At 37.2% G+C, this 288,358-nt stretch overlaps 1 protein-coding gene across 15 annotated transcripts; it reads right to left on the bottom strand.

Annotated features, from left to right (window-relative positions):
* Positions 1 to 18,491: 18,491 nt before the first annotated feature.
* RPS6KA6 (ribosomal protein S6 kinase A6) lies at positions 18,492 to 210,791 on the bottom strand. Of its 15 annotated transcripts, none has more exons than XM_025276979.3 (26): positions 210,346 to 210,791; positions 209,894 to 210,159; positions 208,423 to 208,525; positions 208,127 to 208,236; positions 168,171 to 168,230; positions 144,103 to 144,219; positions 137,643 to 137,724; positions 136,814 to 136,894; positions 132,303 to 132,382; positions 116,495 to 116,601; positions 116,208 to 116,245; positions 109,608 to 109,750; positions 106,632 to 106,702; positions 106,072 to 106,160; positions 105,175 to 105,233; positions 94,380 to 94,482; positions 93,507 to 93,637; positions 92,957 to 93,079; positions 92,346 to 92,435; positions 91,101 to 91,259; positions 88,647 to 88,808; positions 82,996 to 83,072; positions 80,516 to 80,633; positions 28,698 to 28,742; positions 21,436 to 21,576; positions 18,492 to 20,141 (listed from the first exon to the last, which is right to left on the bottom strand). In XM_025276979.3, exons 2-26 carry the CDS (start codon positions 209,969 to 209,971, stop codon positions 20,016 to 20,018), a joined length of 2,493 nt encoding a protein of 830 aa, XP_025132764.1. In that variant the 5' UTR covers positions 209,972 to 210,159; positions 210,346 to 210,791; the 3' UTR covers positions 18,492 to 20,015. The 15 variants fall into 15 exon arrangements, with proteins under 15 accessions (XP_025132764.1, XP_025132765.1, XP_025132758.2 ...); XM_025276980.3 differs by lacking the exon at positions 208,423 to 208,525 and adding an exon at positions 209,426 to 209,519; XM_025276973.3 differs by lacking the exon at positions 210,346 to 210,791 and having other exon boundaries at positions 208,423 to 208,520; positions 209,894 to 210,307.
* Between the last annotated feature and the right edge of the window lie 77,567 nt (positions 210,792 to 288,358).

Consider the following 288,358-nt stretch of genomic DNA (forward strand, 5'->3'; position numbering starts at 1 on the left):
AGGAAGTCAGACAAAATACAAAAGACGAAAACTGTGACAAAAGATTTAGGGATGGAGACCTGTCTTCGGCAGGGAGTCATAGAGGAGATGTTTCCACACAATAGGAAACCCTTTTACAGGTATGTCTGTGGGGAATTTTGGAATCTCAGAGGCCAATATAATCGGGAGGGAAAAAAACCCCACAGAATACATGCCAAACTGCAAGTACAATTACAGATGGAGAAATGGCCCAGACTCTTATGTCTGCACCAGCCAAAGGGGGCTGGGCATAGAGGTGTGGGCTGCATCATTGTTCCTTAGGGTAAGGACTGGGTTTGAATGCCCCGAGGACAATCTAAGAGAGCTAATATGAGATAGCAACCCAAACTCTAAGATTGCCAGAGAGACAGGAAACAAACAAACAAACAAACAAAAAAAAACTTTCCTGTGAAAGGCGAGCCTTGGTGACCCCTGGTGCACTTACAGAACAAAGGATTGAACAAATAATAAAGGAGAGCAAGCCAGCTGCCTATCAGGCCCTCCCTCCCCAGAGGCAGAAAGGCAGGCCTGTGAGAGCCAGAGCCAGAAGGCAAGGGACTGCTGCAATCTCAGTGCCAGATACTGCATTTTCCATGAAACTGTGAGCAGGCTCTCATTTACTAACCACATCTTCCTGGGATCCTGGACGGTTGACATTTGTCAACCAGGACTGTCACAGCCTGAGATTAGCACCCCAGAGGAGACACATGGTACACATGGGACTATGATCTCATGGCGCACTCAGGAAACCAAGCAGTCTAGACCAGGGAGCTGATTAAGATGCACGACCCACATGGGACAGTGTGCTCACCAAGCGCCCTGTCACCTGAGCTGCTGGACCTGTGGTAGGGATTTAAATTGCTAAATCGAGTCTGACTCTTGCAACCCCATGGACTGTGGCCTGCCAGGCTTCTCTGTCCATGGGGATTCTCTAGGGAAGAATGCTGGAGTGGGTTGCCATTTCCCTTTCCAGGGGATCTTCCCAGCCTAGGAATCGAACCTGGGTCTCCTGCATTGCAGGCAGATTCTTTACCAACTGAGCTACAAGGGAAGCCCTCTAAAAGTGCACATTGCCAGACCTGGGAAGGGCACAAAATGCATGGCCCATCTGGGTCTGTGTCCTTATGGAGCACCCAAGAACCTGAGCAGCTTAGTTTGGGAAGCGCATGAAATACAGGACCCACTTGGAACAGCACCCTTGCAGAGTACCCTGCAGTATGAGCAGTGTAGACCTGGGAAGCACGCACTGCCTTGGGCTATGGCAAACCCAGTGTGGTCCATCCACTGTGAGCACTCCCCCACACATGCCAGGGGTATTTGGTTGCAGTATCCCTCCCTCCCCACAACAGAACTGAACAAGTGAGCCTAAAAAAGTGGCCACTTTCTCTCCCTTGTGTCAGGGCAGAAATTAGACACTGAAGAGATTTCCAAACAGAGGAAGCCAAAATAAACAAAGAAGAGGGAACCGTTCTGGAAGTGACAGGTGGAACAGATTTAAACCCTACATTTAATACTGAAGACTGTGTATTTGAGGGGCACCCACAGACCTTGAGAAAAAGCACATGCTTGAACAAGGGACTATCGCACACTGAACTGATCCCACACTGCCCACAACAGCTCCAGAGAAATCCCTAGATACATTTTTATGATTATCACTTTTCAATTAAAAAAAAATTATTACTCCTTTAACTTTCATTTTTTAGCCTACTATTACCTTTCAAAAAACCCCTATTTTAAAAAAATGCACATATATTTTAAAAAAATTTTGTGATTATGTTTTGTACTTTTTGTACTGTATTTATGAGAGTCTAACTTCTATTCTAAAGGAGATCAGTCCTGGGTGTTCTTTGGAAAAAATGATGCTAAAGCTGAAACTCCAGTACTTTGGCCACCTCTTGCGAAGAGTTGACTCATTGGAAAAGACTCTGATGCTGGGAGGGATTGGGGGCAGGAAGAAAAGGGGATGACAGAGGATGAGATGGCTGGATGGAATCACTGACTTGATGGACGTGAGTCTCAGTGAACTCCGGGAGTTGGTGGTGGACGGGGAGGCCTGGCGTGCTGTGATTCATGGGTTCGCAAAGAGTCAGACATGACTGAGTGACTGAGCTGAACTGAACTTCTATTCTAGGTTTTAGTTTTGCTTTTTGATATTTGTTATTAATTTTATACCTCTAAGAATCCAATCTTCAGTATCCATTTTCACTTAGGGACTTCATTACTGGCTAGATTGCTCTCTCCCCTTTTGAATTCCCCTTCTCTCCTCCTGGTCACCTCTATCTTCCTCCTCCTTCTACTCTTGTCTATATAACTCTGTTTATTTCTCTTGGTGTTCCTGGCTGTGGAGAATTGTTTCACCAATACCCTAGGAATTTTACTTTCTATGCTGCATTGAAGGAGAAGTCTTGAGGCTACTGTAAGAGAAAGACCAAAAGCCAGAAGCAGAAGGCTTGACTCCCAAACTTTAGAACATCAGAGGACTCCTGACTCCAGGGAACATTAATAGACAAGAGCTCACCCAAAAGTCTCCATACCTACAGAGAAAGCAAGCTCCACCCAAGAGCCAACAAGATCCAGTGCAAGACACACCACACTAATTTTTCATCAACATAACCCTGAACATTAAAAGATAGGCTGACCAAAGCCATGTGAAACCCAGAGACACTCCAAACTCACTACTGGACACTTCACTGCACTCCAGAAAGAAGAGATCCAGCTCCACCCAGTAGAACACAGACAGAAGCTCCTCCAACCAGGAAACCTTGACAAGCCATTAGTCCAACCTGACCTACAGGGAGCAGGCCCCACAATTAAGAGGAACTGAGAACTGTTAGCCTGCATAAAGGGGACCACAAATGCAGGAATCTAAACAAGATGAAAAGGCAGAGAAATATACAGCAGGTGAAGGAACATGATAAAAACTCACCTAAGCAAAGAAAAGAGGAGGAGGTAGGGAGTCTACCTGAAAAATAATTTAGAATAATGATAGCAAAGATGATCCAAAATCTTGAAAAAAAAAAAAAAATGGAGTTACAGATAAGCAGACTAGCGACAAGGATTGAGAAAATGCAAGAAATGTTTAAAAAGACCTAGAAAAAAATAATTGCTCAATAATGAATACTGCAATAACTGAATTCAAAAACACTCTGGAGGGAACCTAAAGTAGAATAACCGAGACAGAAGAGAGGATAAGTGAGGTGGAAGATACAACGGTGGAAATAAATGAAGCAGAGAGGAAAAAAGAAAAAGAATTTAAAGAAATGAGGACAACTTCAGAGACCTTTGGGACAATGTTAAAACCCCAACATTTGAATCATAGGAGTACCAGAAGAAAAAGACAAAAAGAAAGGGCATGAGAAAATACTTGAGGACATAATAGTTTAAAAATTCCCTCAAATGGGGAAAGAAGTAGCCACTCAAGTCAAAGAAACCCAGAGAGTCCCAAAGAGGATAAACCCAAGGTGAAACACTCCAAGATGCATATTAATCAAACTAACGAAGATCCAACACAAAGAGCCAATATTAAAAGCAGCAAGGGAAAAGCAACAAATAACACACAAGGGGATCCCCATTAGGATAATGGCTGATCTTTAAATAGAAACTCTCCAGGCCAGAAGGGAATGGCAGGGCATACTTAAAGTAATGAAAGAGAAAAACATACAACCAAATTTTCTCTACCCAGCAATGATTTCATTCATAGATGAAGGAGAAATCAAAAGCTTTACAGACAAGCAAAGCTGAGAGAATTTAGCACCACCAAACCAGCTCTTCAGGAGTTGCCAAACGATATTCTCTAGACAGGAAACACAGTAAAAGTTTATAAAAACAAACCCAACACAACCCAAAACATTTAATTTAATGGTAATGGGATCATATTTATCAATAATTATCTTAAATGTAAATAGGTTAAATACTCCAACCAAAAGACAAAGACTGGCTGAATGTACAAAAAACAAGACTCCTATCTATGCTGTGTAAAAGAGACTCACCTCAAACCTAGGGATACATACAGACTGAAAATGAAGGGCTGGAAAAAGATATTTCATGCAAATGGGGACCAAAAGCAAGCAGTAGTAGCAATACTCATATCAGACAAAACAGACTTTGAAATAGACTGTGATAAGAGACAAAGAAGGACACTATAAATGATCAAAGGATCAATCCAAGAAGAAGATACATGAATTATAAACATAGATGCACCCAACATACAATCACCTCAATACATAAGGCAAATGCTAACAAGTATGAGAGGGGAAACAAACAGTAACAAAACAACAGGGGGACTTTAATATTCGACTTACACCTATGGATAGATCAACCAAATAGAAAACTAGCAAGGAAACAAAAGCTCTAAATGATACAATGGACCAATTAGATCTAATTGGTATCCATAGGGGATTTCACTTGAAAACAATGGAATTAACCTTTTTTTCAAGTGCACATGGAATATTCTCTAGGACAGATCACATTCTGGGCCATAAATCTAGCCTTGGTAAGTTTAAAAGAATTGAAATCATTTCAAGCATCCTTTCCGAACACTTGCTATAAGATTAAATGTCAACTACAGGGGGAAAAAAACAAAACAACAACAACAACAAAAAAAAACTATTAAAAATACAAACATATGGAGGTTAACAACACGCTTCTGAATAATCAACAGATCACAGAAGAAATCAAAAAGGAAATAAAAATATGCATAGAAACAAATGAAAGTGAAAAAATGACAGCTCAAAACCTATGAGATTCAGCAAAACAGTGCTAAGAGGGAGATTCATAGACATACAAGCCTACCTCAAGAAACAAGAAAAACATCAAATAACAATCTAACTTTGCACCTAAAGAAACTAGACAAAGAAGAACAGAAAAACCCAAAAGTTAACAGAAGAAAAGAAATCATAAAAATGAGAGCAGAAATAAAAGAAAAAGAAACAAAAGAGGCTATAGCAAAAATCAACAAAACTAAAATCTGGTTCCTTGAGAAGTAAATAAAATAGACAAACCATTAGTCAGACTCATCAAGAAAAAAAAAAAAAACAGAGAAGAATTAAATCAATAAAATTAAAACTGAAAATGGAGAAATCACAAGAGACAACACAGAAATACAATGGATCATAAGAGACTAGTATGAGCAAATATATGACAAAAAAATGGACAACTTGGAAGAAATTGAAAAATTCTTAGAAAAGTATTCAGTTCAGTTCAGTCACTCAGTCATGTCCGACTCTTTGTGACCCCATGAATAGCAGCATGCCAGGCCTCCCTGTCCAACACCAACTCCCGGAGCCCAACGAAACTCACGTCCATTGAGTCGGTGATGTCATCCAACCATCTCATCCTCTGTCATCCCCTTCTCCTCCTGCCCTCAATCTTTCCCAGCATCAGGGTCTTTTCAAGTGAGTCAGCTCATCATATCAGGTGGCCAAAGTATTGGAGTTTCAGCTTCAGCATCAGTCCTTCCAAAGAACATCCAGGACTGATCTCCTTTAGGATGGATTGGTTGGATCTCCTTGCAGTCCAAGGGACTCTCAAGAGTCTTCTCCAACACCACAGTTCAAAAGCATCAATTCTTTGGTGCTCAGCTTTCTTCACAGTCCAACTCTCACATCCATACATGACTACTGGAAAAACAATAGTCTTGACTAGACGGACCTTTGATGGCAAAGTATGTCTCTGGTTTTTAATATGCTGTTTAGGTTGCTCATAACTTTCCTTCCAAGGAGTAAGCGTCTTTTAATTTCATGGCTGCAATCACCATTGAAGTGATTTTGGATACACAAAAAATAAAGTCTGACACTGTTTCCACTGTATCCCCATCTATTTCCCATGAAGTGATGGGACCAGATGTCATGATCGTAAGTTTACTGAACGTTGAGCTTTAAGTCAACATTTTCACTCTCCTCTTTCATTTTCATCAAGAAGTTTTTAGTTCCTCTTTACTTTCTGCCATAAGGGTGGTGTCATCTGCATATCTGAGGTTATTGATATTTCTCCTGGCAATCTTGATTCCAGCTTGTGCTTCTTGCAGCCCAGTGCTTCTCATGATGTACTCTGCATATAAGTTAAATAATCAGGGTGACAATATACAGCCTTGACATACTCCTTTTCCTATTTGGAACCAATCTGTTGTTCCATGTCCAGTTCTAACTGTTGCTTCCTGACCTGCTACAGGTTTCTCAAGAGGCAGGTCAGGTGGTCTGGTATTCCCATCTCTTATCAGAATTTTCCACAGTTTATAGTCATTCACACAGTCAAAGGCTTTGGCACAGTCAATAAAGCAGAAATAGATGTTTTTCTGGAACTCTCTTGCTTTTTCCATGATCCAGCGGATGTTGGCAATTTGATCTCTGGTTCCTCTGCCTTTTCTAAAACCAGCTTGAACATCTGGAAGTTTATGGTTCATGTACTGCTGAAGCCTGGCTTGGAGAATTTTGAGCATTACTTTACTAGCATGTGACATGAGTGCAACTGTGTAATAGTTTGATCATTTTTTGGCATTGCCTTTCTTTGGGATTGGAATGAAAACTGATCTTTTCCAGTCCTGTGGCCACTGCTGAGTTTTCCAAATTTGCTGGCATATTGAGTGCAGCACTTTCATAGCATCATCTTTGAGGATTTGAAATAGCTCACCTGGAATTCCATCCCCTCCACCACCTTTGTAGTGATGCTTCCTAAGGCCCACTTGACTTCACATTCCAGGATATCTGGCATTAGTTGAGGGGTCACACCATTGTGATTAACTGGGTCATGAAGATCCTTTTTGTATAATTCTTCTGTGTATTTTTGCCACCTGTTCTTAATATCTTCTGCTTCTGTCAGGTCCATATCGATTCTGTCCTCTATTGGGGCCATCTTTGTATGAAATGCTCTCTTCATATCTCTATTTTTTTTAATTTATTTAATTGGAGGCTAATTACTTCACAATATTGTATTGGTTTTGCCATACATCAACATGAATCTACCACGGGTGTACACGTGTTCCCCATCCTGAATCCCCCTCCCACCTCCATCCCCATACCATACCTCTGGGTCATCCCATTGCACCAGCCCCAAGCATCCTGTATCCTGCATCAAACCTAGACTGGCGATTCATATCTTATATGATATTATACATGTTTCAATGCCATTCTCCCAAATCATCCCACCCTCTCCCTCTCCCACAGAGTCCAAAAGACTGTTCTATACATCTGTGTCTCTTTTGCTGTCTTGCATACAGGGATATCGTTACCATCTTTCTAAATTCCATATATATGCATTAGTGTACTATATTTGTGTTTTTCTTTCTGGCTTACTTCACTCTGTATAATAAGCTCCAGTTTCATCCATCTTATTAGAAGTGATTCAAATGTTTTATTTTTATGGGTGAGTAATACTCCATTGTGTATATGCACCACAGCTTTCTTATCCATTCATCTGCTGATGGACATCTAGGTTGCTTCCATGTGCTGGCTATTATTAACAGCACCGTGATGAACATTGGGATACACGTGTCTCTTTCAATTCTGGTTTTCTTGGTGTGTATTCCCAGCAGTCGGATTGCTGGGTCATAAGGCAGTTCTCGGAGAAGGCATTGGCAACCCACTCCAGTGTTCTTGCCTGGAGAATCCCAGGGACGGGGGAGCCTGGTGGGCTGCCGTCTATGGTGTTGCACAGAGTTGGACATGAATGAAATGACTTAGCAGTAGCAAGGCAGTTCTATTTCCAGTTTTTTAAGGAATCTCCACACTGTTCTCCAGAGTGGCTGTACTAGTTTGCATTCCCACCAACAGTGTAAGAGGGTTCCCTTTTCTCCACACCCTCTCCAGCATTTATTGCTTGTAGACTTTTGGATCGAAGCCATTCTGATGGGTGTGAAATGGCACCTTATTGTGGTTTTGATGTGCATTTCTCTGATAATGAGTGATGTTGAGCATTGTTTCATGTGTTTGTTAGCCATCTGTATGTCGTCTTTGGAGAAACGTCTGTTTAGTTCTTTGACCCATTTTTTGATGGGGTCGTTTATTTTTCTGGAATTGAGCTGTAGGAGTTGCTTGTATATTTTTGAGATTAATTATTTGTCAGTTGCTTCATTTGCTATTATTTTCTCCTATTCTGAAGGCTGTCTTTTCACCTTGCTTATAGTTTCTTTTGTTGTGCAGAAGATTTTAAGTTTAATTAGGTCCCATTTATTTATTTTTGCTTTTATTTCCAATATTCTGGGAGGTGGGTCATAGAGGATCCTGCTGTGATTTATGTCAGAGTGTGTTTTGCCTATGTTCTCCTCTAGGAGTTTTATACTTTCTGGTCTTACATTTAGGTCTTTAATCCATTTTGAGTTTTTTTTTTTTTGTATGGTGTTAGAAAGCGTTCTAGTTTCATTCTTTTACAAGTGGTTGACCAGTTTTCCCAGCACCACTTATTAAGGAGATTGTCTTTTCTCGATTGCATATTCTTGCCTCCTTTGTCAAAGATAAGGTGTCCATAGGTGCGTGGATTTATCTCTGGGCTTTCTATTTTGTTCCATTGACCTATATTTCTGTCTTTGTGCGAGTACCATACTGTCTTGAGTTAGACCTAATTGATATCTATTGGATATTTCACCCCATAACAATGAATTTCACCTTTTTCTCAAGCACACACAGAACCTTCTCCAGGATAGATCACATCCTGGGCCATAAATCTAGCCTTGGTAAATTCAAAAAAACTGAAATCATTCCAAGCATCTTTTCTGACCACAATGCTGTAAGATTAGATCTCAATTACAGGATAAAAACTGTTAAAAATTGCAACATATGGAGGCTGAACAACACGCTGCTGAATAACCAACAAATCACAGAAGAAATCAAAAAAAGAAATCAAAATATGCATAGAAACGAATGAAAATGAAAACACAACAACCCAAAACCTGTGGGACACTGTAAAAGCAGTGCTAAGGCGCAAGTTCATAGCAATACAGGCATACCTCAAGAAACAAGAAAAAAGTCAAATAAATAGCCTAACTCTACACCTAAAGCAACTAGAAAAGGAAGAAATGAAGAACCCCAGGGTTAGTAGAAGGAAAGAAATCTTAAAAATTATGGCAGAAATAAATGCAAAAGAAACAAAAGAGACCATAGCAAAAATCAACAAAGCCAAAAGCTAGTTCTTTGAAAGGATAAATAAAATTGACAAACCATTAGCCAGACTCATCACGAAACAAAGGGAGATAAATCAAGTCAATAAAATTAGAAATGAAATGGAGAGATCACAACAGACAACACACAAATACAAAGGATCATAAGAGACTACTATCAGCAATTATATGCCAATAAAATGGACAACATGGAAGAAATGGACAAATTCTTAGAAAAGTACAACTTTCCAAAACTGAACCAGGAAGAAATAGAAAATCTTAACAGACCCATCACAAGCACAGAAATTGAAATTGTAATCAGAAATCTTCCAGCAAACAAAAGCCCAGGTCCAGACGGCTTCACAGCTGAATTCTACCAAAAATTTAGAAAAGAGCTAACACCTATCCTACTCAAACTCTTCCAGAAAATTGCACAGGGTAAACTTCCAAACTCATTCTATGAGGCCACCATCACCCTAATACCAAGACCTGACAAAGATGCCACAAAAAAGAAAACTACAGGCCAATACCATGATGAACACAGATGCAAAAATCCTCAACAAAATTCTAGGAAACAGAATCCAGCACCATATTAAAAAGATTACAATAATGACCAGGAAGGCTTTATCCCAAGGATGCAAGGAATCTTCAATATTTGCCAATAAATCAATGTGATACACCATATTAACAAATTGAAAGATAAGAACCACATTATTAGCTCAATATCTGCAAAGAAAGCCTTTGACAAAATACAATACCCATTTATGATAGAAACTCTCCAGAAAGCAGGAATAGAGGAACATATCTCAACATAATAAAAGCCATATATGAAAAACCCACAGCAAACATTATGTTCAATGTCAAAAAACTGAAAGCATTTCCTCTAAAATCAGGAATGAGACAAAGTTGCCCACTCTCACCACTACAATTCAACATAGTTCTGAAAATCCTAAGTGCAGCAATTATAGACAAAAAAATAAATAAATAAATAAAAGGAATCCAGATTGGAAAAGAAGTAAAACTCTCACTGTTTTCAGATGGCATGATCCTGTACATAGAAAACCCTAAAGACAGAAGCAGAAAATTACTAAAGCCAATCAATGCATATAGTACAGTTGCAGGATATAAAATTAATACACAGAAATCCCTTGCATTCCTAATCGCTAACAGTGAGAAAACAAAAAGAGAAATTAAATAAACAATCCCCTTCACCATTGCACCAAAAAGAATAAGATAGTTAGGAATAAATTTAACTAAAGGAACAGAAGACCTACATATAGAAAGCTATAAAAGACTTATGAAATAAATCAAAGATGGCACAAATAGAAGGAGAAATATACCATGTTTGTGGATTGGAAGGATCAATATAGTGAAAATGAGTATACTACCCAAACTAATCTATAGATTTAATGCAATCCCTATGAAGCGACCAACACTTTTCACATAACTATAACAAATAATCTCACAATTTGTATGGAAACACAAAAAAACCCTGAATAGCCAAAGTAATCATGAGAAAGAAGAATGGAACTGGAGGAATCAACCTGCCTGACTTCAGACTATACTACAAAGCTACAGTCATCAAGACAGTATGGTATTGGCACAAAGACAGAAATATAGATCAATGGAACAAAATAGAAAGCCTAGAGATAAATCCATGCACCTATGTACATCTTATCTTTGACAAAGGAAGCAAAAATATACAATGGAGAAAAGATGATCTCTTTAACAAGAGGTTCTGGGAACACTGGTCAATCACCTGTAAAAAAAAAAAAAAAAGAAAGAAAGAAAGTAGATCACTTTCTAACACCATAAACAAAAATAAACTCAAAATGGATTAAAGATCTAAAGGGAAGACCAGAAACTATAAAATTCCTAGTGGAAAACAGGGGCAGAACAATCTGACATAAAACAGCAAGATACTCTATGATCCACCTGCTGGAGAAATGGAAATGGAAACAAAAATAAACAATGGGACCTAACTAAACTTAAAAGCTTTTGCATAATGAAGGAAACTATAGGCAAGGTGAAAAGGCAGCCTTAGGAATGGGAGAAAATAATAGCAAATTAAACAACTGACAAAGAATTAATCTCAAAAATATATAAGCACCTCATGCAGTGTAATACCAGAAAAATAAATGACCCAATCAATAAATGGGCCAAAGAAATAAACAGACATTTCTCCAAAGAAGACATACAGATGGCTAACAAACACATGAAAAGGTGTTTAACATCACTCATTTAGAGAAATGCAACTCAAAACCACAATGAGGTACCCTCTCACGCCAGTCAGAATGGCTGCCATCAAAAAGTCTACAAACAATACATGCTGGAGAGGGTGTGGAGAAAAAGGAAGCCTCCTACACTGCTGGTGTGAATGCAAATTAGTACAGCCACTATGGAGAACACTGTGGAGATTCCTTAAAAAAATGGAAATAGAACTGCCATACGACCCAACAATCCCACTGCTCGGAATTCACACAGAGGAAACCAGAATTGAAAGAGACATGTGTACCCCAGTGTTTATTGCAACACTGTTTACAATAACTAGGACATGGTTGATGTCTACTGGCAGACGAATGGATAAGGAAGTTGTGGTACATATACACAGTGGAATATTGCTCATCTATGAAAAAAACACATTTGAATCAGTTCTAATGAAGTGGACGAAACTGGAGCCTATTATACGGAGTGAAGTAAGTCAGAAAAACACCGATATAATATATTAAGGCATATACATATTAATATTATATATATTAATATATATTTCATATATATATATGAAATTTAGAGAGATGGTAACGACCTTATATGCAAGACAGCAAAAGAGACACAGATATAAACAACAGACTTTTGGACTATGTGGGAGAAGGTGAGGGTGGGATGATATAAGAGAATAGCATTGAAACATGTATATTACCATATGTAAAATAGATGACCAGTGCAAGTTTGATGAATGAAGCAGGGCACTCAGAGCTGGTGGTATGGAACAACCCAGAGGGATGGGGTGGTGAGGGAGATGGGAGGGTGGTTCAGGATGGGTGGACACCTGTATACCTGTGGGTGATTCATGTCAATGTATGGAAAACCACCACAATATTGTAAAGTATTTTACCTCCAATTATATTAAATAAATTAAAAAAAAATACTGGGAACTGACTGTGGCTTAGATCATGGACTCCTTATTGAAAGTTCAGACTTAAAATTGAAGAATGTAGGGCAAACCATTAGGCCATTCTGGTATGACCTAATCAAATTCCTTATTATTTTACAGTGTAAGTGACAAATAAAATCAAGGGATTATATACGATAGACAGAGTACCTGCAAATCTATAGACAGAGGTTAGTAACATTGTACAGGAGGCGGTGATCAAAACCATCCTCGTGAAAAGAAAATGCAAAAAGGTGAAAAGTGGTCTCAGGAGGCCTTACAAATAGCTGAGAAGAAGAGAAGCTAAAGGCAAAGGAGAAAAAGGAAGATATACCCATCTGAATGCAGAGAATAGCATGGGGGTTCTAAAAAGGCTTTTTAAGTGAACAATGGAAGGAAATAGAGGAAAACAAAAGAATGGAATGACTAGAGATGTCGTCAAGAAAATTAGAGATACCCAGGGAGCATTTCATACAAAGATAGGCACATTAAAGGACAGAAAATGTATGGACCTAACAAGCATAAGATATTTAGAAGAGGTGGCAAGAATACACACAAGAACTATACAAAAAGATCTTGATAACCATGATGATGTGATCACTCACCTAGAGCCAGACATCCTGGAGTGTGAAGCCAAGTGGGCTTTGGGAAGCATCACTATGAAGAAAGCTAGTGGAGGTGATGGAATTCCAGCTGAGCTAATTCAAATCCTAAAAGTTAATGCTGTTAAAGTGCTAAACTCAATATGCTAGCAAATTTGGAAAATTCAGCAGTGGCCACAGGACTGGAAAAATTCAGTTTTCATTCTAATCTCAAAGAAAGGCAACACCAGAGAATGTTCAAACTAGTGCACAATTGCATCATCTCCCATGCTAGCAAAATAATGCTCAAAATTCTCCAAGTGAGGTTTCAACAGTATGTGAACCAAACTTCTAGATGTTCAAGCTGGATTTAGAAAAGGCAGAGGAACCAGAGGTCAAACTGCCAACATCTGTTGGATCACAGAAAAAGCAAGGTAATTCCAGAAAAAGATCTAATTCTGCTTTATTGACTACAGCAAAGTCATTGACTCTGTGGATCAGAACAAACTGTGGAACACTCTTTTTTTTAGGGGGGGGTTTAGAATTTATTTTTTTATTGAAGGATAATTGCTTTACAGAATTTTGCTGTTTTCTGTCAAACCTCAACTTGAATCAACCATAGGTATACATATATCCCCTCCCCTCTTTTTTTTCTTTCCACTTTTTTTTTTCAATTGGAGGCTAATTACTTTACAATATTGTGGTGGTTTTTGCCATACATTCACATGAATCAGCCATGGGTGTACATGTGTTCTCCATCCCTCAGGCAACATCCCAGTGCACCAGCCCTGAGCACCCTGCCTCATGCTTCGAACCTGGACTGGTGATCTATGGAACATTCTTCAAGAGATCAGAATACTAGACCACCTGACCTTCCTCATGAGAAACCTGTATGCAGGTCAAGAAGCAACAGTTAGAAACAGACATGGAACAACAAACTGGTTCCTAAATTGGGAAAGGAGTATGGCAAGGCTGTATATTTTCACCCTGCTTATTTAACTTATATGTAGTGTAAGTACATCATAAGAAATGCTGGGCTGGATGAAGCATAAGCTGGAAACAAGATTGCTGGGAGAAATATCAGTAACCTCAGATATGCAGATGACACCACCCTTATGGCAGAAAGCAAAGAGAACTAAAGAGCCTCTTGATCAAAGTGAAACAGGAGAGAGAATAAGCTGGCTTAAAACTCAACATTTAAAAAACTTAAAATCATGGCATCTTGTCCCATCACTTCAAGATGGGGAAACAATGGAAACAGTGACAGACTTTATTTTCTTGGGCTGCACAATGCTGCAGATGGTGACTGCAGCCACGAAATTAAAGGACACTTGCTCTTTGGAAGAAAAGCTATGACCAACCTAGACAGCAAATTAAGAAGCAGACACATTCAGATCAGATCAGATCAGTCGCTCAGTCATGTCCGACTCTTTGCGACCCCAAGAATCGCAGCACGTCAGGCCTCCCTGTCCATCACCAACTCCAGGAGTTCACTCAGACTCACGGCCATCGAGTCAGTGATCCCATCCAGCCATCTCATCCTCTGTTGTCCCCTTCTCCTCCTGCCCCCAATCCCTCCCAGCATCAGAGTCTTTTCCAATGAGTCAACTCTTCGCATGAGGTGACCAAAGTACTGGAGTTTCAGCTTTAGCATCATTCCTTCCAAAGAAATCCCAGGGCTGATCTCCTTCAGAATGGACTGGTTGGATCCCCTTGCAGTCCAAGGGACTCTCACGAGTCTTCTCCAACACCACAGTTCAAAAGCATCAATTCTTCGGCGCTCAGCCTTCTTCACAGTCCAACCCTCACAATCCATACATGACCACTGGAAAAACCATAGCCTTGACTAGACGAACCTTTGTTGGCAAAGTAATGTCTCTGCTTTTGAATATGCTATCTAGGTTGGTCATAACTTTCCTTCCAAGGAGTAAGCGTCTTTTAATTTCATGGCTGCATTCACCATCTGCAGTGATTTTGGAGCCCAGAAAAATAAAGTCTGATACTGTTTCCACTGTTTCCCCATCTATTTCCCATGAAGTGGTGGGACCGGTTGCCATGATCTTTGTTTTCTGAATGTTGAGCTTTAAGCCAACTTTTTCACTCTCCACTTTCACCTTCATCAAGAGGCTTTTGCCAATAAAGGTCCATATAGTCAAAGCTATTGTTTTCCAGTAGTCATATCTGGATATGAGAGTTGTACCATATAGAAACCTGAGCACCGAAGAATTGATGCTTTTGAACTGTGAGAAGAACTTTTGAGAAGACTCTTGAGAGTCCCTTGGACTGCAAGGAGATTCAACCAGTCAATCGTCAAGGAAATCAATCCTGAATATTCACTGGAAGGACTAATGCTGAAGCTGAAGCTCGAGTACTTTGGTCACATAAATGCAAGCCTAATGCACCTAACAGACTCTGATGCAAGGAAAAGACCTTGATGCTGGGAAACATTGAAGGCAGGAGGAGAAGGGGACGACAGAGATTGAGATAGTTGGATGACATCACCGGCTCAATGGACAGGAGTTTGAGCAAGCTCCAAGAGCTGAAGATGGACAGGGAAACCTAGCGTGTTGCAGTCCGTGGGGTCACAAAGGGTCAGACGCGACTGAGTGACTGAACTGAATTGATTAAATATTACATAATTAAGCAATCTTGACTTTCTGTATTGCAAAAATTATTGCCCTTTGTCTTTTACTTCATACTTCTAAGAAACTGATGACTGTAATTTTGGACTTACTACACCTTCAGCTATTTGGAATCAAACTGAATTTTAGATCAAGCTTCATCATTTGATTAAGATTATATGATGGACTTCACTATATTTTACAACTAAAACCTGGAACAATGCACCCATGAGTATAATGTATTTGAAAATAATCACTATCAGTGACACTACACTCTTGCATAGGAAGGGAGATAGCATCACACTGAACTGTTTTGTTAATTTCAGTAATCAGTCATTTTGTGATACATACCAAAAATACTTGAATAAGCTTTGAAATGTAAAAAAATTGTTCTAAATATTCTAATTGTGGTTAACCAATCTATACTTAATAGAGTTTGCATTCTTCTTGAGGAATAACATTATGATAAATAGGTTCTCCATGACCTGAAATCTATACAAAGGATCTGGAGACTTGGCCCTGATAGTTTGCATTTAATCTTTCTGTGCTCTTGCTTCGTTACCAATAAAATAGGAATAGGGACTGGAGTCTGTGGGGAGACTACTTATATGTTATATGGACTATGTAATATGAGTAACAAGAACATGGATAAATATAAGCTGAACGACAACTGTCTCCTCCACACCATTCTGTCATAGAAGTTCATTGTGAAGTTCACTCTGAGGAAAAAGCTGGGAAGTTTTTAAGAGAAAATGTAGACTGAGAAGTAGTAAGGAAGGAGCTGTGCAAAAAAAATAAAACACATATACACACAAAAAACACCACTGTTTTAGGATAATCTGATACTAGGGGTACACTGTGCAAGTTCCTTGCTGTAAAGTATCTTCCCTGATAATAATTGATTTAAAAATTATTCTCATCTTTTTAGACTGCCTTAACATCCAGCAAGAAGAAACTCATTTGATTAATAGACATCTTCCTTGAAAATGCCAATAATTTTTTAGCCACCAGAAAAATGAATTAATAAGGTATCTTTCCTCTCACTTTTTTAGCTGAAAATAGCTACTCTGTGAGAATGCAAATTCTGATTCAGGGAAGGGAAAGGGTGAGAGGTCCTTTTAGAGCACAGAATCCTCCTGCAGTAAGCTTTAATCATGGAGTTCTCTGTGAGGTACTCAAGTAAGACTGTATGTGGAAGCTGAAAAGCCAGGAGAAAGAGAATGCAGAGAATGCCAAAGATATTTTGCTTAGTTTAAAGTCTAGCTGATCTTAAAGCCAAGGTAAGTGGTTCTTCTCCTTCATATACAAAGTGTCTCTTATGTTAAGAAAACACAATTCAATCAGAAGAAATATGTTTCTGCAGGAAGTACTATTTTAACATGATGTTGCAAAGAGGAGACATCATAAAAACCAAGCATCTGTTCTTAAAGTTTCCAGTTGCCTATACAAATAAAATCCCTTTGGGCTAACCAGAGGTGCTATCAAAATGCTTTGCTGCTGCTGCTAAGTCACTTCAGTCATGTTCGACTCTGTGTGACCTCATAGACGTCAGCCCACCAGGCTCTCCTGCCCCTGGGATTCTCCAGGCAAGAACACTGGAGTGGGTTGCCATTTCCTTCTCCAATGCATGAAAGTGAGAAAGTGAAAGTGAAGTTGCTCAGTCATATCCGACTCTTAGCGACCCCATGGACTGCAGCCCACCAGGCTCCTCCATCCATGGGATTTTCCAGGCAAGAGTGCTGGAGTGGGGTGCCATTGCCTTCTCCAATCAAAATGCTTTACTATGTTTAATTATCAATGGCAAAAAATGACAACAAATGTTTAGGTATTCATGGATTTAAGAAAATAGGCTAAAGTTTGATTTTCATAAAATAACTAAAATCGTTTTTTTTCCCCACAAAATCACCAATACCAGCAACACATATTAACTTTCATACAAATGGTTTCCTGAGTTTATTCATAATAATATGTGCTTTAGGACAATAGATTGTTCAGTCTACCTGGGCAAATCTGCTGTTTTTTCTTTGAGAAAAAAATATTATTACAATAGCCTCTCTTTTTGACAATAAAACCCCCAACTTTATTATTAAATACTATAAAGAACCATCAACTAGAAAGAAAAGCAATATAAAATAATTGTTCATGAATCCATTAGAAATCAAAGTATTAAGTCTCAAAGAAAGGATTTACTTTTATTGGTTAAGAATTTATAGAAACCCCATCAAAAAATGTCCCATTCACATCTGCTTTTGTTGTTCTAGAGTTCTAGCCAAAAATGACATGATTATGCATCCCTACCTGGGTTCCTTTTGCAGAATGAAGGTGTAATGTGAAGCTTTCCCTTATAATAAGGTTGCCCACTACTACTGTTGTTAAGCTACTCTGTTTGAATTTTCCAGAAGAAAACTCACAATTATTGGGAAAATCCACTAGCATCTATATCTTTTATACCTTTTCAACTTTCACTGAGTGATGAGGAATTGTGCTGTTTGTTGCTTATTTCTGACCATGTTCCTTTCACGAAAGGAGTGTGTGACACAACCTTTTTGAGCAAACTCATTGAAAAATTAAGATCATCTACTTAAAAACTATTGCTTATGTAAAGACAAAGTTATTTTGTGATCATTTTTCATTTTCCAACTTTACTTACTCTAATTCTACTACTACAAAAGCATATATAGAAATAGTATCTCTGTTCTGAAAAGTTACACACCAAAATCACATCTAAGTGTGTCATATCAATTTTGATAAGAAGGCATTACAGCACAAACAAGAGGAAAATAAGCCAATATAATGACACAAGTACTTCTAGTAATAAAGCAAAATGAGGAAAGAAAAAGCTGAACTGGGACAAAAAAATCCACAAGATATGATCCCAGTGTCTTTCTAAATAATATCTTCCATGTAATATTAAGACGTTCTTTAATGTCTTTCAACTATTGCAAAAGACATCTCAAAATATGGACACGTACTTTTATATATCACACAAACGAAACAGACCTTTGTGTGTGGAATATAGATCACTTACATTATAAAGAGAATTATGTATAGTTTATTTTATTAAATACTGAAGTTACAAGTCTTCTAGCCTATATACATTTCAGAGCTCAGTAATCACCCCTCTCTGAACTAAGCAAAATAAAATACAGTAAAACAAGCACACATAAGTAGATCACTTATATTCACTAAAGAAAAGTGTAATATCCTCAAGTTTACATTCATGAGTTCTTTCTGTCAGTAGTTGTAGCAGCAGCAGTAGTAATAATGCTATTTAAAGTAGTAGTAATGGTATTTTCTTCAACAGCACAAAAAAGATTCTTTCAAATTCAATCATTTAGAGAAAACAATATATACTACACAGTGGTTCTGAATCATAAAATTTAATAATAGGACCAATTTGGCCAGACCTTGTTATTATAAATATTATTTTAAAATGTGTTCAAATTTTATGCATATCATTAATATTACTTCCTATTTAAAAAGACAGTTTATCTTCTTGAAGTATAACTATTATGTAGTATTATTTAAAGTTTACTGAAATGCATTATAACTATATCATGTGTGCTAAGCTCACAAGTTCATTACAGTAATATTTCAACTATATAACCATAGGATTAAAGATAAATATGCTACACTGTAATTCAAAGCACAGGGAAATCAAAAAAACAAGAGTGTAGTTCATTATAAAAGGACAGATGATAATTAGATCCAATTGGTTAACCTCAAAGTCAGTTTACATAACATCAAGGTAGTGCCAACACCATATACTTTACTTTCAAAGGCTTAACTATGACCTATTTAGTAGATTATAATACCAATATACGACCTTTGGCTAAAATTTCTTCACTTGTACTACAATTCCATTCGATGTAAATTTTACAGAAGCCTTTATTTCTAGATGAGGCCATTTACAGACAATATACAGGTCTGTTGGCACACATTATCTATGATTTAATACTTCTGTAAAAACTTTGGCATCAACCATATTAGGAATTCACATATGAGCACAAATGATGTTTGCTCTGGCCCCAAACTACTATGTTTACATTTTAGTAACTACAGAGAGTCAAATGAATGGAGTTTACACATAATGACAAGTTTCTACGATACATTTCTTTTTCGCTTTTCTTAAAAAAAAAAATAAAATAAGACATCTAACCTTTCAGGATCTAATGTTAAAAAATACTGACATTGCTTGGCATTATACTATTATACTTGCAACTTGACTGTTGGTAATGATTTCCCAAGCCATTATTTTACATAACCAGAAATCTGAAAGAAACTGTAGAAGTTAGTATGTAGAGAAGTTGGTAGGACTTTATAGACACCAATTATATACTTAAATAAATACTTGGACAACACTGAAAAGCAGCATAGTATGAAAATTGTGGACCTATATATGTTTTTTTTTATCTTACTCCCCCTTAAAAAAAAGGAAGCTTAATCAGAATATTCAAGTAATGTAGTAGAAAACAATGCCTTTGATATATGATTAGACAAAAAGCTACACATTTTATCTTTTCTTCATCCAGTTTGGCTGAGGAACCCTAAAACTTTCAAAGGCCAGTTGATGTTCGCTTTTTCATGCTTCGTCGCTGAGCTAAGCTTGAAGCAGCAACAGGCTCTAGGACTGGTTGAAAAGTCTTGTGAGTCAGGGCAGAATATGTGGCGACCACTGCTCCCTAATAATAATGAGAAATATTACAAATTGAATAACAATCTCTGAAGGTAAGAAAACTTTCACATTGTATCATGAAAAATTTAACTACTTTCCCCCAGGAAAGTAACTGAGAATCCATAGTATTTATGTTGATGGCCCTTTGATTAACATCTGATTACTTATATATTTTTTATTTCAATAAATATGCTTCTTACAAGTTTTTAAAACTAAAATGTATTATTTTTTCAGTCTTTCAAAACTCATAAAATTTGTTTTTAAATATCTTTTAAAACGTATTTTTCATAGGAATTGTATATATTTAAGGCATAAAACATGTTATCTTGATATACACAGTAAAATGATTACTACAGTCAAGCTAATTAACATATGTCCTCTTCACATAGTTATCATTTTTGTGTGTGATAAGAGTACCTGAAAAACTACTCTTAGCAAATTTCCAGCATTCACTATAGTATTATTTATTACCTGTACTTAACATCAGACTTCACATTAGACCTCTAGGCTTACTCATTCTACATAACTGTAACTTTGTATACCTTGACCAATATCTCCCCATTTCGACCTTCTCCCTGTCTACTGGTAACCACTGTTCTACTCTCTGCTTTCATAATATTTGGTTTTTTTAGATTCTACATGTAAGACAAATGATGTAGTTTTTTTCTTTCTGTGTCTACATTATTTCACTTAGCATAATGTCTTTGGATTCATGTCTGTTGTGGCAAATGACAAAGATCTCCTTTTAAAAAGATGAACAATATTCCATTATATATACCATATTACATACATATAATTCCATTATATATAATATATTCCACACATACACACCCCCCCACAATTTATTCTCACATAAATTTGCACTCCCATGATCATTCTAACAATATTCAAAACAGCCAAGATATGAAAACACATCTTAATGTCCATCAACAGATAAATGGATAAACCACGTTTAACTTCAAAATCTAGGTTCAATGTCTGTAAGTATGGAAACTTGCACCAATGGCTATTAATTCAGGAACCAATAGGCATCTTTTTTTTTCCCATACGAAACTTGAATTTAGTCTGCACCAAGCCCCAGTGTCTCTTAAAGCAAACCAAATGTAATCAAGAAAATTTATGTATCATCAGTAAGGCTGTACATAAAAAGGGCTGTTATTTAAAAAAGCAAGCCAAAACAAAAGAATCTATAAATATACTTAAAAAAAATAAAGACACTATAAAGTAATTATATGTGTCATCACTGAATGGCATGCAATGTCATGGCATTTAGAAGATGCTTAAAAGTATGTTGGTTTTACCTTAACAACATGTGATGAACCATTTATACTTGGCTGATCATCTGGTAACTGATCTCTGTGGGTTATCCATGAGTGTTTTAATACTTGCTCTGTAGTGTACCGCTGCTGTGGGTCCATATGTAGCATATGGGAAAGCAAATCCTAAATTAAAATGAAAAAACATATATATATATATATATATATATATATATATACACACACACACACACACATACATATATACAAGAAGCTACATACTACATATCATTAAAGGTTTAAGTAAAATACATAATTTTCCATTTCCTCAAAACATGAAAGTATTGATAGTTTTGGAATCTGTTTAATTTGACCTGTCATTAGGGGGAAAAAATCCCATATACTGCATAGTTAACTGTTAAAAGAGAATGTTGAAACATACTTTTAAAAACAAAGCATATACTAATTTATAATTCTAAAATCAAGAAATATCAATTTAGTGGAAGTGGAATGTCGTCAGTAAGGGAGAAGGAAAAGCTAAAGCAGCAGGAGCTACACTGGACTTCGCTAGACAGTCAAGCAGATAAAGGAACTATTGATCTTTGCTGGCAATCTGGGCCCAAAAGTATAAAGTTATCTGTATACAGACACATATTCATAGAAGGGAGCGTCTCATGTTGATAATATACTCAGTAACTGATGGTTTCCTGTAAAAAATACTAAAGAAAGCAAAATATAAACACAAGGTTAGCAGCTGACTGTTAGCATAGCAGTGGTCAGAATATGATGTTTTTCATCAAAGTAAATGTGAATATGCTTATTTTCTCTATGCTGTAATATAAACTTCTGTAGTAAAATCTCATAGTAAAATAGAATTTTAACTCTATTAAAAGATATAACATTTAAAATTAAACAATCTCTATCAAGCATCTCTTATAGAAAGGAGAATTAAACTCTCCTTAACAAGCATCTTCTAAAATAGAAACAAAAGCATTTGTTAAACTACTATCAATAGCAGAAGCAGTGAGAAACTAAAGACTATGTAGTAATACCAGAATATGAAGGATAGTGTAACTGACTGAAATTATGTAGAGGAGTAGAACAACCAATCAAAAATCTATTGGAAAAAGAATGTATGAACAGAAATAAATTAAAAAATAATATTAAAAAGAATACAACAGTGAATTATATAAATAAAACAGACAAATGAAAATCATAAAAATGATTAAAGTTCTAAGGACTTCTGATTCTGGCCAAGATGTAAAACTAGGAACTGAATTCACCCCCCCCACCTCCACCTGAAACTCAGCTCCTCAAAAAAAAAAAAAACCCCATAAAATATTAAGAAACAACAGTTTTAAAGAGATCAGATATTAGGCAATGAAGAAAAGTAATCCCTAAAAGATGGGAAACAAATCAAGTAAGCCCTATGATTGCTCTAGCTTAGAACCATGAAAAGAGTTTTCAGGATGTCAGGTAGGTAAGGAAAACTCAGGTAAAGCCTGGCAGATTCCCTGTGTTAAAGAGACAGAAGTAAGAATCAGGGGCAGAGAGAAAACCCTTGTAGGGGTCTCTTTCAGCTGTTTTCACTGAAAACCATATGTGGTTAAAAACAACAACAACAAAAGAAAACAGAAGTCATGGGAAGAAGCATATGCAAGGATTAGAGGGAAATGGGAGTCCATGCAGGGTGAGGGTACCTATTCCCACCAGGCAGACAGGAAAACCTCCAATTCATGAAGTATTAGAGAAACTGAAAGAAACCTGCTTGAATAGTAGTGACTATTCCTAGATTAAACACTGCTCTGCTGCTGCTGAGTCACTTCAGTCGTGTCCGACTCTGTGCAACCCCATAGACGGCAGCCAACCAGGCTCCCCCGTCCCTGGGATTCTCCAGGCAAGAACACTGGAGTGGGTTGCCATTTCCTTCTCCAATGCCTGAAAGTGAAAAGAGAAAGTGAAGTCGCTCAGTCGTGTCCAACGCTCAGCAACCCCATGGACTGCAGCCTACCAGGCTCCTCCGTCCATGGGATTTTCCAAGCAAGAGTACTGGAGTGGGGTGCCATTGCCTTCTCTAGTCCTGCCTAAAATATCTTAAAAGGAAAACCCAGAAGTAACACATTATTTCCCCTAATTTAACTGCAGTCCAGAAAACAGTTAAAGATTAGTAATTCAAAAGCATTTAGCACTCACCAAGTTAAAGTTCACTATGTTGTGCTTCTTATCCAAAATTATAAGGCATATAAGAGAAGGAAAATAGAATGTGTAATGAAAAGAAAAAAAAATCAGTCAAAATTGACCCACAGCTGACATATATGTTCAAAAGTTAAGTAGAGAGACACAGAAGATATAAAAACATATTAAACAAATGAAAACTAAAATGTGAGACAAAAAAAAAAAAGGACCAAATAAGATTGATGGCAAATTTAATATGGCAGGTAAAAAGATTGGTAAAGACACAGCAATAGACACTATAAAAAAAGTATAAAACAAAAAAGCAAAAGAGCAGAGCATCAGTGAAAAATTTTCACTGAAAAAGTACACAAATGCAATTGGAGTCTCAGAAAGTAAGAGGGAAGAAAAGAATGTTTGAAGAAATAATGCTACTAAAATTACCAAATTTTATGGAAACTATGAACCCACAGATCTAAGAAGCTAAATGAACCCCAAGTACAAGAAATAAGGAAAATTACATCAAGGAACATCAAACCAAATTGCTCAAGACCCAAGACAGAGAAAACTTTAAAAACTGAGAAAAGAAGGCTTGTTACATATAATGAAACAAAGATAAAAATAAAAGCCCAATAGGCTGCCATATGCATCAAGCTGCCCTGAGATATGACCCTGCCCACCAGTGGTGGGGTGCCAGTCCTAGGTTTCCCCAGGTCCTGTAGACAGCCACTCTGGCCCCTGGTCCCACCCACTAGCAAGCCAGCACCAGCTCCAGGACCATTGGGGCTGAACAGCCAGTCATGCCAAGACAACAGTGAGCCATCAACAACCACATGACACGGCCTGGCAGCCAACTGGGCTGGAAGCCAGCCTGGCTACCAGTATGCCCAGAGTAGGTGGTTTTATAATAAGAGAAGGACCCACAAAGCACACATATGGGTCATGTGTAGGATATATAGCTCTGGTGAATGGAGTGGAGTATGCTGATTGGCACCATAGGCTATCTGCTATGTAATTCCACTTTGTGAAGATGAGCAAACATAACTGACCTACTTAACAAATATAAATAGATACAGAGAACTGGGAAAAATGAGGAGACAAAGGAATATGATCCAAACCAAAGAACAAGATAAAACTCAGAAGAACTAAACAGAGTAGAGTAGAGGAGAGAAATCTATCCAACAAAGCTTTCAAGGTAGTGATCATAAAAATGCTCAATGAACATGGGAGAGAATAATGGATGAACAGGGCAAGAAGTCTAACAAAGAGTTACAAAATATAAAGAAGAACCAAATGGAACTGAAGAATACAATAACTGGAAAACATAAAACTAGAAGGAACCAAGAGTACATCACATGATACAGAGAAACAGATAAGTGAACTGAAAGACAGAATAATAGAATAATAATAGTTCACCTAAGCTGAACAGAAAAAAAGGAATTTAAGAAATGAGGATAACTTTGGGGAACAATACCAAGAGTAATAATATATGCATCATATGGGTCCCAGAATGAGAAGAGAGAAAGGCATAGATAATTTACTTGAAAAAATAATAGCTGAGAATGTCCCCTCCCTGAAAATGGAAATGGACACCCAGGACCAGGAAGCAACAGAGTCCAAAACAAGCTGAACCAGGAGAGACTTTCACCAAGCCTCACAATACCCAAAATGGCAAAATTATAGATGGAGAATCTTAAAAGTGGCAAGAGAAAAGCAACTAGATATATACAAGCGAATTCGTGTAAGACTTTCAGTTGACTTTTCAGCAGACCCTGCAAGCCAGGAGTGCCACAATATATTTAAAGTGATGAAAGGACCAAACATACAACCAAGACTACTATACCTAGCAAGGCTATCTTCAGATCTGAACTGGAGAGAATGTTTTACATAGAAGCAAGCACTAAAATACTTCAGTACCACTAGACCAACAGCTCTCCAAGAAATGCTAAAGGGATTTCTCTAAGTAGAAAAGATAAGACCCAAACTAGAAATATAATAATCACAGAAGGTAAAATCTCACCAGTAAAGGAAAACGTAAAGATCAATCACTTATAAAACTACAAGGAAGGTTAAAAGATAAAAGTGGTAAAATACACACATAAACTAATTAAGAAATAAAAAACACATGCAAAATATGATGTTTAAAAACATTAAATGTAAGAGGAGTAAAAGTGCAGGGTTTTTAGATGAGTTCAAACTTAAGAGATCATCAACTGAAAACAATCATATATATTGTAAAATATAAATATCAAGGTAAGAAAGCAAAAACGTGTAATAAATGACACAAACACATACACAATGAGAGACAAAGATAGAAATAGAAAGGAATCCAAATATAACACTAATTATAGTCATCAAATCACAAGGGAAGAGAGCAAAAGATGAAGATAAAAGGACAAAAACAACCAGAAAAAAATTGACAAGAGAACAGTGAGTACATACCTACTGATAATTATTTAAAATGTAAGTGTTGCAATCAAAAGACATAGCAAGGGGCTGAACAACTAAAAAACAAGATCCATCTCTAAAAGACTCACTTCAGATGTAAACACTGACAAAAACTTAATGTGAAGGGATTAAAAAAAAGTATTTTATTCAACTGGGAACAAAAGAAAGCTGGAAATTCCAGAAAGATGGCAGAGGAGCAGGTGGATGTGGAGTACATCTCTCTCCAAAGATGCATCAGGAACACACCTTCAGATGCAGAAGATCTCACAGAACACCAGGTGAGAGCAGGCAGGAGTCCCTCACCACTAGAAAGGAATACACAGGTCCACACAAATCTCGGCAGGATGAAGGAAGGAAGGGAAAAAGAGGAGAGTGAGCAGGACTGGACCCGTATCCAGGGGGTGAAGGAATTGAAGCAGGGGTCAGATCCCCACATCAGGGCAACTGTTTGGGACAGAGGAAAAGCATTTGAGGCTGTGGGAGAGTGCAACAGCTGATCTATGACAGTCTGAATGGAGTGAGAACCACACAGATAATCCTTGTTGCAACACTAGATTCCCTGGACAGGGACCCAACTCCCCTGGAACGCATGGTAGCGGGGAACTGGGGCGTATGGACTGGAAACCAATCCCAGGGCAAAGACTGCTGTTGACTGTGGTGAGAAGGCCTGAGGGGAAGTAAAGGAGGGGATCATAGTGGGGAATGCCTTTGGAGGAAAGCTGGGCAGCCATGGAGGCAAAGTGATACTGCTGAGTAATGTGCAGACAGTGGAGCCATCAATGTAGCCTCTCTCCCCTCATATGCCAGTGCTGGCAGCTGACCAACAAAGACCCCAGAGAGGGTGGCCCTTTAAGTACTTGAAAAACTGAGCAATAAAGATCCCAACCCAGGAGATCCTTGAGAGTCTGCTGCACCAAGCAACAGAGAAGGACCAACCAGAGAGGCCCTTGGAATGTCAGCTGCCAGAGGCTAGAAAAAGACTCTAATATTGCCACAGCTGCAGAACCTCAGGATGCCAGTGTTCCTGTATACTTGGTGCTAACAGGGTCCCTGTGATCCAAGTGCAGCACCACCTCCACATCTGGTCCTCACTAGGCAAGTAAGTCCTCCAGGGCAGCCTCAGGAACAAGCTCCTGTGGATGACTCACATGCAGAGGTGGGGATAAAACCACATTGAACCCCGGGGGCAGTGTGGCTAAGGAAGAGGATCAAAAACCTTCCCACCAGCTGTACAAACTACAGATGAAATTCACACAATCAACTAGGACAATGTGAGTTCCCACAGAAGAAAACCACTAGCTCTGGCAGCTGTGGACACTGGAGGCAATAACATACAGTGGTAGGTCCAGATTAGAGTTTGAGCTGCCCCCACAGCAGGCCCAGAGAGCAGCTCATTATCAGAGGATACTCTAGGGATGAGGAGGTGAACTTTGACTCACAGTGAGGGAAAGGACAGTCAGCTGTGAAAAATATTTATTCTTCTTATATTTTGATTTGTTCTATAGTTGGTTCTGGATTTTTTCTTTTTTCTTCTCTTTTGCTGTGGCTGTTGATTTTATTTTTACTATTAATTCTATTCAAGCTTTTGAAAACTTTTTTTAATCACACATTTTATTTCCTTTATATACTTTTACTGCTATGTGGCTTTTTGCACTTCTGTGGACTTTTTTATTCTTTTAAAATTTTTTGTTCTTGTTGTTTTTGTTTGCTTTTCTTATTGTTCTTGATGTAGTTATTCTTTGATATATATATAAATCTTTTTATACAAGTCTATTTAACACAGCTTTTCTACTGTTTTCTTTTCTTCCTTTTAATTCTTTATTTCACCACATTTGTTAGTTTGTTTTGTTTGCTTTATTCCCTAGTTGGCACTCTGCTTTGGTTTTGTTTTCTGGTTTGCATTTTAGCTTTATTTTTAATTGATCAATAACATTTTTGGTTTCCTTTGCTTGGCAGGTCACTCTCTTGTACTTTTTCTTTGGACTGTTTTGGTTTGGTGTGTGTGTGTACATGTGTGTGTGTTCCTTTGTTTTTGTTTTTATTTGTCTGATTTTGTATTTACCATTTGTCTGAGGTTTGTCTTCTGTTTCTTGTTTTTGTGTGTTTGTTTTAATCCCCTTTAATGCCATAACAAACAGATTATGAAATTTTGCTTCCCTAGCCAGAGATCAAGCCTGAGCCTTTGGAAAGGGAGTGCTGTCCACTACACTAGACTGCCAGAGAACTCCTGATGCCAGGGAGTATTAATAAGTGAGAACTCCTATGAAGGCCTCCACCTGATAAGACTCGGCATCACCCAAATGCTGGAAGTATGCAGAGCAGGATGCCTCATGCAAACAAGGAAGACAAAAACACAAACTCAATCATCAGCAGACAGGCTTCCCACAAAAACCCCAAAACATAGCCCCTCACACAGCCTTGCTCATGAGAGGGAAAAAAAAAAAAAAGTGCATCTCCGCCCACCAGAATGCAGGCACAAGTCCCTCCCAACACAAAACCTACCCAAACTACTGGACCAATGTCACCCACTGAAAGCAGAGACCCAAAATAAGAAGGAATATGACCCTAAAACTTGGGAAAAGGAGAACTCAGAAGAAGTTAGAAATAAAAATGAAAAGACAGAGAAAACTGAAGGAATAAGGGAAAAACTCACAAGACCAAATAAACAGAGGAAACAGGCAAACTACCTGAAAAACAATCCAGAGTGATGATAGTAAAGATGTTCCAGAACCCTGAAAACAGAATGGAGAAAATGCAAAAAACAATTAACACACTTTAACAAGGACCTAGAAGAAATAAAGAATAAACAGAGAGGGACAATAAAATTACTGAAATCAAAACTACTCTAGAAGGATCAATAGCAGAATAACTGAGACAGAAGAATGGATAAGTGAGCTGGAAGACAGAATTGTGGAAGTAACTCTGCTGAACAGAAGAATAAAGGTAAAAGAATGAAAGAATCAAAAGAATTGAGGATAGTTTCAGAGACCTATGTGACAATATTAAATGGACCAACATTCAAATTATAGAGGTCTCAGAAGAAGAAGAGAAAAAGAAAGGGTCAGAAAAAATTTCTGGAGATTATAGTCAAAAACTTCCCCTAACATAAGAAAGGAAGAAATGGTCAATCAAACCCAAGAAACACAGAGTCCCATACAGGATAAATACAAGGAAAAATATGTTGAGACACATACTAATCAAACTAACAAAGAAATAATATTAAAGGCAGGAAGGGGAAAGCAACAAGCAACATGCAAGGGAAACCCCATACGATTAACAGCTGATCTTTCAGCAGAAACTCTGGAGGCCAGAAGGAAATGGCAGGATATACTTAAAGTGAAAGTCACTCAGTCCTGTCCAAGTCTTTGTGACCCCATGGACTATACAGTTCATGGTATTCTCCAGGCCAGAATACAGGAGTGGATAGCCTTTCCCTTCTCTAGGGGATCTTCCCAACCCATGGATCTAAACCAGGTCTCCTGCATTGTAGGCAGATTCTTTATAAGCTGAGCCACGAGGGAAGCGCCTCATGGGGCTTAAAGTACTGAAACGGAAGAATCAACAAGCAAGATTATCCAGCAAAGATCTAATTAAAAATTCATGGAAACACCAACAGTTTTACAGACAAGTAAGGGTTAAGAGATATTAGCACCACCAATCAGCTTTACAACAAATGTGAAAGGGACTTCTATAGACAGGAAACACAAGAGAAGGAAAAGATATGCAAAAACAAACCAAAATCAATTAAGAAACAGCCAAGAGAAACATACATATCAGTAATTACTTTAAACGTAAATGGATTAAATACTCAAACCAAAGGACACAGACTGGCTGAATGGATATAAAAAAGACCCATATATATGCTGTCTACAAGAGACCCATTTCAGACCTAGAGACACATACAGACTGAAAGTGAGAGGATGGAAACAGACAGTCCATGCAAATGGAAATGAAAAGAAAATTGAAGTGGAAATTCTTATATCAGACACAACAGACTTCAAAATAAAGAATATAAGAGATAAGGAAGGACACTTCATAATGATCAAGATATCAATCCAAGAAGATGTAACAAGTGCAAATATTTATGCACCCAACACAGGAGCATACACTCATCAACACATAAGGAAAACACTAATAGACATAAAAGGGGAGATTGACAGTACCACAATAATAGCCTAGTATTATAGTGGGACTTGAACAACCCACTTAAACCATTTGACAGATCACCAAAACAGAAAAGTAACAAAGGAACACAAGCTTTAAATGACACATTAGACCAGATAGACTTACTGATTTCTTTAGGACATTACATTCAAACGAAAAGAATATACTCTTTTTTCAAGTATACCTGGAACATTCTCCAGGATAGATCACATTTTGCATCACAAGTCAAGCATCAGCAGATTTAAGAAAATTGAAATTATATGAAGCATCTTTTCAGAACACAATGCTATGACACAAAATATTACAGGAAAAAAAACACTGAAAAAAAAGGACGTAAGAGGTTAAGCAATACTTTTTTTTTTTTTTTTAATTTATAACAGTGAACAGGCTACTGAAGAAATTTAAAAGGGAAATCACAAACTTCCTAGAAACAAATTACAATGAAAACATGATGATTCAAAATCTATCAGTTCAGTTCAGTTTAGCCGCTCCATCATGTCTGACTCTTTGTGATCCCAAGGAGTGCAGCACCCAGGCCTCCCTGTCCATCACTGACTCATGGAGTTTACTCAAACTCATGTCCATTGAGTTGGTGATGCCATCCAACCATCTCATCCTCTGTCGTCCCCTTCTCCTCTTGCCTTCAATCTTTCCCAGCATCAGGGTCTTTTCAAATGAGTCAGTTCTTCACATCAGGTGGCCAAAGTATTGGAGTTTCAGCTTCAGCATCAGTCCTTCCAATGAATATTCATGACTGATTTCCTTTAGGATGGACTGGTTGGATCTCCTTGCAGTCCAAGGGACTCTGAAGAGTCTTCTCCAACACCACAGTTTAAAAGCATCAATTCTTCAGTGCCCAGCTTTCTTTATAATCCAACTCTCACATCCATACACGACTACTGGAAAAACCATAGCTTTGACTACACAGACCAAACCATAGCTTTGACTACACAGACCTTTGTTGGCAAAGTAATGTCTCTGCTATGTTCTTTAGGTTGGTTATAAATTTTTTTCCAAGGAGCAAGTGTCTTTTACTTTCATGGCTGTAGTCACCATCTGCAGTGATTTTGGCCACCCAAAAATAAAGTCTGTCACTGTTTCCATTGTTTCCCCATCTATTTGCCATGAAGTGATGGGATGAAACGCCATCATCTTAGTTTTCTGAATGTTGGCTTAAAAAAGATAACTTTTTCACTCTCTTCTTTCACTTTCATCAAGAGACTCTTTAGTTCTTCGCTTTCTGCCATAAGGGTGGTGTTATCTGCATATCTGAGGTTACTGATATTTCTCCTGGCAGTCTTGATTCCAGGGTGTGCTTCATGCAGCCCGGTGTTTTTCATGATGTACTCTGCATGTAAGTTAAAAAAGCACAGCCTTGACATACGCTATTCCCGATATGGAACCAGTTTGTTGTTTCATGTCCAGTTCTAACTGTTGCTTCCTGACCTGCATACAGATTTCTCAAGATGCAAGTCAGGTGGTCTGGTATTCCCATCTCTTTCAGAATTTTCCAGTTTGTGGTGATCCACACAGCCAAAGGCTTTGGGATAGTCAATAAAGCAAAAGTAAATGTTTTTCTGGAACTCTATTGCTTTTTCGATGATCCAGATGTTGGCAATTTGATCTCCGGTTCCTCTGCCTTTTCTAAATCCAGCTTGAATATCTGGAAGTTCATGGTTCATGTACTGTTGAAGCCTGGCTTGGAGAATTTTGAGCATTACTTTGCTAGTGTGTGAGATGAGTGCAATTGTGCAGTAGTTTGAGCATTCTTTGGCATTTCCCTTCTTTGGGACTGGAATGAAAACTGACATTTTCCAGTCTTGTGGCCACTGCTGAGTTTTCCAGATTTGCTGGCATATTGAGTTTAGCACTTTAACAGCATCATCTTTTAGGATTTGAAATAGCTAAACAGCAATTCCATCACCTCTACAAGCTTTGTTTGTAGTGATGCTTCATAAGGCCCACTTGACTTCGTTTTCCAGGATCTGGCTCTAGGTGAGTGATCATACCATCGTGATTATCTAGGTCATGATCATCTTTTTTGTATAGTTCTTCTGTGTATTCTTGCCACCTCTTCTTAATATCTTCTGCTTCTGTTAGGCCGATACCATTTCTGCCCTTTATTGTGCCTATCTTTTCATGAAATGTTTCCTTGGTATCTCTGATTTTCTTGAAGAGATCTCTAGTCTTTCCCATTCTATTGTTTTCCTCTATTTCTTTACACTGATCACTGAGGAAACCTTTCTTATCTCTCCTTGCTATTCTTCGGAACTCTGCATTCAAATGGGTATATCTTTCTTTTTTCTCCTTTGCTTCTCTTATTTTTACAGCTATTTGTAAGGCCTCCTCAGACAACTATTTTGCCTTTTTGCATTTCTTTTTCTTGGGGATGGTCTTGATATCTGCCTCCTTTTACAATGTCATGGACCTCCATCCATAGTTCTTCAGGCACTCTATCAGATCTAATCCCTTGAATCTATATTTCACTTCCAGTGTGTAACTGTAATGGATTTGATTTAGGTCATACTGAATGGTTTAGTGGTTTTCCTTACTTTCTTCAATTTAAGTCTGAATTTGGCAGTAAGGACCCAGGAATAAAAATCAAAAGCAACTGCTTCTTAGAATAAAATGACAAACCATTAGCTAGACTCATCAAGTAAAAGGGGAGAACAATCAAGTCAACAAAATTAGAGACAAAAAAGAGGTTAATGAGACAACGCAGTCATATAAATGATCATAAGAAATTATTACAAGCAAATATATGCTAATAACATGCACAACCTGGAAGAAATGAAAAGATTCTTAGAAAAGTTCAACTTTCCAAGACTGAACTGGGAAGAAATAGAAACTATGAATAAGCCAATCACAAGCACTCAAAGTGAAAATGTGATAAATAAATCTTCCCCAAAACAAAAGCCCAGGGCCAGATTGCTTCACAGGTCATTTCTATCAAGCATTAAAGAAGAGCTATCACCTACTGTTCTGAAACACTTTCGAAAAATTCCAGAGGAAGGCACACTTCCAAACTCATTCTACAAGGCCACCATCACCCTGATACCAAAATCAAACAGAGAAATCACATAAAAATAAAATTACAGGCCAATATCACTGATTAACATAGATGCAAAAGAGCTCAACAAAATTCTAGCAAACAGAATTCAACAACACATTATAAAGATCTTACACTACGATTAAGTCAGCTTTATCCCAGGGATTCAAGGATTCTTCAAATACAAATCAATCAATGTGATACATCATATTAACAAACTGAAAGATAAAAGCCATAGTAGTATCCAAATAGACACAGAAAAAGTTTTCAAGAAATTTCAGCACTCATTTATGATTAAAAACCTCTTCAAAAATTGGCATAGAAGGAACCTACCTCAACATAATAAAGGCTGTATATGATAAACCCACAGCAAACATTATTCCCAATGGTGAAAAACTGAAACCATTTCCTCTAATATCAGGAAAAAGAAAAGGGTGCCACTCTCCACTATTAATAACAAAGTTTTAGAAGTCCTCACTAAGGCAATCAGAGAAGAATAAGAAATAAAAGGAATCCAGATTGGAAAAGAAGATGTAGAACTCTCCCTGTTTGCAGATGATATGATACTATACATAGAAAACCCTAAAGATACTACCAGAAAATTACTAGAACTAATCAGTGAATTTAGTAAAGCCACAGGATACAAAAGCAATACATAGAAATCACTTGTATACCTATACACAAAAAGTCAGAAAGAGAAATTAAGGAATCAATTCCATTTACCACTGCAACAAAAACAATAAAATACCTAGTAATAAACCTACCTAATGAGGCAAAAGAGCTCTACACAGCTTATTACAAGACATTGATGAAAGAAATCAAAGATGACATAAACGGAGAGATATTTCATGTTCCTGGGTTGGAAGAATAAATGTTGTGGAAATGACAATATTACCCCATGCAATCTACAGATTCAATGCAATCCCTATCAAACTACCAACAGCACTTTTCACAGAACTAGATGAAAATATTTCACAATTTGTATGGAAACACAAAGACCCCGAATAGCCAAAGGAATCTTAAGAAAGAAGAATGGAGCTGGAGGAATCAACTTTTCTTATTTCAGACTATACTACAAAGTTACAGTCATCAAGACAGTATGGTACTGGCACAAAAACAGAAATATAGACCAGTGGAACAAGACAGAACGCCAGGACATAAACCCATGCACCTACAGACAACGTATCTTTGACAAGGGAGGCAAGAATATACAATGGATAAGGTAAGATCTCTTCAATACATGTTGCCGGGTAAACTGGACAGCCATGTGATAGGAATGATATCAAAATATCAAAAGAATGATATCAGAATCCTTCCTAAGAAGATACACAAAGACAAACTGAAAATGGATTAAAGACCTAAATGTAAGACCAGCCTATTAGAAACCCTTAAAGGAGGACATTCTTTAAGGTAGAATAGGCTGTGACATAAATCATAGCAAGATCTTCTATGATCTACCTCCTAGAGTAATGAAAATGACAACAAAAATAAACAAGTGGAACTGAGTTAACCTTAAAAGCTTCAGCACAGCAAAAGAAACTAAACAAAGTGAAAAAAAAAAAAAAAAACCTCAAAATGGGAGAAAATAATTGCAAATGAAACAACTGACAGAGGATTAGTTTTCAAAATATACAAGCAGCTCATGCAGTTCAATACCAGTAAAACAAGAAACCCAATCAAAAAGTGGGCAGAATACGTATACAGACATTTTTCCAAAGAAGACATAAAGACGGCTAATAAAGACATGAAATGATCCTTAACAACTCTCATTATTAGAGAAATGCAAATTAAAACTACAATGAGGTATCACCTCAAACCAGTCAAAATGGCCATCATCAAAAAATCTACAAACAATAAATGCTGGAAAGAGTATGGAGAAAAGAGAACCCTCTTGCATTGTTGGTGGAAGTGTAAACTGATACAGCTGCTAGAAAGGACAGTATGGAGATTCCTTAAAAAACTAGGAAAAAAACCACCACCTGACCCAACAATCTTACTACTAGGCATATACCCTGAGAAAACCATAATTGAAAAAGGCACATGTACCCCACTGTTCATTGCAGCACTATTTACAATAGCTAGGACATGGAAGCAACCCAGATGCCCATCAACAGATGAATGGTAAAGAAGCTGTATCATATATATATACAAAGAAATACTACTCAGCCATAAAAAGGAATGCATTTGAGTCAGTTTTAATGAGGCAGACGAACCTAGAGCCTCTTATACAAAGTTAAGTAAGTCAGAAAGAGTAAAATTTTGTATACTAATGCATATATATGGAATTTAGAAAGATGGTACTGATGAACATATTGCAAAGCAGCAATGGAGATGCAGACATATAGAACAGACTTGTTGACACAGAGCAGGGAAGGAGAGGGTGGGACAAATGGAGAGAGTAGCAGGGAAACATATACATTATGATACGTAAAATAAATAGCCAATGGGAATTTGCTGTATGACTCAGGGAGCTCAAATTGGCATGCTGTGATAACCTAGAGGGGTGGAATGGAGGTTCAAGAGAGAGAGGACATATGTATATCTATGGCTGATTCATGTCGATTTATGGCAGAAACCAACACAATATTGTAAAACAATTATTTAAATTAAAAATAATTAAAATGTCAAAATTAAAAAAAAAGACCTAAGTTCTAATAAGTGCAAAAACTGTACTATTGATGAATCTTTTGAAAACAAAATTAGAAATGTAAAATAACTAGTGCCATTAGCCTCTGAAGGCCTTGAAAATGTAAAAAGTCTTTAAGAACAGGCTAGACTCCATGGGGTCACAAAGAGTTGGACACAACTTAAACGACTCAGCATACACACACAAGAAAACAACTATAAAAAAAAAACCCATGTGGAGTCTAAACAACATGCACTAAACAACCAAGAGATCATTGAGGGAATAAAAACATAACTAGAGACAAAGGAAAACAAAAACACAATCAACAATTCATAATCTACGGGCTATAAGGACAGCAGTTAGTAGAGGGAAGTGTATAGTGATCCACATGTAGAAAAGCAAGCAATAAAAATGGAAAACAATCTACCCATACATTTAGAAGGATTAGAAAAGGAAGAAAAGAACAAATTCTTAGAAAGGTACAACCTTCTGAGACTGAACCAGGAAGAAAAGGAAGAAATAGAAAATATGAAGAGATCAATTACATGTGTAGAATCTGTTATTTAAAAACTCCCAACAAAATAGCAGTGATATTTTTCAAAGAACTAGAACAAATGATGGCAGCAGGGGTGTAGCTCAGTGGTAGAGCACATGCTTAGCATACACAAGGCCCCAGGTTCAATTCCCAGCATCTCCATTTAGGAGTTCTCCCTTATTGGGGGCCACTGGAAGAGACATTTAAAAACTCCCAACAAAATGTCCATGGTATTTTTCAAAGAACTAGAACAAATGATACTTCTAAAATTAATATGGAATCATAAAAGATCCAGAATTGCCAAAGCAATCCTGAGGAAAAAGAACAAAGCAGGAGGCATAATCAACCTTTTCAGACTTCAGACAATACTACAAAGCTATAGTAGTCAAAATATCATGGTACTGGCACAAAAACAGACATACAGATCAGTAGGACAGAACAGAAAGCACAGAAACCAATCCATATACCTATGGAAAATTAATCTTTGACAGAAGAGTTAAGAATATACAGTGGGGCAAAGACAGTCTCCACAGCAAGTGATGTTGGGAAAGCTGGACAGTCACACATAAATCAATGAAGTCAGAACACACCCTCACACCATACACATATATAAACTCAAAATGGCTTAAAGAATGAATATAAGACAAAACACCATAAAGCTCCTTGATGAGAACATAGGCAAAACATTCTAGGACATAAATTGTACCAGTGTTTTCATAGGTCAGTCTCCCAAGGCAACAGAAATAAAAGCAAAATTACATGCATATGACCTAAACAAACTTATAACCTTTTACATAGCAAAGGAAACCCTAAAAAAAATAAAAATAAATAAAAGACAACCTATGGACTGGAAGAAAATATTTGCATATGATGTGGCCCAAAAGGCTTTAATTTCTAAAATATACAAACAGCTCCTACAATTTAGTAACAAAACAAATAACTCAAATGGAAAATGGGAAGAACACCTAAATACAGTGGTTCACAACATTTTTGGCACCAGGGATTGATTTCATGGAAGACACTTTTTCTACAGACCAGGGGTGGTAAGGATGGTTTGGGGATGATTCAAGTGCATTACATTTTTTTGTGCTTTATTTCTAATCTAATGCTGCAGATGATCTGACAGGAGGTACCAGTCTGAGGTCTGGAGGTTGGGCACTCCTGCTTAAATAGAAATTTCTCCAAAGAAGATATGAAGATGGCCAAAAGGCACATAAAAAGATGCTCATCATCACTAATTATTAGATAAATGCAAATCAAAACTATAATGAGGTGTCACCTCAAACCAGTCGGAATTTAAAAGTCTAAAAATAATAAATCCTAGAGAGGGTGTGGAAAAAAGAGAACCATTATGCTGCTAATGAGAATATAAATTGGTGTAGCCATGATGGAAAACAGTACAAAGGTACTCAAAAAACTAAAAATAGGGGTGCCATATGATTCAGCAATCCTGGGCAAATACCCAAACAAAAGTATAACTCAAAAAGATACATTCACTTCTATGTTCATAATAACACTATTTAAAATTATCCAAGACAGGGAAGCAACCTAAGTGTCCATCAATAGATGAATGGGTAAAGAAATAGTGGTATATATACACAACAAAATATTACTCAGCCATAAAAAGAATGAAATATGCCAACTGCAGCAACATGGATAGTCCTAGAGATTATCATGCTGAGTGAACTAAAGAGAAAGACAAATATCACATGATATCACTTATATGTGGAATCTAAAATAACAAAAGAAATTAACATACCCACGAAAAAGATATGACTCACAAATATAGAGACTTCTGGTTTCCAAAGTAGGTGGGGCAGGGGAGGGAAGGATTGGGAGTTTGGGATTAACAAATGCAAACTACTGTAAACAGAATGGAAAAACAAGGTTCTATACAGCACAGGGAACTTCCTAGGAACTTCGCTGGTGGTCCAGTGGTTGAGAATCTGCTTGCCAATGCATGGGACATGGGTTCGATCTTTGCTCTGGGACGATTCCACATGCCACAGAGCAACTTAATCAACGTGCCACAACTACTGAGCTTACACATTCTAAAGCCTGTGCTCTGCAGCAAGAAAAGCCACTGCAAAGAGAAGCCCATGCACCACAACTAGAGAGTAGCCCCCACTAACTGCAACTAGAGAAAGCCTGCATGCAACAATGAAGACCCAGCAGAGCCATAAATAAATATTTTTAAAAATCCTAAAGAGGCTACCAGAAAATAGCTAGACCTCATCAATGAATTTGGTAAAGCTGTATAATATAAAATTAATATAAAGAAATCTCTTGCATTCCTATATATTAACAACAGACTATCAGAAAGAGAAATCAAGGAAATAATCTCATTGGCCACCACATGAAAAATAATAAAATATCTAGGAGTAAACCTACCTAAGGAGGCAAAAACCTGTACTCCAATAATTATAAGAAATCATTGAAAGAAATGGAAGATGACACAAACGGATGGAAGGATATACAACGTTCTTAGAATGAATCAATACTTTGAAAACGACTATACTACCCAAGGCAATCTGTAGAGTCAATGCAATCCATATCAAATTACCAATGGCATTTTTCACAGAACTAGAACAAAAAATTTTTAAATTTGTATGAAAACACAAAACACCCCAAACAACTCAAACCATCTTAACGGATCTGAAGCAATAACATGTCCTGACCTCAGGCTATACTACAACGCTATAATCTTCAAAAAACTATGGTATGGGCACAAAAATGGACATATATTGGGTTTGCCAAAAAGTTCCTTGGGATTTTTCCGTAAGATGATTCTAGTTGCACTTAGTTGTTTTTAACTTCACTTGAAACAATTTTATTAGATTGTATTGCACAAGCTTTCATATTACCAAGCATTAAAAAATTTGGTGAATTTTTCTATAGCCATTTTAATATTGAAGAGAAGAGAAAGAAAAAAAAATATTTTTGGCATATTAGGCTTTACACTTTAAAGAATGGTAAAAATGCAACAGAAACTCAAAAAAAAGATTGGTGCAGTATATAGAGAGGGTAATGTGATTGAACACATCCAAAGTGGCATGTGAAGTTCTGTGCTGGAGGTTTCTTGCTGGATGATGCCCCACAGTCAGGTAGACCAGTTTAAGTTGATATCAAACAAACTGAGACATTAATTGACAACGAGCAACATTATACCACATGTGAGAGAGCCAACACACTCAAAATATCCAATAAGTGTTGAAAATCACTTGTACAAGCTTGGTTATATTAATTGCCTGACGTTTGGGTTCCACATAAGTTAAATAAATACAAAAAAAAAGACCCTTCTTGGCCTTATTTCCACATGTGATTCTCTACTGAAACATAATGAAAATGTTGCATTTTAAAAATAAATTGTGACAGGTGATGAAAAGTGGATACTTTACAATAAAGTAGAACAGGAGACTGCGGGGCAAGTGAAATGACCCACCACCAACCATACCAAAGGCCCACTTTCATCCAAAGAAGGTGATGAAGGGAGTCCTCTATTATGAGCTCCTTCCAGAAAACCAAATAATTAATTCCAATAAGTACTGTTTCCAATGAAGCCAACTGAAAATCACCTGTAATCAATCAACAGAAAACATATAATCTTCCATTAGGATAATGCAAGATGCATGCTTCTGTGAGGACCAGGCAAAACCCATTATAGTTTGGGAAGTTCTGATTCATACCAGAGAAGGCAATGGCACCCCACTCCAGTACTCTTGTCTGGAAAATCCCATGGACGGAGGAGCCTGGTGGGCTGCAGTCCATGGGGTCACGAAAAGTCAGACATGACTGAGCGACTTCACTTTCACTTTTCACTTTCAGGCATTGGAGAAGGAAATGGCAACCTACTCCAGTGTTCTTGCCTGGAGAATCCCAGGGATGGGGGAGCCTGGTGGGCTGCCGTCTATGAGGTCTCACAGAGTCAGACACGACTGAAGCGACTTAGCAGCAGCAGCAGTGGAACAAAGCAATGAATATGTTGTTCAATAAAGTTCTTGGTGAAAATGAAAAATATATCTTTTATTTTTACTTAAAAAATGAAGGAACTTTTTGGCCAATCCAATAATAGATCAATGGAATAAGATAGAAAGCCTAGGAATAAACATGCACATCTATGGTTAATTAATCATGACAAGGGAAGCAAGAGTATAGAATGGAGAAAAGACAGTCTCTTTAATAAGTGGTGCTGGGAAAATAGGACAACGATATTCTTTTCATGTAAAATAATAAAATTAGGACATTTTCAAACAATATGTATAAAAATAAACTCAAAATGGATGAAAGATCTAGATGTAAGACTGGATACCATAAAACTCTTTGAGGAAAACAGGCAGAATGCTCTTTGACATAAATTGCAGCAATTTTTTTTGGATCTATCTACTAGAGTAATGGAAATAAAAACAAAAATAAATGAATGGGACCTAATGAAACTTAAAAGCTTTTGTACAGCAAAGGAAGACATAAACAAAACAAGAAGACAAACTATGGACTGAGAAGAAAATATCTGCAAATGATGTGACTGGCATGGGATTAATCTCTGAAATAAACAAACAGCTAAATATCAAAAAAGCAAACAATGCAATCAGTAAATGGGTGGAATATCTATAGAGACATTTCTCCAAAGGAGACATTCAGATGTCCAACAGGCACATGAAAAGATGATCAATATTGCTAAGTATCAGAGGAAATAAACATCAAAACTATAATGAGATATCACCTGACACCAATCAGAACGGTCAACAAAAAGTCTATGAATAATAAATGCTGGAGAGGGTGTGGAGTAAAGGAAACCATCCTACACTGTTGTTGGGAATGTAAACTGATGCAGCCATAATGGAGAACAGTATGGAGGATTCTCATAAAAACTAACAATTAGTATTGCCATATCATCCAGCAATCCCACTCCTGGCCATATATCAGGAGAAAACCTAATTTGAAAAGATACATTTACCCCAATGTTCACTACAGCATTATTTAATGTAATAGCCAAAACATGGGAATAACCTAAAGGTCGATTGACAGATGCATGGATATGGATGTTGTGATACACACACACACACATATATATACACACATAATGAAATACTACTCAGTCACGGAAAAGAATGAAATAATGCCATTTGCAGTAACACAGATGGAATGAGAGATTATCATACTAAGTGAAGTAAATCAGACAGAAAAATACAAATATCATCTCATTTATGTGTGGAATCTAAAAAATACAAATGAATTTATTTACAAAACAGACTCACAAACATAGAAAACAAACATGGTTACCAAAGGAGAAAGGTTGGGGGGAGGGACCAATCGTGAGTTTTTGAGTAACATATATATACTACTAAATATATATGATTTTTCCAGTAGTCATGTATGTATGTGAGGGTTGGACCATAAAGAAAGCTTTATGGTCCAACCATAAAAGAGCACCGAAGAATTGATGCTTTTGAACTGTGGTGTTGGAGAATACTCTTGAGAGTCCCTAGGACTGCAAGGAGATCAAACCAGTCAATCCTAAGGGAAATCAGTCTTGAATGTTCATTGGAAGGACGGATGCTGAAGCTGTAGCTCCAACACTTTGTCCACTTGATGTGAAAAACTGACTCACTGGAAAACACTCTGGTGATGGTAAAGACTGAAGGCAGGAGGAGAAGAGGATGACAGAGGATGAGATGGTTGGATGGCATCACTGACTCGATGGATATGAGTTTGAGTAAGCTCTGGGAATTGGTGATGGACAGGGAAGCCTGGGGTTCTGCAGTCCATGGGGATGCAAAGAGTCAGATATGACTGAGTGACTCAACTGAACTGATATATAAAATAGATAAATATAAGGACCAACTTTATAGCACAATGAATTATACTAAATATTTTGTAACAACCTATATGGGAAAATAATTTATAAAGAATAAATACACGTATATGTTTATGTAGAACTGAGTCCCTTTGCTGTTCACCTAAATCTAATCTAAATTGTAAATCAACTGTATCTGAATTTAAAAAAGGAAAAAAAAACATCCAAATTGCAAGAGGAGTAAAATTGTCACTAGTTACAGATGCTGCTGCTGCTGCTAAGTCACTTCAGTCGTGTCCGACTCTGTGTGACCCCAAAGATGGCAGCCCACCAGGCTCCCCTGTCCCTGGGATTCTCCAGGCAAGAACACTGGAGTAGACTTCCATTTCCTTCTCCAGTGTGTGAAAGTGAAAAGTGAAAGTGAAGTCACTCAATCGTGTCCAACTCTTAGCGACCCCATGGACTGCAGCCCACCAGGCTCCTCTGTCCATGGGATTTTCCAGGCAAGAGTACTGGAGTGGGGTACTATTGCCTTCTCCAACTTGCAGATGACATGATATTAAATGGAGAAAACTTATAAACGCTACCAGAACTAGCAAATAAGTTTATTAGTAAAGTTGCAGCATACAAGATTAATATACAGAAATCTGCTGTTTTTCTATACATTAATAATAATAATCATTTAGAAAGAGGAAGCAATAAAATACTCTGATTTAAAATTACATTAAAAAGAATAAAATGTCTAGGAATAAACTTAACCAGGGAGGTGAAAGCTCTATACTCTGAAAAGTATAAAACACTGATGTAGGAAATAGTGTTTTATAATTTTCAGAGTATAGATTTTTCCAAAGAAGACAAACAGATGGCTAATAAACACATGAAGAGATGCTCAACATCACTCATTATCAGTTCAGTTCAGTTCAGTCACTCAGTCATGTCCGACTCTTTGTGACCATATGAATCGCAGCACGCCAGGCCTCCCTGTCCATCACCAACTCCCTGAGTTCACTCAGACTCACATCCATCGAGTCGGTGATGCCATCCAGCCATCTCATCCTCTGTCGTCCTCTTTTCTGCCTGCCCCCAATCCCTGCCAGCATCAGAGTCATTTCCAGTGAGTCAACTCTTCGGCATGAGGTGGCCAAAGTACTGGAGTTTCAGCTTTGCATCATTTCTTCCAAAGAACACCCAGGACTGATCTCCTTTAGAATGGACTGGTTGGATTTCCTTGCAGTCCAAGGGACTCTCAAGAGTCTTCTCCAACACCACAGTTCAAAAGCATCAATTCTTCTGCACTCAGATTTCTTCACAGTCAAACTCTCACATCCATAAATGACCACTGGAAAAACCATAGCCTTGACTAGATGGACCTTTGTTGGCAAAGTAATGTCTCTGCTTTTCAATATGCTACCTAGGTTGGTCATAACTTTCCTTCCAAGGAGTAAGCGTCTTTTAATTTCATGGCTGCAATCGCCATCTGCAGTGATTTTGGAGCCCAAAAAAATAAAGTCAGAAACTGTTTCCACTGTTTCTCCATCTATTTCCCATGAAGTGATGGGACCAGATGCCATGATCTTCGTTTGCTGAATGTTGAGCTTTAAGCCAACTTTTTCACTCTCCTCTTTCACTTTCATCAAGAGGCTTTTTAGTTACTCTTCACTTTCTGCCATAAGGGTGGTGTCATCTGCATATCTGAGGTTATTGATATTTCTCCTGGAAATCTTGATTCCAGCTTGTGCTTCTTCCAGCCCAGCTTTTCTCATGATGTACTCTGCATATAAGTTAAATAAGCAGGGTGAAAATAAACAGCCTTGACGTACTTCTTTTCCTATTTGGAACCAGTCTGTTGTTCCATGTCCAGTTCTATCTGTTGCTTCCTGACCTGCATGCAGGTTTCTCAAGAGGCAGGTCAGGTGGTCTGGTATTCCCATCTCTTTCAGAATTTTCCACAGTTTATTGTGATCCACACAGTCAAAGGCTCTGGCATAGTCAATAAAGCAGAAATAGATGTTTTTCTGGAACCCTCTGGCTTTTTCCATGACCCAGCGGATGTTGGCAATTTGATCTCTGGTTCCTCTGCCTTTTCTAAATCCAGCTTGAGCATCTGGAAGTTCGTGGTTCATGTACTGCTGAAGCCTGGCTTGTAGAATTTTGAGCATTACTTTACTAGCGTGTGACATGAGTGCAACTGTGTGGTAGTTTGAGCATTCTTTGGCATTGCCTTTCTTTGGGATTGGAATGAAAACTGACCTTTTCCAGTCCTGTGGCCACTGCTTAGTTTCCCAAATTTGCTGGCATATTGAGTGCAGCACTTTTACAGCATCATCTTTTAGGATTTGAAACAGCTCAACTGGAATTCTATCACCTCCACTAGATTTGTTCATAGTGAGGCTTCCTAAGGCCCACTTGACTTCACATTCCAAGATGTCTGGCTCTAGGTGAGTGATCACACCATCGTGATTATCTTGGTTGTGAAGATCTTTTTTTTACAGTTCTTCTGTGTATTCTTGCCACCTCTTCTTAATATCTTCTGCTTCTGTTAGGTCCATATCATTTCTGTCCTTTATGGAGTCCATCTTTGCATGAAATTTCCCTTGGTATATCTAATTTTCTTGAAGAGATCTCTAGTGTTTCCCATTCTGTTGTTTTCCTCTATTTCTTTGCATTGATCGCTGACGAAGGCTTTCTTATCTCTTCTTGCTATTCTTTGGAACTCTGCATCCAGCTGTTTATATCTTTCCTTTTCTCCTTTGCTTTTCAGTTCCCTTCTTTTCACAGCTATTTGTAAGGCCTCTTCAGACAGCCATTTTGCTTTTTTGCATTTATTTTCCATGGGGATGGTCTTGATCCCTGTCTCTGTACAATGTCACAAACCTCCATCCATAGTTCATCAGGCACTCGTCTATCAGATCTAGTCCCTTAAATCTATTTCTCACTTCCACTGTATAATCATAAGGGATTTTATTTAAGTCATACCTGAATGGTCTAGTGGTTTTCCCTACTGTCTTCTATTTAATTCTGAATTTGGCAATAAGGAGCTCATGATCGGAGCCACAGTCAGCTCCCTGTCTTGTTTTTGCTGACTGTATACAGCTTCTCCATCTTTGACTGGAAAGAATATAATCAATCTGATTTCGGTGTTGACCATCTGGTGATGTCCATGTGTAGAGTCTTCTCTTGTCTTGTTGGAAGAGGGTGTTTGCTATGACCAGTGCATTCTCTTGGCAAAACTCTATTAGAGATATCATTATCAAAGAAATGCAAATTAAAACCACAATGAGATACCATTTCACGCCAGTCAGAATGGCTGCTATCCAAAAGTCTACAAGCAATAAATCCTGGAGAGGGTGTGGAGAAAAGGGCACCCTCTTACACTGTTGGTGGGAATGCAAACTAGTACAGCCACTATGGAGAACAGTGTGGAGATTCCTTAAAAAACTGGAAATAGAACTGCCATACGACCCAGCAATCCCACTGCTGGGCATACACACCAAGGAAACCAGAACTGAAAGAGACACATGTACTCCAATGTTCATCACGGTGCTGTTAATAATAGCCAGCACATGGAAGCAACCTAGATGTCCATCAGCAGATGAATGGATAAGAAAGCTGTGGTACATATACACAATGGAGTATTACTCAGTCATTAAAAATAATACATTTGAATCAGTTCTAATGAGGTGGATGATACTGGACCGTATTATACAGAGTGAAATAAGCCAGAAAGAAAAACACCAATACAGTATACTAATGCATATATATGGAATTTAGAAAGATGGTAACGATAACCCTGTATGCGAGACAGTAAAAGAGAAGGAGATGTATAGAACAGTCTTTTGGACTCTGTGGGAGAGGGTGAGGGTGGGATGATTTGGGAGAATGGCATTGAAACATGTATATTATCATATGTGAAACGAATCACCAGTCCAGGTTCGGTGCAGGATATAGGATGCTCGGGGCTGGTGCACTGTGATGATCCAGAGGGATGGTATGGGGAGGGAGGTGGGAGTGGGGTTCAGGATGGGCAACACATGTACATTTGTGGTGGATTCATGTTGATGTACGGCAAAACCAATACAATATTGTAAAGTAATTAGCCTCCAATGAAAGTAAATAAATTTATATTAAAAAAAGACATGAAGATATCCTTTATCCTTAAACTGAAAGAATTATTATTATTATAATTTCCATACTACCCAAAGTAATACCTATAGTTAATATAATTCGTATATTCCTATCAAAATACCCATGACATTCCTCAGAGAACTAGAACAAATAACCCTAAAATTTGTATGGAACTGGAAAAGATCTCCAAGTGCCAAAGCAATCTTGAGAAAAAATAACAAAGCTGTCGATATCATGCTCCCTGATACAAAGTAAAAACTACAAACCTACAATAATCAAAACATTATGGTACTGGCACAACAGACACACAGATCACTGGAAAAGAACATAGCCCAGAAATAAACTGATGCACATATAATCAATTAATCTCCAATAAAGAAGGCAAGAGAATACAGTGGGGAAAAGATAATTTCATCAATAAAAGATGATGAGAAAACTAAATAATTACATGCACAAGAATCAAACTGGACTACTTCCTCACACCATATACAAAAATAAACTAAAAATGGATTATATAATTAAGACCTGAAACCATAAAATTTCTAGAAGAAAACATAAGCAGTAAACTCTTTGAAATCAGACTTAGCAATATTTTTTGAACATGTCTTCCTCAGGAAAGGGAAACAAAACCAAAAATAAACAACTTGGAGGACATCAAACTAAAGAAAAAGCTTTTGCATAGCAAAGGAAACTATCAAGCAAACAAAAAGGAAGCCTACTGAATGGAAGAAGATACTTGTAAATAATATGACTGCTAAGGAGTTAATATCCAAAATGTACAAATAAATCATGTACTCAACATCAAAAAAAAAACACAAAAAAATCCAAACAACCAAATTAAGAAATGGACAGAGGACCTAAATAGACATTTTTCCAAAGACCTATAGATGGCCAGCAGATGAATGAAAAGATGCTCAACATCACTAATGATCAAGGAAATGAAAATCAAACCAACTGAGATACCACTACACATCTATCAGAATGTTTATTAACAAAAAAGACAACAAACAACATGCTGGCAAGAATGTGGAGAGGAGGGAATCCTCATGCAATGTTAGTATGATTGTAAATTGGTATAGCCACAAAGGAAAACAGTATTAAGGTTCCTCAAAAAATTAAAAATAGAACTGCCACATGATCCATCAATTTCATCTGTGTATTTACCTGAGGAGAACAAAAACACTAATTCAAAAACGTATATACATTCCAATGTTCTCTGCAGCAATTTTTACAATAACCAACATATGGAAGCAACCTACATGTCCATCAATGACAAATGCATATAGATGTGTATCCCTAGAGGAGGGCATGACAATCCACTCCATACTCTTGTCAGGAAAATTCCATGGACAACGGAGCCTGGTAGGCTATAGTCCATGAGGTTGCAAAGAGTCAGACATGACTGAAGTGATTGAGTGCATAGATGTGTGTGTGTGTGTATATATACATATATTCAATGGAACATTAATATACCATTATAAAAACTTCGCCATTTGCAAAAATATGAGTGGGTCTACAAGGTACTATGCTAAGTGGAATAAGTCAGAGAAAAACAAATACAACATGATCTCACTTTTATGTGGACTCTAAAACAGAAAATAAATGAACACATATAACAAAACATAAATGGTATTACAGATACAAAGAACAAACAGGTATTTGTGAAAAAGGAGGTGAGTACGGTGAATAAACAGGTAAGGAAGATTAACAGGCACAAACTTCTAGTTGTGAAATAAGTGAATCATGGGTATGAAATGTACAGTGTGTGGAATACAGTCAATCTTTGGTTACATATTGTACCTAGACTTATCATGCTGGTCAGTTTGAAATGTACATAAATATCAAATCACCATGTTGTGTAACAGGAACCAACACAATTCTGCAGATCAATTATATTTCAAAAATAAAAAAAAAAAAAAAGAAAAAGAGATCAGATTTGTGGTTACTAAAAGCAGGGTGTGGGAGAAACAGAATCAGATGCAGCAGCCAAAATTAAAAACTTCTAGTTATAAGTAAGTACTAGAGATGCAATATTCAACTAGAGATGTAAGTATAATTAAAATGCTGTATGTTATATATGAAAGTTGTTACAATAAATTCTAAGAATTCTCATTATAAGGGAAAAATTGCTTTTCATTTGTTATTTTTGTATCTATATGAGATGATGAATATTTACTAAACTTATTATGACAACAATCATGATGTGCATAAGTCAAAATTATGTTGTATACCTTAAATGGACACAGTACTGTATGTCAAGTTTATCTGAAAAAATTGGAAATTAAAAAAAAAAGAAAGAAATGAAAATCTAGAATTTTATACTGAGTGAATGTATCTTTCAATAACAATGTGAAAAATTACCAGGGATTAAGCAGGTCATTTCATTGGTATGGAGATTCCTTTAAAAACTAGGAATAAAACCACTATATGACCCAGCAATCTCACTCCTAGGCATATACCCTGAGGAAACCAAAACTGAAAAAGACACATGTATCCCATTGTTCATTTCAGCACTACTTACAATAGCTAGAACATGGAAGCAACCTAGATGTGCATCAACAGAAAATGGATAAAGAGTTTGTGGTACATATACACAATGGAATATTACTCAGTCATAAAAAGGAACACGTTTGAGTCAGTTCTGATGAGGTGGATGAACCTAGAACCTATGATACAGAGTGAAGTAAGTCAGAAAGAGAAAGATAAATATCTTATGCTAACACATATATATGGAATCTAGAAGAATGGTACTGAAGAACTTATTTACAGGGCAGCACTGGAGAAACAGACATAGAAAACAGACTTATAGACATGGGGAAAGGGGAGGAGAGAGTGAGATGTATGGAAAGAGTAACATGGAAAATTATATTACCATATGTAAAATACATAGCCGGCAGGAATTTCCTATATGGCTCAGGAAAATCAAACTCAACAGGAATTTGCTGTATGGCTCAGGAAACTCTGTATCAACCTACAAGGGTGGGATGCAGAGGGAGGAGATGGGAGGGAGTTTCAAAAGGGAGGGGATATATGTATGCTGTTGCTGCTGCTAAGTCACTTCAGTCGTGTCCAACTCTGTGGGACTCCATAGACTGTAGCCCACCAGGCTCCCCCGTCCCTGGGATTCTCCAGGCAAGAACACTGGAGTGGGTGTATGTATACCTATGGCTGACTCATGTTGAGGTATGACAGAAAACAACAAAAATTCTGTAAAACAATTATCCTTCAATTAAAAAAATTAAAATAAGAAGGTCATTTAATAATGATAAAGAGGAACAGACAAGTAATATAGAGGTCAAATTTATAAATAATTTACATACCTAAAAATAGAGCTTCAAAATATATGAAGCAAAAACTGATAAATCTGCAAAGATAAATAGATCAGTTCATAATTATGACTAAAATATGGAAGTATACATCACAACAGCATCTATAGACATTAACAGATTAGTGAGATAATATGAAACACTTTATGACATTCTACTCAATAATGGAATATTACTCAGCAGTGGCCACAGGACTGGAAAAGGTCAGTTTTTGTTCCAATCCCAAAGAAAGGCAATGCCAAAGAATGCTCAAACTACTGCACAATTGCACTCATCTCACACACTAGCAAAGTAATACTCAAAATTCTCCAGGCTATGCTTCAACAGTATGAAAACCAAGAACTACTAGATGCTCAAGATGGATTTAGAAAAGGCAGAGGAACCAGAAATCAAATTGCCAACATCCACTGGATATAGAAAAAGCAAGGGAATTCCAGAAAAATATCTACTTCTGCTTTACTGACTATGCCAAAGCCTTTGACTGTGTGGATCACAACAAACTGTGGAAAATTCTTCAAGAGGAGGGAATACCAGACCACCTGACCTGCCTCCCGAGAAATTGGTATGCAGGTCAAGAAACAACAGTTAGAACCATACATGAAACAACAGACTGGTTCCAAATCGGAAAAGGAGTACGTCAAGGCTGTATATTGTCACCCTGATTATTTAACTTATATACAGAGTACATCATGAGAAATGCTGGATTGGATGAGGCACAAGCTGGAATCAAGATTGCTGGGAGAAATATCTATAACCTCAGATATGCAGATGACACCACCCTTATGGCAGAAAGTGAAGAAGAACTAAAGAGCCTCCTGATGCAAGTCAAGAGGAGAGTGAAAAAGGTTGCTTCAAACTCAACATTCAGAATACTAAGATCACGGCATCTGGTCCCATCAGTTCATAGCCAACAGATGGGGCAACAGTGGAAACAGTGGCAGACTTTATTTCTTTGGGCTCCAAAATCACTGCAGATGGTAAATGCACCCATGAAAATAAAAGACGCTTGCTCCTTGGAAGAAAAGCTATGACCAAACTAGATAGCATATTAAAAAGCAGAGACATTACTTTGCCAACAAAGTTCACCCAGTCAAAGCTATGATTTTTCCAATAGTCATGTATGGATGTGAGAGCTGGACTATAAAGAAAGCTGATCGCCAAAGAATTGATGCTCTTGAACTGTGGTGTTGGAGAAGACTCTTGAGAGTCCCTTGGACAGCGAGCAGATCCAACCAGTCCATCCTAAAGAAAATCAGTCCTGAATATTCATTGGAAGGACTGATGCTGAAGCTGAAACTCCAATACTTTGGCCATCTGATATGAAGAACTGACTCACTGGAAAAAACCCTGATGCTGAGAAAGATTGAAGGCAGGCGGAGAAGGGGACGATGGAAGATGAGATGATTGGATGGTATCAGTGACTCAATGGACTTGAGTTTGAGTAGACTCTGGGAGTTGCTGATGGACAGGGCAGCCTGCCCTGCTGCAGTCCCTGGGGTGGCAGAGTCCAACATGACAGCAACAGAACAGAACTGGACTGAACTCAATAATGAACAATTTCCTTGAAAGAAAAAGTATACCAATGCTCAATCAAGGAGAAATAAATAATTTCAAAGGTATTAAAGAAATTGTATTTACAGTTAAAAATCTCCACTAAAAAAACCTCTAAGCCAAGTTTAATTCATTAGTGAAGTATAAATGTAAAATGTACAAAGAAAATCTCATTTAAAATGGAGTCCTGACTATAGGTCATGCTAGTTGGCTTGTCCCGAATTGCAATTTTCTGCCATTCCCAAAATAAACTCATTTCACTGGCAATATTACTGGCTTTTCTTTATGGGGTCTTCCTTGTGGCTCAGCTGGTGAAGTATCTACCTGCAATATGGGAGACCTGAGTTCGATCCTTGGGTTGGGAAGATCCCCTGGAAAAGGGAAAGACTATCCACTCCAGTATTCTGGCCTGGAGAATTCCATGGATTATGTAGTCCATGGGGTTGCAAAGAGCTGGACATGAAATCAATTCCAATTCTAAATGATTCTTCCAGAATACTGAAGATGAGATAATGTCTTCCAACTCACACAATGAGGCCAGAAAGATATTACAGGGATTCCCAGGTGGCACAGTGGTAAAGAATCTGCCTGCCAATACAAGAGATGCAAGAAATGTGAGCTTGATACTTGGGTCAGAAGATCCCCCAGAGTAGGAAATGGCAACCCACTCCAGTATTATTGCCTGGAAATTTTCATGAACAGAGGAGCCTGGCAGGCTATAGTCCATGGGGTTGCAGAGTTGGACATGACTGAACACACACACACACACACACACACACACACACACACACACTCTGGAAGATATTACAAGAAAACTACAAACCAAATCCCTCATGAATGTAAATATAAAAATTATAAACAAAAATTTAGCAAATCAAACTCAGCTATGTGTGTAAAGTCATGTTATATATAAAAAGAATAATATGTCATAACCAAGTCTTGTTTACCTTGGGAAAACAAGGTTAGTTTAACAATTGAGAATCAATGTAATTATAAATGTAGCAATAAAAATACAAAAAAACATGCAATCTTTCTCAATAGATAAAGAAAAACATTTGACAGAATTCAACAACTATCTCTAACAAAAAATGTTCATCAAACAGGAGAGAATGGAACTTCCTCAACCTAATTAAAAGCATCTATGTAAAACTTCCCTGGTGGCTCAGAGGTTAAAGCGTCTGCCTGGAATGCGGGAGACCTGGGTTTGATCCCTGGGTTGGGAAGATCCCCTGGAGAAGGCAATGGCAACCCACTCCAATACTCTTGCCTGGAGAATCCCATGGAGAGAGGAACCTGGTAGGCTATACAGTACATGGGGTCACAAAGAGTCGGACACCACTGAGCGACTTCACTCACTCACTCATGTAAAACTACAGCCAACATCATACTTAAAGCGTAAAAAAAGTGTATGATTTCCATCAAGATCAGGAATAAATAAGACAGTCCATCCTCTTCACTTCTATAACACTATACTGTAAGTTTTAGCCATTGAAAATAAAATACATCCAAATGAGAAAGCAGTAAAACTATTCACAAATGACATGATTGTTTATGTTGAAAAAATGTTGAAATCTATAAAAAAGAAACCTAGTAGAATAAGTGACTTTTATCAAAGTTGTAGTATACAAGATCAAAATAAAACCACAATACTGTAAAGCAATTATCCTCCAATTAAAAATAAAAAACAATTGCATTTCTACATACTAGCAGCAGAAAAATTGCAACATGAAATTTAAAATCAATGCTATTTACAATAATAGGAAAAATAGGAAATATAAAATATACAAAAAAAGATGTGTAAGACTTGTACACTGCAAACTATAAAACACTAATGAAATTAAAGAAGGCATAACTGGAAAGAGATACCATGTTCATCCATCAGAAGACTCAGTGTTGGTAAAATGTCAATTCTCCCTGAATTGATTTATATATTCAACCCCATCTCAATCAAAATCCTAAAAGTCTTTTTTTGGTAGAAACTGAAAAGCTGACTACAAAATTCATAAAGAAAAGCAAAGGACCCAGTTCAAAACAACTCTGAATAAGTTGAAAACAGCTGGCTGACTAACAGTATCTAACTTCAAAACTTAATCATAAAGAAACAGTAATGAAGGCAGTGTGGTAATGGAGTAAATGACAGGCAAATAGGTTAATGGAACACAGTAGAAAGTATATAAATAGAATCATGCATATCCGGGCAGCTGATTTTTGGTCAAGATACAAATGTAATTCCATAGAAAACGGATAGTATTTTCAACAAATGTTGTTGAAATAATTGGGTGTCGGTATGAAAAAATTAGCTTTGAACCATATATTGCACCAAATACAAATATTAAATCAAAATAGATCATAGATTTAAATGTAAAACTTAAAAATATAAAACTTCTAAAAGAAAACACAGGGAAAAACCTTGAAATTTTAGGCAAGGCAAACATTTCTTAGTTATAACACCATAAACATGATACAGAGAAGGAAAAAAAAAATTAACACTGTCTTTACCAACATTAGAAATGTCTTCATGTCAAAAGACAATTAAGAGAATTAAATGACAATTTATAGACACAGAGAAAAAAATCCACAAGGCATAGCTCTGATAATGGACTTGCATCTAGAATATTCCCTGGTGGCTCAGACATCTAAAGTGTCTGCCTACAATGCGGGAGACCCGGGTTCAATCCCTGGGTTGGGAAGATCCCCTGGGTAAGGAAATGGCAACCTACTCCAGCATTCATGCCTGAAAAATCCCATGGATAGAGAACCCGGGTAGGCTACAGTCCATGGGGTTGCAAAGAGTCGGACACAACTGAGCAATTTCACTTTCTTTCTTTTCTCAAAACTCAATAATAAGAAAATGAACCAAGTAAAAAAAGGGATATAAAAAATTTCAATAGACAATTCAGAAAATATAAATGGATGGAAAATAAGCACATTAAAAATGCTTAACATTAGTTACTAAGGAATTACAAATTAAAATAATATGAGATATTATTATACACATTTTAAAATAGCTAAAATTAAAAAGAATGATCATATCAAGTGTTGGTTTGGATATTGAAGAACTAAAATTCTCATACACTACTGTTGGGAATGTATCAATAAAATGGTACAGGAACTGAAAAACAGCTTGACGGTGTACTTGAAAGTTAAATATATGACACACTCACTCTAACCCTCAGTATTTTTACAAAAATGAAAGGCATGAATCCATGTAAACACTGCCACATGGATATTCACTGCAGCTTTACTGGTAATATCACAAAACTGGCAACAACTCAAATATCCATCAACAGGTAAACGTACAGACAACCTGTCCTGTATCCACACAATGGATATTTGATGTAAACTAACAAACCACTGACACACTCCAACAACATGGATGAATGTCAAAATAATTATGACAGAGACACCAATGTATAGAACAGTCTTATGGACTCTGTTGGAGAGGGAGAGGGTGGGAAGATTTGGGAGAATGGCATTGAAACATGTATAATATCATGTATGAAATGAGTTGCCAGTCCAGGTTTGATGCATGATACTGGATGCTTGGGGCTGGTGCACTGGGACGACACAGAGGGATGGTATGGGGAGGGAGGAGGGAGGAGGGTTCAGGATGGGGAACACATGTATACCTGTGGCAGATCCATTTCGATATTTGGCAAAACTAATACAATATTGTAAAGTTTAAAAATAAAATAAAATTAAAAAAAAAAAAGAAAGAAACAAAAAAGACTACATGCTGTAGGATTTCATTTACAAGCACCTCAAGAAAATTTAAACTAACCTGAAGTGTCTGTCAGACAGTAGGTTTTTGGCTGCCAGTGAATGAGGGGCAGGGGATTGTGAGTTCATATGTGGAGATACACAATAGGTTGTCTATCCATGTACTTGTTGCTGGACATTTGGGTTCCTGGTATAGATGAACTTATTTGCAAAGCAGAAATAGACACATAGAAATAGAAAACAAACCTATACAGATCAAGGGGGTAAGGGTCACGGAATCAACTGGGAGACTAAGACTGACATACATATACTAATATGTATTAAACAGATAACTAATGAGAACCTCCACTTCAAGGATCACAGCCTTGTCATGGCAAAGGGGCTTTAACAACTCAATGAAGCTATGAGTCATGCCATGCAGGGCCACCCAAGATAGAGGGATCATAGTGAAGAGTTCTGACAAAATGTGGTCCACTGGAGAAGGAAATGGAAACCCACTCTACTATTCATGCTTGGAGAACCACATGGACCGTATGAAAAGGCAAAAAGATATGACCATTTATATCTACTACTGTGGGCAAGAATCCCTTAGAAGAAATGGAATAGTCCTCATAGTCAACAAGAGAGTCTGAAACACAGTATACTTGGGTGCAATCTCAAAAAACAACAGAATGATCTTGGTTCATTTCTGATTAAACCATTCAGTATCACAGTAATCCAAGTCTATGCCTCAACCACTGATGCCAAAGAAGCTGAAGTTGACAGTTTCTATGAAGATCTACAACACCTTCTAGAACTAATACCAAAAAATGATGTCTTTTTCATCACAGGGTATTGGAATGTAAAAGCAGAAGTCAGGAGATAGTCAAGGGCTTCTCTGGTGGCTCAGTGGTAAAGAATTCATCTGCCAATTGAGGGGGCAGGGGTTCTATTCCTGATCCAGGAAGATCTCACATGCCATGGAGGAACTAAACCCATGCATCACAACTACTGAGCTCCTGCTTTAGAGTCTGGGAGCTGCAACTACTGAAGTCCATGCCCTAGAGCCTGTGCTCTGCAACAAGAGAAGCCACCACAATGAGAAGCCTGTGCATGGCAAATAGAGAGTGAGCCCCGCATGGTGCAACTACAGAAAAGCCTGCACAGCAATGAAAACCCAGCACAGATAATAAAAATAAATTTAAAAAAGAGAGATACCCAGAATAAGAGGGAAGTTTGGCCATGGAATACAAAATGAAGCAGGGCAAAGGCTAACAGTTTTGTTAAGAGAATACACTGCTTATAGCAAACACCTTTTTCCAACAACATAAGAGACAACTCTACACATGGACATCACAAAATGGTCAATAACAAAATCAGACTGATTATGTTGTTTGCAGTTAAAGAAAGAGAAGCTCTATACAATCACTAAAAATAAAAACTGGAGCTGAATGTGACTCAGATCATGAGCTCCTTATTGCAGAATTCAAGCATAAACTGAAGAAAGTAGGGGAAACCACAAGGCCATTCAGCTATTGTTGGTGTTGTTGAGTCCCTCAGTCGGGTCTCTCTTTGTGACCCCATGGACGCCAGGCTTCCCTGTCCTTCACTGTCTCCCAGAGTTTGCTCAAACTCATGTGCATTGAATTGGGGATGACATGCAACCATCACATCCCTTTATCGCCCTTCTCTTCCTGCCTTCGATCTTTCCCAGCATCAGGGTTTTTTGCCAATGAGTCAGTTCTTTGCATCAGGTGGCCAAAGTATTGGAGCTTCAACTTCAGCATTAGTCCTTCCAATGAATATTCAGGGTTGATTACCTTTAGGATTGATTAGTTTGATCTCCTTGCTGTACAGTTCAGTTCAGTTCAGTCACTCAGTCGTGTGCAACTCTCTGCGACCCCATGAATCGCAGCACGCCAGGCCTCTCTGTCCATCACCAACTCCCTGAGTTCACTCAGACTCACGTCCATCGAGTCAATGATGCCATCCAGCCATTTCATCCTCTGTCATCCCCTTCTCCTTCTGCCCCCAATCCCTCGCAGCATCAGAGTCTTTTCCAATGAGTCAACGCTTCGCATGAGGTGGCCAAAGTACTGGAGTTTCAGCTTTAGCTTCATTTCTTCCAAAGAACACCCAGGGCTGATCTCCTTTAGAATGGACTGGTTGGATCTCCCTGCAGTCCAAGGGACTCTCAAGAGTCTTCTCCAATACCACAGCTCAAAAGCATCAATTCTTTGGTGCTAAGGTTTCTTCACAGTCCAACTCTCACATCCATACATGACCAATGGAAAAACCATAGCCTTGACTAGACAGGCCTTTGTTGGCAAAGTAATGTCTCTGCTTTTGAATATGCTATCTAGGTTGGTCATAACTTTCCTTCCAAGGAGTAAGCATCTTTTAATTTCCTGGCTGCAATCACCACCTGCACTGATTTTAGAGCCCCCCAAAATAAAGTCTGACACTGTTTCCACTGTTCCCCCATCTATTTGCCATGAACTGATGGGACCAGATGCCATGATCTTCATTTTCTGAATGTTGAGCTTTAAGCCAACTTTTTCACTCTCCTATTTCACTTTCATCAAGAGGCTTTTTAGTTCCTCTTCACTTTCTGCCATAAGGGTGGTGTCATCTGCATATCTGAGGCTATTGAGATTTCTCCCGGCAATCTTGATTCCAGCTTGTGCTTCTTCTAGCCCAGCGTTTCTCATGATGTGCTCTGCATATAAATAAGCAGGGTGACAATATACAGCCTTGACATACTCCTTTTCCTATTTGGAACCAGTCTGCTGTTCCATGTCCAGTTCTAACTGTTGCTTCCTGACCTGCATATAGGTTTCTCAAGAGGCAGGTCAGGTGGTCTGGTATTCCCATCTCTTTCAGAATTTTCCACAGTTTATTGTGATCCACACAGTCAAAGGCTTTGGAATAGTCAATAAAGCAGAAACAGATGTTTTTCTGGAACCCTATGGCTTTGTCCATGATCCAGCGGATGTTGGCAATTTGATCTCTGGTTCCTCTGCCTTTCTAAAAGCAGCCTGAACATCTGGAAGTTCACAGTTCACATACTGCTGAAGCCTGTCCAAGGGGGTCTCAAAAGTCTTCTCCAGCAACACAGTTCAAAAGCATCAATTCTTTGGCACTCAGCCTTCTTTATGGTCCAATTCTCACATTCGTACATGATTACTGGAAAAGCCATAGCTTTGACTACACAGACCTGTGTCAGAAGTAATACCTCTGCTTTTTAATATGCTGTCTAGGATTGTCATAGCTTTTCTTCCAAGGAGTAAGCATCATTTAATTTCAAGTCTGCAGTCACTGTCTGCAGTGATTTTGGAGCCCAAGAAAAAAAAGTTTTTATTTTTTTTTTTGTTTCCACTGTTTCCATTTCCCCCCCATCTATTAGCCATGAATTGATGGGACTGGAGGCCATGATCTTAGTTTTTTGAATATTAAGTTTTAAGCTGGCTTTTTCACTCTCCTCTTTCACCTTCATTATGAGGCTTTTTAGTTCCTCTTCATTTTCTGCCACTAGGGTGGTGTCATCTGCATATCTGAGGTTATTGATGTTTTTCCCAGCAGGTTTGACCTAAATCAAATCCTTTATGATTATACAGTCTAGGTGACAAACACATTCAAAGGATTAGATCTGGTAGAAAGAGTGCCTGAAGAACTACGGATGGAGATTCGTAACACTGTACATGAGGCAGTGGTCAAAACCATTTCAATGAAAAAGAAATGCTAGATGGCAAAGTGGTTCTCTAAGGAGGCTTTATAAATAGTTGAGAAAAGAAGAAAAGTAAAAAGCAAGGAAGAGAGTGAAAGATATACCCAACTGAATTCAGACTTCAGAGAATAGCAAGGAGAGATAAAAAGGCATTATTAAATGAACAATGCAAATAAACAGAGGAAAACAATAGAATGGGAAAAACTAGAGATCTCTTCATGAAAATTGAAGATATCATGGGAATATTTCCTATAAGTATGGGCATGATAAAGGACAGAAACTGTAAGGACCTAGCCGAAGCAGAAGAGATTAAAAAAAGCTGCCAGGAATACACAGAAGAACTAGACAAAAAAGTCTTAATGACCCAGCTAACCACGATGGCATAGTCACTCACCTAGAGTCAGACATCATGGAGTGTGAAGTCAAGTGGGCCTTAGGAAGCATTACTGAGAACAAAGCTAGTGGACGAGACAGAATTCCAACTGAGCTATTTAAGATCCTAAAAGATGGTGCTGTTAAAGTGCTGCATGTGATATGTCAGCAAATTTGGAAAACTCAGCAGTGGCCACAGGACTGGAAAAGGTCAGTTTTCATTCCAATCTCAAAGAAGGGCAATGCCAAAGAATGTTCAAACCAATGTGCAACTTTGCTCATTTCACATTCTAGCAGGTTTTTGCTCAAAATCTTTCAAGCTAGCTTCAGTAGTATGTGAACTTAGAACTTCTAGATGTTCAAGCTGAATTTAGAAAAGGCAGAGGAACCAGAGATCAAATTGCCCAACATTCATTGGATCATGGAGAAAGTAATGGAGTTCCCCCAAAACATCTATTTATGTCTCATTGACTACACTGAAGCCTTTGTGTGGATCACAACAAACTGTGGAAAATTCTTAAGGAGATGGGATTACCAGACCACCTTACATGTCTCCTGAGAAACTTATATGCAGATCACAAAGCAGTAGTTAGAACCGGACACAGAACAATGGACTGGTTCAAAATTGGGAAAAGAGTATGACAAGGCTGTACATTGTCACCCTTCTTATTTAATTGATATGCAGAGTACATTGTGTGAAGTGGCAGACTGGGTGAATCACAAGCTGGAATTAAGATTGCCAGAAGAAATATCAACAACCTCAGATATGTAGATTATACTATCCTAATGACAGGAAGAGGGACTAAAAAGCCTCTTGATGAGGGTGAAAGAGAAGAGCAAAAGAGCTGGCTTGAAACTCAACATTTAAAAAAAAAACTAAGTTAATGGCATCTGGTCCCATCACTTCATGGCAAAGAGAAGGGAAAAAAGTGGAAGCAGTGACAAATTCTATTTTCTTGGGCTCCTAAGTCACTGTGGATGGTGACTGCAGGAATGAAATTAAAGACACTTGCTTCTTTTAAGGAAAACTATGACAATCCTAGACAGGATATTAAAAAGCAGAGACATCACTTTGCTGACAAAGGTCCACATAGACAAAGCAATGGTTTTTCCAGTACTCATGTATGGATGTGAGAGTCGGTCCATAGAGAAGGCTGAATGCCAAAGAATTGAAGCTTTCAAATTGCGTTGGAGAAGGCTCTTGAGATCCCCTTGGACTGCAAGGAGATCAAACCATTCAATCCTAAAGGAAAGCAGTCCTGAATATTCATTGGAAGGACTAATGCTGAAGCTGAAGCTCTAATAGTTTGGCTACCTGATGTGAAGAGGTGACTCACTGGAAAAGACTCTGATGCTGGGAAAGATTGAAGTCAAAAGGAGAAGGAGGGAGCAGAGGATGAGATGGTTAGATAGCATCACCAACTCAATGGACATGAATTTGAGCCAACTCTGAGAGATAGTGAAGAACAGGGAAGCCTAGCGTGCTGCAGTCCATGGGGTCACAAAGAGTCAGACATGACTTAGTGACTGAATAACGAAAACAAGAATCACAGGGAACTCTATTTAATACTCTGTGGTGACCTAAATGGGAAGAAATTAAAAAAAAGAGGGAATATATGTATATGCATAGCTGACTTACTTTGTTGTACAGCAGAAAGTAACACAACAGTATAAAGCAACTATTCGTTGTTCAGCAACAGCAACTATATGCTCCAATAAAAATATTTAAAAGCCTGTGTACATACATATAATGGAGTACCACACAAAAAAATCAGTGCTGTAGCCCAAAAAAATACGCTCATCTATTCTCACTTATCAAGGTGTGTTTCAATAATAAATTAACTATACATACTAAAATTTAACAATAAAAAACACTACTCTGATCATCATTAAAGCTTCTCTACTTTCCTGTGGATTCCCAAGGGTTATTGAAATGTATAGGTAGTAATGGTGAGAGAATGAAAAAGAATTTTAGGATACGGGCCTATGCAAATATTAAAATATACTACTATGGCTTTGATTTTACTTATGAGTGTTTTCATTGTTAACAAATTATTCAAAGATTAATATGTGGCCATCACAGTGCTTTATACATTCTTAATGATATCAGGAAACACTAATTGAACACATATTAAGACTATGTGCCACACACATCAACCTGGTAAATTTTCATAAACCCTGAGGTAGATACTATTACTCTCATCACTTTACAGATACGAAAACTGAGACAGAGAGAGGTTAATTAAGTACCATTCTCAAGGTCACATAGCTAGTAGTATGTAACACATAACCAGTAAGGATATGCATCTAGTCAGCCAGACTCTGCTTTGTAAGTACTAAACTATCCTTCTTCTCAATCTCCCCTATTAAACTCAATACTGTATTGATGTCTGAGCTTCACATGATTAATAGCTATTTTCTTTTTAAATAACTATCATGTATGGACAGTTCAGTTCAGTTCAGTTCAGTCACTCAGTCATGTCCGACTCTTTGCGACCCCATGAATTGCATCACGCCAGGCCTCCCTGTCCATTACCAACTCCCGGAGTTCACTCAGACGCACATACATTGAGTCAGTGATGCCATCCAGCCATCTCATCCTCTGTCGTCCCCTTCTCCTCCTGCCCCCAATCCCTCCCAGCATCAGAGTCTTTTCCAATGAGTCAACTCCTCACATGAGGTGGCCAAAGTATTGGAGTTTCAGCCTCAGCATCAGTCCTTCCAAAGAAATCCCAGGGCTGATCTCCTTTAGAATGGACTGGTTGGATCTCCTTGCAGTCCAAGGGACTCTCAAGAGTCTTCTCCAACACCATAGTTCAAAAGCATCAATTCTTTGGTGTTCAGCTTTCTTCACAGTCCAACTCTCACATACATACATGACTATTGGAAAAACCATAGCCTTGACTAGACAGACCTTTGTTGGCGAAGTAATGTCTCTGCTTTTGAATATGCTATCTAGGTTGGTCATAACTTTCCTTCCAAGGAGTAAGCGTCTTTTAATTTCATGGCTGCAATCACCATCTGCAGTGATTCTGGAGAAAGTATTCATGGAAGATATCAAAATCCCTCAGGAAAAAAATCTTTTTTTTTCATAACAAATTCTAACTATTTATTATATATTCACTGAAAAAAATTTAACTAAAATTAAAGACAGTTAAAGTGGATGGCCATATAATTTGTTATCGAGAAGAGTAAAGTTGAGAGCCAAACGCACAAACCAGGAGTGTTCCAAGCAAACTGTGATGTATGGTAAATCTTGTTAAAACAAAAAGGATATAATTACTTCTGGGGTAACATTCAGCTAAGTTATATAAAACTGAGATTATAAATTTATATTTGGAGACAAGGACTGATTTCCAAAAGCAAGGTGAATTCATTCACCTTAAATGAAAATGCAGTAAATATGGTCATGCCCTAAATGCTTATAAAACATTATAATTATTGTTTCCTTGGGAAGACAAACAGAATGTTGATTAATTTGTGATATCAAATGGCTTCACAGTATAAGTATCAACATTTTGCTACTTTCTTTTAAAGAACTTGAAGTAGCTTTAATAGGGATTAATCTATCTCATTTCTTATTTCTTTATAACCTCTTTCTTTGATAGAATAACAAGAAAATGGATGACAAATGAAAGAACAAAATTGTCATTGTCTTAAGTAATATTCAATGAATTTTCTTGATAGCTTAGAGGAAAATGAGCTCACCTACAGTTCACAAAAGTCTGTCACTTCCACATGGATAATTTTCTACTTTTTTCAAAGTAAATATAATACTGCTGGCTAGTTTTTTAAAAAAAAAGATATTGAGCTACAACAAGAATGATTACTTAAATACAGTCACCTGGGTATTTAGTTGGATAATCTTATTGGAATAAAGCTATTATTAATTAAACTAACTAAATCTAACCTAGATTTAAAGATTTTTTATTTTTTTATACTTATTTTAAGTCAGTTAAACTCCAAATTCTTTGAACAAATGCTAATACAGGAGAATAGCAATGTTCCTATTCTTCTCACAGTATTTAGGTGGCAAATTCATTAAAGTTTAGAAACTAATGATTAGTAATTCATGATTTCTCTTTCAATTTTAATCATGTGACTGAGATAAACCACTATTTTCATTGCAGTTATTACCAATTATACTGCAAGCATTTCATTTTGGTCAAATGTATTAAAATTCATTCTTCCTCAGTATAAAATACGAAGTTTCATACATAAATAACACTTTTTGCCTTGATTACAGGTAACAGCAAGCAATTATCCTTCACAATAAATCTAAGAATATAATTCTAATTACTGAATTTGCTAGGGCATCTCCCTAGGTTTGTTTAGACATAGTAGTCTTTTGTATAATTTGGCATGAGGTGTTTGAAAGCTGTAGTGCTAGAAGTTCTAGAAGGATTTCAATACAGTGTTTTGTTGTTGTTTTTATTGGAGTATAGTTGATTGAAAATGTTGTGTTAGTTTCATGTGTACAGCAAGGTGATTCATTTACACATATACATATATCCACTCTTTTTTTTAAAGATGCCTTTCCTATATAGGACATTACAGAGTTTTGAGTAGAGTTCCCTGTGCTATATGGCAGGCTCTTATAAGTTATCTATTTTATATATAGTAATGTATATATGCCAACTCCAATCTCCCAGTTTACCCCTCCCCTCCTTATCCTCTGGTAACTGTAAGTTTGTTTTCTACATCTGCGACTCTATTTCTGTTTTGCAAATAAATTCATCTGTGTTCCTTTTTAAAGATTCCACATTGAAGCAATATCATATGATGTTTGTCTTTCTGTCTGACTTCACTCGGTATGACAATCTCTAGGTGTATCCATGTTGCTGCATATGGAACCATTTTGTTCTTTTTTATGGCTGAGCAATATTCCATTGTATATATGTATCATATAGCTTCTTTATCAATTCCTTTGTTGATGGACATTTAGGTTGCCTCCATGACCTACCTATTATAAATAGTGCTGCAATGAACACTGGGGTGCATCTATTTTTTCGAATTACAGTTTTCTCTGGGTGTCTTCCCTGGAATGGGATTGCTGGATGATATAGCAGTCCCATTTTTAGTTTTTAAAGAACCTCCATACCGTTTTCTATGCTGGATGTATCAATTTACATTCCCACCAACACTGTAAGAGGATTCCCTTTTCTCCACACCCTCTCCAGTACTATTGCTTGTAGATTTTTTGATGATGGTCATTCTGACTTGCTGTGAGGTGATACCATTAGAGTTTTGATTTGCATTTCTCTAATAATTAGTGATGCTGAGTATCTTTCCACGTGCTTTTTGATCATCTGTATGTCTTCTTCAGAGAAATGTCTACTTATTGACTTATCTTTCACACATTTTTTGATTTTTTTTTAATAATGATTGATTTTTTGATGTTTAGCTGCATGAGCTGTTTGTATATGTTGGAGATTAATCCCTTATCAGTTGCTTTGTTTGCAAACATTTTCTCCCCTCCTGAAGATGGTCTTTTTTTTGCTTATGGTTTCCTTTGCTGTGTAAAAGCTTTTAAGTTTAATTAGATTCCATTTATTTATTTTTATTTTCATTACTCTGGGAGGTAGATCAAAAAAAGATTTTCTTGGAATTTATGTCAAAGAGTGTTCTGCCTAGGTTTTCCTCTAGGAGTTTTGTAGTGTCTGGTCTTATATTTCAATATAGTGTTTTAACTGCAAAGCTGCTATGCAATATAGATTAAGTAGAAGAAATGGAGTAGCCATCATGGTCAACAAAAGAGTCCGAAATGCAGTACTTGGATGCAATCTCAAAAATGACAGAATGATCTCTGTTCGTTTCCAAGGCAAACCATTCAGTATCACAGTAATCCAAATCTATGCCCCAACTAGTAACGCTGAAGAAGCTAAAGTTGGACAGTTCTATGAAGACCTACAAGACCTTTTAGAACTAACACCCAAAAAAGATGTCCTTTGCATTACAGGGGACTGGAATGCAAAAGTAGGAAGTCAAGAAACACCTGGAGTTGATGAAACATGTAAAATTTCATGTATGAAACGAGTTGCCAGTCCAGGTTCAATGCACGATACTGGATGCTTGGGGCTGGTGCACTGGGATGACCCAGAGGGATGGTGTGGGGAGGGAGGAGGGAGGAGGGTTCAGGATGGGGAACACATGTATACCTGTGGCGGATTCATTTTGATATTTGGCAAAACTAATACAGTTATGTAAAGTTTAAAAAATAAAATAAAATTAAAAAAAAAAAAAAGAAAGAAACACCTGGAGTAACTGGCAAACTTGGTCTTGTAATACGGAATGAAGCAGGGCAAAGGCTAATAGAGTTTTGCCAAGAGAACGCACTGGTCATAGCAAACACCCTCTTCCAAAAACACAAGAGAAGACTCTACACATGGACATCACCAGATGGTCAATACCAAACTCAGATTGATTATATTCTTTGCAGCCTAAGGTGGAGAAGCTCTATACTATACAGTCAAGAAAAACAAGACCAGGTGCTGGAGCTGACTGCGACTCAGATCATGAACTCCTTATTGCCAAATTCAGACTTAAATTGAAGAAAGTAGGGAAAATCACTAGACCATTCAGGTATGACCTAATTCAAATCCCTTATGATTATACAGTGGGTGTGAGAAATAGATTTAAGGGACTAGATCTGATAGGTTGAGTGCCTGATGAACTATGGATGGAGGTTTGTGACACTGTACAGGAGACAGGGATCAAGACTATCCCCATGGAAAAGAAATGCAAAAAAGCAAAATGGCTGTCTGGGGAGGCCTTATAAATAGCTGTGAAAAGAAGGGAAGTGAAAAGCAAAGGAGAAAAGGAAAGATATAAGCATCTGAATGCAGAGTTCCAAAAAATAGCAAAAAGAGATAAGAAAGCCTTCCTCAGAGATCAATGCAAAGAAATAGAGGAAAACAGCAGGATTGGAAAGACTAGCGATTTCTTCAAGAAAATTAGAGATACCAAGGGAACATTTCATGCACAGATGGGCTCAATAAAGGACAGAAATGACATGGACCTGATAGAAGCAGAAGATATAAAGAAGAGATGGTAAGAATAAACAGAAAAACTGTACAAAAAATATCTTCATGACCCAGATAATCACGATGGTGTGATCACTCACCTAGAGCCAGATGTCCTGGACTGTGAAGCCAAGTGAGCCTTAGAAAGCATCACTACGAACAAAGCTAGTGCAGGTGATGGAATTCCAGCTGAGCTATTTCAAATCCTAAAAGATGATGCTATGAAAGTGCTGCACTCAATATGCAAGCAAATTTGGAAAAATCAGCAGTGGCCACAGGACTGGAAAAGTTCAGTTTTCATTCCAATCCCAAAGAAAGGTAATGCCAAAGAATGCTCAAACTACCACACAATTGCACTCATCTCACACGCTAGTAAAGTAATGCTCAAAATTCTCCAAGCCAGGCTTCAGCAATATGTGAACCGTGAACTTCCAGATGTTCAAGCTGGTTTTAGAAAAGGCAGAGGAACCAGAGATCAAATTGCCAACATCTGCTGGATCATCGAAAAAAGCAATAGGGTTCCAGAAAAACATCTATTTCTGCTTTATTGACTATGCCAAAGCCTTTGACTGTGTGGATCACAATAAACTGTGGAAAATTCTGAAAGAGATGGGAATACCAGAACACCTGACCTGCCTCTTGAGAAACCTGTATGCAGGGCAGGAAGCAACAGTTAGAACTGGACATGGAAAAACAGACTGGTTCCAAATAGGAAAAGGAGTCGTCAAGGTTGTATATTTTCACCCTGCTTATTTAAATTATATTCACAGTATATCATGAGAAACACTGGGCTGCAAGAAGCACAGGCTGGAATCAAGATTGCTGGGAGAAATATCAATAACCTCAGATATGCAGATGACACCACCCTTATGAGAAAGTGAAGCAGAACTAAAAAGCCTCTTGATGAAAGTGAAAGAGGAGAGTAAAAAAGTTGGCCTAAAGCTCAACATTCAGAAAACGAAGATCATGGCATCTGGTCCGATCACTTCATGGCAAATAGATGGGGAAACAGTGGAAACAGCTTCAAACTTTATTTTTTTGGGCTCCAAAATCACAACAGATGGTGATTGCAGCCATGAAATTAAAAGATGCTTACTCCTTGGAAGGAAATTTATGCCCAACCTAGATAGCATATTCAAAAGCAGAGACATTAGTTTGCCAACAAAGGCTATGGTTTTTCCAGTGGTCATGTATGGATGTGAGAGTTGGACTGTGAAGAAAACTGAGTGCCAGAGAATTGATGCTTTGAACTGTGGTGTTGGAGAAGACTCTTGAGAGTCCCTTGGACTGCAAGGAGATCCAACCAGTCCATTCTAAAGGAGATCAGTCCTGGGTGTTCTTTGGAAGGAATGATGCTAAAACGAAACTCCAATACTTTGGCCACCTCATGCGAAGAGTTGACTCATTGGAAAAGACTCTGATGCTGGGAGGGATTGGGGGCAGGAGGAGAAGGGGACGACAGAGGATGAGATGGCTGGATGGCATCACTGACTCGATGGACTGAGTTTGAGTGAACTCTGGGAGTTGGTGATGAACAGGGAGGCCTGGCGTGCTGCAGTTCATGGGGTCGCCAAGAGTCCGACATGACTGAGCGACTGAACTGAATAAATAATAAGCTTTGGTATACTTAATTTCTAAGTATTTCTTAATTTCTAAGAACAGAAGTGTGTGAATAATAACACCTTTATTCTGAGCCTTTTACTATTAAAGGTTATAAACCTCTTTTTTCTTCATTCAATCCACAGAAGCTAAGCCATTTAAGTTTTTCTTCCTCCAGGAAATCTTCCCTTGTATGTGGTAGACTGAAAAGAGCATTGGACTAAAAATCAATTCCAGCTATGCCACTCAGTGTATGACTATGGAAAAGATAAATTCAACCCATCTTTGTTTACTTATATGCAAAATGATGGACTAGATCCCATCTAGCTCTAGAATCTATGACTTATAAACACATGACAAAACACTTCATTTAAAAGCAAGTTCAAAACAGAAAAGAAGTATTTACATAAAACCAGACTACTTATTTCAAATTTACAGCCATGCACAATAAGAAATAATTTATATCTATATGTTAGACAAAAGAATCTTACAGTGTAAATTAACAATGGAAGGTATATCTGAAGAAAGATTAAATAGCTTGTGAAAAGAGCATTCAATTAATATTTACTATGCTAGGCAATGCAAAAATTAATATGACATTTAAAGCTCCCTCAGTGGGAAAAATAAAAATATTCACATGAATTTATAGCCAGGGAGAATGTGATTAAGTACTAATACTCCAATAAAGTACACAAAATACAGTAATAGGAACACAGTTGAGGAAAAATGCAAGCTGCTTTTTTTAAGGATCAAGGGAGGAAGCCATAAATTAACCCACAAGAACTTCTACTGAGAAATTCTTTTTTAGTCAAGGGTATATGAACTTGAAATAAGTAACATTTTACCTATTTCAAATATTATAAAATTTAGATAGAAATTAATCAATGTTAATAATACTTGATTATAATTAATCAGGTTATTATTGTGTTTATTTTTAATATATAGTGACACCATGAAAATGTTATTACTCTCTTGCTTCTTCTACTTTTTTGTTTACTTGATTCTTCTTTGTCCCCACTGTTTAAAAAAATGGAAGCAGCTATGTTAATGTTCTCAAAGCTTAAACTATTGCAGCAACAAGACATATAAAGCTAACATGACTTCCACTATCACCCCTACCCCACTTCTACTTTCCTATAACTCAAGGAACAAAGTCTAGGAATAATGCATGGACAGGAGGCAAACAACCATCTTTTATATGCTTCTGGTAGTGGTACTCACCAACGTCAATAAAAGCACTGTAAAGGGAAAAATAACTTGCAAGGAACTATAATTAAGTAAAATAATTGTCATGAGGTAACAGTAAATGTTACAATTTTCCACCTTAAGGGTAGCAGTGTAAGGCATGATGGGTAACTGAACAATAGCTTACACTCATCACTAATTTGAAACAGAAAAACATTTATTAGGTAAAGTATATTTAAAATGGATAACCAACAAGGTCCTACTATATAGCACATGGAACTCTGATCAATGTTATATGGCAGCCTGGATGGGAGGGTAGTTTGCAAGAGAATGGACACATGTATATGTATGACTGAGTCCCTTCGCTGTTCACCTGAAACTATTATAACATTGCTAATTGGCTATACCTCAATACAAAATAAAAAGTAAAAAAAAAAAGAAAATTAATGAATTGTTAAAATGTACAGATTCTTTAAAGTTTGTATAGCTCATTTGCTCAGTAATATGCCACCATTTTCAGAAGCATTTCAAAGACAGAACTAAAGCAATTTAATCCATAAAATGGAATACATGAAAAACTTTGTGAAATATTTTGACAGTATCCCCCAACATTTTGTGCTATGTTAATTTCTCCAGAATATCTGACTAAAAGTGGTAAGAATGAAATTGAATTTTAATATGTATTATTCCTTAGGCACTAGACAGATGAAAACATAAAGTACACAAAATATAGAAATGCCAAAATCTAAGTACAACTGGCATATAGAGATTTCAGCATTAGCGTCACTGTTTTTAGTGTTTTTTTGTTTGTTTGTTTGTTTGTTTCATTTTTGGGTCATACTGTATGGCATGTGGGATTTGTTTCCCAACCAGGGATGGAACCTACTCGCCCTGCAATGGAAGTGCAGAGTCTTAACCACTGGACACCAGGGAAGTCCCAAACTAGTTTTTTTTGTTGTTTGTTTGTTTGTTTTTTAAAGAGCACAAGAGGTTCATGTGTATAGCTTGAAACACTGGAATTATTCATTGGGAAAATGCACTTTCTGACACACAAACTGGCTGACTAGAAAATACATATATTTAATGAATAGTTAGTAGATTCAATCATTTTATAAACGAAAACCTGACAAATGAAATTCTGGAGTTGAAAGGAATCACAGGGAAACTTAATTCCCAGATTTTGCAGAGGACAAAATGAGGAAGCTAGTTAGTAGATCAAAACTAGCATTCAGTTTTCTTGGCTTCCAATCAGGTGTTCCTTTTACTACAGTACATGGTACACTTATGTTATGGCTAAGATTTGAACACAATCCTGTTTCTATTTTTCTAATGTTTAAAAGGTAACGATAACCAAATCTCTGATTTACTTATTCTACAATGCCCAGGATACAAGATTTACTCCATAATATATCCTACAGATTAACTAATGTCCTTAGATAATTAGGTTTTATTATTAGCAGATATAAAATACAAGTAAATCTTTCTGTCTTAAAATGTTTTCTAAATCAAAATGCAGCTTAAAAGCATCAGGGTCCAATAAAACACATCCTGATAACTTTGGGGTTTTGTTTTAAAACAAATTTTTTAGCTATAAATGTAAGAATTAGTAATCAAGGCATGATCTATTATTTTTTCCCTAAATTAAATAAGGCCAGTTACTCTGAAACTTTACTAATAACAGTAGCCACAAGCTACATATGGCTATTAAGCAATTTTAAAATGTAGGAAAGTCCAAATTCAGATGGGCTTTAAGTATAACATACACACCAGAATTTGAAAACAAAGTATAAAAATAGAATTTAAAATCTCACTAATTTTTACAATTTTGAAATGAAATATTTTGGATATATTAGGTTAGATAAAATATATCATTAACATTAATTTCATCTGCTTCTTTTTATTTTTTAACATGACTACTAGAAATTTTAAAATTACATATGTGGCTTCACTACATTTCTACTGAACAGTTCTTAGCTATCATTTGCAAATATCTAGGTGCTCAAGCTGGTATTAGAAAAGGCAGAGGAACTAGAGATCAAATTGCCAACATCTTCTGGACCATGGAAAAAGCCAGAGGGTTCCACAAAAACATCTATTTCTGCTTTATTGACTATGCCAAAGCCTTTGACTGTGTGGATCACAATAAACTGTGGAAAATTCTGAAAGAGATGGGAATACCAGACCACGTGACCTGCCTCTTGAGAACCTATATGCAGGTCAGGAAGCAACAGTTAGAACTGGACATGGAACAACAGACTGGTTCCAAATAGGAAAAGGCATACATCAAGGCTGTATATTGTCACCCTGCTTATTTAACTTCTATGCAGAGTACATCATGAGAAACGCTGGGCTGCAAGCTGGAATCAAGACTGCCGGGAGAAATATCAATAACCTCAGATATGCAGAGGACACCACCCTTATGACAGAAAGTAAAGAGGAAATAAAGAGCCTCTTGATGAAAGTGAAAGAGGAGAGTAAAAAAGTTGGCCTAAAGTTCAACATTCAGAAAACTAAGATCATGGCATCTGGTCCCATCACTTCATGGCAAATATATGGGGAAACAGTGGAAAGAGTGTCAGATTTTACTTTTTTGGGCTCCAAAATCACTGCAGATGGTGACTGCAGCCATGAAATTAAAAGACGTTTACTCCTTGGAAGGAAAGTTATGACCAACCTATATAGCATATTGAAAAGCAGAGACATTACTTTGCCAACAAAGGTCCATCTAGTCAAGGCTGTGTTTTTCCAGTAGTCATGTATGGATGTGAGAGTTGGACTGTGAAGAAAGCTGAGCGCCAAAGAATTGATGCTTTTGAACTGTGGTGTTGGAGAAGACTCCTGAGAGTCCCTTGGACTGCAAGGAGATCCAACCAGTCCATTCTAAAAGAGAGCAGTCCTGGGTGTTCACTGGAAGTACTAATGCTAAAGCTGAAACTCCAATACTTTGGCCACCTCATGCAAAGAGTTGACTCATTGGAAAACACTCTGATGCTGGAAGAGACTGGGAGCAGGAGGAGAAGGGGACGACAGAGGATGAGATGGCTGGATGGCACCACTGACTCAATGACATGATTTTGAGTAAACTCCCGGTGTTGTTGATGGACAGGGAGGCTTGGTGTGCTGTGATTCATGGGGTCGCAAAGAGTCAGACACGACTGAGTAACTGAACTGAACTGAAATGAGGTGCAACTGATAAAAATTTGTATATGCTCTAAGAATAACTTAACATTACAAAAATCACCTATATAATGAGTAGTCAACATCTGTGCTAAAGAAGATATGATGTATAAAAATACACTAAATGCAGAAATAAAATTTAGTTGGCTTTATGTATTTTTCCTCAGTAGATTTACATTTTGCTTTTGGTTAACACTGAAACTGGTTTATATTCCTTGATCACATATGAATTGATAAGAGAGAAATGTATCCTAGAAGTATGGTAAAAAATTCAGCCTTTGTCCTCTTCTTCAATTTGCAAATGTATGTGAGTTGACTTAAAAATAAATACTGTGATTTAAAAACAAATACTGTAGGGCAGTCCTAAGATGGTGGAGGAATAAGACGGGGAGACCACTTTCTCCCCAACAAATTCATCAAAATAACATTTGAACGCTGAGAAAATTCCACAAAACAACTTCTGAATGACTGCAGAGGACATCAGGCGCCCAGAAAAGCAGCCCATTGTCTTCGAAATGAGGTAGGAAATAATATAAAAGACAAAAAGAGAGACAAAAGATGTAGGGACAGAGCTCCGTGCCAGGAAGGGAGTTTAAAAAAGAGAGAAATTTCCAAACATCAAGAAACACTCTCACTGCCAAGTCTGTTGTGAGCCTTGGAACGACAGAGGGCAACATAACTGGGAGAAAAATAAATAAATAATTAAAACCCACAGATTATGTGCCCAACGGTAACTCCCCCAGTGGAGAAGCAGCGCAGACGCCTACATTCGCCACTAGCAAGCCAGGGCTGGGCAGGGAGGCATGGGCTGCATTGCTTAGAGTAAGGACCAGGCCTGAATAGCCCGAGGGCAATCTAAGGGAACTAACTTGGGATAGCAAACCAGACTGTGGGATAACTACCACGTGAACAGCCCTAACCTGAGACACTGCCAGGCCTGCTCACAGAACAAAGGACTGAGCAGAGCCAGCCGGCTGCAGACCGGTCCATCCCCCTCCAGTGACAGGCAGAGAGGGCAGCCAGAGCCAGAAGGGGGCAATCGTGGCCCCAGAGAGGCATTATCTACCAAAATGCAAGCAGGCTTCTTTGCTAATCAAGACTTCTTAGGATTCTGGACAGTCAACATCTGTCTGAGAAGGTGAACCAGTTGTGCACCCAGAAAACCGAGTTGCAGGCACGGGGGAGGTGATAAGTCACAGGGACTGCGCTCACCAAACACCTGGTCACCTGAGCTGCTCGGACCTGGGAAGGGCACAAAATGCAGGCCTAACCGAGTCTGCACCTCTGAGAACTACCCGAGTACCTGAACCTGAGCGGCTTAGACCTGGGAAGTGCATACAACCCAGGGTCGGCCTCAGACAGTTCCCAGCAGAGCAACCTAGAGCCTAAGCAGTGTAGGCTGGGATAGCACACACGTCATGAGTGGGGGCAAACCCAGTGTGGCTGAGACACTGCGAGCACATGCCAGTGTTATTTGTTTGCAGCGTCTCTCCCTCCCCACAGCACGACTGAAACAGTGAGCCTAAAAAAGTGTCCACCACTGCCCCCTTGTGCTAGGGTGGAAATTAGACACTGAAGAGACCAGCAAACAGAAGAAGCTAAAACAGAGGGAACCTCCTTGGAAGTGACAGGTGCAATACATTAAAACCCTGTAGTTAGTACAGACTACATAGGAAGGGGCCTATAGATCTTGAGAAATATAGACTGGATCAAGGAACTATCTGAAAATGAACTGACCCCACACTGCCCACAACACCACCAGAGAAAGTCCTAGATATATTTTTACTATTTTTACTATCATTCTTCAATTTAATTTTTTTTTAATTTTAAGTCCTCTATTACTTCTTTAATTTTCATTTTTATAACCTACTATTCTTTGCAAAAAAAAAAAGAGACACTTTTTTAAAGCAAACTTCATATATATATATATATTTTTTTTATAATTTTTGTGACTTTTTTTTCTTTAATATTGTATTTTTGAAAGTCCAACCTCTACTCTAGATTTTTAATCTTTGCTTTCTGGTATTTATGATCAATTTTGTACTTTTAAGAACCCAATCTTCAGTACCCATTTTTACTTGGGAGCGAGATTACTGGCTTTACTGCTCTCTCCCCCTTTGGACTCTCCTTTTTCTCCACCAGGTCGCCTCTATCTCCTCCCTCCCCCTTCTCTTCTCTATCCAACTCTGTGAATCTCTTTGTGTGTTCCAGATGGTGGAGAACACTTAGGGAACTGATTACGGGCTGAATCTGTCTCTCTTCTTTTGATTCCCCCCTTTATCCTCCTGGCCACCTCTGTCTCCTTCCTCCCTCTTCTCTGTATAACTCCATGAACATCTCTGAGTGGTCCAGACTGTGGAGGGCACATAAGGAAGTGATTCCTAGCTAGCCTGCTCTCTCCTCTTTTGATTACACCTCATCTCATCCTGATCACCTCTATCTCCCTCCTCCCTCTTCTCCATGTAACTCTGTGAATCTATCTGGGTGTCTCCACTGTGGAGAAACATTTCATCTTTAACCTAAATGTTTCATCAATGGAACTGTATAGATGAAAAAGTCTTGAGGCTACTGTAAAAATAAGATGGGAAACCAGAAGCAGAAGGCTTAAATCCAAATCCTGAGAACACCAGAGAACTCCTGACTCCAGGGAACATTAATCAATAGGAGCTAATCAAACACCTCCATACCTACACTGAAACCAAGCACCACCCAAGGGCCAACAAGTTCCAGAGCAAGACATACCACGCAAATTCTCCAGCAACACAGGAACATAGCCCTGAGCTTCAATATACAGGCTGCCCAAAGTCACTCCAAACCCACTGACATCTCATAACTCAGTACTGGACACTTCATTGCACTCCAGAGAGAAGAAATCCAGCTCCACCCACCAGAACACAGACACAAGCTTCCCTAACCAGGAAACCTTGACAAGCCACCTGTACAACCCCACCCACACCCAGGAAACTCCACAATAAAGAGAACTCCACAAACTGCCAGAATACAAAAAGGCCACCCCAAACACAGCAATATAAACAAGAGGAAGAGACAGAGGAATACCCAAGGAGGTAAAGGAACAGGATAAATGCCCACCAAACCAAACCAAAGAGGAAGAGATAGGGAATCTACCTGATAATTCCAAATAATGCTAGTGAAAAAGATCCAAAATATTGAAAACAAAATGGACTCACAGATAAATAGCCTGGAGACAAGAATGGAGAAGATGCAAGAAAGGTTTAACAAGGACCTAGGAGAAATAAAAAAGTCAATATATAATGAATAATACAATAAATGATATCAAAACACTCTGTTTTCAGAGTGTAGAATAACGGAGGCAGAAGAAAGGATTAGTAAAGTAGAAGATAGAATGGTACAAATAAATCAATCAGAGAGGAAAAAAGAAAAATGAATTAAAAGAAATGAGGACAATCTCAGAGACCTCTGGGACAATGTTAAATGCCACAACGTTCAAATCATAGGAGTCCCAAAAGAAGAAGACAAAAAGAAAGGCCATGAGAAAATACCTGAGGAGATAATAGTTGAAAACGTCCCTAAAATAGGGAAGGAAATAATCAGCCAAGTCCAAGAAACCCAGAGAGTCCCAAATAGGATAAACCCAAGGTGAAACACCCCAAGACACATATTAATCAAATTAACAAAGATCAAACACAAAGAAAAATATTAAAAGCAACAAGGGAAAAACAACAAATAACACACAAGGGGATTCCCATAAGGATAACAGCTGATCATTCAACAGAAACTCTTCAGGCCAGGAGGGAATGGCAAGACATACTTAAAGTGATGAAAGAAAATAACCTACAGCCCAGACTACTGTACCCAGCAAGGATCTATTTCAAATATGAAGGAGAAATCAAAAGCTTTACAGACAAGCAACAGCTGAGAGAATTCAGCACCACCAAACCAGTTCTTCAACAAATGCTAAAGGATCTTCTCTAGACAGGAAACACAGAAAGGGTGTATAAACTAGAATCCAAAACAAAAAAGTAAATGGCAACAGGATCATACTTATTAATAATTACCTTAAATGTAAATGGGTTGAATGCCCCAACCAAAAGACAAAGCCTGGCTGAATGGATACAGAAACAATACCCCTATATATGTTGTCTACAAGAATACCTACCTCAAAAAAAGGGACACCTACAGACTGAAAGTGAAAGGTTGGAAAAAGATTTTCCACGCAAATAGAGACCAAAAGAAAGCAGGAGTAGCAATACTCATATCAGATGAGTATTTAAAACAAAGGCTGTGAAAAGAGACAAAGAAGGACACTACACAGTGATCAAAGGATCAATCCAAGAAGAAGATATAACAATTATAAAAATATATGCACCCAACATAGGAGCACCGCAATACGTAAGACAAATGCTAACAAGTATGAAAGGGGAAATTAACAATGACACAATAATAGGGGGAGACTTTAATAACCCACTTACACCTATGGATAGATCAACTAAACAGAAAATTAACAAGGAAACACAAGTTTTAAACGATACAATACACCAGTTAGACCTAATTGATATCTATAGGACATTTTACCCCAAAACAATGAATTTCACCTTTTTATCAAGTGTACACGGAACCTTCTCCAGGATAGATCACATCCTGGGCCATAAATCTAGCCTTGGTAAATTCAAAAAAATTGAAATCATTCCAAGCATCTTTTCTGACCACAATGCAGTAAGATTACATCTCAATTGCAGGACAAAAGCTATTAAAAATTCCAACATATGGAGGCTGAACAACACGATGCTGAATTATCAACAAATCACAGAAGAAATAAAAAAAATAAATCCAAACATACATAGAAACGAATGAAAATGAAAACACAACAACCCAAAACTGTGGGACACTGTAAAAGCAGTGCTAAGGGGAAGGTTCATAGCAATACAGGCATACCTCAAGAAAAAAGTGAAATAAATAACTTAACTCTACACCTAAAGCAACTAGAAAAGGAAGAAATGAAGAACCCCAGGGTTACTAGAAGTAAAGAAATATTAAAAATTAGGGCACATGATATTATACATGTTTCAATGCCATTTTCCCAAATCATCCTACCCTTGCCCTCTCCCAGAGTCCAAAAGACTGTTCTATACATTTGTGTCTCTTTTGCTGTCTTGCATACAGGGTTATTGTTACCATCTTTCTAAATTCCATATATATGTTAGGGAACATGTGTACACCCGTGGTGTATTCATGTTGATGTATGGCAAAACCAATACAATATTGTAAAGTAATTAGCCTCCAATTAAAATAAATACATTAAAAAAATTAGGGCAGAAATAAATGCAAAAGAAACAAAAGAGACCACAGCAAAAATCAACACAACCAAAAGTGTTTCTTTGAGAGGATAAATAAAATTGACAAAACATTAGCCAGACTCATCAAGAAACAAAGAGAGAAAAATCAAATCCATAAAATTAGAAATGAAAATGGAGAGATCACAACAGACAACACAGAAATACAAAGGATCATAAGAGGCTACTATCAGCAATTATATGCCAATAAAATGGACAACATGGAAGAAATGGACCAATTCTTAGAAAAGTACAACTTTCCAAAACTGAACCAGGAAGAAATGGAAAATCTCAACAGACCCATCACAAGCACGGAAATTGAAACTGTAATTAGAAATCTTCCAGCAAACAAAAGCCCAGGTCCAGATGCCTTCACAGTTGATTTCTACCAAAAATTTAGAGAAGGGCTAACACCTATCCTACTCAAACTCCTCCAGAAAATTGCAGAGGAAGGTAAACTTCCAAACTCATTCTCTGAGGTCACCAACACCCAATACCAAAACCTGAAAAAGATGCCACACACACAAAAAAAAGAAAGAAAACTACAGGCCAATATCAAGGATGAACAAAGATGCAAAAATCCTTAACAAAATACTAGCAATCAGAATCCAACAACACATTAAAAAGATCATACATCATGACCAACCGGGCTTTATCCCAGGGATGCAAGGATTCTTCAATATCCGCAAATCAATCACTGTAATACACCACATTAACAAATTGAAAAATAAAACACATATGATTAATAGATGCAGAGAAAGCCTTTGACAAAATTCAACATCCAATTATGATAAAAACCGTCCAGAAAGCAGGAATAGAAGGAACATACCTCAACGTAATAAAAGCTATATATGACAAACCCATAGCAAACATTATCCTCAATGGTGAAAAATTGAAAGTATTTCCCCTAAAGTCGGGAACAAGATAAGAGTGCCCACTCTGACTACTACTATTCAACATAGTTTTGGAAGTTTTGGCCACAGAAATCAGCAGAAAAAGAAATAAAAGGAATCCAGATTGGAAAAGAAGAAGTAAAAGTCTGTTTGCAGATGACATGATCCTCTACATAGAAAACCCTAAAGGCTCTACCAGAAAATTACTAGAGCTAATCAATGACTATAGTAAAGTTGCAGGATATAAAATCAACACACGAAATCCCTTGCATTCCTATACACTAAAAATGAGAAAACAGAAAGAGAAATTAAGGAAACAATTCCATTCACCATTGCAACAAAAAGAATAAAATACTGAGGAAAATATCAACCTAAATAAACAAAAGACCTATATATAGAAAACTATAAAACACTCGCGAAAGAAATCAAAGATGATATAATAGATGGAGAAATATACCGTGTTCATGGATCGGAAGAATAAATACAGTGAAAATGAGTATACTACCCAAAGCAATCTATAGATTCCATGCAATCCCTATTAAGCCACCAATGGTATTTTTCACAGAGCTAGAAGAAATAATTTCACAATTTGTATGGAAATACAAAAAAACCTCGAATAGCCTAAGCAATCTTGAGAAAGAAGAATGGACCTGGAGGAATCAACCTGCCTGACTTCAGGCTCTACTACAAAGCCACAGTCATCAAGACAGTATGGTACTGGCACAAAGACATAAATATAGATCAATGGGACAAAATAGAAAACCCACAGTTAAATCCATGCACCTATGGACACCTTATCTTTGACAAAGGAGGCAAGAATATACAATGGAGAAAAGACAATCTTTTTAACAAGTGGTGCTCGGAAAACTGGTCAACCACTTGTAAAAGAATAAAACTAGAACACTTTCTAACACCATACACAAATATAAACTCAAAATGGATTAAAGATCTAAACATAAGACCAGAAATTATACAACTCCTAGAGGAGAACATAGGCAAAACACTCTCCGACATAAATCATAGCAGGATCCTCTATGACCCACGTCCCAGAATATTGGAAATATAAGCAAAAATTAACAAATGGGATCTAATTAAAATTGAAAGCTTCTGCACAACAAAGAAAACTATAAGCAAGGTGAAAAGACAGCCTTCAGAATGGGAGAGAATAATAGCAAATGAAGCAACTGACAACGAATTAATCTCAAAAATATACAAGCAACTCCTACAGCTCAATTCCAGAAAAATAAACGACCCAATCAAAAAATGGACCAAAGAACTAAACAGACATTTCTCCAAAGATGACATACAGATGGCTAACAAACACATGAAAAGATGCTCAACATCACTCATTATCAGAGAAATGCAAATCAAAACCACAATGAGGTACCATTTCACACCAATCAGAATGGCTGCTATCCAAAAGTCTACAAGCAATAAATCGTGGAGAGGGTGTGGAGGAAGGGGATCCCTCCTATACTGTTGGTGGGAATGCAAACTAGTACAGCCACTATGGAGAACAGTGTGGAGATTCCTTAAAAAACTGGAAATAGAACTGCCATACGACCCAGCAATCCCACTGCTGGGCATACACACCAAGCAAACCAGAATTGAAAGAGACACATGTACCCCAATGTTCATCGCAGCACTGTTTATAATAGCCAGTACATGGAAGCAACCTAGATGTCCATCAGCAGACAAATGTATAAGAAAGCTGTGGTACATATGCACAATGGAGTATTACTCAGCCATTAAAAAGAATACATTTGAATCCATTCTAATGAGGTAGATGAAACTGGAGCCTGTTATACAGAGTGAAGTAAGCCAGAAAGAAAAACACCAATACAGTATATTAATGCATATATATGGAATTTAGAAAGATGGTCACGATAACCCTGTATGTGAGACAGCAAAAGAGAAACAGATGTATAGAACAGTCTTTTGGACTCTGTGGGAGAGGGAGAGGGTGGGGTGATTTGGGAAAATGGCATTGAAACATGTATAATATCATATGTGAAACGAATGACCAGTCCAGGTTCGATGCATGATACAGGATGCTTGGCGCTGGTGCACTGGGATGACCCAGAGTGATGATATGGGGAGAGAGGTGGGAGGGGGCGTTCAGGATGGGGAACATGTGTACACCCATGGTGTATTCATATTGATGTATGGCAAAACCAATAAAGTATTATAAAGTAATTAGCCTCCAATTAAAATAAATAAATTTATATAAAAAAAAACAAATACTGGCATAAAACACCATCTGACACTCTGCAAATGCCGACGGCTATAAACTTAAAAGATTTCGGCAATTAACAGTTCAACAAAACAAAACATATTTATAATTTATACCTTTGCTCCATCTGAAATACTGTCCCAGTTTCCACCACTCAAAGAGAACTTTCCATTGCCTATACGCAGCAATATCTCTTCAGGAGTATCATTGGGCCCATTAGCAAAGGGAGTGTAGCTATTAATAAAAAAGATTTAAATATACATGAAGGCCTAACATACATATTAAATCTAATTGAAAATGATGAGTATAGAACTACAAGCATATATTTACAATAGAAAATTAAGAATATCACCTAAAATTTTCCTTTACTGTTCATATAAAATTTTACCTTCCAATGAACTTAATGATTTATATAATGAAATGAAAAGTCTTGCCTACATCAATTTTTTTTTTACCTTTGATCTGTGAATCAGTGAAAAATAAAGGTAGTTGTATGTAACAATACATTCTGAAAATCAACACAAATTTTTATTCACAGGCATAAGTTAGGAAACCAAATATACCTACTATGAAGAAAGTAATTTTATACATTTATTGAATAGGCTCAAATTTATCAATATTATCAGTGAAAACAAAGTAACAATATTTTTAACTAATGTCTATGAAAAACTGGTTAAATATATCAATATAATAGAAAAATCCTTTATAGCCATTAAAATTATTACATGGATCAGCAGTCACAGATAGGAAAACAAATACAGTATGAAGTTAAAGTGGTTTAGAACTTTATTATAGAATGACAAAAAGTGGTCACTTTTGTACCATTTTAAGAAATGGTACCATTTTAATGGTACCTTTTTAAAAATGTTATTCAGATTTGGGAATAGAAAGATTTATGGCTAAAAAGTATGAGAAAGATGCCTTAATATGTTAATTCCCTCATAGTTGAGATAACACTAAACACACATACCTATGCACATACACACAGAATGCTTTGTTTAGTCATAAAGTAAGTATTTGAAAGTACCTGCTGCTGCTAAGTCGCTTCAGTCGTGTCCGACTCTGTGCGACCCCAGAGACGGCAGCCCACCAGGTTTCCCGTCCCTGGGATTCTCCAAGCAAGAACACTGGAGTGGGTTGCCATTTCCTTCTCCAATGCATGAAAGTGAAAAGTGAAAGTGAAGTCGCTCAGTCGTGTCCGACTCTTAGCGACCCCATGGACTACAGCCCACCAGGCTCCTCCATTCATGGGATTTTCCAGGCAAGAATACTGGAGTAGGGTGCCATTGCCTTCTCCGTTTGAAAGTACCTATCTGGAAATGATATCCAATGGTTTGAAACCAATACTGCTGACTGCTGTTAACATGCAAACATTAGCTACTCTTAACTTTTAGCACTTGCTGTGGTCTATAACTAAATATTTTGCACATATTTAAAAGTACATGAAATATACTGACATATGTGATTATGGTCAATCCAATAAATAACTTGGAGTCACTATTTTCCTAACTTATCTTTATAAATCTCATGCTATGGCAAGCATATTTAATTATCAGTTCAGTTCAGTTCAGTCACTCAGTTGTGTCTGACTCTTTGTGACCCCATGGACCACAGCACGCCAGGCCTCCCTGTCCATCACCAACTCCCGGAGTTCATCCAGACTCATGTGCATTGAGTTGGTGATGCCATCCAACCATCTCCTCCTCTGTCATTCCCTTTTCCTCCTGCCCTCAATCTTTATATTTAATTATACTAAATGCCTTTTTAAAGCAGGAGAAGGAAATGGCAACCCACTTCAGTTTTCTTGCCTGGAAAACTCCATGCACCAAGGAGCCTGGTGGGCTAAAGTCCAAGGGGTCTCAAAGAGTCAGCCACAACCAAGCACATCAGCACAGCCTTTTTAAAAAAGTCATACCTAAGGACATTTTGATTACATTCAAATTCTATTATGCATTAGACTTTGCTAAACCTAGCCTTTATCTACAGTTATAAACGTTTACTTCTAAATAAAAGTGCTACTTATTATTAAGAATAAAATAGCACTTGTATTATTTATAAACTAACAGTATTCAACATAATCCAATGGCTACATTTTTTAGTATTTCTTTATTCTTTTAACACATCTGCATGTGTTTCTGTATTTTAATATTCTGTTACTATTTTATGTAGGTTTGTTATAAAGCTCAATCACACTGAATCTCTACTGCCAAGAGAACCAAAATTCAAGTACTTAAAAAAAAATAACATCAGCAAGTTCAGTGGGTAAGCACCTGTTGAACTGTGAAATGATTTTATACTAAGGTAAACATTTTGAAAATGTAATACACTTAAACATAATTCTTATCAAAATAAGAATATATGCTTTATTTTTAGAAGTTTTATTCCCAGTTGAACAACCTTTTAATTATGTGTCTAAATAATGCCTCATTAAACACCTTATGTTTTTGTAAATTTTATAAGTATACAATATATAATATTTTAGAATACTGATAGCATTTTCCTTAAGGTAATTTTCATCTGTCCTCTTTCTAGATGAAAATATACAAGTGAAATTCAAATAATGATGTGAATTAATTTGAATATATAAATTTCTTACCCAGCCAACATTGTATAAAAAAGGACTCCCAGACTCCAAATATCACAAGCAGCATCATAGCCTTGTTGCATAAGAACCTGAGAAAGGAAATACTCATTATCTGGTACTACTCAGTATAACTCAGTTTTGTCATCTAAAAAAAAATTGTGTTTCTAATAATCTCACAAATGCTCACAATTTAAAAACTTAGCTCATTTTAATATTTTCAAAATTAATTAACTTAAAGGCAAAGTTTTCTGCAATTAACAAACATTCAATAAGTGAATATTAATAAGGTAATTAAGCAATATGAGTGATACAAAAAAAAAATCCTTTTTTAAGATATGATTCCTGACCTCAATGAACCTTCACTCCACCTCTTAGGCAAATCAGACATATCAAAATTTAAAACAACATGTACAGAGAGCTTCATATATTACACAGAATATTGAATTTTATTTTATTTTATTTTTTCAGAATATTGAATTTTAACCCTGACACTGATTTTATGAGATAGATATTATTTCCATTTTGAAGATGAGAAAACTGGGGCAAATGTTAAGTAATTTGCCTGCTATCACAAACCTAATGAGTGGTGGAGCACTTACTCTAGAGCCTGTGCCTTTAACATCTATGATAATTGCTTCTCTACTGCACAGGAGATGGTAAGATCATATATAATCTTATGAAAGCAAGATGAATTTATATTTTACAAAAAAGACTCATGTCTTTAAAAATTAGTATATTTCTGGATCAGAAACACACATTTGATAAATTCTGAATGGTTTCATTAATTTTGATATCATAATTTAGGTAGCTCTTTTTTCTCTTGAGGCTAGCGTTAAATAAATATGTTAAATAAATAACATAGTCATTATATATTCATGTGAATTTTCCCTGTGAATTTAATAGCTAGTCTGAGGTGAAATGAGCTCTTTTTATTAAATTTAGAAAAACAAACCCACTGATAAAGCCTTTGTAAATAGAAGCAAAATAGAAACATTATTAACGCATTAATACTGGGGACTGCATAATCACCAGAATGGACATTTCATTTATAAAAGTCTAAACATATTAATACTTGGCTATGACAATGGCAAAATATGAATAATAAATATCTACCTTAAAATTCAGGGTATATATTTATTATAATTTCTATATTTATATATAAAAATATATAAATTTATTTAATATAAATTTATATATTTATAAAATTTATGTATTTTATTAAATGTTATGTATTAAATTAAATTTGTATATCTTATATATTAAATTAAATTTATATATATTTATAAAATTTATATATTTATTAAATTTTATATATTAAATTATATTAAAATTTATATATTTTATTAAATTTTCTATATTTATAAATTTATATATAAATTAAAATTTATAAAAATTATATATTTTATTAAATTTTCTATATCTATAAATTTATTATAATTTATATATACTTATATTTATAATGTTTTTTCCATAGTCAAAGTATATAAGAACACACATATGTACAAACTTGAGAAGCTGAAGAGGTTATCAAAATACCTGTATAACTGGCTAATATAAATAACACAAGTGGAGACTACAAAGGCCCTAATAAATAATAAGGTAGAGCTAAAACAATTCACATCATGATAAGTCTAACCTGGCATCCTCTAGTGAAACATAAACCTCTCTTGCTTTATTCCCCTTCTATCTTTCCCCTTCTCGTGAATTCTCACAGTTCTGGGCATCACCATGTTTTCTCTGGTTCCCTTAGGACAGTATTTTTAAAGGTTCCCAGATGATCCAGTGCACAACCAAGATTGAGGGACTGCTTAGGAACTTCTTGTTCAGGCAAGGTTTAAATAGTGAGTCAGCAATAGGTATTGCGTACTCCCATAACCTTCCAAGTTAATGAGAAGAAAGGCACTAGAGGTGTCATATTGCTTAATGTAATTAGGGTCAACCATGAAAAACCTGTTTCAGTTTTACCACACACAAACCCAGTTTGTCTGACTAAAGAAGAGGTAGTCTACTTTTATTCTAGAGCAGGTCTCAAAGTCCTATAATAATAAGAATATACAGCCATAAAAGAAACAAGACATTGTGGCGGGATGAATCCAAGTGCTAAGTTGCTTCAGTCCTGTCCGACTCTGTGCGGCCCTATGGACCATAGCCCACCAGGCTCCTCTGTCCACTAGATTATCCAGGCAAGAATACTGAAGTGGGTTGCCATGCCCTTCTCCATGGGACCTTCCCAACCCAGGGTTCGAACCCAGATCTCTTATGCTTCTGGCATTGGCAGGTGGGTTCTTTACCACTAGAGCCACCTGGGAAGCCTAAGAATGAAAGAGTACTGTGTAAAAAGTAACGTGTTTCACACCTTCTTATTTGCATAAAGTTAAATACAAAGAAGACAGAAGTCAGAATTAAAGTATTTACTGACGTTACCTTCTCTCTCATTTGGCTTCCCAAATGAGCAAAATGTAAGAGATTCTCATTTCCTTTGCTCTGAAGTTCAAATTAATTCATATTTGTAGCAAAATACATGAAAGCCCAAAGCCAGAGCAGGGCAGAGTAATTTCACATTGACTTTTTTTTTTTTTTTTTGGCTGTGCTGGGTCTTGGTTGCAGCATGTGGGATCTTCACTGCAGCACGCAGGCTTTTGGTTGCAGCATGAGGGATCTAATTCCCTGACCATGCCTCCTGCATTGGGGAACATGGAGCCTTAACCACTGTACCACCAGGGAAATCCCTCACATTTACTTATGTAAAAGAATTGCAGACACAGCATCCATCCAATGTATTGTAAATTCTTTTAGTTCAGGATCATTCTTAGACCTCAGTAGGCATTAAATATTGGTTGAATATTAAGATAGATTTGCTTTTTAAAAAAGAATAAAATATTTTTGAGATATATTAATTTTTGTGAAATAGCCATAATAGAAAAGTACATCTATTAAGTAAGTCTAAGAAGGTGACTAAATTGATGCATATCAAAAAAGGAATGAATTATTCCTTACTTATTGTTAAGCTGAAATTGTACTATTAATTTGTCTCTCTTTTAGCAAGTAAGGGCTTTTTATGCACTGTGATGAAATAATGAATTTATATTCTCATAAATGCTATTATTGAACTTCCCACATGGATCAGTAGTAAAGAATCCACCTGTCAATGCAGAAAGCACAGGAGACGAAAGTTCAATCCCTGAGTCAGGAAGATCCCCTGGAGGATAAAATGGTAACTCACTCCAGTATTCTTGTATGGGAAATCCCATGGAGCCTGTCTGGCTACAGTCCATGGGGCCACAAGGAGTTGGACATGACTGAGAAACTGCACACGCATGCACAAATGTTATTATTTATTCAAATATCTACATGGACACTTGAATCTTTCTCATTCTAGTTTAAAAGATAACACATTTCATACAATTCACTAATAATTTTTGAAAGAGTCTGAAATTGAAGAAACAAATCTTACCCCAAACCTCTGTTTTATAACCATTAATAAATATGCATTCATTGCTGGCAGAGACCTCAGACTTGATAATAAAACTTTTCAAAGCATTTTGAAAATAAAAGTAATATCCTAGCCAAAGGTAGTTCAGACATTAGAGGCATTAGTTACACAGAAGTGGTCTCTACTTGCCTACCTGAAAACCTTCACTATTACAATGCTGAAAGTGTCTAACTACAATGGAAGTCTATTAGGATAAAAAGCATCAGTGAGCTATATCCTACTCTGCAGACTTGCACTCACTTGAAAATGTTTATCTAACCATTAATCTAAACATAGACATGTATATTTTTCATTTTACTGTCTGTGTATAAGATCTTTATTTGGGACACATTCACTCTTAACCTTTTCCAGGGAAAAGTACCCATTATACCAAGGAATCTAGGTCCACAAGATTAAGTGAATATTAAAAAAATCAGCTATTAAAATGGTTATTCTATAATCTACTATTGTGTCTACTGCATAAATATACTATAACATTTATGACTATATATTCTATATTTTATAGAAGAGCCTTATTCTATATTTGTATTCTATAAAAATATTAAAATGTCCTAGAAAAGCTAATTTTTTAAATGTCTAAGTTATATCCCTTACACCTGAGGGCCTTACAATAACCCCTTCTTGGATCATGCATGCATATCAATTTTCTATGAGTATACTTAAAATGTAGATTAAAGCACATCCTCTGGACACATATAATTTCTTATAGGGCAAATCTTATAAAAACCCTATAAAGCAGGTGTTATATTTCTTCCTCAACATTAACATCTTAAAGGAAGATTAAATAAAATTTAACATGGGGATTTCTCATTATTAGAAAGTTACTTTCCCACTTTCTACATTTTTATTTTCATCACTAGAAATATTATTTTTCTAATAGCTACATTAAATACAGACATTGATATTTAAATATAAGAAATATGTTTATATTTTTATAGAAATATAAACAGTATAAAATATTTTATATCTTATGTGCAATATTTTCCAGAAGAGCTAGTATTTAGTGTAAAAAAAATAAAAATATGCACATGAGGTAAGAATTCATCCTCAAATTATTTTAATCTTCCTCTGACTTGAAAAACTCTATTTTTCAAATCTGAGGATATCTGTGTACTTGGATTTATGTTAAACATATGATAATTCATGAGTGAGCATTGTTTGTACCATTTAAGAATAATTCTTGACTTTTACAAACAAAACTTATAAAGAATCTATATAACCAATGCCATCCCTGATTCATTTTTTAATCAATTATACTTTTATTGTGGTGGGAACTGTTACCATCAAAGCTTCCATCCCCATTATCAGAACTGACAAGACTGTTGGAGCTTGCCAAATGTTAAACATGCACCCCTTGCCTTCCTCAGCATCATCTTTCTGGACTCTACTCTTTAAGATCTACATATGAATGTTATCTGCCAAGAAAAACCTCACTGTTTATAAAAATCCCCATAAAGCTGTTTTCTTCATGAATTAGAAGATCTTAAAATCAGGGATGGCACTGCCTGTGTTATGTATAATTCTAAACAATATAAATCACCTCATGTTCAGCACAAACCAAAATATCTGAAAACCTATCCTGACTTTGTGAATGCTGGGTCTTAAAAAAATCATTTAAGTACTTTGAGTCTCAGTGTCCTCATTTAGAATATTTAATATGTTGAAGGTAGAGTTACCTCTACTCTCTGGCCAGTTCTAAAACGGTATGATTCTGAAACCATTATAAAAGCCAACAGAATAGAACAATGTGATTATTATATTCAGGTTGGTTGCAGATGCTAGTTATTAGTCTAAATATTTATATTGAGCATTATCAGAATTCAATGATTTAAAGAGCTTTATAGTTGGGAAAGGGCTTCTCTGGTGGCTCAGACAGTAAAGAAGCTGCCTGCAACGCAGGAAACTTGGGTTAGATCCCTGGGTTGGGAAGATCCCCTGGAGGAGGAAATAGCAACCCACTCCAGTATTCCTGCCTGCAGAATTCCATGGACAGAGGAGCCTAGCGGGCTACAGTACATGGGGTCACAGAGTTGGACATGACTGAGTGATTAACACAAAGAACAAGATCACTTGGCTTTTACTACCTACCATAAAGCTGACATAAAAGACACCAAATGTAGTCAACTAAAGGAAAAGAATAAAAGGCAAATACTGAAGTTTTAAAGAATACCTCAGGTGCTACAAAGTTTGCAGTATAGCATGGAGTTAACAGAAGTCCATTCTCTCCTCGAAGTTGTTTTGCAAACCCAAAATCACAGATCCTAATGGAGTCTGCATTGGCTGATTCATCCATGTATAAAATATTACTAGGTTTAAGATCACGATGAACAACCTTGAACATTAAAAAAAAAAAAAAAAAAAAGGATGACATTTCTATAGCTAACTATCTAAGTTAATATATTTCCAGGAAATGAAACTGTCTCAATCATGAAATTTTGAAAATGACACTTTCTCCAACCTTGATAGCCTAGACAACCTGAAGTATATAGGTGAATTTACCTATCAGATAGATGTGCCAGTTTTTATCAGGCCACCAGTTTTTTTAGTCATTTTCATTCTCAAAGCTGAATTCTCAATTCCACTTGTAGACATAATGAACTAAGACCCTATTCAAACCTCCTCACTATGGTAACCAAATATGAAACTTCAGTTAAAAGAAAAAAAAAAAACTACCTTGAAGATACTGGAGAATGAGCAAAAGGAGATAAGATTCTGGTGGGGAGTACATACTTGGCTGAAGGAGGGAGTTGCATGAGTAGGTTCCCATATCTGTGGCTTTTAACAGAAAGCTAAGTACAGTTCCTATGGCACACAGTGGTAGTGAAGGGATGCAGAAAAGCCCATGATCTTTCTGGCCTGGAACACCAGAAAAGAAATGCTGGGAAACCGTGAATGCTGAGTGGAGGAATACAGTAAGGGAAAGAGCCAAAATGGATCCTTGAATAAAAAATGTGTAAAGGAAGCTCAAATGACAAAAGATCTAAACAGAAACCACAGCTGCTGCTGAAAAAGCAGAGCTTTCAGTGCAAACCTTAAGAAAATTACCCACAATAATCATTGGAGAAAAAAATAACAGAATATAACAAATCTCCACAAGTTAAAATTCAAAAGTGCAGTACACAATCCAAAATTTTCTGATATATGAACACTCTTCTAAAGAAAAGGACACAGTTTCAAGAAAAAAGAACATCTATCCCAACTCCAAGATACACCATGTCAGGCTTAACAGCAAGTGTCTTAAAGTGCCTATTATTATATGTGATATGATAGATATGCTAGCTAATGCTATGATGATAATCATATTGTAGTATATACATATCTCAAATCAACACGTATACCTTAAATTTACACAATGTTATACATCAGTTATAGCTCAACAAAATGTATTGTTCAAAACTGAGAAGACTAAATACTAAAAATTTAAAAAATAAAGTTGCTATTATAATTATCTTCAATAAAGTAAAACAAAACATGCTTTCAATGCATGAAAAGTGAGCAGAAAAATAGAAACAATAAGAACTAAATAAAAAGTTAGACATACATAAATAAAATATTCCAAAATTCTTCATGTGGTGATTTTTCTACTGATACTATCCACTTCATTTAATTTAATCTTATATTTAATCAGCTGTTTACTACATTAAAAGCTCTTTCGAGACAAGGATCAAGACTTAAACTCATGGTTGAATCTGCAACACCTTTTGCATTGTCTGGCATGTAGAAATGCTCAATAAATGTCTGTCATTAATTTATTTAATTGATGCATTAATTTATTTCTAAAATAAAAGATGCTTATCATTTTCTGGAAAATTATGGCCATCCTTTATTTTAGAGAATGTTGATAAAGACAATCAAATAATTAAATTATTATAGAACTATTATACAATTTATATTTCAAAGTGTTGAAAATGTACTCTATAAAACCATAGTTAAAAATGAATACTGGCCCATGTAGAATTTTCACTAAGCCAATTGAGTTGCTCATTTTTTTTAGCTTATACTTAAGTGGGTATGTGTCCACTACTACAACTGATTCAAACTTAAAATTTTAAATTCTTTGTGACTTTGTTTCCTTGGGTAGCTATATATATAATAGAATTGACCTTTTTTGGAAATCCAATTAATTTGTTTTATGAAAAGATACGAAACAAAATAACAGACCTGCCCTTTCAACAGAAATTTTAATGTATTAATACTTCAAGTGTTTAGAATCAAAATTTCTTACTGTATTGGGGAAGGGGTTGCTAACAATCAAAATAAACAGTTCTGCCAGAACTTTATGTGCTAGCCATAGTATAATTTGCTAATTTGTCTGTGTTTCACTTTCAAGTCTGATGAGGTTTAATAAATTAAAAGTCAGGGTTAGATATTTATATAATTCAAACTACTTTAAAATTAATATGCTATTAAATTGGTGCTAACAGGTAGAGAGAAGAAAATTTATAATAAGGTATTACCCAATTTCCTAAACTTATAACCTTCACTACATAATGAATTTTATTAGGCTATTCCATATAAAAATATGTGATAGAAAAAGTAATTCATTTTAGGTATCATCTTCTATATATAATTTTATGAAGATATAAGTCCCAGACTTAAAAGGAAGAATATAACTACAACTTACTCCTTGACAATGAAGATAGTCAACTGTCTTAGTTATTATAAACAGTACATCACTAGCTTCCCGTTCTGAAAAACATTTTTGTTTCAGAATACGGTCAAGTAGCTCTCCTCCTTTCATCAAATCCGTAACAAGGTAAACATATCTACCATCATCATAAACCTAAAAAAAGAACATATTTTTAAAATGTTATTAATTAATTCTGAAAAGGGTTCAATTATATTTACTTTGATTTTCGAATGAACCTCTAGTGTTAAAAATACACTATTCCTTTAGTATTAATATAGTACAGACCCTACTGAAGATTAAACTGGCTAAACAGACTCAACACCATTCTGTGAGACCATGTGAAACAGATAATTTTATTAACTTTTGAAGATATCTGTTATACTTCATCACGGAGTATAAGTGGAAAAATAGAACTCTGTGACTCTCAAACAGCACCTATGACACTTCTGACTATATTATAGCCACTTTCCTTCCTTAATAATAGTAAGCTTCCTTCTGGCAGTAAGTATGTTGTTTTTTAATATCTTCCTCACATTCTACTATCTGACCTGGCAACTTAAATATTTGTTGAATTCAAATGTTGTAACAAGGAGAACAAATAAATATGTATACCCTTTTACTCAAGGCACGTGATATCTACATCTACACATATAAACACATACATGTAGACATATATCTATATACACACGACATATATTTATATATATATATATGTATAAAGTACTATTTAAGGATTACAAATCAAAATGTATATCATATTATCTGAAACAAACTGATCAAGGAGATGGTTTGTCAGTAATCAGTAACATCTATTAATATGAGTTCACTTTAAAAAAAACTACAGAATAATATTTCACCCAAGCAACAATCCACAGCTACAGCCAACTGCTGTACAATCAAGGAAATAAAATCTTCAAGAATTTGGCAGATTCCTAATCTCTTCTATCTTGTATATTTGTAGTACTAGAGAATAAGTGCTGCTGGTGATGTTGTCAACTAGTTAACCAGTTAGAATATATTCAGGTAATCATGACACTCTCATTTGCCAACCATCATAGTTCCTTTCTGATATTCTACAAGGAGGGTAAGAGTGCAGAATCATAGGGATAAAAGAACTGAAGTGGCAAATTTAAAAGTCTTAATATTTTATGGCATGAAAGTAAAGATACCATGGATATGGAAAGTTCAAAGTCATAACTTCATTAGCTTAGCAGATACATAGATTTTTTAAATACCTACATCCTTTAAAGTGATAATGTTGGGGTGTTGTCCATAGCGCATTAAAATTTCAATTTCTTCTGAAGGGTCTCTCTTAATTTTGTCAATGATCTAAGAAACAAGAAAAATCACAGAGGAAAATTATTTTCTTTGTCTAAAAATGAATGACATGATTTCAACTTGGTTGTATTTTCAAGCAAATAATAAAACTCAAGAGTGATGTTTACCTCACATTATTTTAATATTTAAAAAATTCCTATAACTGAAACTTAAATAAAAAACAACATAGTACTTTTCTCAACATTATATTCCATCTAACTGAAAATATACCAACTGATAATTCGATCGAAATATGACAGTAATTGTCACAACTGCTCAATCTTAGCATACTGTGTTACAATAAAATTATTCAAAAGCAAGACATTCAAAAAACATATTGCTTCTCCTAAATAACATCTTTTTTACTGAACAAAGTAAAGTGTTGGTAAGAAATTCAAAATGAAATTATTAAGTCAAGAGTTTTACTTCATCATTTTCTTTGCTTTCTCCATTTGCTCCACTGAAAAACTGTCAGTTGGCAATTTAACTTACACATATTAAACAAAAAAAAATGTTAGCCTCAGAGACAATACCTTCACTGCAAATTCCATGTTGGTAGTGGTGTGTATGCATCGCTTGCAAACAGAATAGGAGCCAACACCAATATCCTCTTTCAATTCATACACTTCACCAAACTGTGCAGCATTTCCATTTACCTGTTTTTGTTAAAAAGTAAAATACAAAACAACAATATGGTTTCACATTTTTTGTCTTTTCTCCTAAGTATATGTTCACCTTAAATCTTTAAAAAATCAAGAGTAAGTCTAGAGAAATTTTATCAGTATTTATAAATGGCTTACACAGGTTCTAGGTGATCTGAACATACAGATTCTGAAGGCTTTCTATATCTCCAAAGCCAATATGATAAATCAACTAGCTAATGTATCACCCATTACATTTTCTTGCCAAAAGACATCACATAAATACACAATTAAAAGTTACTACTGTCTTCTTTCTTCCCAAAACATGGAAAGATCTTTAATTCATCATAGATAAATAAAGAAGTTAAAAATCACTGTAAATCAATCAGCAATAACAGAAGAAATAATTATCCCTAATCTGAATAATCTATGTGTAATTTACCTGAACAATTGGTAACACATTTGCACTTGTGATAGGAGTGATTTTATATTCTTCTGCAATAGAAGTTGCAACAAAGCTGAATCCTTTGAAGAGTTGATGAGCATTAGCACTGGCTGGCAAACCAGGAGAATCTAATGTCCAAATAATTAAATTTAATTAGAATTAACAGTTTTATGATATGAAATGCCAAAATTTCTTTGAGTATAAAGGAAACCATTAAATGTTACCATCAGACATACTATATTATGTATTTGATTTATTGATTATTATCTGTTTCCCAATCAATGGACATGAGTTTGAGAAAGCTCCAGGAGATGGTGAAAGACAGGGAAGCCTGGCATGCTGCAATCCACAGGGTCACAGCGTCAAACATGACTGAGACACTGAACAACAACAATAATACTAGTATGCAAGCTCCATGTAGATTATGATTTTTGTGTGTTCAGTTCACTTCTGCATCATCACTGCTTAGTATTTACACACTAGGTATTCAATATTTGTTGAATGTATATATGAAACAGATGTCAATAAAAGTAAACCACATTAAATTCTGAACCGTAAGAGTTAGAGAGATATATCTCATATCTTACTTCCTACTCACATTCTCTAATGCATTATCATGTCAAAAACACTTTTATAAAAGAAAATGTTCACCCTTTGCTCTAGTCCCTGCTTCCCTAATGAACATTAACCATATAAAGCCTCTACTTGAAAGGTGTCCAAGCAATGCTAAATAGGATCTACACTTCTACACAGGGCAAACCACCCTTTACAAACTTATAATTCTTTCCGTTTTTCATCTAAGAAGCTAGTTTATTTTTTAACCATCTAAATGAATAAAAGCCCTGGTTTTCACACATAAACATGCATTACCTTTAGGTGTTTTTGCAGTAAATTCAGGATCAAAACAAAAAGCATCATCTGGTTTTCCAGAAGCAGGTTTGAAGGGAGGCTGGACTTCTCGTTTATATAATTTCTAGAAGAAATGGCAGAATGATACAAAAATTTATTAACACTTGAAAAATTATTAAAGCAGAATATGATATTCACAGTCCTTAACAGAAGGCTCACGATTTCTTAAATGAAATTTCAATAAGTTTCAGATACCTATTAACCAAATTCTAAATTCTACCCTGTTAACCAAATTCTGTATATCATCTAAATTTGAGAGATCATATACAGAATCAAATGAGACCAAGGAACACAGCAGCAATGCCATAGGTTTTATCCACAAGGAATAATGCTGTTCAGTTTTGGATTTCAAAAACTGACTTGGATTCTCACTGGTAAAATAACCATAAAGAATATCACAATGTTACCAAGAAGAAATAACTAATGACATTCTAGGATTTCAAAATTAATAATTGCTCTATCCCCAAGAAGTATGCATTATACCTGAAGTAACACTTTCACATAAAAAATATGCATGTAAAAAGAATTCAAAAATTTAAACTTGTCTAACAATCTAACTTCCTAAAACTTATGTTTTTGAAAGACATATAAAATAGCTTACAATATATGCAAGTCTACTTTTTAATGGAAGCATAGTTTTTCAAAAGCTCACAGTCCCACAGTGAGGGAAAATAAATAGAAGATTATTGTAAACTAATTTTCATTTAGAGGCCATATATGACAAACCTATAGCAAACAACATTCCCAATGATGAAAAACTGAAAGCATTTCCTCTAAGATAAGGAATAAGACAAGGAAGTCCACTCTCACCACTTTTATTCAATGTAGTTTTGAAGTCCTAGCTAAGGTAATCAGAGAAAAAAAATTAAGGAATCCAAATTGGAAAAGAAAAAGTACAATTGACACTGTTTGCAGATGATATGAAACTATACACAGAAAATCTTTAACAGGCCACCAGAAAAGTACTTGAGCTAATCAATGAATTTAGTAAAGCTGCATGATACAAAATTAATGCACAGAAATCTCCTGCTATACACTAACAACAAAAGATCAGAAAGAGAAATTAAGGAAACAATACTATCTATCATTGAAACTAAAATAATAAAATACCTAGGAATAAAAATACCTAATGAGAAAAAAGACCTGTACTCAGGAAACTATAAGATGCTGATGAACAAATCAAAAATGATGCAAATAGATGGAGATATACATCATGTTTTTGGATTGGAGAAATCAATATTGTGAAAATAAATGTACTACCCTAAGTAATCTACAGATTCAATACAATCCCTATCAAACTACCAAGGGCATTTTTCACAGAATTAGAACAAAATATTTTATAATTTGTATGGAAACAAATAAATACCAAGTATTGATTATATTCTTGGCAGGCATATATGGAGAAGCTCTATACAGTCAGCAAAATTAAGACCGGGAGCTGACTGTGGCCCAGGTCATGAATTTCTTATTGCAAAATTCAGACTTAAATTGAAGAAAGTAGGGAAGACCACTATACCATGCAGGTATGACCTAAATCAAATCCCTTATGATTATACAGTGGAAGTGACAAGTGATTCAAAGGATTAGATCAGATAGACAGAGTACCTAAAGTACTATGGACAGAGGTTCGTGACATTGTACAGGTAACAGTGATCAAGACCATCCTCAAGAAAAAAAAAAAGCAAAAAGGAATAATGGTGGTCTGAGAAGGCCTTACAAATAGCTGAGAAAAAAAGAGAAGTAAAAAGCAAAGGAAAAAAGAAAAGATATACCCATTGAATGTAGAGTTCCAAAGAACAGCAAGGAGAGATAAAAAAGCCTTCCTAAGTCATCAATGCAAAGAAGTAGAAGGAAACAATAAAATGGAAAAGATTAGAGGTCTCTTCAAGAAAATCAACAATACGAAGGGAACATTTCACCCAAGGATGGGCACAATAAAGGACAGAAATGGCATGGACCTAACAGAAGCAGAAGATATTAAGAAGAGGTGGTAAGAATAAATAGAAGAACTATACAAAAGACCTTCCTGACCCAGATAATAACGATGGTGTGATCACTTACCTAAAGCAAGACATCCTGGAAACAAGTTGGCCTTAGGAAGCATAACTACGAACAAAGCTAGTGGAGGTGATGGAATTCCAGTTGAGCTATTTCAAATCCTAAAAGATGATGCTGTGAAAGTGCTGCTCTAAATATGACAGCAAATATGGAAAACTCAGGAGTGGCCACAGGACTAGAAAAGGTCAGTTTTTGTTCCAATCCCAAAGAAAGGCAATGCCAAAGAATGTTGAAACTATCACAAAATTGCACTGATCTCACACACTAGCAAAGTAATGCTCAAAATGCTCCAAACCAGGCTTCAACAGTACGTGAACTGCGAATTTCCAGATGTTCAAGCTGGATGTAGAAAAGGCAGAGGAGACAGAGATCAAATTGCCAACATCAGTTGGATCATAAAAAAAAGCAAGAGAGTTACAGAAAAACATCTACTTCTGCTTTATTGACTATACCAAAGCCTTTGACTGTGTGGATCACAACAAACTGTGGAAAATTCTGAAAGAGATGGGAATACCAGACAACCTGACCTGCCTCCTGAGAAATCTGTATGCAGGTTAGGAAGCAACAGTTAGAAATGGACATGGAAGAATAGTTAGAACTGGACATGGAAAACAAATCAGGAAAGGAATACATCCAAATCATCAAGGTTGTATATTATCACCCAGATTATTTAACTTATATGAAGAATATATCATGCGAAATGCTGGGCTGGATGAGGCACACACTGGAATCAAGATTGCTAGAAGTGTCAATAACCTCAGATACACAGATGACACCACCCTTATGACAGAAACCAAAGTAGACCTAAAGAGCCTTTTGATGAAAGTTAAAGAGAAGAGTGAAAAAGTTGAAACAGTGACAGACTTTATACTTCTGGGGCTCCAAAATCATTGCAGATTGTGGCTGTGCCCATGAAATAAAAAGACACTTGCTCCTTGGAAGAAAAGATATGACTAACCTAGAAGGCATAAAAAGCAGGGACATTACTTTGCAGACAAAGGTCCACCTAGTCAAAGCTATGGTTTTTCCAGTAGTCATATACGGATTTGAGGGTTGGATGATAAAGTTGAGCGCCGAAGAATTGATTCTTTTGAAATGTGTTGAAGAAGTCTCTTGAGAGTCCCTTGGACTGAAAGGAGATCAAAACAGTCCATCCTAAAGGAAATCTGTCCTGAATATTCATTGGAAGGACTGATGCTGAAGCTGACACTCCAACACTTTGGCCACCTGATACAAAGAACTGACTCACTGGAAAAGACCCTGATGCTGGGGAAGATTGAAGGTAGGCTGAGAAGTGGACAATAAAGGATGACATGTTAGATGGCATCACTGACTTGATGGACATGAATTTCAGCAAGCTTCGGGAGTTGGTGATGGACAGGGAAGCCTGGCGTGCTACAGTCCATGGGGTCAGAAATAGTTGGACATGAATGAGTGACGAAACTGACTGATGGAAACAAAATGACTCCAAATAGCCAAAGCAATCTTGAGAAAGAAAACTGTAGTTGGAAGAATCAGGCTTCCTGACTTGAAACTACACTATGAAGCTACAGTTCAAGACAGTATGATAATGGCACAAAACTGGAAATATACACTCAAGGAATAGGATAGAAAGAACAGAAATAAATGCATGCACCTAGAGTATATCATGAGAAAAGCTGGTCTGGAGGAAGCACAAGCTGGAATCAAGATTGCCGGAAGAAATATCAATAACCTCAGATATGCAGATGACAACACCCTTATGGTAGAAAGTGAAGAGAAACTAAAAAGCCTCTTGATGAAAGTGAAAGACGAGAGTGAAAAAGTTGGCTTAAAGCTCAACATTCAGAAAATGAAGATCATGGCATCTGGTCCCATTACTTCATGGCAAATAGATGGGGAAACAGTGGAAACAGTGTCAGACTTTATTTTTTTGGGCCCCAAAATCACTGCAGATGGTGACTGCAGCCATGAAATTAAAAGACGCTTACTCCTTGGAAGGAAAGTTATGACCAACCTAGATAGCATATTCAAAAGCAGAGACATTACTTTGCCAACAAAGGTCCGTCTAGTTAAGGCTATGGTTTTTCTAGTGGTCATGTATGGATGTGACAGTTGGACTGTGAAGAAAGCTGAGCGCTGATGAATTGATGCTTTTGAACTGTGGTGTTGGAGAAGACTCTTGAGAGTCCCTTTGACTGCAGGGAAATCCAACCAGTCCATTCTAAAGGAGATCAGCCCTGGGTGTTCTTTGGAGGGAATGATGGTAAAGCTGAAACTCCAGTACTCTGGCCACCTCATGCAAAGAGCTGACTCATTGGAAAAAACTCTGATGCTGGGAGGGATTGGGGGCAGGAGGAGAAGGAACGACAGAGGATGAGATGGCTGGATGGCATCACTGACTTGATGGACGTGAGTTTGAGTAAACTCCGGGAGTTGGTGATGGACAGGGAGTCCTGGCATGCTGCGATTCATGGGGTCGCAAAGAGCTGGACACGACTGAGCGACTGAACTGAACCTATGGTCACCTAATCTGTAATAAAGAAGGCAAAGGTGAAAAGGCAGTCTCTCCAATATGTGGTGTGAAGATAGGATTCTCCCTGTTACATTTTATTTAAACTTTTTATTTTTCAATGGAGAACAGCTGATTATCATCCGTGTGACAGTTTCAGGCGGACAGCAAAGGGACTCAGCCATATATATACATGTATCCATTCTCCCCCAAACTCCCCTCCCAATTTTCAAATCTAAAATTACAATCGAATAAAAAACATCAGCAAAAATCGTGGTGTGAGGATAACTGGAGAGTTACACGTAAACAAATGAAATTAGAACACTGCCTAACACCACACAAAAAAAATAAACTTGGGGTTCCTTCATGGCTCAGTGGTAAAGGATTTGCCTGCCAATGCAGGAGACATAGGTTAGTACCCTGCTCTGGGAAGATCCCACATGGTCTAGAGCTACAAAATCCCTGCGCCACAAGTACTGAGCCTGTGCTCTAGAGCTCGGGAGGCACAACGGCTGAAGCCCACGTACCTAGAGGCCATGCTCCACAAAAAGAGAAATCACTGCAATGAGAAGCCCAAGAACCACAACTAGAGAGTGGTCACTACTCCCCACAACTAGAGAAAAGCCCATGCAGCAATGAAGACCTAGCACAGCCAAAAATGAATAAAATTATTTAAACAGAAAAAAAACAAAACAAAACTCAAAATGTATTAAAGATCAAAATGTAAGGCTGGATACTATAAAACTGTTAGAGGAAAATGTAGGAAAACCACTCTTTGACATAAACTGCAGCAAAATTTTCCCACCTCCTAGAGTAATGAAAAAAAAAAAAAAAAAGAACAAATGGAACCTAATTAAACCACTTATAAAAGAATGAGACTAGAACACTTTCTAACACCATATGCAAAATTAAACTCAAAATGGATTAAAGATCTAAACGTAAGACCATAAACTATAAAATTCTTAGAGGAGAACATAGGCAAAACACTCTCCGACATAAATCACAGAAGGATCCTCTATGACCCACCTCCCAGAATATTGGAAATAAAAGCAAAAATAAACAAATGGGACCTAATTAAAATTAAAAACTTCTGCACAACAAAGAAAACTATAAGCAAGGTGAAAAGACAGCCTTCAGAATGGGAGAGAATAATAGCAAATGAAGCAACTGACAACGAATTAATCTCAAAAATATACAAGCAACTCCTGCAGCTCAATTCCAGAAACATAAACGACCCAATCAAAAAATAGGCCAAAGAACTGAACAGACATTTCTCAAAAGAAGACATACAGATGGCTAACAAACATATGAAAAGATGCTCAACATCACTCATTATCAGAGAAATGCACATCAAAACCACAATGAGGTACCATTTCATGCCAGTCAGAATGGCTACTATCCAAAAGTCTACAAGCAATACATGCTGGAGAGGGTGTGGAGAAAAGGGAAACCTCTTACACTATTGGTGGGAATGCAAACTAGTACAGCCACTATGAAGAACAGTATGGAGATTCCTTCAGTTCAGTTCAGTCACTCAGTTGTGTCCGACTCTTTGCAACCCCATGAATCGCAGCACGCCAGGACTCCCTGTCCATCACCAACTCCCGGATTTCACTCAGACTCACGTCCATTTAGTCAGTGATGCCATCCAGCTATCTCATCCTCTGTCATCCCCTTCTCCTCCTGCCCCCAATCCCTCCCAGCATCAGAGTCTTTTCCAATAAGTCAACTCTTCACAAGAGGTGGCCACAGTACTTGGAGTTTCAGCTTTAGCATCATGCCTTCCAAAGAAATCCCAGGGCTGATCTCCTTCAGAATGGACTGGTTGGATTTCTCTGCAGTCCAGGGGACTTTGAACAGTCTTCTCCAACACCACAGTTCAAAAGCATCAATTCTTCGGCGCTCAGCCTTCTTCACAGTCCAACTCTCACATCCATACATGACCACAGGAAAAACCATAGCCTTGACTAGCGGACCTTTGTTGGCAAAGTAATGTCTCTGCTTTTGAATATGCTATCTAGGTTGGACATAACTTTCCTTCCACGGAGTAAGCGTCTTTTAATTTCATGGCTGCAGTCACCATCTGCAGTGATTTTGGATCCCCCAAAAATAAAGTCTGAGACTGTTTCCACTATTTCCCCATCTATTTCCCATGAAGTGATGGGACCGGAGGCCATGATCTTTGTTTTCTGAATGCTGAGCTGTAAGCCAACTTTTTCACTCTCCATTTTCACTTTCATCAAGAGGCTTTTTAGTTCCTCTTCACTTTCTGCCATAAGGGTGGTGTCATTTGCATATCTGAGATTATTGATATTTCTTCCAGCAATCTTGATTCCAGCTTGTGTTTCTTCAAGTCCAGGCTTTCTCATGATGTACTCTGCATATAAATTAAATAAGCAGGGTGACAATATACAACCTTGACCTACTCCTTCTCCTATTTGGAACCAGTCTGTTTTTCCATGTCCGGTTCTAACTATTGCTTCCTGATCTCCATACAGATTTCTCAAGAGGCAGGTCAGGTGGTCTGGTATTCCCATTTCTTTCAGAATTTTCCACAATTTATTGTGATCCACACAGTCAAAGGCTTTGGCATAGTCAATAAAGCAGAAACAGATGTTTTTCTGGAACTCTCTTGCTTTTTCTATGATCCAGTGGATGTTGGCAATTTGATCTCTGGTTCCTCTGCCTTTCCTAAAACCAGCTTGAACATCAGGAAGTTCCTTAAAAAAAACTGGAAATAGAACTGCCTTATGACCCAGCAATCCCACTGCTGGGCATACACACCAAGGAAACCAGAATTGAAAGAGACACGTGTACCCCAATGTTCATCGCAGCACTGTTTATAATAGCCAGGACATGGAAGCAACCTAGATGTCCATCAGCAGATGAATGGATGAGAAAGCTGTGGTACATATACACAATGGAGTATTACTCAGCCATTAAAAAGAATACATTTGAATCAGTTCTAATGAGGTGGATGAAACTGGAGCCTATTATATAGTGTGAAGTAAGCCAGAAAGAAAAACACCAATACAGTATACTAACACATATATATGGAATTTAGAAAGATGGTAACGATAACCCTGTATGCGAGATAGCAAAAGAGACACAGATGTATAGAACAGTCTGTTGGACTCTGTGGGAGAGGGAGAGGGTGGGATGATTTGGGAGAATGGCATTGAACCATGTATAATATCGTATAAGAAATCAATCGAACCTGAAGGTTCGATGCAGGATACAGGATACTTGGGGCTGGTGCACTGGGATGACCCAGAAGGATGGTACAGGGAGGGAGGTGCGAGGGGGGTTCAGGATGGGGAACACATGTACACCTGTGGCGGATTCATGTTGATGTATGTCAAAACCAATACAATATTGTAAAGTAATTAGCCTCCAATTAAAATAAATAAATTTAAATTAAAATAAATAAATAAACTTAAAAGTTTCTACACAGCAAAGGAAATCATAAACAAGATGAAAAGACAACCCTCAGAATGTGAGTAAATATTTGCAAGTGAAACAACTGACAAGTAATTAATCTCCAAAATATACAAGTACTTCATGCATACCAATATAAAAAAATCCAATTAAAAAATGAGTGGAAGATCTAAGTGGACATTTCTTAAAAGAAGGCATACACATGGCCAATGAGGCACATGAAAAGATGATCAAAATCACTAATTATTACAGAAATGAAAATTAAAAATACAATGAACTACCACCTTACACCAGTGAGAATGGCCAACATGGCCTTTATCAAAAAAAATCTACAAACAATATATCCTGGAGGGATATGGAGAAAAGGGAACCCTCCTACACTGTTGGTGGGAATATAAACTCATAGAGCCACTATGGATAACAGAATGGAGGTACCTTGAAAAACTAAAAATAGAACTGCCATATGACCCAGAAATCTCACTGCTGCTGCTGCTAAGTCATATCAGTCGTGTCTGACTCTGTGCAACCCCATAGATGGCAGCCCATCAGGCTCCCCCATTCCTGGGATTCTCCAGGCAAGAACACTGGAGTGGGTTTCCATTTCCTTCTCCAACGCATGGAAGTGAAAATTAAAGTGAAGTCGCTCAGTCATGCCCGACTCTTCGCAACCCCATGAACTGTAGCCTACCAGGCTCCTCCATCCATGGGATTTTCCAGGCAAGAGTAACAGAGTGGGTTGCCATTGCCTTCTCCAGAAATCTCACTACTAGGTATATATGCAGAAAAAAAACATAATTAAAAAATATACATGTACCCCAATGTTCACCACAGTACTATTTACAATAACCAGGACACAGAAGCAATCTAAATGTCCATCAACAGACGAATGGATAAAGAATATATGGTACATAAAGCCCAGTGTAATATTACTCAGTCATAAAACAGAATGAAATTGTGTCATTTGCAGAGATGTGGATAGACCTAGAGACTTTCATACACAGTGAAGTTAAGTCAGAAAGAGAAAGACAAATATCCTTTAGTATCTCTTATATGTGGCATCTAGAAAAATGGTATCGGTGAATTTATCTGCAAAGCAGAAATAGAGACACAAACACAGAGAACAAACATATGGATACCAAGGGGGTAAGGGGAAAGGTATAATGAACTGGGAGATTTATATTGACAGGTATACACTATTATGTATAATAGATAACTAATGAGGACCTGTAAAGCACAGGGAACTCTACTCAATGCTCTGTGGTGACCTATATGGAAAGGAAATCCAAAAGAGAGGGGATGCATAGCTGATTCACTTTGCTGTACAACAGAAACACAACATTGTAAAACAATTACACTTGAGTAAAAATTAATTTAAAAATATACAAAAAATAAATAATAATATCTGTTTTGCAAAAGATATTGTCACTATCTCAAAAGAAGACATCTGCACCACCATGTTTATTGAAGTATTATTCACAATACCCAAGACGTGGAAATAACCTGTGTCCATCAACAGAAGAATGAATTAAGAAGAAATGAGTCAGACAGAGTAAGACAAATACTGTAGATCTCACTCATATATAGAACCTTAAAAAAAAAAAAACAAAAAAAAACAGGTTGCTCTTGCCTTCTAAGACAGACTGCATTCTGCCTATGGAACGTTTCTCAATAAACCTACTTTCACTTTATAGAAAAGTAATTTTCATTTATTCAAATACATACACATTCTACTCTTTTGTTATTTAAGAGCAATAAACAAACTTTAGATATAAAAATAATGGAAATTAATTTCTAGCTTTTTCTAGTTAAGGAAAAAGTAAGAGTAGAGAAGCATTAGAAAAAAATGACAAGGAAATGCAAGAATACTGAAAGAGGAATGCACACAGATAAGACAAATGCAATGCAATTCCCATGTTCATTACAAGGCTTTTCAGGTTATTAATGCTAACAGCTTATGTTATGTTGCAGTTTTATAACTATTAAAATAAATCAAAATATTGGGCTACTGAAACTTGTTCTACAAGCCAGATGAAATGATAATTTGGTCAGTGAATAGTGGTTCTCTGCCTCTGCCTTAGAAATCAAAAGAGACATGTTTTCTTTGGGGATACTTTTCACTACCAATGTCAGAAGTAAATAATCAAAAATGCTTACCTATGATGATTAATAGTACATAAAATACATAAAGTTGTGTTGTAAGCAACAATAAGAAAAAGTGAAAAGCTCACTAGTCTGGGAGTTGCAACTTAAAAAATTCAATAAATGACTTTGCAGAATTTCACTATGTTTTTGTTTTCATGCCCTCTCAAAATTTAGTGAAATAACTATACAAAGATTTTTACTTCTTAGCAAATTTAAATTGTTCTAATACATGACAAAGGATCATTTGAAATTAAATAACATCTTAGATTCTTTACAATTCATTTTTTCTATAAGAATCTGCCCTTTCATTCATCCCCTTTCTCCTTTTTCTTCTTCCCACCCATATTCTTCAACCTAGAATAGAAGAGAATATTAACCCCATATTCTTCAACCTAGAATAGAAGAGAATATTAACCATACTTAACAGGTAAGACAAATGAGAAACAAAAATGTACTATATATCATCCACGCATCTGCTGGTGATATGCTATACTTGTAAATAAAAATCTCACACTAAATATGAAACAAATGGATTAAGTTTATCAGCAAAGTCCACATATTACCATTTACTCTTGAGTTTTTGCTCTTCTTAAAGGTATTCAGTACCACACTTTCTACTCTACTTACATTCCAGTCAATATTTGCAAAAAAAAGATGTCTTTTGATTTCATCAACTCCTTCTGAACCTACAAAAATGGAAAGAATTCTTTTACCAGTTTGATTTTTAAAAATCTGGTTACTTGGCCTCCAGATTGTTATCTGTAAAACAGGAATACACATATTTTATAGATTTCTTGCAGTGAAAAGTTTATGATTTCTTATCTGATGTTTTCTTAATTGTTCCTTTGAATTTAATATGATAAATAGCTGGTGTTAATGCTGAACACATAGGGTATCATGAAATACTGAAATGCCTTCTGAATCAAATAAAAATCATATTTAACATAATGTTAAACTTTAAGTAGTTAAAAAATATAAAAATAATTTAAGTAGTTTTATTTTCTTCATAATTCAACTTATGACCTCCTATTTATATATCAAATTAAAAATGCAATGAATAAAGTGACTTTGAAATTTCAACACATGGACATAAACAGGATAATATAATCACATTTGGATACAGAGAAAGACTACAAGAAAGTGTCCAAATAATGAGCAGTTATGGAAACATAATATTTATTTTCATGAATAATAGAAGGAACAAAATAATTATCTTCAAATATATAAAAGCATTTTTCCATACAAGGAAGAATTCTGTGAATTACTTCAAAAGAGACACTCATATGATACACATAATGATATGATATATATTAAATATAAGTCTTGCATAACTAGACTTCATTTTTTAATCACAGATATAACAGATTACTGGAATCTTTGCATACATAAAATGTAAAAGTCTAGGTATAAATATATAGCAGCAGTAAATGAAGTTAAGCCAGAAAACATAAAGTTATAATTATCTTCCCAATATAATTATACCTCCCAGGATTCTGTTATAAAAACTAAGAAAATAAACAATACCCAATCTATTTGCTGGATTCCTTTTGAATAGCATCCTTAAAAGACTTTGTGCTTCAGCACTAAGAAACTGAGGCATTCCAAGTTTTGCTCTGGAAAAGAAAATTTCAGAAAATTTCATTTAAATCTAGTCATACTTCTAAACTGAAAAATTCCAAAAAAAAATTAATGAATGCTTTCACAATGGCAAATAAGGTGAAAGGGAATGAGACAGTGTGAAAATGTTCTTTTGTGTCAAATGAAAACTATAACAAGCTTGTCAAAACTAAAAGCAAGGAATTTTTCCCCAAAGGAAAAAAAAATGTTTCCACTTACTTTGTTTTTTTTTTAATTTTATTTTATTTTTAAACTTTACAATATTGTATTAGTTTTGCCAAATATCGAAATGAATCCGCCACAGGTATACATGTGTTCCCCATCCTGAACCCTCCTCCCTCCTCCCTTCCCATACCATCCCTCTGGGTCGTCCCAGTGCACCAGCCCCAAGCATCCAGTATCGTGCATCGAACCTGGACTGGCAACTCGTTTCATACACGATATTATACATGTTTCAATCCACTTACTTTAATATCATATTCATGGTCTCATTTCTGTCTTTACCTTGAAATGGCAGAGTACCAGTAAGCATTTCAAACTAAAACACATAAACACAAAATAACACAAGTTCAGCACAACTTGGAATACACAATGAAATTCTTTAGGAAAAAATTTGATATTTGTAAAATGTGATCATCAAATCATGCAGGATCTATATGATAGCAATCAAAAAGGACCAGAAAACTAGGTCACTTAAGGAAATACACCTCTGGTACCCCACAATACATAGCCTAAATGAGAGATGACACATAGCAAATGAAACCAACCATTATTTCAGTCCTAATTTGGCTAAATTTCCCAAACCAAAGCAATGTGGAAACAGACACAAGGTGTGCATGTTCAGTCGTGTTCAACTCTTTGCAAGCCCAGGGACTGGAACCTGCCAGGCTTCTCTGTCCATAGGATTCTGTAGGCAAGAATACAGGTGTGGGTTGCCATTTCCACTCCAGGGGATCTTCCTGACCCAGGGATCAAACCCTTGTCTCCTGCAGCTCCTGCATTAGCAGGTGGATTCTTTACCACTGAGCCATCTGGGAAGCCCCAAACATGAGGTATTCTCTTTTAAAACAAAGATACCCTTTTAAAGAAAATATTTAACAATGAAAGAAACGTAAAAATATGCACTGAGCCATTTCAATTTGTACATGGCATAATGAAAATATTTTCCCTAAAGAGAGTTAACTGCAATGCAGATAACTAGAACATAGAAGAATGGTATTTTTAAAAGTAATTATATTGGGAAAAGAAAGATCTGCAAATGAAGCTCATAAAAGAGAAAAGTTTTTATATCCCTAATATTTAAATTTTAAGCTGAGATTCAATAATGGGTTTGGCCTCAGTCCTCTGTTGATACAGAACTTAGTTAGCTTATCCATTCAACTCTCTCTTGATGACTGATGACTCACAAATTGGTTCCAGTTTCAATCTCCTTCAATCCCCAGTTTTCCCTTCCAAATCTACAGTAATGTTTCTCAACTGAAGACTGAAGTGATAGGGGTAGGAGTCATAGAAAGGGAATGAAGAAGGGAAATATGGTATATGGGAATCATCTCTCTCAAGTTCCAATGCCCTGTCTCCAAACCTAAAGTAATGGTTCTGTCCCAGGAACTGGAGAATTAAGAGGTGGAAATGGAAAGAACAAAAAGAAAAAGAGAAGGACAGTATATTGGAATCACACCTTCCCCTCAAAAAAATTATATACTGGCTGGCAGAGTATTTGTTTGTTGTTTTTGTTTTTTCTTCTTTGTTTTTTTTTTAAGGTCTTCAGATGATTCTGATGCTCCCTCCACTGCCCTCTCCTAATTCATTACTATCAAGGGGTTAAATACAAACCCACAGTAACCTATACAACATGTTAAAAATAAATTATTTTCTCACTTTCAAAATCAGCTATCCTTCCCAACTATCTTTTTTTTAATTTTATTTTATTTTTAAACTTTACATAATTGTATTAGTTTTGCCAAATATCAAAATGAATCCACCACAGGTGTACATGTGTTCCCCATCCTGAACCCTCCTCCCTCCTCCCTCCCCATACCATCCCTCTGGGTTGTCCCAGTGCACCAGCCCCAAGCATCCAATATCGTGCATCGAACCTGGACTGGCAACTATCTTTTCTACTGAACTATCTTTCTTTCAATCCCCTAAAGTTTTAAAGGCATCTTTGTCTTTAACCCTTTCCCTCTGCTTTATCTGTGACATTTAATCTGCTACTAAGGTCAGTCATTTCTTCCTTTGAAATGTCTTGAAGATTTCCTTTTTTATTTTGTAATCTTACAACTGTCTTACAAGGAGAACTTCTTGGTCTTCCTACTTTTAGTTTCCTCCATTTGCAATCCATATACATAATGCTACCAAGGCTAGTATTAAAATACAATTTTTCTCTAACTACCATCCTGTTTAAGACTTTACAAAAGTTTACCATTCAGAAAATAGCATACAAATGCTTATAGGCTTACAGCTTCATTTCCTCCACCTTCACCCTCATTATCTACTACTACTCTAGTTAAACTGGTTCTCCAGACCTTTCCTAATATTATCACAATATTATCCTTGAAACACAGTTATCTGAATTTTATTCATCTTTCAGGGCTTAATTTAAGTTCTGCCTCCTCTGCTTTCCCTATATCAACTTGAATGAATTCTTGTTTGAACTTCTAAGGTACTTCCAGACAATTTACTTAGCTATTACATTTGTTTCCCCAACCAGATGGCATGTCTTCTTAGGCCAAGGAAAATGTCAAATACTGTACTTCCAGACTGTTTCCAATCCATTGCCCTTACCAAATGTCAGGCTTATAATAGCCACTTAATATACTGATAAATTGTATAGTAATTCACTATATGATAAATAGTATAGTGATAAATAGGTAAAAATGGATTATCAAGTTTCTAAAGCAAACTGTATCGGATTCAATAGCTATTCATTTATCACCCTACTTAACACTACAAACTCTATGATTAATCTTATACCAAATTAGTCAGTCTATATGCTCAATATGCTAGATATTGTGGAAAAGTAGAACAAGTAGAAGACAGAATTGCTTTCCTTAAGAGGTTTATAATCTTTCTACAGACCTGCTTGAAATAATGTGACAATAAGATAGTAAAGAGTAAGGTGCTACATTCTGTGATACCTAATTAAAATATTATGTACTACTAAATACAGTATTCTGAAATCTAAAATCTAACAGGTTTTTCTAATTTTTAAATTTGGATAACTTATAAAAGAATGCTGTCGTTGCCTTAATCAAGCAACTTTAAAAGAAATCACACCACCAAAACGTTAGTTCTTATAGTATGACAGCTAGCCAATCACAAATTCTTTAAAAACAATCATGAACTTTTAAAACCCTATTCTCAACAAACACATTCCATTACTAAGATTAAAATTCTAAAGAATATTTAATTTATATTGACATAATTTTAAAAACACTACTTACCATAAGTACACCATATGACCACCAATCAGCACTCTGGGAATGACCTCTCCTATTTACTACTTCAGGAGCCATATACTCCACTGTACCACAAAATGAGTAGGCCTTCTTCTCTTGATCTACTGATTCTTTGCTGAGTCCAAAATCTATAACAATATTGCACAAAAATATATCTGAAGATTTTCAGAAACTAGAAAATACCAAAAGAAACAAAACTATGAATTAAATGTGTTCATGGATGGCCTACGATTACCATTAAGAAAGCTCTTGTGAGACCAGTTAATGGAAAGAATGGAGAAAAGCTTGTATTTTACAATACTCTATCAGAGCATTTTAAAGTAATGCTCAAAATTTTCCAAGCCAGGCTTCAGCAATATGTGAACCGTGAACTTCCAGATGTTCAAGCTGGTTTTAGAAAAGGCAGAGGAACCAGAGATCAAATTGCAAACATCCGCTGGATCACTGAAAAGGCAAGAGAGTTCCAGAAAAACATATTTCTGCTTTATTGACTATGCTAAAGCCTTTGACTGTGTGGATCACAATAAACTGTGGAAAATTCTGAAAGAGATGGGAATACCAGAGCACCTGACCTGCCTCTTGAGAAACCTATATGCAGGTCAGGAAGCAACAGAACTGGACATGGAACAACAGACTGGTTCCAAATAGGAAAAGGAATACGTCAAGGCTGTATATTGTCACCCTGCTTATTTAACTTCTATGCAGAATACATCATGAGAAACCCTGGGCTGGAAGAAGCACAAGCTAGAATCAATATTGCTGGGAGAAATATCAATAACTTCAGATATGCAGATGACACCACACTTATGGCAGAAAGTGAAGAGAAACTAAAAAGCCTCTTGATGACAGTGAAACTGGAGAGTGAAAAAGTTGGCTTACAGCTCAACATTCAGAAAATAAAGATCATGGCATCTGGTCCCATCACTTCATGGGAAATAGATGGGGAAATAGTGGAAACAGTGTCAGACTTTATTTTTTTGGGGGGGGTTCCAAAAATCACTGCAGATGGTGACTGCAGCCATGAAATTAAAAGACGCTTACTCCTTGGAAGAAAAGTTATGACCAACCTAGATAGCATATTGAAAAGCAGAGACATTACTTTGCCAACAAAGGTCTGTCTAGTCAAGGCTATGGTTTTTCCATTGGTCATGCATGGATGTGAGAGTTGGACTGTGAAGAAAGCTGAGTGTTTAAGAATTGATGCTTTTAAACTGTGGTGTTGGAGAAGACTCTTGAGAGTCCCTTGGACTGCAAGGAGATCAGCTCTGGAATTTCTTTGGAGGGAATGATGCTGAAGCTGAAATTCCAGTACTTTGGCCTCCTCATGCGAAGAGTTGACTCATTGGAAAAGACTCTGATGCTGGGAGGGATTGGGGGCAGGAGGAGAAGGGGACGACAGAGGATGAGATGGCTGGATGGCATCACTGACTTGATGGATGTGAGTCTGAGTGAACTCGGGAGTTGGTGATGGACAGGGAGGCCTGGTGTGCTGCAATTCACGGGGTCGCAGAGTCAGACACGACTGAGCGACTGAACTGAACTGATCAGAGCATTTAAAATTGTGCAATTAAACCTCATCCTAAAAATACACGTTTTCATGTTTATATTAGAATATGACTCAACAACTTTGAAATGACAACAATTAAGTCAACACTGTTATAGTAATTTGATTTTTAAAATAGCCTAAGACAAAAAAGAGATGCTAATTTGCAGATATTAGAAAAGCAAATTTTGCTTTGACATTGGAAAACTTCCATTTTTGCTTTTGGTCTTCAAAGAGCTAAAGGTACATAAAAATCAATCTTATTTCCATATACTTACAATAAAAAATGGAAAGGTGAAATTTTATAAGTCCTATTTGTAATACCACCAAAAACTCACATTAAATCCCATAGATAAAAATATACAAAGTATGTATATGCAAGATTGGCATGATAAAAACTATAAACACCAATGAAAGGAATCAGAGTAGATCTAAGTAAATGGAGAGAGATATTGGTCACAGTTTGAAAGATTCAATGTTGTTAAAGATGTCAATTCTCCCAAAACTGATCTACAGAGTCAATGAAACATTAATAAAAATCTCAGCAAGATGTTTTTTGTAAAAATCAACAAGCTGAATTTAAAATTTATATAAAAAGACAAAGGAAACAAAATAGCCAAAAAATGTGAAAAAAAAGGAAATTCAAGGAATCGTACTACCTGACTTCAATACTTACTATAAACTATATAATCAAGACAGTGTTGTACTGGAGAATTGACATACATAGTTCTGCTATGATGCTTGTCTTAAAAATGTAAATTTGTTCCAATTAATTTATACCTTACTGTTACCTTTCAGAGATTTACACCACTTCACAAAGGTCCTTTGCTGTACTATTTTCTGACAAAACTACATTTAACACTAGAATTTGCTTGGTGACTATAACATGAATTTAATTTTTAAGGTTGGTTTATGTGCAATTTTATCCATAAGAAACACTGGGTGAAACACTAGAAAACTGTACCTAGTTAAACTGAGCCAAGCAGAAATACATACATGAAGATCAGCATATCACATGTGTTATGAGCTACTCCTGTTCACCTACAGTATTAGAACTCCCAATTCCAGATAATCTACCTTCCACATTTTCACAATAACGTACAATCTGCAATATTTCCCATTCTACAAGCAAATTTCAAGATTTTTTTCAAGGTAATATACCATATTTATTGCTGTTCAGTCACTCAGTCATGTCCGACTCTTGAGGACGCCATAGACTACAGCATTCCAGGCTTCCCTGTCCTTCACCATTTCCTGGAGCTTGCTCAAACTCATGTCCATTGAGTTGGTGATATTGTCCAACCATCTCATCCTCTGTCATCCGGTTCTCCTGCCTTCAATCTTTCCACATAAGGGTCTTTTCTAATGAGTCAGCTCTTCGCATCAGGTGGCCAAATATTGGAGCTTCAGCTTCAGCATCAGTCTTTGCAATGAATATTCAGGGTTGATTTCCATTAGGATTGACTGGTTTGATTTCCTTGCAGTCCAAGGGCCTCTCAGGAGTCTTCTCCAACACCACAGTTCAAAAGCATCATTTTTTTGGCCCTCAACCTTCCTTAAGGTCCAGCTCTCCCATCCATACATGACTCCTGCAAAAGCCAGAGCTTTGACCATACAGATCTTGGTCGGCAAAGAAATGTCTCTGCTTTTAAATATGATGTCTAGATTTGCCATAACTTTTCTTCCAAGGAGCAAGCGTCTTTTAATTTCACGGCTGCAGTCACCATCTTCAGTGACTTTTGGAGCCTGAGAAAATAAAGTCTGTCATTGTTTCCCCATCTATCTTCCATGAAGTGATAGGACCAGATGCCATGTTCTTCATTTTTTGAATGTTGAGTTTTAAGCCAGGATTTTCACTCTCCTCTTTCACCTCAATCAAGAGGCTCTTTAGTTTCTCTTCACTCTCTGCCATAAAGGATGGTGTCATCTGCATATCTGAGATTACTGATATTTCTCCCTGCAATCTTGATTCCAGCTTGTGATTCATCCAGCCAGACATTATGTATGATATACTCTGCATATAAGATAAATAAGCAGGGTGACAATATACAGCCTTGATGTACTCCTTTCCCAATTTGGAACCAGTCCATTGCTCCATGTCTGGTTCTAACTGCTACTTCTTGACCTGAATACAGATTTCTCAGGAGGCAGGTCAGGTGGCCTGGTATTCCCATCTCTTTCAGAATTTTCCACAGTTTGTTGTGATCCACACAAAGCCTTTAGCATTTGGAATTCTCTTGCTTTTTCTATGATTCAACAGATGTTGGCAATTTGATCTCGGGTTCCTCTGCCTTTTCTAAATCCAGCTTGAACACCTGGAAGCTTTCAGTTCACATACTGTTGAAGCCTAAATCACTGTAGATGGTTACTGCAGCCATGAAATTAAAAGATACTTGCTCCTTGGGAGAAAAGCTATGACAACTCTAGATACCATATTAAAAAGCAGAGATATTACTTTGCTGACAAAGGTTCATCTAGTCAAAGGTATGGTTTTTTCAGGAGTCATGTATGCATGTGAGAGTTGGACCATAAAAAGCTGAGCACCAAAAAATTGATGCTTTTCAACTGAGGTGTTGGAGAAGACTCTTGAGAGTCCCTTGAACTCCAAGGAGATTCAACCAGTCAATCCTAAAGAAAGCAACCCTGAATATTCATTGAAAAGACTGCCACTGAAGCTGAAACTCCAATAATTTGGCCACCTGATGTGAAGAAATGACTCACTGGAAAAGACCCTGATGCTGGGAAAGTTTGAAGGCAGGAAGAGAAGGGGATGACAGAGGATGAGATGGTTGGAAGGCATCACCGACTTGATGGACATGAATTTGAGCAAGATCTGGGAGTTGGTAATGGACAGGGAAGCCTGGTGCACTGCAGTCCATGAAGTGGCAAAGAGTCAGACACAACTGAGCAACTGAACTGATAACAGAACTGGGTATATATTGCCAGCTGATTTCTGACAAAGGTGTAAAAGCAACTTCATGGGGGAGAAAAAGGTCAGTGTTTTTAATAAATGGTGCCAGAATGACAGGGTATTAATATATAAAAGTCTGCTTAAAGGCAGAAACTGGAGAGGAACTAAAGAGCCCCTTGAGAGTGTGAAAGAGAAGAGTGAGAAAGCTGACTTGAAATTCAACATTCAAAAAACTCAGATCATGGAACACAATGCTATCACTTTATGACAAAGAGAGGGCGAAAAAGTGGAAACCATGACAGATTCTATTTGTTTGGGCTCCAAATCACTGCAGATGGTGACTGCAGCCATGAAATTAAAAGACGTTTACTCCTTGGAAGAAAAGTTATGACCAACCTAGATAGCATATTGAAAAGCAGAGACATTTACTTTGTCAACAAAGGTCCATCTAGTCAAGGCTATGGTTTTTCCAGTGGTCATGTATAGATGTGAGAGTTGAACTGTGAAGAAAGCTGAGTGCTGAAGAATTGATGCTTTTGAACTATGGTGTTGGAGAAGACTCTCAAGAGACCCTTGGACTGCAAGGAGATCCAACCAGTCCATCCTAAAGGAGATCAGCCCTGGGTGTTCTTGGAAGGAATGATGCTAAAGCTGAAACTCCAGTACTTTGGCCACCTCATGAGAAGAGTTGACTCATTGGAAAAGACTCTGATGCTGGGAGGGATTAGGGGCAGGAGGAAAAGGGGACAACAGAGGATGAGATGGCTGGATGGCATCACTGACTCGATGCACATGAGTTTGAGTGAACTCCGGGAGTTGGTGATGGACAGAGAGGCCCGGCGTGCTGCGATTCCTGGGGTCACAAAGAGTCGGACACAACTGAGCGACTGAACTGAACTGAACCTTTAAAGTGTACTAGTCCAAACTTCTTTGTAAAGACCATATCTTCATTTTATCTTTTTTTTAACATTCTGATAATTAAATACAGAATTTACTACCTATTTAAAACATAAGAAAGCTTTTGAGATTGGCTCACTCAGCATAATGCCCAGTCCAAGTTGCTGCATATACTGCTGGGTAATATTCTACTATATAGATGTATCCATCCATTCACTCTTTGAAGGACATCTTGGACATTTCTAGCCTTGGGCCATTTCAAATAGAGCTGCTATGAAAATTCATGTATAGATTTTTTGTGTGCATGTAAGTTTTTATTTCTCTAGGATAAATGTCCAGGTATGTGACTACTGTACAGTTCTATTTGTATCATATTCTTAAAATAACAAACTGGGAAATGTAGAGCAGATAAGTGGTTGCCAGGAGTTAAAGAAGGGGGTAAGAGTGTGATTATAAATGGACAGATATGGTTGTAGATCAGTTCTGCTTATTGATAATGATGATGGTATTCAAATCTACATATATGGATATAATGTCATGGGGACAAACAAAAAAAATGAATACATGCAAAAACTGGTGAAATCCAAGTGAAGTATACAGTCTAGTTAGTTCTACTGTACCTATCAATTTCCTGAGTTTGATAATGCAGTAGTAATTTTATAAAATGTCACCATAGGGGAAGCTGGGTGATGGTACTATTTTTGCAACTTATTGTCAGTCTATAATTATTTGAAAGTAAAAGATTTTAATGGTATAATAAGGAGACTTTATGCCTAAGAGTCCTCAGAGAATTAGCAGAGTGTGTTATATACTGTAAACACTCAACATTCAAAATAAAGTAAAAAATAAAACATGTTTTTACCAAAAAAAAAAAAAAAAGAATAAAATGAACCTCTGATTATGAAACACCTGGCTTAAAAGTTTATAATTCACTGTATTTCAAATGTGGTAACTACTTATGATAAATCTTTCAGTCTAGTCTGAAACAAAAATTATGTGCTTTTACCTAGAAAACCAAATGTCATTTCTTAATGAGGATAATGACACTATTGTATAATTTTTTTGTATTACAATTAGAGCATATTGAGAGTTATCTACCTTTTAAATGAATTTTAGTTCACTAAAGAAATGAATAAAATGCAAATTAAATCAAGAGGAAAAACAGGCTTAGACAAATATACATATTAATAAAAACAGAAAACAGGCTTAGGATAGAATAAGAAAATCTGCATACCTGTTAACTTGATATGTCCTATTTCATCAAGCAAAATGCTGTAAATCAAAATTCACACTCAATAACACAGGATAAAATATTCACATAAAATTTGATATACCAGAAAATTTTGAAATGACTAATTTAAAATCAATGGGTATCGGATGAAGATTACTTTTTAAAATATGTTTCATATAATTGTATAATTCATGTATCTTTTCATAGAATCTTGAAAATAATAGACTTAATGGAGAAAAAAGTAGTAGAAATACTGGGAACAGGTATACATAAAAAGAATACAACTTTACTTTTCTGGCTTCAGGTCTCTATATACAATTCCTAATCGATGCAGATGATCCAAAGCGAGGGCTAGTTCTGCAAGGTAGAATTTCACATCTTCCTCTGTAAACAGAACCTAGAATAAAATAGTAATTTACCGGTTAATCTTTTTTTCAATGTTGCAATTATTTAAATTTTATTCTTTTAAAAACAGGAAACAGACAAATCTAGGCAAACAGGCAAATAAAACAAGTATACAGATGAAATTAACCTCTTTAAGAATCCTTCTCTCACTATTAATCATTTTCCTGTGGATCTTCCTAAAATATATTATGCAGTTTGTATATCTATTTACACTGAATGTACTGCACAGATTTACCTTTTTAAAAATGATTTATTATCATGATATATTTATTAATTTTAGTATACTAATATATAGGGATATTTTCAGGATCTTTACAATATATTAGATATGATATTTGGTTTTAGTACTGGAATTCCACTATTTTTATTATTTTCTCTTTCATTGTCTACTATCACTTCTCAGTGATAATTTTGCTTTTAGCAAGTCTACTAACCTAAAGCTTCTATTACTAACGTAAGTTGTCAATTAGTAACTCTTACATTAAAAACAATTCTAAATCCAATTTCTGACCTAAGGGGTAGCTCCAGGACTCTTCTGCCAGTAGAATATATGGGTCTAAAGGCATTGAATTCCTCAATCTTTTGTGCCTGGGAATAGAGTTACTATGATAAAGTGAAAAGTGCACTGGACTTAGAATTAGCAGTATAACGTCTGACATGTCACTTAGCCCTCTGGGCTTAAGTTTCTAAACCTGTAAAATAAGGATAATAGTATCTGCTACATCTACTTAACAAGATTGTTTTAAGAGCCAGCTTAGTTTATGTGGGGAAAAAAAGCTTTGTAAATTATAAAATTCTATGTGTGCAATGATGAGGTGGTATTATTATAGGTTTACATCTATATTCATAAGTAAGTGTTATTTAAACACAAAATTGAGCACTACTCAACCATTAGATGTATTTGTTAAGATTTAGCAAGGGCTTCTAACTGGCAAAACAAATAACTTGTCTAGAAATTTTTTATTTTCATTAAAGAAATATATAGATTATTAAGAAAGTTGGGACGACCCAGAGGGATGGAATGGGGAGGGAGGAGGGAGGAGGGTTCAGGATGGGGAACACATGTATAACTGTGGCGGATTCATTTTGATATTTGGCAAAACTAATACAATTATGTAAAGTTTAAAAATAAAATAAAATTGAAGAAGAAAAAATAAATAAATAAATAAATAATAAATAAAAGAAAAAAGGAAAAATAACAAAACAACAACAACAAAAAAAAGATTATTAAGAAAGTTCAAAATTTGAATGACATATCATAAAATCTTGAAACTGGCTTGTCCACTCAGAATCATGGCCACTGAATTATATTATGCCGATTAAGGTTACTAGTAAAATTGCTGAGAATGAGCAATTAAAGATAAATTTTGATACTGCACTCACTTTTTGAAATAATCTGCAGAAAAACAAAGACTTTCATTATCTAAGTTTCAGGAGAATTCATTTGACTATTATAATGGTAAAAGTATAAGAATATTTTCACTTGATATTTTATTAAGAAGAAAAACAGATGTTATCTATTTCACCTTTGAATAAGGCTAATCAAAGCGTTCATTGAAATTTAACACATAAGAAAACCCTAAACAAAAATCTTTGAAACTCTAAAAGAAGAAACAGTCTATAGTTTAGTTTGTTGTTGTTGTTTTAGTCGTAAATTGTGTGGGACTCTTTGTGACCCTATGGACTATAGCCCGCCAGGCTCCTCTGTCCATGGGACTTCCCAGGCAAGAATCTGGAGTGGGTTGCCATTTCCCTTTCCAGGGACCCTGTGTCTCCTGCACTGACAGGCAGATTCTTTACGACGGCACCACTAAGAAAGCCCAGTTTACAGCTTATGGCAATTATATGTTTTTCTGGGCAGGTTAGTTTATCATTCTGAGTGTCCTTATGTAAGGTGGTGATAACACTGACCTCATAAGGTTGTTTGGAAGATACTGAATGAAAAGTGACTAGCACATAACAGTAAGTTTCTTATTTATGTCCCTCATGAGGTTTTCCTCAAAGACAATTTCATGACAAGATAATATACTCGCCAGTTTATAGTTTAAACTTTTCATTCATTATGTTATTACAATCTTCCAAACAACCTTACGAGCTTCGTATTATCACCACCTTATGTATGGACACTCAGAGTGATAAACTAACCTGTCCAGAAAAACACAGTAAGAATGCTCAGGATTTGAACTCAGAAATAACTGTCCCTAAGAACTCCCTGTTCCCCAGAACCCACTTTTGCCATATGCCATGTTAAAACTTTTATAAGTTTCAGGTTCACTATCACTAATGCTTTCCTAGTCACTAATTACCCTGAGTCTTCCCCCAAATAAAAATCATCTAAAACCCCAGCACCCTGAGGTAAGAAATGCTAGTATTTTTGTTTGCTCTTCAAGACATTCATGTATATATGTATGAGTGTGTGTGTTTCAATATATTTGAGATCACACTATATATATACTAGTTAGTGGACTCCTTTTCTCCCACTTAATATCATAGGCATTCTTTTAATATCTTTAAAACTTATTTATAAAGAGTTATCAATAGCTATACAATATCAACATACTAATTTACTACAGTTTACCTAATGTTTATTTAGGTTATTTAGTTTTTCACTGTTATAAATAACTCGGGAATATGCATATATATTTCTGATACTTATGGTTACTTCCCCAAAATGGATTTCTGAGAAATAAAAAAGCAAATACTATACAGTCAAGGAGAATAAACAGCCCATGATTCTTGACATACATAACAAAATTATTTGTCAAAGGGTTACAATAATTTACACTTCCATCAGCAGCTTATGAAAGCACATGTCTTACCATAGTCATGGCAGCACTGAAAATTACCCTTTAAAAAATCTTTTATAAACTGATAAAGATGGTATCCACTGTCTTAAAATTTTAGTCTTAGGCTATATATTTTTCAATGTCTAATGACCTTTCTAGTTTTTTAGTGAATTATCAGTAATGTTTTTGCCTATTTCCCATTATTTACTGTTTTTTTTCAATTGGTAAAAATTATTTAAATAACAAAAATGTAAGTTCATCATATTACATGTAGGTATATTCCCCACTTTGTGCTGGTTTTTGATGTTTGGTAATTCTTAATTTTATGTACACAAATTTATATATAATTTCTGTATGATTTTACTTCATCACTTTCATGATCAAGGAGACCTCCATTTAATAATCAACTACATGTGCTGTGCTGTGCTTAGTTGCTCAGCCATGTCCGACTCTTTGTGACCCCACGTACTGTAACCCACCAGGCTCCTCTGTACATGGGGATTCTCCAGGCATGAATACTAGAGTGGGCTGCCATGTATTCCTCAATCAACTACATATTCAGCTACATTTTCTTTCAGGATGAAATTTTTTCCAGATTTTACCTCTTCAATGCAAGTAAGATTTATCCTTGTATGTGGTAGTGATAATTTAAAATGTTTTTTTTCTTTCTGAAATATCTAACCAATTTCTCATATACTGTTTACTGAACAATCAATCTCTTTGCCATTAACTTGTGATTCTTCTTCTATTATAATATATGATAAATCACATATACCAGAATTTTCCTGGAATATGCAGTACGTTTCTAATCTTGTGTTGATACTACGATGGTTTGCTTATAGTAGCAGCCTTATAAGGTTTTAAACAAGTGATAGAGCAAGGAGAGGATGTTCTTTATTTTCAAAACATCTTAGTTCTTTTCATTTACTTTTCCAAGGACGCTGATAAAATCATCTTTCAACTTCATACAAGAATTCCTGTTGGGACTTTGTTTGAAATCTTGTTAGGTCTGCAAGTTAATTTTGGAAGAACTAGCACCTTTATAATTATCCGTCATTCATCCCATTATATTTTCTTGACATTAGCAAAATATGATATGGCCTAAGAGAGAGGTGTGTGTGTGTGTGTGCACGCATGTGTGTGTGTTTGCGAGGAAAGAAATTTGGGGGAGGTGTCATTCCCTTTAAAACATATATATTAACACATACAAAAATGTACTTTTAAAAGTGTCTTTCTAAGACTTAAACAGTAAGTAAGTTCTCATTTTTGGTGATATGATATAACAGCTTTTTTGTACAGATACATGAAGTAAAACCAATTAAAAAAAAACAAGCTGTCTATAGAAGTAACCATTAAATCATTTCTTAGAAGCCTGTTTAATGATTATACTAATTTATTGTCTTTGGAAAATGAATTTTAAATGCTTGTTATTACCTAATATTCCAGACTTAGAAATCAAAACTTACTAACTGCATTTCTGTGCTAGTATGAGTTTAGATAGTCTCACATCGAGAATAGAGGTCTGAAGAGTTTAAAAGAAAATCAGAAACAACTACAAGTAAGAATATCTCAATTATTCTTGTCACTTCTACAGTCTAACATAAGAAATCATGAACAACTGTTATACTGTTGAGAGAGTCATTTCCCAGGCAGGTTGATAAGAAGTCTAGGGGTCCCCAAGGAGAGAGGGTTCTGGAATTCTCAAGGAGGAAGAAAGGACAAACTTTTTTCCCCTCTACATTCCTTAAGATTATATAACAATAATGTATCCTGCTTGAGGACAGTCTCTGGAAAAAACCTTCTGGCTAATCCTGTTATCTTAAAATGTAAATTCTGGGAGTAGATCTAGTGAGGTCTTTACAACCTCCAGATATTCTTTTGATTCACTGTAATAACTAATTAGAGAGTATATAATGTCATTGCTAACACTAGCAAGGGGGTACTCTTTCTGCCCCCTTCTGATGCCTATGTCAGAAGCTTTCTCTATCTCCTTTATACTTTAATAAAACTTTATTACACAAAAGCTCTGAGTGATCGAGCCTCGTCTCTGGCCCCAGATTGAATTCTCCTCTGGAGGTCAAGAATCCCGGTGTCTTTGCGTGGTTCAACAACAACCTTTCACTGTTGTCCCTCTATATCTCGGAACCAGGTTTTAATAGACCCAGAGGGATGGTACGGGGAGGGAGGAGGGAGGGGGGTTCGGGATGGGGAACACGTGTATACCTGTGGCGGATTCATGTTGATGTATGGCAAAACCAATACAACATTGTAAAGTAATTAACCTCCAATTAAATAAATTTATATTAAAAAATTTTAAAAAATAAGGTCCTTTAACAACCCTCTGGGACGGGGTCCTAGACAGACCCTATCACACAGAGAATTCTGTTCTATAATAAACAATACATGAAAGTCACAGTCTATGTTTGTGCATGGAATGTTCTACACTGGAGATAAACAGATACAATCCAGAGACCTCAGCCATTTAAGCAATGGCTAGCATCCCAGAAGCACACTGTTCCTTTCTTACAGCAAGTTCTAGAGCTCTGGGAATCAACAGTAGCTCTCCCACATTCAAAATTTTAATTCTGGAAGTGAGATGTTGAATCACTACCACCCAATTAAAATTCCACTTATTCTTAGACTATCAGTTCAAGACAAAATGAAGTAGATAAGGGAAGGATTTAATCTCCCATCTGAAACAACTAAACACAGAACAAAATATATGAAATGACACTTTTCAAGACATTAGACATCAGGAAACAAAGGACAGTGAATACTGAGAGATGGAAACAGTCTACAGTGTCCTAGCTTACTACCTAGAAAGAGTTCCTAGGCAGTAATGCAAGGAGGGTAAAGTCAGGCAAAGCCTGGAAGACTCCTAAGTTGATGAGATGGATCTGAGAGACTGGGGAGACATGATGCAGAGAATTCACAAGACAGAGTACAGAAGAGATAATTACACAGAGAACTGTAGAGTTATATAGATGGTCTCCCTCAAGTACTCAGCATTTGTGAGTGAGGAAACTAACCTGAGCCAGGAAAATAATCAATGAAAGGATTATAGGGACTAATCCATGGAAGGATTAGAGGGACTAATCCATGGAACTCATACAGGGTCAGGAATGGTTCATGTTACCTCCAAAGAGAGCAGAAAGCTTTGTAATTCACAGGGCCCTGGATGTAGGAATCAGATGGATTTTGTTTCCAAGTAGAGTAAAATCAACCATTGATTAAACGTTGCTCTGGTCCAGTTAAACAACCTGAAATAAACTAGTTCACAATAAACTACACAAATTCCAGAACAAAGTTCAATAATATTTAGAGAAATACAAAAACCAAAATATAAAAATATCCATCACCTAACAAGGTGAATTTCAGGATGTCTGTCATCCATGAAAAATTACTATTTATAGATCTAAGGAAACTACCTGAGTTCAAGAAAGGAACAAAAGTAAATTTAAAAAATAAAAAAAAAGAAACCACAGAGCTCACAAAGGACTAGGATAAGTCCTGTACCCACAAGTGAGAGTGAAAAATCACATAACTGATAGGGTGTTTGTTAGGGTACTAAGAAGGGTCATTTCAGTACTAGAAAAAAATTAATCCTAAATACTGCTCTTGTCTCACATAATAAAGTTAAAAGCAAGACTCAACAGGTTAACTGCATCCCAGAACAAAGCTAAATACTTTGTAAGAAAACACAAGTATCTAGAGTACAAGAAAATTAAATTTAATAAAATTAAGTACAACTGACCATACAATTATGCTGCCATTGAAGCACAAAAGCAACCACAGACAATAGTTAAACACATGGGTGTGGTTATGTTACAATAAAACTTTATTTACAAAAAATATCAACAGCCCATATTTGGCCTGAGACTATAGATTCCTGACTGCTGAGTTAAAGATTTATACTACAAACCCTAAAAGAACTACTAAAATAACACAACAAAATGTTATTTTGATAAAAAGCTAACTGAAGATAAAAAGATAGCAGAGAAAAAGAGAACACATGTACATCCATGGCAGATTCATGTTGATGTATGGCAAAACCAAAACAATACTGTAAAGTAATTAGCCTCTAATTAAAATAAATAAATTTATATTAAAAAAATAAAAAAGAGAAATAAAAGAACAGATGGAACCAAAAAAAAAAAAAAAACCACCAATAGAAAGATGGGCGATTTAAACTCAATCATATCAATAATCATATTAAACGTAACAAGTTTGACACACCTATTAAAAAGCATAAATTTTCAGACTGTATAAAAAATAAGATAATTATATGCTGCCTTAAGTACTGCACATTAAATATAAAGACAAATAAATTAAATAAAAATATGAAAAACACTATACCAAAGTAACAATAATTTTTTAAAAACCTGGATTAATATCAATGTAGATTTCAAAGCAAAGAATATTAGCAAGGATAAAGTCAGTCATCTCATAATGATAAAGGGTAAATTCACTAAGATGGAATGACAATCCTAAGGTTTATGCACTTAATAACAAAACTTTGAAATATATGAAGCAAAATTTGACAGAAATTCAAAAAGAAACAGATAAATCCATAATTATAGTCAAAGTCTGAGCCATTGTCTCTTAAAAATTTTTAAGGCATACAGACAGAAAGTTAGGAAAAATACCAACTATCAAACAACTTAATCTAACTGACATTTACAGAACTTTCCAGTACCCAAAATCATAATACACATTCTTCTCAAGTACACATTGAACAATTTACCAAGATATACCATATTGTGAAGCATAAAACAATTTAAGTGAATTTAAGGGAATTCAAGCCATACAAACTGTGCTGTTTGACTAAAATAAACTTTAAGTAGAAATCAATAATAGAAATTTATCTGGAAGCTGCCTAAATATTTTAAAATTAATTTGCATACTTGTAAATAGCCTATGAGTCGAAGAAGAAATAAAAGGAAATTGGAAAACATGTGGAACTAAAGAAAAATAAAAGCATCACAATTCAAAATTTGTGAGATGATGCTAAATTAGTATTTAGAGTGAAACTTATAACACTACACACTTATATTAGAAAAGAAGCAAAAGTCTTAAATCAATAACTTCTATGTCCATCTAAAAAACCAGAAAAGCTAGTGAAACACAAATTAAGCAGAAAAAAAAAATGAAATAATAAAGATTAAAGTAGAGTAGAAAACAGAAGAAATACAATAGAGAAAAATCACCGAAACCAAAAGCTCTGGGTTCTTTGAGAAGAACAATAAAATTGGTAACAATCTACCAAGCCTAAGCAAGAAAGAAAAAGGAGAAGACACAAAATACCAATATTAGGCATGATGATATCAACAACAATAATGAATCTATACCTATAAAAATCATAACAAGAGGATACTATGAACAACTTTATACCAATGAATTTGTTAACTCTGATGAAATGCATAAATTCCTTAAAAGACATAAGATACTAAAACTCATTTAAAAAGAAAAGATGAACTGAATAACCCCAAGTAACTTTTAAAAAACTGAATTTATAGTTAAACACTGTACCATTAAAAAAACACTTCAGGCCCAGATAGCTCCACTAGTGAATTCTACGAATCATTTAAGGACAATGTAACATTGAGCTTTTGCAGAAAATTGAAGGGGAGAAAATTCTACCCAACTCATTCTATGAAACCAGAATTGCTCTGACACCAAAATTATATATGATCAATAACTACAGTCAAATATCTCTCATGAAAATAGATGCAAAAATTTTTAACAAACTTTTAGTAAATATCATCCAATAATATACAAAAAGGATAATATATCATGACTGCATGGAGTTCACCCACAGATGCAAGACTGCTTCAACATTTGACAATTAGTTCAATGTAATTCACCATATTAAAAGATTAAAGAAGAGGACTTGCCTGGTGGTCCAGTGTATAGAATCTGCCTGCCAATTCAAGGGACAAGGGTTCGATTACAGGTCTGGTGACATTCTATATGCTGTGGGGCAACTAGGTCCTGTATGCCACAGCCACTAAGCTCATGCTCTAGAATACATGTGCTGTAACTACTGAGCCAACATACCACAGCTACTGAAGCCTAAATGGGCCCTAGAGCCCATGCTCCACAACAGGAGAAGGCATCACAATGGGAAGCCTACACACTACAACTAAAGAAAGCCTGTGCAAAGCAATGAAGATCCAGTACAGTCAATAAATAAAGATTAAAGAATAAAAAAACATACGATCATCATCTTAATAACTGCAAACAAAAAAAAAGTGTTTTACAAAATCAAACATGCATTCCTGATAAAAACTTTCAACAAACTAGTAACAGAAGGGAAATTTCTCAATCTGATAAAGAACATAACTTTGTAATTCATGGTGAAAATATGCTTTCCTCCTAAAATCAGAAATAAGGCAAGAATGTCTACTTTTATCGATACTTTTCAACAGAACCTGGAGGGTCAAGTCAGTGTTATAAAGACAAATAAATTAGTCCATAATGGAAAAGAAGTAAAACACCTTATGTGGGTTAAACATAGAAACTTCTATTTGTAGTCTATCAAAGTGTTGCTAGATAAAATAAGTTTAGTTATATTTTAAAATACAAAATTCAATATCCAAAAAAATTAGTATTTCCACCCATTGAAAATAAAATTAAGAAAGTAATTCCACTTACAATGGCAGTTTTTAAAAAGAAAAATATTCAGAGACAAATCTGACAAAACACGTAAAAGATCTGTATACTGAAAACGACAAGATACTGGTGAGAGAAATTTAAAAAGACTTAAATAAATGGAGAGAGATACTATCTTCATGGATTAGAAGACTCAACACTGAAAATGTCAATTATATACAAACTGAACTATAGATTTAACACAATCCCAATCAAAATCCCAGCAGGCATTTTTGTCCAGTGAAAAAACTACTTTTTAAATCAATATGGAAATGCAAAAGATCTAGAAGAGGCAAAACAACTTTGAAAAAGATGAGCAAACCTCAAGGACTTGCACAACCTGAGTTTTTATAAATATTCATAGATATTTTATAAATATAAAGGAATCAAGAAAGTGTTGTATTGGCATACGGATAGACAAACAGAAAAGAGTGTCTAGATGTATTAATAGATCTTCATGTACATGATCAACTGATTGTCACCAAAAAATACAAGGTAATTAAATGAAGAAAGCATTTTTATTGTTGTTCAGGTACTACATCGTGTCTGACAATCTCTGGCCCCATAACAGAACCACTCCAGGATCGTCTGCCCTTCATTATCTCCAGAGTTTGCTGAAATTCATGTGCATTGAGCCAGTGATATTATTCAACTATCTCATTCTCTTCCACCCTCTTCTCCTTTGCCTTCTACATTCCTCAGCAACAAGGTCTTTTCCAATGAGTTGCTCCTTCATAACAGTTGGCCACAGACCTGAAGCTTCAGCATCAGTATTTCCAGTGAATATTCAGGTGACGATTTCCTTTAGGATTGACTGGTTTGATTTCCTTGCAGTCCAAGGGAGTCTCAATAGTCTTCTAAAGCACCACAATTTGAAAGCATAAATGTGTCAGTGCTCAGCCTGCTTTATAGTCCAAATTTCACATCAGTAAAAGATCTTCATGACCCAGATAACCACGATGACATGATCACTCACCTAGAGCCACACATCCTGGAATGCGAAGTCAAGTGGGTAAAAGCATCACTGCGAACAAAGCCAGTGGAGGTGATAGAATTCCAGTTGAGCTATTTCAAATCCTAAAAGATGATGCTGTGAAAATGCTGCACTCAATATGCCAGCAAATTTGGAAAACTCAGCAGTGGCCACAAGACTAAAAAAGGTCAGTTTTCATTCCAATCCCAAAGAAAGGCAACACCAAAGAATGTTCAAACTACCGCAAAATTGTACTCATCTCACATGCCAAAAATGTAATGCTTAAAATTCTTGATGCTAGGCTTCAATAGTACATGAACCGTGAACTTCCAGATGTTCAAGCTGGATTTAGAAAAGGCAGAGGAACCAGAGATCAAATTGTCAACATCTGCTGGAGAGGAGGAGAAGGGGATGACAGAGGATGAGACGGTTTGATGGCATCATCAACTCAATGGACATGAATTTGAGTGAGCTCCAGAAGTTGGTAATGGACAGGGAAGTCTAGTATGCTGCAGTCCATGGGGTCACAAAGAGTAAGATATGACTGAGTGACTGAACTTAACTGAACATGACTATTGGAAAAACCATAGCTCTGACTATACAGATCTTTATCAACAAAATAATATTTCTGCTTTTTAATATGCTATCTTGGTTTGTCACTTCTTTCCTCCAAGGATCAAGTATCTTTAATTTCATGGCTGCAGTCACTGTCAGCAGTGATTCTGGAGCCAAAGAAAAGAAAATCTGTCTTGGCTTTCCTTTTCCCTGCTTCTATTTGCCATAAAGTGTTGGGACCAAATGCCATGAGCTTAGTTTATTGAATACTGAGTTTCAAGGAAGGTTTTTCACTCTCTTCTTTACCTTCATGAAGAAGCTCTTTAGTTCCTCTTTGCTTTATGCCATTAGAGTGGTATCATCTGCATATTTGAGGTTGTTGATATCTTTCCTGGCAATCTTGATTCCAGCTTGTGAGTCATCCAGCCTAGCATTTTGCATGATGTACTCTGCATATAAGTTAAACAAGCAGGGTGACAATATATACCCTTGATGTACTCCTTCCCAATTTTGAACCAGTCAGTTGTTCCTAGTCTGGTTCTAACTGTTGATTCTTGATGCACATACAGGTTTCTCACTTGACAGGTAAGGTGGTGTGGTATTCCCATCTCTTGAAGAATTTTCCAGAGTTTGTTGTGATCCGCAGAGCCAAAAGCTTTCACATATTCAATGAAATAGAAGTAGATGATTTTCTAGAATTTCCCTGCTTTCCATATGATCCAATGGATGTTGGCAATTTGATCTCTGGTTCCTCTGCCTCTTTGAAACCCAGCCTATACATCTGGAAGTTCTTGGCTTATGTATTGTGGAAGCCTACCTTGAAGGATTTTGAACATTACCTTGCTAGCATGTGAAATGAGAGCAGCTGTGTGGTAGTTTGAACATTTTTTGGCACTGTCCTTTTTGGGGATTGGAATGAAAACTGATCTTTTCCAGTTCTGTGGCCACTGGTGAGTTTTCCAATTAGCTGTTAAGGCATTCAGCACCTTAACAGCATCGTCTTTTAGGATTTGAAAGAGCTGAACTGTAATTCTATCACTTCTACCAGCTTTGCTAACAGTAATGCTTCCTAAGACACAAGTGACTTCAAACTCCAGGATGTATAGCTCTAGATGAGTGACCACTTCACTCTGATTATCTGGGTCATTAAGGCCATTTTTCCTAGTTTTTCTGTGTATTCTTGACACCTCTTCTTAATCTCTTCTGCTTCTGTTAGGTCCTTACAATTTCTGTCCTTTATCATGTCCATTCTTGCATGAAATGTTCCCTTGATATCTCCAGTTTTCCTGAAGAGATCTCTAGTCTTTCCCATTCTATTGTTTTCCTCTATTTCTTTGCATTATTTATTTAAGAAGGCCTTCTTATCTCTCTGTGCTATTCTCTAGAACTTGCATTCTGTTGGATAAAGCTTTCCCTTTCTCCCTTGCCTTTCATTTCTCTTCTTTTCTCAGGTATTTGTGAAGCCTCCTTGGAGAACCACTTTGCCTTCTTGCGTATCTTTTTCTTTAGGTTAGTTTTTGGTCACTGCCTCCTGTACAATGTTACTAACCCCCATCCTTCAGGCACTCTGTCTACCAGATCTAATCCCTTAAATTTATTCGTCACTTCCACTATATAATCAGAAGGGATTTGATTTAGGTCATACACGAATGGCTTCCCTCGTGGCTCAGATGGTAATGAATCTGCCTGCAATGCAGGATACCTGGGTTCCATCTCTGGGTCAGGAATATGCCCTAGAAAAGAGAACGGCAACTCAGTCCAGTATTCTTACCTGGAGAATCCCAAGGACAGACGAGTCTGGTGGGCTACAGTCCATCCGATCACAAAGAGTCAGACGTGACTGAGCGACTCACACTTTAAATGGTCTAGTGCTTTTCCCCACTTCTTAAATTTAAGCCTGAATTTTCCAATAAGGAGCTCATGATCTGAGCCACAGTTAGCTCCATGTCTTGTTTTTCCTGACTGTATAGAGCTTCTCCATCTTAAGCTTCAAAGAACATCATCAATCTGATTTTGGTATTGACCATCTGGTGATTTCCACATATAAAGTTGTCTCTGGTTTTGGCAAAAAGTGTTTGCTACAACCAGCATGTTCTCTTAACAAAACTCTGTTAGCCTTCACCCTGCTTCATTTTGTACTTCCAACTTGCCTGTTATTCTGGGTATCTCTTGACTTCCTACTTTTGCAGTGCAATCCCCCTATGATGAGACAGATATCTTTTTTGATGTTAGTTTTAGAAGGTGTTGTAAGCCTTCATAGAACCAGTCCACTTCAGCTTCTTTGGCATCAGTGGTTTGGGCATAGATTTATATTACTGTGATGTTGAATGGTTTGCCTTGGAAATGAACCGAGATCATTCTGTCTTTTTTGAGATCAAACCCAAGTACTGCATTTTGGACTCTTTTGTTGACTATGAGGGTTATTCCATTTCTTCTATGGGATTCTTGCCCACAATAGTAGATACATTGGTCACACCCATTCCCGTCCATTTTAGTTCAGTGATTCTGAAGATGCCAATGTTCAAACTCACCATCTTCTGCTTGACCATGTCAAACTTCCATTGAAATAACATCCAGGTTCCTATGAAATACTGTTGGACATCGAACTTTTACTTTCACCACCAAACAGACCCACAACTGAGCATCTTTTCCAATTTGGCACAGTTGCTTCATTCTTTCTGGAGCTATTAGTAACTGCCCTCTGCTCTTCCCCAATAGCATAATTGACACCTTCCAAACTTGGGGGGCTCAATTTCCAGTGCCATCTTCTATTTCTTTTTTCCCTTTTCATAGTGTTCATGGGATTCTCAAGGCAAGAATACTGGCACTGTTTGCCATTTCTTCCACCAGTGGATTACATTTTATCAGAACTCTTCACTATGACCCGTCCATCTTGGATGGCTCTGCACAGTATGGCTCATAGTTTCACTGAGTTACACAAGCCCCTTTGCCAAAAATGACTGTGATCCATAAGGGGGAAGAAAGCACAGTCTTTTCCAATGATGATGCTAAAACAATGAGATATCTATATGCAAAAAGAGGACAAGATGTAATGGTTGAGTTCCTTCAGCTGTTCACCTGAAACTATCACAACATTATTAATCGGCTATACCCAAATTCCAAATTAAAAGTTTTTAAAAATGCCTGAAATAAAAAGGATTCTATTTTCAAAACTCAAATACAGTTCAACATTTCTTATGTATCAGTAAAATATGGATAACTATGAAAAAAGGACTGTAACACATACTTAACACCATATATGAAAAGGAACTCAAAATTGATTATAAACATAAATATAAAACCAAATACTTGAAAACTTCTAGAAAACATAAGAGAAAATCTTTGTGACCTGGGATGAGGTAAACATTCATTAAACAGGACACCAAAAACTATCATTCATAAAAGGAAAAAAGTATTATAAATTAGACATCATCAAAACTAAGAACTTCTGCTTTTTGAAAGACACTGTTAAAGAGAATGAAAGGATAAACAACAGACCAGAAGAGAACATTTTCAAACATACATGATACAGGACCTAGCATTCAAAATATATAAAGACTTTCAAAATTCAGTAACTAAAAATACCCAATAAAAATGGGCCAAAGATTTAAACAGATATTTTATCAAAAAAAAAATACATACATGTCAAATAAGCACATGAAGAGATGTTCAACATCATTAATCATTAGGGCTATAAAAATTCAAAACCACAATAAGGTCACCATACACTTATCAGATATACAAAATTAAAACAAGACTGACCATACCAAGTGTTGGTAAGAATGTGGAACAACTGAAACTCTCATATACTGCTGGTGAGAATGTAAAAATTATACAACCTCTTTGGAAAATAGATTGACAGTATCTTTAAGTTAAAATATAGACCTACTATATAAACCAGTCATTATATTCTTAGATATTTAACCATGAAAAAAAAAAAAGTCCATACATGAACGTTTCTAGTAGCTTTATTAGTATTACCCAAAAATTGAAAAAAATGTATATCCATCAACAAATTAATGAATAGACAAATCATTGTGTACCTATACAGTGGAACACCACTCAGCAATAAAAATGAACTACTGATGCACGCCACAACTTGAATGAATCTCAAAATAATTATGCTAAGTTAAATAAGCCAGACAAAAAAACAATACATACCATATGATTTCATTTATATGAAGTCCTAGAATATGCAAACCAATTAGTAACAGAAAGCAGATTCAGTAGTGGTGGGGCAGGAGGGAAGCATTACAAAAAAAACACAAGAAAATTGCTGGGGACAATGGATAAACTAATTATTTTGATTGTATTGATGGTTTTATAAGTTTACACAAATGTCAAAATTTATCAAAGCATGTACTTTAGTAAGTACAGTTTGTTGTATGTCAACTATACCTCACTAAAGCTGTTTTAAACATGAATAAATTAAAGCTTACTCTCAAAATTATTTTGGTAGCTCAAGTAGCCAAAGTCCTAGGCTTGCCCCTATCTACTTCATCCAATTATTTATACTGATCTTATTCCTAAGAGAAAAATGAGTAACGCATTGAAATGATTTAAATGACAGTCAGAAAATGCCATTAACTGGCACATTCATGAAATAGTATGTAACCAAAAAAAAAAGAATATTTAAAATTTCCATAGCAAAAAGTACTTAGCAAAACAACAAACACAATGTCTTAGTTTTGTTTCAATAAAATATAGCAAAAATTTACAAATACTCACCTCTTTGGATAATCTTGTGAAGACATCTCCTCCCCTGAGAAAATCCAATATTAAATACAGCTTCCCTTCAGTCTGAAAGGCTAATTAGAAATTAAAGTGCAGATGTAACAATTTTTAAGGCTTACAAAGCTTAGTATGCTTTTTATTTAATATAGCTGTTTAGAATTTTATCACCGAACACTATACTGAAATTAACCATTTACTTACATGGTCCATTATTCAGTAACATTATTTTGAAATTAAAACTAGCATTGAAAAGCTATAAACCCCTTTCCAGAATATATCAGATGTTCTACATTGTAGCTCTACACAGAAACTTGTAAGATCATCATTTTTCCACATTTATGAAGCATCATAATCCACTGCAATTGCCTGATTTCTACCTCCCCATATACTGAAAATCTACTAATTCTGTCAAGCTCAACAAAAATGTCACCCCCTGTTTCTTCTATTAAGAGCCTTTCTTCTATTAAGGACTTCCTCCTTTTCACATTTCCCCACAGCGTCCTTATACTCTTCCCCATCAGAATTACTTGCTACTACTTTTGAGATCTCATTGTACTTTATTTATATCTTATGGTACCTTAAACTATTTTGATTTATAAAATTAATTGGTCTTATATGTCTGTGTTCCCTATAGATTACAAAATTTCTTAAGATCAGAGATTATATCTCCTCTAGAGCCTACTGATTTTAACAGAATATTTTGCATAAAACTGGTGTTTAGTGATTAATGATATCCCAGAGATTCAAGGAAGGAGATCTTTAGATACTACTACTACTTTCATTCCATTTGGGTAATGGGGAATGAAAGAATAATGGGTGAAAAATACCAGATTTTTGCTAGTAAAGGAAGTAATGCTCAAAATTCTCCAAACCAGGCTTCAACAATACATGAACCGTGAACTTCCAAATGTTCAAACTGGTTTTAGAAAAGGCAGAGCAATCAGAGATCAAATTGCCAACATCTGCTGGATCATCAAAAAAGCAAGAGAGTTCCAGAAAAACATCTGTTTCTGCTTTATTGACTATGCCAAAGCATTTGACTGTGTGGATCCCAATAAACTGTGGAACATTCTGAAAGAAATGGGAATACCAGACCACCTGACCTGCCTCTTGAGAAACCTGCATGCAGGTCAGGAAGCAACAGTTAGAACTAGACATGGAACAACAGACTGGTTCTAAATAGGAAAAGGAGTACGTCAAAGCTGTATATTGTCACCCTGCTTATTTAACTTATATGCAGAGTACATCATGAGAAACGCTGGGCTGGAAGACGCACAAGCTGGAATCAAGATCACCGGGAGAAATATCAATAACCTCAGATATGCATATGACATCACCCTTATGGCAGAAAGTGAAGAGAAACTAAAAAGCCTCTTGATGAAAGTGAAAGAGGAGAGTGAAAAAGTTGGCTTAAAGCTCAACATTCAGAAAACAAAGATCATGGCATCTGATCCCATCACTTCATGGCAAATAGATGTGGAAACAGTGTCAGACTTTATTTTGGGGGGCTCTAAAATCACTGCAGATGGTGATTGCAGCCAGGAAATTAAAAGATGCTTACTCCTTGGAAGGAAAGTTATGACCAACCTAGACAACATATTAAAAAGCAGAGACATTACTTTGCCAACAAAGGTCCATCTAGTCAAGGCTATGGTTTTTCCAGTGGTCATGTATGGATGTGAGAGTCAGACTGTGAAGAAAGCTGAGCACCGAAGAATTGATGCTTCTGAACTGTGGTGTTGGAAAAGACTCTTGAGAGTCCCTTGGACTACAAGGAGATCCAACCACTCCATCCTAAAGGAGATCAGTCCTAGGTGTTCATTGGAAAGACTGATGTTGAAGCTGAAACTCCAATACTTTGGCCACCTCATGCGAAGAGCTGACTCATTGGAGAAGACCCTGATGCTGGGAAAGATTGAGGCCAGGAGGAGAAGGGGACGACAGAGGATGAGATGGTTGGATGGCATCACCGACTCAATGGACATGGGTTTGGGTGGACTCTGGAAGTTGGTGATGGACAGGGAGACCTGGCATGCTGTGGTTCATTGGGTCACAAAGAGTCAGACATGACTGAGCGACTGAACTGAACTGAACTGAATAACTACTATAATGCATATTTGTCAAAATTACCTAAAAATAAAATCAATGCCTGCTATTCATCTAAATTTAAAAAACCAAGAGCAACATAGTAGACTGGATCAGTAATTTTTGCCTTTGAATTCCCCAGGGAAGTTAAATGCCATAATCTCATGCATACAATAAATTGTCAATGGAGCCATTATTAAAATTCAGAACTGCGTGGGTTGCAAGAATTACTAGTTAAAATGACCATACGGCACAAAGCAATCTAAAGATGCAATGCAATCCCTACTGTAATACCAATGGCATTTTTCACAGAACTAGAACAAGTAATTTTAAAATTTGTATGGAAATATCAAAGACCCTGAATAGCCAAAACAATCATGAAAAAGAAGAACAAAGCTAGAGGCATCACATTCCCTGACTTCAGACCATGCTAAAAGGTACAGAAATCAAAACAGTATGTACTGACATAAATAGAGACATATAGATCAATGGAACAGAATAGAGAGCCCAGAAATAAATCCACACACCTGTGATCGATTAATCTGCAACAATGGTGACAAGAATATACAAAAGAGAAAAAGGGAGTCTCTTCTGTAAGTGGTGCTGGGAAAACTGGACAGTTGCATGTAAAAGAATGAAATTTTCTAACATCATATATAAAAATAAACTCAAAATGGATTAAAGACCTAAATGTAAGACCATAAACCATAAAACTTCTAGAAAAGAACATAGGTAGAACACTCTTGGACATGAATCAAATCAACGCTTTTTGGGATTTATCTCCTAAGGCAAAGGAAACAGAAGCAAAAATAAACAGATCAGACCTAATTAGAATAAAAAGCTCTAGCACAGCAAAGGAAACCATCAACAAATTGAAAAGACAGCCTACTAAATTTGAGAAAATATTTTCAAATGATATGACTAATAAGGAGCTAATATCCAAAATATATAAACAGACCATATATCTCATCACCAGGAAACAAACAACCCAATTTTAAAAATGGGCAGAAGACCTGAATAGACATTTTTCCAAAGAAGACATACAGAATGCCAACTAGCACATGAAAGGATGTTCAATATCGCTAATCATCAGAGTATCAAAACACCAATGAGATACCATCTCAATCCATCAAAAATGTATACCATGAAAAAGACTATAAATAACAAATGTTGGAAAGGGTGTGGACAAAATGAAACCCTTGTACACTGTCAGAAGTTATGTAAATTGGTGCAAGCACTGTGCAAAACAGTATGGAGGTTCCTCAAAAGAATAAAAATATAACTCAGCAATTCCACACTTGGGTATATATTTGAAGAAAATGAAAATATTGCCACAAAAAAATATATGCACCACAATGTTCATGGCAGAATTTTTTATAGTACACAATATATGGAAGCAACCTACATATCCATCAACAGGTAAATGTATTAAAGATGTGGAAAATATATATGTGTATACATACACACACACATACATACATCTACACACACATACACAATGGAGTATTACTCACTCATAAAAAATAATGAAATATTGTCATTTGCAACAACATGGATGGGCTTAGAGTGTATTAGGCCTAGTGAAATATGTCTTACAAAGACAAATATTGGATGATATCACTTACATTTGGAATCAAAAAATTTGAATTTAACAAAGAAGGAACAAACTTATGGAGAACAAACTAGTGATTACCAATGGGGAAAGGTAGGGGAAAGTGTCAAGATAGGGGTATGGGATTAACAGGTACAAAATACTATGTATAAAATAAATAAGCTACAAGAATATATAGTATAACACAGGGAATAAGAATAAATGGAATATAACCTCAAAGATTGTGAATCACTATATTGTACACCTGAAACATATAATACTGTAAATCAACTATACCTCAATTAAAAAAAAAAAAAAGAATTCTTGACTCCAAATTCATGTTCTTTCCATTGTACCTATTGCTTTTCACTAGTATTCCTCTCCCTCTAAATATAAGAAAAAATAACTCAAATAGACTAGTATACCATATGGTCCTCTTCAACAGGATGAGGAAATAAGACTAATATGATCATTATGAACATGTAAGAGGAACCCATTCAAACACAAGAATGTTTTGAATAAATTATCACAGTAGTTTATAGCCTAAGATCCCTAGAGGTACAGCCTAGTACAGTACAGAAATTCTACTAGACAAGAGTAGTCAAAAGACACTATCTTGTTACCTTAGACAAGTTAACCAACAAATACAGGAAAAACAACTAAAAGCTGGATATTAATTCTTATTTCAGATAAGTATGTTTTACACAGCTGAAAGTATTGAATCATTCCATATTTATTTCCTGTTCGAAGTATTTATCTTATGTTACATTATTGTCTGAAAGGAAATCTTAGTTCTCTAGTTCCATATTTTTTTTAAAAGATTACATACCATAGTGCAATTTGACAATAAATGGATGATTTACTTCCACCAGTATATCCCTCTCCATCTTTGTCCGAATTCTGTCTCGAACTAAAAATTACAGAAGGTTAGAGTATATTGTTCTTGTATATAATTTTAGTAGAGAGCCCATCAATAATTCACCAAACACAAATATAGAAATTTAAAATATAACTTTGTAAGTGCCTGAATTTGAAGTCAATATTCCTAGGCAGTAATTACCATAGTATAAAAGCTAAAAAATTCAGTTTAGATCTAGAGATGGGTTAAGTGCCACAGTGTTATTTGGCGGATAAGCATTATATATTAGTGTTCAAATGAGTTCTCTGATTTAAACTGAGCACAGTGTTATTGTTATCACAGCCTGGAAGACAGTATATATAAGTGTATGCAGGTGGCTGTGCCTTCTCAATATGTAATACCAACAGATGGAACAGAAAAAATAAGAATCTTGAAGAAAAAGAATATAGTTTAATAAAACAAGTTCACTTTATATTAAATAAAATGTATCACTTTTTATCCCATTAATTCTTTTTTACCAGGATACACTCTCACTAAATTAAAGTATATGTCAATATCATTTTTTTTAATATAAATTTATTTATTTTAATTGGAGGTTAATTACTTTACAATATTGTATTGGTTTTGCCATACATCAACATGAATCCGCCACGGGTATACACGTGTTCCCCATCCTCAAACCTAGAAATAACAATTACTAATGTTAAAAGGAAACTAAATCTACTCATATAGGCAATACATAGCACATTTCTTAAAACAAGCTTTACATTTTATTTTAATAAGCTTTCTGATCTTCTACCTTTTAAAGAAGCTTTTTTTAACACCTTCATTGCATAGAGTTGTCCAGCATCGGGACCGGTCTTCTTTCTAACAAGAAATACCTAATAAGAGATTTAAAAGTGAAATTCACATCCCAAGCCATTCCTGCTATACATATATATTAGCATATACAAATAGCCTTACATATTCTCTAATTGTATAAAGATATACCTTTCCCTATAAATTATACTTAGTTTACACTTTCTCACTTTCATTCACTTAATCACATGCTCATACATCCCAATGTGGAAAAGAAAATGTAAAAGAACATTTGAGAAGTTTGTGATATAAGAGATAAATAATATAATGAAAGACAATTTGAGCTAAGGGAACTCCTTATAAGACACAAGCTCCTTTTTGTTTTCTTAATATGGAACAAATAAATCTAATTACTGTTAATTTGACACCTTCATTTCTAGTTTCCTATTGGTCCATTTTATAAGTTACCAGGTATTTTATTTTCTAATAGGGCTTCCCTGGTGACTCAGACAGTAAAGAATCTGCCTGTGATGCAGGAGACCCAGGTCCACACCTGGGTCATGAAGATGAGGAGGAAAATGCAACCCACTTCAGTATTCTTGCCTGGAGAATTCCATGGACAGAGGAGCCTGGAGGGCTACAGTCCATGGGGTCACAAAGAGTCAGACAAGAATGAGTGACTAAAATTTTCAATTTATTTTCTAATAAGATATCAGAGGCAATTCTTAACTATCTTCTAAGTGAAAGAATCATAATGGTGAATATTTCAATAAAAAAGTGAAAGTTTCTGATTAAGCTTAAAGTAATAATTTCTTATATTTTCAAACCAAGAAATGATTCATTATAAGGTAAGTTTTAGAAAGCCTCAGTTATGAAGATAAATATGAGTATATTATAGTTTCATAACAGGTATTTACTATTAAAGGGTTGTTTCCAGTTTTAAATTGGTGTTCACTGCCTCAACCTGCTATCCTCAACTCTAACAAGCTCTATTCAAATGCTGATAAATTTAAAATGAGATTAAATTAACTAATTTGTATACATAAAACTGCAGATTGGAGAGCTTCTAAGTAATTTTTGTCTTTTTCCTATGGTAGAGCTTAAAATTCTTTATTCAAAATATTCTATGTGATAATTATATATCAGCCAACTGGGCAAGTGGGGGGGTTCATTTAATCATTACTTCATTTAATCATTACTTAATCTCTCCTTCTCCTATTCTTGTATCAGACCTAAACTCAAGGACCATTTCAGTTTTATCGATTTTCACACTATCTATTGTAGTGCTTCTCATACTTTGTATTTAGACCAACCAGTCTTTTTTTCCCCCTTTCCTCCAAATCCACTGCATACCATTACTTCCTATTTCACCAGTGAAAAACCATGGACTTATATGTATTTGTATAGCTGATTTCAGTCTATATCAGTTTCTAAAAAGCAGATTAAATTAACTGCCATAATATACACACAAAAGCTTCAAAGTAAATGGCATTAACCCTAAATACCAGACTTAGTTTTCATTCAATTTTAATGACATGGACAAATAAATGTTGATAAACAGTTTCCTTTTTTCTAATCAATATCAGGTGATCAAGATATTGACAACAAAGGAGTCAAGTCATTTCATGAGTGATGACTCCATTCTTCCTCAGTTTCTTCCAAGAAAGCATTTCTCAATTATTTTTGGTCTCAAGAATTCTTTTACAAACTTAAAAATTACTGATCACTCCAAAGTACTTTTGTTTTTGTGGGTTATAACTACTGATATTTACTGTATTAGAAATCACAGCAAAAAATTAACTATGTATTTATTGATTAAAAATAATAAACTTATTACATGTGAATATAAATATTTTTTATAAAAATGACTATTTTTTCCAAAACAAACCAAAAAAAAGAAATCACTGAGAAGACTGACACTGATTTACATTTCTACAAGTCCCTAATATCTGGCTTAACAGAAAATAGTTGGATTCTTTTATCTGCTTCTTCATTCAATCTGTTGCAATTAAACTGCTTTGCTTAAATTATAAGAAGAAAATCAGGCTTCACACAGTTACATATCTGGAAAAGGGAGAAGTATTTTAATAGCCTTTTCATATAATTGTGGTTATTCTTCTTTGATATGACACAAGAATTTGACAAGTAGAAGTTTCTTAAAGATTAGTTGCAGTGAAAAATCTGAAACCACATCAATTAACTGTCCATATTCTTTTACATAATAACCCACTGGTCTATGGGACATGTTGAATGGATTTTGCACTGATGGCTGATTTGATAACATCATGTGTTTGTCAACTAAAAAGCACTGGTTCACTGAGTTATGCAGATCTTCCAAATGTTGACAGTAGCAATCTCATCAGGAAAGTCTTTTGAGTACTGAGAACATGTTGAGCACAGTGGAAAATAAAAATTGGCCAAAATTCTAATTTTTTGCTTTGAAGCTCAAATTTTATCATTGGCTAAAATACTAAGTTGTTTTCCATGAAGTAACAGGTTCACTTATTCATTTTTGAGGAAAACATCTACCAAATGCCCAAATTTAAGTAATTATAGTTTGTCAATCATTCTTTCATGGAAAAATGACATTTCATGAAATAAGTGTCTAGTGTAGCTCACAATTCAAAAAACTTCACAAGTATTCTGTCTTGAGACAATCATATTTTTTGGTGTGCAGCTAAAGTACTTTGGGTACTTCTCATTTCATCCCACAATATTAAAAAGAAGCATACTCAAGGATTGATATTTGAGAAATCTAATAACTGTTAACACCTCATCAAGAACATTCTTAAGTAAAACTTGTATTTTTCTAACTATGTGTGGCAGTGAAGGTCATAATGATTACTGATAGCTTAAAATCACTTCCTGGATTGTGCCAAAGTGCCAAAAAATTTACAAATAATATCTTAGCATTATTATAACAGTCTTGTTCTTAAGGACTCCATGAAAGTGTCTTGTGGATGTCCAAGGGTAGTAAGATCACACTTCGAGAACTACTATTCTAGAACACAGCCTTTAGTGGGGCTGAAAAGAATGGAATACAGAGGGTAAAAAGAGGCAATTAAGGAAGGAAGAAAACAGTAGTCCAGGTTTTCTGAAAAGACACACAAAGCGGCCACTGTTCCCCTATCTCTTAAAACACTCACAAATATCTCAATATGGCATCTAATAGAAGCCATCATTCACAGTCTAGGGAAGTAATTGTTTATTTTTTCATTACCTGATTTGTTCTTCTCAGGTCTAATGGATGAACTTTCTCAGCATAAGAAAACATCATCTCATTCTACTCTCTTCCCATGATCAACTACAGAAGCTGCATGATTTCAAATTACTGTTATCCAAAAACGTATCTCTCCTGAACCAATACAATATTTTAAAGTAAAATAAATAATTAATTAATTAAAAAAATAAATAAGAGAGGTTTCTTTACAACCACCCTAATCCAATTCTCAGAAATTGTTCAAAAGAGAAATGAATGAGTGAATTACTCCAACATACTTTCTCTCTGTCATATGGACTTCATTAAGAAGTATTTGCTGGCTGAAGTGAAGTGAAAAACTGCACAGTTTTAACACTAATTGGAAATAAAGAACCAACTGCAAGAAATTTTAAGTTGTAAACACATATACTTAATCAATTACTTACAAGGGTTTGATATTTTCAAAAATTCATTTTTAAGTCCTATAGTTAAAGGTTTTACTATCACAAAAGCAAAAACAAAGGAATGTTAAAATGTATGTTTTATGTAAATATGACTTGACATGTGAAATATATGAAAGGCTAGTCTAATAATGCCAAAGATGTTTTCATGTGTTTTATTTTACTGTGTTTTAAAATAAATAAGTTATTTAGTATACTTTATTTCAATTCACACATTACTTAGTGTGTTTATTACAGAATCTTATATGCATCTTTTGGTGGCTCAGTGGTAAAGAATCTGCCTGCCAAAGCAGGAGACAGAGGTTTGATCCTGAGGTTGGGAAGATCCCCTGAAGGGGAAAATGACTACTCACACTAGTATTCTTGCCTGGGAAATCCCATGGACACAGGAGCCTAGTGGGCTATAGTCCATGGGGTCACAAAAGAATCAGGCACAACTTAGCAACTAAACAACAACAACATAAGTTGATTGGTATACTTCATTTCAATCCACACATTACTTGATGTGCTTACTACAGAATTTTATATGCATCTTTTATGATAATACATGCATCTTTAAAATACAATTTTACAACTGATTTTCATAGTATTTTTCCTGATTGAATAGATTGTATAGATATTTAATGTCACAAAGGTTTATATATGCTAAAATATATTTATTGCATTTTAACAATGGAACTTTCATAGGAAATCTTATAAATAAGACTACAGCTCAAATTTTCTTGGAATTGCTCCTACACTTATCTGATTCACAGCCTTGGCCAAATTCCTGACTAGGTTTGGCATATAACAAGTCCCAACCACACAATGCCTACGCAAATGATGTAATACTGACAAGCAAGTGTTTTCACATCCTAAGAAGGAAAAAATAAGCCACTTCCTTAATATTTCTTTGGTTGATGACCTGCACAAGGGTCACTATTCTGTATTTTAGTATTAGGAATTTTTTAAAAGGGCTTCCATGATATCCTTGTTAAATCAAAGTTCCTGCACAAAGCTGAACGTTCCCTGAATTTTTTAAGGACCACATTGACAACTTGTCAGCATGTTTCTATATTCAGTGTGAAGATGTTATTGAAGAGATTTCATTATGTTATACTGTATTTTCTTTATGAAGCTCCATAAGAAAAATTTCTCTGGTCTGTTTGATATATTTCTTAAAGATTCTGTCAATAATCATACAATTAAATGTATCAGCCTCTTTATAATGAGGCCAAAAAATTTGAGGCCATTATACCATGCATTTGTGAACAAGAGAGTTTATTCCTGGCTTCAACTCATCTTTCCTGTTCTAATTTTTCTGCTTCCATCATCATCCCCACTTATTTTTATTTTCTTTAGTATTCATTTATGAAAGCCTTAAATCCTTTCTGGAACAAAGCTGGATATAAATAAATACACATATGGATAAGTGTGTGTGTGTATCAAATAACAAGACAGATACTTTTAATGGCTTGAAATGTTTGCCTGGTAAGATTTTATTTAAGTTAATATGCAAGCATTTATATATTGGGGATATAAAAGAAATTCATCTCTGTTCTTCTAAAATTAACATCATAGAAATAGTATGCAAATATTTTTTAAAAATACTGTACTTTTAGTAACTTTAAAAAATAAAGGTATTCAGGATGCACATGCCTCCTCTACAGGTCAGTTCTATAAATACACTCCCCCCACCACACACACAGATACACACATCTATTAAAAGCTCCTTCTAGTTTTACTCTCCCCCAGCATAACTAGTCAAGTCCTATCTCCTTGTCATCATATACCTCTTGTACCAATTCACTACCAAACAATAATCCACCTCAGTTTGTCCATTTTGTATCCTGAAAAATGTTTCTCTATATTTTACATGTTGTATTTTATATTGCACAGATATCAGATTACTTGACAATTAACGTCTACTTTATATTCATCAATGTTACTTTAAAAGTGGTATACACAAACCCGGTGTTCAATAATTGTCTTTCTTTTAAAATATTTCAGAGCATAATAAATAAGCAATGCTCAACTGCCTTACTTTCCTCTTTGAAACTAAATCTCAGCCACCCTAAAATTAGAAATTAGTAGTTTTCTCACTATCTTCCTTCCCTTAAACTGCTGTTGTTGCTGTTTCCTACATGCTGTTACTTAATACCTATATGTAATATTTTTCGTATCTTAGATGCTAGGTATACAAAACTCAGGAACCAGATCTACAAACTTCTTTCCTAATAATCATGTATCAGTAAGCACTGAATAACCAATTTTAATAATGAGTGTCAGAGTTTATCCTCCTTAATTTTGCTTTTTCCCTTGAAATTAAAGCCCTTTGAAGGTAGGAGTTTTATATAATCCCTATATTACCCAGTACTTACCATAGCTGTACATTCACACATTTTTTATAACAGATGATAAATTAACAATTCATGCATTCATACATGAATTGATACATGCATTCTGACTTCTGTGATAGAGCTAAGGAAAAAATCACCAAGAGAAAGCTGAGATCATGACAGCATGTGAACAGAGAAAGAAGACCTGTTTTACAAAACTCAAACTTTCTTGATTTAGGCAGCAAATAAATAGCATGTTATATATTGTCCTTGAGAAATCAATTATCCCAGGGGATTAGAAAACATTACAGAGAAATATAAAGAAATGGGATTTAAAAAACGACAGAAAAGGAGTGAAATTAGACCTTCCTTTGGATGTATCATAATTTAGAAATGGCAAATTTACCAGATTTCTACCTATGAGTTCAATTTTTTGCTAAATTTTTAAAAGAAAAACAAATGAGGGAAAAAAGCATTCATTACCTTTCCAAAGGATCCCTGACCAAGAACTTTGAGCAACTCAAATTGCGCAGGATCTGCTTTCTCATATCCTTCCTTAACATGATGAGTAATAGGGATTTCTTTAACAACTCCTTCATCCTGTAAAAAGAAATCCAAGCAATACTCAAATATAGTTACAGCATCTTATGATTAGCTCCATTTAGAACCAGAAATCACAACAGAAATAATTTAATGTCTAACTCCTTCAATCTAGCACAGAGTTTAATGGGCTACTGCTGCTGCTGCTGCTGCTAAGTCGTTTCAGTCGTGTCCGACTCTGTGAGACCCCAGAGACGGCAGCCCACCAGGCTCCCCCGTCCCAGGGATTCTCCAGGCAAGAACACTGGAGTGGGTTGCCATTTCCTTCTCCAATGCATGAAAGTGAAAAGGGAAAGTGAAGTCGCTCAGTTGTGTCCGACTCCTAGCGACCCCATGGACTGCAGCCTACCAGGCTCCTCCATCCATAGGATTTTCCAGGCAAGAGTACTGGAGTGGGCTGTCATTGCCTACTAGCATCCCCATTTCCTGGGTTTTGTAACACACAGATAACACCACAACCTCTATAATTTCATGTAAACAGAAGCATACAAAATCTGTGCTTCAGCTTCTGTTCCAACCAAGCAGAGATAGAAAAAAAAAAAGCAACAACTGAAAGAGTCGCCTTTTAAGACCTTCACTAGTACATGCAGAGAAAGTAAAAAAAACCTTGTAAATTGTGACATGACAAAAACTGTGAACCTCAAGAATTCTTTCATTATAATATTTTAAATAGTCAGCAATATACAAATATTTAAATGTCCAGCTATTCATATCATTGGAAAAGAAACTGGCGTGGATAAACAAAATCTGCAAAGCCCAAACATGTTTCCAGGCCATACGCCTACTTTTATTGAAATTTTACATACACTGATAAATTATATGCCAAATTTCCTACCAACTGGGTCAGGCAGAAGGCAAGGCACCCTGGAACTGTTTCTACCCCTTGATATAGGACTCTATATATCAAGACTACACTCAGGTGAACCGTAATTCTAGCCCCCAGCACAGTAGTAAGAATTAAAAAAAAAAAACAAATTTTCAGATGTATTACATATCACAAAATAACAAGAGCTGGGATATATTATCCGAACTTCTGACTGTATAGGGGAGAAAACTGAGACCCACAGAGTTTAAGTTCACATGACTAGTTAGTTAATCATGATGTCTAGAAGTCGTGGTAGCTTTCCATTATATTGTATTAATTCGGGTCTGGATGGCAAAAATGTTCTCAATCAATTCACCTTTTAATTAACTCATTAACCAATGGTGACTGTGGCCAAAGTGGACAAGAGTATGGTCCCAAGTAAGTTAGGCTTCATGGTAGCTAAAATAACTACCATGTTATATAATCCAACAGAGTAATTTTAGCTTTAGGTATTAGGACTCATTAATCAGTCAGAAATGAAGTATCAGTTCTGAAAAATATGCTCCTGGATGTTCCTTTTTTTAAATATTTACTTTTGATTGATGATTGCTTTACAATATTGGTTTGGCTTCTGTCATACATCACCATGAATTAATCATAGGTATACATATGTCCCCTCCCTCTTGAATCTCCCTCCCACTTCCCGCCCATTACCATCCCTTTAGGTTATTACAGAGACCCAGTTTGAGTCCCCTGAGTCATACTCCAAATTCCCATTGTTTATCTATTTACATATGTTAGTGTATATGCATCCATGCTACTCTCCCCACTCACCTCACCCTCTCCCTCTTCTCCCCGACCCTTGTCCATAAGTCTGTTCTCTAGGTCTGGATCTCCATTGCTGCTCTATAAACAGATACGTCAGTACCATCTTTCTAAATTCCATATATATGTGTTAATACATGGTATTTGCTTTTCTCTTTCTGACTTACTTCACTCTGTATAATAGGCTCTAGGTCCATCTACCTCATTAGAACTGACTCAAATGCATTCCGTTCATGGCTGAGTAGTATTCCATTGTATATATGTACCACAGCTTCTCTATCCATTCCTCTGTTGATGGACTTCTAGGTTCCTTCCATGCCCTGGCTATTGTAAATACTACTGCAATGAACACTGGGGTACATGTATCTTTTTCACTTTTGATTTCTTCAGGGTACATGACTAGAAGTGGTATTGCTAGGTCATATGATGGTTTTATTCCTAGTTTTTAAGGAATCTCCATACTGTCTTCCATAGTTGCTATATCAATTTACATTCTCACCAGCAGTATAGGAGGGTTCCCTTTTCCCCACATCCTCTCCAATACTTGCTGTTTGTGGATTTTTTTATTATGGCCATTCTGTGTGGTGTGAGGTGATATCTCATTGTAGTTTTGATTTGCATTTCTCTAATGAGTGATGTTGAGCATCTCTTCATGTATTTATTGGCCATTTGTATGTCTTCTTTGAAGAAATGTCTAGTTAGGTCTTTTGCCCACTTTGATTGGGTTGTTTGTTTTTCTGGTATTTACAATTGCAACTAAAAGAATAAAATATCTAGGAATAAACCTATCCAAGGAGACAAAAGAACTATATACAGAAAACTATAAGACTCTGAGGAAAGAAATCAAAGATGATATAAACAGATGGAGGGATATTCCACGCTCCTAGGTTGGAAGAATCAATATTGTGGAAATGACTATACCACCAAAAGCAATCTACAGATTAAATGCAATCTCTATCATATTACCAATGTCATTTTTCACAGAACTAGAACAAAAAATTTCACATTCATATGGAATCACAAAAAACCCCAAATAGCCAAAGCAATCTTGAGAAAGAAGAATGGAACTGGAAGAATAAACTTATCTGATTTCACACTATACCACAAAGCTTCAGTCATAAAGACAATATGGTACTGGCACAAAACCAGAAGTACAGACCAATGGAACATGATAGAAAGCCCAGAGATCACCTCACGCACATACGGGCACCTTATCTTTGACAAAGGAGGCAAGAATATACAATGGGAAAAAGACAGTTTCTTCAATAAGTGGTGCTGGAGGACCTGGACAACTATGTGCAAAAAAATGAAATTAGAATACTTCCTAATACCATACACAAATATTAACTCAAAATGGATTAAAGCCCTAAATGTAAGACCAGAAACTACAAAACTCTTATAAGAAAATATAGGCAGAACACAGTATGACATAAATCATAGCAACATCCCTTATGACCCACCTCCTAGAATAATGGAAACAAAAAGAAAAACAAATAAGTGAGATCTAATTAAACTTAAAAGCTTTTGCATAGCAAAGCAAACTAAACAAAGTGAAAAAACAACCCTCAAAATGGGAGAATAGCAAAAGAAACAACTGACAAAGGATTAATTTCCAAGATATACAAGCAGCTTGTCCCTGGATGTTTCTTATACATCAAAAGAGTATTTCACTAGACACTTTTAAGTAGCTATGAGAGTGAGTTTCCTCTTTGAAAAGGGGTCTTTTCTTTAAAAATGTTAAGGACTTTTTTTAATGCAAATACCTATGTTTTGTAACTGACATTTTGTAATTACATTAAAGTATGGCATATATTTATGTATCTTTGCATATATGTATACCAAAAGCAACATCAAATTGCATACTCATTAATACTACAATTAGCTGATTTTATACCACATATTATGAATGCAGTAAAAGTCTTCAAAGTATGGACTGTAACATAAACATAATTTATTGGGAGTTTTCTCCAGTGGAAAGAACACTGGTGGAAAAGTCACAGACTAAGTTTTGCTTCTAGCTCTGTCATTCATAAGCTAAGCACCCTTGGCCAAATCACAAACCACTCTACCTCAGTGTTCCCACATAACAAAAATTACATTAGATTGTTCTTTAAGGTCCTCTCCAAGTCTGTGATATTATATTGAACACAGTACAGTATTTTTATGTTTAATAAGGCACTTCAGTTTCTGCCACGTTTACAATCATCATTAAAACCTGGGTCATAACATCATTTTTAAAAAATGTTCAGAGCTAAAAAACAGCTATACTCTATCTTACTTAGTTTCACCAAAACTAAGCAAGTCTTTGAATGGAAATATCTGTCTAATGCCTCTTCTAATTAAAATCCATATATGTCTACCATTTAAAAATGCAATATGTCCTTCGATTTTTAGCAGTATTACACAATAAAATTTCTGACATGAAAATGCTCTAGATTAGCAAAGACTTTTCCCAATAGACAGCCACCATATAACTAACAGCTTATTACCTTGTCTTTCCCACTAAACAGTGAGCTTCCTGTATCCGGTAATATCACATTCAACTCTGCATTCTTAATGCTTAGCACAATAATTGTTTGACCTTATGGGAGTGGACAGTCCAAAACAATCCAACCAATTTCATAAAATGGGAATGGAAAAAAACTTACTTTTAAGAAGAAAGATTTTAACTTTGTAAAGGTAAAATCAGTAAGAATCTTCAAAATTATCTTTAATTACCTTTTAAAAAACAGAAAAATATGTATGACGAATTTATTTTTTAAAATACATTAAGGAAATGGGGAAACAGCAGATTCATTCAGAATAATGGAATTATGTCAAATTTGAATAGAACTGACTTTGTGATAACAATATATCTAAATTTAATAATATAAACATTTTTTCCTTAGAGTGTGAGGAATACAAATAATTTTCCATATTATTCATGAGTAGTATTTTTTTTTTTTTGGCCAGGTCATGTGGCATGTGGGATCTTAGTTCCTCAACCAGGCATTGAACTCATGTCCCCTGCACTGGAAGCATGGAGTCTTAACCACTGGACCATCAGGGAATTTCCCATGATTCATATTTTTATTATACTGTGCTATACTCAACATAAATAAAGGGCATAATGACCCCAGAATCTGCACTATTACTCAGCCATTAAAAAGAATACATTTGAATCAGTTCTAATGAGGTGGATGAAACTGGAGCCGATTATACAGAGTGAAGTAAGCCAGAAAGAAAAACACCAATACAGTATACTAACGCATATATATGGAATTTAGAAAGATGGTAACAATAACCCTGTGTACAAGACAGCAAAAGAGACACTGATGTATAGAACAGTCTTATGGACTCTGTGGGAGAGGGAGAGAGGGTGGGAAGATTTGGGAGAATGGCATTGAAACATGTAAAATATCATGTATGAAACGAGTTGCCAGTCCAGGTTTGATGCACGATACTGGATGCTTGGGGCTGGTGCACTGGGACGACCCAGAGGGATGGAATGGGGAGGGAGGAGGGAGGAGGGTTCAGGATGGGGAACCCATGTATATCTGTGGTGGATTCATTTTGATATTTGGCAAAACTAATACAATTATGTAAAGTTTAAAAATAAAATAAAATTAAAAAAAATAAAAATTGCTGATATTAACTTATTGACTGGCCATCTGCCTTGTATAGATATATGTTCCCAGACAAATAGCTATAAGTATTACATTACTAAATTATGGCTAGTTTGCCTTTTAGACAGTAATTTACAAATGTTTTAGTTTTTTAAAAAATTACTTTTAGAGTATTTATTCAATACACAAGTGTGGGTCACACCCTAAGAGATTATGGTTCATTAGCACTAAAACGGGAATTCAGGCATATGTATTTTTTAAGGCACTCCCCTGGAGGATGAAATGGCCACCACTCCAGTATTCTTCCCTGGGGAATCCAATGGACAGAGGAGTTCAGCAGGGGTTGCAAAGAGTTGGACACGACTGAGCAACTGAGCACCAAGATATATATAGTTAGATAACATGTGCACACAAATACACACACACACAATTGGCTAATTACTACAAAATTATTTTAGTATCTGTATGCAACAAGCTCTTTGGCTTTGTCAAATTATCTGGTACCCTTCCGTGTCATCACTTCCAATTCTGGTCTTTCTTATTTCATCTGCTCCCTGCCCTATTATTGTCTATTACCCAACACTTCTCAGCTTCCCCAAGGTTACATTTATTAATGCTCACTATTTAAATGTTCTCCCCCCTGCCATCTTCAACCCTCCTTCCTTCCTCCACCTCACTTTCTTCTGGTTCTATACCATTCTGAAAGCTTGAGAGTGGCAGCAATTTAACACAAAATAAGGTAATAATGAACTTATCAGTGATCCATTTTTTTCCTAAGAGTGAATCATCTTTGAAAAAAATTTTCCTATCTTGGTATAATAATGTTGTATTATTAATATCTTATCTTCTCATGATACTTAGCTTCTCATAATACTCTTTTATTCTTTATTTACTCACTCAAAAAATCAAGAACACTCATAAAGCACATGCTATGCATTAGTTACTAAGCTATATACTGGGACTTGAGGACTTGAGGAAAGTGAATGCAATCAGAAATATCATTTTCCTTAACAAGACAAAAAGGTATATAATATATAATGGGCTGAAACATGTCCCCTAAAATACATATGCTGAAGTCCCACAGTACCACAGAATGTAACTGTATTTGGAGATAGGGTGTTTAAAGGTCAACAGGGTGGGCCTTAGTCCAATATGACTGGTGTTTTTATAAAAGGAAGAAATCAGGGCACAGATACACACACAGGAAAAAGCATGTGAAGGCACAGCGATCTACAAGTCAAGACAGCCGTCTACAAGTCAAGCAGAGATGCCTCTGAAGAAACCACTCCTGACAACATCTTGAACTTATAGGCTCCAGAATTGAAAGAAAACAACTTTGTTGTTTAAGTCACCTAGTATGTGGCACTTAGTTATGACAGCCCTAGAACACTAATACACAGTACCTAATTTTAGTTAATCTGCATAAAAAAAGTTGGTAATGTAAAATTAAGATTTAATAACTTTGAAATAGGGACTAATATTTGTTTTCAACATCAAATGACAAATTTTAGGCAAGGATAATTATGAGTTAGAAATTTTTTTTTGGAACATCATAGTGATTATTGATAAACAGAAAAACTATAAAGGTTCAACTGCAAGCAAAATAATATGTTCTGACATTTAAAATTTGTGTTCATGTTTTTCAATTTAGGGAGCCAACAATGTTTTAACACTGGAAAAACATACTGATAAAGTATAAAGCAAACTACCAAATACACTACTGCTCCATTTTTTGACAACTGATTTTAATAGGAGGAAGAAATCACATGTTAATCAGAAGGAGAAAGATCTGATGACAATCTATTAGGAAACCATACTTCTATTACAACTGTTTCATAGGACTGTGGAACTGAGCATTGATATCTCCAGAAAACACATCAAAACAAAAGAAGAGAGATTTTTAAAGTCTAAATTTGGGGTTTTAATGTAATAAAGCAACATCCACTTGTTTGCTTTATTGGTGGGTTGATAGGCTAGTTTTATCAATCTGAAATTTCAAGAAGCACTTAAACTACAGATCTGTTAAAACATACATGCAGAAATCTGGAAAAGAATCTTGATGTACCCTTGTCACAGAGTGAATAATCCAGGATCACTGTAAACCAAATGAAGTATCATCATACTTTGAAATAAGAATAACGGCAAAAATGTAAATGTCAAAACACCACTAGAGTGGACTAAAACAGATCAGATGATGTACATGTTGGAAAGTAATTGTAGAATACTTAGCCTTGCAAAATTGTATCAATTTGTATTGGTGACTGAAAAACAAGTGTGGCAAACTGGTTCCCACCTAGGTCAGTTTATTCTACTTTTTTTATTAGAATTGGCTCTTTAGTTCCCTCATATATAAAATGGGAATAACCCTGCCCAAACCATTTCAGATCTTGGTTATAAGATTCAACTAAGAAGTTTGAAAACCACAAAACATCTATAACAATTAAAGTTATTAAACTTATTTGTACTATTAACCTTTGCATACCTCATGATGCAGCATGTTACTCCACTTTACAGTAGTTGTCCATTAGCATTTAGTTGAACCATAATTTTCTTTAAGAGTTTTGTGAGTTTGTAGTATAGTGGCTCCATTAAAAAAAAAAAAGTGGGAGGGGAATAAATGAATAAAAAGCAGAAGCAAGCATCAACTTTGAAAGGGAAATACTGAAGCACAACAAAGCTAAATGGAAAGATAAACAGAAGAAGGAAAAACAAACCATATAGGAAAAAGGCACTTCAACTTAACATATTCCCCACTTATGGCTACATATAAGTTTAAGTAAAACATACTTCTGAGAGAGTATTTAAAGGATTCTTATGAGAGAAACGTCAATAATGGTTTTTAAAATTAGAAATTAGGGCTTAAAAATATCAGGAATCAGTTTTGTCCTTTTGAATATATATTTTCAGTTAAATGTAACATCTACATCTCTGTAATAAAAATGTAAATCAATTTAAAGTCTTTTGAAAAGGGGGGATTAGCTCAAGATGGAAGAGTAGAAGGATTACTCTCACCCTTCCTGTGAGAGCACTGGAATCACAACTAACTGCTGAATAACCATCAATACAAAAACGTTGGAACCTACCAAAAAAGATACCCAAAAACAAAGGAGAAACCACAGCAAAATGGAAGGAGGGACACAGTCACAACAGAATCAAATCCCATATCCACCAAATGCGTGACCCACAAACTGGAAAACAATTACACCACAGAAGTTCTCCCACTAGAGTAAAGGTTCCAAGCCCTCTGTCAGGCTTCACAACCTGGGTTCAACAATGAGAAGAGGAATCCCCAGCATCTGACTTTGAAGGCCACTGGGATTTGACTACAGGAATTCAGCAGGACAGGGGAAAACAGAAATTCCACTCTTAGAGGGCACACACAAAGTCTTACGTGTGCAAAAGGTAATAACCCCATAAGGGACCAGGTCAAACTGATCTGCTAGTATTAAAGGGTCTCCTGCAGAGGTGAGGGGTGGCTGTGTCTCACTTCAAGGACAAAGATGCTAATAGCAACAGTTCTGGGAAAGATTCACTGGCATGAGCCCTCCTGAAGGGCACCATTAGCTCCATCAAACAACTTGTAGGCTCCAGTGCTGGACAGAGTCAGGCCAAACAACCAACGTGAAGGGAACAAAGCTCCAGTCATCAGCATACAAGCAGATTAAAGTTCTACTGAGTACAGCCTTACCCAATAGGGAAACAAAACCCAACTGTACCCACCACCAGTCCCTCCCATTAGGAAGATTCCACAAGCCTTTTATATAGCCTCATCTATGAGGAAACAGACACCAGAAGCAGAAGAACTACAATTCTGAACTCTGTGGGGCAAAAACCACAACTGAAGTGAGTTAAACAAAATGAAACGGCAAAAGATTATGTCCCAGATGAAAGAACAAAATAAAACCCCAGTAATCAACCAAGCGAAGTGAAGACGGGCAACATTCTGGAAAAAGATTTCAGAAAAATGATAGGGAAGATGATCCTGGATCTCAAAGAAAGAAGGCAAGGACTGGGAAGATGTAAAAAATGCTCAAAGACCCAGAAGAACTAAAGAACAAACAAACAGAGATGAACAATACAATAACTGAAATGAAAAATACTTTAGATGGAATCAATAACAGAATAACTGAGTCAGAAGATAAGTAACCTGGAAGACAGAATGGTAGAAATTATTGCCATGAAACAGAATAAAGGATGCTTGGGGCTGGTGCACTGGGATGACCCAGAGGGATGGTATGGGGAGGGAGGAGGGAGGAGGGTTCAGGATGGGGAACACATGTATACCTGTGGCAGATTCATTTTGATATTTGGCAAAACTAATACAATTATGTAAAGTTTAAAAATAAAATAAAATTTAAAAAAAGAAAAAAGAATGAAAATAAATTAAGACAGTCTAAGACACCTCTCGGAGAAGGCAATGGCACACCACTCCAGTACTCTAGACTGGAAAATCCCATGGATGGAGGAGCCTGGTAGGCTGCAGTCCATGGGGTCGCTAAGAGTTGGACACAATTGAGCGACTTCACTTTCACTTTTTCACTTTCATGCATTGGAGAAGGAAATGGCAACCCACTCCAGTGTTCTTGCCTGGAGAATCCCAGGGGTAGGAGAGCCTGGTGGGTTGACGTCTATGGGGTCACACAGAGTTGGACACGACTGAAGTGACTTAGCAGTAGCAGCAGCAGCAAAACACGTCTAGGACAACATTACACACACCAATATTCACATTAGAAGGGTCCAAGGAGAAGGGAGAGAGAAGGACCTGAGAAAATGTCTGAAGAGATAATAGCTGAAAACATCCCTAACGTGAGAAAGAAACAATCACCTAAGTCCAAGAAGTGCAGAGTCCTAAGCAGGATAAAACCAAAGAGGAACATGCCAAGATACACAATAATAAAATTGACAAAAATTAAAGACAAAGAAAATATATTAAAAGCAACAAGGGAAAAACAAAAAATAACATACACAGGAATACCGATAAGGTTATGAGCTGATTTCTCAGCAGAAACTCTGCAGACCAGAAAGGAGTGGCAAGATATATTTAAAGTGATGAAAGGGAAGAATCTACAACCATGAATACTGTGTTCAGCAAGGCTATCATTCAGATTTGATGGAGAAGTCAAAAACTTTTCAAAGAGCAAAAGCTAAGAGAATTCAGTACTACCAGACCAGCTTTGCAACAAATACTAAAGGAACTCCTCTAGGTGGGGAAGAGACCAGCAACTTAAAAAACTTTGTACACATATAGACTGCTATATCAAAACCTCATGGGAGCAGCAAACCCCAAAACTACAATAGATACACATATATAAAAGAAAAGGCAACCCAAGCACAACACAAAAATGACCATCAAACAAAAAGAGAAAAGAATAAAACAGGAGAAGAAAAAGACCTACAAAAACAAACCCAAAACAATTAAGAAAATGACAGCAAGAAGATACATACCAGTAATTACCTTAAAGGTAAATGGATTAAGTGCTCCAGCCAAAAGATAGAAACCAGCTGAATCAATACAAAAACAAGACCTGTATATATGCTGTCTACATGAGACAGACCTACCTCAGACCTAGGGACACGAACAGACTGAAAGTGAGGGGACAGAAAAGGTAGTCCATACAAATGGAAATCAAAAGAAAGCTGGAGTAGCAATATTCATAGCAGACAAAATATACTTTAAAATGACTATTATAAAAGACAAAGAAGGACATTACATAATGATCAATGGATCAACCCAGGAAGAAGATATAAGAGTTGTAAATATATATGCACTCAACACAGGAGTACCTCAGTGTATACAGCAAATACTAACAGCCATAAAGAGAGAAACTGACAGTAATACAATGATAGTAAGGAACTTTAACACACCACTTTTATCAATGGACAAATGATCCAGACAGAAAATAAGTAAGGAAACATAGGCCTTAAATGACACATAAGACTAGATAGACTTAACTGATACTTATAGAACATTCAATTTAGAAGCAGCAGAATACATATTCTTCTCAAGTACACAGGGAACATTCTCCAAGACTGACTATATGCTGGGCCACAAAGTGAGCCTTGGTAAATTTAAGAAAATTGCAAGCATATCAAGCATATTTTCTGACCAAAACACTATGAGATTAAAAATAAACTACAAGAAAAACCTGTAAAAAAATCACAAACACCTGAAGGCTAAACAACATGCTACTAAATAACCAATGGATCACTGAAGAATTCAAAGAGGAAATCAAAAAACACCAAGAGACAAATGAAAATGAAACCACAACAATCCGAAACCTATGAGATGCAACAAAAGCAGTTTTGAGAGGGAAATTTATACCAATAAACGCTTACCTCAAGAAACAAGAAATATCTCAAATTAATAACCTAACCTTACAACTAAAGCAAGTAGAGAAAGAACAAACAAAATCCAAGTCAGTAGAAGGAAAGAAATCATAAGTTTAGAACAGAAATAAATGAAAGAGAGACAATGAAAATAATAGGAACGATCAATGAAACTAAGAGCTGGTTCTTTGAAAAGATAAAACAAAATTGTTAATCCTTTACCGGGATCATCAAGAAAAAAGGGGAGAGGATTCAAATCAATAAAATTAGAAATGAAAAAAGAGAGACTACTACAATTAACTGTATACATCACAGCAGGATCCTCTATGACCCACCTCCCAGAATATTGGAAATAAAAGCAAAAATAAACAAATGGGACTTAATTAACCTTAAAAGCTTCTGCACATCAAAGGAAACTATTAGCAAGGTGAAAAGACAGCCTTCAGAATGGGAGACGATAATAGCAAATGAAGCAACTGACAAACAACTAATCTCGAGAATATACAAGCAACTCCTACAGCTCAACTCCAGAAAAATAAATGACCCAATCAAAAAATGGGCCAAAGAATTAAATAGACATTTCTCCAAAGAAGACATACAGATGGCTAACAAACACATGAAAAGATGCTCAACATCACTCATTATCAGAGAAATGCAAATCAAAACCACTATGAGGTACCATTTCACACCAGTCAGAATGGCTGCGATCCAAAAGCTACAAGTAATAAATGCTGGAGAGGGTGTGGAGAAAAGGGAACCCTCTTACACTGTTGGTGGGAATGCAAACTAGTACAGCCACTATGGAGAACAGTGTGGAAATTCCTTAAAAAACTGGAAATAGAACTGCCTTATGATCCAGCAATCCCACTGCTGGACATACGCACTGAGGAAACCAGAAGGGAAAGAGACACGTGTACCCCAATGTTCATTGCAGCACTGTTTATAATAGCCAGGACATGGAAGCAACCTAGATGTCCATCAGCAGATGAATGGATAAGAAAGCTGTGGTACATATATGCAATGGAGTATTACTCAGCCTTTAAAAAGAATACATTGGAATCAGTTCTAATGAGGTGGATGAAAGTGGAGCCTATTATACAGAGTGAAGTAAGCCAGAAAGAGAAACACCAATACAGTATACTAACGCATATATATGGAATTTAGAAAGATGGTAACAATAACCCTGTGTACGAGACAGCAAAAGAGACACTGATGTATAGAACAGTCTTATGGACTCTGTGGGAGAGGGAGAGGGTGGGAAGATTTGAGAGAATGGCATTGAAACATGTAAAATATCATGTATGAAACAAGTTGCCAGTCCAGGTTCGATGCACGATACTGGATGCTTGGGGCTGGTGCACTGGGACGACCCAGAGGGATGGTATGGGGAGGGAGGAGGGAGGAGGGTTCAGGATGGGGAACACATGTATACCTGTGGCGGATTCATTTTGATATTTGGCAAAACTAATACAATTATGTAAAGTTTAAAAATAAAATAAAATTAAAAAAAATAACTGTATGCCTATAAACTAGACAAACTAGAAGAAAAGGATAAACACTTTTGACAAAATTCAAAATCTGCTTATGATAAAAACTCTCAAGAAAGTGGGCAAAGAGGGAATATATCTCAACATAATAAAGGCCATCTACAACAAACCTACAACTAACATTATACAACTGAACCTACAACTAACATCATACTCAACGATGAAAAGCTGAAAGTCATTTTCTCTAAGATCAAAACAACACAAGGATGTCTACTCTCAGCACTTTTACTCAACATAGTTTTGGAAGTAGTAGGTAATGCAATCAGAGAAGAGAAAGAAAGAAAAGGAATCCAAATTGGAAAAGAAGTAAAACAGTCACTATGTGCAGATGACATGATACTATACATAGAAAAGCCTAAAGACACTATGAGAAAACTGTTAGAACTCATCAATGAAATTGGTAAAGTTGCAATTTACAACAGAAATCTGTGGCATTTCTATACATTAAAAGATCAGAAAGAGAAATTAAAGAAACAATCCCATTTAGCATTGAAACAAAAAGAATAAAATGCCTAGGAATAAACCTACCTAAGGAGACAAAAGACCTGTACTTCTAAAACTATAAGATGCTAATAGAAGAAATAGAAGATAGCACAAACAGATGGAAAGAAAAACCATGTTCTTGGACTGGAAGAATCAATACTGTGAAAATGACTATACTACCTAAGGCAATCTACAGATTCAATGCAATCCTTAAGAAATTACCAATGGCATTTTTCACAGAACTAGAACAACAAAAAAAATCATAAAATTTGTATGGAAAGACACAAAAGACCCTGAATAGCCAAAGGAATCCCAAGTGATGGTGGGGGGTGGTGGGGGTGGCAGGAACTTGAGGAATCAGGCTCCCTGGCTTCAGACTATACTATAAAGCTATAGTCACCAACACAGTATGGCACTAGAACAAAAACAGACATATAGCTCAACAGAATCAGATTGAAACGCCAGAGATAAACCCACACACCTACAGTCAATCTATGACAAAGGAAGGAGCCAAGATTATAAAATGGTGGAAATACAGTTTAATCAACAAATGATGCTGGGTAAGCTGGAAAGCTATATGAAAAAACTGAAATTAGAACTTCCTTTAATACCATACACAAAAATAAGCTCAAAATGGATTTAATATCTAAATGTGAGACTGGACACCATAAACCACTTAGAAGAAAACATATGCAGGACACTCTCTGACATAAATTGAGCAATATATTTTTCAATCCATCCCCAGAGCAATAAAAATAAAAACAGAAAGAAACAAATGGGGCCTAATTAAATTCAAAAGCTTTTAAACAGCAAAGGAAATCATAAACAAAACAAAAAGACAACCCACAGATTGGGAGAAAATATTTGCAAATGATTTGACTGACACTGCATTTGTCTCCAAAATTTATGAACAGCTCATGGAGCTTAGCATCATGGAAACAAACAACCCAAACAAAAAATGGGCATAATACCTAAATAGATGTTTTTCCAAAGAAGACACACAGATGATCAAGAAGCATAAGAAAAGATGTTGAACATTGCTATTTATTAAAGAAATGCAAATCAAAACCACAATGAGTACCAACTCACACCAGCCAGAAGGGCTATCAACAAAAAATCTACAAAGAGTAAATGTTGCAAAGGGTGTGGAGAGAAGGGAATGCTCGTACACTGTTGGTGGGAATGTAAATTAGTATAGCCATTATGGAGAATAGTATGGAGGTTCCTTCCAAAACTAAAAATTGAGGTAACGTATGACCCTGAAATCCCACTGCTGAACATATATCCAGACTAAAACATGACCCAAAAGGATATGTGCATCCCACTGTTCATTGCAGTACTATTTACAATAACCAAGACATGGAAGCAACCTAAATACTCATTAACAGAGGAATGGATAAAAGAATGAAATAATGCCATTTGAAGCAACATGGATGGACCTAGAACTTTTCATACTGAGTGAAAAGTCAAACAGAGAAAGAGAAATATCATATGATATTGCTTATAAGAAGAATCTAAAAAGAAATGATACAAATGAATTTACAAAACAGAAACAGACTCACAGATTTAGAGAAGGAGTTTATGGTTACCTGGACAGAAAGGCTCCTCTGTTCATGGGATTTCCCAGGCAAAAATAATGGAGTGGTTTCCATTCCGTTTTCCAGCAGATCTTCCCAAAACAGGGACTGAATCCATGTCTCTTACATATCCTGCACTGGAAGGCAGGTTCTTTACCAGCTGAGTCACCAGGGAAAGCGTGAGGAAAAGGGATAGTTTGGGCCTTTGGGACTGAGATGTACACACTGTCATATTTAAAGTAGATAACCAACAAGGACCTACTGTATAGCACAGGGAACTCTTCTCAATATTATGCAACAACCTAAATGAGAAAATAATAGATATATATGTGTGTATGTATATAGATATATAGATATACATATAGATATATAGATACACATATACAAATAGCTGTGAAGAGAATAGAAACTGAAGGCAAAGGAGAAAAGGAAAGATATACCCATTTGAATGCAGAGTTCCAAAGAATACCAGGAGAGATATGAAAGCCTTCCCCAGTGATCAATGCAAAGCAATAGAAGAAAACAACAGAATGGGAAAGACTCGAGATCTCTTCAAGAAAATCAGAGATACCAAAGGAACATTTCATGCAAAGATGGGCACAATAAAGGACAGAAATGGTATGGACCTAACAGAAGCAGAAGATATTAAGAACAGGTGGCAAGAATACACAGAAAAACTATACTAAAAACATCTTCATGACCCAGATAATCACAATGGTGTGATCACTAATCTAGAGCCAGAATCCTGGAATGTGAAGTCAAGTGGGCCTTAGGAAGCATCACTATGAACAAAGCTAGTGGAGGTGATGGAGCTATTTCAAGTCTTAAAAGATGATGCAGTGAAACTGCTGCATTCAATATGCCAGCAAATTTGGAAAACTCAGCAGTGGCCACAGGACTGGAAAAGGTCAGTTTTCATTCCAATCCCAAAGAAAGGCAATGCCAAAGAATGCTCAAATTATCACACAATTGCACTCATCTCACAGGCTAGTAAAGTAATGCTCAAAATTATCGAAGCCAGGCTTCAACAGTACATGAACCGTGAACTTCCAGATGTTCAAGCTGGTTTTAGAAAAGGCAGTGGAACCAGAGATCAAATTGCCAACATCCAACATGGAAACTGCCAACGTGGAAAAAGCAAGAGAGTTCCAGAAAAACATCTATTTTTGCTTTATTGACTAAGCCAAAGCCTTGCACTGTGCAGATCCCAACAAAATGTGGAAAATTCTTCAAGGGATGGGAATACCAGACAACCTGACCTGCCTCTTGAGAAATCTGTATGCAACAGTTAGAACTGGACATGGAACCAACAGACTGGTTCCAAATCGAGAAAGGAATATGTCAAGGCTGTATATTGTCACCCTGCTTATTTAACTTATATGCAGACTACATCGTGAGAAATGCTGGGCTGGATGAAGCACAAGCTGGAATCAAGATTGCTGGGACAAATATCAATAAACCCAGATATCCAGATGACACCACACTTATGGAAGAAAGCAAAGAGAACTAAAAAGCCTCTTGATGAAAGTGAAAGAGGAGAGTGAAAAAGTTGACTTAAAGCTCAACATTCAGAAAACTAAGATCATGGCATCCAGTCCATCTCTTCATGGCAAATAGATGGGTGAACAGTGGAAACAGTGACATACTTGATTTCTAGGGGCTCCAAAATCACTGCAGATGGTAACTGCAGCTATGAAATTAAAAGACGCTTGCTCCTTGAAAGAGAAGTTATAACCAAACTAGACATCATATTAAAAAGCAGAGATATTACTTTACCAACAAAGGTCCATCTAGTCAAAGCTATGGTTTTTCTAGTAGTCATGTATGGATTTGAGAGTTGGACTATGAAGAAAATTGAGTGCTTAAGAATTGATGCTTTTGAACTGTGGTGTTGGAGAAGACTCGTGAGAGTCCATTGGACTGCAAGGAGATCCAACCAGTCCATCCTAAAGAAAATCAGTCCTGAATATTCATTGGAAGGACTGATGCTGAAGCTGAAACTCCAATATTTTGGCCACCTGATGCGAAGAACTGACTCATTTGAAAAGACCCTGATGCTGGGAAAGATTGAAGGTGGGAGGAGAAGGGGATGATAGAAGATGAGATGGTTGGATGGCATCCCTGCCTCAATGGACATGAGTGAGTAAACTCCGGGAATTGGTGATAGACAGGGGGGCCTGGTGTCCTGCAGTCCATGGGGTCACAAAGAGTAAGACATGACTGAGCAACTGAACTGAACTGAAACATCTATATGTATGTGTGTGTGTGTGTGTGTGTGTGTGTGTGTATAAAATAAAAAGTTAAAATAAAAAGTTAAAAAAGATACAGAGACTAAAAATATTGCTGACTTTGTGCTAATGAAATCAACAAATCATCACCTTTGGAAATTCCTAGAATACTATGCTGTGCTATGCTAAGTCACTTCAGTCGTGTCCAACTCTGTGCGACCCCATAGACAGCAGCCCACCAGGCTTCTCCGTCCATGGAATTTTCCAGGCAAGAGTACCGGAGTAGGGTGCCATTGCCTTCTCTGCCCTAAAATACTAGTCGCATTAAAAATATGTACTTTATTTGAGAGAATAATAAGCATTCCATACAAACTTTAAGAGAAATGCAAATCAAAACTACAATGTGGTGTCATCTTACACCAGTGAATGGCCATCATCAAATGTTCTACAAACTATAAATGCTGGAGAGGGTGTGGAGAAAAGGAAATCCTCTAAAACTGCTGGTAGGAATGCAAACTGGTACAGTCACTATGGAGAACAGTGTCGGTATTCCTTAAAAAACTGGGAATAGAACTGCCATACAACCCAGCAATCCCACTGGTGGGCATATACTCCAAGGAAACCATCGCCAAAAGAGACACATGTACTCCAGTATTCATTGCAGCACTATTTACAATAGCTAGGACATGGAAGCAACCAAGATGTCCATTGGCCAATGAATGGATAAGGAAATTGTACATATACACAATGGAATATTACTCAGGTATACAAAAGAATACACTTAAGTCAGTTCTAATTAGGTGGATGAACATAGAGCCTATTATACAGAGTGAAGTAAGTCAGAAAGAGAAAGACAAATACTGTATATTAATGCATATATATAGAATGTAGAAGGATGCTACTGACGATCCTATGAACAGGGCAGCAAAGGAGACACAGGTGTAAAGAACAGACTTTTGGACTCTGTGCAAAAAGGAGAGGGTGGGATGATTTGAGAGAATAGCATTGAAAAGTATACATTACCATATGTAAAATAGATGACTAGTGCGAGTTCGATATTTGAAGCAAGGTACCCAAAGCCAGTGCTCTGGGACAACCTAGAGGGATAGAGTGGGAGAGATGTGGGAGGATAGGGTGACACATGTATACCTATGGCCAATTCATGTTGATGTATGGCAAAAACCATCACAATATTGTAAAGTAATTATCCTCCAAATAAAATAAATAATTTCTTTAAAAAGTGAATATAAATGGTTCAAAAGCTACCAAATATGATCATGCTTATTTTGACAACATAAAAAATTAACTCATGTCAGTCATCTACTAAAAAAGAATCCTAACATATTTTTTCTAACCTGGACAGTGTTCAGAGAAGTATAGGACTTAGGTGGTGAAATATCAGATATCTTTTACTAGTGACCTATTACTGAATACTTACCAAATGTAAAGGCTGTCTTGAGAAATGGAACAATTCTTCATAACAAATCTAGATTTATTAAAACTACATTAATTATAATTCAGCTTTGCTAATCATATGCTAGATATACAGAGTGTGGGAAGCATTTTATTTAATTTTGCTTGTTTTAATTGAAGAAATCTAATGACCATGAAAGTCTACAGCTACCATAAATGAGATGTAGCAGACTGGCTATCTAAATTAGCCAAACACAAAACAGCATCGGGCCACATAGGCAATAATATATAAAGCTCAAATTTGAAGAATACTGTTTAAAGAATCTATACATCATAGAGCAGTCTCTATAACCCACCATCATTTTTTTTAAAGCCAATCAGAAAAAGACACAGCTGCCAGAATCACACTGGAATACGTGACCACAAACCCCCCACTAAAACAATCCTATATATGAAAACATTAAAAAGATGGATGAATAATTTATATTGTTAGTGTTTCTTATCACCCATATCATTTAATTGTCACAAAACAAATGTCTAAACTATCACACAGCAAAAAATTCATGTTTTAAATCCAGAAAACTTAGGCCACAAATTAAATCAAATCCTTGAAAGTGATTCTAGGTGCTTTATTTACCAAAATTTTAGATTCCCCTTTCTAGCCACTGAAGTTGATTGCCTAATATAAATGCCATTAGAATCCAACACTATATTTTTACTGTCTTTCCATTAAAACTATACGTCTTGCCTCATGTTTTAAAAATAATTTTATTAGAGTACAGTTGACTTACAATGTTGTGTTAGTTTCTGCTCTACAGCAAAGTGAATCAGCTATACATGTACATATACCCACTCTTTTTTAGATTCTGTTCCCACATAGGTCATTACAGAGTACTGAGTAGAGTTTTCTAGTAGGTTCTTGGAAGGCAGCTATGCTCACCACTATACCACCAACGCACACTCTAGTAGGTTCTTATTAGTTATCTATATATAAGAGTATGTATATGTCAAACCCAATCTCCCAATTTATCCCTTCCCATTCTTTCCCCTTTGGTAACCATAAGTTTGCTTTCTATATCTGTGACTCTATTTCTGTTTTATAAGTAAGTTCATTTGTACCACCAGCTTTAATTAAAATTAGTATTTAACTATAACCCTGTGTATATGTCTATGTGTTTACATTGGCTACACATGTACACACGCATACATACATATACACACATACAAACATCTTTTCTTCCTCCTGTGGTGTGGCATGGTATTTTCCCGCTAATTTATTAATACTAAAATATACCCTTCTCCAATATCTTTGTATTTCCTTACACTCTTTTATAAATTTCCAACATGAATATTACTATGCCTTAGCCCATATGATCCGTAGATACAGCTCAATATGGTTTTGGTATAAGTTTACATTTAATTATACTCAAAATTAACATAAAAGTTATTACATAAATTACAAAAGCTAAAATGACAACATTTTACCTCCCACCTTGTTAAACAGAACTGATATTATTGTTACATCATTAGGATCTGAAGAGAAAGCTGACTTTTGCATAGAACATTTCAAAAGAGAGTGTTGGACAAACCCAATTTAAATCTCTCTGCTGGTTCCTATCTGAGAAAAATTCACTTTAACCAGTTTCAGGGGTATAAAAGACATGAAAGATGATTTTATACAAAACTAAAAAAGAAAAGAACAGTGTTTTCCTTATTTTCCACGTCTTTGCATCTGCACAATGCACAACTGACCTAATATGAGGCACACTGGGTCATTAAGTCTTGATTCTGCTACCTGTTAGTCTTATGGCCTAGTATAAATCACAGTAACTTCTACAGGTCTCAGTAGACTTATCTATACAATGAAGGTATTATAGTATACAATGTCTGAGTCTCCTTCCAGGTTTAAAAGAACTACAATTCTATGACACATATCACAGAAATGATAATCAAAATATCAACATCCATGGGGATGTCTACTTTAGTCAAAAAGTACAAATGGAAGTGTTAGTTGCTCACTCATGTCCAACTCTATGTGACTCCATGGACTTTGGCCCTCTAAGCTCCTCTGTCCCTGGGATTCTCTAGGCAAGAATACTGGAGTGGGTAGCCATTCCCTTCTCCAGGGGATCTTCCTGACCCAGGGATTGAACCCGGGCCTCCTGCACTGCAGGCAAAATCTTTACTGTCTGAGCCACCAGGGACCCTACTTAAGTCAGACCCTCCCTAAAATCTTTTTTTTTTTTTTTAAGTTTCAGCTGATTTTTAAATTTAATATAAATTTCTTTATTTTCATTGGAGGCTAATTACTTTACAATATTGTATTGCTTTTGCCATACATCAACATGAATCCGCCACAGGTATACACGTGTTCCCCATCCTGAACTCCCCTCCCTCTTCCCTCCCTGTACCATCCCTCTGGGTCATCCCAGTGCATCAGCCCCAAGCATCCAATATCATGCATCGAACCTGGACTGGTGATTTGTTTCATGTATGATATTATACATGTTTCAATGCAATTCTCCCAAATCATCCCACCCTCTCCCTCTCCCACAGAGTCCAAAAGACTGTTCTATACATCTGTGTCCCTTTTGCTGTCTCGTATACAGGGTTATGATTACCATCTTTCTAAATTCCATATATATGCATTAGTATACTGTATTGGTGTTTTTCTTTCTGGCTTACTTCACTCTGTATAATAGGCTCCAATTTCATCCACCTCATTAGAACTGATTCAAATGAATTATTTTTAATGGCTGAGTAATACTCCATTGTGTATATGTACCACAGCTTTCTTATCCATTCATCTGCTGATGGACATCTAGGTTGCTTCCATGTCCAGTGCTGCGATGAACATTGGAATACATGTGTCTCTTTCAATTCTGGTTTCCTCGGTGTGTATGTCCAGCAAAGGGATTGCTGGGTCATATGGCAGTTCTATTTCCAGTTTTTTAAGGAATCTCCACACAGTTCTCCATAGTGGCTGTACTAGTTTGCATTCCCACCAACAGGGTAAGAGGGTTCCCTTTTCTTCACACCCTCTCCAGCATGTATTGCTTGTAGACTTTTGGATCGCACCCATTCTGACTGACGTGCAATGGTACCTCATTGTGGTTTTGATTTGCATTTCTCTGATAATGAGTGATGTTGAACATGTGTTCATGTGTTTGTTAGTCATCTGTATGTCTTCTTCGGAGAAATGTCTATTTAGTTCTTTGGCCCATTTTTTGATTGGGCCGTTTATTTTTCTGGAATTGAGCTGCAGGAGTTGCTTGTATAGTTTTGAGATTAGTTGTTTGTCAGTTGCTTCATTTGCTATTATTCTCTCCCATTCTGAAGGCTGTCTTTTCACCTTGCTAATAGTTTCCTTTGGTGTGCAGGAGCTTTTAAGTTTAATTAGGTCCCATTTCTTTATTTTTGCTTTTATTTCCAATTTTCTGGGAGGTGGGTCATAGAGGATCCTGCTGTGATGTATGTCAGAGAGTGTTTTGCCTATGTTCTCCTCTAGGAGTTTTATAGTTTCTGGTCTTACGTTGAGATCTTTAATCCATTTTGAGTTTATTTTTTTTTCTTTTTTTTTTAATTTTATTTTATTTTTAAACTTTACATAACTGTATTAGTTTTGCCAAATATCAAAATGAATCCGCCACAGGTATACATGCGTTCCCCATCCTGAACCCTCCTCCCTCCTCCCTCCCCATTCCATCCCTCTGGGTCGTCCCAGTGCACCAGCCCCAAGCATCCAGTATCGTGCATCGAACCTGGACTGGCAACTCGTTTCATACATGATATTTTACATGTTTCAATGCCATTCTCCCAAATCTTCCCACCCTCTCCCTGCTCTCACAGAGTCCATAAGACTGTTGAGTTTATTTTTGTGTATGGTGTTAGAAAGTGTTCTAGTTTCATTCTTTTACAAGTGGTTGACCAGATTTCCCAGCACCACTTGTTAAAGAGATTGTCTTTAATCCATTGTATATTCTTGCCTCCTTTGTCAAAGATAAGGTGTCCATATGTGCGTGGATTTATCTCTGGGCTTTCTATTTTGTTCCATTGATCTATATTTCTGTCTTTGTGCCAGTACCATACTGTCTTGATAACTGTGGCTTTGTAGTAGAGCCTGAAGTCAGGCAGGTTGATTCCTCCAAGTCCATTCTTCTTTCTCAAGATTGCTTATGCTATTCGAGGTTTTTTGCATTTCCATAAAAATTGTGAAATTATTTGTTCTAGCTCTGTGAAAAATACCATTGGTAGCTTGATAGGGATTGCACTGAATCTATAGATTGCTTTGGGTAGTATACTCATTTTCACTATATTGATTCTTCCGATACATGAACATGGTATATTTCTCCATCTATTTGTGTCCTTTTGATTTCTTTCACCAGTGTTTTATAGTTTTCTATATATAGGTCTTTAGTTTCTTTAGGTAAATATATTCCTAAGTATTTTCTTCTTTTTCTTGCAATGGTAAATGGAATTGTTTCCTTAATTTCTCTTTCTATTTTCTCATTATTAGTGTATAGGAATGCAAGGGATTTCTGTGTGTTGATTTTATATTCTGAAACTTTACTATAAAATCTTAAGAACACTCTTCTATGTAATAAGATCTTGTAAAATGAGAGACTAGGATTACACTCCTTGCATAGAATGGCCTAATATTAAATAGTTAAGCAGTCTTTTTAAATAGTTAGAAATTTCTGAAATAATTTACATGCAATTCTTTTTGAAAACCAGGTAATAGATTTCAAATGAACTCAGGTTATCCTTTTAGTTAAATATTTTCATGTTAGAGCTCCTTTCTACCCTATAGTTAAAGACAGTCTTATTTAATTCAGAGGACTCTGAATTTTAATCCAGTTACTCATATATTGGCAATAAATATTTCATCCATTAAACTTCAAAAGGGTAAATTTCATGGCATGTAAATTATGCTCCAATAAAGTTGTTAAAAAAATTTATGGATAAGAATTTCTACCAAGCAAATCTGTCCTATACTTTGAACTACTGCTATTTTATTAAGAATTGGATTTGCTTATTAACTCACCTAAATACATTTCTTTAATTGACATAAGATTTTCTCCTTTCATACTATTCTTTGCCCTTATATTTGAAAAATGTAGCTCAATAATGTGAGTACTTACTTGGCAAGAATCTGCTTCTCCCTCTTCCATTGGCTCATCGACCATTTTAAGACCATTCACCTGAAAAATATTTTTCAAAACTGAAGTTCAAGAGTACTAGAACAAGAGTAGTAACTAAGAAAAAAATACAACCCTAGGCTGCCCCTCACAATTTAACAAGACCCACACTTAAGGAAACACAAAAGGACAAAGAACACATAGAAAGTACTTAGAAAAGGAACATTATTAATATGATTTCTGGGTTATCTTTAAGAATTCTTGAATTTCAAAGCTGTGTATTTCATTTCATATTGTTTAGAGCTTTGTTATGATTAATGAATATACTAAACATATGACCTGTATATTTTCATTAGGACTGTCCCAAATCAAATATTTATAAGACAGGAAAAATGCCTCAGAGGAAATGTATTGTGAGGATATAGTCTAAGTAAATAAGGATGGGAAAGGCATCATATAATTACACTGTTGTGAATTCCTTTCCTTTCAGTAAGTTCAATTAAATTTTGAATTACTCTACAGAAGAAATAATAAAGTATAGGAGAAAAATACAAATGGCCAAGGAAACAAAATTATTTCAACACACAAAGCTCAGTGGGTAATAATACTCTTCAAGCAATACCTCAGAAAGGAGTAAGCATGGAGAATTTAGATTAAGGGTCTGCAAGCTGTAGTCCATGGTCCAAACTGGCCCACTGTTTTTATAAATAACAGTTTACTGGAACACAGAGACATCCATTTGTTTCCATATTACCTATGGCTGCTTTCTCACTTCAACAGAAGTATTGAACAGGTCACTGAGAACCTATGCCTGCAAAGCCTAAAATATTTACTATTTGGCCCTTTACAGAAAAACTCTGTCAACCACTGGTCTCTTAAATAAGATATTTGAAAATTAAGCAACAGCAAGATGGCCTAAAAATTAAATTTTACCATTGTCTATTTATGAGTCCTCAATTTTTTTTTAATTAAAAAGAAAAGAAAGAAAACTAAACTAAATAGAGCTTCTGATGACAGCCAAGATGGAATAAGACTATCTCCCCTCTGAGTATTAACTAAAAACTCTGGACAAAACATAAAAAGCAACTACCTGAGGCCTTTAAAAACTAAGAACAAGCAGATTAGAGGGGGAAATCAAAATTTGAATAATAACTAGTACTCTAGTGAGTTTCTTGGGTTTATTTTCTACCTTTATCTCTAGATTTTGACCCAAGGATAGACTGAGTCATGGAACTACATGAAGAAAAGTTCGAGAGGACTAGAAAAAGACATACTTTTCAGCTGGTGAGCATAAAGAAAACTTCATTTCCCCACTTTTGTTTTTCTTTTTTGATTATCATTCTCGCTCCAAGGCAAGCCTCATTCATGAGAAAACCTCTGTCTCTGATTGGAGGAATCAGAAAAAGAGGTTCCTATAAGAATAATATGGGGGTAATACTTGTTCTTCTTCACTCTCTCCTTCATTTCACCCCAACAGTGCAAAGCTACATAAAAGCATGAAAGGCTAAGACTGAGATAAACTCAAATTTCTGGTCAGAGGAACAAGAATAAAAGGTCCTTGCCAATTGGTGAATCCATAAAAGAAATCACAGAGATGATAGAATGGGAAAAGGAGATTCCAAAATACTGTGTATGAACAGACACAAATCCTGTTCTCAAAAACAAACTGCACATATGTGGAAAAGAATCAGAGAGGTCTAACAAAGGCTTTGAAAACTAAACTGTTCAAGCCTCAGACTAAACCACTGAGTTAGCAAAGGCACTGCGTGGCACATGATAACGTGCTGACCCAAACACTCTGAAAACATATTTAACACAGAAACCATCATCCAGAGAGGGTGAGAAAGAACTTGGGAGTCTGAATCTAACCACACTGAATGCTGAAACAATCAAATTCAACAGGTATCAATTCCAGGATAACATAAATGTTGAAATATCTGACAAGCACTTTAAGCAGCTATTGTAATTATGTTCTTTGGGATAAAAATAAACACACGAATGGGAAGGTTTAAAGTTATAGGCAGAGAAAAAGAAACTATAAAATAATCAAATGTAAATAACTTTAGAACAAAAATATTATAATGTATGAGTTCAGTTTAGTTCTGTTTAGTCTCCCACTCATGTCCAACTATTTGCAGCCCCAAGGACTACAGCATGCCAGGCCTCCCTGTCCATGACCAACTCCAGAAGCTTACTCAAACTCATGTCCATCAAGTCTGTGATGCCATCCAGCCATCTCATCCTCTGTCGTTCCCTTTTCCACCTTCAATCTTTCCTATCATCAGGGTCTTTTCAAATAAGTCAGTTCTTCACATCAGGTGGCAAAAGTATTGGTGTTTCAGCTTCAGCATCAGTCCTTCCAATGAATATTCAGGACTGATTTCCTTTAGGATGGACAGATTGGATCTCCTTGCAGTCCAAAGGATTCTCAAAAATCCTCTCCAACACCACAATTCAAAAGTATCATTTCTTCACTACTCAGCTTTATTTGTACGCCAACTCTAACATCCATACAGGACTACTGGAAAAACAACAGCTTTGACTAGATGGATCTTCATTGGCAAAGTAATGTCTCTGCTTTTTAATATGCTGTTTAGGTTGGTCATAACTATTCTTTCAAGGGGTAAGTGTCTTTTAATTTCATGGCTGCATTCACCATCTGCAGTGATTTTGGAGCCCCCAAAAATAAAGTCTGCCACTATTTCCATTGTTTCCCTATCTATTTGCCATGAGGTAATGGGACTAGATGCCATGATCTTAGTTTTCTGAATGTTGAGCTTTAAGCCAACTTTTTCACTCTCCTCTTTCACTTCCATCAAGAGGCTCTTTAGTTCTTTGCTTTCTGTCATAAGGGTGGTGTCATCTCCATATCTGAGGTTACTGATTATTTCTCCTGGCAATCATGATTCCAGCTTGTGCTTCATCCAGCCCAGAGTTTCTCATGATGTACTCTGTATGTAAGTTAAATAAGAAGGGTGACAATATACACCCTTGATGTACTCCTTTCCCGATTTGGAACCAGTCTTTTGTTCCATGTCCAGTTCTAACTGTTGCTTCTTGACCTGCATACAGATTTCTCAGGAGGCAGGTCAGGTGGTCTGGGATTCCTATCTCTTGAAGAATTTCCCACAGTTTGTTGTGAAGCAGAAGTAGACGTTTTTTCTGGCACTCTCTCACTTTTTCAATGACCAATGGATGTTGGCAATTTGATCACTGCTTCCTCTGCCTTTTCTAAATCCAGCTTCGACATCTGGAAGTTCACAGTTCATATACTGTTGAAGCTGGGCTTGGAGAATTTTGAGTATTACTTTGCTAGCATGTGAGATGAGTGCCAACTGTGTGGCAATTTGAGCATTCTTTGGCATTGCCTTTCTTTGGGATTGGAATGAAAACTGACCTTTTTCAGTCCTGTGGCCACTGCTGAGTTTTCCAAATTTGCTGGCATATGGAGTGCAGCACTTTCACAGCATCATCTTTTAGGATTTGAAGTAGCTCAACTGGAATTCTGTCACATACATTAGCTTTGTTTGTAGTGATGCTTCCTAAGGCCCACTTGACTTCGCATTCCAGGATGTCTGGCTCTAGGTGAGTGATCTCACGATCGTGATTATCTGGGTCATGAAGATCTTTTTTTGTATAGTTCTTCTGTGTATTCTTGCCACCTCTTCTTAATATTTTCTGCTTCTGTTAGGTCGGTACCATTTCTGTCATTTATTGTGCCCATCTTTGCATGAAATATTCTCTTGGTATCTCTCATTTTCTTGAAGAGATCTCTAGTCTTTCCCATTCTGTTGTTTTCCTCTATTTCTTTGCATTGATCACTGAGGAAGGTTTTCTTATCTCTCCTTGCTGTTCTTTGGAACTCTGCATTCAAATGGGTATATCCTTCCTTTTCTCCTTTGCCTTGCATTTCTCCTCTTTTCACAGCTATTTGTAAGGCCTCCTCAGACAGCCATTTTGCCTTTTTGCATTTCTTTTTCTTGCAGATGGTCTTGATCCCTGTCTCCTGGACAATGTCATGAACCTCTGTTCATAGTTCTCCAGGCACTCTTTCAGATCTAGTCCCCTGAATCTATTTCTCACTTCCACTGTATAATCGTAAAGGATTTGATTCAGGCCATACCTGAATGGTCTAGTGGTTTCCCATACTTTCTTCAGTTTAAGTCTGAATTTGGCAATAAGGAGTTCATCATCTGAGCCATAGTCTTGTTTTTGCTGACTGTATAGAGCTTCTCTATCTTTGGCTGCAAGGACTATAATCAATCTGATTTTAGAACTGACCATCTAGTGATGTCCATGTGTAGAGTCTTCTCTTGTGTTGTTGGAAGAGGGTGTTTGCTATGACCAGTGTGTTCTCTTGGCAAAACTCTATTTGCTTCTGCCCTGCTTCATTGTGTACTCCCAAAGCCAAATTTGCCTGTTTCTCCAGGTATTTCTTGACTTTCTACTTTTGCATTCCAGTCCTATATGATGAAAAGGACATCTTTTTTTGCTGTTAGTTCTAGAAGGTCTTGTAGGTCTTCATAGAACCATTCAACTTTAGCTTCTTCAGCATTACTGTTTGGGGCATATACATGCATTACTGTGATATTGAATGGTTTGCCTTGGAAATGAATAGAGATCATTCTGTTCTTTTTGAGATTGTATCCAAGTCCTGCCTTTAATACTCTTTTGTTTACCATGATGTTTACTCCATTTCTTCTAATGGATTCTTGCCCACAGTAGTAGATATAATGGTCCTCTGAGTTAAATTCACCCATTCCAGTCCATTTTAGCTCGCTGATTCCTAAAATGTCAATGTTAACTCTTGCCATCTCCTGTTTGACCATTTCCAGTTTGCCTTGATTCATGCACCTAACATTCCAGGTTCCTATGCAATACTGCTGTTTACAGCATCAGACTTTACTTCCATCACCACTCAAATGCACAACTGGGTGGTATTGTTGCTTTGGCTCCGTCTCTTCGTTCTTTCTGGAATTACTTCTCCACTGATTTCCAGTAGCAAACTGGGCACCTACCGACCTGGGGAATTCATCTTTCAATGTCCTATCTTTTTGCCTTTTCATACTGTTCATGGGCAATTCAACTATGGCAATTCAATTCATACTAAATGTTAAGAGGAAAGTCTGTAGAGATAGGAAGTATATTAGTGGTTCCTTAGGGCTAGGGGATGGGAAGATGGAGATAACAACTACAAGGTAGAAGGTTTCTTTTTGATGTGACAAAAAATGTTCTAAAATTGACTGTGGTGATGATTACACATATCTGTGAATACTGTATACTAAAAACCATAAGGTTTTGCATTTTAAATGGGTGAATTATGTGGTATGTTAATTATGTTTCGATAAATCTGTCTTTTTAAAAATGGCTGGGGATTTCCCAAATTTGGTAAAAGACATAAATTTACAATTTCAAGAAGCTCAGGGAAACCCAAAAGGTATAAAATTAAAGAAAGCCATCCCAAGACGTATCTTAATTAAACTACACTAAATCAAAAGAAGTTTCTAAAGCAATGAGAGAAAAACACATTACATAGACATCAAATTGAATAACAGATTTCTCTTTTTTTTTTTTTAATATTTCTTATGAGACATCATGGACGTCAAAAGACAGTAAGAATATTTACCTGAGATAAATGGAAACTTATGTTAACACAAAAACCTATACATGAATGTATATAGCAGCTTTGTTTCTAACTGCTTTTTGGAAACATTCCAGATGTCCTTCAACATGGAGAAAGAATAGAATACTACTCAGCAATTAAAAGTGGAACACTACCCAGCAACACATAAAGAACAACCTACTGATATATTCAACAATATGGATGAATCTGAAATCTGAAATGTATAATTACATTATATAATTAATGGGAAGAAAACAGCCTCAAAAGCATATATACTGTATGATTCTATTTATCAGACATTATGGAAAAGGTAAAACGATAAGGCATGGAGAAGGGATTAGCAATAGTCAGAGTTTAGGCCTAGCGGTAAGCAGCAATAAGAATTGAGGCAAGGGGATGATGGGACTAATCTGACTGTGGTGGTGGTTATACAACTCTATTCATCTCAGAACCTTACATGAAAAAGAGCGAATTTTACTATATGTAAATTTGAAAATAGACTTATTAAAGAGTGATTTACCCAGCATTATTTACTTGACTACCATCTTTATAAAAAACTCAACAAAAAACAAATAAAATCACCAACAATCCTTATCTTACTTGATCTTACATGTCACTGCTGACCAACCACTCCCTCCTGTTTGAGTTTTTTAAAACCATACTTTCATTTCCTTTTACTCAAATTTCTTTGCTCTTTTCAGTATCCTTGAAACATTGTAGGTCCTCAGGAAATGGACTTGGGCCACAATTTCATCTCACTTTACATCTTTCCCCAGACAGACAATTTACTGACATGATTCACATTTACTCAGACACTACTCTTCTGAGCTCCTGATCCATATAATCAACTGCCTACTTGACATTTCCACTTCCTCATCTGTCTTTCAAAAAATAAATAATATAAAAACAAATTAGTGATCCCCCTCCAACACACATACATCTTTCCTCCAGGGCAAATAGCACCACAATTTGTTGTCTTAACTCAAAAGCACATATAGACTAGGGGGGATGAAAGAATAGTAATGAATTCATCTCCAGCATATAGGAAGAGGTACATTCAGCAAGAGTCCACAAACCAATATTAAGACAGAATCCTGATAAGTGAAATTTTACTACAAAATGACTTTCAAGATTATCCACTTTTTAAAAAGGTAATACTGCATTCCTCTGTTACCTCAGTCACTGGTTACTTCCAATTCATACCATCCTATGATTAATTTAGCATGAACCTGTGTGCCTGAAGTAACTATAAATAAAATTAATCTGAATGAGTTAAGAAGATGACTATATCCTAAAAAACAACACAGTCTACATAAATAGGCTTTAAAAAGAAAACACTCCAATACTCCCACCTCATCTACCTTCAACAAGATACCAGGTTTTCAAAATAAGAATATTCATTTCTCTAAAGGACTTTAGTATTCAGTGATATTTACTGTAACAAGTCATTTTTATCTGCATAAAAACATTTTCAGAATTCTCTGGGACAATAAACCTTTATTTCAAGAACAAAATTTATATTTTGAAAAAACAAGCAGATATGTTGTTTCCCCCAATAAATGCCAAACAGGGAATTAAAAAATTCCCAACAGAAGATTCTGAAAGCTAATCAACAATTACAAAGATACTAATAATTTACTCAAATACTCAAATTCAAGTGAACACCCTTTTATATCAGAGCCCAGTGAAGAACTTTTTAATTATTTTCAATTTCTCAAAAAATAATTCTGGACAAACAGAAATACTAAACTTGAGTCACAGTACTCATCTGATCTCAGAAAATCACAAAGGTAACCCCAAAACTATCATTTTCTCACTATTAATGACAAAAGTAGCTCATCATGGAAAATTAAACTAACAAAATATATTCTTCCTTCAGATCCTTAGAACTGGAGGTAGTGTGGGAAAATGAACACATAAGTGAACAGAGCTTTTAGAAAGACTGTAATCTGATCATGATTAACACTATTAAGCATTATCTGTTCCTCAGTGTTAAATTTGAGAAGTTCATGACTTGGTGTTGACCAGAATACTGAAGAAAGATGCAGAAACATAAAATATGCAAGGAAGGTAAAAAGTAAGTGAGAAACATGGGTAATGTAAATCACTAATAAAACATACAGAGCTTCCCTGGTGGCTCAGACCTTAAAGAATCTGCCTGCAATGCAGGAGATATGGATTCCATCCCTGGGTCGGGAGGATCCCCTGAAGAAGGGCATAAAAACCCACTCCAGTATTCTTGCCTGGAGAATCCCAGGAACAGAGGAGCCTGGTGGGCTACAGTCCACAGGGTTGCGAAGAGTCGGGCATAACTATGTCACATAGCACACACAACAAAACATAAATATTCACAACAAATTTGATGGTATTATCAACTTTCAAGTAGTCTCCAAGATCACCAAATTCCACCTAATAAACAAAAGCACTATATTTATATAGTTCCTACCACTAGACCATTCAGGTATGACCTAAATACAATCCCTTATGATTATACAGTGGAAGTGAGAAATAGATTTAAGGGCCTAGATCTGATAGATAGAGTGCCTGATGAACTATGGAATGCGGTTCGTGACACTGTACAGGAAACAGGGATCAAGACCATCCCCATGGAAAAGAAATGCAAAAAAGCAAAATGGCTGTCTGAAGAGGCCTTACAAATAGCTGTGAAAAGAAGAGAAGTGAAAAGCAAAGGAGTAAAGGAAAGATATAAGCATCTGAATGCAGAGTTCCAAAGAATACCAAGAAGAGACAAGAAAGCTTTCTTCAGCAATCAATGCAAAGAAATAGAGGAAAACAACAGAATGGCAAAGACTAGGGATCTGTTCAAGAAAATCAGAGATACCAAAGGAACATTTCATGCAAAGATGAGCTCGATAAAGGACAGAAATGGTATGGACCTAACAGAAGCAGAAGATATTAAGAAGAGATGGCAAGAATACACAGAAGAACTGTACAAAAAAGATCTTCACAACCCAGATAATCACGATGGTGTGAGCACTGACCTAGAGCCAGACATCCTGGAATGTGAAGTCAAGTGCGCCTTAGAAAGCATCACTACGAACAAAGCTAGTGGAGGTGATGGAATTCCAGTTGAGCTATTCCAAATCCTGAAAGATGATGCTGTGAAAGTGCTGCACTCAATATGCCAGCAAATTTGGAAAACTCAGCAATGGCTACAGGACTGGAAAAGGTCAGTTTTCATTCCAATCCCAAAGAAAGGCAATACCAAAGAATGCTCAAAGTATCACACAATTGCACTAATCTCACACGCTAGTAAAGTAATGCTCAAAATTCTCCAAGCCAGGCTTCAGCAATATGTGGACTGTGAACTTCCAGATGTTCAAGCTGGTTTTAGAAAAGGCAGAGGAACCAGAGATCAAATTGCCAACATCTGCTGGATCATAGAAAAAGCAAGAGAATTCCAGAAAAACATCTATTTCTGCTTTATTGACTATGCCAAAGCCTTTGACTGTGTGGATCACAATAAACTGTGGAAAATTCTTCAAGAGATGGGAATACCAGACCACCTGATCTGCCTCTTAAGAAATCTATATGCATGCTAGGACGCAACAGTTAGAACTGGACATGGAACAACAGACTGGTTCCAAATAGGAAAAGGAGTTCGTCAAGGCTGTATATTGTCACCATGTTTATTCAACTTATATGCAGAGTACATCATGAGAAACACTGGACTGGAAGAAACACAAGCTGGAATCAAGATTGCTGGGAGAAATCTCAATAACCTCAGATATGCAGATGACACCACCCTTATGGCAGAAAGTGAAAAGGAACTACAAAGCCTCTTGATGAAAGTGAAAGTGGAGAGTGAAAAAGTTGGCTTAAAGCTCAACGTTCAGAAAACGAAGATCATGGCATCCAGTCCCACCACTTCATGGGAAATAGATGGGGAAACAGTAGAAACAGTGTCAGACTTTATTTTTCTGGGCTCCAAAATCAAAACTTATGGTGACTGCAGCCATGAAATTAAAAGACGCTTACTCCTTGGAAGGAAGTTATGACCAAACTACACAGCATATTCAAAAGCAGAGACATTACTTTGCCAACAAAGATTTGTCCAGTTAAGGCTATGGTTTTTCCTGTGGTCATGTATGGATGTGAGAGTTGGACTGTGAAGAAGGCTGAGCACCAAAGAATTGGTGCTTTTAAACTGTGGTGTTGGAGAAGACTCTTGAGAGTCCCTTGGACTGCAAGGTGATCCAACCAGTCCATTCTGAAGGAGATCAGCCCTGGGATTTCTTTGGAGGGAATGATGCTAAAGCTGAAACTCCAGTACTCTGGCCACCTCATGCGAAGAGTTAACTCATTGGAAAAGACTCTGATACTGGGAGGAATTGGGGGCAGGAGAAGGGGACGACAGAGGATGAGATGGCTGGATGGCATCACTGACTCGATGGACGTGAGTCTCAGTGAACTCCGGGAGTTGGTGATGGACAGGGAGGCCTGGCGTGCTGCAATTCATGGGGTCGCAAGGAGTCAGACACGACTGAGCGACTGATCTGATCTGATCTCTGAATGTTAAAAATGTTTCAGAAGTTCATATTCAAAGAAATTTTTCTCTCTCAAATAACCTTCACGTTTACAGATTAGTTGCTGACAGATTCAGAAAGAAGAGCTCTTCATTTTTGTTACTTCATTTAAATAACCACAGCAAATTAGATCTAAATTTAGAGGTGGTACCACATCTGCCTAAAATAAAGATCTATGCCTGTATCTAGGCATACTTCAGATATATTGCAAATTCAGTTACAGATCACCACAGTAAAGAAATTGTTGCAATAAAGCAAATAACACAAATATTTCGGCTTCCTGATGCACATAAAAGTTATACTTATACTATACCACAGGGTTGCAATAGAGTTGGACATGACTTAGCAACTAAACAAAAACAACTACAACATACTGCAGTCTATTAAGTGTGTAACAGCACTATATCTTTAAAAAGAATATACATACCTTAACTTAAAAATACTATAGTTTATTACTGAAAACTGCTAACTATTATCTGAGCCTTCAGTGAGTCGCAATAGTAACATCAAAGGTCACTGACCATAGGTTTTGGCTGCCATCATGCCATCAAGACTAAAGACACAAAACCTTGTAAGCCAAGGCCACAACTGCACTGGCAAACACCAGAAGCATCCAGGAGTCCAAGATAATGCTGGTAGCATGCATGAACACAGGAGCAACGTTTACAAGTATCGCCCTCTTTACTTTAGGAAAGTGGGTATGAGTTGTGACAATAATTGTCAGGAATGAATGAGATGTGACCTGAGGACTTCCATGTTTGCTTTTCATGCTGAACTTTTGCTGAATGCCTTAAATTAACCCTGCTAAATGGTTCCTGTGTTGCTAATAGAACGTGAATAGTGTACATGAATTGTGAACTTCCAGATGTTCAAGCTGGATTTAGAAAAGGCAAAGGTACCAGAGATCAAACTGCCAACATCCGCTGGATCACCGAAAAAGCAAGAGAGTTCCAGAAAAAAATCTGCTTTATCAACTATGCCAAAGCCTTGCACTGACTGTATGGATCACAACAAACTGTGGAAAATTCTTAAAGACATGGGAATACCAGACCACCTGATATGCCTCGTGAGAAATCTGTATGCAGGTCAAGAAACAACAGTTGGAACTGAACATGGAACAACAGACTAGTTTCAAATGGAGAAAGGAGTATGTCAAGGCTGTATACTGTCATATTACTTATTTAACTTATATGCAGAGTACATCATGAGAAATGCTGGACTGGATAAAACATAAGCTGGCATCAAGATTGCTAGTAGAAATATCAATAATCTCAGATATGAAGATTACACAACCCTTATGGCAGAAAGTGAAGAACTAAAGAGCCTCTTGATGAAAGTAAAAGAGGAGAGTGAAAAAGTTGGCTTAAAACTCAACATTCAGAAAACTAAGGTCACGGCATCTGGTCCCATCACTTCATGGCAAATAGATGGGGAAAGAGTGGAAATAGTCAGAGATCTTATTTTGAGGGGCTCCAAAATCACTGCAGATGGTGACTGCAGCCATGAAATTAACAGACACTTGCCTCTTGGAAGAAAAGTCATGACCAACCTAGACAGCATATTAAAAAGCAGAGACATCACTTCGCCAACAAAGGTCCATCTAGTCAAAGCTATGGTTTTTCCAGTAATCATGTATGGATGTGAGAGTTGGCCTATAAAGAAAGCTAAGCTCCAAAGAATTGACACTTTTGAACTGTGGTACTGGAGAGGCCTCTTGAGAGTCCCTTGGACTGCAAGGAGATCAACCAGTCCATTCTAAAAGGAAATCAGTCCTGAATATTCATTGGAAGGACTGATGCTGAAGCTGAAATTCCAGTATTTTGGCCACCTGATGTGAAGAGCTGACTCATTTGAAAAGACTCTGATGCTGGGGAAGATTAAAGGTAGAAGAAGGGGATGACAGAGGATGAGATGGTTGGATGGCATCACCGACTCAATGGACATGAGTCTGAGTAAACTCCAGGAGTTGGTGATGGACAGTGAGGCCTGGTGTGCTGTAGTCCATCGGGTCGCCAAGAGTCAGGCATGACTATGCGGCTGGACTGACTAACTGACTGGACTTCTTCTGGACTAAAGAAAACATACCTTTTCCAAGTAATGAATGAGATTTGTTCCATAGCCCATAGAAGGTAAAGAACAATGTTACCCTCCAATCCAAACTCTACATTAACTTCCCTCTCTTTCCTATAAAAACTCCTGCTACTTTCTTTCACTGAGACACTATTCAGAGTTCCTCCAGAATCTGTGATCCCTAAATTGGAATTGTATTACCTCAAATAAACTTGTTTATTTATTTTTTTTGGCTTCTTTACATTTCATGGTACTTTGTGTTACATTTTTGACATTGAAAGTGGGATCCAAAACAGTCGTCCTCCCATCTCCAAAGCCACAATGGATTTAAGCAAGTTACTTATGGAGCCCCTTATGCTCTGTCACCTCCCCAGCAGTACTGGGTCTGAGTGATTAGTTTTTTAAGTCCCAAACTTCCCTCCTAGGTTGAGGATGAGGCCCTTATTCTTGGTGTCTTTTGTTTGATCAATTGCTTGCTCCCTTTTGTTTAGTACTATAATGGGATGGTCAATGTCTAAGACTGTTATGGGGGAGGATTCTCACCCATCTGGGACTCCCGATGGGTAACTGTATAAAAAGTATGGCACCACCACTTATGCTTGGCTAGGTAAACTGCAATGGTATAACAGAGATGACATAAAATTTATCTGCTCACAATGGGTAACTTCTGAAATTTCAAAATTGGTCTATTTTGTGCACAATTAGAAACTACAAGGTTTCAGTGCAGTTCAGTCGCTCAGTCGTGTCCGATTCATTGTCACCCATGAAACAAAGTACACCAGGCCACCCTGTATATCACCAACTCCCGGAGTCCACCTAAAACCATGTCCATTGAATCAGTGCTGCCATCCAGCCATCCCATCCTCTGTTGTCCCCTTCTCCTGCTGCCCTCAAACTTTCCCAGCATCAGGGTCTTTTCCAATGAGTCACCTCTTCGCATCAGGTGGCCAAACTATTGGAGTTTCAGCTTCAACATCAGTCCTTCCAAAGAACACCCACGAATGATCTCCTTTAGGATGAACTCGTTGGATCTCCTTGCAGTGCAAGGGACTCTCAAGAGTCTTCTCCAACACCACAGTTCAAAAGCATTAATTCTTCTGCACTCAGCTTTCTTCACAGTCCTACTCTCACATCCACATATGACCACTGGAAAAACTATAGACTTGACTAGACGAACCTTTGTTGGCAAAGTAATGTCTCTGCTTTTCAATATGCTATCGAGGTTGGTCATAATTTTCCTTCCAAGGAGTAAGCATCTTTTAATTTCTTGGCTGCAATCACCATCTGCAATGATTTGGGAATCCAGAAAAATAAAGTCAGCCACTGTTTCCACTGTTTCCCCATCTATTTGCCATGAAGTGATGGGACCAGATGCAATGATCTGAATCTTTTCTGAATGTTGAGCTTTAAACCAACGTTTTCGCTCTCCTCTTTCACTTTCATCAAGAGGCTCTTTAGGGCTTCTTCACTTTCTGCCATAAGGGTGGTGTCATCTGCATATCTGAGGTTATTGATATTTCTCCCAGCAATCTTGATTCCAGCTTGTGCTTCCTCCAGACCAGTGTTTCTCCTGATGTACTCTGCATATAAGTTAAATAAGTAGGGTGACAATATACAGCCTTGATGAACTCCTTTTCCTATTTGGAACCAGTCTGTTGTTCCATGTCCAGTTCTAACTGTTGCTTCCTGACCTGCATACATGTTTCTCAAGAGGCAGGTCAGGTGGTCTGGGATTCCCATCTCTTGAAGAATTTTCCACAGTGTATTGTGATCCACACAGTCAAAGGCTTTGGCATAGTCAATAAAGCAGAAATAGATGCTTTTCTGGAACTCTCTTGCTTTTTCCATGATCCAGCGGATGTTGGCAATTTGATCTCTGGTTCCTCTGCCTTTTCTCAAACCAGCTTGAACATCTGGAAGTTTATGGTTCACGTATTGCTGAAGCCTGGCTTGGAGAATTTTAAGCATTACTTTACTAGTGTGTGAGATTAGTGCAACTGTGCGATAGTTTGAGCATTCTTTGGCATTGCCTTTCTTTGGGATTGGAATGAAAACTGACCTTTTCCAGTCCTGTGGCCACTGCTGAGTTTTCCAAATTTGCTGGCATATAAGTACAGCACTTTCACAGCATCATCTTTCAGATTTGAAAGAGCTCAACTGGAATGCCATAACCTCCACTAGCTTTGTTCATAGTCATGCTTTCTAAGGCCCACTTGACTTCACATTCCAGGATGTCTGGCTCTACGTGAGAGATCACACCATCTTGAATATCTGGGTCATAAAGATGTTTTTGTATAGTTCTTCTGTGTATTGTTGCCATCTCTTCTTAATATCTTCTGCTTCTGTTAGGTCCATACCATTTCTGTCCTTTATTGAACCCATATTTGCGTGAAATGTTCCCTTGGTATCTCTAATTTTCTTGCAGAGATCTCTAGTCTTTCCCATTCTGTTTATTTCCTCTGTTTCTTTGCAATGATCACTGAGGAAGGCTTTCTTGTCTCTCCTTGCTATTTTCTGGAATTCTGCATTCAGATGTTTATATCTTTCTTTTTCTCTTTTGCATTTTACTTCCCTTCTTTTCACAGCTATTTGGAAGGCCTCCTCAGACAGCCATTTTGCTTTTTGCATTTCTTTTTCTTGGGGATGATCTTGATACCTGTCTCCTGTACAATGTTACGAACCACCGTCCATAGTTCTTCAGGCTCTCTATCAGATCTAGTCCCTTAAACTTATTTCTCACTTCCACTGTATAGTCATAAGGGATTTGATTTAGGTCATACCTGAATGGTCTAGTGGTTTTCCCTACTTTCTTCAATTTAAGTCTGAATTTGGCAATAAGGAGCTCATGATCTGAGCCACAGTCAGCTCCTGGTCTTGTTTGTGCTGACCGTGTAGAGCTTCTCTATATTTGGCTGCAAAGAATATAATCAATCTGATTTCAGTGTTGACCATCTGGTGATGTCCATGTGTAGAGTCTTCTCTTGTGTTGTTGGAAGACGGTGTTTGCTATGACCAGTGCGTTCTCTTGGCAGAACTCTATTAGCCTTTGCCCTGCTTCACTCTGTACTCCAAGGCCAAATTTGCCTGTTTCTCCAGGTGTTTCTTGACTTCGTACTTTTGCATTCCAGTCCCCTATAACGAAAAGGACATCTTTTGGGGGGTGTTAGTTCTAGAAGGTCTTGTAGGTCTTCATACAACTGTTCAACTTCAGCTTCTTCAGTGTTACTGGTTGGGGCACAGACTTGAATTACCATGATATTGAATGGTTTGCCTTGGAAACGAATAGAGATCATTCTGTTCTTTTTGAGATTGCATCCAAGTACTACACTTCAGATTCTTTTGTTGACTATGATGGCTACTCCATTTTTTCTAACGGATTCCTGCCCACAGTAGTAGATATGATTATCATCTGAGTTAAATTCACCCATTCCAGTCCATCTTAATTCGCTGATTCCTAGAATGTCGGTGTTCACTCGTCATCTCCTGTTTGACCACTTCCAATTTGCTTTGATTCATGCACCTAACATTCCAGGTTCCTATGCAATATTGCTCTTTACAGCATCGAACCTTGCTTCTATCACCAGTCCCATCCACAACTGGGTGTTGTTTTTGCTTTGGCTCCATCCCTTCATTTTTTATGGAGTTATTTCTCCACTGATCTCCAGCAGCATATTGGGCACCTACTGACCTGGGGAGTTCATCTTTCAGTGTCCTATCTTTTTGCCTTTTCATACTGTTCATGGGGTTCTCAAGCCAAGAATACTGAAGGGGTTTGCCGTTCCCTTCTCCAGTGGACCACATTCTGTCAGATCTCTCCACCATGACCCATCTGTCTTGGCTGGCCCCACACAGCATGGCTTAGTTTCACTGAGTTAGACAAGGCTGTGGTCCATGTGATCAGATTGGCTAGTTGTCTGTGATTGTGGCTTCAGTCTGTCTGCCCTGTGATGCCCTCTCTCAGTGCCTACCGTCTTACTTGGTTTTCTCTTACCTTGGATGTGGGATATCTCTTCACGGCTGCTCCAGCAAAGCATAGCATTCTAAATACTCCAGAAAAGGCTGTATTTCTAAATATTCCAGAAAAGGCTCAAGAGCCCTCTTCCTCTTCTTTCTCCGTTGGCCCCTATGTATCCTAAACTCGCTGAGCTGTCATTCTGTATTTCTGCTTCTCCTATTCTTCCTCCAAAATCTTTACCCCTACCTCCTCACTCTCCCATAAAAACTTTTCCCTTTGTCACTACTTTGAACACTGATAGCATTTTCTAACTCGTAGACTATATGCCTTCACGCCCTGCAGAATTATGGGTCATAGCCAAGGATTTTCTCAAGGTCCCTGAGGACCCCCTCCACTTTGCAGAAGAATTTAACCTTGTGTTATAAACCTATGGTCCAGGATTCTATGACTTGTATCAACTAAACTGAATCTTAGCCAGAGAAAATCAAGCCAGACACTGCAAACTAATGCCAGCTGGCTTCACCCTTTAGATGTTATCTACAGAAAGGACATCAGTGTGATGGCACCAGCTTCTCAGTTGGCTCAAGCGCTTCATGTAGCAGTTCCTCAGGCTTTTCCTTGCCCCATCAACTAGAAAAAGATTCAGTCTACTACATAAAGACCTGATAAAACTGTTCAAGATTATCATTCATAGCTAACAACAGTATTCTGGGAATACTCCAGACTACTTGCTAGGGTAAACAATACTCAACCCTCTTTAATTCAGTCTTTGTTAGGGACCAGATGAGAAACTTGGACTGCTGATGAAATGGGCACAATCAAATTGGGAAACAGTGGCCATACCTGATCTAATTAACTTGACTAAGTAGCTATCTAAAACAATCAAACATACAGAAAATTGTAAGACAACTAAAATCATGAATTTGCAATTGCATCAACTGGTGGCTGCTGCTGCTCAGTAGCTACCTCAGTAGAAAGAACACAGAGTTCCCATAAGTGCCCCCTTCCAGAAGCCAAGTGCATGCCATTACTGTAAGTGAACTGGCCACTGGAAAAATTGCCTAAATTTAAAAAGAAGGTCCTGTTAGCAGCTCAAGGCCCCTTCCTCTTTTATCAAGAACTTTCTGAGAAATTTGAGACGTGCCCCCTTTTTATATACTCATGAATAGGGATGCTCCAAGGAAAGTGTCCGGAGAAGGCAATGGCACCCCACTCCAATACTCTTGCCTGGAAAACCCCATGGACAGAGGAGCCTGGTAGGCTGCAGTCCTTGGGGTCACTAAGAGTCGGACACGACTGAGCAACTTCACTTTCTCTTTTCACTTTCATGCATTGGAGAAGGAAATGGCAACCCACTCCAGTGTTCTTGCCTGGAGAATCCCAGGGATGGGGAAGGCTGGTGGGCTGCCGTCTATGGGGTCACACAGAGTCGGACACGACTGAAGTCACTTAGCATAGCATAGAATAAGGAAAGTGTCAAGGTCTTCCTAACTCCCACTGAGAGAACTGTACCTTTTTATAGGAGCTGAAGCTATTACTGCCATTATGAACACAGGAGCAATTTTGTCTGGCTTGAACCCTGCCAGGCTCAAAGCCCCACTTCCTCAGAATACAGAAAAGGTACAAATGGTGGGGGTTTTGAGCAAACAGACCCCTCATTTTTCAAGATAAGCTCTTTTCAGGAAACTCTCCAGTTCCTTCTTGCTCCTTCTGTTCATGTACACCTTTTCAGTCAAGATCTCCTGGAAAAATTACAACCTAATATTCCCTTTTCTCCAAAAGGGGAAATACACTTATAAATCCTTGACTTCTCAAGGTCTACTTTTAACTCTAGTCGTAATATTGAGATTTCCCTCCTTGCTCCTGTCTTTTCAACTCCCAATTACAAGTATCTGCTAAATTCTGTTCTTATCTATGGTCCACCTCTTTAACATAGGAAGCATTAATTCAGCACCTCCAATTAAGATCTAGGTAGACCCAAATAAACCTTTGCCTCAAATGATAACTTCTCAGTCTTCAGGACCTGGAAGGAATTCATCTCATTGTCAAGGCACATCTCCAGAAGGGCCTAATAATTCCATACACTAATTCCAGTAATACATTAGTTCTTTCCATATACAAGTCTTATGGCCAACACCAGCATTTTGTTCAAAATTATAAAGCCATAAACAATACAGTCAAACCATGTCACCCTGTGGTCCCCAACCCTTACACCATTCTCAAGTTAGTCCCTCTAAACACAAAGTTTCTTTTTGTTTTTTTGGGGGGGTTTTGTTTTTTAATAATCAGAAACTTACACAATGCTTTCTTCAGAACTCCTATACATCCACATAGTTCAGTACCTGTTTGCCTTTATGTGGTGCATGTGTGCACGCTCAGTAGCTTCAATTGTGTCCAATTCTTTGCGACCCTATGAACTGCAGCCCAGCAGGCTTTCTCTGTCCATGGGATTCTCCAGGTAAGAATACTGGAGTGGGTTACCGAGCCCTCCTCCAGGGAGAAGGACATCAACTTACTTGGACAATTATGCTTCAGAGCTACACAAAAAACTCTACTTACTTTTCAGAGATAATGAAACCAGACTTGGCTGATTTATATTGTGCCCATAGCTCTACGTAACTCTAATATGGGGATGACCTTTTATTACAGTCCCATACTGAGAGAGCAAACCTCAAGGGTAGCCTACACTGCCTCATTCAGCTAGCACACAAAAAACATTAGGTGTCAAGGGTTAAGTTTCAAATTTTGAAATATAAACAAAGAAAAGCAGAGTGTTCCTGCTCACTACCCAATTCTACAAGGATTACCTTACAACCCACTGAAGACAATGAACAACAGCACAATCTGAAAGTAAGACAATAACAGGATGCTCTGTGCTTTGGACAAGAAGGCCCCTTAGATAGTTAAATATATATATCTGGGAAAATTTTAATGAGCCCAGATTCTTGCATCTTCATATACATAGAGAATTACTCAAGTCATTAACTTGAGATATCTGTTCTTTATGATTTGCAGTAAACTTTCAGGAAAATGTATGTTGGCCTGCACATATTCTCCAGCTAAGAAATCATATATATATATATATATATATATATATATATATATATACACACATACATACACACATACATACATACATACATACATATATATACTGGCTTCTCTCCTACCTCTGTGGGGCTTCTCTGGTCTCTCAGGCAGTAAAAAATCTGCCTGCAATGTGGGAGACCTGGGTTCGATCCCTAGCAGTTCCCCCAGAGCTATGGAGAGGCTGTCTCCTGGGCATATAAAAAAGTGTTCATTAAGGTTCCTGAAAAAAACTTCAACTCATACTGATTTTGCGTGTTTTTCCTTAAGTCAACAAAACCCAGGTAGAATACTTAAATTATTTAAGACCCACCCCTCAATCAAGCCTAATGCTGGATCCTATAAGCATCCAAGGCATATCACAGTTTCCCATTCCTGTCACCAAGTGCCAGTTGAGAGGCCTTCTCAGGCTAGCAGGTTATTGTAGAACTTCAGTTCAATTCAGTCACTCAGTCATGTCCAACTCTTTGTGATCCCACAGACTAGAGCATACCAGGCTTCCCCATCCATTACCATCTCCTGGAGCTTGCTCAAACTCACGACCATCCAGTCAGTGATGCCACCCAACCATCTCATCCTCTATCGATACCTTCTCTTCCTGCCTTCAATCTTTCCCAGCATCAGGGTCGTTTCCAATGATCCAGTTATTCGCATTAGGGGGCCAAAGTACTGGAGCTTCAGCTTCAGTCCTTGCAATGAATATTCAGAACTGATTTCCTTTAGGATTGACTGGTTTGATCTCCTTGCAGTCCAAGGGACTATCAAGAGTCTTCTCCAACACCACAGTTCAAAAGTATCAATTATTTGGCGCTCAGCTTTCTTTATGGTCGACTTCTCACATCCATACATGATTACTGGAAAAACCATAGCTTTGACTAGATGGACCTTTGTTGGCAAAATAATGTCTCTGTTTTTTAATATGCTGTCTAGGTTGGACACAGCTTCTCTTCCAAGGAGCAAGTGTCTTTTAATTTCATGGCTGCAGCCACCATCTGCAGTGATTCTGGAGCCCAGGAAAATAAAATCTGTCACTGTTTCCATTGTTGACCCATCTATTTGCCATGAAGTGATGGGACTGGATGCCATGATCTTAGTTTTTTTAATGTTGAACTTTAAGCCAGCTTTTTTACTCTCCTCTTTCACCTTCATCAAGAGGCTCTTTAGTTCTCTTCACTTTCTGCCATAAAGGTGGTGTCATCTGCATATATGAGGTTATTGATATTTCTCCCAGCAATCTTGATTCCAGCTTGTGCTTCATCCATCCTAGCATTTGCATGATGTACTCTGAAAGGACTGATGCTGAAGCTGAAACTCCAATATTTTGGCCACCTGATGTGAAGAACTGACTCATTTGAAAATACCCTGATGCTGGGAAAGATTGAAGGTGGGAGGAGAAGGGGAAGACAGAGGATGAGATGGTTGGATGGTATCACTGACTCGACGGATATGAGCTTGAGTAAATGCTGGGATTGGTGATGGACAGGGAGGCCTGGCGTGCTGCAATCCATGGGGTTGCAAAGAGTCAGACATGACTGAGCGACTGAACTTAACTGAACTTGCTCTGCATATAAGTTAAATAAGCAAGGTGACAATATACAGCCTTGTGGGGCTCCTTTCCCAATTGGGCACTAGGCCATTGTTTTATGTCTGGTTCTGACTGTTGCTTCTTGATATGCATACAAATTTCTCAGGAGGCAGGTAAGCTGGTCTGGTATTCCCATCTCTTTAAGAATTTTCCACAGTTTGTTCTGATTTACACAGTAAAAGGCTTTGGCAAGGTAGATATTTTTCTGGAATTCTCTTGCTTTTCCTATGATCCAGCAGATGCTGGCCATTTGATCTCTGGTTCCTCTGCCTTTCCTAAATCCAGCTTCAATATCTGGAAGTTCTAGGTTCACATACTTTTGAAGCCTCACTTGGAGAATTTTGAGCATTACTTTGCTAGTGTGTGAGATGAGTACAATTGTGTGGTAATTTGGACATTCTTTGGCATTGCATTTCTTTGGGATTGGAATGAAAGTTGACATTTTCCAGTCCTGTGGCCACTGATGAGTTTTCCAAATTTGCTGGCATGCTGAGTGCAGCACTTTCACAGCATCATCTTTTAGGATTTGAAATAGCCCAGCTGGAATTTCATCATCTCCAGTAGCTTAGTAGTACTGCTTTGTAAGGCCCACTTGACTTCACATTCCAGGATGTCTGGCTTTAGGTGAATGATCACACCATCATGGTCATCTGGGTCATTAATACCTTTTTTGTATAGTTCTTCTGTATATTCTTGTCACCACTTCTTAACATCTTCTGCTTTGGTTAGGTACATACCATTTCTGTCCTTTATCAAGCCCATCTTTGCATGAAATGTTCCCTTGGTATCTCTAATTTTCTTGAAGAGATCTCTAGTCTTTTCCGTTCTATTGTTTTCTTTTATTTCTTTGCACTGATCACTTAGGAAGGCTTTCCTATCTCTCCTTGCTATTCTTTGGAACTCTGCATTCAAATGGGTATATTTTTTTCTTTTTTCCTTTGCCTTTCACTTGTCTTCTTTTCTCAGCTATTTATAAGGCCTCCTCAGACAACCATTTTGCCTTTTTGTATTTCTTTTTCTTGGGGATGGTCTTGATCCCTGCCTCCCATACAATGTCACGAACTTCCATCCATAGTTCTTCAGGAACTCTGTCTATCAAATCTAATCCCTTGAATCTATTTCTCACTTCCACTGTATAATCATAAGGGATTTGATTTAGGTCATACCTGAATGGTCTAGTGGTTTTCCCCACTTTCTTCAATTTAAGTCTGAATTTTGCAATAAGGAGTTCATGATCTGAGCCACAGTCAGCTCCTGGTCTTGTTTTTGTTGATTGTATAGAGCTTCTCCATCCTCGGCTGCAAAGAATATAATCAATCTGATTTCCATAATGACCATCTGGTGATGCCCACTGTAGAAGCTGGGTTCCCAGTTTCTCCTTTAATACAAAACCCATTTATTCCTTTTCAAATGATAAGAGACCAAATCCTCTTGTTTGGAATTATGACATTGAGTCAGCCTTTAAAACTTTAACAACTAAATTGGTCACTGTCCCTCCTATAGGAAACCCTAGTGATTCTCTTCCCTTTCTACTATGAAGTTACATGTAGTTAACAGAAATACCCTTGGTGTACTTGTTCAGCCCAAGGGGAAAATGCTCACCTATCAGCTATTATAGCCAAAAGTTGGAACTCATAACTCAAGGACATCCACCTTGCCTTTGAGCAATAGCAACCACTGCTACTCTTCTGTGGGCCACAGAAGAGACAGTTACAGGGTCTTCTTTACAAGTGTTTGTCTCTCACTCTATTGCAGCATTCGTGAACTCATACTACCCACAACACTTAATATGTTAGTGGACTGAAGCCTCATGAAATCTTATTGTTTTCCTCTCCAAATGTCACTTTTGTCTCATGGAAACTCCCTAAATCCTTTTCTTCTCTTACCATCACCAACAGATGAGACTCCACATGACTGCATAACCACAAGTGATCTTTTGACTAGTCCACATCCAGATTTACAAGAAACACCTTTAGACAACTCCAGTGCTTCTTAGTTTACTTATGACTCCTACCTAAGAAATAATGATGGACATCTGAAAATTGGATATACTGTATCTATTCCCTTCACTTTAATAGAATCCAAAGCTTAGCCCTTAATTTCGTCAGCCCAAATTGAAGCTGACCTATAAGCACTCACTCATGCCTGCACTCAGGTCTCTAGCAAACATGCTAACAATTACAAAGCAGGTATGCTTTTGGAGTAGCTCATGACTTTGGAATGCTTTGGAAATAGAGAAGTCTCCTGCTCCCAGCGTGAAATGAAATTGCAAATGATCCCTTTTTTAAGGTCTTACTGGATGCAATCCTGCTGTCACAATTGGCTATAATAAAGGTCCTAGTGCATTCCAAAGACAACACTGAGAAAGAATAGGGGACCAGTTAGTAGATAAAACTACTAAGGTAGCAGCATTACAAGATTACAAGATTCAGGCTCCACAAAGGAACCTCCTGTTGGTCATTCTATTCACACCATGTTAGCTATTACTTGGACAGGCACCCAAGATCTAAAGGATATTATCAGAGATGGGCAATTGCATGCTACATTTAAGGAACAGAGGTGGGTTTCTGAAGGATACACATTTGATCAACATATTGGGCTTTGGTATGGGCCAAATGGCTGTTCTGCTCTTTCTGAAGCCACTCAAGCAACCATATTAAAATTACATATCAAATGATTCATGGGGGAACTAATAAAATTAAAACCTGTGGAAAACAATACTTTTGGAAACCTTTTTCATAGTAGTGACCAAAATACGTCAGAGGTGTCAGATCTGTCCTAAGTACATTGCAGGAAAATCTACTAATACTTCTCAAGGCCACTTTCCTTTGCCTCCTGGTTCCTTCGTTATCTGGCAACTAGATTATATCCAGCTGCCTCTCTCTCAAGGATATAAATATACATGTTCTGGTGATGGTTTGTATGTGTTTTCATTGGTTAGAATCATTTCCTTACAAACAAGCAACTGCCCTTGCAGTGGACAAAGGACTGTTGGAAAGGACTATTCCTACCTGAGGAATTCCCCTGAAATTATGTAGTGAAAACAGTACACATTTCACTGGAAAAATTCTAAATGCTGTTTGTGATCTGGCCTATACTACATTTCCACTGTGCCTATTATCTCCAATCTTCTGGTCTAGGGGAAAGACTAATGGCATAATTTACAAAACTCAATCAGCAAAATTCTCTAAGGCCTTTGGCCTTCCTTGGCTTAAATTGCTACTCACAGTTATATTAAACATTTGAAATAATTACTGGAAGACCCAAGATTTGTGAATCAGGATCACATGAGCCACTTCTAGTCAAGGGAGATCTTTTACATTATTGTCAAAATATCATTAAGACTCTGAAGAAAAATGAGCATCCGGTTGAAAAATCTTTCCACATCCAGGGGATGAAGGTATAGAACACCACAATTTACACCCAGGAGACTACGTTTATTGGAAAAGACATCTTTTAATAGACTCCTTACAGATCAGATGAAAGGGGTCCTATCACATATTATAAACCAATCCCTGTGCTGCTAAACTTTAAAGCATTGATTCTTGAATTCGTTTCACATTTTAAAAAGACTTCTCCAACTGAATGTGCCTCTGAAACAGTTGGAGACCTAAAGCTAAATTAGACCCAGAAATAAAGCAGATAACACCTGATATAGATGGCTGTTCCAAGACTCTGGACCAAGCCAATACTCTTCATGATCTCCATCAGTGAAATATCTCTGATTACCCTTGTTCTAATTCTGGTTACCACAGAGTTATGATATGTCCTCTATTCTGTAATATCTGATGAAGCATCAACTTAACACTCATTATACTTCTTCTAACATTATAGACACACTTTCAAGGAGTGAAAATTTTCATGAATAGGTGTACACCTAGAATGATAATTCAGAAGAACGGACCCTGGCCCTTTTGCCTCTTAATTATGACAATGAAGGACTGAGGAGAATCTAACTTTTGGGACTCTTCCTTGTGGCTACAGGTTTATTAATGTTCTATGCCCTACTACATACAGTGGGCATCCTCTGTTGGTGGTAATTCTATGAAAACCACAGATCTTGCTTGAACTCTGCTAGGAATAAGCCTCTGGCTCCAATTATTGGGCATCTGATTTATCTATTCAGCTTGGGATTCTTTCACTAACCAAGGCCAATAAGCCACCCTTACTCCTCTATATTGTAAAATTAAGAGGCTGACTTTTCTTGGGATAGTTCCTTCACTACAGTTATGTTATTATTATTTCTCTTAATATTCATCCAGACACCTTACGCCTGGGAAAATTATTTCTTAGTTCACATTTCCCAAAGTCTAGCCACTATAGAACAAGCCGTTAGATATATCATCAGTGTACCCCAGATTACTCACTGAATTCTGAGATCCCCTTACCTTAGCTATCTCCAATATTACTGGTATCACTGCACCATGTCTTGTGCAGAATTCATCTAGTCTCCCAGCATATCTGTTCACCTACTCAAATCCATAGCTCCCTTTTCCTGTATGATCAACAAACTTTGACAAATTGCTCAACAGTTCCTTAGGAATATTTGTTCCAAGGAAATCATGCAGTTACCTAGAAACATCATATCCAGCTTCCAAACACCCACCTTTACCTCACTGTGTAACAACAAAACATATTATCATGAAAACCCTCATTTTTTTCAGGATTAATATTTATGTTCTTAAAGCAGCTGGCACAGTGTCAAATGTGCTCAATAAATGCCTGATGCATGAATGTTTTCCTGCCAAAAGAAAATACAGGAAAAAGTATATGGAACATTTTAGTTAACCATTAATCAAAGTTGAATAATACTACCTATGTACAAAATAATATACCTGTGAATCAAAACTTACTGCTACATCATCATATACTACTAATTTAACAGATTTAGTTTTGACATACAATTGTGAGAACATTACTCTTAAATAATAATACAACTATTTTTTGTCAACTTGAAAACAATCTTCCAAGTCAACCTATAAAGGTACATACACACATATTGCTAAGAGTCAGACACGACTGAGCAACTGAATTGAACTGAAATATATACATATATATATCTCCATGCATAAATGTCTTACTTGAACAATCAGAAACCGGAGAGAAGTGAAAACTATCTTTGTATATTTTTACTATAATGCACTTTATCAGTTTCACTAATAGTCCTTTAGTTGGGCATGTCCAAAAATTAGTCTTTTTGTTTTGCTTTCCACATACCAGTTTTCATCTCCGTCCTGAGTTTTAAACTACTAAATACTTTCAAAGGTTTATTACTAGTTATGGTCATTTCTCCAGGAGATTTATGCTTTTAATATTTTTTTTTAATCTTTTAGATTGAATTTTATAGTCAACACATTACTTATAGAAAATTTGATAGCACCTGCAAAATTCATTTAAAATTATTTGTTTTGATCTTTCTGGCTTTCTAATTATACATAATCCTGTTGTTTTTTTTTCACCCCAATAGGTTAGTCCTTTGAAACATACCTATATAACTACTCACTGTCACTGCTTCACAGGTTTAAGAAGGGCAATTCTGTTTTATACTTTTCATGGGGTCCTCAAGGCAAGAATACTCAAGTGGTTTGCCATTCCCTTCTCCAGGTGTGTATGCAGGTAAAGAAGCAATAGTTAGAACTGGTCATGGAACAATAAACTGGTTCCAAATCAGGAAAGGAGTATGTCAAGGCTATATATTGTCACTCTGCTTATTTAACTTATATGCAGAGTACATCATGGGAAATGCTGGGCTGGATGAAACACAAGCTGGAATCAAGATTGCAGGGAAAAATATCAAAAACTTTAGATATGCAGATGACACCACCCTTATGGCAGAAAGCAAAAAACTAAGGAGCCTCCTGATGAAAGTGAAAGAGGAGAGTGAAAAAGTTGGCTTAAAATTCAACATTCAGAAAACTAAGATCATGTCATCCAGTCCCATCACTTCATGGCAAATAGATGGGGAAACAACGGAAACAGTGACAGACTTTGTTTTGGGGGGGGGGCTCCAAAACCACTGCAAATGGTAGCTGCAGCCATGAAATTAAAAGACGCTTGTTCCTTGGAAGAAAAGCTATGACCAAACTAGACAGCATATTAAAAAGCAGAGACATTACTTTGCAGACAAAGGTCCGAATAGTCAAGGCTATGGTTTTTCCAGTAGTCATGTATGGATGTGAGAGTTGGACTATAAACAAAGCTGAGTGCTGAAGAATTGATGCTTTTGAACTGTGGTGCTGGAGAAGACTCTAGAGAGTCCCTTGGACTGCAAGGAGATCCAACCAGTCCATCCTAAAGGAAATCAGTCCTGAATATTCATTGGAAGGACTGATGTTGAAGCTGAAACTCCAATACTTTGGCCACATCATGTGAAGAACTGACTCATTTGAAAAGACCCTGATGCTGGGAAAGATTGAAGGCAGGAGAAGAAGGGGACAACAGAGAATGAGATGGTTGGATGGCATCACCGACTAGATGGACATGAGTCTGAGCAAGCTCTGAGAGCTGGTGATGGACAGAGAAGCCTGGCATGCTCCAGTCCATGGGGTCGCAAAGAGTCAGACATGACTGAGCAACTGAACTGAACTGAACTGAATTCTGTTTCAATATATCTGTTCAGTTATTTGTGTGTGTGTGGCCACACCGCACAGGCCTGTGGGATCTTAGTTCTCTGATCAAGGATCAAAAGCACAGCTTTAACCACTGGACCTCCAGGGAATTCCCCTTAAAGAGTTACCTTTTAAAGAGATTCTCAGGATAAGCAAGAGTATACTGCCTCTAAGTTACTCTATTCGTCAGGTATTTAAAAACAATGATGAGACTCTGCTGGGCTTCCCAAGTGGGCACAGTCATAAAGAATCCACCTGCCAATGTAAGACATGCAAAAACGTGGGTTCAAACCCTGGGTTGGGAAGATCCCCTGCAGAAGGAAATGGCAACCCACTCCAGTATTCTTGCCTGGGAAATCCCATGGACAGAGGAACATGGCGGGCTACAGTCCATGGGGTCACAGAGTTGGACATGACTGATCATGCAGGCAGCCACAAGAGACTCTGCTCTAAAGTAAATTAGCTGTTAAAACACACTCATGTTCAAATCAAAGCATAAAAAACAGAGTCCAATTTAAGTATGAATCATCTTTGAAGTATTTACCATTTCAGGTTACCTGTGTTTTTGAATATCAGCTCATCTTTATCAAAACTCAATGTTATATCTTCCTTTTTATTTCTTCTCACTTAACAGACACAGACTTCTATCCCTAAACACTGTCTTACATATTAAATATCTGTTCCATCCCTCAATCACACTGTAAGCTCCCTGAGGAAAAGGATCATGTCTTATGATTCTTTTTTTTTTTTTTTTTAGGTTTTTCTTTTTTTTTAATTTAATTTAATTTTATTTTATTATTTATAACCCCAGTATCTAGCATATTATCCAGAACATAATTAATCCTGGAAAAATTTGTGGAATGGAATGACTGAATTTATAATCTCAATGAATTAAATGTAAAAAATAACTTCAGTAGTAAGTAACTACCAGAGATTTTCCTTATTTTTTATTAATATTCTTACTTGAAACATTTAAAAACTTTGAAACTTAATTTCATAAAGTATTTGCAGTAGTCATCCTACTTATGATTTCTGACAATTTTAAATTCTAACAGCCAATAGAAATTCAATTCTTTCAAAATCATTTGAAAAATACACAGTTTGGGTCATTCATAAGATATTTTTCAAAATAAGTCTTTGTAAATTCTTGATACTTCAAATATTTCATGGGATTTGCTTCAAATTTTCTTTTTTATTTTTTACAGTTAGACTCCTAACCCTAAATTTTGTCAGGAGATTAGTACAAACAACTTTGTAAACGACATTCCAAAACCATTTATCTAAACGGTGACACACAGGCAATTTTTTAACATTTTAAAAATATGTAATAGAAGTTATAAAAAGCAAACAAACTCTAAAATATTTATTTGGCTCTTAACAGAAAAAGTTTACCACACCTTAATCTAAACTATCTAATTTTTTAGTAATTAGAAGCATAACATTTAAAAATGCACAAGAGTACCAAGTTGGCCATATTTCATACTACATGGCAGAGGAATAGGACATAGAGACCACTTTCTCCCCCACAATTTCATCAAAAGATCATTTGAATGCTGAGCAACTTCCACAAAACAACTTCTGAACACTGGCAAGATGGTAGTCTGATGAGGCCTTACAAATAGCTGAGAAAAGAAAAGAAGTGCAAGGCAAAGGAGAAAAGGAAAGATATACACAACCGAATGCAGTGTTCCAAAGAACAGCAAGGAGAGATATGAAAGCCTTCCTCAGTGACCAGTGTGAAGAAATAGAGGAAAACAATAGAATAGGAAAGACTAGAGATCTCTTCAAGAAAATTAGAGATACCAAGGCACTATTTCATGCAAAGATGGGCTCCAAACTGAAGCAGAAGGTATTAAGAAGAGGTGGCAAGAATACACAGAAGAACTATACAAAAAAGATCTTCATGACCCAGATAACCACGATGACGTGGTCACTCGCCTAGAGCCAGACATCCTGGAATGTGAAGTCAAGTGGGCCTTAGGAAGCATCACTATGAACAAAGCTAGTGGAGGTGATGGAATTCCAGTTAAGCTATTTCAAATCCTCAAAGATGATGCTGTGTATGTGCTGCACTCAATATGCCAGCAAATTTGGAAAACTCAGCAGTGGCCACAGGAATGGAAAAGGTCAGTTTTCATTCCAATCCCAAAGAAAGGCAATTCCAAAGAATGCTCAAACTACCTCACAATTGCACTCATTTCATATGCTAGTGAAGTAATGCTCAAAATTCTCCAAGCCCAGCTTCAGTAATACATGAACTGTGAACTTCCAGATGTTCAAGCTGGTTTTAGAAATGGCAGAAGAACAAGCGACCAAAGTGCCAGCATCTGCTGGATCATCAAAAAAGCAAGAGAATTCCAGAAAAACATCTATCTCTGCTTTATTGACTATGCCAAAGCCTTTGACTGTGTGGATCATAATACACTGTGGAAAATTCTTCAAGAGATGGGAATCCCAGACCACCTGACCTGCCTCTTGAGAAACCTGTATGCAGGTCAGGAAGCAACAGTTAGAAGTGGACATGGAACAACAGACTGGCTCCAAATACGAAAAGGAGTACATCAAGGCTGTATATCGTCACCCTGCTTATTTAACTTATATGCAGAATACATCATGAGAAACACTTGGCTGGATGAAGCACAAGCTGGAATCAAGATTGCAGGGGAAAATATCAATAATCTCAGATATGCAGATGACACCACCTTTATGGCAGAAAGGGAGAACTAAAGAGCCTCTTGATGAAAGTGAAAGAGGAGAGTGAAAATTTTGACTTAAAGCTTAACATTCATAAAACTAAGATCATGGCATCTGGTCCCATCACTTCATGGCAAATAGATGGGGAAACAATGGAAACAGTGGCAGACTTGATTTTCATGGGCTCCAAAACCACTGCAGATGGTGGCTGCAGTCATGAAATTAAAAGACGCTTGCTCCTTGGAAGAAAAGCCATGACCAACCTAAACAGCATATTAAAAAGCAGAGACATTACTTTGCCAAGAAAGGTCTGTCTAGTCAAAGCTATGGTTTTTCCAGTAGTCACGTATGGATGTGAGAGTTGGACTATAAAGAAAGCTGAGCACCGAAAAATTGATGCTTTTCAACTGTGGTGTTGGAGGAGACTGCCAGGAGATCCAACCAGTCCATCCTAAAGGAAATCAGTCCTGAGTATTCACTGGAAGGACTGATGCTGAAACTGAAACTCCAATACTTTGGCCACATGATGGGAAGCACCAACTTATTGGAAAAGATCCTGATGCTGGGAAAAACTGAAGGCGGGAGAAGGGGATGACAGAGGATGAGATGGTTGGATGGCATCACTGACACAATGGACATGAGTTTGAGCAGCCTCCGGCAGTTGGTGATGGACAGGGAAGCCTGGAGTGCTGCAGTCCATGTGGTTGCAAAGAGTCAGATACGACTGAGCAACTGAACTGAACCAAGTTGGCCTAGCAAAGAAAGAACAAACTAAAATTATCTATGCTATGGGCCTATAACTGCTGCAGTACACACAGAATATTGCTTTCCCCTGATTATGTTCACAATTTCATAACACTCAAGCTGTATTTTCAATTTACTTATACTCCAATGTTCCTGTATCCTTGTAAATTAAAAAAAATGCCAGCAGAATAGATTATTTTCCATGCTTTTTGAAACCAATAATTTTACTAGCAGAAACTTGCCATCTCCCTGAAGGCAGGAAGAAGGGTATGTTAGATTTTTAGATGCTGTTAACTCTAATAACAGACTAATGAATACTTAGTTCACTTTTTGGAACTCACATTATTCACCCAAATCTTTTTCAATATTTCACTTGTGCCATACTGTTACAAGTATTTAAAACAAATAAAGTCAAGTACACTACTTTTTAAAACATAGAATCTAAAAATGTAAAATCTGAAACAATGATGATGACATTTCTGTTCCTCTCAAATTAAAAAGAGATAATGACTCTAAAGTTACTAAGTTTATTCAATTAGAATCAGTCTTCAAAGTAATACCCTAATTCAAGATCACTCTAAATCTTCAGAGACATTATTTCTAGAAAAACCATGCCATGCCATGGCCCTCTTAATAATCTTTCTGCAACATAGAGCCCAATAGTTTAAATAAAAAGGCTGAAGTCAGACCTATTGCTATTTAGACAAACCCAGGCTTCCCAGAGACTGCTTACATGTACAGTATGCTAAAATTGGTCACATAAGGTATTACTGATCTTGCTATCCAGCTTCTGAACAATCTCGCTATGAAAATAATGAGGATAAATATAATTTCAAAATTTTACTAGTTATTTTAGTATACACCTCAGAAAAGTTAGAGGTGAAATACACAAAATCAAACACTAGTAACTTGAAGGATAACTTGCTAACCCAGAAAACCAACCTGTAGACTCTGTATTATTTCAACGTCAAGAACTAAGAGACCCCAATTCAAAGGCAATTCATTAGGAAAAATGTTTCCTTTCCCATGCAGCAAAAATGACTGTAGAAGAGCACTAAATAAAAGCAAAAGGGACACATGCCTCCAAAGAATAATCCTCTTTAACTGCCATAATCCAATGCCAGGAGTAAGGAGAGGTACCTAAAGCAAAAATAAGACACAAATAGAATCCCCATATATACCGAGGCTCTACTCTTGACAGCTGATTTGAATAGGAGGAAATCTATGACTATTTTTTAAAACTACCAATATTTTTGAAAAGCAAAGGAGGAGTTATCAGTGAACTTGTGAGTAATTTCACAGGAGTATGGAATTAGAACATTCAGTTCAGTTCAGTCGCTCAGTCGTGTCTGACTCTTTGCGACCCCATGAATTGCAGCACGCCAGGCCTCCCTGTCCATCACCAACTCCCAGAGTTCACTCAGACTCACATCCATAGAGTCAGCGATGCCATCCAGCCATCTCATCCTCTGTCGTCCCCTTCTCCTCCTGCCCCCAATCCCTCCCAGCATCAGAGTCTCTTCCAATGAGTCAACTCTTCACATGAGGTGGCCAAAGTACTGGAGTTTCAGCTTTAGCATCAGTCCTTCCAAAGAAATCCCAGGGCAGATCTCCTCAAGAATGGACTTGTTGGATCTCCTTGAAGTCCAAGGGACTCTCAAGAGTCTTCTCCAACACCACAGTTCAAAAGCATCAATTCTTTGGCGCACAGCCTTCTTCACAGTCCAACTCTCACATCCATACATGACCACAGGACAAACCATAGCCTTGACTAGATGGACCTTTGTTGGCAAAGTAATGTCTCTGCTTTTGAATATGCTATCTAGGTTGGTCATAACTTTCCTTACTATCCCAGAAAAAAATAAAGTTTTAAAAAGTTTTCTATCAGCCTAAATTTGCTGGTTGTTGTGATATAATATACTGTCCCTTCCGACATTTCCTTGTGATTATGAAGAATGGGCAGATATACAGTTAATTGGTTTTCAGCTTTCAAGGTAGAAACCCAGAACAATAAGCAAATGAATTATATCTAGTAACTAACACAACAATCTACACATGCAGGCATTTAATGATCATTTGCTGAATAAATGCAAAATAACATTTAGAACCAATTAAAACCAATCTGAGTATCATCATGTTTTTAAAAGGACTGGTAGTTGTGCAAATGATAGGTTACTATGAGTTGAACTAAGCATATCAATATTATATGTACATTAGAAGGTATCTGTGGAACATTTTAAAACTTTGGTCCAATGACAGTAAAGCAGCTTCCCTGGTTACTGTTCAGGCAGGAATTTGTTTACTCTCCTTGGTTGAAATCAGCGCTAATGACTTTAATGGTTCTAAATAGCTCCAAAATGTTCCCCATGCTAAGACACTGGTCATCTGGTCAGTCTAATGCAAACTACAACATATGCTTTGGAAAATTTTACTTTCAAAAGATACTACAGATGAACACACATTTTTACATGGCATGTGTACATACATGGTATTCTTTAGTAGCAATTCTCACTGTATTAATTTCTTAGAGATATGAGGTCCTTGTAATTTCATTAAAATACAACCTTGGGGAATGTGAAACAAGTTTAAATTTTCCATTGAGTTATTTATCAGAGTAAAAGAAGTCCTTTGTGTAAGACACCTAAATGTTATTTTATTAAAAACAACAATAACTTTATTATTCTTGTCAGATAATATATGCAAAGAACAATTATTTTATTTACTTCTCAAAATAATCAGAGATAAACACATTAATTTCCATTTTATATATAAGGAAACTGAAGACCTTTATTCTGCTTCTGCACTTTTCTCAGAAATCAGTTGAGCCTATTTGAGTGGACTATTTCTGAATTCCCTATTCTGTTCCACTGATCTATATGTTTATTCTTCCAATACCACACTGCTTTAATTTGTTGTTACTGCCTTACAACCCTATATTGAGTGATTTCTTGCATTTTAGTTTTTTCAAAACTGTTTTAGATACTCTAAGTCCCATGCTTTTATATATGAAATTGAGAATTAACCTGTCTATGTATACAAAAAAACCTTCTTGGATTTTATTGACCTTTATTTTGAGGAAATATAGCTATTCAATCAGCAGTTCTGATTTACTGATCTGATATGGTTGTCAACAACTTGTCTATGTCTTCTCATCTTCAATAAAATCTTTTTAAGGGGGACAATAATGTATACAAGGAAAAACATGAATTTAAAATTTTCTCAGTTCAAATTCCAACTGTGCCTTCCACTGATTTTTGTCTTTCTCATCTGTTAAAAAGATACACCTTTTCATACCAAACTGGTTTGAAGAGTTAGTAAAACTGAAGAGATAATACATGTTCAATAAATGTTGTTTCTTCTTCCTTTAAGAGATACATTTAAGATGGAATGGATTCCAACGTCTTTTTGACTAAAAAATTTACATTAGGTGCTAATATTACTACATATCCTCTTAAAGTCTGTCCCCAACCACTTTACAGGAAAGAGAGATAGGTCCCATAGTAAGAATAATTATTTGTGGCCTTTGAAATTTTTGTTAGTGAAGGGATATTTTATTCACAATGGAGTCACTATCCCCTTAGCTAGTAGTAAGGTATGCAGATTACTTAGCTTCCAAATTATAAGGTTAAAACAGGTCACTAAACTTTTTTTTCTCTTATAGAAAAGGAAATTCCTCAAATCTACACAGAAAGAGTATACAAGATACTTCAAATACTTCCTCTGCTCCCATCATATCTTAGAACAAAAGAATAAAATATACAAAACACATAACTCACAGAAGATTTATTTTACAGCTAATTGCTGGCTTAGGAATTGACAGACGCTTTTTTTCCTGTTGGATAATGAGAACTACATGACTATTTTTCCTTTTGGCATAGAGCTGTGGCTCTTTATCATTGGCTGTACATCACAATCACCTAGGAAATGATGCCCAGACACTCACCAGATTAGTTAAATATGAATCTCTGTGAGTTAGGCACCATCATGGAAATATTTTTTTTTAATTCCCAGATATCTCTGATCTATGATGTTGTTATTTAGTCACTAAGTCGTATCCAACTCTTTTGAGACCCCATGGATTGTAGCCCACCAGGTTCCTCTGTCCATGGGATTTCCCAGGCAACAATATTGGAGTGGGTTGCCATTTCCTTCTCCAGGGGATCTTCCTGACCCAGGGATTGAACCTGTGTTTCCTACATTGGCAGGTGTGTTTTTTACCACTGAGCCACCAGGGAAGCTCCATCCGCTGTACGATCAGAACTAAAAACTACCAGCCCATGGAAAACAAGGACAAATTTGAAATTAAACTATATTTTAAATATGTAGCAGACCTTTAGAGCATCTTATCTGTGTTCTAGTTCACCCTCCAACCCCATCCTCCATCCTTTCCATATACCTTCTATGCTGTTTCCTCTTATCCTGAATATCAAAATAATTCTTATTGGCTCTTATCTCCTATAAACCATCAAAATACTTTGTGAAATGGAAGCAAGTAATTCCCTCTCAATCTCTTTCTCTCTCCCTCACATACCAACACACACACACACAGCAGGACCTACTTCAAATGTACAGATAAGAGTTAAAATCTAGCAGCAAAATCAGTTGCTTAGAATGCCTCCAGGGCAATTCAGAAAACATCTCTATTATCTACAAAAGCCAGTTCAAACTTAGCTCTAAATCTCTCTCCTGGGACCTCCCTGGTGGTCCAGTGGTTAGGAATCTGCCTGCAAGTGCAGGAAATGTGGGTTCAACCCCTGGTCTGGAAGGGTCCCACATGTCATTGAGGAGCAACTGAGCCTGTGCTCTAGAGCTCACAAGCTGCAACAACTGAAGCCCGCACACCTAGAGCCAGTGCTCTACAACAAAAGAAGCCACTGCAGTGAGAAGCCTGAGTACCACAACTAGAGAGTAGCCCCCACTCACAGCAACTAGAGAAAGCCCACAAGCAGCAAAGAAGACTCAATGGAGCCAAAAATAAAATAAATTAAATCTCTTTTCTTTTCAACTCTCTTTCCACCTAAAAACAAACCAAAAGAAAACAATATAGACAAAGAAAATAAAACCATCATCAAGAACAGTAAATTATCTCTGGAAATCACAAAAATGTATAAACATTATACAGCAAATTTTGACAAAGTACTAAAAGTTAAGACCTCAAGATTCCAAGTACTTACCAGACTTTGAGAACTGCTGGCTAAAGATAATGACAGCATCCACCAAGAGAGAAATTACAAGAACAGGAAAAAAAAATCTTATATTTCCCTCTCAAAATTATACATGAGAGAGACTGAAAGGGGTGGTACAGAAACAATATGACCGGAGAAAGCAATAGAACCAAGTCAGGCCTTATTTTGGAATGGTGAGGTAATGATTACCTCTCTTGAAGAAAAAAATCAAGGTAGGGAAATACAGAGGCTCTGCCCTGAAGGAACTGGCCTGAATATTTCCAGACCAGACTGGCTTAAAGTAAGATAGTCTTGGAAAAACTGGGAAGGCATCAGTGGTGGGCTGGGGTCAGGGCCCTGTTGGCCACTCCCCTCTTTCTAGTCCAAATAAACCTGGTGAGAGTATATAAGAAAAACAGATATCCCTGTTCTCTTTATTGCATTCTAGAAAAAAGCACCAGTTACTATTTTCAGCACAGCCCTCTGCACTCGTGGGCTGCTATTTAAGATGAATACTGATAAAGCAAAAATTTCAGGCTAAAGCACTAATTTAAAAGCACTGAAAAACTTTTCAGCTAGTAATAACCGTATTCACCTTTAGAAGTAAAGATTTTAAGCATGCCAAGCATAGCCAGAAATCTTTAGAGTGGTTTGCTCTTGTTTAAGACACTACTGGGGCAGTGTTGTTTTAGCTTTCTATCTCCCTACGCTGCAAATATTTGTTTATCTTTATACTAGTCTAGTGGCTAACATCAGAGAAGGCAGTGGCACCCCACTCCAGTACTCTTGCCTGGAAAATCCCATGGACTGAGGAGCCTGGTAGGCTGCAGTCAATGGGGTCGCGAAGAGTCGGACACAACTGAGCGACTTCACTTTCACTTTTCACTTTCATGCATTGGAGAAAGAAATGGCAACCCACTCCAGTGTTCTTGCTTGAAGAATCCCAAGGATGGGGGAGCCTGGTGGGCTTCCATCTATGGGGTCGCACAGAGTCGGACATGACTGAAGCGACTTAGCAGCAGTAGCACTAAGTGGCTAACATAGACACTTTTACTGGCAAGCATGTATTAAATATGTTATATTGAATTAAGTCCTACCACAATACTTCTAATTTCTCTTACTCCCTAATATCTGATCAGCTGTTAAACTATTTTAACTCTTCAAGGTCTCTCCCTCAGTCTTCTCCTTTCTACTGCCTTCTGTCTTTGTTAAAAAACTCACTATTACTTTCACTGATTAAAATTCCCCACCCTCAGTCTCTCCCCAACTCCAATCCATCCTACACGCTGCCATCAGCTATTGCCAGCACAGATCTGGTCATGTCATTCATGATCTCAAAAATCTTCAGTAGCTCCCATTTACAGAACACTGAAAATCTTTAAACTAGCTTTAAAAGCCCCATACAATCCGGGCCTTGCCTACCTTTAGATGAATACCTCATATCACACTGCATTCCCATTCTCACATCATAGACTTATATCCTAGCAAACCATACTCCTCCTTCCTCCAAGAACACATCCATGCCTTTGCTTACACTGCCCTCATCCACCAGAAATAGGCTCCTTTAATCTGTGAAAATATTATCCACTCTCCAATGCCCTGCTCAAATTCCACCTCTTTCACAATGCCTTACTAAATCTATTCCCTAAACCACCACCACAGCCACCTCATTGTTGATGGTCTTGTAACGTGTATAATAGCAGTTTCTGCATATGACTATCTTGCCCACCTTAATGTAAACCCATGGGGTTGGGGCGGGATTCAGGATGGTATATCTTTAGACATTTCACATTACAATGCTATATATTGACTGCCTTGTACCCAATAAACACTTCATGAACTGAACCAATTCCTACCATGAAAAAATTTCAAAATAGGAAAAATGTCAATGAAACATCTCATTAGCTAGTTATAACAAATCATTTGCCTCTTCTTATCCCCCAAAGTGTTTCTAAATATAACTTCATATTTCATCCTTAATTATCCTATCATTACAAATGTGATCAATATACTTAAATGAAATGACCTAAGAAGGAGATCTTATGAAAAAACCACTAGTAATAAGGAAAACTGGAGCTATGACCATGACTATCTAAATCCCGAGGTTTTAATATAGTTGACAATAATTCAGAATTTAGGGGCAGAAAAAAAGAGTTGACTGTGGGGAAAGAGAAGGAACTGGATACATACTATGTGCAAATCATTTTGCTAAGGAATTAAACACAGCAAGGTATTTAGTATTTAGTTTTTATATAACAACTCTTGAAGACAGTTCTTCTCCCATTTAGAGATGAAGAAACTGAAGCTCAGAGAGGTTAGGTAACTTGCAGTGGAGCTAGTGTAAGTTGGATGTGAAATTGGAACCTAGATTAAACTGGCCTCCAAAGCCCACATTCTTTCCTCTATTACTACAGGGTCTCATGAAATTAATTAAAATTAGCAGTTTTTCCCAATCTGCCATATATCTGATGTCCTAGTTAAATTTTTAGAGTCAGTGGCTTTAGCCCCAAACTGTTTTAGCAATGAATTGTATTACTTTCAAAACTAACTTCCTTAAACAAAAGCAGTATGCTAAAAAATAATATAAAAGTACCAATAAATATTTAATATAATATGGTGATAGAATATACAATTTGAAAATTCTATAACAAACTCCATCAGGAATCAAGTACTCTATCACCAAAACAAAAAATGCACAAACTGTGTACATTGGCACTACTTCATGAAAAGTCCACTTTACTACTAAAAGAGGCTATTCTTAATGACCTTTGTCCAGGAATGATCAACAGCCATCACACCTCCTAATTCTTACCTGAAACCTCTGACACATTTTCCCACAGGACAATTTTACAGTGATTAGGGTTTTCATCATCATATCTCTTCCCTGATGCTGACAGAATTCAGGCAATAGCTAAAATTATGGCTGCCTGAAGGATAATATCCTTTGAAGTCCCTATTCCCAATAGATCTAATTGAGACAGTCCCTGCAAGAGCTCTCACAACCAAAGCTTCTTGCTTATCCTATTTTCCCCTCTCCCAAGAACCCTATTTCTCAGGAGCCAATAGAGCTGATACTTCCCCTTTCAGGCCCATTCTCCACCTCTCACTGGAACCAATCTAATTCTTATTTGAAACCTCTGACACATTTCCCATTGAACAATGTTACAGTGATTAGACTCTTCATCATTATACCTCGTTACTGTGCACTGGTATAAAAACATAACTATCCTTAATAATTTTTTTCCTGTGCAAAAACATGTTAAGAGGCTAAACAACCAATTATCACACTTCTGAATGATAATTCAAAGGTTAACAACTGCCCATGAAACAAGACAGCAAAAGATATTGAAAAAGATTCCACAAAATATGATAGTGTATACAATCTTTAATTTTATCAGGATTTAACATACACAGAAATAGACATTAAAGTTTCCTTTAACATTAAAGTTAACAGATTCGTACTTACATTTTCTTTAAGGATTTCAACACATATTCAAAAAATATATTCTACAATGAAAGCACCCTTAGTCCTAAAAACTATCATGATTGAGGGCTGCAAAGCTCACATTCAACGGTTAACATTTCCAAAGCCAACATCAACAAACATGTAATTAAAATAAATATAAATTCTGGGAAGTAAAAGTGTCTCCTTATCAAAAGAAAGCCATTATAAACAAACATCAATAACAACAACAAAAAAAAAAAACAACATAACCTTTCTGAGTACTAAACAGGTCTAAGCAGGTCAGATGCAGTGGTTAGTTTTCACCTAGAATATTTGTTTTAGAAAAAAGTTTAATTAAGGCACTTGCAGGGTTAAATCTAACCAATTGTAACTGTTTTAGACAAAGAAGGCAGAAATACTCTCTTTACCACATTACCTTCACCTTTCGTTTTACTTCATAGGGATTAACAATTTCCACTCCAGTATTTTTCCAAATTGCTGAGGTAGAGAGACCCATTGTTAAATCTCTATAATACCTAAAACATACTGCAAACAATAAAAAAAAAAAACCATATGTGGTAATTACAATTTAAAACATTTCTACATTCAAAGTTAACAAAAATAATAGCAAGCATGCGAATGGTTCCCCCCTCCCATCCCAACCTTTTATCCAAACATTTAACTGTTCTTATAAACCAGATGCCTAGAACTATAAGTCAAAAGATTACATACACAAATTAAACAAATTTCCTCTTCCCTTGAGTAATCTTCTAGAAAATTCTTGCAAGTATGAAACATTCCAAGAAGAAACAAACCCCTCTTCATTTATCCTGTTCTTAAGAGATGTAGAATATTACAATGTATCTAGGAATTCCTTAGTGTACTAGTAAAATAATTCCTATAAATAGAGAGGGTTCAACTTTAGACTTCTTCCATATTTCTACTACATGTCTTATTAAATGTTATTCTGGCATGTAATTTTAACCCCAGCTCAGTTGGAAATTTGAAAAGAAAAAGAACAAATTAAACAGAAAGCAGTCCAAAGTATATTTTTAAGGATGAAGCAAGTTCTTAAAAGACAAATCTGCACCTAGAGATGTGGAGGATTTCGAGTCCTACCTCAAAATATCCTACTGTGAATCAATTTGGCCTTCAAAATTTTAGATCTGTCATCGTGATGGCCTCTACTGTACTGCCAGACTGTCAATTGATTAGGTTATCAGAAAAACATCCGACTTTCCCAAAAGTCTTGTTTTTGTTTTTAAACGCTGCCTGCTTCTAACAGTAACAACAAAAACAACAAAGCAACAATAATAAAAAACAAAGAACCTGTGCACATCTGAGTTCTCACTGCACAGCTGACCAAAGCGTAACCAGAACAGTTTCGGAAGTAAGAAGAGCGGGAAGAGAGGCGAACCAAAATATTTTGGTTGAACCTCGCTGTCTTACCAAAGATTCCTCTTATAAGGGCTGGAGTTTACTTTGCCTGTTCTTTCACTGACCAACGGGGCGGGGACAGCAGTTGGGCAAAGGGAGAAGGGGCGGAAGAGGGCGGTAGAATTCAGGAGACCGCCAAGGAGGCTGCAGAACATCACCTGAGTGTAGATAAAGAAACCTTGCCTCCAGTTAATCTCCACTTTGGTTGTTACAAAGAACCACAACAAGCCACAAAGAAATGAGAAAAGTAACTAAGGAGCATTCATCCCTATGTGTAAATGTCCCCAGAGTTCGTCACCTTGCTGTTTCTGTTGCGCTGGGTTCCTAAAGCACCCGGTGTTCAAATAGAGAGCTGGAGTCAGCAGCTGTCCCTCAAATTGGCAGCTAGCACACTTGGCGCAGCGGAGAAAGAGAAACATGTGGAGCCAGGCGCGGGCACCTGGCGTATCCCCCAGTTCCACTTCAGGTCGAAAAGTGAAGAAACTTAGTCACAACTCTGGCGTGGCCCGCAAGGCAGATACTCCCCCGAGGCCAAGCCCGGCCCGGGCTGCACTTACTCCTGACTCCCGAGCCCGCCACCCAATCCCCGCCGGCTCCCAAGAGAAAGCGCGGTTCGGGCAGAGCGTTGTCCGCCGCCCCGCAGCCTCAGGGGCCTGGCCTGGCACCTCGCTTCCCAGCCCCATGCCCCTTCTCCCCTGAGCCCCCCAGCAACGGTCTTCAGAGGAGGAAGGGGGTGGCCCCAACCCCTCTTGGCCACCATACTAACCTCGACGCTGCTTGCGCTGCCGCCAAACACCTCCATTTCTTGGTTCCAGGGCTCGTCTTGAGGAGCGAACGGTAGCATCGCCCCTTCAGGAGCACTCGAGCAGGAGCTGCCAACTGCCCGAGCGGCCGCGCATCCCGTTTTTGGAGCCTGCCTGCCACTGCGCCGCCGCCACCGCCGGGATCCCCAGCCTCGCCTTCAGCAACAGCTGCCTTCGTCGTGGGGTCCCTCAAAGACTCGGAGCGAGGGGTCGTCGCCACCGCAGGCTGCTGCTCCCCACGGAGAAGACAACTCTGTGCTGCCTCTCCAAGAGCTGCCGCTCGGTTTGTGCTCACCACTGCCGCCAACGCCGCGACAGTCGTTCGGCGGTGACTCCCCCCCCGCCCCCTCGCCATCTCCCCGCTCCCTCGGGCCCCCTCCCAGCTCTGTCAATATGGCGGCAGCGGCGGCGTTACCTGTGAGGCGCCTGGAACTCCCGACCGCGGGGGCACGGCAGCGTCACCCAAACGTCAATGGAGATTCCCCAGCCTAGGGTGAAGCGGGGATGGGGGGGGGGGGGGCGCTGCGGAGGGGGAGGCGGGGTGATGCGAGGGATCGCGTGGTGGGGGTTGGGAGAGAGGGGAAGGGGGCTTAGTGGGCAGGGAAGGCTGGAGATGCGTAGTAAAATCCTCTGCTAGCTCCTCGGTAAACCTGCGCGCTCCACGGCGCATGCGCGGCGCTGTTCACACATGCTCAGCAGGCCCTCGCAAGTCAACGGAGCAGCCTTGCCGGCAGGAGTCCCAAAAAAGGTTTGGGAGCTGGGGCCCCTCATGAGCATTTGGAGGAGTCAGTGTCAGAAGACTCCAGGAATACCTGCTTTCAGTGCTTGCCAAAGCAGGTGCGCTATACACCGAGGCACGCCCATTTGGTATTTAGTGACAAATATCAAGGCAGGGGTTTTAGTCCAGTATACATTAGCCTCGTAGAAGCTGGAGGCAGGAAAATCCGTTTAAAGTAAAGTGGTACAACTGCGCTCCCTAACTCCACCCTCTCCTCTTGTCCTGCTCACAGTGTTGGTATTTATGCTGGTTGTCTTCATAGTATTGATGACACACCGTGTTTCCAGTATTCACATATATAACGTACACCACTTATTGGACTCAACGTGAGGCAGTGAAGGCAGAGTGTACGAATCTAACTTCATTTCCACCCCGCTCTGAGGATATTGGACCTGTAGTGACAGAAATTATCATTTTTATCTCTTCTCCAAATCATTTACTGCTTTGCTACTCTAAGCCACACACTGTACCAGATGCTAGCAGTTTAACTGAGATGAAGTATAGCCTCATGCATGGGAGATGATCAATACATGGGAAATATTTCAAAACTTAGAGTAAAAATGTTATTCCACATTTGACACTTCAAAGAACTTGAAAGAGCAACTGTAACAACTACTAAGCCAGCTCAGTACCTTGGAGAGATTTCTAATGGTAGACATAAAATAACACTCTCTTCCACGTACTACACCTAGGACTTTGATGCTGTGCTCCACGGAAAACATTGAACGATGCTCTCTATTTATTTCACCATCTAGCTTCTAGCACTGGCAACGTAAACTGAACCAGAGATTGTACCTGAATCACAATCAAAGATCACTAGTAGATCATTCCCACCTACTCATCTTAAAACCCCAGGGAGAAAGTAAGTTTTAAGAATATGTGTGTGTGTGAAGTTGCTCAGTTGTCTCCGACTCTTTGCGACCCCATGGACTGTAGCCTACCAGGTTCTTCCATCCATGAGATTTTCCAGGCAAGAATACTGGAATAGGTTGTCATTTCCTTCTCCAGGAGATCTTCCCGACCCAGGGATTGAACCCGGGTCTCCCGTATTGTAAGCAGATGCTTTACTGTCTGAGCCACCAGGGAAGCTTTAAGAATATGATTCTATAAAAATGAAAGCTTTGAAAATAGTGGAGACATGGGGCTATAAACAGTGAAAATATGTGTGTGGGTACACAGTGGGAGCGTGTACCCACATGCAGATAGACTTCCCTTTGGCTGAACTGACCTTGCTTCCACTAATGCTTTGAGCACTGGATATCATCTTTTCTTGCCTACTCAAAGGCCTTGTTCTGCAATTCTTCCACTTCCTGCCTGCTCCTTTCACACCATCTATTTTCCTCCTCTACTGGACCTTTCCTGTCAGCAAAAAGCATGCTGTTACTGACTTCAACTTGCTGGACCACTCATTAGTATTTGAAGCAGTTCATGTCTCTTAAAACATTATCTTCACTTGGCCCCCAGAGCAAAACATTTGCTCATTTTCCTTCTACATCACTGGCCATTTCATCTCTGTGCCCTTTGCTATATCATCCTTCATCTTCCTAATCTCTAAAAACTGAAACTTCAGGGCTCAGTCCTTGAACTGTACCTTCCCCAGCATTTTAGGTACTCCCATGTCCCATCCTGTTCCATGGCTTTAAATCCCATCTGTATGATGAAGACTGTCAAATTTTATCTCTAACCATAAACACTTCCTTGAAGTCTAGACTTGTACATGCAACTGCTTATTCTATTTGGATACCTAACTGAATTCTAGATTTGACCCTAACTAACCTGTTCCTTGCCTAGCCTTCAGAATATTTAATGACCTCTACCACCCACTAGTTTGTTGCTCAAATGTCCTTTGAGTCTTTTTATGACCATACGTTCTAAAACACCATCCCCATAACTATCTAGCCTCACCCTGCTTTTTCTTGATAATACTAATCAACATGTTATATATGATTTATTTATTTATTCCATCTAGCACCTAGCATAATGATACTCAGTAAATTTTTCTGAATGAATGAATTTGTCCTTTCCTCCTATGCATTTGATAAATACACCACATCAACTAACTATATTAAGAAGCTTCCTCACTATGAATGTATTACTCTGCTTCTGTATAAAATTTAACTTTCATGTATGTTCATTCATTCTACATTCCCCTTAATATATAGACATGTGTGTGTGTTAGTCAATCAGTCATGTCTGACTGTGTGCGATCCCATGGACTGTAGCCCACCAGGCTCCTCCTCTGTCCATGGGATTCTCCAGGCAAGAATACTGCAGTGGGTTGCCATTTTTTTCTCCAATATATAAATATACATGTCTCATTTAAAAAAATAATTAAATTCCCTTCCTCAACTCAATGGTTTTAATAGACTCTCATTTTTCAAATCTTTCCATTAGTTAACAAGTCTTTTTTCTTCTATCTCAATTATTTTTTAAATGTCTGCTGCATCCCCACTGCCATTGACTCAGTTCACCTCATAAAATATTTACTTGAACCAATTATAACAGTGATTGCTCTTAACTGATTTCTCTGACTCTAAATTTATACTCTCTCCTCAAACCATCCTCCTCATTGGCAGCCCAGTGATCAAAATTTTCCAGTGATTCTTTTACCATCTCCAGTAAAATACCCAAACTTCTTAACTCTGAATGCAGATGTTTAAATGTTTTCACCATCTGGCCTCTATCTTCCTAGCTTCATGTACCATTTCATATTCCAGTCAAATTTATGCACATGTTATTGTCTCTTCCCTAGCCTAGTCTTTGTACATAACTTTCTCTTAATAGCAGTCAATATTAACTACTATTTACTGAGAAAAGAGCCAACTGTGCTCCAGGCTTATGCTCTTCATGGATTCATTTAGCCTACCTAAGAACTTGTAAAAACTTATATTATTTGTATTTTACAGATGAGGTACCTTAGCCTAAGGTTCAATGATTTTCCCAAAACCTCACAGATAATAAATGAAAATCTAGAATTAAAACGAAGTCTGCCTGGTGCCAAACCTTTTACCCCACTCTGGTGCTCTGTGAAGCCTCTTAGAGCTTAACTTCCCCTCTTCATTCCTTCTGTCCACTCATCCCAGGGATAAATTAGTCACCCATTCCTCTGTGCTTCCATAACATCTTGTCCATATATTAATTTCAGCATTTCTTTATCTTTACCAGTGAACTTTGAGCTTTTTGATGGTAGTGAATTAATTAAGCTCTGCAGTCACAGCATATGGCTGGTGCTCAATAAACGTGCTGGATGGACAAATAACATTTCTACTTTAGCCAGACACTATGTTAAAACTGTGGTCTGTTATAAAAATGTATGACAGTACTTAACTCTTGAGAAGTTTAATGCCTATCTGTTCTGTTTTGACTCCTTATATCAAAGACATATTACCTGATTTTAAGTTATTGGTAACCAGAGACTATTAGATCTAATTTCTGCTAAATGAGAAAGCCCTTGAACTGTTGGTGAAAAACATGATGACTTTATTTAAGCACAAAGGCATGTAGTAAGGAAGACTGGAACTTAAAATTCTAAATTTTCTGTAAGTATACACAGCAGAGTTTATTGCTTTCCCTTCAGTGGTCAGGACATTTTTGCCTCAAAATTTCTATATCCCTATGTATCTCTGGATCTCCAATTATTGTAGCATTAAAAGTTTAAAAAGTATTTGGCAAGGTTTTGGTTGTTCTGGAACTGGGATGTACTTAACTAGTTTCTAAATAATATATATTTCATCATAAAGGATGGTGCAATGGGTTCTGCCACCATTAGAGCATGTTTTCTGAGTATTTTCAGAACTAGGGGAAGGGTACATATACCTATACACTGACTTCTTTGCCCTGTGACAAATGGCACACATCAGATGACCAGGGTCAGGTGTAAAAGTGGGTGGTCATGCAATTTAGCTGAAAAAAGTTAACCAACCCATATGGAGATAAAAACAAACTCATCTTGGCCCCACTAAGGGGGTGTGAAATATGAACCAAGGACCTTTGATCAGCAGAACACAGACAACCCACAGATCCTACATTGTGGTTCTTATTCCTAGATTGTGACATATACAAATACTGCTTATTTGGGGTATAATTATAGAAAGAGCCACACAGTCCCTCAGCATTCTCTGCCTAGTTCCCCAAAGTTTAAAATCCAAATAGCTGGAAAGTGATGAATCAACATAGAGCATAAAAGCACTATTAGAAAAATATTCCAATATTTTACTTGGAGATATTCTGATTTAAATATATAAAAAATGGGATCTGTGTGAAGAAACAGGAAACTTTTAAGTTTTAGCAAATACTTATTATATTTTATTCCTCAGAAGTGTCGGATAACTTTTGTTCTCTAAAAATACTAAGTAACTTTGGTCCCCCTACAAATCAATTTCAAAAGGGTGAGCAAGTCACACATACTTGTGAAATATGTTTCATTTTTGTTGAAATGAATGAGATTAAGCAGTAAATAAATTATAAATATGGCTATAGTTTAGTAGTTTTTCTCTTTGGAGAGTAAAGTTTATAGTACACAGAGAATGAAATCTTTTAATGATACTAGAGAGGGGGAAGAGTAGTTACCATTGTTTGTAGTCTAACTCCTAAGATTTTTATGAAAATGTATTATTATTATATTTTATGGTTTAGCTAGAATTCTAACCCATTTAACAATGGCACATGTTACAAAGGAGTTCTGCTGTATTATATATAGGCAAAATATCAAGAAATAACATTTTATTTCCTTTTTATTTCTAAATCTCTTCAAATCCAGCCAACATATTTGGTTATAATGATATTTTCTGGGAAAAAAAAAACAGTTGTCTTACTGGTAGGTTTTCTAAAATGTTAGAATGATAGATCTATGAAACAGGAAATTAATTCCTAGGATAACATACATAAATGTCATAACCACCTGTAGGTGACAAAACAGATACATTTTTATAAACCCAAGCAATAACACCAGATATGAAGGTAATCTAGCTGCCCACATCCTTCACAGTATTATTCACCCAGGCAGAGCCAATTAATTTGAGCCACTCATTTGATGTCTCTTCCTTAACTCAAAATTTTTCATTTGGGTCCCTGCAAATTTTAGAACTTTGTTATGGAGAGTTCCTTCTGAGTTAAAGGTGGACCATTCTTTCATTAAGGGTATGAGAGTAGCAATGTTACCCTACTCAGGCTTCAAACATAACTCATAAATCTGTATAACAATAATAAAAATGTAAATTTGTGTAGCTAACCAATTTACCTAGTTTCAAACTGTCTTTTTCATATAATTTGCAAAACTCTTGTCACCTGCAATAAAATATGTGTTTAGAGTTCCTATGACTGAAGTAATGATAAAAGATTTCCGTGGTCATACAATTTAGCTGGAAAAAGTTAACTGACTCATCTGGACCCATCTATACCTGTTCCCTAGGTTCCCCTGGTATTTACAGTTTCTAAATAAGAATTGTTTTAAACAGAACCAGATAATTTCAGACTTATGATCATGGTCTTATTGACATTGTACTCTAAGTCATTGGTAAGTGTGCATCAGAATAACCTCCAGGGCTTTGTCAAAACACAGATTGCTGAGCCTCAGTGTTTCTGATTAATTAAATCTGGGTTGGGGACTGAGTGTGTGCATTCCTGCCAAGTTCCCAGGTGATACTACTGGTCTTGAGACCACACTTTGAGAACTACTGTTTTAAGTTATAATTAGCCAAAGTAAGAGACAGATATTCTAGAGAGGAATTTTGTTCAAAAAGCCTGCATGATTCATTCAGATTTCAGGTTTTAAAAATTCATATAAAAATTATAGAGAATTGGAAAGTGCAAATTTAAACTGCAAAAGAAAAAAAAATCTACAAAGGAAATATTATATAAGATACAAACCCCAATGAAGCACTTTAAGGCTTCATTATATAAAAGCAGTTGACATGCTAATAACAACTTATTATTAATAAACATAGTTGAAGTTAATAAAAGTGCTTTTTTTCTGGTGCCCTGTATTAGGAGTTCAACTGGGAAAATAGGCAAATTTGGAGTTGGTTACAGAAGAAAAAGTATATATATATATACAGATTCAGTTCAATTCAGTTCAGTCGCTTAGTCGTGTCCAACTCTTTGCGACCCCATGAACCACAGCATGCCAGGCCTCCCTGTCCATCACCAACTCCTGGAGTCCACCCAAACCCATGTCCATCGAGTTGGTAATGCCATCCAACCATCTCATCCTCTGTCGTCCCCTTCTCCTCCTGCCCTCAATCTTTCCCAGCATCAGGGTCTTTTCCAATGAGTCAGGTCTTTGCATCAGGCGGCCAAAGTATTGGAGTTTCAGCTTCAACATCAGTCCTGCCAATGAACACCCAGAATTGATCTCCTTTAGGATGAATTGGTTGGATCTCTTTGCAGTCCAAGGGATTCTCAAGAGTCTTTTCCAACACCACAGTTCAAAAGTATCAATTCTTCTGTGCTCAGCTTTCTTTATAGTCCAACTCTCACATCCATACATGACCACTGGAAAAACCATAGCCTTGACTAGATGGACCTTTGTTGGCAAAGTAATGCCTCTGTTTTGTAATATGCTGTCTAGGTTGGTCATAACTTTCCTTCCAAGCAGTAAGCATCTTTTAATTTCTTTTAATTTCATGACTGCAATCACCATCTGCAGTGATTCAGATTGGCCACAGACAAAGACAGGTGACATGTTCCTAGGTTACTTGTGGTCAGCAGGTCAGAGATAAGCAAGTTGAAATTAGGAAGATATGTAGACACTGATAACGGCAGAGGGTTCTTGTCCAATGGATCAGGAAAACTTCAGGTAAATGTGATATAGTACCCTGGATAGCTCCCTGGAGGAGAATTTGCTTTAAGTCTGGCCTCAACCAAGTAAGCCTTTTTTTTTTTTTTTTTTTTTTTTTTCTATTTAGAGCCCCTCTCATTGTTAGAAGGGTTTCCCTGGTGGCTCAGAGGGTAAAGAATCTGCCTGCAATGCAGGAGACCCCGGTTTGATCTCTGGGTTGGGAAGATACCCCAGAGAAGGGAATGGCAACCCACCCCAGTATTCTTGCCTGGAGAATTACAGGGACACAGGAGCGTGGCAGGCTACAGTCCATGGAGTCACAAAAAGTCAACCACAACTGAGCGACTAAGGCTTTCAACACTTTTCTTGTTAGAATTCTGAATGTTCAAGAAGCACAAACATTTATGCAGATTTGAGCCCCTGGATACTAGGAAGCAGAAGAATTCAGAACCACTATCAGAGATATCTATAATCCCTAGTAGACTATATCAGGATCCTGACATATTTAGACAAAAGAGGACTTTTAAAACCAAGAATTGGCTTTCCATTCTAAAGCAAAGAATTACTTTCATTATTTTCCTTCTGCACTTACTGATTCAGAGTTCATTTACCTCTTAAATTATTTATTGAATTGACCTAAAGTCTAGTTCAAGAGATTTTCAACATGAATGTAGTAGAAAATAATCTTATAACTTTAGCATTCTGCTAGAAAATACATTCTATATAAGCTTTGAAAAGTTCTTTTTTTTATTTTAATTGGAGGCTAATTACTTGGCAACACAGCTTCTACCTAACTTCTTTGCTTTCTACATCTTTAAGTATGATCTAGTATATTTCATTGGTCTTTTAATTAAATCAAGATTAAAACTTTTTTAAAAAAAACTGTATATGCTTAGAATGTACTATATGATGATTCAATATACATAGTGCAAGGTTTACTACAGTCAAGGTAATTAACATATCCTCTCACAGTTACCATTTTCAATATATGATAAGAGGACCTGAAATCTATTATCTTAGCAAATTTCCAGTATTCAATACAGTATTATTAACTAAAATCATCATGTTGTATATAATCTCCAGAGCTATTCATCCTACATAACTGTAACTTTGTACTCTTTGACCAACATTTCCTCATTTCCTTCACCTCTTTGCCCTTGGTAACTACCATTCTCTCCTCAGCTTCTATGTATTCAACTTTCTTTTCTTTTAGATTTTACATATAAGTGAGATCATGCAGTGTTTTTCTTTCTGTGTCTGGCTTATTCTACTGGGCATAATGTCCTTCAGATTCATCCATATTGTTATAAATGGCAGGATTTCCTTATTTTTTATGATTGAATAATTTTCCAAATATCACATTTTCTTAACCAAACTTATCCATTTATAGATGTTTAGGTCATTTCCATATCTTGACCACTATAAATAATGCTGCAATGAACATGGAAGTGCATATATCTCTTTGAAGTACTAATTTTATTTCCTTTGGGTATATGCCCTGAAGAGGGATTACTGGTTCATTTGGTAGTTCAATTTATAGTAAAATCAACCCTTAACCAGAGGTCCCACAATGGCATTTCTTATCTTATGGATTTTAACACATTTCAAGAAAAGATTTTATGTTAAAGCTTTATTTAAATTAATAGCTATTCAAGATGAATCCAAAAAGCCTTTGTTTTTTATCAAATGACATTGCAATGAGGAAAATCTTACCAAAAATGTAAATACTATAACTTAAGTCAGGGGAGGTTTGGAACACTTTTAAAAATTAAAAAAAAAAAAAAACATTAACATAGCAATACATCTTAGAACTAAAATAGATTACTATGCCTATACACAAGGAGACTCCTATATCCTGTATGACCTCTCCCTAAACATTCTTTTAACAAATCGATTTTTAAAAAATTTTTATTTATTTGGCTGCATTAAGTCTTAGTTGGAGCATGAGGGGTCTTCAATATTCATTGTGCCATACGGAATCTTTAGCTGCAGCTTGCAAACTCCTAGCTATGACATGTGGGATCTAGTTCCCTGACCAGGGATTGAACCCAGGCCCCCTGCATTCAGAGTATGGAGTCTTAGCCATTGAACCACCAGGAAAGTCCCTAAACAAATTGATTTTAAAAAGCTATTGCCCAGAATTCCACTTCAGCTCAGGATGCAGAAAAGATAGAATGTCCTTTTCTATACTAACAACTATAAAAAAGGCAAATAAACAAAAAAATCATAACTTTTCTTGAACACACCAGAATGCTGAGGTCACAGGACAAAGACAACCCTTCCAAGGAGAGATGGAATGCTAGCACTGATTCACCTATAGCACAACACAGGGGTAAAAGATATGCAGTGCCATAAAGCAGTAAGGAGAATTGAGCTAATTTTAAAATGATTTTTGTAAAGTCTAAATGTGGAGTAGCATGATATTATAAACCTTGGAACAGCAAAGACCAGCGAAGTTGGCTTTCACTCAGGCTGCTTGCCACAGACTTACATCTGGTGATAATGAGAAAGAGAGGTGACAGGGCAGAAAACCAGATAAAGCCTCTCTGAACAAACATTGCAGGCTTAGAAGAAAGGGTAAATCATTGCTACAAGAAAGGCAAAAATTCTTCACAAATGCTACTGACTGGTAGGAGGAGGTGGGACAGCATACACTATTGCTCCTCAGGAAATGTGTGAACACCCATTGCTTCCAAGGAAGGTAAAAGAAAAAAAAAATCCCTCTGTTCCTTAGGAGAGGGGCAAAAAGCTGTCCTAGACCTAGGCAATTAGAGGCTTCATAGCAAAAAGAAGGGGCAGAAAACTTTCCTTGAAAAGCCCACTGAAGATACAAGGCAAAATTTAGCTGCCATGCAGAGGACAGATAGTATTGCTGAGAAAACTCTTCTCTGATAATTCAGGGACACAAGATCTGTCTAAAACTGAGGCTACACCAGGACAACAGAGAAATCCCCTTGTCTCTCCAGCCTGGTCAGTCAGTTCAGTCACTCAGGCATGTGTCTGACTCTGCGACCCCATGGACTGCACCATGCCAGGCTTCCCTGTCCATCACCAACTCCTGGAGCTTGCTCAATCTCATGTCCGTCGAGTCAGTGATGCCATCCAACCATCTCATCCTCTGTTGTCCCCTTCTCCTCCTGCCTTCAATCTTTCCCAGCATCAGGGTCTTTTCTAATGAGTCAGTGCACCACTGTGATAGCATGTACCAAATAAAAAGCAACAGCAAATTACACCTGAAACTATCGCAACATTGTTAATCAACTATACCCCAATACAAAATGAAAAGTTTTGAAGAAGCAAAAGCAAATTAGTTGAATATGGTTCATACTATAAATTTTAAAATTATAAAACTTTTAGAAGAAAACATAAGAAAAATCTTTGTGACTTAGGGTCACAAGTCATAGGTGCTGAGTTCTTAAATATGAAACCAAAGCTATGATCCATAGAATAACAAATTGATAAATTAGATTTCATCAAAATGAATTTTTTCTGCAAAAGATTCTGTTAAGGATATGAAAACATAAGCCACAAGTTTGGGAAAAAGTTTGAAAATTACGTATCTGACAAAAGTCTTGATCCAAAATATATAAGGAATTCTGTAAACTCAACAGGAAAAAAAAATCCAATTTAAAAATAAGATAAATACTGGAACAAATACTCCACCAAACAGGACATATGTGCCAATAAGCACATGTAAGATTACTCAACACTAACAACACCAAATGCTGGCAAGGATATAGAACAAGAGGAATCCTCATTCACTGGTGGGGGAAAGGCAAAATGGTACAGCTACTTTGGAAGACAGTTTACCAGTTTCTTAAAACTTAACATTCTCTTCACATATGATCCAGAAATTGTTCTCCTTGGTATTTACTCCAAGGAACTGAGAACTTATGTTTAAACAAAAATCTGCACATGAATGTTTACAGCAGCTTTTTAATAACTGCCAAAACTTGGAAACAATCAAGATGTCCTTCAGTATGTGAGTGGATACATAAACTGTGGTATATCCATTGCTCAGTCGTGTCTGACTCTTTGTGACCCCATTGACTGCAGCCTACCAGGCTCCTCGGTCCATGGGATTTTCCAGGCAAGTCTACCGGAGTGGGTTGCCATTTCCTTCTCCAGGGGATCTTCCCGACCCAGGGATTGAACCCGGGTCTCCTGCATTGTAGGCAGACACTTTACTGTCTGAACTACCAGGGAAGCCCAGATAATATATTATTCAATGCTAAAAAGAAATAAGCTATCAAACTGTTAAATATATGGAAGAACCTCAAATATATATTACTAAGCAAAAGGAGTCAGTCTGAAGAGGTTATATACTATATGGTTTCAACTATATGGTTTCAATTATATGACATGATGGAAAAGGCAAATCTATGGAGACCATAAAAAGAACAATGGTTATCAAGAGTTAGTGAAGAGGTAAGGATCAAAAGGTGGAGCACAGAGGATTTTTAAGGCAGTGAAACTATTCTGTATGATACTGTGATAGTAGATACAGGCCATCACATATTTGTCAAAATCCATATAATGTACAATGCCAAGAGTGAACTCTAATGTAAACTATGGAATTTAGTGATAATGATGTTTCAAAGTAGGTCCATCAGTTGTAACAAATACATCTGGTGTGAGATGTTGATAGTGTGTGAAGCTGTGCATATACAGGCAGGAGATATATGAGAAATATCTGTATTCCCCTCCCAATTTTGCTGTAAACCTAAAAGTACTCTTTAAAAATTTCTATTTTTCAAAAGAATAAAATATTCAACATTACTGTGGTATGAATGTTCTTGTCCCCCTCAAAATTAGGTTAGTACTTAGAATTGATAGCATTAAATGCTTATATTAGAAAAGAAGAAACTTCTCAAATCAATAACCTAAAGTTCTTCCTTTATAGTACTAAAAGAAGAACAAACACAACTCAAAGCAAGCAGAAAGAAGGAAATAATAAAAATAAGATAGAGAAATCAATGACATTGAAGACAGAAAACAATAAGGAAAATCAACAGAACCAAAATCTGTACTTCTAGAAAAGATGAATCAAATTTATAAGTTACTGTCTTCACCAATCAAGAAAAAAAATTAGAAGGCATGAACTATAGATATCAAAATTGAAGAGCTATTGCTACAAATCCTACAGATATGAAATGCATAATAAAGGATATTAAAAACAAGTTTATCCCAGTAAGTCCAATAGATAAAAGTGACCAGTTCTTTTTTTTTTTTTTTTAATTTTCCTGGAGTATAGTTAATTTACAAGACTGTCTTAGATGTGATCAGTTTCTTAAAAGACACAAACAACAAAAGTTCACTCAAGATTCAGTGGAATATTATGCATCCATAAAAGGAATGAAATACTGAAATATGCTACAACATGGATGAACCTTGAAACATTATGCTAAATAAAAGAAGCTAGACACAAAGGGCCAGATATTGTATGATTACTTTTATATAACTATCCAAATTTGGCAAATTCATTAAGCTAGAGAAAGTAGATTAGTAGTTTCCAGAGGCTGGGGTGAGGGGAAAACGAGGAGTGACTACTAATGAGTACCAGGTTTCTTTTGGGGGTGATGAAAATATGCTGAAATCACAAAATTGTTTTAGTGATACAATCTCAAATATATATATATATATATATATATATATATATATGCTAAATTCTACACTTCAAAAGGATGAATTTTATAGTATGTGAATTACATATCAGTAAAAATCAATAGATAGCATGAATATAGTCCTGTTTTTCTTATAGTAATTGAATTCATAGTTTAAAACTTTCCAACAAAAAAATTAGGCCCAGGTAGCTTGAGTGGTGAATTCTAACACATATTTAATTAGTAAATAATACCAACTCAACACAAGTTCTTCCAGAAAATAAAAGGAGAAAACACATACCTAGTTACTTTTAATTCCAATGATAACCTGATATCAAAAAGATAAACTACAAGAAAATAAAAATACAGACCAGTATACTTTACATAGACACAAGTATATTCTCCAAAATATGAGCAGAGTTCACAAATAATTAAAAACTAAAAGGCATTATGGCCAAAAGATATTTCTCATGAAAATGGAAGGTTAATCCAACATTGGAAAAGCAATCAGTATCATTTAACAAATTAAGACACTAAATAAGAAAAAAAATCATATTATTGTTTCAATGATGCGGAAAAAGCATTTGACAAAACCTGACATCCATTCATGATAAAAACTCTCAGCAAATTAAGAATAGAAAGAAATTTCCACAAACTGAATAAGGACATCTATGAAAAACATACAACACACATCATACTCAATGATAAAATGCCAAATACTTTCCCCCTAAGATCAGGACCAAGATTATCAGCATTATTCACAATAGCCAAATATGGAAACAACCTAAGTGCCTATCAACAGATGAATGGATAAAGATATAAGATTCACACATGCACACACAATGGAATACTACTCAGCCATGAAGATGAAATCCTGCTATTTGTGACAACAAGGATGAACCTTTAGTAAAGGTGAAATTAAGTCAGGTGGAAAAAGACAAATATCGTAAGATTTCACTTGCAAGAAACAAAAAACAAAAGCTCACTCAAGATTCAGTGGAATATTCAGCCACAACAGGAATGGAATACTGCAACACCCTGCAACATGGATGAAACTTGAAAACATTATGCTAAAGAAGCCAGACACAAAGGACCAGATATGTTATGAGTGAAATAAATGAAATAAGTCAGATGGGGAAAGACAAACATCATATGATCTCACTTGTATATGGAATATAAAAGACAAAAACTAAAACAAAATAAGTGAACAAACAAAACCAAACTTGTAGACATTTAGAATACAGTAGTAGTGGGACTTTCCCTGGCAGTCCAATTGTTAAGACTCCATGCTTCCAATGCAGTGGGCATGGGATTGATCCCTGGTTGGGGAACTAGGATTCTACATGCCACACAGTGTGACCAAAAAAAAAAAAAAAAAAATTAAACAGAATAAAAATAGACTAAAGTAGTGGTTACCACAGAGGAAGGGGTGGAGAGGAGGGTAAAACACGTAAAGGTGGTCAAATATATGGTGTTGAATAGGAGCTAAAATTGTGTGTGTGTGAGCACACTGCAATGTACACCGAAGTAGAAATATAATGCTGTATACCTGAAACTTGTATAATGTTATAAACCAATGTTACCCTATTTTTTAAAAAATGATCAAGGACAAGAAAGTTAAGAATGTCCATTCTCACCATTGCTATTTGATATTACACTGGCACTTCCAGCCCATTCAATATGAGGTGAAAAATGATTAAAAGGTATATAGGTTTGAAAGGAAAAAGTAAAACTCTATTCATAGAAAACATGAGTATCTGCCTGGAAAAAACAAAAATATATATTAAAAATCTACTAGAACTAATAAGTGAGTTTAATGAGGTTACAAGGTACAAGGTCAATATGAAAAAAAATAGTTTTTATGTGTAAATACTAGCAACAAAGAATTGGAAATTAATGTTAAATAAATTGTAGCATTTTTAATAGCATAAAATAATAAAAACACAGATTTAAACCTAACAAAATATGTTCAAACTTTGTGTAATGAAACTACAAATCACTGATGAAATAATCAAAGAAAACCAATACAAGTGGAGAGACGGACTGCATTTGGATTCAGATTCAAAGACTCAATATTATTAACATATTAGTTCTACATAATATAACCCATTGATTCAATGCAATTCCAAGAGAATACCAGCATGATTTTTATAGAAATTTGTCAGTTGATTCTGCAATTGATACAGAAAGGCAAAGGACCTATAATAGCCAAAACAACTCTTAAAAACAAGAATTAAAAGAAGTACAGTATCAGACTTCAAGACTTATAAAAATACAGTAAAAAAGAGAGTATATTATTAGAGACAGATCAATGGAACACAATATAGACTCAGAAATAGAACCATATATACATAATCAACTGACTTTGTTACAAAGTAGGAAAAGCAATTCAGGACAGAAAGAAAAGACTTTTCAATAACAGGCAGGGTAAACTTTGAATATCCATGTGGAAGAAAATGAACTTTGATACACTCCTTGTAGTATATACAAAGAGTAGCTCAATATGGACCATAAGGTAAAACATAAGCTATAAATTTTCTAGAATAAAGGATATAAAAAGAAGAAATTTTTGTGACTTTTTAAAGGCAAATGTTTCTTAGATTTGACACTAAAAGCATGATCCATAAAATACAAATTTGGACTTCATCAAATTTTAAAATGTCTGCTCTTGTAAAACACTATTAAAAGAATGAAGAGACAGACCACAGAGTGGGATAAAATATTGGCAAATCATACATCTTACAAAGGATTTGTATCTAGAATACACAAGAAATTTTCAAAACCCAAAATAAAAAGAAAAATAATTTTTAAAGTAAAAATGATTTGAACAGAAACCTCACCAAACCAAACCTCACCTACACTGATGAAAAAAAAAGTATATGGGAAACTACTAAATACCATTGCTTGCTTTCTAAGTCGCTTCAGTCGTGTCCGACTCTGTGCGACCCCATAGATGGCAGCCCACCAGGCTCCCCCATCCCTGGGATTCTCCAGGCAAGAACACTGGAGTGGGTTGCCATTTCCTTCTCCAACTAAATACCATTAGACATTAGGAAAATCCACATGAAAACCACAATATGATGCTAGTGAACACATATTAGGGACTGAATGTTTGTTTTTTCCTAACTTTCATGTTGTGAAACCATAACACTAATGTGATGGTATTAGGAGATAGGGGCCTTTGGAAGTAATCAGGTTATGAGGGTGGAGCCTTCATGAAAGCAATTAGTTTCCATGTAAGAGGGACTCTGGGAATGGCAAACCACTTCAGTATTCTTTCCTTCTGAACACAATGAACAGTATGAAAAGGCAAAATGATAGGATACTGAAAGAGGAACTCCCCAGGCTGGTAGGTGCCCAATATGCTACTGGAGATCAGTGGAGAAATAACTCCAGAAAGAATGAAGGGATGGAGCCAAAGCAAAAACAATACCTAGTAGTGGATGTGACTGGTGATAGAAGCAAGGTCTGATGGTGTAAGAGCAATATTGCATAAGAACCTGGAATGTTAGGTGCATGAATCAAGGCAAATTGGAAGTGGTCAAACAGGAGATGACAAGAGTAAACATCGACATTCTAGGAATCAGCGAACTAAAACGGACTGGAATGGGTGAATTTAACTCACATGACCATTATATCTACTACTGTGGGCAGGAATCCCTTAGAAGAAATGGAGTAGCCATCATGGTCAACAAAAGAGTCCAAAATGAGGTACTTGGATGCAATCCCCAAAACGACAGAATGATCTCTGTTCATTTCCAACACAAATCATTCAATATCACAGTAATCCAAGTCTATGCCCCAAACAGTAACGCTAAAGAAGCTGAAGTTGAACGGTTCTATGAAGACCTACAAGACCTTTTAGAACTAACACCCAAAAAAGATGTCCTTTTCATTATAGGGGACTGGAATGCAAAAGTAGGAAGTCAAGAAACACCTGAAGTAACAGGCAAATTTGGCCTTGGAATATGGAATGAAGCAGGCGAAAGGCTAATAGAGTTTTGCCAAGAAAATGCACTGGTCATAGGAAACACCCTTTTCCAACAACAGAAGAGAAGACTCTACACATGGACATCACCAGATGGTCAACACCGAAATCAGATTGATTATATTCTTTGCAGCCAAAGATGGAGAAACTCTATACAGTCAGCAAAAACAACACCAGGAGCTGACTGTGGCTCAGACCACGAACTTATTATTGCCAAATTCAGACTTAAATTGAAGAAAGTAGGAAAAACCACTAGATCATTCAGATATGACCTAAATCAAATCCCTTATGATTATACAGTGGAAGTGAGAAATAGATTTCAGGGACTAGATCTGATAGATAGAGTGCCTGATGAACTATGGACAGAGTTTCCTGACATTGTACAGGAGACAGGGATCAAGACCATCCCCATGGAAAATAAATGCAAAAAAGCAAAATGGCTGTCTGAAGAGGCCTTACAAATTAGCTGTGAAAAGAAGAGAAGCAAAAAGCAAAGGAGAAAAGGAGAGATATAAACATCTGAATGCAGAGTTCCAAAGAATAGCAAGAAGAGATAAGAAAGCCTTCCTCAGCAATCAATGCAAAGAAATAGAGGAAAACAACAGAATGGGAAAGACTAGAGATCTCTTCAAGAAAATTAGAGATACCAAGGGAACATTTCATGCAAAGATGAGCTTGATAAAAGGCAGAACTGGTATGGACCTAAAATAAGCAGAAGATATTAAGAAGAGGTGGCAGGAATACACAGAAGAACTGTACAAAAAATATCTTCATGACCAAAATAATCACGATGGTGTGATCACTGACCTAGAGCCAGACATCCTGGAATGTGAAGTCAAGTGGGCCTGAGAAAGCATCACTACGAACAAAGCTAGTGGAGGTTATGGAATTCCAGTTGAGCTATTCCAAATCCTGAAAGATGATGCTGTGAAAGTGCTGCACTCAATATGCCAGCCAATTTGGAAAACTCAGCAGTGGCCACAGGACTGGAAAATGTCAACTTTCATTCCAATCCCAAAGAAAGCCAATGGCCAAAGAATGCTCAAACTACTGCACAATTACACTCATCTCACATGTTAGTAAAGTAATGCTCAAAATTCTCCAAGCCAGGCTTCATTTTAGAAAAGGCAGAGGAACTAGAGATCAAAATGCCAACATCCGCTGGGTCATCAAAAAAGCAAGAGAGTTCCAGAAAAACATCTATTTCTTCTTTATTGACTATGCCAAAGCCTTTGACTGTGTGGATCACAATAAACTGTGGAAAATTCTGAAAGAGAAGGGAATACCAGACCACATGACCTGCCTCTTGAGAAACCTGTATGCAAATCAGGAAGCAACAGTTAGAACTGTACATGGAACAACAGACTGGTGCCAAATAGGAAAAGGAGTACGTCAAGGCTGTATATTGTCACCCTGCTTCTTTAACTTATATGCAGAGTACATCATGAGAAACACTGGGCTGGAAGAAGCACAAGCTGGAATCAAGATTGCTGGGAGAAATATCAATAACCTCAGATATGCAGATAACACCACCCTTATGGCAGAAAGTGAAGAGGAACTAAAGAGCCTCTTGATGAAAGTGAAAGAGGAGAGTGAAAAAGTTGGCTTAAAGCTCAACATTCAGAAAACGAAGATCATGGCATCTGGTCCCATCACTTCATGGGAAATAGATGGGGAAACAGTGGAAACAGTGTCAAACTTTATTTTTTTGGGCTCCAAAATCACTGCAAATGGTGATTGCAGCCATGAAATTAAAAGACGCTTACTCCTTGGAAGAAAAGTTATGACCAACCTAGATAGCATATTGAAAAGCCGAGACATTACTTTCCCAACAAAGGTCTGTCTAGTCAAGGCTATGGTTTTTCCCGTAGTCCTGTATGGATGTGAGAGTTGGACTATAAAGAAAGTTGAGCACTGAAGAATTGATGCTTTTGAACTGTGGTGTTGGAGGAGGCTCCTGAGAGTCCCTTGGACTGCAAGGAGATCCAACTAGTCCATCTTAAAGGAAATCACTTCTTAATGTTCATTGGAAGGACTGATGTTGATGCTGAAACTCCAATACTTTGGCCACCTGATGCAAAGAACTGACTCATTGGAAAAGACCTTGATGATGGGAAAGATTGAAGGCCAGAGGAGCAGGGGACGACAGTGGATGAGATGGTTTCATGGCATCACCGACTCAATGGACGTGACTTTGAGTAAGCTTTGGGAGTTGGTGATGGACAGGCAGGCCTGGCCTGCTGCGGTCCATGGGGTCACGAAGAGTCGACACGGCTGATTGACTGAAATGAACTGAGAACTGTGTTAAATAGATGCTTATTGTTTAAGCCTCTCAATCTATGGTATTTTTTGTAGCAGCCCCAGTGGACTAAGACAGTTCTATTAGAATGACAAAAAAAGAAAAAACAAGGAAGACCTGACAATACCAAATGCTAAAGAGAACATTCAGTGACTGAAACTTTGACTGATAATTGAAATGCAAAATTTCATAGTAATTTAGGAAAACAGTTTGGCTGTTACCTATGAAGTGAAATATTTAATTATCAAATAACCTAGCACCTTAATCCTATATTTAGCCAAGGAAATTAAAGTATATGTCCACATAATAACTTGCATATGAGTGTTACAGCAGCTTTGATTATAATCTCCCCAAACTGGAAACCACCAAAATGCCCTTTAACTGGAAAATGGGTAAACAGACTATGGTATACTGAAAGGAATGTTACTCAGTAATAAAAATGAAGGAACCACTGGTACCTGCAACAACATGAATGAATTGCAAATACTTTATTTCAAGTTAAGAGAAAACAGGCTTAAAGTCTTCATACTCATACTATTTGTGTTACAGTTTGGAAAAGGCTAACTGTAGGGATAGAACACAGATTAGCAGTTGCAGGGGCTGGAGGTGAAAGAAAGGGTTTTGTTCAAAAGCAGATGTTTTGGCATGTGATGAAAAGTTCTGTATTTTTTATTATGTTTATATGTGTTTATCACAATATAAAACTCTACCCTAAAATAGTGTTTCATTGTATAAGAAGTATTCTTCAATAAACCTGACTTTTAAAAAAGGCATTGAACGGGCCAGGAAAGGAAATACACACAAGTATACATGCAAAATATGAACAATTGTAGAGGGTAATGTAAAGAGAGTTGAGGAATGTGTAAGGAATTACAGAGTGGATTTTGGGAAAGGGCATTTTGAGGCCCAGGGAAAGTATTTAAAGGGCAGGAAATTTTATGACCAAACTAGCCTTGTTACCTTGGTTATCAGTGTGGGTGTTTATGTTCTAATTATATAAGAACACTCAAACCCTTTTTAGCAATAGCCTGTTCTGTCACCTGATTTTTCCCTCCCACTAACATACTGAGTGGAGAAGGCAGTGGCACCCCACTCAAGTACTCTCGCCTGGAAAATCCCATGGGCAGAGGAGCCTGGTAGGCTGCAGTCCATGGGGTCGCTAAGAGTCAGACACGACTGAGCGACTTCACTTTCACTTTTCACTTTCATGCATTGGAGAAGGAAATGACAACCCACTCCAGTGTTCTTGCCTGGAGAATCCCAGGTGAGCCTGGTGAGCTGCCATCTCTGGGGTCGCACAGAGTCGGACACGACTGAAGCGACTTAGAAGCAGCAGCAGCAACATACTGAGTCACTGTCCTTCCAGAGTATTTGTGCAGTTCAAGCAACATATTCCCTACAATAGTGCACAGCATCCTAAAATGGGAGGCCCAGAGGAATAGCTCTGATGTGCTACACCCTAGGATGAACTGTTTCACCTAAATAAATTTTTATGGATACCCTCAGAAAGGAGCACATTCAAATTTAGATATTTAAAATTTTATATGTGTTTCTTTAAATGTGGCCATGGTGGAGCTTAAATTGCTTTATTAAATGGCAGAGAAATGACTTACCTTTCAAAAATATGTTTTACTCACTTTCAGTTAACATTTTAAAAGAGAAATATAAATCATTATTTGAATGCCCTTAGATTCATTTCTTTTGGAAAGTGAGATATATATGGTTAAGAATGTATGTTTGGGAAAGACAGTTTCTTTAAAATATAACATTCATATTTAATATCACAGAAATAAATGTGCTATATGTAGAGATTTAATAAATATTGATGTTGGAAATGTTTACTTAAAGTGAAACTTAATGCTACCTTTTATATACTGCCTTTTATAATTTCTTATCTGGAGAAGACAATGGCACCCCACTCCAGTACTCTTGCCTGGAAAATCCCATGGACGGAGGAGCCTGGTAGGCTGCAGCCCATGAGGTCGCTAAGAGTCAGAAACGACTGAGCGACTTCACTTTCACTTTTCACTTTCATGCATTGGAGAAGGAAATGGCAATCCACTCCAGTATTCTTGCGTGGAGAATCCCAGGGACGGGGGAGCCTGGTGGGCTGCCGTCTATGGGATCACACAGAGTCAGACACGACTGAAGTGACTTAGCAGCAGCAGCATAGTTTCTTATCAGAGAATTGATTCTTTTGAAATGTGGTGCTGGAGAAGACTCTTGAGAGTCCCTTGGACTGCAAGAAGATCCAACCAGTCCATCCTAAAGGAAATCAATCCTGAATACTCACTGGAAGGACTGATGCTGAAGCTGAAACTCCAATACTTTGGCCACCTGAAGCAAAGAACCAACTCATTGGAAAAGACCGTGATGCTGGAAAGATTGAATGCAGGTGGAGAAGGGGACGACAAAGGATGAGATAGTTGGATGGCATCACCGACTCAATGGACATGAGTTTGAGTAAACTCTGGGAGTTGGTGATGGACAGGGAGATCTGGTGTGCTGCAGTTCATGGGGTCGCAAAGAGTCAGACACGACTGAGAGACTGAACTGATGACCATTTAAGCCTGTGCACATTTTCACATTATCATATATTCAAGACGGAAGTATTTCAGAAAAAGGAGCATCACTTTAAACTTCTTTGAAGAGATAGCCATAATACCAGTAACTAATGTCCATCCCAACCAGGTGGCTACATGCCATTGTTAATTATCCAATTGCTTAATCTTAGTTATACCTCATTTTTGGAAGGCAGATTAGTAGTGAAAGAGTTGTAATTAGTTATTAATACTTTATTTACATAATTAATGTATTTACTCTGCTTATTCCCCTAAACAATTTGAAGAGCTGCATTGTTTATAATCATTGGAGCAAAGAAATAGGAATTAAATAAATAATTCAATTAACAGAAGCTAAATTACCCACAGATGTCATCCATACTATTTGCTTGGAAAACAAAATTTGTAATAATGAGCTGGTTGCCTCCACAAAACCCCATCTCCTTCAACTTCCTTTCCCATCCACTTTCCATTTCTGCCTTCCCACTTCCTTCTCCCCCTATTCTATGTTCAGGATTCCTGACCCGTTTGCACTGTCTCCACACCCTTTTTCCATTCTCTTCCCTCAAGAACACACCCTTTCTCTCTCCTTTGCATTCTCTCCTTACTACTTCATTCCCATCTCACCAGGGCCAGTCCTATAACCTTTTGCTACCTTCTCACACATTTCTTATGTCTTCCTTGATCTTCTGCCCTCCAGCCCTTCTCTTAGGCCTTCACCTGATTTGGGGAACACTCACTTAGCACTCAGAGAAGGCAATGGCACCCCACTCCAGTACTCTTGCCTGGAAAATTCCATGGACGGAGGAGCCTGGTAGGCTGCAGTCCATTGGGTCGCTAAGAGTCGGACACGACTGAGCGAATTCACTTTCACTTTTCACTTTCATGCATTGGAGAAGGAAATGGCAACCCACTCCAGTGTTCTTGCCTGGAGAATCCCAGGGACGGGGGAGCCTGGTGGGTGAGCCCGTCTATGGGGTCACTCAGAGTCAGACAAGACTAAAGTGACTTAGCATAGCATAGCACTTACTGCTGCTGCTGCTGCTAAGTCGCTTCAGTCGTGTCCGACTCTGTGCGACCCCATAGACAGCAGCCCACCAGGCTCCCCCGTCCCTGGGATTATCTAGGCAAGAACACTGGAGTGGGTTGCCATTTCCTTCTCCAATGCATGAAAGTGAAAAGTGAAAGTGAAGTCGCTCAGCAGTGTCTAAGCCCCAGCGACCCCATGGACTGCAGCCCACCAGGCTCCTCGGTCCATGGGATTTTCCAGGCAAGAGTACTGGAGTGGAGTGCCATTGCCTTCTACTTCCCCATTAATACTTTGATTACCAACTCTTAGCTGCCACTATGCCTAAACACCCCCACCTGCCTTTCAGTGTGTGTTTTTAGTATCCGCAACTAAACTTATAACAAAGTAGCCATCCCACTGGGCATGTTAGACTCTAGTTACTCACCTCTCCAGTTACCATGACATGTGGTCTATCATGCTTTCATTTGAGTACCCATTCTGACATATACAGTGATAATCAAATGTTCTGATTGCTATTCTCCTCACAACAGAGTACAACACAGACTGAAGATATAGACTGCCTATTACCATATCTTTTTTTAAAATTAATTTTATTGGAGTGTAGTTGTTTTACAATGTTGTATTAGTTTCTTCTGCACAACAAAATGAATCAGCTCTACTATACATATATTCCCTCTTTTTTGGATTTCTTTCCAATTTAGGTCACCACAGAACATTGAGTACAGTTCCCTGTTTTATGCAGTAGGTTCTCATTAGTTATCTGTTTTACATGCAAAAATATAATAAAAAAAAAAATGAGGTGTAGAACATCTGAATATGTTTTATAAAATGGGTAAAGAATTATTTAGAACATATTTTATGTTAAATAATCCAATTTCCAGTTTTATTAAGTTGATAGAAATAATATTCCCTTGCTGACCAACAAGAAGGCTTTTAATATAAGGAATTTGAAAAAAAAAAAAAAAATGAATCACATCTCCTGAAAATACTCTCGATTTCAACAGAAGTGATTCATGTAATATCAAGTCACATTTGGAAATCTTCCAATTCTACTCATGATCTATGATAATGATTTATATTGCCTGGATAAGATAGCATTGTGAAATTTGAATACATGTCTCCTTTAGTCATTGATGTGGAGAATTGGTAGTAGCCAAGCTATGTAAAACATAGATAATAATTTATGTAAAAGGAGAAATAATTTTGGGTATAGATAATTTTTTCAGGCAGAGAAAATACTCTATGATTATATTATCATGATGGATATATGTTACACATTTTTCAAACCTATAGAATGTACAGCACTAAGAGAGAACTCTACAGTAAACTATGGGCTTTGGGTGATTATGATGTGTCAATGTAGGTTTATACTTGGTTAAAAAAAAAAAAAAAAAAAAACAGGTACCATTCTGGTGAGTGATGTTTTGTAATGGCAAAGGCTATGTATGTGTGGGGGCAGGGGATATACGGGAATCTGTACCTCCCTCTCAATATTGCTATAAACCTAAAACTACTCTTTAAAATTTTTCTTAATAAAAGAAAATCCAATTTGGGGCCATACTCTTCAACTTCCTGAAAATGTAATGACTATCATAAAACCTCTGTTAAATCACTCATCTTGCAATACTGAGCTCCAGTTATGTGAGAGTCAGTACAGTACATATAGTCAGGAAAAAATTTCAGACAGACATCAGCAAATAAGCAGGAGTCATCAGATTATTCAGTTCAGTTCAGTTCAGTTGCTCAGTCGTGTCCGACTCTTTGCGACCCCATGAATCGCACCACGCCAGGCCTCCCTGTCCATCACCAACTCCCGGAGTTCACTCAGACTCACGTCCATCGAGTCGGTGATGCCATCCAGCCATCTCATCCTCTGTCGTCCCCTTCTCCTCTCGCCCCTAATCCTTCTCATCATCAGAGTCTTTTCCAATGAGTCAACTCTTCGCATGACGAGGCCAAAGTACTGGAGTTTCAGCTTTAGCATCATTCCTTCCAAAGAAATCCCAGGGCTGATCTCCTTCAGAATGAACTGGTTGGATCTCCTTGCAGTCCAAGAGACTCTCAAGAGTCTTCTCCAACACCACAGTTCATTTTTCGGCGCTCAGCTTTCTTCACAGATTATTAGATCTTCATATTGGCCCACCCATGGCTACCATCTGCTGATGGCAAAGGGCATTCTGAGTCTATTTACCCACCTATAGTATGTTTTCTTCCTAGCATACTGAATCTCTGTTCTACTACAGAGATTTCAGGCAGTTACTACTTTGGTAAATTCTACATAAATGACTAGACAGGTGAGTGGAGTCTTTAGAATTCACTTGGTCCTTGAATTCATGTTACCTCTTCAAATAATACTTTTCAGTCCTAACTGTCTTACTCTGATATAGCTATCCATGTACTCAGGCCTGAATTAATGTAACTAATTTGTTTCATCTGAATTATAGAAAGAGAACAATGCACTATTGATCTCAACTTGATTAGAATTAGCACTAAAACTTTTATCAGAAGCACACCCATCTAGATGACAAGCTAACATGCTTGCAATTGTAAAAGCAAATTACTTTTACTTTTCTACTTGTACTTCTAAAAATAATTTGCACTTTTATTAACATGCCTAATGGATAAATTAGAGTTAAATCAATTATATATGGTAGATCCCATTTACTTGAACAAAGATCTTGATTAATAAATATTCTTTCATTATGACAAACGATCCAATCTTGTTTTCAGAGATAAAAGTCAAGCTTCCAGAAAATATTTAATCAACCTGATCTTATAACAATTATAGAAATGAACTGTGTATCATCACTGACACATGTTCTGGCAAGTTTTCTTTTTCAATCATTGTAAGAATTTGTTTATAGCTAAAATATTTATGATTGTTCCCTGCTTTAGTCTGTCTTAGAACTAAATGAATAAAATATAGATAATTTGTAGAGAGAAAAACATAAGCAAAATATCACAATATAAAACATCGACAATTGTTGTTGCTCAATCACTAAGGTGTGTCCAAACTGGACACACTCTTTGTAACCCCATGGACTGCAGCTCACCAGGCTCCTCTGTCCTTCACTATTGCCAATACTATTCACTATCCTTCACATTGCCAACTCTTCTCCCCATTAAGCCTGAGTTGTCAGTATCATGGTCAAATACAGTGCTGCAAGGAGGCTGGCTTGACCCCAAAGGACAAATTAGAGAGTGACAATACCCAGGTCCTTCAACTCCTTTCTAGCCTAGATTTTTTTTTTCCCCTAAAACAGATTATTTTTTTTCTGAGGGTAGAGGGTAGGTAGGAACTCCTGTTCTAAAGAAGTCATAGACTCTTGTTCCCAAGGGGTGGCAGTCTTTAAAGCTCACTCTGTCCATAGTGTATCAAGAAAAGGCCCTAAGCACCTTGTTGCCAGAAATATTTGGTTACAAACTTCTGTCAGTACAATGAATCCATTTGGAAAGTCCCTCCATTGTAGCATTTGGTCCAGGATAAGCTACTCTTTCTACAAAAACTTAAGTCAATCAAAGATATCTCTGCCAAACTCTACCCTAAATTCCTTTACTTTCACTTCCTGCCCATTTCTCCAGATAAAACCTTATTGCTACAGAAGATTCTTTTACTATTTATTCCCTCCAGACCTAATTTCTATCAGAGCTAATCTCTCCTAGTTAGTAATTGCGTATCAATATCAGTTGTGACAAATGTACCTATTAATGTAAAATGTTAACAATAGGGGAGATTGGTGCAGGGTGCAGGGTATATAGGAATTCTCTGTATTCACTTCATAACTTTCCTGTAAACCTAAAAATATTTTATTTAGGTGCCAAAGTTAATATTTATTTATAATAAGAAATCACAAGAAATTAATGAAATTTGAACAGCTAGTTTATACAAAACATCTCAATTTCCATATAAACAACACTTTTATTAATTACTGCCTGGCCCACTTCTATAGTAAAAAGTTTCTTAAAATGAAATGGTCTAGTAGGAGAAGAATACTGGAGAATGGATAAATAAAAGTATATCTGCATTATAAATCTTACAATTGTAGGTAAAATGTAATTTAGGAGCACAGGAAAAGTGACAATACTCAGTGTTGTGGCAACTAGGGGACAGGCTGAGTGATAGAAATGTTTGGATAATTTCAAAAAAAAAAAAATACTAGTCTTTAAGGGAAAATGGGGACTTGAGTGTGTGTCCTGAGGATGGAAGGGAGGGAGAGCAGGGAAAGGGGAAGATTAGTGAAGATAAGCATATTCTAAGCAAAGGAAACAGCACATGCAAAAGTCCTGAAGCATGAGAAACCCTGTTTCTTTGGGGGAACTGAATATAATTTATTTGTGTGAAGGAAAAGGAGAATTTATATTTCTCTATTTGCATGCTTTGGTATGCATGATACATAATGTTTCTGAAAAGTATGGATTTACAATGCAGTCACTTCTGCACATGTCCATTGTATTCACTCTATCAAGTTGGCAATTTTCTTTCAGTAGACCACTTGTTTTACCCTTTTCCTCTTCTTTCATCTACATATAATTATCCAAGTAGTTAAATGGTGGAAATTAGCAATATTTAGCACTCAACTGACATAAATTATTTACTAAAGGATGAATGGTCATCTCCAAGAATAAAACTAATGAAAGGTGTGTTTGATTGATTTCTGAAAAATTCCAGACAACTGGAGATTACAGATTTCTTCAGGGAGCAACATACAATAAATGTTTATGCCATACATATTGCTGATTCACTTAGTTGCACAGCAGGAACTAACACAACATTGGAAAGCAATTATACTCCAATTAAAAAAATTTTATGCCAGAGTGCTCAGATCAAACACTCAACAGGATAATCCATTTCAGATTGTGACTGAAAGGCTATAAAATAAGTTTAGGCTTTACTGTATATTATTTTATCTTCTTCCTCGATGTACCTTTTAGACCTGTCTTACCTTTTAGAGCTAAGAAAACTTTGTCTTCTATGATGACTCCTCTTTTTTGTTATGGAATAATAACCACTTATTATTCCATAGTCATATTATCAGAGCTGATTTGCTTTCCTATTCCTTTTTTTTTTAATTTCTTATTTTATTTTGGAGTATAGCCAATTAACAATGTTTGTAGTTAGCAAAGGGAGTCAGCCATCCATATGCATGTATCCATTCTTCCCAAAACTTCCCTCCCATCCGGACTGCCACATAGCATTGAGCAGAGTTCTTTGTGCTATTCAGTAGGACCTTGTTGGTAATCCACTTAAAATACAGTAGAGTATGCATGTCAACCCCAAACTCCTTAACTATCTCTTCTCCTCATCGTCCCCCTTGCCAACGGTAAGTTTATTCTCTATGTCTGTTTTTTTTTATTATTATTATTTTCTAAGTAATGATTTTAAATTAATTGTGTTGCATTTTCTAGTTTTTTAAACCACTGTTCAGCAATAAGTGACTATTGTTGCTTTACTACAGCTCACTGAAGTAATGATGCATGTTTGTAGTTGGAGAAAATTGGAGAAAAGACCCTTCAATTATCCAGCTACCACTCTTTTTACCCACTTGTTAGTATGCTGTGTGTTATATGACTTGTCATTATTACATATTTTTGGTACAATACCACATCAGTAACTATAGACAGCTTAGAATCTCTGTCACCTTTTCTCCTTTTTTAAAAAGCTTATTTTCACAAGGATAATTTAGAATTTTTATTTGTCTTTAAACAAAGCCTTTCTTATTGGGAATCAGTATACTTTGCATTGTATTAATTAGCATGATTGCAGTTTACGTTCAGAAACACATACACCACACAGAAGTTGAGGATTTAGGCAGTTTCTCCACAAATTTTACATTTCTAAATGTTTAACAGCAACATCCTAACCAGTTTTCAAACAAAACTCACATTTTTCTTAAAATATTCTGGTACTATAATTGAGGTCAAACAAGTCACCTTTTTGTTTAAATCACATGGATAACTGTGCCAATTCTTCACTTCACTTTGCGTGAAACAACTAATTGAGTGAAATTTCCACTGAAAATGTCAGTGAAAAAAAATAGTCATAAGCTGATGTTGAGTATCTAAGTCCAAACGAGTAGCTAATTGCCTGAAATTACCAGTAGTTTGGTTATCAAGCCTTGGTGCATTTAGATATAGCCATAGTGAAATTGGACTAAAGAGAAATAAGTATACCTTTTGTATGCCTACCAGTGCACAGTCATATATACTCAGTGAGTCAGATCACTAAAAATTCACACTTTTCTTCAATTTCTCATTTTGTCTCTTGAAATGAGTTTCAGTTCAGTTCAGTCTTTCAGTCATGTCTGACTCTTTGCAACCCCATGGACTGCAGCATGCCAGGCTTCTCTGTCCATCATCAATTCCTGGAGCCTACTCTAACTCACATCCATCCTGTCGGTGATGCCAATCCAAACATCTCATCCTCTGTTGTCCCCTTCTCCTCTCATCTTCAATCTTTCCCAGCATCAGGGTCTTTTCCAGTGAGTTGGTTCTTTGCATCAGGTGACCAAAGTACTGGAGTTTCAGCTTCAGCATCAGTCCTTCCAATAAATATTCAGGGCTGATTTCCTTTAGGATGGACTGGTTGGATCTCTTTGCAGTCCAAGGGACTCTCAAAAATCCTCTCCAACACCACAGTTCAAAAGCATCAATTCTTCAGCACTCAGCTTTCTTTAAAGTTCAACTCTCACATCCATACATGACTACTGGAAAATCATAGCTTTGACTATATGGGCCTTTGTTGGCAAAGTAATGTCTCTGTTTTTCATAAGCTGTCTAGGTTGGTTATAGCTTTTCTTACAAGGAGCAAGCGTCTTTTAATTTCATGGCTGCAGTCACCATCTGCAGTGATTTTAGAGCTCCCAAAAATAAAGTCTGTCACTGTTTCCATTGCTTCCCCATCTATTTGCCATGAAGTGATGGGACCAGATGCCATAATCTTAGTTTTCTGAATGTTGAGTTTTAAGCCAACTTTTTCACTCTCCTCTTTCACTTTCATCAAGAGGCTCTTTAGTTTTTCTTCACTTTCTGCCATAAGGGTGGTGTCATCTGCATATCTAAGGTTATTGATATTTCTCCATCAATCCTGATTCCAGCTTGTGCTTCATCCAACCCAGCATTTTGCATGATGTACTCTGCATATAAGTTAAATAAGCAGGGTGACAATATATAGCCTTGACATACTCCTTTCCCGATTTGGAAACAGTATGTTGTTTACCTTAAGAAAATTTATGCCAATACAGAATATATAATGAGTTGAAGGGCAGTTTAGTAGCCCACTTGATTTTAGCAACTGCCACAAATACCTACTTTGGGCATAGAGACAAATTATAGAGTTATAAAACTAAGTAAGAATTAGAATAATCTGATAACCCAGAAATGTAATGATTAAATAGAAATATTTTCACACATATCATGTTTATGTTGTTAGAACACTCAGTCTAGGATAAACAGATGACAACTAGGTAGGCACATTAAGAACTGGAAAAAATGTTAGTGTTAAATATTTAGAAATGTAAAAGAGTCTGGAAAATCTTAAAGTCTATGAAACTGTTTAAAAACACCCCGAGGACAAATGCTATCAAAATTTTAATGAGAAACAAAATGGATATTTAGAAATCTAATTTTCTCCTTTGAACTGTTGACACCAAGGTAAATGAACCTTATTTCACAGACTTCTATTTCTTAAAAGGCTTTCCAAACATCTACTAAATAGATCCACTTTGCCATATGGCCAATCGACAATATAGTAATTTCATAAAGTTAGCTGTTTCCTCTGTGCAGAGAAATCTCAAAAGGGACATTCTTCTAATTTATCTTTACTTCTAAATAAGTCTACTTTTTCCATGCTATAGAGTGAGAAGTGTTATTAAATAAAAACAAACTTCTGAATTTCTCCACTATAATTAAAACTTATCTTCTCTGGTCTGACTTGAGTGGATACATTGAACAGCTGCCTTTTCACTCCTCATATGATACTTTCCTAATACTTGAAGACGTGGTTAAAATAACCCTTCCATTCTCTTAGGCTTCTTTCACGGGGCAATTATCTAAATCTATCAAAGGAATCATTTTGAATAGCTTATCCTGGTCCTTCTCTGAATACTCCATATAAGCCATGCACACTTAGACAATAATTATTCCATATAGAAGACATAATAAAAATCTAACTAATACACAAAGAAGATTACATCTCAGCCCTTTCATGCTGTTAATATATCTCTATACCTATATAGGGCTTCCCTGGTGGCTCAGTGGTAAAGAATCCACCTGCCAGTGTGGGAGATGTGGGTTCAATCCCTGGGTCAGGAAGATCCCCTGGAGAAAGAAATGACAACCCACTCCATTATGCTTGCCTGAGAAATCTCATGGACAGAGAAGCCTGATGGTCTATAGTTCATGGGATTGCAAAAGAGTGAGACATGACTTAGAGACTAAGCAACAACAACATATCTATATAAGAGATAATGTTCATCATTTTCAATCCTATGACATTTTATTATTAGTGTTTCTGACCTATAACTCCCACAGTCCCAAGGCAATTATTTCCTATACTTACACATAACCAATCAAGAACTATCTTGCACTCATTTCTGTAAGCCGGTATTCCTCCTAAGTGAGTTTGCCTTTAATAGACTTTTTCTTGTTTATTTTTTACTCACTTTAGTTTGTCAAAATTGTTTGGAATCCCAATCTTATCCCACCTCCTCAATCCCCCACACCCACCCACAAAAGCAGACTTCTTTGACTTGTATGAGTTCCTTAGGGAAACTCTCAAACATGATAAACTTATTCAGTAGATCTGCATAGTCATGACACTAAGACCTTTAACATTTTCCAAATCTCTGCCCCTTAGTCACAGCCTATAAAACCTAGAGCCTTGTTTCTAGATGTTCTTACCTGATTCTTGAGGAGTCTCCAATGATGTTCAAAGAATGGAAGGCAACAGTACAGAATTAAACTGAAGTTGGACCTATAGCCAGACACTCTATGATGTGTCCTTCTAGAACTCCTTGTGCCTCAAAGTGGATACTGTCTATAAGTGTGTTCCGCCTGGAGTGCAGCCTGGAAAAACACATGTGACTGGGAAGGAACAGTAGTGGAGCTGGAATATACAGCAATTCAATACATGGGAAGGGAGAAGGAATGGAGTAAGGGAAGAAGTATCCATGATAGGTGACCTTATCTTAACCCTTACACTCTTGGGGTGCAGAAAGTTTTATGCTTGCTGTAACAACAACAACAATAATGCAACTCTTTAGGTCAACTCTTTCTCTTGGACAAGGGGAAGAGAATGCAGAAGAAAAACTTAATGAGACTTTACCCTCTATAAATCCTAGGTTTTACATATTCCTCAGACATGGAATAAAAAAAAATAGGCTAAATTATTCCTTTTTTATCTATTTTCTCCTAGGATTTTCACTTACTCTTTCTTCCTTAAATTCCTGGCATTCCTACTTCAGAACTGTCTCTGTACCTGGGCATAAATATATACTTCCACCTCAGTTCAGATATTCTGGGACTCCAGCCAACTGGCAATGTCCCTTCTATCAATAATTAGAATGTTGAATGTCTTTAATCATACAACACTTAGAAGCTAAAAATATTAACATGAGTAATTAATTTGGACTGTGGACCCAATTGATGGTACCTACTATAATATTAACATTAATATATATTAAGTTATGATAAACCAGTGTCCTATGTCAATGTAACTTTGTGCTAAAACTTAGATTTGGTATATACCAAACATTAAGGGTTTAGGGACAGTAAAGAATTTACTAATTGAAAACATTCTTGGCATTTCAGTTTCCCTAGTATAAATGTAGGTCAAGTTAATTTTCAGTTTTAAGCACTTGAATTTATGTGGGACAGAGGACAGCTGGAGTCTGACATTGAAATTTTATTTTATTTATTTATAATTTATATTATATGTATTTCTAAAAAGGATTAGAAGTAGCTGACACTGAATTGGAGATGTGCTATTATCTATTATTACTGAAATGTTTCATTCAAATATTTTTTAAAAGATTCTGTATATTTGCACCATATCTACTTTTTCTTAAATATCCCCAAATAACTAGGCTTAAAAATGGTTTTATCTTTTTTATAGGAGTATTTAGTGACAATGAATATTGCTGAAAAGAGCAATATTCAAAAGATCTTTATTCTAAGGAATGGATAGGTGACAGAAATCTTTTACCATCAAACTAATATGTCCCTCTCATCTTCCTTTTCAACTCTCTCCAGCAGTATAATGTGATTTAAAAAAGAAAAACAGAGTTTGCTCCATTAGAGGTAGATAAAACTGCTATATGACATTGTCTTTTATTCTCATTCATTAAAGGTACTCTTTGAAAATATTTCTTCACATTAGCTGTTAGAATAAATTACCAAGGCCACCAAATTCATGATCGTTAATGAGCACAGGCAGCTGCGATGGTGCACATAGTGCGGCCTAGAGGAGCTACCCCATTTCCGAGGTCAGGGGCGACGGCCAGGAGGAGCAATTCCACCTCCAAGGAGCGGTGGCTGCGCGGGTGCAGGAGGGCCTAGAGGAGCTATTCCATATTCAAGGTCAGGAGGGGCAGCAGTGAGGAGATACTCCTTGTCCAAGGTAAGAGAAACCCAAGTAAGAAGGTAGGTGTTGCAAGAGGGCATCAGAGGGCAGACACACTGAAACCATACTCACAGAAAACTAGTCAATCTAATCACACTGGGACCACAGCGTTGTCTAACTCAATGAAACTAAGCCATGCCTGTGGGGCCACCCAAGATGGGCAGGTCATGGTGGAGAGGTCTGACAGAATGTGGCCCACTGGAGAAGAGAATGGCAAACCACTTCAGTATTCTTGTCTTGAGAACCCCATGAACAGTATGAAAAGGCAAAATAATAGGATACTGAAAGAGGAAATCCCCAGGTCAGTAGGTGCCCAATATGCTGCTGATCAATGGAGAAATAACTCCAGAAAGAATGAAAGGATTGAGCCAAAGCAAAAACAACACCTAGTTGTGGATGTGACTGGTGATAGAACCAAGGTCTGATGCTGTAAAGAGCAATATTCCATAGGAACCTGGAATGTCAGGTCCATAAATCAAGGCAAATTGGAAGTGGTCAAACAGGAGATGGCAAGAGGGAACATTGACATTCTAGGAATCAGTGAACTAAAATGGACGGGAATGGGTGAATTTAACTCACATGACCATTATATCTACTACTGCAGGCAGGAATCCCTTAGAAGAAATGGAGTAGCCATCATGGTAAACAAAAGAGTCTGAAATGCAGTACTTGGATGCAATCTCAAAAACGACAGAATGATCTCTGTTCGTTTACAAGGCAAACCATTCAATATCAGAGTAATCCAAGTATATGCCCCAACCAGTAACACTGAAGAAGCTGAAGTTGAATGGTTCTATGAAGACCTACAAGACCTTTTAGAACTAACACCCAAAAAAGATGTCCTTTTCATTATAGGGGACTGGAATGCAAAAGGAGGAAGTCAAGAAACACCTAGACTAATAGGCAAATTTGGCCTTGGAATATGGAATGAAACAGGGCAAAGGCTAATAGAGTTTTGCCAAGAAAAAGCACTGGTCATAGGAAACACCCTTTTCCAACAAAACAAGAGAAGACTCTACACATGGACATCACCAGATGGTCAAAACTGAAATCAGATTGATTATATTCTTTGCAGCCAAAGATGGAGAAGCTCTATACAGTCAACAAAAACAAGACCAGGAGCTGACTGTGGCTCAGACCATGAACTCCTTATTGCTAAATTCAGACTTAAATTGAAGAAAGTAGGGAAAACCACTAGACCATTCAGGTATGACCCAAATTAAGTCCCTTGTGATTATACAGTGGAAGTGAGAAATAGATTTCAGGGACTAGATCTGATAGATAGAGTGCCTGATGAACTATGGACAGAGGTTCGTGACATTGTACAGGAGACAGGGATCAAGACCATCCCCATGGAAAATAAATGCAAAAAAGCAAAATGGCTGTTGGAGGAGGCCGTACAAATAGCTGTGAAAAGAAGAGAAGTGAAAAGCAAAGGAAAAAAGGAAAGATATAAGCATCTGAATGCAGAGTTCCAAGGAATAGCAAGAAGAGATAAGAAAGCCTTCCTCAGCGATCAATGCAAAGAAAAAGAGGAAATACACAGAATGGGAAAGACTAGAGATCTCTTCAAGAAAATTAGAGATACCAAGGGAACATTTCATGCAAAGATGGGCTCGATGAAGGACATAAATGGTATGGACCTAACAGAAGCAGAAGATATTCAGAAGAGGTGGCAGGAATATACAGAAGAACTGTACAAAAAATAACTTCACCACCAAAATAATCATGATGGTGTGATCAGTGACCTAGAGCCAGACATCCTGGAATGTGAAGTCAAGTGGGCCTTAGAAAGCATCACTACGAACAAAGCTAGTGGAGATGATGGAATTCCAGTTGAGCAATTTCAAACCCTGAAAGATGATGCTGTGAAAGTGCTGCACTCAATATGCCAGCACATTTGGAAAACTCAGCAGTGGCCACAGGACAGGAAAAGGTCAGTTTTCATTCCAATCCCAAAGAAAGGCAATGCCAAAGAATGCTCAAACTAGCACGCAATTGCACTCATCTCACACACTAGTAAAGTAATGCTCAAAATTCTCCAAGCCAGGCTTCAACAATATGTGAACCATGAACTTCCAGATGTTCAAGCTGGTTTTAGAAATGACATAGGAACCAGAGATCAAATTGCCAACATCTGCTGGATCACGGAAAAAGCAAGAGAGTTCCAGAAAAACATCTATTTCTGCTTTATTGACTATGTCAAAGCCTTTGACTGTGTGGATCACAATAAACTGGAAAATTCTGAAAGAGAAGGGAATACCAGACCACATGACCTGCCCCTTGAGAAACCTGTATGCAAATCAGGAAGCGATAGTTAGAACTGTACATGGAACAACAGACTGGTGCCAAATAGGAAAAACAGTACATCAAGGCTGTATATTGTCACCCTGCTTATTTAACTTATATGCAGAGTACATCATGAGAAACACTGGGCTGCAAGAAGCACAAGCTGGAATCAAGATTGCTGGGAGAAATATCAATAACCTCAGATATGCAGATGACACCACCCTTATGGCAGAAAGTGAAGAGGAACTAAAAAGCCTCTTGATGAAAGTGAAAGAGGAGAGTGAAAAAGTTGGCTTAAAGCTCAACATTCAGAAAACGAAGATCATGGCTTCTGGTCCCATCACTTCATGGGAAATAGATGGGGAAACAGTGGAAACAGTGTCAGACTTTATTTTTCTGGGCTCCAAAATCACTGCAGATGGTGATTGCAGCCATGAAATTAAAAGATGCTTACTCCTTGGAAGGAAAGTTATGACCAACCTAGATAGCATATTGAAAAGCAGAGACATTACCTAGCCAACAAAGGTCCATCTAGTCAAGGCTATGGTTTTTCCAGTCGTCATTTATGGATGTGAGAGTTCGACTCTGAAGAAGGCTGAGTGCCATAGAATTGATGCTTTTGAACTGTGGTGTTGGAGAAGACTCTTGAGAGTCCTTTGGACTGCAAGGCGATCCAACCAGTCCATTCTGAAGGAGATCAGCCCTGGGATTTCTTTGGAAGGAATGATGCTAAAACTGAAACTCCAGTACTTTGGCCACCTCATGTGAAGAGTTGACTCATTGGAAAAGGCTCTGATGCTGGGAGGGATTGGGGGCAGGAGGAGAAGGGGACGACAGAGGATGAGATGGCTGGATGGCATCACTGACTCGATGGACGTGAGTCTGTGTGAACTCCGGGAGTTGGTGATGGACAGGGAGGCCTGGCGTGCTGCGATTCATGGGGTTGCAAAGAGTCGGACACGACTGACTGACTGAACTGAGCTGAACTGAATGAGCCTGGATTGAATTAATAGTTATAAGCATTATCTCTGATACGAATAAAATCAATGAAAATTCGTGCAGTTTTATTGACAATTGTGGTTATGCTAGAAGAAGAAAAAAAACACAAGAAAAATGAAAAAAATCTAGGCTAGACAATGAGCTAGATGCTTTTTCACAAGTTAACTTATTAAATCCTCAAAGTTCTAATGTAAATAATATCATCTCCACTTTGCAGGTAAGAAAACTAAAGGTCAGAGAGGTTAAGTGTCCACAGTTTATTAGTGGCATAATTCACATTGAAATTGAATCTGAGCCCCCAAACTGTGCCTTTTCCATCTCTCACCACTCTGGTAAAGGGAGCTGCTGCTGCTGCTAAGTTGCGTCAGTCGTGTCCAACTCTGTGTGACCCCATAGACAGCAGCCCAACAGGCTCCTCTGTCCCTGGGATTCTCGAGGCAAGAATACTGGAGTGGGTTTCCATTTCCTTCTCCAGTGCATGAAGGAGAAAGTGAAGTCGCTTAGTCATGTCCCACTCTTAGCGACCCCTGGACTGTAGCCTACCAGGCTCCTCCAGGAGCACAAAATGAAAATTGAGGCACAAAAACAGAAGCTGATTTCCAATAGAGTGGCTACTCATTCCTCTATTCACAATTCTTCTATTTTGACTTAACAATATAACAAAATAATACAGCTTCTTTATTCTGTTCCAAAATATATTTACAGAGTTGAACTATTTCAAAATAAATTATATTTGTAAAAGTGGATACAGGTTTTTGCTTTCCTGGTTTTAGAAATAAGGAACAGAAAAATAAATTCTAAGGATAAAGCCTTAGAAGTATTATTTCTAATCATTAAATACCATTAGTATTCCAAGCACCCAAATTTAGCCTGTGTTTATATCTCATCATTTATATTACCACATAAACTCTTAAGATTTTATTCCAGAAATTAAACTAAAGGAAAACATTGTCAGGTTATATTATACATGATTAAACATTTGAGCTGACTTGACTGTAGCATTAATATTCTAGCCTCAATGGACAATCAACTAAAGGTTTTTATTGGCCCTGTACATTGGTTGACAGCTTGATGGATCTGGTGAATAATTAGTAGATTTTACAACCAAAACATGGTTTGTTTTCATTGTAATGTAAAACATGTAATAAACATTTTAATATTTAACATTTTTTGAAAGTAGATATACCCAGCTTTGAAAACAACTATTATAATATCCTATTGCTCTCTCTAGTACCACATTTTTTTTTACCTTTCATGATCAATCTTCTCAAATGGTGTACATAAACTTACTTCTTTTTCTGTGTAATGTCCCTATACATAACTCTTCAGTTTTTACTTTTCTCCACCTCACTAGGACAACTACTTTCTCAGTATTCACCACTAACTTCTTAAAAATCCACATTCTCTCTTCACAGCACATTGTTACCCATCACCTTTATCATGAAACGTTTTCTTCCTTGGCATCTGTAACAGCATCCTGATTATTTTCCTTTCTCCCCACATAATTATTCTTTATTTACTTCACTGGTTATTCTTACTTCTACATGTCTCTGTGGACTTAGTTTTTAATGCCCCTGTCCTTTTTTCACTCTTTACTTTAGAAATTTCATTCGATTTCATGGATTCTATCATATCTGTGTTGATGACAGTAAAGCTAGATCTTCAGGTAATATACAGTCTCATATGTCTTACTAAAATGTTTACATGGCTAATAATCATTACTATAGATTCTTCAATTCCAAAACAGAACTCATCATATTTTTCCTCATAAATGTCCCTTTCCTGTCTCTCTCTTGTAATATTTTTCCATCTATAATTCATCACTTTACCCATTTTATCAGGACAGTCATCTTTTCCACTGTTCTTATGCCTTTAGGTCAAAGCTAGAGTGACACACAAAACTACCTCAGCATTTTTCATTGTGCCAGAGTCTTACTAAATCCAAATCCTATACTTTCACTGTACTACCACTGTTTTCCCAGATCACTGCATATTGACCACTTCCCTTTGCCAAGCCTCTTCACTAAACATTTAGTTACAAGCATTTAGAATTTTAGATTTAGCACTTGTGTCCTTCAAAGACTCAATTTTTATCAAGAGTCTTCTCCAGCACCACAATTCAAAAGCATCAGTTCTTCAGTGCTCAGCCTTCCAGCCTAGATTCTATTATCTATAACTTCAATTTGCCAGTTTCCTCACCTTTCATATTCATTGTCCTTATGCAGCATCCACACAGTAAATTCCAAGAGCTATGTCAACCCCAAAGTCCACATCTTTAGCTCTACTATATGGAACTCATAGATGTTGTTAGAGAAAAGTATAAATTGGCCTAATGCAAATACTTGGTCTCTAAACCCAACTTGCTTTCAATGCCATCAAGTGATCCTCCTATCTCTTTTTTAGCCTATTCCAAATCTGATTGTCTCTGGTGATTGATCACCACACCTCTGCCTTGTAGTCTGTTTAGACAGTCTCACATCCTGCCAAATTTCTTTAAAGAATTGTTTACGTTCCCTGGTTCAATGTCCACACCTCTTGTTGACTTTGCAACTTACTATAAATCTTGTTTCCACTCCTCTGATCCACCAGAAGTTCCAGAGTCTACAATGACCAATTTATTGTTAAATCCAATGGTGATATTGATCTCTCTCTTACTGAAATGCCCCTTTGCCTTTTGGTTTCTAAGACACCATTCTGCTTTTCTTCCTATCTATTTAGGTACCTCTTAATAGACTTTTATTTTTGGTGGTAACTCTATTTCCTTTAAGGTCCTTAAAATATTGGTCTTTTTTAGTTTGCTACCCTCAGCCCTTGACTTTTCTCATTTTACACTCTCTTCTCCATGTGATCTATTCCTATATGCTAATATGTCACAAAGGTCCATATGGTCAAACTATGGTTTTCCCAGTAGTCATGTATGGATGTGAGAGTTGGAACATAAAGAATGCTGAGTGCTGAAGAATTGATGCTTTCAAATTGTGGTGCTGGAGAAGACTCTTGAATCCCTTGGACACCAAGGAGATCAAACCAGTCAATCCTTAAGGAAATCAATCCTAAATATTCATTGGAAGGTCTGAAGCTGCAGCTCTAATACTTTGGCCACCTGATGCAAATAGCAGACTCATTGGAAAAGACCCTGATGTTAGGAAAGTTTGAGGGCAAGAAGAGAAGGGGGCGACAGAGGATGAGATGGTTGGATAGCATCACTGACTCAATGGACATGAATTTGAGCAAACCCTGAGAGATAGTGAAGGACAGGAAAGCCTGGTGTGCTGCAGTCTGTGGGGTCACAAAAAGTTGGACATGACAGTGACTGAACAACAATATATCATAAACTTCATCCTCAATCCAGACTTCCTTTCTAAACTATTAGATATCTCGACTTGAACTTCTCTCAAGCTACTCAAATTCAGCATAACCAAAACTGAATTTATCAACCTCCAACTCCAACCTCAAAGTGTTGGATCAGTTCCTCCCCCTTTGCTTCTATTCTCAGTAAATGGCCTCAAGCAACCAAATGCCCTAACCCAGAAACCTAGATGTCAGACTTGACTCCTCCTTTCTTTGAACTTCTTATCATTCTCTAGAATGGTCAGGCCTTTCACAACTCTGCTTTTGTAAATAGACTTCTGTGCCTGAAATGCTCTCCCTTCTTTTGTTGTTACTTAAGACATTTCCTACTTATCTCACTGAGATTAACTCTTGCAGATTTGATATTAAGTGCCCTTCCAATCTTCCCTGGTGGCTCAGAGGTTAAAGTGTCTGCCTGCAATACGGGAGATCTGGGTTTGATCCCTGGGTCGGGAAGATCCCTTGGAGAAGGAAATGGCAACCCATTCCAGTATTCTTGCCTGGACAATCCCATGGACAGAGGAGCCTGGTGGGCTACAGTCCATGGGGTCGCAAAGAGTCAGACACGACTGAGCGACTTCACTTCACTTCACTTCTTCCAAGACTTCACTCTTCTGCTTCCATAACAGCCTATTCACAACTCTGCTGTGATAATTACTCCATTATTTCATTCATTTCTCTGTATCCCTCATAAGACTTTAAACAATATGAAGGTAGAGGCTCTGCTTTGGTTATGTTAGTATCCATGCATTTCATACAGTACATTGTTACTTTAAAAGTTATTGAATACTTCTTTAAAAATCTTAATTAAATGAGGAGGGCAGACAGAAATAAAAACTAGACAGGAATGTCAAAGAGGTTTTGGAGAGAAAATATAAAAATGCCCAATCCATAGAAAATAGAGGTAATTTTTCTCAACTTTAACACTTTTTAATCACTTTTCATCTAATTATAAAAAAATACAGCGTTCATTTTAAGATTACCAGAAAAATTTTAAAAAGAAAATAATGGTATCATTATTCTTTTTCATTATTTTAAACTATTTTATAACAGGGACTTCTCTGGTGGCCAAGTGGTTAAGACTTCATGCTTCCATTGCTGGGGGCAATGGGCTCCATCCCTGGTCAGGGAACTAAGGTTTGGCATGCTGCCCAGTGAGGCAAAAAAAGTTTTATAATAAAAAGTTATAAAGAGTATTATTGCAAATTCCTGTGTATTCATGATTATTATCTCTCAAGAACTCTTAGAGACTTCCCAACCTTTCTCACATAGTTTGCATTCCCATGAATATGTTTTAACTTAATCCTCAAAAATATTTTTGGGCCAACTAAGATCTGTTCTTCTTTAAAATTAAGTTGTTTTTTTCTCTGTAAACTATTTCATAGTAATAGAAGACAAGTGGGTAGCGTCTACCTTTTCTCTACATAACCCTCCTATATTTTCTTGTACACTACAACTATATTATCCTTTACTGTTCTCTTCTCCAGGCAGAGTAGCCATAATTGTGTTAAGGCTGAGTCTCCATCTTGTTGATAATTTGGGTACATTTTCAGGACAGTCCCTCCAGTTTTTCCAAGTTTTAAATCAAATAGAATGCTAATTCCAAAAAGCATATAACTAAAAACCCACTTTATAGTGATAAGAGATATCTAACTAAGAGGATGAGAACCTGCATTTCAATGAAACACCAGGAATGCCTTTGTTTTTTCCAATCCTCTATTCAGGACTACACAAATGCAATGTCTTTTATTTTTTCCTTATTAATTCCAGTCTGAAAATGAGAGTGTTCAGGGGTTAAAAAAAAAACAGTAACGAATTAACCACAATATACAACATCTAGCTCTTTATCAATGCCACTGCTCTTCATAGCCAGATGTCATGTGAAGACAAGATTAATATTAAGTAATTTCTACAAGCTGATTATCTCCTTACACATGGCTTTTCACAAAGAAGTCTGTTAACCAACCCAAAGATTTTGACAAAATTGTTTCCAATTAATTGATATTATACTCTACTTTTTCTCAAGACTTTTCTCCTCAGGTTTATACTCTGTGATCACAATGAAGAACAATGTCCTAGCATTTTTTTGATCACAGAGTGTAAACCTGAAAAGTGAACCTGAAAAGAAAAGGACCAAAAAAGTGAGGAGGTAGCCTGGAATTACTAAATGTCTCCTTTCACTACCATGGCCACCATCTGCTCAACAAAGGCTGAAAAAAATAGATGCTATAGACCAGGGGTCCCTAACCCCAGGGCCAGAGACTGGTACCATGGAGGCTTATTAGGAACCAGGTGGCACAGGAGGAGGTGAGTGGCAGGCGAGCAAGTGAAGCTTCAACTGCTGCTCCCTGTTGCTCGCATTACCACCTGAACCATCTCCCCCTACTTCTCACACCCACCGGCCATGGAAAAATTGTCCTCCACTAAATCTGTTCCTGATGACAAAAAGCCTGGGGTCTGCTGCCATAGACAGAAGACAGTATATTAGACTAGGCTAGTATGTTCAGTTAAGCTACAAAAGAGAGAAAAGATTATTTTGGCCTTGAACTCATGTGTTCTTTCTCTACCTTTGCTCTTCTAGCCTCTGCCCATACAGTGCCTAGGCCTCCACTTTCTTTATATCATTCCCTCAACTGAGTAGATTCCCCACTAAAACATATTTGGCAGGAGTAATCATTTATATTCTGTATATTTATCCTCCTGTTTCTCACTAGCAACCCTCACCTATTATTGTATTCTTTTCTCTCAAGGATTTGCTAGGTGATTGAAATTGATCTGACAAAATAACCCATATTAAGCCATTAATAGATGAAAAAAGCCTAATGAATTTCTGCTTTGAGGTAGTAAGTTAGGACTGTGATAAGAGCCTCCCACATCTTAACCTCAAAGTGTGATACTTTCAGATTCTATGGAAGACTTTTGAGAGAGAGATTTGTGGCCTTCTCCAGTACTCTTTGGCCTTCCCCCATGGCTCAGCAGTAAAGAATACCCCTGCAATGCTGGAGATGTGGATTCAATCCATGGATCAGGAAGATGAACTGAAGGAGGAAATGGCAACCCACCACAGTATTCTTGCCTGGGAAATCCTATGGGCAGAAGGAAACTGGTGGGCTACAGTCCATGTGGTCACAAAGAGTCAGACATAACTGAGTATGCATGCCAGTACTTTTTAAATCATCCTGCAGAAGCCCAGATTCTCTTGAGCTTCTTTGAAGATTGATAGCAGCAACACAGTTTCCTTTTTCTCTCATTTTATTGTTACCTATCAAACGCTATTCCCTATCACATACAATCAGTGAACGTAAAGAACCTCTATAATTTATCAAATGCTGCCTGGAGATATCTCCTCCTTTCTTTCCCTCCTTAATATTGTGATTCTCCCTGTTTAGCAAGTAATTAAGTGCCAGACAAATAGGCCTATGTTATTCATTATGTATATACTCAAGAGGCCTCTGAAATTGGCTTTTAAAAAAATATAAACTGAAAGGATAAGTAAACCAGTAAAAGGATCACATTGGTTAGCACTTAGGGGCAAATGGATGTTCTAGGTTCAGTGTCTCTTTCAATCCTACATTCATGGCAATATCCAATTAGTGCTTGTGCATTACAAGGAAAGGCCAAATGAGGATGTGCCTAGCCAGGCCTCTGCACAGCCCTGGTAGAGACACATTCACTTCTACACTAATCAAATCATTAGGCTATATTCTGTGACTTACACATGTGCTAAAAATGGCATTTTGAAATGTTAATACTATGGATAAATCCAAACCCATTTGTGAATGCTCATATTATCAATTTAAAGCACTGAAGTACAAAGTATACTTAATTATTTTCCATAAACACAATTCTGTAAGCTCTTTTTGTTTAAATCAACAAATCCATTTTGTCCCTGATGTTTATTAACTCAAGTGATAGATGGGAAAGGTATTTTAAATTTTTTATTTTTTATTGTTGTTCAGTCTTTCTAAGTCGTGTTTGGCTCTTAGTGACCCCAAGGACTATAACATGCCAGGCTTCCCTAGCCTTCACTCTCTCCTGGAGTTTGCTCAAACTCATGTCCATTGAACTGGTGATGCCATCCAACCATCTCATCCTCTGTTGTCCCTTTCTCCTCCTTCTTTCAATCTTTCCCAGCATCAGGATCTTTTCCAATGAGTTGGATTTTGGCATCAGGTAGCCAGAGTACTGGAGCTTCAGCAACAGTCCTTCCAGTGAATATTGAGGGTGGATTTCTTTGAGGGTTGACTGGCTTGATTTCCTTGCAGTCCAAGAGACTTTCAAGAGTCTTCTCCAGCACCACAGTTTGAAAGCATCCATTCTTCAGTGCTCAGCCTTCTTTATGGTCCAACTCTCACATCTGTACATGTCTATTGGGAAAACCATAACTTTGATTGTACAAATCTTTCTTGGCAAAGTGATGTCTCTGCTTTTTAATACACTGTCTAGGTTTGTCTAGGGCATCCCAGGTGGCACTAGTGGTAGAGAACCCACCTGCCAATGCAGGAGACATAAGAGACACAGGTTCAATCCCTGGGTCGGGAAGATCCCCTGGAGAAAGAAATGGCAACCTACTCCAGTATTCTTGTCTGGGAAATCTCATGGACAGAGGAGCCTGGAAGGCTACAGTCCAGGGGGTTGCAAAGAGTTGGACACGACTGAAGCGACTTAGCACACACAAGTTTGTCATAGCTTTCCTTCCAAGGAGATGTTTTATTACCTCACCTCAAAATTTTCTAGCTTAAGTTCTGGTTTGTCTAACACCTATATTAGAAATTCTAAAATGAAAAGTCATACAAATCATCCAAACTGGATTTTTTAAGGAAAAATATTTGGTAGCATTAAGCACAATAATTTCTTTTAGTATTGAGTTAGGCTTATTTTATGGACTATCATCCATTGTTTTAAAAATTTCTTATGTTTTTATACTTGACATGAATCACTGTTGGTTTTCCATCTCTCCTTCTATCTCTAGGTCTCTTTTCTCCCTCATAACTCATACCTACACAATCATTTACAGTCTACAGTATCAGAGACTAAATGATAATTCATTGCAGCTGCTGTAATCAATGCCACTTATTTTTTTTTTCTGAGTCATTGGAGTCAACTAGTAGTGCTAGAATCCTTCTCACCTATCTGTCTTAATTACTGACCAAGCACTGCATCAGAAATTGCAGTTAATAATCACACAGAAAACGAGAAGGTATCAAGTCTGTTGGGAGAGGGTGAATGAATAGGCAAAGATGATGAAACATATTTCCCTTGCCTTTTAGCTGATATTTGTATTTAAATGAGCAGCTTTTTATAGGCAAGTCATGGGCTTTCACCTGATATCTGGAGTGCATTTTGCAGCAGCATTTCTCAGAATCTGGAAAAATGAATGATATATCACTGCAGTAAAAATGAAAATGCTAATGCCCACGTAAGTAAAGTTTTTCTTCTCTGAATGGGATATACTAACTCAGGCCATGCAGAATCATTTACTGATGCATGCACTGATTGAAATTCAAATATTATTTAAAATTAATAACCTGTTCAACAATCCTGGGGAAGATTATAGCCATTAAGGCAAATGTTACTGTCTCCCTTGAAGAAATATTCTCACAATCAATAAATTCTCTTAAAGCTGCAATCGAAATTAGAAGTCTGGTGTAAGCTTTCATTTGACAAACACTTTACAAAACATATAAATTGCCTGGCTCAACCTTTTATCTCAATAAGTTGAGTGCATACAAATATGTATTCAAAGAATTTCTCTATTTGGGTAATAGATGAGGTTCAAGCTTTCCTTTTAGTTGGCTTCTTTGCATATCCAGCCTGGGCTTCCCTGGTGGCTCAGATGGTAAAGAATCTGCCTGCAATGCAGGAGACACGGGTTTGATCCCTGAATCAGGAAGATCCCCTGGAGAATAGAATAGCAACCCACTGCAGTATTCTTGTCTGGAGAACTCCAGGGACAGAGGAGCCTGACGGGCTAAAGTCCATGGGGTTGCAAAGAGTCAGGCATGACTGACTGAGACTTTGGATATTCAGCATAGCAGAATGCTGTGGTCTTAGATGGAATAATTGTTTGGGGAGTAGATATAATGCTTAATTGGTCTCTAGATTTTACTTATTGTTTCCATGGCTATAGTCCCTGGGCTGATTTGACTTTTATTTCTTGCAGCTCTGGAGGGTAGGCTTCATTTGTAATTTGAGAAAACAAAGATAGAGGAACAAAAGTGGCAGTATAAGGATTCAGTTTGAAGCTTGTGATTCCCTTTGAAAATTGACACTTTTGTCAACAAGTATTTATTGAATACATGATGCACATTGGGCTTTTCAAAAAGTGTGTAATTAAGATGTGGAACACTTTCTTTCTTTCTTTTTTTTTTTTTTTGCCAGTTTATAGAGTGTAAAGTAGCAGGCACTGTGCAGTTTAGCGATTTTCTTCTATTACTCAGCAAGTAGAGGAAAAGAGATAGGAGTTAGGGGTTGTGAATGAACTAGGCAGCCCTATTTTCAATCTAGTATTTCCTCTGGTAGCTCTCTGCTTCTCACTTCAAAGTCCACTCATGGCTTATATTTGCGAGACAGAAATAACAAATGGACCTAAGGATAAAGCAGTTCACAAACCAGAATCCCTTATTTCTGAATGTACCTAAGAGCACAGTTCACAGTTTACTGTAACCAGATACAAAGGTATAGAGAGAGGTAAATAAAGTAGTTCATTATTCACCACTTAAGGCAGTCATAAAAAAGGATACATTTTCATTAACAGTGGGTTGAATCATTAGAAAACCTAAAGCTACTCAGTTCATATTCAGTGCTTGCTCTGCTCTGTGAAGTGAATAATATGGGGATGAGTAGATTGCTGTGAAATAAAATTCCAATTGCAAGTTTATTTTTCTAGTGAACCCAAACCATGAGCTCAAAACTTCAGAGGTACTTAATTTTGATCAACTTTTTAGCAGTAAAATGTTTTGAGTGAGCTCAAAGATTTCACATGTTTTAAAAGTCCAATAACTTTCTAACAATAATTTTGAAGCTGTTAATTCTTCTTCCCCATGCGCACTCTCTTCCCTAATGATGTTATGTCCATGATATACCACCATTGCTTTCAACCCACCACATTCTCTTTCTTTGAGTTTTCATATCTCCCTCCCCCTGTTCAATGTTCAAATTTAATATCTCCTCATTCAAAGACACTTTGCAATCTGATCTGTAACCTTTGAATTCTGACAGCTTTGAGATGCTTCATTTCCTTTTCTTTTCCTCTTCTTGAATAATCCTTTTCCTCCTCCTTTCTTTAGAAAAAAAAATATTGGGGAAAGGAAAGGTAGATAGGAAGCTCCAATATTTTATTTCCTTCCCTCTATTCCTGGTAAACCATATATATATATAGTGGTTGTTGTTGTTGTTTAGTCGCTCGGTCATGTCTGACTCTTTTGTGACCACATGGACTGTGGCTTGCCAGGCTCCTCTGTTCATAGAATTTCTCAGGCAAGAATACTGGAGTGGGTTGCCATTTCCTTCTCCAGGGAATCTTCCTAAATCAAGGATCAAGCCCACATCTCTTGCATTGCAGGCAGACTCTTTACTACTGAGTCACACATACATAAATATAATATATATTATATATAAATAATCTCTATAATGTATATATTAGAAATTGCTAACTCTCCTGGCAGTGTCTATCTCTATGACCATCATTCCCTTCTTTGTTCTTAGAATTCACATATTTGTCTTCATATTTCTGCAATAATCCCCTCTAACTCTTAAGTTTTTTTTCCCAACTTTTGAAACCCTTCTATCATTTTAATCCATTTTATTATCTGTAATTTCAAGCTTTGATGGTATGCTACTCAGGAGTTTTATGACTCCTTTGCTGAAATACTCAATCTAGGGAAAATCATTTGCTTGAAATGAGAACTACTAATACAGTTATGTGAAGTTTAAAAATAAAATAAAATTTAAAAAATAAAAAATAAAAAAAAATAAAGACGATCATTTAAAATACTTTTCATTGTTTTCTTTTTTTTTTTTTCAGGATAAATTTTGACTGAATCCATGGTTAGAAAGAGAATGATAAAGGTTTCTACAGGTATTACCTTAGTCATCATTTACAGGGAGATTTTATACCATCTGGTATGAATCAACAAACAATCCCTTATGAAGAAGAACAGCAGCTTGGGTAGAATAGAATGAGTCAGTATGGCCTTTCTTATTCCTCTCTTGCCTTCTGCTTTTTATTTATTAGTGGGATTTCTAGTCATTGATAGTATTAATAATAGCAATCCTCTCAAGATATAACATTTTATAGTCCAATCAGCCTACGTCAACTGTCCCCAAATTAGGTAATGAGAAGGCAATGGCAACCCACTCCAGTATTCTTGCCTGGAGAATCCCATGGATGGAGGAGCCTGGTAGGCTAGTCCATGGGGTCGCTAAGAGTTGGACACGACTGAGTGACTTCACTTTCAGTTTTCACTTTCATGCTTTGGAGAAGGAAATGGCAACCCACTCCAGTATTCTTGCCTGGAGAATCCCAGGGACAGAAGAGCCTGTTGGACTGCCGTCTATGGGGTCACACAGAGTCGGACACGACTGATATGACTTAGTAGCAGCAGCAGCTACTGATAGATATCAAAGCCTTACCTTGGTGGTTTCCCAGCCATGTAGATAAAGGGTTGAAAGGTTGATGTGTAGGTCAGCTTCTCCATCCACACGTTCCTCTCTAAGACTTACAGAGAAGCACAACAGAGGGGGTTTGCATGCAAGAATCTGGTTCCAGGGGAACAAATCCTTTAAATTAGCAACTCATGTGTCCCTGCATGCCTGTAACAATCACAAAACTTCAGTTAAATACAAGTGGATCCTCATCAAGAAATGGTTGCCATTTTATTCCTTTTACAATCCCAAAGAATAGAAAATATAATTAGTATGAAGAAAGCTCATTCCTGAAGGTCTTGATTGTTATGACCAAAATAAGACAAGGCAAAGCAAAAGCGACAGATTGCTTTGGACACTGGAAAGACTTATAATACCCAGTGATTAAGCACTACAAAGGATTTCAAGAGCCCCCATGCAATGGTTTCAGAGAGGGTTGAGAAATACTGGGTGATTGTTTGAAATATGTCAATCAATTACTCAGTCATGTTTCCCAGGACTCATTAAATAGACAAGTAGGATGGAATTATGCTATTCTTATTAAGCCACTAAATTGGAAACTGGCAAAACAAAGGATAGGCCAGCAATGGATCCCTACATCAACCTTCCACCCTTTCCTTTGCATCTTCATTCAGAACACGAAAGCAGGTAAAATGAATAAAATATTGCAGATTGGCAACAAGCCATAGTGGAAGAAACATGCTCAGACAGTTCAGTCGCTCAGTTGTGTCCAACTCTTTGCAACCCCATTGACTGCACTAGGTCAGGCTTCCCTGTCCATCACCAACCCCCGGAGCCTACACAAACTCATGTCCATTCCATTGGTGAAGCCATCCAACCACCTCATCCTCTGTCATCCTCATCTCCTAATGCCTTCAATCTTTCCCAGCATCAGGGTCTTTTCCAATGAGTCAGTTCTTTGCATCAGCTGGTCAAAGTATTGAAGTTTCAGCTTCAGCATCAGTCCTTCCAATGAATATTCAGGACTGATTTCCTTTAGGATGGGCTGGTTGGTTCTCCTTGTTGCCCAAGGGACTCCCAAGAGTCTTCTCCAACACCACAGTTCAAAAGCATCAGTTATTCAGCGCTTAGCTTTCTTTATAGTCCAACTCTCACATCCATACATGACTCCTGGAAAAACCATAGTTTTGACTAGAGGGACCTTTGTTAGTAAAGTAAGGCTAACAGAGTTTTGCCAAGAGAACACACTGGTCATAGCAAACACCCTCTTCCAACAACACAAGAGAAGACTACAAATTGACATCACTAGATGGTCAATACCAAAATCAGATTGATTATATTCTTTGCAGCAAAGATGGAGAAACTCTATACAGTCAGCAAAAACAAGACTGTGGCTCAGATCATGAACTCCTTATTGCCAAAATCAGACTGAAATTGAAGAAAGTACAGGAAACCAATAGACCATTCAGGTATGACCTAAATCAAATTCCTTACAATTATCAGAGGAAGTTAGAAATAGATTCAAGGGATTAGATCTGATAGTCAGAATGCCTGAAGAACTATGGATGGAGATTCATGACATTGTACAGAAGGCAGTGGTCAAGATCATCCCAAAGAAAAAGAAAGGCAAAATGGTTGTCTAAGGAGGCTTACAAATAGCTGAGAAAACAAGAGAAGTGAAAGGCAAAAAAGAAAAGGAAAGAAAGATATACCCATTTGAATGCAGAGTTCCAAAGAATAGCAAGGAGAGACAAGAAAGACTTCCTCAGTGATCAATGCAAAGAAATAGAGGAAAACAATGGAATGGGAAAGACGAGAGATCTCTTAAAGAAAATGAGAGATACAAAGGCAACATTTCATGCAAAGATGAACACAATAAAGGACAGAAATGGTGTGGACCTAACAGAAGCAGAAGATATTAAGAACAGGTGGCAAGAATACACAGAAGAACTGTACAAAAAAGATCTACATGACCTAGATAGTCACAATGGTGTGATCACTCACCTAGAGCCAGACAGCCCAGAATGCAAAGTCAAGTGGGCCTTATGAAGCATCACAATGAACAAAGCTAGTGCAGTTGATGGAATTCCAGTTGAGCTATTTCAAATCCTAAAAATGATGCTGTGAAAGTGCTGCATTAAATATGCCAGCAAATTTGGAAACCTCAGTAGTGGTCACAGGACTCTTAAATGTCATTTTTCATTCCAATCCCAGAGAAAGGCAAGGTCAAAGAATGTTCAAACTATCCCACAATTACACTCATCTCACACTCTAGCAAAGTAAAGCTCAAAATTCTCCAAGCCAGGCTTCAACAGTATGGGAACCATGAACTTCCAGATATTCAAGTTGGATTTAGAAAAGACAGAGGAACCAGAGATCAAATTGCCAACATCTGCTGGATCATCGAAAAAGCAAGAGAGTTCTAGAAAAACATCTACTTCTGATTTATTGACTATGCTGTGTGGATTACAACAAACTGTGGAAAATTCTTCAAGAGATGGGAATACCAGACCACTTGACCTGTCTCCTGAGAAATCTGTATGCAGGTCAACAAGCAACAGTTAAAACTGAACATGGAACAACAGACTGGTTCCAAATCTGGAAAAGAGTACATCAAGGCTGTATACTGTCACCCTGCTTACTTAACTTATATGCAGAGCACATCATGCAAAATGCCAGGCTTGATGAAGCACAAGCTGGAATCAGGATAGCTGGAGAAATATCAATAACCTCAGATACGCAGATGACACCACCCTTATGGCAGAAAGCAAAGAACTAAAGAGCTTCTTGATGAAAGTGAAAGAAGAGAGTAAAAAAGTTGGCCTAAATCACTACATTCAGAAAACTAAGATCAAGATATCTGGTCCCATCACTTCATGGGAAATAGATGGGGAAACAGTGGAAACAGTGACAGACTTTATATTTTGGGTGCTCCAAAATCACTGCAGACGGTGACTGCAGCCATGAAGTTAAAAGACTCTTGCTCCTTGGAAGAAAAGCTATGACCAACATAGACAGCATATTAAAAAGCAGAGACATTACTTTACCAACAAAGAAACATGCTATCTATAACCAAAATGAACGCCTTTAAACAGGATGTTGCAGAAGAATGGAAACTTATTGTTGTTCAATCACTAAGTCGTGTCTGACTCTTTGCAAACCCATGGACTGTAACCCGCCAGGCTCCTCTGTCCATGGGATTTCCCAGGCAACAATATTGGAGTTAGTTGCCATTTTCTTCCCAGGGAATCTTCCCAACCTAGGAATCAAACCTGTGTCTCCTGCATTGCAGGTGAATTCTTTACCACTGAGCCACCAGGGAAGCCCAGTGGAAATTTTAACCGAATAGTAAAGAAGGGACCCCAGCAGCTGAAGCTATTGCTTGGAATGATGAATGAAGGTAAAGAAAGAGAAAACTGTGCCTGCCAATGAAGAATCTATAACTGTTTGACTTAATAGAAAACTATCTTAATGTTATCATGAGCTTAGGTAAAAATACTAAAACTCCATTGGACGGAATTCCAGAGATATTCTCCTCCAAAAGGTACTTATCATCAAATTTGTTGAATATTAAATACATTCCAAGGCAAACACAGTGAATTTATTTTAAACTATAATTAGTCCCTGTTAAGTATTTACTTAAAGGTTATCCCAATAAAGAGGAAAGATTAGCTTAGCTTAAAGTCCACAGATAGGAAGCTGTGTCTCATAATAGTAGCAGTTATGGACATCACAGCACTGTCTACAAGAAGTGTTCATGAATAACACTGACTAACTATTTTGATGAAAATTGGAATTTTACATAATCTCCAGCCTCAAAAAGCAGGAGTTGAGCTGGACAGATGGGGAAGACAATTCACCTGTTTAGAAAAGCATTCACATGCTAAGTCCAGTAAAAATTTCTAGAATAACCAAAATAAAATCTATATGGATTACAACTGCTCCCAGTTGAATATTAGGAGGTTGGGCACTCAGTTATAAGATTTTGGAATTTTAGATATGCATTTAGAAAACAAGAAAATGTCATAACAATGAAGCATCATGCTTTAAACAAAAGGGGAATTATTTAATAAACTATTAGTCAAATGTTACCCACTAGACTATCTGGAAAAAATTTGCTATCCAAATCTGTTATCCATCTGAAAGTACTTAGTTCTGAAATTTTGCAGAATTATTTTAAAAAGATGTTCATTTCAATACACAAAGCTATTGCAAATTAGCTCTGCAGCTAATCAGCAAAATATTTCTGGGTAACTCTGGTGGCTCAGATGGTAAAGAATCTTCCTGCAATAAGTGAGACCTGGGTTTGATCCCTGGGTCAGGAAGATCCCCTGTAGGAGGGCATGGCAACCCACTCCAGTATTCTTGCCTGGAGAATCCCCATGGACAGAGGAGCCTGGCAGGCTGCAGTTCATGGGTTCACAAAGAGTCAGACATGATTTAGTGACTAAACACAATACTGTAAAAATCAGCACTGCTTTAAATTTCACCATGTGGACATTTAATCTACCAAATAATTCTAGGAAATACCCACTCAAACTGTGTCAAGAATAATATTATGAAGGTGAAAAGGCTGATTTTAAACTAGACAAAACAAGCACTTGCCTATCTGGTGTGATTTAAGAGACAGTGGGAAAGGCATATGCCCACAAATACCTCTATAACTAATGGCTGAAATTACATCCTTTAGGGATTTACCAATAAAAGTGTTTCAAAGCGAGTGGATTTCAGCATGTCCCTTATCCTCAAGTTAAAAATGTAATTATTCCAGAAGGGTAAAAGCTCTGTCCTTTTATAATTACCAGTTGTTAACACCAAAGTATTTATCAGCTAAATTCACAAATGTGATCGCTAATTGAGAGAATTACACTCTATGGTAGAAAGGGCCCTTAGAGCAAGATTGCAGCAGACATATATTAAAGGAAAGAGTAAGAAAACCTCATTACTTTGTTTGCCATTGGGTCAAAGTTGGTCCTGTCTACAGACGTTGATGGGCTTTCCTGGTGGCACAGTGGTAAATAATCCACCTGCCACTGCAGGAGATGCAAGCTTGTTCCCTGAGTTGGGAAGATCCCCTAGAGAAGAAAATGGCAACCCAGTCCAGTAATGTTGCCTGGGAAATCCCATGGACAGAGAAGCCTGGGAGACTACAGTCCATGGGATCTAAGAATCAGACACGACTTAATGATTAAAAAACAATAGCAACACAGACCTTGATAAAAAGTGAAGCAAAATTCCTATAAAAGCAGAATAAGGATAGAACTAGGGACATGGGTATAGAATTACCAATGAAAATAAAGGAACAACACTTATTCCATAGACAGAAGGGAATGTGGAAATGCTAGAGACTGATAAAAAATAGGAAAAGAGTATGTCAAGGTTGCATATTGTCACCTTGCTTATTTAACTTATATGCAGAGTACATCATAAGAAACGCTGGGCTGGAAGAAGCACAAGCTGGAATCAAGATTGCTGGGAGAAATATCAATAACCTCAGATATGAAGATAACACCACCCTTATGGCAGAAAGTGAAGAGGAACTAAAAAGCCTCATGATGAAAGTGAAAGAGGAGAGTGAAAAAGTTGGCTTAAAGCTCAACATTCAGAAAACGAAGATCATGGCATGTGGTCCCATCACTTCATGGGAAATAGATGGGGAAACAGTGGAAACAGTGTCAGACTTTATTTTTTTGGGCTCCAAAATCACTGCAGATGGTGATTGCAGCCATGAAATTAAAAGACGCTTACTCCTTGGAAGAAAAGTTATGACCAACCTCGATAGCATATTCAAAAGCAGAGACATTACTTTGCCAACAAAGGTCTGTCTAGTCAAGGCTATGGTTTTTCCAGTGGTCATATATAGATGTGAGAGTTGGATTATAAGGAAAGCTGAGCCCCGAAGTATTGATGCTTTTGAATTTTGGTGTTGGAGAAGACTCTTGGGAGTCCCTTGGACTGCAAGGAGATCCAACCAGTCCATCCTAAAGGAGATCCGTCCTAGGTGTTCATTGGAAGGACTGATGCTGAAGCTGAAACTCCAATACTTTGGTCACCTCATACAAAAGTTGACTCATTGGAAAAGACCCTGGCGCTGTGAGGGATTGGGGGCAGGAGGAGAAGGAGACAACAGAGGATGAGATGGCTGGATGGCATCACCGACTTGATGGACATGAGTTTGGGTAAACTCTGGGAGTTGGTGATGGACAGGGAAGCCTGGCGTGCTGTGATTCATGAGGTCACAAAGAGTCGGACATGACTGAACGACTAAACTGAACTGAAATGATAGAGATTTGAGTTGGAGAGAAGAAAAAGGACTCATTTATGTGAACATCTATCTGTCAATGTTGATATAACGAGTACTGATAGGGAAAGTGAATTTGGAGTTTAGGACTGAAGGATGACCAATGAGAGAGTCAATTCCTAGGCAGGTTGATGAGAACTTTGGGGTTCCCAAGAAGGAGAGAGTGGTCTGGGGCTCTTCAGGAAGAGATAGGGGCCTGAAATTCTCAAGGAGGTGAAAAGGACAAATTTTTTTTTGTTTTTTTTTTCTTTCAGCCCAGAGCACAACAAAATAAATTATCTTGCTCAAGGATATGTTTTTCCTTAAAATCTGTACCAATGATTATATAACAACAATGTATCCTGCTTGAGGACCTGTTTCTTCTTCTTGAGAACCTTATGACTAATCCTGTTATCTTAAAATGTATATTATGGGGGTGGGTCTGGTAAGATCTTTACAATCTTGAGAGATTCTTTTGATTTATTGTTAATAACCAATTGAAAAGTATATAGCTCCCTTGCTAAGATTATCAAGGGGAACACTTTTAGACCTCCTTCTGATGTCTATGTCAGAAGCTTTCTCTGTCCCTTTTATACTTTAATAAAACTCTGATACACAAAATCTCTTGAGTGATCAAGCCTGGTCCCTGGTTCCAAAGTTAAATCTTCTTTGGAGATCACGAATCCAACACCTTTCACTGTTAGCTATCATTAATAATAATTTGAAAATGAGACAGAGGCTTAAAAAAAATCTCAACCTCTTTTGGTAACACTTGACTGCTGGCTTAAAGGAGTGAACAAAACAGAAGGGTCAGACCACTAATGAAAAAAAAAAAAAAAAAGCCACACCTGAAAGCTGCAATTGAATCATAGGCTTTTCACATGGAACAAAGGAGAAGAATAACATTGAAAATTAAAATTGCCCCCAAACTGTCACACATGAAGTAAACCTTTTACCGCAAATGTGTTTATAATCTGGGTTTCCAAGGTGCCAGTGGTAAAGTATCCACCTGCCAGTGCAGGAGATGCAGGAGACACAGGTTCAATCCTTGGGTCAGGAAAATCCCCTGTAGGAGGGCATAGCACCTCACTCTAGTATTCTTGCCTGGAGAATCCCATGGACAGAGGAGTCTGCCAGGCTACAGTTCATAGGGTCACAGAGTCTTACATGACTGAAGCAACTTAGCATGCACACACATGTTTATAATCTATATAAGAGTATTGGGGAAATGACTAGCTCTATACCACTAAAATAGTGAATGATGGTTTATTTATTTCTTAATTATATTGCTGCTGCTGCTGCTGCTGCTGCTGCTGCTAAGTCGCTTCAGTCATGTCCGACTCTGTGCGACCCCATAGATGGCAGCTCACCAGGCTCCCCCATCCTTGGGATTCTCCAGGCAAGAACACTGGAGTGGGTTGCCATTTCCTTCTCCAATGCATGAAAGTGAAAAGTGAAAGTGAAGTCGCTCAGTCATGTCCGAGTCTTAGTGACCCCATGGACTGCAGCCTACCAGGCTCCTCCATTCGTGGGATTTTCCAGGCAAGAGTACTGGAGTGGGATGCCATTGCCTTCTCCGTCTTAATTATACTACAGCAACCTAATAGCTAAATTAGCCTTGAAAACTGAGTTTCACTATTCTGAGTTATATTGGCTTAGCCAGTATGTTAAATGTAAAGCTACATCTAATTATCTTAAGGTTAAAAACAGATAGCTTGGTTAGTAACACTAAAGGATTTGGTAGGATAGTTGTGATCATTAAAAATACCATTCAGATCAAATTCTTCAGTTCAGTTCAGTCGCTCAGTCGTGTCTGAGTCTTTGCGACCCATGAACTGCAGCAAACCAGGACTCCCTGTCCATCACCACCTCCCAGAATCCACCCAAACCCATGTCCATCGAGTCGGTGATGCCATCCAGCCATCTCTTCCTCTGTCGTCTCCTTCTCCTCCTGCCCTCAATCTTTCCAAGCATCAGGGTCTTTTCAAATGAGTCAGCTCTTCACATCAGGTGGCCAAAGTATTGGAGCCTCAGCTTCAACATCAGTCCCTCCAATGAACACCCAGGACTGATCTCCTTTAGGATGGACTGGTTGGATCTCCTTGCAATCCAAGGGATTCTCAAGAGACTTCTCCAACACCACAGTTCAAAAGCATCAATTCTTTGGCACTCAGCTTTCTTCATAGTCCAACTCTCACATCCATACATGACAAAAGGAAAAACCATAGCCTTGACTAGATGGACCTTTGTTGGCAAAGTAATGTCTCTGCTTTTTGATATGCTGTCTAGGTTGGTCATAAATTTCCTTCCAAGGAGTAAGCGTCTTTTAATTTAAATGGCTGCAATCACCATCTGCAGTGATTTTGGAGCCCAGAAAAATAAAGTCAGCCACTGTTTCCTCATCTATTTGCCATGAAGTGATGGGACTGGAGATAGCCAGAGAGAGAGAGAGAAAAGGAAAAAAAAGAGAGAGAGAGAGAGGGAACTATACCTCAAAAAATCCTAACCTGAGGCAATGTCAGGCCTGCTCACAGAACAAAGGACTGAGCAAACACCAGAGAAGAGCTAGCAGGCTGCGGACTGGCCCATCCCCCACTGTAGACAAGCAGGCAGGGGGCAGCCAGAGCCAGAAAGTGGCAATCGTGACCCCAGAGAGGCATCTTCTACCAAACTGCAAGCAGGCTCTGTCCAGAGAGGCATCCTCTACCAAACTGCAAGCAGGCTCCATTGCTAACCAAGAGTTCTTGGGATTCTGGATGGTTGACACCCACTGGGAGGGTCGCAGCCAGAGATCAGCTCCCCAGAAGAGACACACGGAACACCTGAGAAGGCATGCCTGTTGTACACCCAGAAAAGTGAGCAGTTGGGACGGGGAGGTGATAAGATACCACGCCCACCTGGGGGTGACTGCCCTTGCCAAGCACCTGGTCACCTGAGCTGCTCGGACCTGGGAAGGGCACAAAATGCAGGCCCAACCGAATCTGCACCTTTGTGGAGTACTAGAGAACCTGAACCTGAACCTGAGAGGCTTAGACCTGGAAAGTGCATGCAACCCAGGGCCCGCCTCAGACATTTCCCGGCAGAGCAGCCTAGAGCCTGAGAAGTGTAGACCATGAAAGCACACACACCATAAACGGGAGCAAACCCAGTGCGTCTGAAACAATGCGAGCACTCTCCATTCTTGCCAGTGATATTTGTTTGCAGTGTTCCTCCCTCCTCACACCACGACTGAACAAGTGAGCCTAATACGTGACCACCTTCGCCCCCTTGTGTCAGGGTGGAAATTAAACACTGAAGAGACCAGCAAATAGAAGAAGCTAAAATAAACAGAGGGAATCACTTTGGAAGTGACAGGTGCAACAGATTAAAAACCTGTAGTTAGCACTGACTACATTGGAAGGGGCCTATAGATCTTGAGAAGTATAAGCTGGATCAAGGAACAATCTGAAACTAAACTGACCCCACACTGTCTGCAACAGCACCAGAGAAATTCCTAGATATATTTTTACTATTATAATTTTTAATTTTTTTTATTTTTAAGTCCTCTGCTGCTGCTGCTAAGTCGCTTCAGTCATATCCGACTCTGTGCGACCCCATAGACAGCAGCCCACCAGGCTCCCCCGTCCCTGGGATTCTCCAGGCAAGAGCACTGGAGTGGGTTGCCATTTCCTTTTCCAATGCATGAAAGTGAAAAGTGAAAGTGAAGTCGCTCAGTCGTATCCGACTCCTAGCGACCCCATGGACTGCAGCCTACCAGGCCCCTCCATCCATGGGATTTTCCAAGAAAGAGTACTATTACCCCTTTAATTTTCATTTTTAAAATCTATTACCTTGCAAAAAAAGACCCTATTAAAAGAAAAAGAAAAACTTTATATACATATTTTACAATTTTTATGACTTTGTTTTGTTTTCTTAATATTGTACTTTTGAGAGTCTAATCTATACTCTAGATTTTTAATCTTTGCTTTTTGGTATTTGTTATCAATTTTGTACCTTTAAGAATGCAATCATCAGTACCGATTTTTACTTGGGAGTGTGATTACTGGCTTGATTGCTCTCTCCCCCTTTTGACTGTCCTTATTCTTCACCAGGTCGCCTCTAACTCTTCCCTCCCCCTTCTCTTCTCTACCAAACTTTGTGAATCTCTTTGTGTGTTCCTGGCTATGGATAACACTTAGGGAACTGATTACTGGCTAGATCTGTCTCTCTCTTTTTGATTCCCCCTTTTCTCCTCCTGGTAACCTCTGTCTCCTCCTTCCCTCTTCTCTTCTCTGTGTAACTCCGTGAACATCTTTGAGGAGTCCAGACTGTGGATAGCACATAGGGAAGTGATCACTGGCTAGCTCACTCTATCCCCTTTTGATTCCCCCTCTTATCCTCCTGGTCACCTCTATCTGCCTCCTCCCTCTTCTCTTCTCCATGTAACTCTGTGAACCTCTCTGGGTGTCCCTCACTGTGGAGAAACTTTTCATCATTAACCTACATGTTTTATCATTGGTGCTGTATATATGGAGAAGTCTTGAGGCTACTGTAAGAATAAGACTGAAATCCAGAGACAGGAGGCTTAAGTTCAAAACCTGAGAATATCAGAGCACTCTTGACTCTAGGGAACATTAATCAACAAGAGATCATCCAAAAGCCTCCATGCCTATAATGAAACCAAGCACCACCCAAGAGCCAACAAGTTCCATAGCAAGACATACCACACAAATTCTCTGGCAACACAGGAACATAGCCATGAACTTCAATATACAGGCTGCCCAAAGTCACACCAAACCCACTGACATTTCAAACTCACTACTGGACACTTCATTGCACCAGAGAGTAGAAATTCAGCTCCACCCACCAGAAAAATGACACAAGCCTCCCTAACCAGGAAATCTTGACAAGCCACCCATACAACCCCAGCCACAGTGAGGAACCTCCAAACAAAGAGGAACCACAAACTGCCAGAATGTGGAAAGGCCACCCCAAACACAGCAACCTAAACAAGATGAAAAGGCAGAGAAATACTCAGCAGGTAAAGGAACAGGATAAATGCCCACCAAACCAAAGAAAAGAGGAAGAGATAGGGAATCTACCTGAAAAAGAATTCAGAATAATGATAGTTAAAATGATCCAAAATTTTGAAAACAAAATGGAGTTACAGCTAAATAGCCTGGCAACAAGGATTGAGAAGATGCAAGAAATGTTTAACAAGGAACTAGAAGAAATAAAAAAGAGTCAATCAATAATTAATAATGCAATAAATGAGATACAAAAAAAAAAAAAATAAACACTCTGGAGGGAACCAACAGTAGAATAATGGAGGCAGGAGAGAATACATGAGGTAGAAGATAGAATGGTAGAAATAAATGAAGCAAAGTGGAAAAAGAAAAAAAGAATTAAAGAAATGAGGACAATCTCAGAGACCTCTGGGACAATGTTAAACGCCCCAACATTCAAACCATCGGAGTCCTAGAAAAGAAGACAAAAAGAAAGACCATGAGAATATATTTTAGGAGATGATAGTTGAAAACTTCCCTAAAATGGGGAAGAAAACAGTCACCCAAGTCCAAGAAACACAGAGAGTTCCAAACAGAATAAACCCAAGGTGAAACGCCCCAAGACACATATTAATCAAATGAATGAAGATCAAACACAAAGAACAAATATTAAAAGCAGCAAGGGAAAAACAGTAATTAACAAACAAGGGGATTCCCATAAGGATAACAGCTGATCTTCCAAGAGAAACTCTTCAGGCCAGAAGGGAATGGCAGAACATAATTAAAGTGATGAAAGAGAAAAACCTATAACCCAGATTACTGTACCCAGAAAGGATCTCATTCAAATATGAAGGAGAAATCAAAAGCTTTACAGACAAGTAAAAGCTGAGAGAATTCAGCACCCCAAACCAGCTCTGAAACAAATGCTAAAGGATCTTCTCTAGACAGTAAACACAGAAAGGGTATATAAACTCGAACCCAAAACAACAAAGTAAATGGGAACGGGATCATACTTATCAATAATTACCTTAAATGTAAATGGCTTGAATGCCCCAACCAAAAGACAAAGACTGGCTGAATGGATACAAAAACAAGACCAATATATATGTTGTCTACAAGAGACCCACCTCAAAACAAGGGATACATACAGGCTGAAAGTGAAGGGCTGGAAAAAGATATTCCATGCAAATAGAGACCAAAAGAAAGCAGGAGTAGCAATACTCATATCCAATAAAATGAACTTTAACATAAAGACTGTGAAAAGAGACAAAGAAAGACACTGCAAAATGATCAAAGGATCAATCCAAGAAGAAGATATAACAATTATAAATATATATGCATCCAACATAGGAACACTGCAATATGTAAGACAAATGCTAACAAGTATGAAAGGGGAAATTAACAATAACACAATAATAGTGGGAGACTTTAATACCCCACTCACACCTATGGATAGATCAATGAAACAGAAAATTAACAAGGAAACACAAACTTTAAATGATAAAATAGACCAGTTAGATGTAATTGATATCTATAGGACATTTCACCCCCAAACAATAAGTTTCAACTTTTTATCAGGTGCACATGAAACCTTCTCCAGGATAGATCACATACTGGGACATAAATCTAGTCTTGGTAAATTCAGAAAAAAAAAATTGAAATCATTCCAGGCATCTTTTCTGACCACAATGCAGTAAGATTAGATGTCAATTACAGGAGAAAAACTATTAAAAATTCTAACATATGTAGGCTGAACAACACGCTGCTGAATAGCCAACAAATCACAGAAGAAATCAAAAAAGAAATCAAAATATGCATAGAAATGAATGAAAATTAAAAAAAAAAACCTATGGGACACTGTAAAAGCAGTGCTAAGGGGAAGGTTCATAGCAATACAGGCTTACCTCAAGAAGCAAGAAAAAAGTCAAATAAATAACCTAACTCTAAACCTAAAGCAACTAGAAAAGGAAGAAATGAAGAACCCCAGGGTTAGTAGAAGGAAAGAAATCTTAAAAATTAGGGCAGACATAAATGCAAAAGAAACAAAAGAGACCATAGCAAAAATCAACAAAGCTAAAAGCTGGTTCTTTGAGAAGACAAATATAATTGACAAACCATTAACCAGACTCATCAAGAAAAAAAAGGAGAGTAATCAAATTGACAAAATTATAAATGAAAATGGAGAGATTACAACAGACAACACAGAAATACAAAGGATCATAAGAGACTACTATCAGCTATTATATGCCAATAAAATGGAAAACTTGTAAAAAATGGACAAATTCTTAGAAAAGTACAACTTTCCAAAACTGAACCAAGAAGAAATAGAAAATCTTAACAGACCCATCACAAGCATGGAAATTGAAACTAATAAAAAATCTTCCAACTAACAAAAAGCCAGGACCAGATGGCTTCACAGCTGAATTCTACCAAAAATTTAGAGAAGAGCCAACACCTATCATACTCAAACTCTTCCAGAAAATGGCAGAGGAAGGTAAACTTCCAAACATATTCTATGAGATGACCATCACACTAATACTGAAACCAGACAAAGATACTATTTAAAAAAAATAACTACAGGCCAATATTACTGATGAACAAAGATGCAAAAATCCTTAACAAAATTCTAGCAAACAGAATCCAACAACATATTAAAACGATCGTACATCATGACCAAGTGGGCTTTATCCCAGGGATGCAAGCATTCTTCAATATCCACAAGTCAATCAACATAATACACCACATTAACAAATTGAAAGATAAAAACCATATGATTATCTCAACAGATGCAGAGAAAGCCTTTGACAAAATTCAACATCCATTTATGATAAAAACTCTCCAGAAAGCAGGAATAGAAGGAACAAACTTCAACATAATAAAAGCTATATATCATAAACCCACAGCAAACATTATCCTCAGTGATGAAAAATTGAAAGCATTTCCCCTAAAGTCAGGAATAAGACAAGGATGCCCACTCTGCCCACTACTATTCAACATAGTTTTGGAAGTTTTGGCCACAGCAATCAGAGGAGAAAAAGAAATAAAAGAAATCCAGTTTGGAAAAGAAGAAGTAAAACTCTCACTGTTTGCAGAAGACATGATCCTCTACATAGAAAACCCTAAAGACTCCACCAGAAAATTACTAGAGCTAATCAATGAATATAGTAAACTTGCAGGATATAAAACCAATACACAGAAATCCCTTGCATTCCTATATACTAACAATGGGAAAACAGAAGAAGAAATTAAGGAAACAATTCCATTCACCATTGCAATGAAAAGAATAAAATAATTAGGAATATATCTACCTGAAGAAACAAAATACCTATATATAGAAAACTATAAAACACTGGTGAAAGAAATCAAAGAGGACACTAACAGATGGAGAAATATACCATGTTCATGGATTGGAAGAATCAATATAGTGAAAATGAGTATACTACCCAAAGCAATCTATAGATTCAATGCAATCCCTATCAAGCTACCAATGGTATTTTTCATGGGGCAAGAACAAATAATTTCACAATTTTTATGGAAATACAAAAAACCTCGAATAGCCAAAGCAAACTTGGGAAAGAAGAATGGAACTGGAGGAATCAACCTGCCTGACTTCAGGCTCTACTACAAAGCCAGTCATCAAGACAGTATGGTACTGGCACAAAGACAGAAATATAGATCAATGGAACAAAATAGAAAGCCCAGAGGTAAATCCATGCACCTATGGACACCTTATATTCGATAAAGGAGGCAAGATTATACAATGGATTAAAGACAATCTCTTTAACAATTGGTGCTGGGAAAACTTGCCAGCAACTTGTAAAAGAATGAAACTAGAACACTTTCTCAGAGAAGGCGATGGCACCCCACTCCAGTACTCTTGCCTGGACAATCCCATGGACGGAGGAGCCTGGTAGGCTGCAGACCATGGGGTCGCTAAGAGTCGGACACGACTGAGCGACTTCACTTTCACTTTTCACTTTCATGCATTGGAGAAAGAAATGACAACCCACTCCAGTGTTCTTGCCTGGAGAATCCCAGGGACGGGCGAGCCTGGTGGGCTGCCATCTATGGGGTTGCACAGAGTCCGACACGACTGAAGCAACTTAGCAGTAGCAGTAGTGGAACACTTTCTAACACCATACACAAAAATAAATTCAAAATTGATTAAAGATGTAAACGTAAGACCAGAAACTATAAAACTCCTAGAGGAAAACATACTCAAAACACTCTCTGACATAAACCACAGCACTCTCCTCTATGACCCACCTCCCAGAGTAATGGAAATAAAAGCAAAAATAAACAAATGGGACCTAATTAAACTTAAAAGCTTCTGCACAATGAAGGAAACTATAAGCAAGGTGAAAAGACAGCCTTCAGAATTGGAGAAAGTAATAGCAAACAAAGCAACTGAAAGAATTAATCTCAAAAATATACAAGCAACTCCTGCAGCTCAATTCCAGAAAAAAAATGACCCAATCAAAAAATGGGCAAAAGAACTAAAGAGATATATGTCCAAAGAAGACATACAGATGGCTAACAAATACATGAAAAGATGCTCAACATCACTCATTATCAGAGAAATGCAAATCAAAACCACAATGAGGTACCATTTCACACCAGTCAGAATGGCTGTGATCCAAATGTCTATAAACAGTAAATGATGGAGAGGGTGTGGAGAAAAGGGAACCCTCTTACACTGTTGGTAGGAATGCAAATTAGTGCAGCCACTATGGCAAACAGTGTGGACATTTCTTAAAAAACTGGAAATAGAACTGCCATATGACCCAGCAATCCCACTGCTGGGCATACACACTGAGGAAACCAGAACTGAAAGAGACACATGTACCCCAATGTTCATCGCAACACTGTTTATAATAGCCAGGACATGGAATCAACCTTGATGTTCATCAGCAGACGAATGGATAAGAAAGCAGTGGTACATATACGCAAGGGAATATTATTTGGCTATTAAAAAGAATGCATTTGAATCAGTTCTAATGAGGTGGATGAAACTGGAGCCTATTATACAGAGTGAAGTAAGTCAGAAAGAAAAACACCTTACACCAACTGGTGTGCATACACCAATATGCATATATTAATGCACATATATAGAATTTAGAAAGATGGTAATGATGACCCTGTATGTGAGACAGCAAAAGAGACACAAATGTAAAGAAGAGATTTTTGGATTTCGTGGGAGAAAGCAAGGGTGCAATGATTTGAAAGAATAGCATTGAAACGTGTATATTACCATATGTGAACTAGATCGCCAGTCCAGGTTCGATGCATGAGACAGGGCACTCAGGCCCAGTGCACTGGGATGACCCTGAGTGATGGGATGGGGAGGGAGGTGGAAGAGGGGTTCAGGATGGGGGGCACATGTACACCCATGGCTGATTCATGTCAATGTATAGCAAAAACCACTACAATATTGTGAAGTAATTAGCCTCCAATTAAAATAAATAAATTAATTTTAAAAAAAGTTATGGTCCCAAGATTCACCAGCAAATTAAGAGAGACTGACATGTGAAGAGTTGAAAATGAGATGGTACCTCACCACATTTGGTTCACTAATAATTATCTCTCAAATAAAGCTGATAAAATATTTCTATTGTTAACTCATCATTATCAAGAAATGCATTGGGGAGGAACTATAGTAACAAAGCAATAAATTTTGGTCAAAAGACAAAGAATTTAGCCATTAAGCAAATCCTCAAACATAGTTCACTTGTGCATAATCCTCTAAATTGTTCACTTGTGCAATATTCAGATGTAGCCATTACATTTACTATCTAAACTTTATATGGTACTTCACAGTCTACTGGGATTCCCTGGTGGCTCAGAGGGTAAAGCATCTGCCTGCAATGTGGGAGACCCAGGTTCGATCCCTGGGTCGAGAAGATCCCCTGGAGAAGGAAATGGCAACCCACTCCAGTACTCTTGCCTAGAAAATTCCATGGATGGAGGAGCCTAGTGGCCGACAATCCATGTGGTCACAAAGAGTCGGGCACAACTGAGCAAATTCACTTGTTGTTGTTAATTTCACAGTTTACAAAGCTCTTCACAAACACCAATTATGTAATGGTGTTAGTCATTACAACCAATCATTTAATGTTGGTTTCCCATAGACTAAGTAGATTGTGCAAGGTCACAGCAACAGAGCCAGAACATAAAACCTGACCTTCAGATTCCAACTCCCTCATTCTGTTTTTCCACAGTTACCTGTTAATAAGCATATATTTTAGAAACTTGCCAGTCCAGGTTCGGTGCAAGATACAGGAAGCTTGGGGCTGGTGCACTGGGATGACCTAGGAGGATGGTATGGGGAGGGGAAGGGAAGGGGGGTTCAGGATGGGGAACACGTGTACACCCGTGGCGGATGCATGTTGATGTATGGAAAAACCAATACAATATTGTAAAGTAAAAAATAATAATAATAAATAAAAATAAAGAAAAACAAAAAAACTTGCATGAAACAATTACGAATGTAGCTTTGGTAAATGGAGAGAGAATTTCCAGGCATTAGTTTAGTAACTAGAGAGGGTTGATAAACCCTAGTTATAGACCATGTCCTAGTGACAATCTACAAGGCGACATTAATAGAGACTATTTCAAGTTATTAGGATGTTTATAGTCCAAAAGAAAATTGCTATAAGAATATTGGTGACTGATTTCATGTTATGAAGAATTTATAACAGGTTACAGCAAACAAAGCATCTCTCAGGAGATGGTTTCTTTCCAAGTGCTTATATTTGGGTTCAGGTTGAGGTAAATTCTTCCAGTCTCATTATTAGTAATTCAGCAGGATGAGGAGCTCTGATAACAATTCTGCCTTTTATTAATTTGTGACCTTGGATGAATGACAACATATGTAAACTTTACTTCTGTCAACTGTGAAATAGGGATTGTAATGGGGACAAATGGTTATAGCTTATATGAAAATACTTTGCATGCAATACGTCATTTTTATAAAATTAATTCTTAATTTGCTAGCTAATTAACTCATTAACTTTATAAAATTAATTCTTAGCCTTTGGATCAAAGAAAAGACATCCCCTTGTGCATTAACAGGAATTAAGAGGGGTATAACTAAGGCACTTCCTCTCTTTGTGAATGTAGTGGCAATAAGTATATATGATGTTAAAATAAAATGAAGTCTTAGACCCTTATGATACATTGGTTTTGGCTATTAAAACCCATGCACAAATTCTAGGAAGCCAGTAGGAAGCATGTCAGTCAGGACCAATTTATATATTTGCCTTTTATTAGTTGTTTTCTGAAACCAGTCACAAAAGCTAGATTTGCTCTTATAAGAGTTTGGGATCCGAATTTTAGAATAAATTAACTTCACTCCCTAGTTTTAGTTTGTTTGTGTACCATCATGTACATCTTTCCAGTTCCTTCTGTATACACAGAGTATGCATACAGAACAATAAATTCCTGTTTCCAACATTTCTGACAGTTTTATAAAATCTCAGTACTGAAAGAAACCAAAATTGCATCCTCCTCAATACCATGAAGTTATTTATACTCTTCATAGTTTAAAAAGTGTTCACAAACATAACAGTTGTAGAAATTTGTCCATACGTCTTTATAGCAAAACCAATTCTGTGTTGGAGTACATTTGACAGTGTTGAAGCTCGGACAAACTGTTATATTAAGCTTTGATAAGAAGTATGAAATGGATCTAACTGTAGAGGCCCTACCTTACTCAACTGAAACTACTAAAAACAGTGGCTTTATGGCAAAATTTAATACACCAAATTAGAAGCAGGTCAAGAGAATGCCTCTGGGATTTTATCTGCTTAAAATGACCAAAAGAACATATTCTCAACAGTCAATTATTGCTTAGAAATTTGCTACAGTAGCTGTTCTGAGATGATTCATAACAAGTAACTTACTTGAAGTAGCCTACACAGTATCATTTACTTCCCTGAATTTTCAAATTCTGCATATATTACATGATCCTCAGGAAAAAAATGTATGTAGATAGAATACATCATCTAATCACATGGGTGGGCATATTCTTGAATCACACCCCAGCTCAGTAACAATTTTTTAAATATCTGATTGATTTGATAGCTTAGAAACCAGTTGTTTCCTTGTAGTTTCCAGTTGCAAATCAATTTTTCACTGAATTAATGGATTGTTTGCCATGGGATAAATAGCAATCAATGATTTGTCATGCAGACCTAAAGAAATTGGCTATAATCAGTCTTTTTTTTAATTTTTAATTTATTTTTTAACTTAACAATATTGTATTGGTTTTGCCATATATCAAAATGAATCCACCACAGGTATACAAGTGTTCCACATCCTGAACCCTCCTCCCTCCTCCCTCCCCATACCATCCTCTGGGTTGTCCCAGTGGACCAGCCCCAAGCATCCAGTATCATGCATTGAACCTGGACTGGCGACTCGTTTCATATATGATATTATACATGTTTCAATGCCATTCTCCCAAATCATCCCACCCTCTCCCTCTCCCACAGAGTCCAAAAGACTGTTCTATACATCAGTGTCTCTTTTGCTGTCTCGTACACAGGGTTATTGTTGCCATCTTTCTAAATTCCATATATATGCGTTAGTATACTGTATTGGTGTTTTCCTTTCTGGCTTACTTCACTCTGTATAACAGTCTCCAGTTTCATCCACCTCATTGGAACTGATTCAAATGTATTCTTTTTAATGGCTGAGGAATATTCCATTGTGTATATGTACCACAGCTTTTTTATCCATTCGTCTGCTGATGGACATCTAGGTTGCTTCCATGTCCTGGCTATTATAAACAGTGCTACGATGAACATTGGGGTACATGTGTCTCTTTCCCTTCTGGTTTCCTCAGTGTGTATGCCCAGTAGTGGGATAACTGGGTCATAAGGCAGTTCTATTTCCAGCTTTTTAAGGAATCTCCACACTGTTCTCCATAGTGGCTGTACTAGTTTGCATTCCCACCAACAGTGTAAGAGGGTTCCCTTTTCTCCACACCCTCTCCAGCATTTATTGCTTGTAGACTTTTGGATCACAGCCATTCTGACTGGTGTGAAATGGTACCTCATAGTGGTTTTGATTTGCATTTCTCTGGACACCTTATCTTTGACAAAGGAGGCAAGAATATAAAATGGGTTAAAGACAATCTCTTTAATAAGTGGTACTGGGAAAACTGGTCAACCACTTGTAAAAGAATGAAACTAGAACACTTTCTAACACCATACACAAAAATAAACTCAAAATGGATTAAAGATCTAAACGTAAGATCAGAAACTAAAAAACTCCTAGAGGAGAACATAAGAAAAACACTCTCCGACATACATCACAGCAGGATCCTCTATGACCCACCTCCCAGAATATTGGAAATAAAAGCAAAAATAAACAAATGGGACGTATTTAAACTTAAAAGCTTCGGCACAACAAAGGAAACTACAAGCAAGGTGAAAAGACAGCCTTCAGAATGGGAGAAGATAATAGCAAATGAAGCAACTGACAAACAACTAATCTCAAAAATATACAAGCAACTCCTACAGCTCAATTCCAGAAAAATAAATGACCCAATCAAAGAATGGGCCAAAGAACTAAACAGACATTTCTCCAAAGAAGACATACAGATGGCTATCAGATCAGTCGCTCAGTCGTGTCCGACTCTTTGCAACCCCATGAATCGCAGCACGCCAGACCTCCCTGTCCATCACCAACTCCCGGAGTTCACTCAGACTCACGTCCATCTAGTCAGTGATGACATCCAGCCAACTCATCCTCTGTCGTCCCCTTCTCCTCCTGCCCCCAATCTCTCCCAGCATCAGAGTCTTTTCCAATGAGTCAACTCTTCACATGAGGTGGCCAAAGTACTGGAGTTTCAGCTTTAGTATCATTCCTTCCAAAGAAATCCCAGGGCTGATCTCCTTTAGAATGGACTGGTTGGATCTACTTTCAGTCCAAGGGACTCTCAAGAGTCTTCTCCAACACCACAGTTCAAAAGCATCAATTCTTCGGCGCTCAGCCTTCTTCACAGTCCAACTCTCACATCCATACATGACCACAGGAAAAACCATAGCCTTGACTAGATGAACCTTTGTTGGCAAAGTAATGTCTCTGCTTTTCAATATGCTATCTAGGTTGGTCATAACTTTCCTTCCAAGGAGTAAGCGTCTTTTAATTTCATGGCTGCAGTCACCATCTGCAGTGATTTTGGAGCCCAGAAAAATGAAGTCAGCCACTGTTTCCACTGTTTCCCCATCTATTTCCCATGAAGTGATGGGACAGATGGCTATAATCAATCTTAAACGAGGAGAGGCCACTGCTGCCAATATCAGCATTGAGTGCTCAGATTCTTTGATGCTAAATCAATCTGGTAAAAAACCAAAGGAAGAAGGCTTGAGCTTGAAACATACAACTAGAAATGAATAATACATATATTAAATATGTTAGTGAATTGGTGCTTAAAATGAAAATGGGAGAGATTTGTATTAATAGAAAGAACATGATGGTTTATATTCTAAATACCATACAGAAGCGCATTGGAATTGTCATGGGGAACTCAAAGGGAAATGTTAGAACTGGTGGGTGGGTAGGTGGAAAGAAGGAGGGCAGAACTCACCAAGTATATTTGTAGCATGAACATGAAAGACTATAAGCATTACTATCTATCCATTCAATAAACAGTCATGGAGCTACTTCATATACACTATTTGTGAAGATTTTTGAATAAGGTAACAGATTCATAATTATACAGGAATGAACCAGTTTGATCTTATTTTCAATTCCTTTTCTTCCCAAGAGGAAACTTTATTACATTGTTCTGGATTTATAAAGAGTTTTTCTTTTAAGAATATTTAGTCATGTAAAATGTAAGATCACATTTCTTCTATCTCTATAAGATAGCTGGAGGAAGGTAGGTAAAGAGGGAGGGAGGGAAGATGTGATTATTTCTATAAACATAGAAAACATATGATTTGTAACAATTCACCGAGGTAATCACAGAAAGTTGATTAAAAAGTGCAGCCTAGAATTCAAATCTGATTCCCAAGACAAAGAGAAAGAATGAAAAAATGCTCCCTGCAAGCATGTTTTGAAAAAGAGAAGTGGCATTTCATCTATGATAATGATTATTTTATTCATGAAATGCTTTTCTCAGAGAAACAGATTCTTCAGAGTAGCTAATAAGAATAAATGAATCATTTCAGTTCAGTTGCTCAGTCATGTCCAACTCTTTGTGAGCCCATGAACCCCAGCAGCATGCCAGGCCTCCCTGTCCATCACCAACTCCAGGAGTTCACCAAAACCCATGCCCATTGAGTCGGTGATGCCATCCAACCGTCTTATCCTCTGTCATCCCCTTCTCCTCCTGCCCTCAATCTTTCCCAGCATCAGGGTCTTTCCCAATGAGTAAGCTCTTCGCATCAGGTGGCCAAAGTACTGGAGTTTCAGATTCAACATCAGTCCTTCCAATGAACACCCAGGACTGATCTCCTTTAGAATGGACTGGTTGGATCTCCTTGCAGTCCAAGGGACTCTCAAGAGTCTTCTCCAACACCACAGTTCAAAAGCATCAATTCTTTGGTGCTCAGCTTTCTTCACAGTCCAACTCTCACATCCATACATGACCACTGGAAAAACCATAGCTTTCACTAGATGGTCCTTTGCTGGCAAAGTAATGTCTCTGCTTTTTAATATACTGTTTAGGTTGGTCATAACTTTCCTTCCAAGGAGTAAGCATCTTTCAATTTCATGGCTGCAATCACCATCTGCAGTGATTTTGGAGCCCAGAAAAATGAAGTCATCCACTGTTTCCACTGTTTCCCCATCTATTTCCCATGAAGTGATGGGACTGCATGCCATGATCTTAGTTTTCTGAATGTTGAGCTTTAAGCCAACTTTTTCACTCTCCTCTTTCAGTTTCATCAAGAGGCTCTTTAGTTCTTCTTCACTTTCTGCCATAAGAGTGGTGTCATCTGCATATTTGAGGTTATTGATATTTCTCCCAGCAATCTTGATTCCAGCTTGTGCTTCCTCCAGCCCAGGGTTTCTCATGATGTACTCTTCCTATAAGTTAAATAAGCAGAGTGACAATATACAGCCTTGACGTACTTCTTTTTCTATTTGGAACCAATCTGTTGTTCCATGTCCAGTCTAATTGTTGCTTCTTGACCTGCATACAGGTTTCTCAAGAGGCAGGTCAGGTGGTCTGGTATTCCCAACTCTTTCAGAGTTTTCCACAGTTTATTGTGATCCACACAGTCAAAGGCTTTGGCATAGTCAATAAAGCAGAAATAGATGTTTTTCTGGAACTCTCTTGTTTTTTCCATGATCCAGCAGATGTTGGCAATTTGATCTCTGAATATAATCCTAGGAAGCGCTGCTTTCTTAGACTGCTAGATTAACATTACTTGATAGTACAAATCGTAGAGAACTATGTGATTTCAAATGCCGAGGCCTGAACCTTAATTCTCAGTTCCAGACAGAAAAATAAATCCCTGTCTAATTTTATCCATTTAGAAATGTTTGAGTGCCTACCACATGCAAAACACTAAATAGGAAGTTAAAAGACATTGCCCATAGATTCACATATTTTAACTAAGAGGGATAAGACAGATACACAGACAAAAAAAGTGGATAGGTTAAATTGGGCCAAGAAGAAAAGAGCCAGTTAGGAAGCTGTTACAATACTGCAGTAATTCATGCTAAAAACAAATAAACAAGCAAGCAAACAGCTACAATTAAAAAAAAAAAAAAACCTAAAGCATGAATTAGCATGTTGGCAGTAGAATTAAAAGGAGAGAAGCAGATATGAAAGACGTTTCAGAAATAATGAACACGGCAACTAATTTTATGTTGTAGATGAGACAAGGCGAGGAAGGATTCCTAAGTTCCTAGTTTTAATAACTAAGAGAATGATCATATCATTGATAGAAGTAGGTACGTCAAAAGGAAAAGTAGATTCATAGGAGAAACAGAAGTATTTGATTTCAGGCACAGTGAATTTCTGGCAAAAGTTCTCTGATCTTATTTCTATCATCTGCCAAACCAGTGATCTTTAAAATTTGTTCATGCTTGGGGCTGGTGCACTGGGACGACCCAGAGGGATGGAATGGGGAGGGAGGAGGGAGGAGGGTTCAGGATGGGGAACACATGTACACCTGTGGTGGATTCATTTTGATATTTGGCAAAACTAATACAATTATGTAAAATTTAAAAATAAAATAAAATTAAAAAAAAATTGTTCAACCTATCAGTAAATTTTGGATATGTGTTCCCCAAATTTGTAGGAAAATTATATTAATGTATCAATCTAATTATATACAAAACTTATGCAAAAGGCAGAAAATGTAAAAGATTGAGTCAAAAGTAACTATAGTTACTTTATTTTTCTTACCATATCCCAATAGCTTGTTTTGCACAGCCTATGTTGGAGACCACTTATCTAAACAACTGAAAAAAAAAATCCTGATTTGTCTAATCCAGGTTAATGATAAGGAATTCAGGTTATAGAGAAAAACATACTTTGAATTTCTAAGGTAAAAAATAGTAAAATACTCAACATTAATGATGCTGTCTAAATTTCAAGCTTTATCATCAACTCAAAAGGCATAGAGATTCCTACACACTTTATCAGATTCATATGTGTATCTTGTACTAATATAACTTTACAAAATGGCAAAATAAGATTCCCCCAAAAAGACAGTCCCCAAAGTTAGAGCGGCAGGAAAGTAAGTCCCTGTTGAACACAGTTTCCCTTTGCTTTTGTATCTTGTGAAGGAAAGATTTTAATCTTCACAACAACTTTATGCAGTACCATTCATCTGAAAAAAAAAAAAAAAAAAAGCAAAAACCCAGAAACCAGGGCTTAAAAGTATTAAATGACTTACTCAAGGGCACTTACCTAATATGTACCAGAGTCTCATATTTCAGTCCAACTTTTGACCTCAAGTTACTCTCTTTTTACTGACTACAGCTGCCTTAAGTCTTTTTGCTTCCTTTTGACTTTTAAGTCTGCTTCAATCCACCTACTAACATACATACTTTCTATTTCCACTTGGTCTCTATCCCAAACTGTAAAGAAAGAAATAAGATTGCTTAAAATGAACAGAAAAGGTGACAGACCAATATTTCCCTCCTTTTCTTTCCTATTAGACAAAGGTAAGGTCATGTTCTCTCAGTTTTCCAGCTTTTATTTCTGTCTATCATACTGACTTCTGGGTCAGTTTCGTGTTAAAAATGACTTCTGAAACATGAGCTCTGTTAATTGGAATTTGAGTTCCACTTCTGGGGTTGGTCAGGACAGTATAGGTGCTCTGACAGCATATAATTCATCTTTGTTAAATCCAAATAACCTGAACTGGCAAGATAGAAACCATTTTGTCTTCAATAAGTTAGCAAGGGTTTACAGAGAACAAGTTAGGCCAAACTAACCTCATTTCTTTTTTTCGTAGTGTGAATAGTCTGATAGATCAGATAGATGCCTTACAGGTATCATATCTGAATTGAACAAAGCATAATCTTCCTGTTGTTAGGCATACAATATGTGGCCTGAAAAAGTAGGAGGATCTATATTTAAGTAACCAACCATTCTGGGGCTTCCCAGGTGCCTCAGTGATGAAGAATCCGCCTGCCAATGCAGGAGATGCAATAGATGAAGGTTCAATTCCTCAGTCAGGAAGATCCCCTGGAATAAGAAATGGCAACCCACTTCAGTATTCTTGCCCAGAAAATTCCATGGACAGAGGAGCCTGTGGGCTACAGTTCATGGGGTCACAAAAGAATTGTACATGACCTAGCAACTAAACAATCACAACAACCAAGCATTCTAACAAATGTATTAATTCGTTGCTGACAATAATGGAAAGTTATAGGCTCTCCTACTTTATTCACATTGCTATCAGGCTCTCATGATGAAAATAGAAAAGGAATGTGTTTTTTAATGTGCAGATGACAAAACTGGAAGGGAGAGCACATGAGTGTGATGTCAATCTAAAAGAATGGATAAAATCTAGCCATATCAAATGGAAGTAATTAATGCAAAGTATCTTAATTAGTTTATAAACTATCTGTACAGGGAGGACTGCCTTAAAAACACTGGAAGGGTTTTTTGTTGTTGCTGTTGATCATAAGCACAGTAAACCAGTAGCTGCTGAAAAAAAATCCAGAAAAAAAAAATCACCACCAATAGACAAAACTAATGCAATTTAAACAAGACTAATGTAATTTAAGACAGTACAGTGTCCAGATTAAGCTCTTACAGAGCTTTATAAATGGATCATATCATACTCACTGTGTAAAAATTTGAGGGAGGGTACATCTGAAGAAGGTCATAAATAAATTTTATTTAAACAAAGACAGGAAACCATCTTTAAGGAAGAAACTGGAGGGTTTAGAGGTGAAGAAGGGGATTGTGCACCCAGTAGCAACTTTCAAAAGTTTTAAGGTCTGGGAAATAAACTGATTTTTTATCATTTTGATAAGGCTAAATTATCAATAGCATTCTCAGTGCTAAGACATGAATCTCAAGTGGGGTAATGTAAATCAGATTCCTCCAGAATGTAAGTCAAAATCTGTTTATATACATGATGTACTTTTGAGATTTTCTCTTAAACTTTCATATATTATTATCATAGTTTTAAACAGTAGTGACATAGTAGTGACAGTTTAAACAGTAGTGACATAGCTCAGGAACTAAGGGAATTCAGTTAGGGCAGCTACCAAATTGACTTCTATAGTCAGAGAATTGCTTGATTCTGGAGAGAAGTTGAGTTATTCCTGTAGTTGTGGAGAGATAGAAGGGCCATATCACAATTATGAAGTGGGAAGAAGAGTGGGTAGGTACTCTTCCCAGGTATGTCTGTGCTCAGTAACTTGTTTAAAGGTAGGGTCATAGCTAGGACATTGAGGGCCCTAAAGTAATCACATGCTGTTCTCCCTCTCTTAACATTTGTGTTACAAGAAATAACAGGGAAGTCTGAGCGCAAAAGTGCAGTCACTTAGAGGTCAGCTTGAGGGTGCATGTATGAAAGAGAGGGAAGAAAGCCACCTCTGGCTGCTGTACCTTGGAGAAGCAGGTGGAGGTAGCTGCAGAGGGGGAATGGGATATTTATGTATTTGCATATACATGCTTTAGGTCTTTTAGTACCAGTTTATGAAATGCTTCCCTTACTTACTGTCTGCCCACAGGAGTACCTTAAATTTACAGCCCCGTGGAGATCAGCTCCACTAGTCATATTCCCGGAACAGTTCTGCCTACTGACTAGGAGAGAGAAAATGCCCATTTTTCCAGCTCACCTGCACAACCAGAATAATGCTTGAAGATAATCATTCAAAGAGAGATTACCTGCTCAATCTCTGAGTCCCTCTGTTTCTCAATGCTGATACTGGTGTCCTTCTCTAGAAGAACAACCACACTTCAAATCAGTCAGTTCAGTCACTCAGTCGTGTCCGACTCTTTGCGACCCCACAAATTGCAGCATGCCAGGCCTCCCTGTCCATCACCAACTCCCGGAGTTCACTCAAACTAATGTCCATCCAGTCGGTGATGCCATCCAGCCATCTCATCCTCTGTCGTCCCCTTCTCCTCTTGCCCCCAATCCCTCCCAGCATCAGAGTCTTTTCCAATGAGTCAACTCTTCGCATGAGGTGGCCAAAGTACTGGAGTTTCAGCTTCAGCATCAGTATTTCCAAAGAACACCCAGGACTGATCTCCTTTAGAATGGACTGGTTGGATCTCCTTGCAGTCCAAGGGACTCCCAAGAGTCTTCTCTAACACCACAGTTCAAAAGCATCAATTCTTCGGTGTTCAGCTTTCTTCACAGTCCAACATTCACATCCATACATGACCACTGGAAAAACCATAGCCTTGACTAGATGGACCTTTGTTGACTTAGATGGACTAAGTAATGTCTCTGCTTTTCAATATGCTATCTAGGTTGGTCATAACTTCCCATTCAAGGAGTAAGCATCTTTTAATTTCATGGCTGCAATCACCATCTACAGTGATTTTGGAGCCCCCCAAAATAAAGTCTGACACTGTTTCCACTGTTTCTCCATATATTTCCCATGAAGTGATGGGACCAGATGCCATGATCTTCATTTTCTGAATGCTGAGCTTTAAGCCAAATTTGCACTCTCCTCTTTCACTTTCATCAAGAGGCTTTTTAGTTCCTCTTCACTTTCTGCCATAAGGGTGGTGTCATCTGCATATCTGATGTTATTGATATTTCTCCTGGCAATCTTGATTTCAGCTTGTGCTTCCTCCAGCCCAGAATTTCTCATGATGTACTCTGCATATAAGTTAAATAAGCAGAGTGACAATATACAGCCTTGACATACTCCTTTTCCTATTTGGCACCAGTCTGTTGTTCCATGTCCAGTTCTAACTGTTGCTTCCTGACCTGCATATAGGTTCCTCAAGAGGTACTTCAAATGGCTGGCTGTAAACAGTAAACCACCAAGTGATGCTCATAAGGAATGTATAAGACCTGCCCATTTAATTCCAGTGCTCTTCAGGAAGAAAAATCAGTGTTTGGCAAGATAATCAGCTTGAATAGCAGAAATAAACTTTTTTTAAAAATAGAATAATAAAATAAAGCAATAACCAACAGGGCTTCCCTAGTGTCTCAGTGGCAAAAAATCTGCCTGTAATGCCGAAGATGCAAGAGATACAGTTTCAATCCCTGGGTTGAAAAGTTCCCCTGAAGAAGGAAATGGCAACCCACTTCAGTGTTCTTTCCTGGGAAATCCCATGGGTGGAGGAGCCAAGAGTTGGACATGACTAAACAACAACAATAACTAACAACTATCTGTTAGAAAAGATATTAGAAAATTGGCTGCTAAAGAAAGTAAAGTTGAATTCTGGAAAGCTCTTTGCATGTACTAAGGAAAAGGAGCTCCAGGCCACAGGAATAACCAGTAACAAATTAATCCTTCACTCTGAGGCTTCCATTTCTGTTCTAAGAACACACTTGAAAAGCTACTCACCACAGAGAAGTTGGGCCTTCATTGGCCTCCAGAGGCAGACAGCCTGCTCCTGTAGAAGGACACAGGAGAGGGAAGCAGGAGCCTAGGTTTTTAGTTCCACCTCTGTCATTGACTCATTTTGTGACCTTGAGCAAATTCCTTCACATCTAATACTGAATCTAACAACCTCACAGAGGTACTAGAAGAGCCCAATGAAATCACAGAGATGGAAGCACTTTGCAAAGCAAAGAGCACTGTACAAGTGTGAGAAATTATTATCCAAATAGATCTCATGCCAACACCTCTGGTATCATTCTCAAGA

This window comes from Bubalus bubalis, chromosome X (assembly GCF_019923935.1).
Source record: "Bubalus bubalis isolate 160015118507 breed Murrah chromosome X, NDDB_SH_1, whole genome shotgun sequence".
NCBI classification, from domain to species: domain Eukaryota; kingdom Metazoa; phylum Chordata; class Mammalia; order Artiodactyla; family Bovidae; genus Bubalus; species Bubalus bubalis.

Coding starts and splice junctions, on each gene's coding strand:
- RPS6KA6 (XM_025276973.3), bottom strand. CDS start 210,285: ATGGCGAGGGGGCGGGGGGGGAGTCACCGCCGAACGACTGTCGCGGCG. Junction 208,521..209,893: donor GCAGCGCAAGCAGCGTCGAG/GTTAGTATGGTG, acceptor TCTTAAGAACAG/GATAAATGAAGAGGGGTTTG. Junction 168,231..208,126: donor AAGTAAAACGAAAGGTGAAG/GTAATGTGGTAA, acceptor AATATTTTTCAG/GTGAATGGTCTTAAAATGGT.